General features: G+C 44.5%; 1 protein-coding gene across 4 annotated transcripts; it reads left to right on the top strand.

Moving 5' to 3' along the window:
• Positions 1–14572: 14572 nt before the first annotated feature.
• Positions 14573–180041, top strand: KHDRBS3 (KH RNA binding domain containing, signal transduction associated 3). Of its 4 annotated transcripts, XM_061171426.1 has the most exons (10): positions 14573–14763; positions 67260–67378; positions 87973–88089; positions 94550–94696; positions 103236–103375; positions 115842–116037; positions 143148–143230; positions 169273–169331; positions 172705–172761; positions 179945–180025. In XM_061171426.1, exons 1-9 carry the CDS (start codon positions 14676–14678, stop codon positions 172728–172730), a joined length of 975 nt encoding a protein of 324 aa, XP_061027409.1. In that variant the 5' UTR covers positions 14573–14675; the 3' UTR covers positions 172731–172761; positions 179945–180025. The 4 variants fall into 4 exon arrangements, with proteins under 4 accessions (XP_061027409.1, XP_061027411.1, XP_061027408.1 ...); XM_061171428.1 differs by lacking the exon at positions 115842–116037 and having other exon boundaries at positions 179945–180041; XM_061171425.1 differs by lacking the exons at positions 172705–172761; positions 179945–180025 and adding an exon at positions 171154–171720.
• Positions 180042–288358: the final 108317 nt, after the last annotated feature.

Here is a 288358-nt window from a genome sequence, read left to right on the forward strand (position 1 = left end):
AAAGAATCCCAACATTTTGGCCATCTCCTAACCTTCCTTCTCCGAAATGCATCCTGATTCTTATTCCAGAAAATATGGCCTCCTCCGGAAAAGTACTGTTTTAATTCCGAGATTATTCAGACATTACTTCTGGCTGTGAAGAACAGAGCAATTCACACATGCCAGAATCACGGGAATCATTTTTCTCTACTCGTTCCCCCTCGCCTCTTATCCAACATCATCCAGACTTGCCAATTTAGCAAATCCCCAGACCCTTGCAATGCACAAAAGGAGATGAAGGAGAACAAGAATGAAAAGGGAGGAAGGAAGGAAAGAGGTAAACTAATCGGGAGTGGGATTATCTTGATAGGTGGAGGGAGCCTAAGGACACAGGAGAACACCCTTCCAGAAGGAGGTCTGTCAGGGGGGCAGGGGCTTGGAAAACAGGCTGCGGACGCCTGGGCAACATACTGCTGGACACGCTGCCTATCCTCAGGGCCCCTCTGCCCTGTAAAATGAGGGCAGAGAATAGAATCCCCTCTACCGAGACACCGTGAGGGGTAAAGAGAGCATTCACGAAAAAGGCCCGGGTTAGGGCAAGTGTTCCACTCATGTGGTAGCTACTGTGATTATTCTGGATTTGACTGAGTGGTGAAGTGGGAAGGACCCAGGGTTTGCAGTTAGACCCAGGGTTCGCTTGGCTTTGAAGGCTGGCTGACTGGTTATGTGAATGATCCCAAGGAGGCAGTTTTTAATTTTGGAGGATGCTTAGCACCAGGCAGCAGATGCAATCCAGCGTTTATTAAATTGCCTCCTATGCGTAAGCTCTCAGCTTGGTGACTGACATGAGTTCTTACTTAAAATCTACCACGCTGACTTTACCTTCTTCATTACTATTACCTTCATTCTCTTTATTATTGATGTTGTAATTTTCATTTTGCAGATGAGAAGACTGAGCCTCAGGGAAGCGACAAGGCTCTCCTGAGGACACACGGCTGGAGAGCCACAGAGAAGGCACTTGAACCAGATCTGGGCGTCTAGGAGGCCCATACTGGTTCTGCCTCCGCTGATTCTCAAGGCTGACTCCTTTACGTCCTAACAGTTACCTCTTCAGAGGGGCCTTCCCCGGCCACTCCTCCTACGTAAGTCCCCTGCGTCATTCTTTGTCACTGTGCCAGCTCTTCTCCCTTCAGGGAACTGATCACAATCTGCAATTCTATGTTCCTCTGTTCACGTAATAATAATATGAATCCATCATTTATTGAAGAAATATTATCCTGATACGATTCCAAGCACTTTTCTTATATTATCTCATTATCTCTCACATTAGTCTTATGAAGTCAGCACTAAGCAATTGACATATGCTATTTTACTTCATTCCATAACAGTGCTGTAAAGGTGACATTAATATTTTCATTGTACAGATAATGGAACTGGGATACGGGGAGGTTAAGTAACTTACTCAAGGTCATAGAGCTGATAAGTAGCATGTCTGTCTCCTCCACTAAACTCTATGCTTTATGAGGGCAGAGATCCTGTTCCAAAGCCTGAAGCAGACACGTAGTATACAGTCAGCAAATGCTGAGTCAATAAAGAGATGAATACTAAGGAAAAAGAACACAGATGAGTTATTAAGTGGTGAGGAGATGTTTCCTCTGTGCTCAGAAATAGCTGCTTTGTCTCTGACCACACTGAGTCCAGGCACTGGTTTAGGTGCTATAGTCTGGGGAGTGGTGTGTAAGAGTGTGTGTGTGTGTGTGTGTGTGTGAGAGAGAGAGAGGGTCCATGCATGTGCTCCCTTGTGTGTGTCCACTGTAAGTGCAAGCATGTGCATGTGTGCACGCACGGGTGTATGTGTGTGTGCCTGTGAGCGTGTGTACGCAAGCATGTCTGTGTGTTTCTGTGTGTGTGTGATGGGCTGATGGATCGAGGGGTGGAAGGTCACCACCGTGAAGTTCTGAGAGAGGGACTGGAACTTGACCCTGTACCGCCTCTGCCGCCCCCAACAGAGAAAGGGTAGCCCCAGAAGAGTGTTGAGCTCTGGGTGCAAAGAGGGGGAGAGGGCATGACAGAAACTGGGTTTACAGAGTCAGAGGAATGTTAAACTTTGATGCTACAAGCAAAAGAGAGCCACTGTAGGTTATGGAGCACCCATTCCATTAATTCCTGGTACATTCCCCCAAACCAGAATCTGTTTGGCTGGGGTGAGAAGAGACTGGCAAAGCAGGGTGAATAAAGGATTTGGACCTTCATCAAAACAAAGAGCAAAGGAGACCACTGATGGGTTTTTAGCAAAGAAGAAATGACCAGACTTGCATTTTTATGGATTAGCCTGGGTGCAGGGCAGATAGCAGACAAGACGGAGGCCAGAGGGCAGGAGGCCAATGAGAAGACTGTGGAGAGGGAGGGAGAGAGAGCGGAGGAACCTGGGGATGCTTAGGAGGGGTATCAACAGGAATTGCTGGCAGTCACTGTGGTGGCTGAAGGAGAGGGTGGTGGCCTCCAGGTTTCTGGAAAAATGGAGAGGCCGTTCGACGAGATGGAGAACACTGATAGAACAAGGTTTGGGAGGCTGGGGGAGAAAGAATAAAATTAAAGCTATTTGTAAGAGAAAGGCAAAAATGCAAATGCAACATAAGACCACAATACTCCTGTAATCAGAGATTTGTTTGTTATACGGACTTTGAGGCAAATTTTAGGGGTCGGTTATCAGAGCGAACGTGACATCTGGGAGAAACTATTCAATGACTGACAACAGCTGCTCCCCACACAGCCTCAGATTCTCACCTAATTGTAAAGGCCTGTTTAGGAGCAACTTCTCCAGCACTGAGCATCTGCTTGGACTTGACTTGAAGTAAATTGTCCTCATGTCATTAAAACCACCAGCTTCTTCAGCAGGCATGGCATTATTTCTTTGGAGTATAATGTTCTATTCCTCCCCATATTTCAGGAAATCTAGAAAATAAATCATCAGTGAAAGAAGCAATTAATGTGGATTGTTTTTTGCTTCATCCACTTTATACAGTCTGTTTGATTATGCACTTAAGATAACCGTTACCATTTACTAAGCCCCTACTGTGTGCCAGGCACTTTATGTGCATAATATTAGTTAATCAATCTCAATATTTCTGTAAGGTAGGTATTTACAATCGAGGAAACTGAGGCTTAGAAAAGTTGTCAGTGGTCTTGACTCTTCAGAAATTAAAAGACTCTTTAATGATAAAAAGAAGGAAAAGAGAAGAAAATTTAAGTCACTTGCTAAAGGCTACGACACATCAGGGAGTTGAAAAGCTGGGTTCCAAAGTCTGTGTTCTTCCTACTATGCCTCTGAGGCATCAGCCCTTCTTTCATTCAAAGTAAAACAACAGAGCCAGAGCCTTCTTCAGATTAGCACAGGCAAGAAGCATCATTGTGCATTGCTTAGTTAAAAAAAAGACAAACCCTGCTGTACACTTGGTTTCAAATTTGTTAACACTTAATTAGCTGGTACCATCTGTGAAATTCAGTCTCCCAAACTAGTTCTCTCTCAGACTTTCTCATCATTTATAGACTTAGAGATACAAAAGGTAGAAGGGGGACTTCCCTGGTGGCGCAGTGGTTAAGAATCCACCTGCCAGTGCAGGGGACACGGGTTTGAGCCCTGGTCCCGGAAGATCCCACACGCCACGGAGCAACTAAGCCCATTCGCCACAACTACTGAGCCTGCGCTCTAGAGCCCGCGAGCCACAACTGCTGAGCCCGCACGCCATAACTACTGAAGCCGGCGCACCTAGAGCTGGTGCTTCGCAACAGGAGAAGCCATGGCAATGAGCAGCCTGCGCACGGCAACGAAGAGCAGCCCTCGCTCGCCACAACTAGAGAAAGCCCACACGCAGCAACGAAGACCCAGTGCAGCCAAAAAGTAAATTAATTAATTTTTTAAAAATCAACTGTTAAAAAAGAAAGGTAGAAGGAAAACTCTTCCATTGACTGAGTTACTGTTGTGTAACTGAAGGAATATTAGATACAAGAATTAACATCCCCATTTTACAGATGAGAAAATGGAGGCCCAAAGAAAGATGAAATAACTTGACCAAGTCATACACACAAGCTAGTAAGGGAAGGAGTGAGAATTTCATTTCCTGTCTGCTAAATCTGTTGTTGGTGATCAGGAAGTATTGGCAGAGCTTTGTTTTGTTCACAAGATGAAAAATCAAAGCATTCTCAGGCTATCGAATGCCAAAGAGTGATGTCAGTGACTTGTATCATTGAATGGACCTCTTGATTTTGCTGACTTAAGCATTTTCTATCTTCTCCCCTGAACAAACACAGTTTTGATTTGCTCTTAGCTCCCAAGGGAAAACAGTGTCTCAGACCAGTACTGATCACAAAAGAAATCAATTGGTCAAAATTTGTTTACAGAACGGAGATTATTCTATTTATTCAAGAAGCCTTTATAAAGCACATACTATGTACCTGGCTCTGTTCTAAGCACTTACAAATATTAACTAATTTCACCTTCATAACAATCCGATGAGGTAGGCACTATTGTAATCCCCTTTCTACAAGTGAGGAAACTCAGGCACAGAGATGTCAAGTAACTAATTCAAAGTCACACAGCTAGAGAGGAGCTGGCTCTTTATATTATGGTCTTAACCACTATACTAAACAGCCCTGTACTTGAACTAGGCTCAGATATTTCTTGGGCAGAAGCAGGGAGCAGTGGCTTCTGTATTGATTTTCCTTTTCCTGAAGAACAGGGAGCCACCCCTCATGACACTTGTCATATACTTTGTTCCTGGTCAGATGCTCTGTTGTATCTATCCTAACAGGGTAAAGGAGGAAATTCCCACCCTCCCTTTGGAGGAGTCCAGGGAGGGCGCTGTCCATGCTGTTGGTGCTGATCATGTAGGAAGGCTGCAGAAGGGAGCTCAGTATGTATTAAGCGCACAACTGCATCTCAGTGCTTTACTTATAACAGGGTGTTGATGATAAGAGTCACACGTTGTTCTAATCACTTTTCACGTAATAGCTCATTTAATTCTCACAACAACCTTATACAGTGGGGACAATTTTCCTCCATTGTGTGGATGAGAAATCTGAGATGCTAAAAGGTTAAGTAACTAGTCCAAGGGCACAGAGTTTTAAATGGCAGAGCTGGGATCTGAATCCAATCATTCCATTTCCAGAACCTGCACTCTCAGCCACTGTGCCTTCGGCTTCCACAGAGTAGTAAAGGCATAGGAATCTTGTGTCGTTTCATCTCATGTTCATAACCAGCCAGCGAGACAGCTGCTTTTCCTCCCATGATATGGATTAGAGAGCTTGGTTCAGAGTGGCCTGTTAGCTTGCACTAGATCACTGGCTAGTGAGTGGGAGAGACATGGTGTAAAATTCTGGGTAAGGGGCTCTAGACCTTTCACACCATGATGCCTTTCTGCCTCTGGACTCTCAACAGAAGCCATGTGTTCACATAACCTGAACGTGGATACCAAACACCCCAAGCAGAAAAGAGAATTAACTGGAGTGCAAATCCAGTAAGTCAGCTCCAGATAGTTAAGGTGAAATCTTTTACGGTAGCACATTGTAAAGTAATTGGGTCATTCTCCTTCTGCGCCTCTGGATCCATTCTCCACCCCTTTCAACACAGCTCTCTGCCCTGGGAGGCTGATATCTAGGGAATGCATCAGTTGGGCTTCGCCAGCCTCTGGCTTCAGTTTGGACTCAGTCGATGGGAGGCACCTGCAGGAGATGAGGGGGTAGAAGACTGAGGTCAAGGTGTGTAGTTCCCTGGCTCCTTCCGGGTCACATCACTGCTTGGCAGGGGTTGTGCTCTCTGTCTGCAGCTGTTGCTCCTACTGCAAGTCTTCTCCTACTTCTACAGCTCTTGCAGGTTCTGGGACCTGTCCTTTCTCTTGCCTCCTCAGGCGTAGATTGGCAAGGTTACCCTGACTGCTTAACTCTTCCTTCTTAGTTTCCCTGTGCCCTGCACGTGCCTTGTGAAGAGCCCCTTTACGACGCTCTCTTTAATGACTACCTCTGAGAGCACTGTCTGTTTCTTGCCAGGCTTCTAACCAATATACAAAATGATAGGGTGGACAAAAGGAAGCACAAAACTCACTCTAGCATGATAAGAGAAAACTCAGAATAATAATTTATTGAGCACTTTCTATGTGGTAAGGGCTGAGCTAAGCATTTTGAATGCATTCGCTCATTTCATCCTCACAACTGGACTATTAAGTGGTCCCATTATTGCCCCCATTTTAGGAGGAAAGGGAGGCTTAGATTTTAAGTAACTCTCCAAGAACAAACAAGGTCATCACCTTGGTGACATTGAGGTTGGTAGTGTATCTTTTCCTGCTCAGCGATGAGCAGGGGCGTAGTGAGGAATCCAGGGGATAGGAATTCAGCTTCCTAAGAAAGCCCTCCAAGCTGCAGCTGAGCCCATAGAAGCACCTTTAGTGTCCGTGAGAAGGACCCTCAACAGGAGCTACACTTGCTTTCCATAAAGTGACCCTCCCGGTTGCTTAAGGCACATTTCCTTCCAACACTCTCTTGAGCTGTAGCATCTGCCTCACCTGCACAAAGGAGTTGTTTTCTGCCCATGCCACCCCTCGTTCTGCCCACCCAGGGAAGCGGCCTCCTGCCTTCCCTGCCCTGTCTATCCTGGTTCCCTGGACCTTACCCAGCTGTATTCTAAGATGTGATGCAGTAAGGGCATTTCTGTTTTATTCAGCAAAAAAAAAAAAAAAAATACACAACTCTATTATTTTCTTTCTTTAAGGATTCTTTGTGAGTGCCCCTTGGAGTCTGGTGGCCTGAGTAATAATAATTGCAGGTGCCACCTCGGGTAGAGGCTGTCAAATGCCTACCAAGTATCCATTGTCCCCTATTCCTTACTGAGGAACTCCACTTTTGTTGGAGGTGCCAATGTGCCCAGGTAAAACACTATGTTTACCAGCTCTGCCCTGTGCAGATAAGGGTGTCCGTGTGTGATACAGTTCCGGTTAATGACACTTAAGCAAACGCCATTAGTTGGGGCTTCCAAGAAAACTCCTTAACAGCTGAGCAGACTCGACAGGTGATGGTCATTTTCCCTTTAGCCCCTTTGCTCCCCCCTTTTCCCTGCCTGGAGTGAGGTCAGATGCCCAGGGTGTCATGGGGATAACCCATCCTGCCACCCTAAGGTGGGTGGAGCAGAAAGACTGAAGGAGCCTGGCTCACTGGTGACATTTTGTAGCCATTGCACCAGCCCCGGGCAGCCTATTTTAGGCTTCATGTGGGGTGAGACCAGGACACGTCTCTTTGGTTAAGCAGTTGACAGCTGCGTTTTCTATTCCATGCCCCTGAATCCCTTCCTCTGATCTGCACTGCCTGATACCATAGCTACTAGCCACATGTGGCTAACAAGCACATGAATTAAGGCTAGCATTATGAAGAACCAGTATTAATGTTATTTAATTTTAATTAATTGAATTTGAATTTAAAAATGCAAGCAGTGTTAAATATTTTTCCATTAAACACAACTCTCCATTAAAATGTAGGACCACATTTTACTTTAACTGCTGAAAATTTTGCTTCTGGATTGAGATGTGCTGTAGGTGCAAATACACACCAGTTTTCATAGTATAAAAATTTTTAAAGTAAAATATCTCATTAATATTTTAAAAATTATTGATTACATGTTGAAATAGTATTCTGGATATGTATGGTTAAACCATCTTATTAAAATAAATTCCACCTGTCTCTTTTCACTTTGCTAATGTGGCTGCTAGGAAATTTACAGTTATGCCTGTGGCTCATGTTATATTTCTGCTCTATGGCTATTCCATCCATTCTGTGCCCATCGAGTGCCAGCTCTCTGCTAAGCGCTTTACGTACATTTATCTCAAGGAGATCCTAAAGGAACTCTTTGTGACGAGAGGTATTCCCTTCATTTTACAAGTGGGGAAAGAGAGGCCGGAAGAGGCAGCCTTGCCCAGAGCACCCAGCTGACTAGTGGCAGGCCCAAGCCTCTGTTTGGTTCCTCAGCTGGTGGCTCCAACCGTTACCTGCTCAAGGGTAACTTACCAGGTCGAACTGGGCACGGATCACTGTGGTTTGTACATCTAAGTTGCTGCAGGTTTGCAGACCTGTTACCAGTGAGTGTGGCTAGGAAGACCAGGAGAAAATTGATTACCAGGATAAGATCTGACAGAGGAAGCTGGAACTTCCCCACATACCAGCTGCCATCTGAGGCTGGATCAAGATTGCCTGAGTACACCTGCCACCCTACTCCCCTCCCCTATCAAGAGCAAATAAGAGATTTTGAGGTGTTCCATATCACCCCGGTATAAACCCAGACAGGGTAGCAATGAGGGATGAGATTTGTGGGAAGGCTAGTGCTATGTTGCACAGAACCCAAAGAAAAAAATCCAGAGACACTTAGGAAGTCCGCAGATGGGATACTGACAAAAGTCCACATTTGTTTTGAGAAGAGATGTTTTCTCATGTAATTCAATGTACATGAGTATACAACTTCAACTTTATGTCCGTTTTTCTTCCACAGCCATTTTTTGATAAGATTATCTCTCTATTTTTTAGCTACAGAAAAACACAAACACAAGCTGGCATTTTTATATGAGACCAGGATGTGTTTACTTTTGCAGTGGACTCTAAAAATGTCATCACCCCCTTGGTAGCTGTTTGGACACTAAAGGTACCTTGACACTTCCAAAAATATTTTGTTTTGTGATCATTTTGCCGAACTCAGACATGTGCAGTTTTATTGTAAAGTATTCTGCTAATGTGGACGGAATTGTTTTGCGTGTATCTCTACGCATACTGAGAAGAAAGAGTGGGTTAGGAGATGGACATAGATCTTTTTACTACTGTGGCAGTAATGTTTTACATTTCAACAGCGCCTTTCAAATCATGGCATCTTATAAAGCACCAGAGGTCGTGATAACTTGATGCATTGTTGAAATATAGTTAAGTGCTTTGGCAGTCCAGCATCACATATCACACTTTTGGTCCAGGAAGTAGAGGATAGAGGGCTGCTGTTGCATAGAGGAAAACAATAAAACACATTTCTGTGATGGTTATATCTGGGAACTTTTCAGAGCACTTTTTAGGGTTTTCTCTGCAAATCTTTATTCTCATCGGATCGCAATAAAACAGGAAGAGAACAGCTGCTATTAGCGCACCTTTTACAAGCTCAGAAATAGAGACAGAGAAAGGTTTGGATCTTGAAAAGATTATCAAGTCAGGCTGTGATGGGGTCAACTACAGGGTCCCTGTCCCTTCTTCTCCCTGGCTCCTCTGTCCCCGCCTGACGGTGCCACAGGGCAGCCAACTGACCCTGGGCATGTCAATTCTTATTTTCCATTACTATTTTCTTGAGTGTTTATCTTCGAAATAGAGAAAGGCTGAGCACAGAGAAACGTCCCTCCTTTAAGCCTTCCTTATTGTCTTGCTCTGTCTCCTATGTCTTTTGCTTTCTCTTTTTTCTTTTTGTTCTCTTCATCTTCTTTTTCTCCCTTTTCCCCTCTCCTTTCCCCTTTTTCTTTACCTCCTACCTTTTTCACTCTCTTTCACCTAAGATCATACTTCTCTGTCCCCTTTGCTGGGAACGAATTAAAATCCTATGTGAGGTTCCCTTTTGGTGGAGACCAGGTTCAACCCGGGGGTTGTCAATCTGGTTCAACACAAACTTTTGGGGGCATGTGCTTTCACACTTAGCCACTAGGGGGGGCCTGCGCAATATCTGTGGTTTTATTAGCTCCTGCAAGAAAGTACCAGGATGGCTCCCTTCCTGGAGAAAGAAGAAAGTGGCTGGACTCTAGCCGCTAGAGGAACTGGATTTTCCATCCACCAACTAGCAAGAGAAGGAAACAGACTTGTAGGGTACATGGATACAGAGACAGGATAGGAGTCTTCAAGTACATGAGTGACTGGGCTGAAAGGTTTGATCCCATTCATCCTTAGACATGGCTGGAGGGTGTGTGTGTGTGTGTCCAATTCTCCGCTGAATACTTTTGGGTCACTTAAATGTTCTGAGCAACTGTTTCTTCATCTCTAAAAACGGGTGACTTGTGAGCTAGCAGATCTCTGTGGTTCCTTCTAGTTGTATTACTATATCTTGAATGCAGGAGGTTTTGGAAGGTTGGTTGAATAAAGTAGGAGAGAGCCACCAACAGACTAGCCAGTCCTCAGTGAAGGCATTCCTGATTTATGGATGGACTTTGAACTTTGCAAAGGCTCCCAACTTTGAAGAGTTTCTCTGTGCCCTCCTCCACGTGTGCTAAGCCTTTTCAGTCATTCTCAAGGTTTGAAAATGCATTTCCTGCTGTAACGGACTGGAGCCGGGATCACAGTGAACATTTGTGGTGCCTTTCTCCCCGCCACATGAATGACTGATTTCTAGGTAATTCTGTGCCATGTTTTGGTGCTTGTCTTACACGACAAACTCATTTATCTCTGGTCGCTGGGAAGCGGTGCTGTTGGGGGACTGCATTTCAGGAGAAGTGGACTTGAACGAGTGTTGAGTACTTGCTGTGAACTGACCGCCCGGCTGGGCACTGGGGCTGTGGAGGTGAGCAGGCTGCGAGGACAGTGTGGTGGCAGAGCGGTCCACACGTGCCTGGAAACTGATGTGTTAAGTGTGAACAGGAGCACTTAACTGCTTAAATGCTGGTGGAGCATAGAGGAGTGAGGCTCAAAACGCTTTAAATGCCATCAGTGCATATGACAAGCTTAATGCTTCAGTTGAAACCTCGCAGAATCCTGGGAGGTTGGAATTTCCTCTCCCTCTGCTCAGAGACATCAAGTAGTTGGCTCAAGATCACACAGCTAGTAAGCAGGAGAGCCGGGGGCCAAATCGAGGTCTCTCTGGCCCTCAGGCCAGTCAGATTTGGACACCATCACCCATGGCACTGCCGGGTCTCGTGGTAACTGGGATAGGATTCACCTTTTTTAAACAAAAGGAATAGGAAGCTTGTAGTGTGAGCAGCAATTCAGTACAAACATGACAGTGACCTCACAGACTCTCTTCACGTTTGTTATCCTCTGATGACATGGAGTTTCTTTGGCTGTGTCTGACCCACTGCTGTTAGTGTCACAGAGGCCGGGGAAGTGCTGGCCATCTTTCTCCAGAGGTGGGCGCGGTGGTGGTGAGGGTGACAGGCGGGGATTTGGGCACACACTGCCATGTGGTGGTTGGCTGGAGGGACTTGCCGTGGGAGCAGTGCTTGAGATGGCCCAGTGACACCTGGCGAGGTTGATGTGGGAAGTGTCCCTCTGTCTCTGACGCTGAGGGGTTGTCTCCTGACTTGTGGATGTGAGGAGAAAGGGCAGCTGGAGTTTCCTCCTGCAGCTTCGGGCCTCCGGTCCAGGGCAGACACAAGCCATGCAGATGGAGTAGGCAGCCCAGTGCCTCTGGCTTGAGGCGCCTTTGTGCACGGCTAGTCCTTTGTACCCAGATGGTGCGTGCACCAAGCCTGTGCTCAGCGAGTCCTGGTGTGCACCCAGAGAGATCGCTGTCTGGCCCGGCAGTCATTAGACCTGAGTTGCAGCACTACCTATAATTGCTTGAAGAAAATCCACGACCTTTCCCAAGACCTGCTTTTCTCATCTTCAGAGGGACCAGAGGGTTAGTGCCTGCAGGATGGCCATCTCAGGACGACCAGCAGAGTCTGGTCAGGAAGGCGTGGAGGTGCCCCACCGCCAACAGCTTGGCCAGGTTGGTGGCTGGGGATAATTTCCTGAGCCTCTCACAGAGACATTTGTCTCCTTTCTCCCTGGAGAGTCCCACATGGATACTTGCGGTGCTGGGCACCTGCCCTCTTGGAAGGTTCTGTGAGAAGGAGGGGCCGGAGCAGAAGATTCAGTGCTTTGCTGTCAGCTTCCCAGGGTACAGCCCTCCTCCCCAGCTGCTGGCGAGACATGTCTGCCAACTATTTGGATGCAGGAGGGATGGGGTGTCCCAGACTGCTACCTGGGAGGGCAGGACAGGGAAGGCAGGGAGAGGAGGCTTTGGAGTCCCGTGGGCCTGGGATCCCTCGCTGACAGCGGTGGCACTTAAGCAAGGTATTAAACTGCTCTAAGCCTCGGTTTCCTCATTTGTAAGTGCTGATAAACAGTATCTTCCCTACAGGATGTTGAGAGAACTGAAAGTAGTGGGTACAAAGCCCCTGGCCTCCCACCTGGCACGTAGTAAATGCTTAATAAAAACAGCAACTACTCCAGGGCTGGACTGTCACTGGGGCAGAAGGTTGGAATGGAAAGGAGGGTCTTAGACCAAGTGGTGAGGGGAGCAGCGGAGCATCTGGTCCCCCTTACGGATCCCAGACTCTCTCCGTATCCCTTCTTCCCTCGAAAAGTGGCTGCCGGGAATCACACCCTAGAATGTAAATCCTGTGTTGTAAGGCATGGAAGCCAGAGGTCTGTGCATTCCACTCTAATGTTAAAGGAGAAAACATTTCCCCTCAAATCCTTCCAACTGCCCTCCAGGACTGCCAGCATAAGTTGGGTTTTGGAGAGGTGGGCTCCGAAGCTCAGACAGGTTATTTGACTGAGGGTGCACAGTGGGTCCCGGAAGATCTGGGACTGCAGAGTGTCCACCCAGCTACACTCTGGGCTCCTGGTCCGAAACAGAGATGTGTGGTCCCAGGTCCTTCACTCAGTCTGCTGGGGCGATGCAAGTGCCCCCAGGAGCTACAGCTGGTTCAGAAAACCCAGAGAGCAGCCATACATAGGGGATAAACTCAACAAAGAACAACTAAGCACTTTCTATGTGCTGGAGACTGGGGATTTCATTGAGAGTTGATATGCTTAATCCTCATGATTCTCTTAGGAAATAGGTTCTATTATCATTTCCACTTTACAGATGAGGAAACCAAGAGGTTAAGTAACTTGCCCAAGATAACACAGCTAGTGAGCAGCTAAGCCATGATTCTAAATGCAGGCTGTCTGGTCCCAGAGGCCACACATTTAACTGTCTCATCTGACTGGCTCTTGCAAGTTTAGCCCAAAGAAAGACATGAAGAATATTCTTACTGGGGACTCTGAAATGGCACCTCACCTGGAGCCAGGTCTGTCTAGGGGTGGAGCTTAAGAATGAGGGAAGTCCGGCTGGGACTTAGGGGCAGCTTAGAGCTCCTTGATTTCCACTCCCAGCATCTTTGGGCGTAGAGCTGCCTCTGTTTACATCAGGAGTACAGGCGGTTGCCTGGGGGGCTGGGAGGAAGATTCACTCCCGGAGGAGTGGCATGCCCAAGGCTTATTCCTTCATCAAATATTTCTGGTGCCTCTTCATCTGTCCTAGTGCACTAAGCGCTGGGAACTTTCCCCATAAAACAAAACTCTAGCCCTGTCCCTGAGATGCTCATGGTCTGATGAAAACAGAGTTACAGCTCTCTGTGAGCGAGGCTTGACCAGTGCTGGTGGGACACAGAACAGTAACCAGCTTTGCTGGGGAAGTCCGGGAAGGCTGTCCAGGGACAGTGGCATTGAGGTCAGGACCTGAAGTGGGGATTTGGTGGGGCAAAGGCAGGACAGATGCGGAGTCTTTGGCCTGCTGGGGGGCACTGACTCTACACGGGAAATCTGAAAACGGCCTGATGGAGGATTTATCGGGGATGGGGGTCGGGCATGTATGGACGGAGGACATCAGCACCCACGTGTGTCCAGGGGACGGGCCTGGGGCGCAGCTCCCTCCTCCGCATCCGGGCACAGCAGGTTTCTGCGCGAAGAGAATGACAACCCGGCGGCAAGTCGGGATGACAAGGCCGACCTGAAGGGCACGCGCTTTTATGTAATCGACCTCGGTACCGAGGGTCTCGGGGGTCGGCGCTGAGCGCGGGAGGCGCCGAGGGAGGACGGCGTGCCCACGTTATTTCCTAGCACATAGGAGGGGACAGCAACGCGAGATAAGTTAGGGAAGTCCAGGGAGCTTAAAGAGCAGAGCGGCTCGTCCCTCTGCCTTTCCCCAGAGCCCGCTGCGCCGAGCGCGGGCGCTGCTCGGCGTCCTCTCTCCCCGCCCGGCCCCTGACCCGACCCGGGGGCCGAGCGCGCAGCCCTCCTCCCGGAGTCGCTCGCTGGGTGACCTTGGGCGAGCCGCTTCACCTCTCTGGGCCTCAGTTTCCCGGTCTCTGCCTCTGGCCACGCTGTAGCCGAGCCGTGGGCGAGCGCAGGGCGAGCGGGAGGCGCCGGGACGCCCCTCCCCGGCCCGTCCGCGCAGCCGGGAACGGCCCCCTCTGGCGGCGCGCCGCGGCGGACGGCGGGACTCGGGCTCAGTGCGCAGGCGCGGAGGGCGGGGCCGGGCGCTCGGCGGGGCCGCTCGGAGAGCGCGGGGCGGCGCGCGGCGTGCGGGTGGTGGCCGAGGTCGGCGCTGGCGCCGGCTGGCTGGGCTCGCCCGGGACTGCCTCAGGCTCGCAAAGTGTGCCGCCGGCCCGGCCGGAGGGCCCGCCTGACCGCGCCGGCCCGTGGCGGGAGCGCGGGGGCCGCGTCCGGGAGGCAGCGGCCGCCCCCTGGGGACCGGGGCTGCGCGGCCGCTTCCCGCCTCGCGGCGCCGCCGTCGCCGTCGCCGCTGCCGCCGCCGCCGCCGCCAGGCCGACCGCCCGGCCGCGGCGTCCGGCCCGGGTTCCGCGCCGCTAGGGCGCGGGCGGGGTCGGGGGTTGCGTGGCCGGCGCTGCCCGCCCGCCTCGAGTCCGCGTCCCGGGCCCGGGCGGCAGGCGAGCATGGAGGAGAAGTACCTGCCGGAGCTGATGGCGGAGAAGGACTCCCTGGACCCCTCCTTCACGCACGCCCTGCGGCTGGTGAACCAAGGTAGGGGCGCGCGCCGGCCGGCCGTTAACTGGCGCCCGCGGCCGTTGGGGACCCGGGAGCGGCGGGCCAGGGGGCCGGGGACCGGGAGGGTCGGGACCGGGGGGCAAGGCGGGAGCGTGGGGCTGGCTGCCCGTCGCCCTCGGGGCGACTGGAGGGGACCCAGGTCGCAACCTGGGGGCGTTCGGGGAGGGACCTGGGAGCGTACGGGACACCTGGGGAGCGCCGAGGTGTGTGTGCGCGTTGGGGAGACTCGGGAAGGAAGGAGGCTGAGGCGTTTGGCTAGGACTTGAAGGAAACCTTTGGGGCCTCGAGGGTACCCAAGGGAAACTTCTGGGTGGGGGACGGCGAACATCTGGGGGCTTCGTCGGGGCGGGGTTGAATGATCTCATTGGAGGGGGAGAGTGGGGCGGGGGACTCGGGGAACTAGAGCGTTTGGCTTGTCTGGAGGGAAGGAACTGGAGCAAGCTGGAGGGAAATGGAAGGATTTGAGGGGATCGAATGCAGAAGAGGTGAAGGGAGCAGGTGCTTGGATTGTTGGTGAAGTTTGAGGACCTTTGGAGGAGGTTTGGGGTCAGACCCCAAGCTCTTTGGAGGAGCAGGGCCAGCGGTCCCAGTGGCAGAGACCCGTTTCCTGTCGCATCCCCTCTTTGTCCCGGGTCCAGGCTCTAGCCGCCCTCCCTGGGGGTGGGCAGCTCATGCCAAGCCTTGCCGGCTGGCCCTCGAGGGCCATTAGGGGAGAAGAGGCCCACACCGGAGCCCGCTTCTTGGCTTGCCTGTCGTCTCTTTGGGAGGCTCTGGCTGGGCCGCCCTCCTTGGGGGCTGGCTGGGGATTCGGAACGCCGGCCGCGGAGTCTCTGCTGCCTGTGCCATCTTAGCACTACTCCGGCCAGCTCAGGGTGTGAGCAGGCCACGGGGTGCAGGGGGTACGGGGGCGTATGGAGGCGGGCGGGCCCAGGACAGTGTTCCCAGGCTTGTTCCTCCTCAGGCTTCCCTGAGTAATCTTCTGGGATGGACGGTAAATTAAGCCTGCCTTCCCGGGAGCAGCCCTTTATTCCTCCTGGATCTGGGAATACGTGTCTCAGAGAAAGCTGGGTTTGGGAGCCACTGGTCTGCTGTTTCTCTGGGTGTTGGCAGACACATTATCTGGTCTGATCTGTTGCCTTTTGCCTGAATCACTCACTGTGCCTTGACAGTCTGTGCTTCCTGACTCAGGCGGGTCTGCGGGTCTTAATGCTGGCCCTGGCTCTTTTATTGTTGGAAGTGAAAGATGAGGCAGACATATTCTACTTGTGTATAGATAATCTATATTTTAAAACAGCGACCTCCGGTATTTGCGCGTTGCAACCACTTCTTCCGAGTAGGGTGTGCGTGTTGTTGACTGAGGGTGGTGGTGGAGAGACTCACTGTCTCCAAGAATTTAAGCTTTATATTTAATTTGTTGAACGGAGATTGGTTCACAGAGCTTCCCCATTTAATTTTAATTGTAGGCTTATTTTTATTTCTTTAATAACAAGGGGTTGTGAAGAAGTAACGGGCATGCATTAAAGTAAGAGAATTTTAAGTTTTATTGCCATGCTCTTCCGAACAGCCCAACAGTTAGGTTTGTACTCCTTGCTCTTTGTGATTTACATATATCTTTTGTTGCCTGCTGGGCTGTCATCTCTTTGAAAGATATTTCTTTGTACATTGTGTGAGATCACTGGCGTTAGAAATATTCTGGATTGTAGAACGAGTGCACTTTTCTTAATAAAGAAGCTGAATCAAAGTTACGTTGTACTCAATTAAGGAAGCAGTTTAACAAAAGTGTAGTAAGTTATTTTATTTTAAAAGTCAGAATTATTTTTCTGTGCCAGGTTGCTGCAGTACATTCATTCTAATACATTCAAAATTCTTTTGGTTTCTGTGTTTTTACCTGTGGTAATTGCCTCCAGTGATTTGAAACAGATCTTGGACAGTGTTGCCATTTAGTGTTTTTTTTTAAGACCTTAAACCGGATTACCTTACTTTTCCATCAAAAATGTAGTTCTTACAAGAAGTACGCTTCTCACATTGAACAGTTATGTGGAGGAAGAAAGAGATACTGCTCAGGTGCTCTTATTACTGTTAATTTAGATTATTTCAGACTAAAATGTTTTCCCCTTAAATCACAGGCTGGTATCTGGAATGCAGAACCCTATCATTTAAAATATTAATAATGCTCTGTTACGTAACTTCAGAATTACAGGTGCATTTCTAAAACATAGTGTCTTAAATCTGAATTGGCTATTAGGAAACTTTGATTTTAAATCTGATAATCATCTTGTGAGTGGCTATTGAGAGCATTTTTCTTCTTTTTTACCTGTATTTTTGACTGTTTGCATCTAAAGGAGGTACCTGGTTTTTCAGATGTTATTCTGAATCTTGATACTGGAATCCGACTTCGGTCACTAACTTGTACAGTGCTGATGAGTCAGCAGTGCACACCTCTGTTTTATTATGGAGTGGCGTGTAATAGATAGACGTGATGGTTAACATCTCCAAATGCTAACAGTACCTTTGTTTGCATAGTGTTCTAAAGTTTCTGAGACTCTTTCAGGCACGTGCTGTCTACTTGGGTTCTCACACTTGCTCGCTGGTGAGGCAGCCTTTGATGTCTCCATTTTTCAGGGGAGGGAGCTGAGGATCTCAGCTATGGGAGCTCGTAGGTAACTGAGATAGGTTAATCTGAACTCAGGTGTTTGGTCTCATAAGGTGCTTGTTCTCCCTACTTATGCCTTCCCCAAAAGATGGCTCTGAAACACTTCACACATGCTAATTTACCTGCAGAAATCGATATAACTAATATGCTTATTTCGTGTCAACTTCCTGTTGATTTTGTTAAAAAGTTTGTTTCTGTGCTTGTCTAGTGGTCTTCTTTGAAGAAACAAACATTCACGGTAGATTTATCCTACAGGATTTTAGTGCTCAGGTCAAGAGGCATTTTTGAATTAAAGCTCTCTGGAGACCAATATATGACTTCAGTAATCAACACACTATGATAATGAAACAGTTGATAAATGAGGTGTGGTCATTTTTTTAAAAATTCAGCATTTGTAAACATGTTCAACTTCCTAGCTGAATTACTTTTTTTCCTAATAATCCTTAAGTAAGAACTTGAGCTGGGATCACATCAAGATGTATGCTTCTCTGCTAACATAGGTCGGCTTTTACACTTTCCAGGCTTGTGTTTCTTAGTGGACATTAGTTCCTGAGTTTTATTTCTGTTTTCTCAGGATAACTGATTTTCCTTCCCCCCACCCCTCAAATATCGAATGCTTTTGTTTCTTTGCCAATAGTAATGGGTAATGTTTACTTGATGTTAAACCGAATCAAATAAAATAGACTTTTTTTAATCGCCCCCTCCGCCCCCCCCCCAAACACCACAGCCTATAGAGTGAGTTGACATTGCAGTTTCTTGCCAAGGAGGTTAATTGGAGATGAAAGTAGCATTGCATGTTTTATATTATATTTGCTAGTAGGGGATGTGCTGACTCTTAATAAAAAACATCTTCAGAAATGTCTTACGCATTGTAATTTAATCCAGTTCTCTGGTATTGCTTTGGATGTTTTTCAATCCAAGCCAACTAACCATTAAATAAGATTACATAGCCCTGTATTTTTAATTATCTGATGTAATATATGGATTGGTGGCTGGTTCACTGCCAAGTTATATTTAGTGGTTGGTTACAAGAGGAAGTGGAGCAAAGGATTCCAGATTATGGTGGTCTATTCAGGTCGAGATAAATAAGTGTTTTTCATATTACATAAATTTCTCTAATAATAGGACTCTTAGCATTACTCAGGATATGTGTGAGGGGTAAACATGTATAAAGGAAGGATCATTATTTTGCCTTAAGTGCATCTCTTTGTTCAACAAAACTCAGTGGCTTAAGAGTTTCATTTTGGGGGATCCTTTTTGTAAATTTTTTTGATTGCTTGCGTGTTGTCAGGCGTTTAAAGTAAGAGAGAAGAATGAGAATGAAAATTGCAGAGTTATATTTAGCCGTGGTGCCTTCATGTCATAGCGTGTGATTCTCTGCTTCATCCAGAGAAGGATGTGGTTATTTAAGTTTTTAATAGTTTTTCTTAGGGTTATCAGGTTTTGTTTTTTGTAAGAAAATGGATGCATGACTCACATTTTTAGATAAACCATTTCTGAATTTTTTATAGTGTGTTATGATTCAAAGGGATCCAGTGATTGTCAGTTGCCGTGTTTTGGTATCTGGACGTTAGTAGCAGGTTTAGTTGAGAACCTGCCACGCGGGGCATTTGTGCTGGTCCTGAAGGTAGAGAGGGAAAAACAGTCTCTGCTCTTGAGGAATGTGCTCTCTCTGCATTAGACTGAGAGTGAGCTTTAAGTTTATAGATGCCCTCTCCTTTCCTAAGGAATGTCTTATTAGCCTTCAGCTATTCTTTTGAAATATTTAGTGACAGGCAGTTTAGATTTAACTCTCAGTCTAGGAACATTTTCAAGGTGCTTCTCTGTGCCCGGTAAGGTCTATAATCTCAATACTGGGAACAGCCCAGAAATGTAGAGGCTATTAGCCTAATATTTCACTTGTAGAAACCAAGACTCCAACAATAAAGTTGAGTCACCCAGAGTGACATACTTATAAAATGTCCAAGTGGAGGTTCAAGCTTTGTTCTTCTCCAAGCCCATTGTTCTTTACCATATCACACTGACCCTTGGACGTATAAAGGGTCAAGCTCTGATGGTACAGTTAGTAATGACAGAAGGGGGATTCAAACTCTGGCCTCTTATGAGCAGTTTGTTCTTTTCTCCCTAGCCAGTGCCGGAATTGAAAGATGGGTTATGTAGCATCCGTTGTTATACTTTATCCTTCCAATGTCTGCTGTAGGTATCTCCTCTGACCACTTACCTCCCCCGCAAATGGGTTAGAGTGCCTATTTTCAGGTCCCAAAGCAGCCGCTGCCTAAGTCTCTGATGGGGTGATAGTCATCACACTGTACTGATTGGATCTCTTTGTCTTCCCTGGGAGAGTGTGGGATGCTTGGGAGGCAGAGCTTGGTCTTACATGTCTTTGCGTCTTCAGCACCTCATGTAATTCTTGGTACGTATCCCTGGCAAACTCCAGTCTTCGTTTCAGTGTTGTGTTTTAATTCTCATAATGGTAGAAGAGTTAGAAAGTATATTTGGAGTTTGGCAGTCATTAAAGGCTTGGCTCTTTACCACTTTAGAGCCCCTGAGTTGGCGGTAGGAGGAAGTCACCAACAGCTCTGCAGACAGAAATGAAAGGAAGTTCTAAGTGAAATGCAGTGTTAAACAAGCAGAAGAACATCCCAGGGCTCTGTACACGTGGTGGAACAGTAGGGGTCCTTCTCAGGAGGTAATGAGAAGATGTTATCAGATCTGCTTTGAATCAGATGCTTATTTACTTTTATTCTTTCTTGAGGAACTTATTAGCCAGTGCACTGTAATACAGTTAGCTCTCCTTCCCTAAACTCCTAATGAGATTTCTTATGAAAGGATTAAACCAGAAATTTGGAGGCCCTCATCACTTGCCGAATAAGCCTTCTTACCTGAAGGAGTTAATCTTCAATCTCAGGTGCCAGATAGACACCCAAAGCCCAAGGAGCAATTGGGGTCACAGATGGAATGCCAGCAGCAACTTGGATATCACAAGACCCGTTGCTTATTGTCATCGTTCCCCCTGAGTGGAGATAGAATGGTTTTTATGCTTCATCAAAAAATAGAAGTAGAGTGTTCCTTAGCATTGGAATAATGATTATAATAAAAGCTGCCAAATCGAGGGCCTCTGTGCCATGTGCTTCCTATGCATTGTCTCTCATCCCCACAAGCTCTTGCAAGGTAGGTGGTTTTAACCCTGCCCGCCTCCTTTATTTTTTCCAGTGAGGCATCTGAGGCTCAAAAGGGTAAAGTAACTTGCCCAGTCTAGGTATGCAGCTTTAAGCAGTCAGGCTGAACTTTTAAATCAAGTCTGCAGTGTTTTGATAGGATACTTTAAGAGGCAAAGGGGTGGAACCCAACATTGTTGTTTGTTTTTAAATAAGAGTTTCATTGTAGTAGAAGCCAGTTAGGAATTTCCATTTGTGATGATGAATTTTTAAAAGAGGTTCCTGAAAATGTGTTTTACCAAAAAAGGCAAGCTCCTTTTTTTCCTGTGTTCTCCGGCAGTACTTTTCAGTGTTCAGTAAGCATTCAAGGTAAAGATTTTTAATTATGTATATTTCAGTAGTCAAGGAGAAAATAGAAAACTTTCTGTATTGAAAATTAGTCATCTCTTGATAAAGCTCTGTCTGTCTTGAAGGAATCTCTCAGAGGCACAGGGCTCTTTGTATTGGTATTTTAATACTCTATCACAGACACAATTGGTATGATATCAGGGATTTATAGTCAGTTTATGGTATGTTTAAAAATTCTCCATCTTCTAAAAATAAGCTCATAAAAGAAAAAAAAAGTGCCTAGAACATACAAGAACATATTCCCACAGATAATGGTTTTGGCCTTCTGAAGGGGGGTGGTGTTTGAATATACTTGATTGCAATTGTTAATAATCATAGTTACTGTTAATCAAGAACCTTTTCTGGGTTAGATGCTTTATGTGCATTATTTCATTTAATTTTTCTAACAGTTGTCTTAAAAGAGTAAATCATTTTACCTTATTTTGTAGGTGAGAAAACTGAGGGCAGGAAGGTTAAATAATTTGCCTAAGATTCAGACAGCTAACCAGTGGTAAGCCGGGATTCAGATCTGTATCTGCCCATCTCCAGGGCGCTGTACCACATAGCTTACCTGCGAGCTCCAGGCAGAGGTGGGAGCTTTCGTTGTGGCTGGGTTTTCATGTTGACTCCCCTGGGAAGATCTCTGTCATGCAACTCTTAAAATGCACTGCCCGGCATCGGACTGGTCATCTGTGAGCAGAGCCGATTGCACAGAGGGGCAGACAGTGGTGCGACCACGTGGGGTACGAGCTGTGTGACCACGGGCAGCGCAGAAAGTCTGGTGGATGCGTTTCCATGGGGAGCGGCGTTACTTCACAGGGAAGAGCTTCTAAAAGGGCCGCGGGATTATGGGAGGCGACAACTTTCTAGTCTGTAACCCTGTGCCAGTTACTTAACTTCTCGGAGCCTCAGCTTCTCATTTTTAAAGTTGGAGACCTTATACCTGCTTTGTGGGGTGGTTGTGTTAGGTGTGAGGTAAGTACAGTGTCTGACACGCAATAAGTGCTAGACAGACATTACCTGAGGCAGATGTGTGCGTACTGGCAGCACTTTGCAGAGTAAAGTATATAATAAGAACTTAATACATAAGTCATCCAGTTTCATTCCTCAGGTTAATTTTATGTTTTAGAATGATTTTAGTTTTCCAATCCTGGAGATACTGAAGGGGAAACTCATTCTTTAGGAAGCCTCTTTCATTAATATCATGTACAAAATTAGCAGCAACTCTAAGTGATTTTTATTATGCTATTCAAGACGCAGCACCTGAAGCTTCCATTAACAAATGAGGCTTCCATAAACAGATTTATGACTGCACATCTTAAAACATGTCTGGACACTCAGCAGCCTCTCTCCACAAGCACAAGGTATCTTACTCTGAATTGGTAAGCTTTAAATTTCCATAATTTTTTACATTTCCATAATTTTTCACCAATCAGCCCCTACTGCTATTTTAAGGACTTTAAAAGGTGTTCTGGCATATTATTGATGTTCTTCCTTGGTATGATAAAGAGCGTGAGTGTGTGAGAGCACCCTTTTTGATCTCTGTGTTTGATATGAATCTTACACTTGGGGTCACTGTTGGTTCAAGCTCCCATGGAGAAATTGTAATGGAGAGGAGGAGGGAGAAGGGACAGTTTTCATCCTCGTCATTTTTCCTTATTCTCCCCCGCTCTACTTCAGTTACTTGTGCCACTTGTGCTCTATTCTTCTTCCACTAGATGGCGCTCCACATAGCCAGGCCACCCTCTTCCTCCACACAGGTAGCTTCTCCTGAATCAGTGTTAGTCTTGATCCATCAACAAGCTTGCATTGCTTTTGAAATTCACGTACTGATATTAACCTTTCATATTTCTGACATTTTAAGAGGCATACTGTGTAGCCAGCGCTTGCAAACCATTATGGCCTGTTTCTGTTTTGTGCCTAAGTTGTGCCTGGCACTGCTGCAGGTTCTTTTCCACACGATACCTCCTTTAATCCTGGGGCCTTGGGAAGTCGTTCGGTGGTTCTCATTCTACAGCTAAAGAAATGGAGGTGAGGGAGATGCATAGCTTGTTCAAGGTCATGCAGCTAACTTACGTTATAGGGTTTACTTACATTATAGGGTTTACTGTGCCCTAAAGAAAAAATATTTCAGAAGCATTGAATTGAAATTTTTTTTAAGGAAAGTATTAAGTTAGTCTGATTTATGGCTACCGGCCATTGTAATCTGTTTATTTTGTTGGGGAAAATTATAGTTCTGACAGTTACTTGCATTGGAGTATAAAAGTCAAATTCTTTGATTTGTGTAAGGAAGCAAGCAATAGCAACAAAAGCTTTGTCAGCTGGTGTGGAAATTGCTGCTTCCTCTTGCCTTCCCTTGTCTACTGACTTGAGTGGGCCAAGCGACTTGATCAGTACCAGGTACAAAACCATGGGGAACTTTGGACAAAGCCATGATTCTACTTTTAGTAATTTTAGCAGAGCTGAATACTGGATTGAGTCCATAGGAATTCAAAAATTTATACTGAGGTTTCTTTCATTCCATTTATTTATTTAATATTTGTTGAGTATCTGCACTGCTAAATTGAACTGTTTGTTCTGGGCCAGTTACTTCTCTGAGCCTGTGTTCCCCTCTCTGCACATGTCATTAGGGTAAAATGACAGTGATTATGTATTTGTTTAATTTTACTAAAATTTTTAAAATTAGAATATATTTTTACATCCAATATATGTTATTTTTTCTATCTGAATTTCATACATCAACTCTTGGTCACCTACCAGTGCAGTGGACTATCTGCTGGTAATTTTTTTAGGGCTGGCTTTCTCCTGCCACCTTTTGCCACCCTTGTCCCTTGCTCTCTGGTTGGGTGTGCTCAGCGAACACAAATGGAAGTGAAATGCTTAGAAAAATCCCTCTCACCTTTTGTTTGCTTCCTATGTGCAAGCCACAGCTAACTAAAGACTCAGGCGAGAGTGGTTAAGGAAATAATTTTAAATCAGACAGACTTGAGTTCACATCTGAGCTCTGCCACTTCTCCTTCTCTGTGTTGTGACTTTGGATACATGGACCCCTCTCAGCCTCAGTTTCTGTGATGGAGAAATGGCGATAAAGAATTAATAAATCCCCTTTGAAGTTTTTTGAGGTTTAAATGAGATATGTGTGCAGAGCTGTTTAGTGTCATGCCTGACATTTAGTAAGTGCAGGGCAAGTAGCTGCTGTTCCTGCCATTCTCCTCCTCCTCCTCGTCCTCATTTTTTATCAAGGAATTTGTAATCCAACGGGGGAGATAAACATGTGGGGGAACAATTTTAAGAGTGTGTTAAGCGCTGTGATAAAAGAAGGCCGGTTTTAGGGGCTCAGAGAGCAACCTCTCTCATCTCAGGACCAAGATAGGCTTTCTGGAGGAGGCTTTTTCAGAGAGGACTAGCTGGATGCAGACATCGCTGCGAAGGCCGGGCGAAGGACTTGGGCAGGGATGGATAAACTGTCTGACTCCTCCAGGTTATTCATTTCCGTCTCCCATGTTTCCATAACTTCTTCATATTCCTACGTGCCATGGCATGTTGTAGGTATTGATCTGTCTTCTCCTTTCCTCTCCCCCTCCTGTTTTTTTTTTCCTGGCCTTAAAATTTTTATTTCGAAACAACTTTAAACTTACGGAAGAGTTAAAAGAACAGTGCTAAGAAGCCCTGTATACCCACTTGTCTGGATTCACCAATTGTTTACATTTTCCCACATTGGCTTTGCCATTCTCTCTGTGTCTGTGTATTTTCATGACTCATTTGAGAGTAAGGTGTGTGTGTTATCTCCCCTTTACCCCTAAATACTTGAGTACCTTGGTGTGTATTTCCTGAGACTAAGAGCTGTCTCTTACATAACTGCAGTTGCAGATAACAGTGATGACAGAAGTTAGTCATCGTTTCGGTACTTTTATTATCTAACCTGCAGTCCATGTGCTACTCTTGCTGGCTGTTCCCGTTTTGTCTTTTATAGCAGCGGTCCCCAACCTTTTTGGTACCAGGGACTGGTTTCGTGAAGACAAGTTTTCCATGGACCTGGGGTGCGGGGGATGGTTTTGGGATGATTCACCCACGTTACATTTACTGTGCACTTTACCTCTATTATTATTACGTTGTAATATATAATGAAATAATTTTACAGCTCACCATAATGCAGAATCAGTGGGAGCCCTGAGCTTGTTTTCCTGCAACTAGATGGTCCCATTTGGGGTGATGGGAGACAGTGACACCCGAAGTGTGTTGCTTATGTCCACTCTACTCTGCAAGATGCAGCTTAATTGTCACTTGCCACTCACTGATATGAGCCTGCAAGCACTTGATTTATTATGGTCTCTGTGCAGTCAGACCTCTCTGCTAATGATAATCTGTATTTGCAGCCACTCAGCTCCACCTCAGATCATCAGGCATTAGATAGATTCTCATAAGGAGCGAGCAACCTAGATCCCTCACATGCGCAGTTCACCGTAGGGTCGCTCTCCTATGAGAGTCTAATGCTGCCGCTGATCTGACAGGAGGTGGAGCTCAGGCGATAATGTAAGTGATGGGGAGTGGCTGTAAATACAGATGAAGCTTCACTCGTTCGCCTGCCCGCCCGCCACTCACCTCCTGCTGTGCAGCCTGGTTCCTAAGAGGCCACGGACCGCTACTGGTCCGTGGCCCGGGGGCTGGGGACCCCTGTTTTATAGGACCCAGTTCAAGACCACACATTGCTTTTAGTTGTCAAGGCTTTTCTTTTCTTTTTTTTTTTTAACATCTTTATTGGAGTATAATTGCTTTACAATGGTGTGTTAGTTTCTGCTTTATAACAAAGTGAATCAGTTATACATATACATATGTTCCCATATCTCTTCCCTCTTGCATCTCCCTCCCTCCCACCCTCCCTATCCCACCCCTCTAGGTGGTCACAAAGCACCGAGATGATCTCCCTGCGCTAACAGCTCCTCTGCCTTCCGTTGCCTTTTGTGGCATGCATGTTTGAATATTGCACAGGCCAGGATTTTGTAGAATATCTCTCAGTTTGGGTTGTCTGATGTTTCCTTAAATTTAGATTCATGTTGTGCACTCTTTAGGCAGGAGTTCCACTGAGGTGGTGGTGTGTCTTCCTCAGTACATCATATCAGGAGGCACACAGGGTCGGTGTCACTTTATCCCGTTATTGATGACGTTAAGCTTGATCACTGGTGTAGGTGGTGTCAGTTTTCTCCACTGTAAAGTTACCATTTTCCTTTTGTAATTAATTAGTACTTTTGTGGGGAGATGCTTTGAGACTATGTAAATACTCCTTATTAAACTCTCCCTCACAAATTTTAGTATCCATTAATGTTTCTTACCTGAATTAATTATTACTATGATGGTTGTAAAATTGTAATTTTCTAACTGAGATATTCCATCTACATTTATTGGTTGACCTTCTGCTGAAAGGGAACATTTTCATTTTTTTCTTTCCTTCTTTCTTTTCCTCTCTCCTTCCCTCCATCAGCTGTCGGTGTACATTCACGGATTCTTCTGTAACTCAATTGGTTGTAGTCCTTTACTGTCACTATATAAGTTGATGCTTAATTTGTTCCAGATTTGGCCATTGGGAGCCCTTTACCCTGACTCCTGGGTCCTATTGACAGGCTCATTCCATACATTTTTTGAGTTTTTTTTTTTTTTTTTTAAACTTTCTAACAGCATTTTGTTCCAGGCTCATCTTGTACTTGCTCTGCCCCAGCTCTGGAATTGGCCATTTCTTCCAAGGTTCCCTGGTTTCTTTTAGTGTGGAATGGTGTTTAAAAACCACAATCTGGGCTGCTGGCATGTCATGGCTTCTAGGCCTTTCACCAGACAGAGCCAGAAAACGGATATGTTTCTGTAGGTGTATCACCATTGTCTTCATGTTAAACTCTAAGCCTAGGGCTAGCAAACTTTTTCTGTAAAATGCTCAATAGTAAATATTTTGTGGGCTGTATGTTCTACTCAACCCTGCTGTTGTAGCAGAAAAGCAGCCATACACAATATGTAAGCGAGCGAGTGTGGTAGTGTTCTGACAACACTGTTTATAGAAACAGGCAGTATGCTGGCTCTGGCCCTGGGCTGTAACCTGCTGCCCTTCCCTGCTCTCAGCTAGTAGAGAGTAGGGACCGGGCCTTATCTCCGCTTACCAGTGCTGTCCACATACGGGCACAAAGCTCTTTGATGAACGCATTCATAACTGTTAGCTCTTTGTATCACAGACTATTTATTTCTCTTACAGATCTTTCGGATGTCGATCTCTTGTGACTTGCCAATTTGTTGAGGTCCTTATTTGCAAGATGAGAGTCTTTAAAACATAATATGCACAATATACAAAGCAGTACTGAGAAAAAATAATTTTGTAGAACTCCTGAGGGTTTTTTTCTTGTCATGGTAAAAAAGTTACCTTTTTCTTGATGAAAGCATCTCAAGGCAGAGCCTTCACATGCAGGCTTTAGCACAGGCCCTGCTCTGGTCTGACATCACGTTCACCCCTGTAGTCTCAGCTGGAAGGCAGAACTCCAGCACCAATCAGGTGGGCGAAAAATCTTGAAATTTTACTCCTTTGATTGTCTCAGAACTGATTTATTTCTTTGCAGTTTTCTTTAGGTAATTTATTGCTTGAATTTATTCCAAAAGAGACTTCATTACAACAGTGACAAATGGGTTTTATGAGAGAGTGAGCCCTTTCTCAGGAAGACTGTGTCGTTAGGAAAGACCACCTGACTGTGGTCAAGGTGGTGTGGACACTGAGAAGGAAACCACACGCATCACGGCAGAGAGCAGTGGCGCTGGCATAAAGGTGCAGATTAAATCAGGTTAAGTGTCTCTGATGACTAAGTCTATCAGACTTTTAGTTACGTCAGTTGTAAGCTTGCTGGTGAGCAGTTTGTCTGTTTGTCGCCAAACCATCTCATTGTTTATCAGAAGCAGCACAAAGTTTTGCTCTATCCTTTCTCTAGAATCCAAAAAGAGTGGTTTTAAAGTTCTGTGTCTCAGAGCAGTTCACGGTTCTGCAGGGAGTCCCGGTCTGGTGAGAACGGGGAAGGCGAGCACGTCTCCTTCCCCCTGGGCTTTTGTCTTCCAGGTCCTGAGGTGCCTCATACGATTTTGATTTGCTCCATGAATTTTACTTTTTGTTGTTTTTTTAAGTGTGAAAAGTACTGTTGAGGAAATTGTACCTCAGTGATGGACTCTTGGTCAGAGACAGGGATCTGTCCGCTCTGTGGCTCACGGCCCCTCGCTTAGTGTATTGATGCCATCAGTGCGGAGCACCTGAGGAGCCAGGGCTGCCCGCCCTGTTTACGTGGTCTGCAGTGGCGTGGGGGACAAGGGGGCAGAAACATCGAAGTCATGTAACTGAACACAGTAATTGGTTATTTTCTGTATTGTACTTTCTTCTAGTTTCCTTTTCACCCCCGTTAGGGTTGTGCTCCGTATATGCTACATGGGTGCGTGACTCTTGGTAGTAATGAGCTCTCTGGGCTTAGGTCTCTTCATGTATAAAGTGAGCGCGAGAGGGTCTGTGTCCTGCGCCTGGCAGGTCGCAGGTCCTCACTGTCAGCCCCCTCCGCCCCGGGGCCCTTGGCCGGCAGAGGAACCCAGCACGGGAGGCGGGGACGCAGCGCGGAGCCGACCCCCGGACGGTGCGTGGATTCCTGGCTGCTGGTCTTTGCGGTTCCGGGCCCCACGTTCCTTCCCACAGAGGGTGCGGGACAGAAAGTAGTGCTGTCGGCTTTGGGGGTCCGCGCGGTCTGCCCATCACGCTGCAGGCTCTCAGGCTCTCGGGAATCCACTGCCCAGCTTCCAGGAAGACCCTTACGAGGAGGCCGGCAAGGTGTGTATTTCTCCGGTGTTGTCTCCGCTGGACCCCGGAGGGTGTATTCATCAGGGATCGAGTCTTAGGCTGGGCTCGGTGCTGGGACACAGGGCTGGTAATCCTTCATTCCTGCTTAAAGAGTTTTCAGCCCAGTGGGGAAGCAGCCAAATTAGAAGACATTCATGTTGTGAGGTGGTGAGGGCTGTACAGAGACGATCACGCGGGGCTCTGTGGAAGCCCAGGAGCCCCGTGTCGTCCCCGGGGGGGTTCCTGACGTGGTGGTGGAGGAGGAGGAGACCAGGCTGCAGAGTGTGCCTGCTCGAGCCCCTTCCGCCGCGTGAGACCGAGGCCGCGCCGCGGAGCCCAGGCCTGGCTGCCTGGCGTGTGGTCCCTGTCCCCGTCGTCCTCCTCCGCCTCCCCCTCCGTGTTCATTCCCAGTGCCCAGTACAGCCCCTCCTCTTTCCAGCCGTGGTTGTGTTTATCACACTCCAGATTATAATGATTCGTTGGCAGTTATTTCTCCCGCGAGAATCCCAGTTCCTTACAGACAGGAGATCTGCCTTCTTAGCTTCAGTTCCTTCTCTAGTGCTGAGTGCAGTGCCCGGGAGATGGTTGGCGCCCAGGAGATGTCTGTAGAACGAATGGTCAGCTGGTCTCAGTTTCTTCTTCTGTGCATTAGGGCAATGAATTCATTATCTCAGGACGCTTCGGTGAAGGAAAACTGAAAAAGGCTGTTCTCCTTTTACTTGAGTTTCTGGCTGCTGATTTTGAGGGGAGATCCTCCATTTCTCAGGCAGGTGTGCCAGGCGTGTACATCCTGGCGGTGTGGGACTCAGTCAGACCTGTGGCAAGTCTCCCTGGGCTGCTTAAGAGTTTCTGGATCTGGGCACATGCCTTCACCTCTCTAAACGCCAGTGCTTTAGTTTGTTAAAACAGGCATGAAACTACCTACGACCCAGACTTCCTGTGAGGTTTCAGTGACAAACACTGAGACTGTGTGTAACCAGACTCAAGGCTTCTGAGCTAGCAACATCAGACTGGCTGAATCTGTTCACACTGCCTTCTCTGCGGTTCTCTCTCTCCTGCTTTTCTCATCCATCTGTAAGGTCCTTTGTGATTATATTGGGCTCGCCTGGATAATCCAGGATGATCTCCCCATTTTAAGGTCGGCTGATCAGGAAACTTAGTTTTCTCTGCCACCACTAATTCTCCTTTGCCTGCAACTTAACATTCTCCGGTTCTGGAAGTCAGGATGTGGGCATCTTTGGGGAGCCACTGTTCTGTCAAGCACAGAGGGATTGGGGAGGCAGCAGAAACTGAGGTCCATCAAGTACCGAGTGTATCTTCAGCCTGGTTTCAGGGATTTTCATATATTAGGACATTATCTCAAATTATACAGCAGGGGTTTTAGAGATGTTAAAATAACTTGTTCGTGTCATGTAATTATTAATAATAATGAGGTATTTTGTTGAGTTCTTGCTAAGTGTCATACACTGTGTCAGGAGATTTACAGAGCATATTTTTCTCAATTCTCAGTACAGCCTTCTGAGGTGAATGACATAAATTCTACTTCATAGGCGAGAAAACAGGCTTTCGTGGAACTGTGATTGGCTCAGTGTCACATGGCAAGCTTGTAACTGAATGCTTTGGACTTCGTCAGTCTGACTTCCAAGTCCATACTCTTTCTGTTAAGTTACCATGGGTTAAGATAAAAGGGTCTTATGGAGCTGATTTCTCTTGCATCCCACCTCATATTGAAGTTTTTGTCTGGATAACATTCAGAGTACCTCTTAGGCTATTTGTCAAAGATTATTTGGTGTCACGTATCACAATGACCAGGTAGTTAATTGGCTGACTTGACAACTTCTCTTTCCTTTCCTCTACGCTCCAACTTTTTATCCCTTTGTAGACCATAACAGCCTTTTGTAAGTATTTATTGAGCTCCTCCTCAGTTACCATTCCTCCCATCTATTTTCCGTATTGTTTCATACATTATTTTATTTAATCTTTGCAGCAGCCTTCTACAGATAACTATTAAATCTCCTATTTTATAGATAATAAAACAGCCTGACAAAGATTAAAACCAAGCTCTGTTTTGGCTCAAAAGCCTGTGCTATAAAAAGGTGTATCTTATTTACAGTTTTTTGCTTCAGTCCTACATATTCAACATGATCACTTGAAATAATTTCATAAAATATGAGGAAAATATAGATAGAAAAAACTAAAAATGACTGATGTAGTAGTAATTAAATAGGTAAAGAATGCCCGAAGAGCACAAGTTCATATATCAAAAGTAGGGCTAAAGAGTGCTTGGTTTATATTGACCCTGATGAGCTCAGTGACATGGAATAAACTAGGACTTGATTCAGCAGTGTGTTTCAATTAATGTTTGTGGTAGGCTGAAGAGTGGCCCCCAAATATGTCTATATCCTCATCTTTAGAACTTGTGAATGCTACCTTATATGGCAAAAGGGACTTTATAGATATGATTAAGTTAAAGATCTTGAGATGGAGAAAGTATCCCTGATCATCTGGGTGGGCCCAGTATAATCACACTGGTCCTTATAAGAGGAATGTGGAGGAAGAGTCAGAGTCAGAGTCAGACAGAAGACAGTGTGACAGTGGAAACAGAGATTGGAGTGATGTGGCCACAAGCCAGAGAATGCTAGCAGCCTCTAGAAGATGGGAAGGACAACGAAAAGGATTCTCCCTTGGAGTCTCTAGAAGAAATGCTGCCTTTATACGCCCATTTTAGACTTCTGACTTTCAGGACTATAGGGCAGGGGTCCCCGGCCTGTTAGGAGCTGGGCCGCACAGCAGGAGGTGAGCAGCAGGCCAGGAAGCGAAGCTTCATCTGCCGCCCCCCATCACTCCCCATCGCTCCCCGTCGCTCCCCGCCGCTCCCCATCGCCCCCCGTCGCCCTCCGTCGCCCCCCGTCGCCCCCCGTCACTCCCCGTCGCTCCCCATCGCTCTCATTCCCGCCTGAACCAGCCCCCCCTTCCCCCCCACTGGTCCGTAGGAAAATTGTCTTCCACGAAACTGGTCCCTGGTGCCAAAAAGGTTGGGAACTGCTGCTGTAAGGTAATAATACATTTATGTTGTTTTAGGCCACTAAGCTTGTAGTAATTTGTTACAGTGGCAATAGGAAACTAATGTAGCATCCTTCAATAATTATGAACTGCTTAACAAAGTAATAGTTGGGGACTTCAATACCCTTTTTTAAATAATGGAGGCAACAACTAGGTAGAAAATTGGTAAGGAAATAGAAGACGTGAATAACACTATAAGTTGACTAGACTTAAGGAACATTTATAGAACATGCAGAAACTACATTTTTCTCAGGTGCACATGGAACATTCTCCAGGACAAACTGTATGCTAGTCCGTAAAACAAACCTCAGTACATTTTAAAGGATTTAAATCATGTAAAGGATGTTCTCTGACCACGATGAAATGAGATTGGAAATCAATAACAGAGAGAAACTTGGGGAATTCACAAATATGTGGAAATTAACAGACTCCTAAATAACCAATGAGCCAAATCAGAAATCACAAGGGAAATTAGAAAATACTTTGAGATGAAGGAAAATAAAGACACAACATTTCAAAACTTATGGAATGCAGCTAAAGCAGTACTTGGAGACAAACATATAGATATAAACGCTTATATTAAAAATGAAGATAAATCTCAAATCAGTTACCTAACCTTCGATCTTAAGACACTGGGAAAAGAAGAGCAAATTAAATCTAAAAGAGGCAGAATGAAGGAAGTAATACAGATTAGAATGGAAATTAATGAAAAAGAGAATAGAAAAACAGTAGTGAAAATCAACAAACCGAAAATTGGTTCTTTGGAATGGACTTGAGGACACAGGGAGGGGGAAGGGTAAGCTGGGACAAAGTGAGAGAGTGGCATGGACATATATACACTACCAAATGTAAAATAGCTAGCTAGTGGGAAGCAGCCACACAGCACAGGGAAATCAGCTCAGTGCTTTGTGACCACCTAGAGGGGTGGGATAGGGAGGGTGGGAGGGAGACACAAGAGGGAGGGGATATGGGGATATATGTATACGTATAGCTGATTCACTTTGTTATACAGCAGAAACTAACACAACATTGTAAAGCAATTATACTCCAGCAAAGATGTTTAAAAAAAAAATGGTTCTTTGAAAAGATGAACAGAATTGCCAAGATTGTACCTACATTGACTAAAAGAGAGAAGACCCATGACAAAAATCAGGGATGAAAAAGGTACAAAACTGCTGACTTTACAGAAATGAAAATGTAAGGGAATACTGTGAACAATTGTATACTCATAAATTAGATGACTTAGATGAAATGGGCAGATTCCTAAAAAGATACAAACTACTGAAACCGACTCAAGAAATAGAAAATCTGAATAGAATGGTAAAGAGATTGAATTGGTTAAATAAATAAATAAATAAATAAATAATCAAACTACTCAGCAAGAAAAGCTCAGGTCCAGATGGCTTCACTTGTGAATCCTATCAAACATTTAAAAAACTAATTAGTACTAATTCTTGACAAACTCTTCCAAAAATTAGAAGAGGAAGGAATATTTACCAATTCATTGTATGAGACCAGTATTACCCTGATTCCAAAAATCAGACAAAGACATCGCAAGAAAACTACAGACCAGTATCTCTTACGAATATAGACACAGAAATCCTCAGTGAAATACTAGCAAACCAAATCCAGGCAGCATATAAAAAAGATACACCTTGATCACATAGGATTTATCCCAGGAATGCAAGGTTGGTTTAGCATCTGAAAATCAATTAATTTCATATCTGTGCCAATAGAATAAAGGACAGAAACCACAAAATCATCTCAGCAGTCACAGTAAAAACATTTCATGGATTCTAACACCCTTTCATGATAAAAATGCTCAACAAACCAGGAATAGAAGAGAACTTCCCAAAACCCGATAAAGTGCGATCTGTGAAAAACCCACAGGAGACATCATACTTAATTGTGAAAGACTTTTGCCCTAAATCAGGAATAAGCGAAGATGTCAGCTTTCGCCCCTTCTACTCATCATTGTTCTGGAGGTTTTGGGCAAGAAAATGGAGTAAAACATCCAGATTGGGAAGGAAGAATTACAGTTAACTATTCATAGATGACATGATCTCATATATAGAAAATCATAAGGAATCCACTAAAAATCTATTAAAACTAACAAATGAGTTCCTCTCTCCCTTCCCTTTTGTATTTAAATTTAAAATTGAGTATTTCTTCTGATAATACGTATAGTACATACTTTACTGGACTATAAGTTTCACGAGGCCAGGATTCATATCTGTTTTGTAGACCATTGTGTACCTAGCACCTGCACACATGCCTTGTCCATAGGAAGTGTTCTTTACATACTTGATAAATGAATGCTTATTTTGGAAAAAATAGAAAGTATAAAAAATAAAAAACAGTTGTACTCACCATAAACCAACCATTTGGAGATAGTCATTGTTAATATTTTAGACAGTTGACTTCTCCATAGAAAATATCATAATTTCATTTTTTTAGCTTAATGTTTTGTTATCATCATTTTCTTAGATCATCAGAATGTTGGAAATACTGTTTTTCATGGCTGAGTAGTACTCCATGGTATGTATGTCATCCTGTACTTAGCTGATTCCTCACTAATGAGCATTTCCAACTCTTTGAATTATTGGTAATTCTGATTTGTCTGTTCTGTGTCCTTACATTCTGTACATTGCTGCCCTTACCTAGATCACTGCAAGAGCCTAAATTTATTTCCTTACCACTAGTGTTCTTCTCTCTTTCAAGATTTGCATTTTAAAAAGAAGCAGTACAAAATGCAAATCTTTTTAAACATGCAAATCCAATAAAGTCATTCCTTTGTTTAAAGTTTTCACTTGTATATCATATCCTCAAGGTAACTTGTATCCTCAAGACCTTTCTCAGGATGGTGTTCACTGCCCTACTTACCTATCCAGTCTCATATCTGTCAGTCCCCTCTTTGATCCTGAGGTTACAGTGATGCTGGATTTCTTGTCTGACTCATGAAAGCCAGTTGTTCTTTTCTGTAAGGCCTTTTGTTTGCTCTTCCGTTATGTTTTGTGTAACACAAATGCCCTCCTCCCCCTTATGTGCTTAATCCATTTATGTTCTTAGGGATTCAACTCAGGTGTCACCACCCAGAAGAAACCAATTTGCCACCCACTCTCAATTTTGGATTGGGTACCCGCTTCTGTTCTTCTCTGATCTCTTAGAGCGCTCTGCATAACTCTGTCATAGCCTTTATCACCCTGGATTGTCATCTCCTTATGTTTCCCCTTAATAAGGTAAGCTCCTTGAAGGCAGGGGCTGTATCCACTGTGCCTGGAACACAACAGGGACTCAGTGAATGCTGCAGGGAACCTCTTTGCACATCAGTCTGCACTGGCCATTCAGATAATTTCTTTAGGATAGCCTCCCAGAAGTTTAATAACTAGGTCAGAGTTCATCAACATTGACAGCTCTCATTGTCAAATTGATTTATAGGTGAGATGTACCAGTTAAACTTTCTGCCAGTAGTGTTTGTGAATATACTTAAATGGGACCTTCTAAATCATATTTTGAGGTAAGATATGTTGGATAGTTTGTGTTGTTTCTGCTTAGGCATGGTTATTTAGGGAGATACTAAGTAGAAAGCGTTATTTGGCAGGCTCTCAGCCTGTCACCTTTTATGAGTAATTGGTAACGGGAGCATAATGTACTAAACTGGAAAGCTGGGTATTTGGTTTTCCATTTCCCATTCTGCTGTATGGTTGCCTTTCAGATGTAATTTGTTGTTCCTTGATATTGTAGACAGGCAGAGAGCTTTCTTTGACACTCAGTGTAATGATCAAAACAGTAATAGGCACACTGCCAGGATTAATGCTTTTTCAGAATTTGGAGAAACTCTTGGAGAAGCACTTTTGTCTGATCTCCCTATGGTTTTTCAAAGTTAAAAAAAAGTGTTATGGTATCATTGAGTATTATATTAAGAGGTAGGTTCAGAACTGCTGGTTGGGCTGAAGAACTTACAGTGGCTAAAAGCTGTCCATAGGGCAGAGAGAAAAATAATTAGCAATGATGTATATAGCATTTGGATTTGCATCTGATAAAATCCACAATAGAATTCCAAAGCATTTCACAGTGCTGCTTTGGGAAATAGGAAATGGTTAGGTCTATAAGGGTTAATACTAGAGAAAAGGGGTGGTGGAACTGAGCTCTTGGTTACCAGACCAGTTTGTGGAAGAATATTCTCTATCAGTTATATGTCCATTGTCCTTATACCACCATAATCCCAAATGTAACTGGTGCTGTCTTTTTTCTCCTTCACTATTTCTTTCTCTAAGTTTTTGATTGGGTGTTTGTGTGTTGGGATGGGTGGGAAGTGGCTTTAGGGCCTGGGAAAAGCTTGCTATGTGAGATTCCGATTTCACTGTTTGAATAAGTAGTCTGACACACAGCAGATGGGCTCTGGGCCAGCTATTAGCCACGAGGATGTGGGCAGGTATATTCCCTGCAGCACTTCCCTCCTCTGTGAAAGGGGTAAACACCACCCAGCCAGCCGAGTTGTCACAAGGTGTGTGTGAAGATCAGGGAGGTAAAGGAACTATTTGTGAAGGGTCTAACTAGTGCCTGGCACATAGCAGGTGCCCAGCCAACGTTTAGTTTATTCCTTTCTTTTTCATGAGGCTTTTCCCATCAGAACTTCTAGAAGAGAACTCAGTGCATTAAACAATAGGTGTTGCTTTGTTACTGTTCTTGTGCTTATTCCTGGGGATGACAGCATTTTTCCTTCTCCCGTAGAATTCCTAGACATCAAGTCTCTTTCATCCCTTTCTTTCTCTGTCTCCCTCTCTCTATAAATCAGTCCATTAAAAAAAAAGGTCAAGACTGTTGGGTTTTCCCTATTGAAACATTGTATTTACTAATCAAATCCTCTTTGCACCTGGCTCATGTTTGAAAGTTGCTGATTATATTTTATGGACTCTTTTTTTTTTTTTTTCCACATTAAACATGTGGCACATGGTCAGACCTGTCTGAAAATGTTGTCTTCTCAATCCAGTAATTATTATATTGTAGTTGCATTGTTGCACAGCACCCAGCCCGAAGATGATGGATTGTGGCTAGGAAACACATCCGGCTGCCATTAGTGCGTGTGCTGTGGTTTGCAGCTGCCCACACTGGCTCCTAAGTGCTGTCAGATTGTGGTTAGTGCAACGTTGTCATGGCGGTGGTGAGGGGAAGTGGGGGGCATTTTCTGTACTTGAGAATCTTTGAAGCTAATTAGTCTTTGGAACGAAAAGGTATAAAGTATGTGAATCAGATTCATACTCTGAATTTACATGATTCTGTCCCTCGCCATTATCAGGGCACCGTGCCACGAGGCCGTCGTGTCCAGGTGCCTGGCGCTGCCTGGCCCAGACCCCCGCTGCTCACCCACTGGCTCCTGCGGGGCTGAGCTCACCCTTCACATCCAGACCTCGGAGTGTTGGGGTCCAGTCGGGACCTGCTCATTCTCGTCCCTGTCCAGGGTTGTGGGGACTCTGTTTCTGGGCCAGTACAGGACATTTTAGATATATTACAGAGCACCAATGTGCAATTCCAGTCTGTTTGGATGTGAGATGACTTTGAACGTCCAGTATTTTGGAAGACAGTCTTGGATTGTGATTAAGATTGAGGCCTCTAGAATCAGATGGCTTAGGTTTAAATCTGTCTTGTCACTCCTACTTGCTGGCTGTATGCCTGGGGAAAGTAATTTAACCCTTCAGTACCTCAGTTTCCTCAGTGAGGTGAAATGTGGAATACTGTAAAAATACTACCTTAAAGGACTGTTGTGAAGATAGGCTAACATACGTAAAGCATTCATTACATGGTAGGTGATAACATTCAATTAATGTCAGCTGCTATTATTTTTATTATTATTATTTTTACAATTTGTATTTGTCAAGCGCTGAGCTAACTGCTGGGGAGGTGACGATGAATAAGAAAGAAGGAGCTACAGTCTACTAGAATGTGCGCAGTGTGATAAAAGCTGTGCACAGAAATACCCTCTCCCCGTCCCAGTTATCTTCCTCACTTAGTTCACTTCTCTTCAGAGCCCTCCTTTACCTTCTGGCAACTGATACATTTACGATCTGTCTCTCCCTCCTAGAGTGTAAACTTGTGAACAGCATGTTGCCTACTTGTGGCTGTATCCTCAGCACCTGTAATGGTGACTGACACATAGTAGGTATTCAGTAAAAGATATGGGATGAATGAATGCCAAAAGTGCCCTGGGAGCCCTGATGAGAAAGCAGTGCATTAGCATGGATGGGACAAGGAAAACTACAGAGATGATACTTTTTACGTTGGGCATTGAAGGGCGAGCAAGAGTTTGCCAGCTGTCTACAGGTATTGCAGAGAAGGACATTGCAGCCAGAAGAGTAGAGGTTTAAAGATAGGAAAGTCTCTGGTGTGTTAATGAGAGGAATGACTCATACCTGTTGTCACATCGGATGCGCTGATGGATACTTTGCATGGAGATTATAGGAATTCATTTTCTGTTTGGTTACTTAGTTTTCAGTACTAAACTCTTCTTTTGCTTATTGTAGGAAATTGTTTTTTGGAAGATTTCGTATGGTAGCTTCATCTTTTTGGGTGAAGTTAATTTCTAGAATATTTGCTATTCCTTAGTGATATAATCGAGCACAAATAGGACTAAGTAATGCTGGTAAAGGTAAAGGAGATGATGATGATGATGGCATTTGCAGGTCACTTTACAGTGCTTTTACCAAAGATTTTTACGTGTTACTTCACTAAGCCTCTTGATAGCACGATGAGGTGTGCAAGATTGAGTAGCATCCTTGATCTGTATATTTTTTTCATTTGCCTAGGCCTTTGAAATATATCCTTTTATTATTACCAGAGGCCTTAGCTCCTGAGTGCTACGTGTTGTCTTTGCTTCACCTTTGCAATCCTGGACCCGGGTCCCCGGGGGGTAAAGAGCAACGTGTCCAAGAAGCCTGGTCCATGTGCTCCATTTGGGGTTCCCCCTTAGCTTTCCAAGGGTGGGGATGCTCACGGTCCCGAGGGACTCCAGGGCTCATTGCCAGCATGTGGACCTTGAGTGTGAGAAGCAAGGCAAAAGAAGAGGCCAGTGAAACTGTGGTTGATGAGCCCAAGTCCCTCTCCAGTGCCACTTATAATCCTTAATTTTTCTCTCCAAAGGCATCATCCCTTCCACAGAATGTAAGCTTTACGAGGGCAGGGTCTTTGTTATTCACTCCTGATGCCAAACAGTCAAAACAGTGCTCGGTACATAGAAAATGCTCAGTAAACATTTTGGATGGATGAATAGTAAATGGGCGGTGGCCTCATATTGTCTACCAGAAGTCCGTTTAGTTCCTGGCCCTTGTCTGAGCTCCTGTTCGTGGGTCAAGGGGAGATTGGGGAAGTCTAGACTCCTCCCAGAAATTAGAGGTTTGTTAGTAGTCAGGGCGGATGTTATCTCCATTTTCTGAGTGAAAGACGGAGGCTTAGAGAGGTTAAATAACTTGCCTTGGGTTATATGGTAGGCAGGTGGCAGAAACTACTCAAACACTGGTCCCTCCAAAGCAATTGAATGGCTTTCTCAGCTCCATTAGAAAGGAATAGTAATAGTTTATTATATAATATGTGCATATTTAGATATGTATGTCTTACGTTTTGTCTCCCAGATGTTCCCAGTATATGAGCATATACTCATAATGACAATCATGTTTACCTGTGTAGCAAAACCCATTCTTATACGGTGTATATTCATTTATAAGTTGTCATGCTTAATTGTGACAGAAGTTGATTTGTGGAAATACTGTTATCAGATCTGATCAAACATGAATAATACTGCACAAAAATACTCATTTTCAGAAGCATCTCTGATGAAAGACAGCAGTTTGATTCTTCTCTTTTGTGTTCTCTCTTTTTCTAGAAGAGGGTAATTCGAGCTCATCTGTTTGGACAAAATGATTTTTCTCTTCTCTCTGGTATTTTGACCTTGAACCTTCAGACCTATGTAAAACAAATTTCCTTTCAATATTCTTTATGTTTCTCTTTAATTTTTCTCAACATTTTAAATTATTTAAATATTTTTATATAATGTCTGAGTATATTTATCACTTGACATCACTTGTCAGTGGTGGTTAATATATTTAACATTAACATTTAAGGTCCGACAGGGCAGTGATGTGTCTCTTTCTGCTCACTGTTGATTTCCTAGCACAGAGTGGGCTTCAGATGTTTGTGGAATAAATGACATTTGTGTCACAGATATAGAAACACTTGAGCATTTCCTAGTTACAGAGCACTTACCATAGTCCTGATCCCTCCAGACGCATCAGAAGGGCCCCTGTGTCTGGGGAAGATTGGGGTTCTTACTTGGAAAAGAGAAGCCATGGATCTGTATCTATACGTGGAGGGAAAGTGCCTTATAATCCAAGGCCAGTGACTGTTTTGATGACCCCTCCAGCTCTGAAAAAGGGCACGTCTACCCAGCGTCACTTACTTTTGACATATGTTGTCTACAATTTGGGTTTGTAGCTTTTTACCGTAGAAAATTGACTACTCTTTGTTAAGTGCAGTGTTCTGGTTCAAGAGGTGTTAGCTGGAGGAAAAGGCCTGCCCTTCCTTGCTCCACACCTACATGGATGTCTGATGGTGTAGTGCCCTTCTTGGAGCCCTGTGACCGCAGACAAATGACTTCCCTGCCCTGCTCTGCTTCCTCATCTTTAAAGTGGAGATAGTGATGTCTAGCTTTCTCACCCCATAGAGCTGTAGGTTAAGATAAACTGGAAAAATCTGGAAGGCTTTTTAGTTTGTAAGCTGCAACACAAAGCCAGAGTATTACCGTTACTGCCATCATTGTTATAATTAGGGTTATTAAAACACAGGTGTGGGAGTCAACATCTTTTATATAATTAGGTTTGAAAAGATCAGTAATATGAAAGTGAGTGACTAATACAATGCCTTGTGTAGTCAGGTGTTAAGAGGAAAGCCAAGGAGCAGACCGAGGGTATGTTGTTTAGAGAAGGCAGTGTCACCGGAGCTTGAAATTCTGGACTTCACTGTCTGCCAACGTTAGTACTAGTGAATGATGGAGAATTGTTCTTTATTTTTTTTAATTGGATTTTTTTTTAATTAATTTATTTATTTTTGGCTGTGTTGGGTCTTCGTTTCTGTGTGAGGGCTTCCTCTAGTTGCGGCGAGCGGGGGCCACTCTTCATCGCGGTGTGCGGGCCTCTCACTGTCGCGGCCTCTCTTGTTGCGGAGCACAGGCTCCAGACGCGCAGGCTCAGTAGTTGTGGCTCACGGGCCCAGTTGCTCCGCGGCATGTGGGATCTTCCCAGACCAGGGCTCTAACCCGTGTCCCCTGCATTGGCAGGCAGATTCTCAACCATTGCGCCACCAGGGAAGCCCAAATTGAATTTTTAAAAAAACCACTTCTTTGCTTAACACCTTTAGGTTTAAATACAGATCGTTAAAACAGGCAATGACAATAATAGCATTGAAAACAGATGGAGATTAGTATTTGACTCTATGTATCTGATATTTATTTAGCATATGTTATATGCCACTTGGTACACACACTTACTTTGAATGACATTTTAGAACTAAATAATTATTTTTAAATTAATGTTTTTAAATTTCTCAGTTTTAATTTAGAATATGGTAAATACTGATAGATTATAACATATAAACAAAAAGTTCTCTGGGGTTCTTAAAATTTTGTATGAGTCTTAAGTCAAAAGGGCTCCTGAGACTGAAACGCTGGAAAACTCTTGGGTTTGTGAGATCATGGTTCACATCTGCAATAATGCTTTGTACTTTTGCAGGGAAATGTAGAAAACTTTTTTCCATGAATAAATTGTTTCTTGACCAGTAGCTATTAATTAACACGTTGTTTGATGTTGTTATGGTTGTCTATTTAGTAACTGTTTATTCTGTAAGCTGCTATTCTAATGTAATAAAGTAGACTGTTCTTAAAATTCTTTTGCACATTTGAGAATTTTGATAACAGGAAAAATCACTAATTTTTTAAGGATATGTTTTAGTACCTACTGTATACTTACCCTACCCACAATCACCAATTTATGATTATTTGACAAGCATATAGATTGGTAACCAGATAAATAAGCCTCAAGACTGGAAGTAGCAAATGAGATGCTGATAACCATTTGCCAAAAGTCAGGGATTTCTATGATGCAGTCATACGATGTAATGGATACAGGAGCACTTTGAGTAGTAGATTAGGCTGAACAAATATATGGGATTATTAGCACTACACTTGTGGGTTGTAGTACTTTGCTCCATTTTATGTTTTTTCACCTGAACTTTCTGTATCTTAAAGCAAAATGCATTTTTCATTTACTTTCTGACAGCAATTAAAATACTTGTGTATCTGTTGAACTAATCCAGTTAGAGAAAGCTCTATGTATGGAGAAAGAGTTAAGCATCAAAGAAAACAGGAAGCAAAAAGGGAACATTCAGGTCTGTGTTCCATTTCAAGTTATTTCTTGTATATGGTAGAGCTTGAGATTAATTTGTTTGCATATGTATATCTAATTGTTCTAGCACAACTTGTCGAAATGACTATCCTTTCTCTACTGAATTGTCTTTGAATCTTTTTCAAAAATCAATTAACCATATGTGTGGCTTACCTAGCGTGTATGTAGGACGCTGTTCTTTTGTTCTGTATGTCTTTCCTTGAGCCAACACCACACTGTATTAATTACTGGAGCTTCATACTAAGTTGCTGAAATCAAATGAGTCCTTCAACTTGTTCTTTTTCAGAATTTTCTTCCCTATACTTATAAGGACCTTATATGCAAGGTCCTTTGAACATGCATATACATTTTAAAATCAGCTTTTATCAGTTTCTACAAGAAAGTTTACTGGTCTTTGACAGGAAATTACATTAAATTTAAAAATCAGTATTGGGAGAATTGACATCTTAACAATATTGAGTCTTCTGATCCATGGACATGATTCTGTCTTAATTTATTCAGATCTTTAAAATTTTCTACCAGCAATGTTTTGTAGTTTTTAATGTATAGGTTTTACTCATATTTTGTTCACTTTATCCCTCAGTATTTCATATTTTTTGATGCTATTGAAATGTTATTTTTGAAGTTTCTTTTTTTTTTTATAATGCGTGTGCTCTTAGAAATACAGTTGATTGTTGTGTAGTATTTATATCCAGCAATTTTGCTAAATTCACTTGTTACTTCTGGTGGCTTTGTTGTAGATTCCTTGGGATTTTCTAGATTATTCTTTCTTTAAATAAAGGTACTTTTCCTTTTCCAATCTGAATTATTTTAATTTCTTTTTCTTCTCTTACTGTGCTGGCTTTGTCTATCCATGTCAGTGAGTAGGTGTTCCTGGTTATGGGGGGGAAATGATACAGTCTTTCACCATTAATTGTAATGTTACTTCTAGATTTTTCATAGATGTTCTTTATCAGATTGATAAAGTTTCATTTTATTCTTATTTGCTGAGAGTTTTTATCATAATGAAGGTTTAGTATTTTTAAAATGCCTTTTCTACGTTTATTCAGATGATTGATCACAAGGTTTTTCTTTTGTAGTCTGTTAATGTAGTGAATAACATTGAATTACTTTCAAATGTTAAGCCAGCTTACCTTCTTGGGATGATCCATACTTGGTGATCTTGTCTACTCTTGTTTAGATATTGCTAAATTCAATTTGTTAATATTTTGTTAAGGACTATTTCATCCTTGTTCAGGAGGGATACTGAGATATAGTTTTCTTCTAAAATCTTTGTCTCATTTTTATATTAGGCTAATGAAATGATTTTGGAAGTGTTCACCTCTTCTCTCTATTCTGGAAGAGTTTTTTTTAGAATTGGTGGTATTATTTATGCCTTATGTGTTTGATCGAATTCACCAGTGAAGCCATTTGGGCCTGGGGTTTTCTTTGAGAAAAGTTTGTAAGCTGTGAATTCAGTTTCTTTAATAGATAGAGGCTTATTCGTGTTGTCTTTTTCTTCTTGAGTGATCTTTGGTAGTTTGTGTCTTTTAAGGAAATTGTCCATTTCATCTGAAATATCAAATTTATTAACATAAAACTGTTGGGTAATAATTGTAGGATCTGTGGTGATGTCACTCTTATTCCTGATGTTAGTAGTTATGTCTTCACTCTTTTTCTCGGTCAGTTTGGCTAGGGGCTTATCAATTTTATTGAGCTTTTCAAAGAACTAGCTTTTGGTTTTATTTATTTATTTTTTTCTCTATAGTTTTATGTTTGTAATTTCACTGATACCAGCTCTTTAGGATTAGTACATGGTACCAGTCAGAAAGGCGGTATTGTCTCCTTGCTGAATTTGTGCCGATAAACAGCAGTTATACTCCCTTTTCTTTATGGTGTTGGTTGGTCCTTTGTGATTCCGTATTTTCCCTTATGTTATAACATGACTTTGCCTTTACAAGTCTGTTTGTTTCACCGGGGTTGAATTCCTTAAGGTGAAGGGCTGTTTCATTAAGCTCTGTTTCCCTGGCTGGAGCACAGTCCTGGCACCTGGGCAGTCACTGTAGCAGGATGCATGGGCAACTGAACGTGTGAGTGATGGGGAGAAGGGCCATGTGCGAAAAGCCTATTTTTGCCTCTAGGGAGGTGATTAGAGAATTTGGGGAATGAGTCACTGTGATGTAGAAGTAGTTACTTGTGTTTTAAGTGCAGATGTGTGGTATTTTTAATATTTTAGAATGTACAGTTTAAGCAAGTAAATATTCCTTTTGGAATGTAAATATGTGCTATGCAGAATTGTGTTCCTTCCTAGGGAAATAAAAGTAGACTCTGCAGATAAGCTAAGGGCCAGGTTGGGGACAGAGCTGGCGACCTCCAGCTGAGGGGTGCGTTTAACCACTGATCTCTATTAGCAGGAATTGGAGGAAAACTGCAGGGAAATGGAAAGGTCAAGCTGAAAAAGAAAAAAAACTCATCAAGAAGATAGATCAAGGAATTGAAGGAGACTCTTCAGAAGCATTTTTTTTTTTAAATTATTAGCACCTTTAATTAATTGTTTATTTATTTATTTATTTATTTATGGCTGTGTTGGGTCTTCGTTTCTGTGCGAGGGCTTCCTCCAGTTGCGGCAAGTGGGGGCCACTCTTCATCACAGTGCGTGGGCCTCTCACTGTCGTGGCCTCTCTTGTTGCGGAGCACAGGCTCCAGACACGCAGGCTCAGTAGGTGTGGCTCACGGGCCCAGCTGCTCTGTGGCATGTGGGATCCTCCCAGACCAGGGCTCGAACCCGTGTCCCCTGCATTAGCAGGCAGATTCTCAACCACTGCGCCACCAGGGAAGCCCAGAAGCATTTTTTAAAACAAGTACCAGGGTTTAAAAAAACGTAAATGTCTGCCATGTTGAACTTGGAGGAGGCTAGTTCATATTGCAGCCAGGGACTGCCGGGGTAATATTCCTCAACTTTACATCCGCACACCCTGATAAATATATGTGTTATCTAGGGCCATGTCATGAGCCACCCCAAGCTTAAAGTGGTTTAGAACAGTGTGTTGTGACTCGCACAGTTGTGTGAGTGACGGGATTCGGCTGAACAGCTCTCCCGTGGAGCGTCTCATGTCGTGGCAGGTAGAGTGGCCGGGCTGCAGTCATCTGAAGGCTGGACGTCCAGGTGCTTGCCTCCCGCAGCTGGCAGGCGACGCCAGCTGTTGGTGGCTGGGACCTCAGCTGAGAGCTTAGCCCGAGTTGTCGGCCATCTAGCCTACTTATAGCCTCGCCATGCATGGCTTGGGCTTCTTAGAGCTCCGGACGGGGTTGCCAGAGGGAGTGTGAGCGCTGCAAGAGACTGGGCAGGACCTGCAGTGCTTCCTATGACTAGACTTGGAGGTCCGGGGCTGCCACTTCTGCTGCATTCCGTTGGTTGACTAAGTCACTGAGGTGAGCCCAGATTGAAGAGGAATGAATTAGACCCCCATCTCTCCATGGGGGGAGTAGCAGAGATATCGCCGTCATCTGCGTTATTTGAACTGGGATGAGCACAAACAAGGTTTCAGCATTTTACAGGGCATGCTGCTCTCTAGAGCACAGCAGCATGGTCCAGTTAGGGTTTTCCTACTTCACTCCCATACTTAGCTCTGCGTGCCCTTTGGGGGCTTCCGAAAATCAGTTGTGCTGTCACCAGTGGATATGGCAGAAGTGTTCCCTATGTCCTAATGGTAGATTTATAAGGGTATTTCGGAGAGGACAGTATTTCTCAAGACCTTAGCAGCAACCCTTCTGCATGCCTTTTCCTCGTCTTTATTGCTACGTTTTAATGGCTGTTTTGAAGGCTTTCAAGGTTTGTAAATATTTGCTTTCTGCATGAATTCAACCTTATTACCTTCAGTATAAGCATCTTGTGGTCTGTTACTAATAGGAAGCAGCATATGTGAAAGCTCCTTTCTTAGGCTGGGTGAGGGAATGAAAGGCACGCATCCTGTAAGTTTATTAGGCCAAGTCTATACAGATGAAGTGACCCCGTCGGAAGAAACTGATGATGTTTTAATGGAAATGCATATGAAAGCAACAGTCATTTATTAACATCTGCTGTGTGTCAGATACTGTGCTTAGTAGTTGTTTTTTCCCCCAAATAGTAGGTATTCCTTTATACACTGAACTTATTTTTTTCAATAATCATGAAAAGTAGGTAGTATTTTCTCTATTTTTAAAAGTGAGTAAAGTTGTAACCAAGTGAATAACTAACTTACCTGAGGTCATGAGTGTAGAAATTGGCCATTCATTTTGTGCTATCCTATCCAACTTCTCAAAAATATATTATTATTCTGTTAGTAATCAGGTCATTGTCAGATGATTTACATGTGATGGTAAATCCACTGAATCACCATGGCACGGTGAAACTGTGTACCTTTTCTTTATGCTGCGCTGTGGTTTGTGGTTTGATTCTTAGGCTAATGTGTTCATTTAAGGATATTTCATGTCTCTATGAAGGGAATGAATGGGCTTCAAGATGTTCACAAACTCAAAGATGAAAAAAACCTGGTTGTGTTCTAGCCATATTGTATTGCTCTGCGGCACTGAAGCCGTAGGACATAAAACACACTTTCTTTGGGAGTTTTGGGGGGATGATAAAGAGAGCTTTTGGTCATTAAGAAATGTCTCAGCAGCCATCTCCTAAGTGGTTCATCCGCCCTACTGAGTTGTTCCTCCCCAGCAGACCCTCCTCTCTAGGGCGGCCAGAGTGATCTCCTAACAGCCAGACCTGAGCATATAATTCTTGTGCTGAAAACCTCTCAGCAAGTCTTAACTTGCCTGTCCATCGCTGACCCTGCAGTGGTCTCGATTGAGCTTTTGGGCTTGTCTTTCACAGCCTGTGGACCGCCAGCCAGAACACTCATCGCCTTTGCTGTAATTGTCTCCCTGATGCCTGCCTTCCCTGTTCTGCCTTAAGTTTCGGGATCACCGAATCTCTGTCTTGTTTCTGGAAGAACTCTGCAGCCAGCAGAGCCCCTGGCATGCAACAGGCATTCCATACATAGGTGAATAGAAATGATTTTGAGGGAGTAGGTAAAGATTATACTTGTTTTCTTCCTCTGTTGTTTGTTTTGACTATAAGTACACATGTGTTAATCATTTCTTCATTTAGTCATCTAAACTATATTGAGCATTTACTGTGAGGTGTAGAGGGTATGGAAGAGGTAAGAAAGACATTATTAACCTGTCCCCAGGTGCAGGGTCTGGAGCTGGGAGAAGACACCTTACTGGGAGTGCCGTCACAGCGGGGGCTCCGGCGCACCTGTTTCCCTCTGTGCTGGACGGGCCTGGGTATTTGAAAGAATCCTCATTATCATAAACTTGGGGTAGTTCTGTTTCAGAGTGGTTCTGTTCATTGTGCTTTACTCTTAGAATTGACTTGCTTTTCCTATTTCTCTTACCCTACAACCCACAGGTCAGTTTTGGTGCCTATTCTAGCAGGTGGGCACCTGACTGTGCTGGAAGAAAGAGTTGGAAGATGGCAAAGAGCTTTGTGTTTGGGAAGGGTAGATATTTACAGTGTCTTTTTTTGGGGGGGAGGGGTATCACCTTAGATGTGCGTAAATGAAATATAATAACAATATAAATAGGTAACATAAGTATCTACTGCCTGTCGGGCATTGTTTACATTTGTTTTCTGTTTTACTTGCGTACCACAGTATGCATATTAGACATCATTATCTACATTTTGCCAATTAAAAGACAGAGTGTCAGAGATTAAGTAATTTGACCACAGTCATGCAGCTTTCTGTGTTGGAGATATAATTCAAGTCCACTTAACGCTTATTGTTAAGTCAATTTTTCTACTGATCCGCTTTCTTGCTATTAAAATATCTGAATTCTTGGCTATTTGTATATGTGTTTATCTATACAAAAAGGAAATTGCAGTTCTTATCTCTAACTTTGTCTTTCATTATAATTTCCTGTTTTTGAAGGTACAAAATTTTGGATACAGGATATGGCCAGCAGGTCATATTTTTGTTATGGCGTAGTGTCTATACATCTTAGTTTTTAAAAAGTATTAATTTTTACTCCAGAGACACATCAGAGTGCCTTAAACTCATTTATCTTACTTACTTTCTCTTCCTGAGTTTTTAACCTTGCCTGGAGGGAGGAGATTTACTCTGGATTTTATTTGATCAAAGAGACTTTTTATGTTAGGTGGCAAGGAAAAAATATTTTTTAAATAGTTTCCTTTTATCTTGTTCTCCTCCCATGCTAGAGTTCTTTTTTTTTTTTTTAACATCTTTATTGGAGTATAATTGCTTTACAATGGTGTGTTAGTTTCTGCTGTATAACAAAGTGAATAGCTATACGTATACATATATCCCCATATCTCCTCCCTCTTGCGTCTCCCTCCCACCCTAATCCTATCCCACCCCTCTAGGTGGTCACAAAGCACCGAGCTGATCTCCCTGTGCTATGCAGCTGCTTCCCACCAGGCATCCATTCTACATTTGATTGTGTATATATGTCCATGCCACTCTCTCACCTCGTCCCAGCCCACTCCTCCCCCTCCCCGTGTCCTCAAGTCCACTCTCTATGTCTACGTCTTTATTCCTGTCCTGCTCCTAGGTTCTTCAGAACCTTTTTTTTTTTTTAGATTCCATATATATGTGTTAGCATACGGTATCTGTTTTTCTCTTTCTGACTTACTTCACTCTGTATGACAGACTCTAGGTCCATCCATCTCACTACAAATAACTCAATTTTGTTTCTTTTTATGTCTGAGTAATATTCCATTGTATATATGTGCCACAACTTCTTTATCCATTCATCTGTCGATGGACACTTAGGTTGCTTCCATGTCCTGGCTATTGTAAATAGAGCTCATGCTAGAGTTCTTATCCCCTTTATGCTGCCACAAAGTTAAAATGAAAAAGAATTGTTACACTTAAAGTTTACCTTTGTTAGTTCTATGTTAGAATTAAGACTGTTATTTAATGGCTACAATGACTTTCAGGATTTTTTAATAGAAAATCATATTCTCATACTTAATGATACTATATCTCTTTTATTACTATATCATTGATCCTAAAAAATCACTGCAGCTAAGGAAGGTGAGGCTTAGCCTCAGAAACATGAACAAAGGGATTTCAAGAAGAGATGAAAGTTAAGTTAGAAGTAGAACAATGGCAATCGGGAAGAAATGTAGTTGATTGTGAGGTATTATAAGGCAGGATCTGGTAGTAGTTTGGCTATAGTCTTTTTTTTTTTTTTTTTTTTTTTTAATGGGTTAGTTGAAAAGGAGTAATATTGGAGCCCTTTACAGTGTGGAGGAGACTGTATTTCCCCACTGTGTCACTCAGGGTCCTTTGTTTTCAAAGAATGGAAACTGACCCTGGCTGACCAACAAAAACTTGAATTTGTCAGAGGATTTGAGGAGTTCATAGGGTTGATGGAAGATTAGAGGTAGGTTTTGAAATGGGCAGGGAGAAGGGCCACTCAGAAGAGGAGTTGTCTGTAAAGGAAGCAGAAGTCCACCCCATCGTCTTCTCAGAAGGCAGTTAGTTACCCATTGTAGGCCTGGGCTGGGCTGGCGTGGGAAGAGAGAGAGAGCTCGGAAAGTATTTACTAGAAGAAATGGAGTAAAATTCAGAGAACTTGTCATTTGGTCAGGGTCACTTAATAGTTCATGGCAAAAACCAACAGGGAACTCATATCTTACAGTTAAGACTCTTGTATATTCATTTATTCATTTAATACTTGCCATGTGCAAGACACTATCCCGAGTACTGAAACTTGGCCATGATTAGGACAGATGTAAACAATTATGGTAAATGTTGCAAGGTAGCATGGGGTGAATGCTTTGGAAGGATGAGTAAAATGATTATCCAGGAGTTAGTGGAAGCTTATATTAAGTGTATCACACTTTTATCACATGTGGGTGCAGTACCTATTACTTTCACTTACTAGCTCCATAGACAAGAAAGTACCCTCCTTTGTTTTTCTACCTCCCTCAAAGATTAAGACAGTATATTTAAAAGTACCAAAAATATGTTTGTCTGCTTTTCAGGAGGCTGTCAATAAGTGCAGACATTTAATTTATAAAACAAACAAAAACAAAAACAGCACTGGCTTAATTCGGAGCCCTTTTTTTCTTTTTTTGTAATATTTTCTTTCTTAGAATTTAGGGTCTTTGAACATATTCGGTTGGTGACTTATGAGCATACATAAAGGTGTGATGCCTTGGCATTCAGACTTTTGAAAGTCCAGGTAAAATATCAGTCATGATTCTTGTCATTGTTGGTTCTTGTTTCAGGCAAAGTTTTTTTCTTTTAACATATTATTTCTACGACTTGTAAAAATCATTTCTGGAAGAATCAGGTGTAGCAATTGAGCAAGAAACTTAAAAGGTATCAAAGAATGTTTAGGAGATCTGAATGTGTTTGAAGGCAATAGGCATGAATTCAACAGATTTAAGCTAGAAGTAGATTAGAGGAAAAGAAAAATGAAGTCACACATTTTTACCCATCCTTCAGTAAGATTTATATCTGTTTTACCAGTTAGTTATAGTTTATCATGTTTACCAAACATGTAGCTTATCACTCCTTTTCTTCCTGTCTTGTAGAAAAGTTGTAGTGTAGGGATTTTTTGGTTGTTCTTTCAGAGATGTTATATAACAGAATTTTCTTTAATATCTTATTTTTTAGTCTCAAGAGTAAAATGACCTTGTATTTACAAGAAGGCATTGCGGGTGCTATTGTGTAATAATTTTCACTTTTTTCGGTGTTCAGCCCATGGCCTCAGATTTAATGTATAATGTGTGAGTTTTTTCACTGAAATTCATACCAGCACATCTTGCACTTTTTGCATGAATTATTGGAGTTTGAAAATTTGCTTCACTCTTCTGATGTAGGTAGTTACAAGGGCCTGTAGAGGGTCTCAAGACCCACCTTTTCTTTATCATATTTTTTCACTCCTGTGCAGCTTTTATGTGACATCTTTGTTTGTGAAAGTAGCTTAACCTTAGCGCAAACAGCTGCGGACACTAAAGCACCAGTTCCAACACAGTAGCCGTGGGGCGCTGCCGTACGATGCCGCTTCTCTTCTTCTGAACCGTGAATGTCTTCCTGCTCCGGCCCCGTGTCAGTGCCTCCTGAGGCTCCAGCCCTGCCAGAAAGAGCTGCTCACTGAGCAGAGCACTGGGAGTCTGTGTGCAGTCTCCCCACCTCCTCAGCCGCGTCACCAGGTGCTCCCGCCTTTGCACCGTGTGGGTTGTCGCACTCTGCTGCTCGGTGGCTTTGCAGACGTCACCACGGCCTGTGTGCACGGGGTGGCTCGTGTGCTCCCCTGCGTAGGACTCCCCTGCACGGAGCCAGGCCCGTTCGTTCAGGCCCAGCTGAGGTACCGCCTGTCCGGAAGTTCCCCTTGATCTGCTGACCTGGAAGTGTTTACTGTGTCCTTTAAATTTTGTAATACTTCATTTGTACTTAAAATGTAAACTTCGCATTGTGAGTAGCCACGTGTAGTCTTTCCTAGAGTGTGTTTCTTGAGAATAGGGTCAGTGTCACGGTATTACACAGTAGCGTGCCCAGCGTTTCCTGAGCGCCGGTGGCCTGGCTCCAGTCCCTGCGTGCTCGTCCAGCTGCTGCTCACGGCCGGCAGGTGTTTGCTAGGGAGCGTGGTTGGCACGTTGTCCGCACTCAGGGGCTGGTTGTTGAATGACCAAGAAGTGTCCGAACTTCGTGGCACCGCTTTCTGCTGTCACAGGCCTTTTCACGTCCTTTCTAGTGTTTAGCTGTATTCTAGATCTGTGCTGTGGTGGCTTCTAGCCACTTGGGGCTATTTACATTTAAATTTTAATTCATTCACTCATTAAAATGAAACAAAAGTAAACGTTCAGTCCTCCAGCCACACAGGCTGCACCTCGGGTGCTCGGGAGCCACGCGTGGCAGAGACCGCTGTCGGGCTGCACGGGTGCCATTTCCACCCTCACAGAGGTTCCCCAGGATGGCACTGGTCCAGGTGGCTGTGACTCCCGTCTGAGTGGCCCCTGCGCACATGTGGAATGACTGTGTGCCGTGCTTCTAGCCCGGGAGTCACATGGCAGACCGGCGTCCTGTGTCAGAGTCATCCCAGAAGCACAGTTTTCTGCACACCTTGTGCAATTGCACGGTTCTGTGAGCTGTTGCAGAGAAAGTGTCCTTTACCCAGCACACCGCCCTCACTGCTCTGCGGAGGGAGCAGATGTGCTTTTCCTACGGAGCCCAGAGCCGGCCGAGCCCTGAAGGGCAAAGGGAAGGTCTAACCTGCCAGCCCTCTGTTAACTGCAGTTGGAAAGCTTCCCTGTAAGGACCAATGGCCCTGCAGCTTGCTTTCTTATCCCACTTAGAGGGACCCTCCCTCCCACACAGGACTCACCTCGGGGCCCTTGCTGTGGTCCCACTGGTATTTGCGTAGCTCTTTCCGGTTGTGAATGGTTTTTTCCCGTGGTCTCAATTTCCACCTCAACTATGTGAGGTAATAGGGAGTCCTCATTTGACAGGCAGTGAAACTGAGTTTCAGAGAGGATAAGCAACTCACCCAAGTGAATCCTAAGCAAGGAGTGAGTTAGGACAGAGGAGTTAAGGCCCTCCGACCTCATGTTCAGAGAGCTCCTGATTTGACCGTTGGTGCCCAGACCCTGCCCAGGGGCAGCACGACCACGACTGACCAGATTTCTCACTACAAGAGGATCTGGATGACCGTGACTGTGATTTCTTCTGACGATCTTTGCTTTAATTATATTAATATTTAAATTTTCATTAAATGTGTATTAGCCTTCTCTTCATATATGCCTCTGCTTGAATTAATATACAGAAATCTGGAGTGTGCAGGAGGCGAGAATTTGTTGTGTGTGGCGTCGAGGCAGGGCCCTTGAGGTGTATCATTAATCCCCGCAACTCCAGACGTAGGTCTCAGTATCCCTAATTGATAGTCCAGGGGACTGAGAGCCCACTGACTCGCTTATTTTTCCCAGTGTCATAGTGTAAGTAAGTGCTGGTCTGTGATTTGAACCCATGTTTTTATTACTTCAAGTCTCACTAAATTAAGCTCTTCTTTCCATATTATTATTAATTTATACACTCTTAATGCAGGTGTCAAAAAGCTAGACAGTCGTGCTTGTCTGCAGGCTGTGGGTTAATGGGCTGCTCTGGGAGTGCCGTGAGCAAAAACAGGTGACAGAATAACTCGATTAAGCATTCACTTAGGGCTATTTTTGAACTTTCCTCTAAGCAGCTTAATTTTACATTCATTTTATGCTCATGTTTTGGCTTCATTTGTTCCCAAGCTTGAGATCATGGAATTTAAAGGACTTGGCTGGTTGTAGCATTTGTATGTAATACCTGTAATACAGTTTCTTTGTCAGAGGCATAATTAACAATATGATATGTACATCTCCTGCCTTCTGGTATTCACAATACCAGACTTAATTAGTTTGTAAACTTAATTAGTTCTTGGAATAGCAAATGTTTTGAAGATGATAAACACTTTCCCTCTGAGTAATGTGTTGAATGGTTATATATTCATGGAAATTTACTCTATGCGTCTCAAATTAGGATGCTGATAGGTCTACTTCTCAAGGTAAACATCACCTGCAGTTGCATAGTCCCCGATTACATTGTCTTCCTGTGCTTTTCACAAGGGAAATCAGAGATGTAGCTCAGCTAATTCAGCCTCCAGGATATTCATTACGGTTACACTGAATAGAGACCGTCTATGCTAATGTCATTATGTAGGTGCCGTTTTCCCAAACTCTGATGGTGATCATCATGGTATATGCTGGAGGTGGAGTGGGGAATAACAAGCACACCACTCCCGCAGTAGTTGAGTTACCCCCTGTTCTCAGCTCTCCAAGATGTGGTTGAGACCCAGGAAGCAAGCGAGAAAGCGCTCTCAGCAGGTGAAAGAGATGCTGCCCAGGAAGGCCTTCTTACCATTCATAAATCACTGGTCTGAAATGTTTATTTGGGTTTCCAAGTAATACTGAACTAGAAGCATCAAATTAGAAGGTGCTGATGCCATTAGATTAGTGACTTCCAGCCCCCAGAGTTGGGGATAGGTCACATAAACCTGGGTTTCCCCCCATTTTTACACACGAAGAAAGGAGGGCTCAACGAAGCTAGTGACTTGCCAGAGACTCTCCTGTGGTCAAGCTGGGGCTGTGCCCCCCGACCCCTGTGTCCTCCTCACCACTTCACTGCCTGCCTGGTTTGTGGCTGATGGGGGCCCAGCGTGGCGCCTGGCACATAGTACTGAGATGTCCAGCCTGTGGATTCCAGGGACTTCCCACTGTACTTCCAGGAACTTACCAAGGTGGTGTGTCCGTCAGCGTCTAGTCAGGTAAACAGGAATCACAGCAGGCATTTTAACAAAGGAGATTTAATATAAAGGATTGGTTAGGGAGGTGCTAGATGACTGAAAAAACAAATGAGGAATACTGAAGTAACAGAAATAGTAACACAGGCTCTGCCAGGAGCCAGCACCATCAGGGCTGGAGACACAAAGAGAAGACACATAGGAGGAAGTGTTCTGTGGAGCTGGGACCAAGGCCCATTGAGTCTGGTTACTCAGGAGCGTGTAAAGGGAGCTCAGAGGGCTGGGACTCGGGCCTCTGAGGAGAGGGTCCTGGCTTACTGACGAGGTGCAGAGAATGTGGGGGAAATGTGAAAATCAGTCACTCCAGGATTTGGAAGCCCTGTTCTGTATGCTGCCAGGAACTGGAGCAAAACGGAAGGGATGGTACCCCTGCCCCCCTCCTCCGGCACCCCAGATGCAGAAGCTATAGGGAAGCCCTGGCAGCGGAGAAACGGGGCTTGCAGATTCCCTGCCCAGCCTTCCCGATGGTGTGTATGGAGCTGAGAGATGATAGCTTAGTAACTGGCATAGATGGTTTGCTTATGGAAATGAAAGATAGATAGATGACTCCCATTTTGCTTAATTCGAACCTTGAGTGTTCTTAAAAGTTCATCAAGTCTTACTGGGCCTTTCCATGAAGAATATCATCATTCATTCTCACTCACTCAACAAATATTTTTTGAATGCATGTTACATTAATGATGCAGAACCAGGTACTGGGCATGTGGTGATTAATAACACAGTGTTATGTGTATAAGAGCTAGTCAGTGAGACAGATGACAGGGACGTGTGTAAATCTCAGGGTCGAGAGGAACCTTCAAGTTCAGCTTGCCATCAGGTGTTTGAATCCTCTCTAGAACATTCCTGCCAAGTGGGTCCAGCCTGTGCTGGTCAGGCCTCTATAGATGAACTTAAAATCTCTGCAGGATAGCAAGTTCCCTCTTCAGAAAATGCTGTTTTTAGAATCTTCATCTCTAAAATGAGTGGTAGCTCCTTTCTCTATCTCTGCCTTTTAGTTTTAATTCTATGCCACTGGCCTTCTTAACCGACCAAATCTAATCTCTCTTTTGTATGACATGCAGAAATAATTGTATATAAGTTAATGATTCTCTCTTGAATCATTTATCCTTTAGGATAAGCATGTCAGTTATTTCAGTTGGTTTTTTTAGATAGTACTTTTCAATTTTTTTCCATTATTTCCTCCCTTATAGAGCCTTTTAGACTTCTTTTTTTTCTCTAATCATCCTCCTCCTCTCATCCCCCTTCCCCGATGAAATAGTGATACTTTACATGTACTGTATATCTGATTATGTATGGGGACCATTTGGTGAGCCAGTAACCATTGTTGCTGTGAAAATTGGTAGATTCTTGAAAGTCTAGGGGAACACTTCTCTGGATTCCTGTCCATGTTATTAGTCTCTGTGTTCTCATCTTAGTTTGTTACTCATTCATAGAATAGATCAATAAATTATCCCACCTCTATGTTTAAGAAAAGAGAATAGAGGACAGTCAGACATTAACCTAACATGCTAGTTGTTAGTTTTAGTCAAAGTAATGCTCTGTATTTATCCTTTGATTGTGTCGCATTTACCTGGATAGGCCATGCGGTGCAGTTCTGTGAAGTTAAAAGTTATCTGTATTTTCAGCCTGAAAATAGATGGCCCAGTTGTCAGTAGATTTGACAAGTGGAACCCACTAGAGTGCATGATTGCTTAACCAGATACTTCATGGTTGAAGGACAAAATGAAAACAGAAGAATGCTGTTTACTGGCCTCAGTGTAGTTATTTTTCTGTAAGACCCTAGATGATTTTAATGTACAGCTTGGTCTAGAATGTGAAGATCTATACGTAACTTGACAAATCCCTTTAAGAAAACCCCCAGTGGGAACGTCCACCGTGGAGAGATAGCATCTGACTCATAAGGAGAAGGAAAATATGAAATGTGACTGGAGAATGACCTAGTACGGATAACACATCCTGGCTTTAAATTGATGTGGGAAGGTGTCCTCATTTTCAATACTTGTATGTATCTGTGTAGAGATATATCCTGTCCTCAGAGGCTGTGACTATTAAATAGTGTGTACAGCTGGATTGTTTATCAGTGTTATAACTTTCTATGATGATTAAATCTAAGTGACAAAATATGTTTCTGCTGTAATTGTATTTTGTTTTTAAAAAGTGTTTTATGCTTGTTTGGCAGTTTTTAGGTAGCTTAGAAGAGCATTGAGTTGTGAGGGAAATATAATATTCTAGGCATCTTGTATGTTTTGTACTCATATTAAGCTACATTTTTTTTAGTGATGTTTATTATTCTAGCATATCTCTCATGATTTCGTCAATATGCCTTTTTTTTTTTTTAAAGATTTATTTATTGATTGATTGATTACTATGTTGGGTCTTCATTTCTGTGCTAGGGCTTTCTCTAGTTGCGGCAAGCGGGGGCCACTCTTCATCGCGTTGCGCGGGCCTCTCACTATTGTGGCCTCTCTTGTTGCGGAGCACAGGCTCCAGACGCGCAGGCTCAGTAGTTGTGGCTCACGGGCCTAGTTGCTCCGCGGCATGTGGGATCTTCCCAGACCAGGGCTCGAACCCGTGTCCCCTGCATTAGCAGGCAGATTCTCAACCACTGCGCCACCAGGGAAGCCCCAGTATGCCTTTTAAACAGCATCAGAGTCAGTGTTCTTGGGGATCTGGTTGCAATCCTTGATCATGCTATTTATTTTTAGAATTATTTTTATAAAGGTGAACCTGTAAGTAATCATTATATGAAAAAATATGATTTAATGTCTTAAGGATTATTTTCCCCCAATTATTCTAACTCTTTGCTGCATAAATAGGGACTGGCTATGATTCTGAAACTGACCTAAAAATGTAGAGCCAAAGCATGATCGTATCCTACTTTGAATTTATTTTGAACAGTCTGTCACACCCATAGAGTTTGTATTATTGTATATCTAACCAATAGAAAATATTCATAGGTAATCTTATTAGATATGAAAGTAACAGAGAGCAAAACGCTTGTATTATATGGTTGTTATAGAATATCATTAGTACAGTCATATTTCTCGCTCAGAGTGTGATAATGCCAGCGGGATAAATGAGAAAGACATTGAATCTTCACACAAAGGAAATGGGTTTTATAATGAGTGCAGTCTGAACAGAACTAATCTCTTTCTTGGATCATTACTTCACCTAATCATAAAACCTTTTTTTAATTCAAATCCTTGCAGGGTTCTAATTGGTGACCTCTGGAGCCTGATAATTGTTTAAGATAGCTGGTCTTCTGCAGTATACTTAATGATGTTTGCAATTAAAAGTGAGAAATGTGGTTTAACCCTTAGGCAGGTAAAACTAAACAGTAGATTTTCCTTTTTTTGTCTTTAGTAGTTAATCCCATTCCTCCTCCCAGTAGTTACTGACTTAAGTCATTATTGACTTAAATTAACCTGATGTATTGTTGTCTTCATTTAGTCTGTGGGTTTATCGAATCTTCATTTGACAAATGCATTGGGATACATTAAGAATAATCCTGGGCTTCCCTGGTGGCGCAGTAGTTAAGAATCCGCCTGCCAACGCAGGGGACATGGGTTCGAGCCCTGGCCCGGGAAGATCCCACATGCTGCGGAGCAACTAAGCCCGTGCGCCACAACTACTGAGCCTGCGCTCTAGAGCCCACGAGCCACAACTACTGAAGCCCGCGCGCCTAGAACCCGTGCTCCACAACAAGAGAAGCCACCGCAGTGAGAGGCCCGCGCACCACAACGAAGAGTAGCCCCCGCTCGCCGCAACTAGAGAAAACCCGCGTGCAGCAATGAAGACACAATGCAGCCAAAAATAAATAAATAAAATAAATAAATTTAAAAAAAAAAAAAGAATAATCCTGAATCCTTTGGAATAGCCAAGGGATTGGTCAGTTTGTGTTGGCAAGAACTCCTAGCCTCTTCTTTCTCCGTTGTCTAGGTTCATCTTTCTGCCTTTTTTGGGTGATTTAAGTAGAAGCTGAGACATTTCTTTGCAACCAGTTTCAATAAATACTTATTTCAGAACTTTCCTTACTACCAGATGAAAGTGAGTCAAGAGAGAAATTTGCCAGTGTTAACCATTAGGACTGGTAAAACTGGGGGACCCTGAGCCCTGATCGTTTGTTGTGCGTAGAAGCATCCTGGAAATTAGTTTGCACTGTTGTACTTTTATTATGTTTTTGTCTTCCTCTGTTGTTCCTGTTATGTTTCTCAGTAAACAGCGGGCATTCAATGAATGCAGTTGACTGACTATTCCTATAAAAGTCTGTTCATATATTGGAGGTGGAATTTAATCTATTATGTTACCTGTTGGCTCAGAAGGTTTTGTTTTGTTTTGAAGTGTCGACAAAAATTAATCAGTCAATCTGAAATTTTATTTGAGCCCAATTGAGGGTTATAACCCAGGAACAACCTCTCAGAAAGTTCTGGGAACCGTTCTGCCGGTTCAGGCTCCAGAGGTCACGTATATAAACCAAAGCACAGTTATATACGTTTTTGAGACAGAGGGCTGTATTTTAAATGATGTATGATCGACAGTTTACACAATCTAGACCTAAGCTTACAAAGCAGGTAGTGAGCCATGGGTCAACGTGACCCCTTACAAGATGAAGAAGGAAGGTTATCTTTTAAGGAGTTGTCTTGTTGACTCTAGAATGTTGCTCCTTATGGCTGAGCAGGTATTTCTGCCAGTGGGGAGGTTTGGTTGATGCGTCATGCAGTTACACAATGCACAGTAGAGGAGAGAGAGGAGGCCAAAGGGCAGAGAAAAATTTTTATGTTTGAAGTTTTCTTTTCTTGCCATAAAATATGAATTTTATTTCACAGAAGCCGGTTGTGAGTATTTTGAAGGAGACGCAAACCTTTTGAGAGTCAGACAATCCTTCAGTCAAACTTTAGCTCTGCCACTTATTAGGTATATAGGAGAAAAGGGGATGATAATTCCTGTCCCAACACTCTGAGAAGTTGTGTGGACTTCGTGTATGCAAAGCCTCCATGGTAGTGTCTAGAATATTGTAATTGTTCAACTTGTTAGATTCCTTCTACCAATTTTAAGGAACATCTCACCTCTGATTTACATTCCTTGGTGTTTATGGTTTTAAAATTATAAAAACCCTTTGCAATCAGAAGTTTATTTTGAAAATTGTTAGACTTTAGTACCAAAATCCAGTAACCCCCTCATTTCTGGAGGTCTTTGAGTCTTTCCCCTTGTTTAGATAATAAATTTACATTTCACTGGGGCATTGAATGATCAACATGTCTTATCTTTGTATTTTTCTTTTTTCTGCCGTGATGCCTTTTGTTTGGTGAATGACTGCATATATTTAAGGGGATGAAAAGGGGCCAGTACACTGGAAGCATTTTTTTTCTCTTAAAAATAATTTGATAAAATTTGTTATAATAATTCTGAGTAGTGCTCAGAATTTTTTAGTTACCTGGATTTGAATTTGTAGAATCATATTGCTTTCACAAATTCTTCTTGAAATCTGTTCTACCGTGAGATACATGTAAATCAGTCATCACAATTGAGGCTTTGTATTAAGTAAACAAGAATAACCTGTATTTGCATTATGTGTTATAGTTTTCAAAGCACTTTGATAAACGTCATTTCTTTTGATACTTGTAATAACTTGGTTAGTTTCCCCCAAAACTAAGTAATAATCCAAATAATTTTTTCTCACTCAAAATCAAGATCCCTTTACTACAGTGATACTAAGAAACCAGAGGGGAGCATGGCTTTAGGAATCAGATACACTGGGGTTGGAATCCTAGATCCGGGTCTGCTCTGGGATCTTAGCTAAATCACTGGATTCTGTAAGCAGCTGTTTCCTTTCTGTAAAATGAAGATTACATCTACTCTGCTGCATGGTTACAAGGATTAAATACCTGGACAATAGTTAGTAAATAAATTCCAGCTGCCAGTATTATTGTTATATTTTTGTTAATTAGCCATGATGGGTAGAATTACAGTTGACTGTTGAACAACATGGGTTTGGACTGTGCAGGTCCACTTTTACGCAGATTTTTTAAAAATAGAAAATAATGGTTTTCTCCGCAGGTGCGGAACCGTGGATACAGAGCAACTGTGGATACGGAGGGGCAAGTATAAGTTATATACTGAGTTTGGACTGTGGGGAGGATCAGCGCCCTCGACCCCCTCCTTGTTCGAGGGTCAGCTGTAATTCCTCCCTCCCTCCCTCCTTATCAATCCTTCTTCCTCCCTGGAGGAATTTGACTGTCATTTCCTTGTGTGTATGTTTTAATCTTATGCGTTGTGTATATATTTAAGGATACTTTGCATACAACTATTAGCACTGTCTTCATAAAAAGAGGTTTGCTTCCAAGCATTTTAATATTTAAAGTATTGACTGTTTTTTGCTCCCTGGATGGTATATTTTTGTGTGTTTTATGATAAGCTTCTTCTTATTAGATAGTGATATACATCTCTATTCTGCTGTGCCGTTTATTTCTGTTTATGGAAGATTATTTGCAAGATCATGAGCTGTGTGAATCAGTCTAGTCTGGGCAGATTTTAGTGTACTCAACTCTGGTTTGAATCTAATAGGTGTTCTGTTAGGTTTGGATTGCTTAAATAAAATAATTCCTTTATGAAAACATTTGTCATGTTGGAGGTTAAGGAATATCTTTTCTGACCAGAAGGCACAATAACATTTTAGTAATCTGTCAAACAGAATTTACAATGGCTGTGAACACTATATATATTTTAAGATCATTTTAAATCCTCCAACTAGGCTCTTGTATTATTTTGAAATAGCTCTCTGAATGTTGAGCATGTAGGTATTATCATTCTGCTTATGTGGACTTCTTGTTTCATTATAGATCCAGGCTAACCCCTGTCCTTTAGTAAGTTCACACATAGTTAAGGTCCTTGGGAAAGGGCGGGGGGGGGGGCGGCTTTTGACCATATTACTGTCTGCCCTAGTACTTAATTGTGCAGGCTGATTTGTATTATTTATACTTCTCTGAACCTTTCGTGAATTTTTATTACATAGCTTTTAAACAGCTAATGAAACAGGCTTTAACGTTAGCTGAGTCTTAGTGTGAATCCTGCCTTGGTACTTAGGAACTGTCTAACCTTTGGCAAGCTTCGAACCCATTTGAATCCTCGGGGTCTTATTCTGTAAAATGAAGGTGATAGATCATAAGTTCATTAGAATAAAGAGGGACCTTAAGTCAATCATGCAGCCCTTAACCTGGTGAATCATTGTGAACAAAGTCATAATAATTATTATTTACTTAGTACTGTTGTAATAAGTGATCTCTAAAATGATTTGCGTTACTTTTCAGTATTTTGCTGCGTAATATTATATGTGGTGTAAGCACAAAAGGAAAGTTTTGTATGTATAGGAGGCATCAGACACTGTTTAAAGCTTCCTTAGTTACCAGAGATGTGGGGCTGGATTGCTGCTTTCTGCCTCACCAGGTCCTCTTTCCCCCTCCTCCGCTCTGTGCCCGGGGCTGATGTGGGTGCCTGAGGACTGCATCCGCAGACACTGTCACTCTCTGGCTTCTGCTTGGGTTGCCCCTCCCCCGTGGAGCCACCAGCAGCAGGTCTGCAGGAGGAAGTGAGATCCCAGTGTGTGTTCTCTTTGGCTTCCTCCCGGTTAGGTTAGCACAGGCTGGCTGCTTCCTCTGGGGAAGTTGCAACCCCTGCCAGGCTGCCCTCTCCATACAGTCTCTCTTTTCCTTTCCTTGCCCCTTCCTGCTTCCCAGCTTTGTTAAGACCACGAAAGGAGTTAAGGGTGGGGAGGGGACTGACAGTCTGTTGGAGAAGACGGACATTTAGTAGGAAGTTAACACCTGTGGTGAGTATCATGCTAGAATGCTGCGTTGTTTTGGGTAACTAGTCTGGGAATTCAAAGACAGTCTTTCTAGGAAGTGGAATTTAGGCAGAGGCACCAAAGAGAAGGCTGTTATTCGGGGGAAAGTCCCCAGAAGTGTTCCAGTCTTGGGGAACAAGCGCAGAAGCCTGAACCTCGGTGAGCTGGTGCTTTAGAAGCCGTGAAAAGCTGGGCACTAGGGGTAGAGGGCAAGGGAGGGGAGAGGCGTGCAGGGCACGCCTGTGTGTTTGCTCTAGCCGGGTGTCCTGTGGGCTTGATGCCTCCTCTGAGTACGAAGGGTTTGCCTCTCTGATGGCTTTCTGTCCAAATAGAAATAAACCCTCTAGTTCCATCCCTCATGGGTTGTTCATGGGACAGATTGTCGCATCATCCAGCTGTGATGTCCTCTGCACTCTCTCTCCACATTCCGTGCTTCCCATTTCTGCTCAGGCCCCCCTTTCCTTGAGGATGGCGCTCATCACGTCACTCCTTAGCTGACAGCTTTCAGTATCTCCCTGTTGTTACTGAACCCTTAGTATATCAGTGTTGACATTAAGAACCTGGCCTGCCTTTTCACGCTTTTGTCCTCATTTCTCCTCTGTGTTGGCCGCAGAGAACTACCCCCTCTTCTCACCCTGGTTCTTTCTTCAGGAACCCAGGATGTGGGGTGAGGAAATGGAGTCCATGTCTCAGCTTGTTCACTGACTGGCTCTGCAGTGGCAGGAGCTCGTCATGATTACTTGTGTGATTTATTCTATTTTGTACTGTTAAAGGAGAAAAGGGGGGGGGAAAAAAGTAAAACTCCATGTATCACCTGTACAGTCTAACTGGTCAGATGAGGGAATGTGAACTGGTGTTACCCAGGGCTGCTTTACTTCACTGAAGAACTCATTGGCTCTTTGCCTGGCAAACTCTGTTCCTCATCCTTTAAGAACTTAGCACGCATTTGCTAGCTTTTTGAATAATTTTCCAAGTTCCAAAGCTGTTAGTCCCTTTTCTGCAACACTGTGTACATTATGTTAAATTTGTCTGTTTACATGCCACAGATTCTGTGTATTTTCTTCCCAGCACCCAGTACAGTTTCTCCAATGTATCAGACCTCAGTCATTGTTTTTTGGATAGATACCTGTTCCTCTCTCCCTCACTGTGTGAACCCCATTGCATTGGAAGTATTATTGGATTGTCAAAATAAAATATTGTGCATGTAGTTTCCAGAAACACGCCTGTTGCTTCAAGTGGGATAGGCAGTCCAGGTAAATTCCTCATCACAGTTTCAGTGAAAGAATATTTTAATGAAGAACTTAAATGAATGATCACGAGAGAGTCAAGCTCTGGATTTTCAGCCAAGACGCAAAATATAAACATGGCAATCTCTGTATACATTCTTTTTTTATTCTGTTTCAATATTAAAAAAAAAATTCTGCCAAAGTGTTTAAAGATTTAAAATTTGAAGGGTAAAATATTCACATAATTCAAAATTTTAGAACAATGTAAAAGAGAGATACCGCAAAAGTCTCCTATTCCTGTTTCTTATCCAATGCATTTCCCCCTTGACAATTAATCACTGTTACTCGTTTCTTATATAGAAGAAGTGAGCTATTTTCTGTGCATATACAAGTGAATATGAACATATATTCTTACACTGTTTTACACTGTGTATGTGCGTACGTGTACTAAACAGTTATTTGGTGGAGACCTTTTCCTATCAGAACATAAAGAGTTTCCTGATGTTGTAAAGTAGCTGTATGTGATTTCGTTGTATGGCTGTGCCCTAGCTTAGTAACCAGGTTCTTAATTATAGACATTTAGATGATTTCCAGTGTTTTGCTATTAAAGACAGTGCTTTAAATGGATAACTTTGTATATAATATTTTATAATCTATCCAAGTATATTTGTAGGGTAAATTTGTAGAAATGGAGTTGCTGGGACAAAGGAAAATGTCCATTTAGATGTGCTTGATTCTGTGAGAGAATTTAAGCAGTTTTAATGAAAATTTACTAAATTTTTTTATATTGGAAATTTAACTTATTTAAATTCAAAGATTATTTTGCTGTGTTTTAGAGGATTAGTGGATTTTAGTATATTTGGTAGGCTATAATGTAAGTGGCCATTGCTTAGGGAGGCTCTGTACGGAACCAAGACAAAAACAAAAAGAAATGGAAAAACAAAAGCCAAAAAAGACATAACTGACACTGGATTTCCAGGTTGACAGAAATTTGGTGTCCATGGTTTGAAAACATAGCATTTTAATCCCCTCCATCATCTAAAACCTAATCACACATTTGCTTATTATTTCTGCGCTGGGAGATGGCATTGGTACATTAAACTGTATGTAACAAATGTAATCTACATTAAACTGTATGTAACAAATGTAATCTAGGGATTAGTGAAAGTCAAATCCCCTATGTGTTCCACCTTGAACATCTGGCTGCATTTTCTATGGTTTGCCTTCATATGCTCCAATTTACTAAAAGGTTAAATCCACCTTGGTAGGTGTCCAGTGCCTTCCCTTCCCTAAGGAAGACCGGAGAGGTAGTAGCCTGAGTTTTAGAATATGAAACTCCCAGTTAGGGACAGTTTCAAGATTTCATTAAATCATCTTGTGTACTTCCTGTTATTTTGCATTTTACTTTATTGGACTTCATAAAAACATCAACCTACTTATAATCTTCAATCAAGAAGAAAATGCACAATTGTTGATTGAACACCTAAAAAAACAGAAGTTTTGAGCAGTTTTGAATGTTATCACAGGAGGTCGCAGGGGCCTGAGCTGTGCTAAAAACCAGATCTGTTTGATGCCAGTGACAGGGATGGGGCTCTTTCCATTGCTATGTGGTGTGTTAGGTCCAGTACATGCAAACCTACATGCTTTAACATGACATCAGGCTTTAAACTTCTTTCTTAAATAAATCTTAAACAGTGAAATATTATATTTCAACATATTTCAAAGCTTACTTAATGTAACAACTAGGTATTTTAGCAATATAAGATTTGCAAAGTTGACTGGAGAGGAAATTAGGTTTTTTATATATTTTTTCTTTTAAATTTTACTTTCCTCTTTAAAATCATAGGCATATCTCAAACTTTAATGTAATATATGATAAAATATATAATTTTTCCTAATTTTTTAATCTTACCTTTGTGACTTAACATGTTACTTCAAATGTTAAACGTCACTGATGCAAGGAATAACATTTTGAATGCCGATTAGGGAATTAAATATTAAATTATGCATCTAAGTTCTCAAAATTATAAAAATGCTTTGTTATTTAAAAAGAAAATAGGTAGTTAAATCTATTTTGACAAATGTATACATAACATTAAAAATTCTTTTTTCTAGGAAGTTTCAGTGTACCTAATTTTGTTAAGTCTTCTAACTCACTAAAGGTATTCCCAATTATAGCATAAATGGATAAATAAAAATAAAATGTGGAATTTATTTTCTTCTACTCATTAAAGCTGAAGTCAGTGGAGCAGGTGACATGTGACTTATTGCTTTTTACTGAGGAAAACAAAGCTAATTTAGCTCATATCCACCATTAGTTCTACAATTTTCAAACACATTGTATATGTGCATGCCCGTGTGCTAATTTATTCATGGAAAACTTCTGAAAGAGTGTATAACATTCTGTATTATTACTCTGGAGTATGGGTATAGGAGAAACTTTCTTTTACTTTTATTTTCTATGATACTGTTTTAACTTTTCAGCATATGTATATTTTATTTTTATAGAAAAATGTCAAAATTAAAAGTACCCTTGAAGAATTTTTTCCCGCAACAATAATAAGAATTATCTATGTAAATGTTTACATTTCACATACTTCTGTTTCAGTGTATATTGTTCCCATGCAGATTCTATATAGAATGATCAGTTTTACAGGATCAAAACTTAGGATAATACAAGAAAGCAAACAAAATGATCAGCTCATTTGGAGATTTAGTAATTATCTTTATTTTTAGAAGCTTTGGTCGGAAGCTGCAGAGCTAAGCTAGACATGATAGTAGAATTGTGCATGAAGTGCTTTGTGAGTATCGTGGTGGGAGGGACTGATTTTCCCACTGCTGCTGCTGCCCAGTCGAGGAAAGGGACCGTAACACATAAAAAGTAGTATTTAATGTGGTTGAATCTCGAAGGAGATGTGTGACATTGAAATCATCAGAATAACATCACAAGAAGAGAAAAGAGCATTAACAAAGCCATGAGCTTATAATTGGGCTTGTCACTTGTGAGGAGGGAGGATTTGGTTGGGGAGGTCGACTGACAGAAGGTTGTCCAGGGCTTTTAATGCCATCTTCGAGAACCCATTCTTGATGGGAAACGCCTTGGAGAGCCAGGCGGGGTTTGATAAATAGGGATGTCAGTGCTTGGTAACGGTGAACTGAGAATAGTTTCTGACTTTTCTTTGCCATTTGATCAGCCTTTTCCTAGGATTCCAAAAGGCCCCAAAGAATCTATTTTTATGTTTGTGTTTGTTCCCTTCCATTAGCTTGGGCGATTGAGATTTCACATTGTAGCGCCCTGGTATGTGCGTTTTCCCGCTGTACTGGTGGAGAATCATCGATACAATGGGACATATGTCATTACTTGAAAAAACTGTAGCCATCTGAAGTCCATATTCTGTATTTGGTTTCTTGCCACCATAGAGCTAAGGAGAACCCCCAGCCTCTGGAATTCTAAGTCAGACACTTCACAGTTATCTGTTTTTCTTCCACAGAAATAGAAAAGTTTCACAAAGGAGAAGGCAAGGACGAAGAAAAGTACATTGATGTGGTGATTAATAAGAACATGAAGCTGGGACAGAAAGTGTTGATTCCTGTAAAACAGTTCCCTAAGGTAAGACCGTGAGCCTGCACTGCAGGTGTGTCAGACCTTATCACAAGGGAGCGCATGCTGTTTACATTCTGTTTGGTGTGTTCTTGAGGTGTTCTCCCTTAGCACGACGCCCCAACACACATACTTTTACAATCAGGTGAAACCTTATTTGGTGATTCTGTCCTTTCTGTTTGACTTTGGCGTGAGTTGCGGAGCCCTAAAATTTATTCTTCTGAGTTATATTTTGGACTTTGGACAGCCTGTTCAACTTCTTCCTGCTGTAGTTTCTTCATTTGTAAGATAAGGTTGGATTGATAAGAAATAAGATTATCCATGTTAAATGCTTGGCATAGGGTTCGGCACATAAATGCTTAAAATATTCCCTAATTATTCTAGAAAAAAGTTTTTTATTCACTGCAAGTGTTATTTTATGACATTTGGCACAGTTACAATAGGTGCTTTAAAGTCTAATTCTAAAATCTTGATCATCTCAGATTTGGCCTAAATTGATCTTTTTACTCTGCTTTTCTTTTTTCTTTCTTCTGAGTGTCCATGTACATGATTTATGCATACTGTTGTATATATTAGTAGTTAATTTCTTTTGATTGTAGAACAATAATCCAGTACCTGAAAATACCACAATGTATTTATCCATTTGCCTGGGCAGTTTTCAGTTTGGGGTTATTATAATTAAATTGCTGGGAACCTTTTCGTACATTTTGTGACCATACGTTTTCATTTATTTTTAGTAAATACTTAGGGTTTAAATTGCTGTGTATTTAGTTTTATAATAAATTGCCATAATTTTTTTCCCAAAGTGGTTGTATTTGTGACATTTCTAGAACAGTGCATGCAAAGTTGTGGTTGCTCCATATCTAAATCCATATTTGATGTTGTCAGTCTCTTTAATTGCAGCCATTCTGATAAGGTATTGGTATTTTCTTGTGGTGTTAATTTGCATTTCCCTGTTGATTAGTGATTTTGTGTACTTTTTCATGCACTTATTGACCATTTATATATCTTCCATTTTGAAGTCTCTTTTTAGATCTTTTGCCGCTCCCTGAGTGGGCTGTATGTCTTCTTATCATTGAGTTGTAGGAGCTTTTTTTATATATCCTGGCTACAGATCTCTTGTTGGATATACGTTTTATGAATATTTGACTCAGTCTGTGGCTTGCCTATTATTTTCTTAACAGAGTGTTGTGATAAGCAGAAGTTTTAAATTTTGATGACGTCTAATGTATCACGTTTTTCCTTTATGATTTTACCTTCTGGCAACTAAGAAATCTTTGCCAACCTCAAGGAAATGTTAGAGTCCTTTATAAGTTATAAGGATAGTCTCCTGTGTTTCCCCTAAAAGCTTTATCATTATAGCTTTTAATTTTACGTCTATGATACATCTCAAATTAGTTTTTGTTATGGTGTGAGAAAGACAGTCAAAATTCATTTTTTCTTCATATGGATATCCAGTTTTTTCAGTACCATTTGTTGAAAGATATTTTCCTCCCACGGACTGTGTTGGCATCTTTGTTGGAAATTGGATGACTATGTTAAGTGAGGGTCTATTTCTGTACTTTCTATTTTGCTTCATTGATCTATTTATGGATCATTATGCCAGTACCATACCATCTTCATTACTGTTGCTTTTTATAGTAAGACATGAAGTTAGGTAATGTAGTCCCTTCAACTTTGCCCTTTTTCAGGATTGCTTGCATATAGATCCTTTGCAATTCTATATAAATTTATTGTTTTATTTTCACAAAACATTCTGTTGGGAGTATGATTGCAGTTGCATTGAATCTGTTGATCAGTTTAGGGAGTTCTGACATCTTAACAATATTAAGTCTTCCCTTCCTTGAACATGATATATCTTTCCATTTAGATTTTTAATTTCTATCAGTAGTGTTTTGTACTTTTTAGGGTAAAGGTCTTGTCTTTTGTTGACAAGTAGGAACTTGTTTCATGTTTTTTGAACACTCTTGCAAAATATTTTGAAATCTTATTTTCCAATTTTTTTGCCTCTAGTATAAACTTCTGCCTCTAGTATAAACCTTGTATTCTGCTACCTTGCTAATAAATTCACTTGTTCTAGTAAGTTGTTTTATAGATTCCTTAGAATATGCTATGTACATAATCATATCATCTGCATAAACAGTTTACTTCTTTCTTGCCAATTTTTATGCTTTTTATTATCTTATTATTGTATTGGTTAGGATCTCTAGTATAATGCTTGAATACAAGTGGTGACGTTAGGCAGTTTTCTCTTGTTCTCAGGCAATGTGGGAAACATTCAGTATTTTACCATTAAGCATGGTAACAGCTGTGAGGTTTTTTTGTAGATGACCTGTATCTGGTAGAGGAAGTTTTCTTCTATTTTAGTTTTGCTGAGAGATTTGATCCTGACTGGGTGATGAATTTTGTTGAATACCTTTTCTGCATCTATTGAAATGAACACAGGATGTTTCTCCTTTATACTGTTAATATAGTGAATTTTATTGATTGATTTGGCTAAATTAAACCAGTTTTGCATTCTTGGGTTAAACCCTACTTAATGATGTATTATCCTTTTTATACATTGTTGGATTCAAATGCATCTGTATTCATGAGTGATAGTGGCCTATAATTTATACACACACACACACACACACACACACACATAGAAGTGTTCTTTCCCTCCCCTCCCCCCCCACCCCCCAAAGAATGTATGTCAGTTTGGTGCTGTTGTTTTCTTTGTTATTAGATAGAATTCACTAGTGAAGCTATCTGGGGTCTGGAGTTTGGTGGTGAAAAACTCTTTTCAAATACATATATTTATATATGAATCAAATGTAAGTTCTTCAGTGTCTGTAATTGACAAGGCACTAATCAGATTTTGTTTCATCTTTTGTGAAAATTGTTTTGTGTTTTTCAAAGGATTTGTCCATTTCATCATAATATTTCAGGTATTGCTTCTTTAAATACTTTTTCTGATCCTTTCACTCCCCGCCCTTTGAGACTCTAATTACAGGTACTTTCAACCTGTTGATATTCTCGAAAAGATTCCTGTGACTCTGTTCACTTTTGTTATTAGTTTTTCCCCCTCTTCTTCAGTTTGGATCATTTCTGCTGCTGTATCTTAAACTCATTGACTCTTTCCTATGTTATCTTTATTTTTTTGGTAAGCCTATCAGATAAAATTTTTATATCTGGTATTGTACTTATCTGTTTCAGAATTTATATGTGATTCATATATAAATATATGTATTTGGAAACATGTTTTTTTCTTTGCTGGGATTTTCCATTTATTGCAGGTGTTATATTGTGTAATTGAGCACAGTTAAAATAGGTGCTTTAAAGTCTCTAATTCTAAAATCTTAGTCATCTTAGATTTGATGTGAATTGATACTCTTTTATCTTGATAATGTCATATTTTTCCTATTTTTTATATGTTGAGTAATTTTGGATTGTATACTGGACATTGTGAGTGTTATATTGTGGAAATTGGATTCTGTTATGTTTCTTTGAGGGGTGTTGTTATTTTTGGATTCAGACACAGACTCTGTCGGATAGGAGTGCAGATCTCAGTTTACTTCTCAGTTTGGCTTTTGCGTTTATTTTTGGCATACACGATTGACAGATTTTATACACAAAATTTGGGGCTCCTGAGGTCTAGCTCTCATTTCTAGTATTCGTCCCACACATTTCGGCACTATGGTTGCCTCAAACTCTGCTATGCAGCTAATAAAAGCTCTACAATCAGTGAATTCACCCAGCCATTCCCTTCTTCCAAGTCTTGACTCCCTTGTAGAACCTCCTTGTTTTTGAGCATTCTGCGGAGGCTTTAGATGGTTGCTTTTTGTATTTTGTTCAGCGTTTTGAGAGTTTGTAGTTGTTTACCTAGAGACAGTCATCCTGTTAGGAACTTACTCAGGCATACTTTCAAAACTGAAGATATATAATACATTTTAGTAAACAGAAAACTGTTATGAGCATTTTATAGACATACTAATTACTAAACACAGCATGGATTATGGAGACTTTCATAAATTGATTCACCAGGCTTGATATGCTCGATATGCAGTAGGTAGAAAGATGCACAGACACCATCCCCAACTTTAAAGAGTTCATAGTCTAGTAGATGATTAATCTGAAGTTAATACTCTGTTGTGTATGAGTTAAGTATATGAGATCAAACCTCAAATGTCGTTTTTCAGTGTCAGCTTTGATGAGAGCAGGGGAAGACGAATTATAATTTCTGTGTTGCACGGAGAGCGGAGTCCGTGTCAAGTCCTTAGAACGTCTGAAGTGGGCTGCTGAGAAATCTGCTTTCAGAATGCTGAAAAGGATATTTCTGCTTAGCAAATTGAGCATTTGAGTTTCAAGCCAGCCTTGTGTAAAGGCTAACATAGGACTCGCATCAGTTCTAAGAAAAAGCTTTCATGCTGGTGTCTGTTAACAGGCTGAGATGGAGGAAGCTGGCAGTACTTGCCCCTCTGGAATAGCAATGGGCAGAGGCAGCTTGGTGTGGAATTGAGGCTATTGTACACTTTCAGCTTCTGGGGCAAGAGAGAAGCACTGTTTGTGAAACTCCAACTAATAAAATGATTTCCATTAATTGAGTAATTTCTCTTAATGAACCATTTCAGCACTCTTTCAATGGTAAAACACTGAACATGAGTCTCTAAGTATTCAAACCCAAAATATAGTTGCTCTCTTGAGCATACGCGCGAGCTTGTAAAGTGTGAAACGCAAATAAACACTGTTTCATGATTGTTTTTTTAAAAGACTTTAAGCTATAGAAATTGTCCTCCGAAGTTTCCCTGTGGGTAAACCCTAACCCTTGGTTCTGGGCAGTGACTCGATGTAACAGAGTTAACCTAAGTGCCAAATCAACATTGCAACAAGGCACCCTGTCTGTGAGGACCTTAAATGCCTTGTGGTTTAGATTTTACATTGATTTTTTTTTTTTAATTCACTGTTTCGTTCATCATTGATCCCATCTATCCATTCATGTACTAACATTTATTGAGGGTCTTCTCTGAGCCAGGAATTGTGCCTGGAAAACAAAACTGATTAAGGCATGTTCTTTTGTCACAAGAAGCTCTCCGTTTTGTGGGGAATACAGATGAATAACTTAATTTTGTATAATACAGTGTGAGAAGTTCAATGTTGGGGTGCTCTAGAAAGACAGAGGATCACGCTGACAGTGTCAGAGAAATCTTCCCTAAGGCTCTGAAGGAGCTGGCTGGGTAGGGGTCAGAAGTAAGACAGGGTGAGATGGAGGGGTGGCCATGACAGGGGGATACAGGGTAGAGGGCATTTGAGAAACTACCAGCCATTGTACTTGGCTAAGCAGGTTAATTTCAATAAGATGTGCAGGTTTTTATTGGGGATTTATAAATAAAGTGATAAGGGAGCAGTGAATGGGGGCTGATCCCTTATCACTTTACTTATATAAGGTAGGGTTGGCCAAGGGGGGCTGTGAGGTTAGAACAGGAAGTGACCTTTGAGCTGCTTTGGAGTATGAGGTGGGTTTCTCCAGGTGTTTAATTATTGGAAACTATTTCAGGAAATGGAATGCCACATGTAAAGTCATGCTAGGGTAAAAGAAGGCTTATGCACCGTTTTAAAAAGTCAGTTGTCATATGAAATTGAATTATATCTCTATATATCATTATGCATACATGCTCTACTGCTATGGTAAGATTGTCTTTATTATACTGTTAAATAAAAGAAGGAAAAGCAACATGTAGGACAGATAAAACCCTAGTTGAACATCTATTTTAAGAAAAACTAACTTGAATCTTACTAGCAGTTATTTTCTGGAGGGTAGGATCATGTGCTCTTTTCTACTTTACATGTTTCTGTACTTTAATGTTTTAATAATAACTTGGTGTCACTTTTAGAATTAGGATAAAAAAAAAAAAAGATTCCCATTTTGGGGGAAAAAAAGTGCCCGAGATTGTTAACTTAGGAGATACCTGTGTACTATGATTATGGTTTTTAAGATTTAGTGTACTGAGTTAGATTCTACAGGTTTAAATTAGATTTATTGATTTTCATAATTTGGTAATTGTTGTCTAATCTCTAAGCATTCTAATGCTTACATATTATTTTCAGTAACTTTATATTAGGCAATATGGGTTCTTACATTAAATATTTTCCTATTATGTGCATATTTTAAATTTGATATATTTGCTGTCTCACAGAAGTTCTTTGGTTAAGAGTCTTTGAGAGAGAAGAGCGAAGTATTTATAAAACATGTTTCCTCTGGAGTTTGAATTAAAGCTCGAGAAGCTTTCTTTTTAAAGTTGGCTTGCATTTTTCCCCTGTAGTGAATTGCAGACAATTAAAAACCCACGAATTTACTACTGGGTGGAAGGAAGCCTATTCCATAGAAATCATCATGGCTATCAAAATTTTCCTAGAATGGTAAATATTTGACAGTCATGTTGGTATGTTAAAAGTTGCCTTTTCTGTGACTCCTAATTAATTTTTGGAGGCAAATAATGTTTTTTCAAGAGGATTCATGTGAAAATCCTTTTTATTTTTGGCGTCCAGTTGATAGTTTACCTGTAGAAGTAAAGTGATAATGCACTTGTTTGTTAGTCCTTACGTGCCATTACCGAAATCCACAGTGCTGTCTAGGGGGGATTTTGAAACTTGTTGGTGTCGAGGAAGCCTGATAATAAAAATCATCACTTAAAGGCACATGTATTTATGACAAGTCATGATCAGTGTCCCTGCTAGTATTCATTACATCTTGGACCCTCTGGGGAAGCAGAAAGGCCACTCTGGGGGACAGAGCCTTAGGAAAATGTCTTGGCCCGCAGTCCATTGCTTCACTGAGCACAAGTCCCCTTCCAGGCCAGCCCTCTCCGACCTTGACAACCCGTGTCTTACTGTGGGAGCGGGAGGAAAATGCAGCTGTAAGTAGAGATGAGCCTCTTCGAGGCTACTTTGTTCTTTTCTCAGAGGTCTTCTCTGGGCCCTTGAGATCTTGTGATACGCGCCCCTATGTCATGAGAATTAGAAAGTTAAGTTGGTATTTGTGAACATGATAGCTTTCAAACAACATTGTGAAGGAATTTCAAATCTTATGCTGTGACTTTTACCTTCTTCTCTTTTAAAATGCTTGATTATTGACCCAGAAAGCAGCCCTTGAACTTAAAGCTGTTAAGTGGACTTCAGAAACAGCAATGCGTATATTAAGGGGCTTGTGAAAGAATTTACTCACCTTTTTTTGGGAGGGGGGTTATTGTTATTACTATTACTATTTTATTGAGTCAAATGAGTAATTACAAAATTTGGTTATATATAGGTCCCCCAAAATCTCATTACATTTAAAAGAGTAGAAATGCTACCATTATATGTACTTTGGTCACAGTGCAGTACATTAAGAAATTGAAGTCTGTGATGAATATTGTTCTGTGTAAATCTTTTATTACATCACTGCTTATTTTTGAGAGGTGATGGAGGATCAATCTCTTAAGTGTATTGCTGAGCCAAAAGGTAAAACAACTTTAGTGCTTAGCAATATATTACTGGCTTAGATGTGTTAAATATTATTGGACTGCTTATTTTGGCTCTGGGCCCCATGAAGACCTCCCAGTTGGATCACCTGAAAATTGCACAGCTGTACTGTTGGACACAGGAAATATGAACAAAGCTTAACCCCTCTCTTCTAGGATTCCACCTACCTCACCTCCACCCCCCGCAGTGGAGTAAAATGGCAGAAATTCATTAAATGGCCCAAACTGTGAACTTTTATCAAAACAAGTAATTGACACACAGTTACATGAAACAGAGGGCGCTTAGTATATACATTGATACTGAGACAGTTACAGAGGGGAAAGCAGTCAGGTTTAGAAGTCAGCCCCTCTTTGTTATGCCTACTAGGTCTGCCATTTACTAGCTTTCTGACACCAGATGTGTCACATCTTCCTTTCCCTCCCTCCCTCCCTCCCTTCCTTCCTTCCTTCCTTCCTTCCTTCCTTCCTTCCTTCCTTCCTCTCTCTCTCCTTTTCTTTCTTTCTTTCTTTCTTTCCTTTCTTTCTTTCTTTCTCTTTCTTTCTTCCTCTCTCTCTCTCTCCCCCCTTCCCTCCCTCCCTCCCTCCCTTTCTCTTTTCTCTCTTTTTCTCTTTCCTCTCCTTCTCTCCCCCCTCTCCCTCCCTCCCTCCCCCCTCTCACTCTCCCCCTCCCTCCCTCTCTCTCCCTCTCTCCCTCTCCCCCTCTTCCCCTCTTCCCCTCTCCCCCTCTCCCCCTCCATCTCATCAGGCTGAACACCTACTGGACCACCTCCACTTGGATATCCTGCAGACTTCTTATATTTGATGTGTCCATAAGTGAACTTCATACCTCTTCTTGGCAAACCTGGACCTTTCCCTGTGCTCCTATTTTAGTGAATGACAGACAGCCCCTGTATCTAAGAGCCCATGCCTAAAACTAGCATATCATTTTTGTCTACTAATTTCTCCTTCATTTACCTCTCCCCCTCCATTCTTGAAGTACAATGACATATACATTTTATTACTTCTACTTCTAAAGTAATTCACATCTATTTCTATCTCTGCATTCCACTGCCACTCCTTACTTGAGACCACTATCATCCATCACCCGGTCTTTTGTAATAGCCTCTTATCCAGTTTCAAATCCTCCATCCCATTCTCCACACTTGAAGCCAGACTATTGCAGTCTGGGATTTTCTGGATTAAACTTAAGTATATATGGGCTACATTGCTTGTTTTATTTGTTTTGCTGTCCACCAGTCCCCCACCCCCGCCCAAAGAATATAATCCAGCTTTGAGCATACAGAGATTAAAAAGTACATAAAGTAGATGATTTCAGATGGTGTGTCACTGTGTGTGTGATCTTGCCCATGTCATCTCCTGAAGAAGTTACTTGTGTACTTTACTTGATTGATTTTCAGGGTTGCTGATGTCTAAATAAGTAGGGTTGTTTACCATTTAGAAGTAGATACTGTGTTAAAATTATAGTCAGTGGAGCAATACCAAATAATCTCAACCACTACCAATAATGCTTAGTGATTTGTGGTTGGCAAATTAATAAATTTAAATAATAGTATTTATATAGCTCTAATATGTTGCAATAATTTCTGCCACAAAGAAAATCAATAAAAACTATGTTGACTAATGCCATTTGGTTTGGGGCAAAATAAACTTTAGTTTCACAAGTATGTATTGAGAAATCATTATGCAGGAAGGATGATGAATAAAATATGGATCCTAATTACTCTCCAGGGATTTACAGTCTAACAGGAGAAACAGTAAATTTTACTAAATAATATAGGGTAAAGACTGAACTAACATAAGAGAGGTAGATGGACACTGCAAGATTTTAAAAGAGTGAGGGAGAGTTATTTCTGGAGAAAGAATTACAGGTGGAATTAAATGTAGTCCTTAAGTATAAATTCAGGATGTTAACAAGCAGAGATCAGGGGGAAAGACAGAGTAACTCTTGGGCCAGAATGATTTAATTATGGGGAATGGTAGTTTGTAGCAGTCGTTGGAATGGTGATGACTAGCGTGGAAAGCCTTCAGTGCTATACTTGCGCATTAGATTTTTATATGGCCTAGGGAGCCCTGAAAGATTTGTGACAGATACAAATAAACAAGTAGAATATATAGTAGGAAATATTCTGCATTATAAAAGATCTTACCTTTTTTTTTTTTTTTTGAGTCCTCAACATTTAGGAATGATTGATTTAAACACAAGTTGGAATGACTTTTATTCCCTAGAAATTGAAGTTCCCATGTAAAAGTGATTGTTCTTGTTAGAGGTGATTATCAGAATCGTGGAAATTATTGTCAGTAATCCAAAGCTTGACTCAATTACTAACTATCCTAAGAAACAAGTGTTCTGTTAGTGAAGAGGCTGCTCCATTTCATATGAATGCGATGGTCCCAAGTCTGTTGTTAGGTTTACGACTGTTTGGAGTTTTGCATTTATGACATTGGCTTAATTCAAATGAGATCAGTATTCTGAATACCAACTAAAAGGTGGATTTATTTAATTAATCATTGTGTTAGTGGTTAAATTATTGAAACCTAAAATGACTCGTAAAGCTAGTGAAAGTAGTGATCTGGTCTTTTCCTTTCAAGGGAAGAAGATAGGTAAAACAAACCTCGTTTATTTTCTTTTCATTCTTGTCGTTGGGCAGGAATTAGGTGAATGTGGAGATGATGAACCAAATGTGTTTCCTGACAGTTTAATTCTTTCTCTTAAGTAAGGTCTAGAAAGAGAATATGGGGTGACGTTTTCCAAAGAGGGATGTTATGTCCAACCTTACATTTGGGTGCTAGAAGAACATGCTAGAACTTCTATTGTAATGTATGTATGTAGCGTATGGTTTCTGCATCTCAGGCACTGTTCTAATGGCCTTACATGTGTTAACTTTTCATGTGTTAATCTTTACAGTTTTAGGAGGAAGGAATGATTATTTCCTGTTCACTTATGAAAAACTAAAAAGCAGGGACGTTAAGTAACTTGCTAAACGTTATTACACAGTAACAGGCATTTGAACCCCAGAAATCTGGCTCCAGAGCCCATTCTCCTGTTCAAGAGATTAAGCTTTATTAATATTTATTACACAGGTTAACGCTAGTACTATTACCTGGCACATGTGAGTGCGGGACAGTTGTGTGCACAGTGAGATAGGATGCTGGAGTAGAAGAGGGGATTCTCCGAGGCAGAAGCTCCCACCAAGTTTTTTTTGTTTTTTTTTTTTAAAGATTTATTTATTGATTGATTGATTGATTGCTATGTTGGGTCTTCGTTTCTATGCTAGGGCTTTCTCTAGTTGCGGCAAGCGGGGGCCACTCTTCATCGCGTTGCGCGGGCCTCTCACTATTGTGGCCTCTCTTGTTGCGGAGCACAGGCTCCAGACGCGCAGGCTCAGTAGTTGTGGCTCACGGGCCTAGTTGCTCCGCGGCATGTGGGATCTTCCCAGACCAGGGCTCGAACCCGTGTCCCCTGCATTAGCAGGCAGATTCTCAACCACTGCGCCACCAGGGAAGCCCTCCCACCAAGTTTTAATCACTCTCTTGCTTTCAGTAATTGGGGCAGATAGCTGTGTATGTGCCTCGGTATGGATTCTTGGATTGCATCTACTAGTTTTAGTTAACTTACCTTTTTCAGTGGACAAAGATTGTTGCAAAAGAGACTGCGACTTCAGGGCTACTGTAGATGCAGTCGAAATGAGCAGGAAGACGGCAGAGCCGCTCCGTCCCCGTGCCCAGTGCAGGCTCACCACCAGGACAGGGGAAGAGCAGCTCCCGTCCAGATGGGCGTAAGAAGAACAGTCTTTTCAAATTGGGACTGTTTTTCTACATCCAGTATCGTTAATGATGAATCTCTTGACCTAAGTAAGGATCGAAATATTATTACCCAATGGTAGATCAGGTGTAGAATTTTTAAATAAATAAATGTATACATATATATATATGCACACACACTCACATCCATTTTATGTGCATATAAACTATAGTGCAGGGGCCAGGGATCCTTCTTGGCTGCCTAACTTAAGATCTGGAACATTGGACGTGATAGTCTGTGGGGAACGCTTAGTCGCCATGGACTGCACCGGACCTGCTTCCTCTCACCTCCTTCCTTTCTCACAATTTATTAGCTCTTCATTAAACTTGAGACATATACTGTATCCAAACAAAGTTTTTTTTATTTCTTTATATCCTCTCATTTCTCACATCCTACTTCAGACCTACCTCTATAGAAATGAATTACATTGTTTATCTATTACAGTACCTCCTTATTTTAGTCTTTGTCAGATGCCTTTTTAATCATTTTTAATTAAACATGTAGATTTTATATGACGCTCAATTACAAGATGTTGGACAGTTAGGACCATATACCCAAAATATGCCTCCTTCCATCTGTGCCTGTGTGGTATATTTTAGTGTTCGTTTTAATTAAATCTTGGGTAGTGATTGGTACATTTCGGACGTTAACTTTGGTTGGCACTCATCATTCGCTTCCAGTGCATGAAATGCTGCTTTTGCCTGTTGGGAGCTAGTGCTGCTCTCGTCTGTGGCTGAGGTGCACAGGGGGGTCAGTCAGGGCCTCTGCCCTCAGAGAGTGGCACCTCCATCCCCTCTCAAGGAAGGGAAGACAGGCAGGTGATTGCTAGGCCTAGAAAAGACCGTGATGTTTGAGGCTCTTAAAACTTTTTGATAAATGACTGCTTTGTCGTTTTTTGTCTGTGGCAGTGCGCCCCCCAGTGGCCACTCCCTGCGTTCATGCCCTGTATTGTGCTCTTCCCTTGAGTCTGTCCTGACCCTGCAGCTCCCTTTAACTGACAAGATGTGAACTTCCAGGCTGGAGCTTTAAGGAAGCCTGACAGCTTCTGCTTTTCTGACCTTGGAAGACATATACCTTGCAAAGGTCCTATCACCCCGAGGCCACTGTGGGAGGTGGAAGCTTGGGATACCCAGGTGGAGGAGAATCAAACCAATAAGAACTGAGGTCCCCATCTGACAGCCACCACCAACTTAAGAGACATGGGAATAAGCCGTCTTGGAAGTGGGTCCTTCAGCCGCAGTTGGTCTGGCTGTTGCCACATAGAACTCCCCCCAGGGCTCAGATTGCTGAATTGTGAGCAAATAAATAAAACGGTGGTTGTTCAAGGCCATTACATTTTGGGTTAGTTTGTTACGCAACAGTAGATGCCCAAGATGTCATTAAAGCATAACCTAGTCCCTCATTTTCTACTTACCAAGGCAGGTGCGGCTGTGTGTATGTCGGCCGCAGACTGGGGTTTTAGGGTCAGGTGGGAGGATGATGAGGGGGAGAAGGGACTGTAATGGACCAAAGGAAGCTGCTTTTAGCACATATGAGATTTATCCCAGACTATTCTGTCGATGAAATAGTGAAGTGCATTTAAGAAAAATAACTAATGTAAAAGGAGCGTTAAGTAGTTCATGTTATAGTCAGGAAAGATACTGTACCGCTTTTGAGCATTTTTGCCATAGTGAGCAGGAGGGACTCTACCATTGAGAGGACTTTATGTTTTGAAATTCCTTTCCTTTTGTGCCATAGAGTGTTTTGATTTTATGTTACTGCTGATACAGCCGTGACCTTTTTAAAATAAAGCAACGATAGGCAGAAGACTAGGTTCCTAGACCCAGAATTTATTAACCTGTTCTTTCGCTTTTGTTGATCCAGTACAAGTTTTCTTTTTTTGAGTATTACTATGTGTATTAAGACTGAAGACCGGGGTGAAGATGTGGAGAAGATTTCAGAGTTGAGCAAAACACATTTCCTCTTCCAAGGAGTACAACCTGAAAGGAAATGTCTTAAACCATAGTTTGGTAAGTGGGAGAAGAGAAGGCAGGAGGAGAGGGAGTGAGGGGGCTGAGAGTGTCGAGGAGGTGCCTGGAGGAGCAGCCCCAGGCCTGTCAGACTCTGCTGAGCTCAGGAAAGGGCTGGCTGTGTTGCGTTTGTTCTTTACAAAGAAAAACTGAAACCATCTTAGACTCCAAATTAAGTCCAAGCGCTTAGCCTGGATGGGTGACTCTGCCTCTTACTTCCCCACCCTAGTTGCTCTGCTCCGACAGGCTGGCCGTCTTCTTATTTCAGAGAAGGTCCTTAGTGCCTGAGGGCTTTTGCACTTGCTATTCACAGTGCCGGAAAGTCTCTGTTTCCAGATCCTTGCATAGGACGCAGCCGAGCTGAGCATCACAGGCCAGCCTGGTGTGACGTTGCTCAGCCCTCCAAGATTACCCACGCTCTCTGTAGTTGCCTTCTGCCCGCCTCCATAGACGCTTAGCAGTAATTGACAGACATTGTGTCTACGCTTCTGTTTCTCTTGTTTGTCATCCGGCTCTTCTGTGAGCAGATGGGGCTCAGGAAGGATGCGGCCATTGCTTGTTTCTGTTCTCCACCCAGCGCCTAGAACATATTTGCACTTCACCAGTGTTGTAGCGAGAATAACACTTCCTGAGGGCTGGACACTGATCTCAGTACATGTTTTGTCAATATTTTAAGAAACAAAGCAAAGTGGGTTTTTTTGCCCTTCCTCCTGCAGATTAAGGCTTTTGTTTAGGAGGGGAGATAGGGGATATGGCTCTGAGTAGATTTCAGTAGAGGCTGTTTTCCTCTCCCCCACTAGCCAGGGCAGGTGGTCTCAGGATTCTTCCCTGATCTTCCCTGTGAGCACTTGGGGGTTGGGGGGGGGGTGGTGGTGAGTTCCTGCAGGAAGAACCTTTGAGAAGGTATCAACTCTCTTAATTCTGGGGCTTTTGGTCTTCTCTGCTCTCATGCTCGTCCCCCGTCCAGAGAAGCAGATGCTGGAGTCTTATCTCTCCCCGCAGGTGTCTGTACTCTCTCCAGTTGTGTGGTTAGTGTTTGCCTTGGCACTTCAGCATTAGTTTGTATTCTGTTTCGTTTTCTTCCTGTTTTAAGGGTGAGAGTGACGTTCTTTACAAGCTCTACATCTGAGCTGAAATGGGTAGTTCTTGGAACACGGTAATTTTGAGAAGCTGAAATGAGTCCAGAATGGCTAAAGTCAAAAGCAGGAGAGTGGTGAGGCTGGGGAGGTGAGCAAGAGCTGTGCTGGAGAGGGCCTTGCACAGCAGTTCCAGGGCATGAGGACTTACTCGAAGGGGAGTTGGACAGTCCTGTTTGAAATACAGATATAACAAGGTCACCTTTGGGTTAAGACCTCTCTGCTGATCCTAGGAGTTAGAAGTGGATACAGAGATGGAATTCTGCAGTGGGCGAGGTGAGGGATGGTGATGGCTGGGCTAGTGGTTGTGGTGAGGCTACAGGAAAATAGGCAGGTTTAAGAGAGACTTAGGAGGTAACATTGTTAGGATATAATTCATTGATTCACTGGACATTGACTGAATGCCCTCGCCGCACAGGTGTTGGATCAGTGACTGCAAAAGGCCTCGTCACTGCCCTCATGGAATGAATGTCAGGTTTCTGGCTTGAGTTGCTGCATGGACGGTAGTGCCATTTGCTGAGAAGAATAACGTATTTGCTGCTGCTACGTTGGCAGAGGTTACAGGTTCAGTTTTAGTGTTGAGTTAGAGGTCAATAAAGCATCCCTTTGTTAGACTAATCAACTTTTTGGTGAGCACCCAATTAAGGGAAACGTTTTAATGGAGACTGTGACATGTCCTTGATTGAGGCTTAGTTGTTTATGAAATGACTGCTTAACTGTAATTGTCCCCGTGGAACAGTGTCATGTCACAAATGTAGTTTAGATCAATTAAAGCTAAGTTCTTCCTTGATCTTTACTGGGGAAGAACGTAATTATTGGATCTTATCTGTTATGTGGTAAAACTCAAATATACTGTATGTTGGTTTACCATCTTCATAATCATTTGAAAAGTTTCCTATTTACAGTTGTAACATTTGTAATACGGTAGTATATTTGTCATATAATAATTGGCATCTGGAGAAAAATCATTGGTCTCGGAAATAACACTTTTACCTTCTATTCAAATCTGCACACAAATGAAATCATTAGTAAAAATGAAGGCTAAAATGTATTAGATTCTTACTGTGTGTCTTGCCAATACACTCATCAAATAGAAAACAAATCCTGACTTAAGGAAGGACAGACTTTATATTTGGAAGGATTTCTGGAAGATCAGGGAAAGGGGCTGCTGTTGTGATAGGGAGAACTCTGAGCCTGAGGCCTGTCAGTGTCTCAGAGGTCAGACCACAGAGAGAGAGTGGACGAGGCCGGGAAGGTGCAGGGACGTGGGTGGAGGACGGAGGGCAGGAAGGGACAGGTGTCGGAGAGTGTCTCGCCCAAGGCTGGTCCCTGGGAGCAGAGGGCCTGTCGCAGAGGCCTGTGCCGGCCCAGGTTGCCTGTGTGAGGAAAGGACAGAAGCTTAACTGAAGTTTGATCACGTCAGGTTAAGGGGCATTCTCTGACTGATCAGAACAGCTAATCTTTTATGGCGCAAAGAATGGAGGGTCTGTGCCCGGCCTAGAGAAGCAAGGGGGTCGCCCGCATCTGGGGAAGAGTAGTTCTCTGCAGTGAGCCGTTCCCAGGAGTGCAGAGGGTGCGTGGGCTCCGGGGACATCCAGCAGGTCCCAGCCCTCAGCGCTGTGTGCGCTACCTCTTCATCTTCGTGATGCCCCTTCAGCGTGACGACCCCGGTGCACCACAGCCGCGGTAGGCTCGGTGGGCTGAGGACACTGCTGGGACCACTCCGCGGGCGAGAGGGAGCCCTCGACACGCCTCAGAGGTCGGGAGCAGGGGGGCCGGCCCCTCGGTGGGTCGTAGAACTTGGCAGGTCGGAGGGCTGTGCTGCTCAGCTGCTCATGTGAAGTCGGAAACGTTCTCAGCCCGTAGGTGGCTTAGGCCCCGCCGCAGGTGCAGGCCGTGGTGGGCTTCAGGGGTGCGCGTGGGGGCCCTAGAACCCAGGAGGAATTGGACTTGTGATCTGAGGGAGGCAGCAGCAAGGGCTTTGAGCCGAGGAAGCAGAGTAAACAGGCCTGTGGCTCCTCCTTTCAGCTGGTAGGGCTGCTGAACAGGCACGACTGACGTTTTACACAAGCCCCTTCCTCGCTGTGAGGGGCGGCCCCACCCATGCTGATGCGTGACTGTAGGCCTTTGACCACTAGTGCGGTGGTGGCCCACAGTCACTGTCACCAGGTACTCTGGCTATCTCTAAACGCCTGCCGGGGAGGCCCCAGTCAGGCAACCGAGCCCATCGCTGTTGTGTGGCTCAGCTGTGCAGGTGGTCGGCATCCACACGCCTGGTTCTACCTTGCACCCCGACTCCCAGACAGAGCTCAGCCCCTCGACCCACCTGGGTGGCCTGGGTGCGGCCGTGTCGTTCCAGGCGGTGGCTTCTCGGCAGCCTTGTACACGTACGAGGTGGGCATCGTTCACCCCAACTTATGTATGTTCACGATAGCTAAATTCATCCATTCATTACTTACTGATTTGGCACAGAGAGTGCACAGTCTGCCGGCTGCCCTGCTAGGTGATTTTTGTGCATTTTCGTATTAATTCATGCATCAGGCGCCCGCAGTAGGCGTTGACCCCTGTGTTGTGGATGAGGCGCCTGCGACTCACGAGGGTAACTTGACCAGGGTGATGCGACTAATACGCAGTGTGCGGTGACAAAGAAGAGAGCGGAAGTGCTTCGATGGTCAAAATGCGCGTTTATATACTTTCTGTGAGCAAAAGACTAACAGAAGTTAAATGGAGAAAGAAAACTGCATATAAAATGCTCTTCCTTCTTACATGGAATCTCGTGGTTTTATGTTTTATCAGGTGACTTTGAGTAAATCGTATCATTCTGTGGACTTTAGTTTCCTCGGTATGAAATTAGATGTTTGGACTGGATGTTTTCTAAGGTCTCTTAATTTTTATTAATTGGGAGATATTGAACTATTACAGACGTGATATAAATGTGGTTGTTTGAATACAAATTTATTTTTGTGCTATCCTTGAAACCTGCTAAAATGAATATAAATGAATTAAAAAGGTATTGATCTATGAAGATAAGAATGGGAGTGTGAGACAACAATGGACAAACGATGTTAGTAAAATTTGGTGCTGCACTGTATTTACAATAGCCAGGACATGGAAGCAACCTAAGTGTCCATCGACAGATGAATGGATAAAGAAGATGTGGCACATATAGACAATGGAATATTACTCTGCCATAAAAAGAAACGAAATTGAGTTATTTGTAGTGAGGTGGATGGACCTAGAGACTGTCATACAGAGTGAAGTAAGTCAGAAAGAGAAAAACAGATACTGCATGCTAACACATATATATGGAATCTAAAAAACAAACAAAAAAGGTTCTGAAGAACCTAGGGGCGGGACAGGAATAAAGACGCAGACGTAGAGAATGGACTTGAGGATACAGGGAGGGGAAAGGGTAAGCTGGGATGAAGTGAGAGAGTGGCATGGACGTATATACACTACCAAATGTAAAATAGATAGCTAGTGGGAAGCAGCCGCACAGCACAGGGAGATCAGCTCGGTGCTTTGTGACCACCTAGAGGGGTGGGATGGAGAGGGTGGGAGGGAGACGCAAGAGGGAGGAGATACGGGGATATATGTGTACGTATAGCTGATTCATTTTGTTATACAGCAGAAACTAACACACCATTGTAAAGCAATTATACTGCAATAAAGATGTTTAAAAAAAAAAAGAAAAAAAATTTTGGTGGCTGCAAAATACATGGATAAATGGTAATGACTTTCTCTGGTAAAGACCAGAGAAAGCAGCATCCTGAGCTTGCAGGGCAAGAGAAAGCCAACCAGAAACATGCCTGTTAGTGTGGGAAAACCTCCAGAAGACTCGGGAATTGTGGATACCAGTTAGCTGCGTGTGAATTTATGGGGTGGAACTGACAAGAGGGAACTTGGTGGAAAGTGTGCCTGGAAGTAGTTAGACCCCTGGATCCACTCCCAGCTGAGAAAACCAGGCATCTGCCCTTCTTAACCTAGCAACAGCCGAGAGATTTCCTGAAGAGTGTGAATAAGAGGAACTTGAGGTTCTAAGACCCAGATGGATACAGCTGAGGGCTGCAGTGAGATGCCACACTGAAAATGTGGGAATTATTTCCTTTAAATAGAGGTGTGTGGGCTTCATAATGGGATTCTTCGTATTCTGGAAGCCAGGCTTATATACCTCCTCCTAGGAAGTTGGGGAATTCCTATTCAGGGAAATGCCTAGCACAAGGAAAAAGAAATACAGATCTTGATATTTGAGTAGCTTTGGGTGAAAAAACTGGGCTGCTGTGTTGCAGTGAATTATTATGTCCAGTTGTCAGATTGCATGTATGGAAGCAGAACATCCAGTTAGCCTGTTTGAGCCTCAATTTAAAATTTTTAGAAACAAATAGCAGAGGATTACCAGTCATGTGAGGAAAGGCCATAGTGTAGCAAGAAACAGATTCTCAGAACATGGAGGGTAAGGGGAATCTGTGGGAAGAAGCAGGCTCTGTGAGCTCCACGGCATCGGGGAGGGGACAGCTACCGCCACTGACGCCTCAGGAGGATAATAACTTGTATCACTTCCATGAAATGTCTTAAGTGCCATAAGGAAGGGACAGATATAAGAAAATGCTGTTAGTAGTGAAACATGTGATAGCAGAAATGAGAGAATCAGTAGATATGTAGGAAACGTAATTAAATCTCCCAGAAAGTAAGACAGAGAGAGGTGAAGGAGGGAGGAAAAATCAGAGAGAAACTTAGAGATCCAACTCAGGAGGCCCAATATCCGATAGTAGGATTTCCAGAAAGATAAAGCAGAGAAAACAGGGAACAAGAATGAGGGAGGGTGGGTTGAGACATTGATTTTTTTACCCCTCACCTTGTAGTATTATTTAATATTTTAAACTCTGTGCACCTCACTTCTATATTCTTTAAGTAATTTACTTAAATTTAAAAAAGCAAAAAGATGACATGTGAAGGTTAAAAATAGTTAATTTAGTTTTTGTTGAAGACCAATAAAATTGAAAGTGGACAAGGAAAAAATACCATTTTGGTCTTTTAAAAGTACATATTTCAGGAAAATTACTTTCATTACCATAGTTAGAGACATGAGGAACAGTTTTCTCTTAAAAACAGCAACAGTACGGCAGTGGCATGGCTCATGGAAGGTGGCTGATATCACAGCAGCAGCTACATGAGTTTGTGATCAAGAATCCTGCCAAAGAGAACAGTTTCTCTCGCGGTAAATAGGGCTGACTTTCTATTTGGAAGCAAGAAGAATTCATAATTATTGTAAGGCTTTTAGAAGTTGTGTGAAATTCCTATCAATAATTATTTCTTTCAGTTGTATGTATTTATTCTCTATTATGTGCCAAGCATTGTTCTAAATGATTTGTTTATGTTGACCCATTTAATCCTCAAAATACCCTGCAAGGGGAGGTCCTGTTGCCGTTCATCATTCCCATTTTACAGATGAGGAAACCAAGGTCTAGTGACCCCGAGCCCAGGGTCACTCAGCAGGAAAATGGAAAAACCAGGTTTTACAACCATGGCAGTCTATCCTCAGAGTCCGTAGTACCCTTAATTCATTCACTGCTACTCTGCATGCTGAATAAAGAACCCTCTGCATCTAGGCTAAATAGATAGGTGGATTTTGTCATAAAGCTTTGGTCAGCCACTGAAGGCGTAGCGCTCATCTAGGCCAGTGCACTCAGTGGTTGATTAACCGAGGCTTAAGTACTGACCAGGTAGAGGAACCCAGACACTCCATGGTGACCAGTTTAGTGCACATTACAGGACATTTGGTGTCATTTTTCCTCACCAACAGTCTAATTCCAGCACTGTTCGTGGTTGATATTGAATGTGCGCTGAAATTGTCAGGATGGCAGCTAAGGAATTCTGGGAATTAACTTCATTTATTGATACAATTTGTAAAATACAGCCATCACTGAAGTGATCTGGTAGAAGGAAATACATCGTTTTTTGGTTTGTTTGTTTGTTTTAGCCCTGTTTTATGTGGTTTGTGGGAAACATTATAGGGTGATGAATGTAGCAGGAACTTAAATACTTGTCATTAGTCAATGATGTGTAGCATACTGACTGCAGTGTTTACTAAAATTCAAAAAATAAATTACTTTCCTCAGATATGAATGTTACAAATTTGTTCTTTTGTTTCTTCTAGTTCAACTTTGTGGGAAAACTTTTGGGGCCACGTGGCAATTCTCTGAAGCGCTTACAAGAAGAAACCTTGACAAAAATGTCCATCCTTGGAAAAGGCTCCATGAGAGACAAGGCAAAGGTAATACTTATTATAAACAATGGCTACTTTTTTAGTCAAGTTATATAATGTACTTTCAGATCATCCATGGTATTAGTACATATGATATAAAAGCTAACTAGGACCTCAAATGAAATTATGTGAAAATGCTATATATAGTGATATATTTGTGATAGTATTGAGAAAATTCGGTCACTCTGGCCAGTTTCAGAATATGTAGTATCTTAAACCAAAATCTGTAACTATTATTTTTATTTATAGAGTGAAATTGTAGCACCTGTGCTTTTGATTCTAGAAGCAATACCTTCTAGAAAGTACAGTGGTATTGAAATTATCATGAAGAGAAATAAAAAGTTATCTATAGTCTCACCATCACTATTTGCATTTTAGATTAGTTCTTTCAGGTCTTTTTTTCTACGCCTGTGTTTCATATTGTTGACTTTATAAAGTATATGCTTTTATTTGCTGTTTTTGCCTTTCTTTTGATATCCTATGCATTTTACCAAGTTAAAATTGATTGTAAATGTTTTAATAATTACTTCCTATTCTAACACATAGTTGTTCTATGTGCATGTATTCACATAACTGCCTCCTCTTCTTAATAAGCTAAAATTACTGAGTTATTTTTATTGATCACTTTCTTAAATATACCAATTCTGAAAGAAATTTTCACATTTCATAATGTGCTGTCGCTTTTGTTGTTCCATTATTACTTTGTTGTTCTCTCATTATTAAAAGATTTATATTACAGAGAACAAAATCCACATTGAGTGATCACTTTCCATGAAATGATTGTGTCAGACAAAAAAGTTATTTAGACAAAATCCAGCCTCCTCACAAAAAAATCCATTTAACAGTAGCTTTTATAATTAAAAAAAAAAAAAGCCACCATTTGTTTATTGAACAGCCACTGTGAGTCAGGCACTCTGTGAGACATTTTACATGCATTACTCCATGTTATCCTTGGAAAAATGATGACAGATACATAATATTTTCCTTATTTTGTGTAAGAAAAGTGAGATTCAGAGAAACTAAATACATTATTGGGTTCATCAGGGGAGTTCATTATATTATTTGATTAAAACATGGCTATATGTCAGACTCATATGGGATGCTGTTTAAAAATATAGTCCCGGACTTCCCTGGTGGTCCAGTGGTTAAGATTCTGCGCTTCCACTGCAGGGGGCATGGGTTCGATCCCTGGTCGGGGAACTAAGATCCCGCATGCTGCGCGGTGTGGCCAAAATATATATATGTGTGTGTGTGTGTGTGTGTGTTGTGTGTGTGTGTATGTGTGTGTATATATATATATATATATATATATATATATATATATATATATATATATATATATGGAGAGAGAGTGAGTGAGTGAGTCCCATGCACCAACCTGTTTAGGGTGAAACCTCAAAATGAATCTCCAGTAGGTGTTTAAAGGATTCTAATGCATGGCGAGGTTAGGTTGACTGCTCACTAAACATCACTGTCTCAAATGATGTTACTCTGATTCCCTGACTCATCTATTCTGGCAGTAGGAGCAAGTGGAACTGTATATCGGTCAGTTGGTCAGAAATTATGTGTATCTTGTTGGAAAGTATCCCATCCTTGCTGATATCTTAGTTAAGTTTTCAGGAAGACCATCTGGTAATGAGGTCCATGATACGACCAGTGAAGCCCATAGACTTTGTGCTGCTCTTGTTTGCTATTAAGGGAGTTCCTTGGTGAGAAGCAACATTTTGTGTTATGGCAGCAGTGATCAGGGCCCCCAAAGATCCTTTTACAGGTAGAAGGGAAGCAGGGAAGGCAAGTCGTTGGCCAGATTATATGTCCAAAAATAGCAAGTACCTGGCTGTGCGTTTAATGAAAGGGATCCTAAATAGCATCAGCTCGCTAGCAGGGCTGGGTGGTCCTCCCAGATCGTACTGCCATTTTAAGGGCTGGTGGTGGTTCTCTGCTGCTGGCGTATTAGACAGTCAGCAGTGGCAGTGGCCTGGAGTCCTTTTTGAGGGGAATCCGTGTTGTGGAGTAATGCATAACCGCTCTCCCTGTAGCGGGGGGATGAACTGGGAGATTGGGATTGACTTATACACGCTACTACATATAAAATAGATAACTAACGAGAACCTACTGTATAGCACAGGGAACTCTACTCAGTGCTCTGTGGTGACCTAAATGGGAAGGAAACCTAAAAAAGAGGGGATACATGTATACGTATAACTGATTCACTTTGCTGTACAGCAGAAACTAACACAACATTGTGAAGCAACTGTACTCCAATAAAAATTAAGAAAACAAACAAACAAACAAAAACAAGACCTCTTTCCCTGTCACCATAGGTACTTTGTTCATGAGTCCTTTGAGTAGCATTGAGCTGGCTGGGAAATGAGGTGCTTTGACATCTGCTACAGTGGGTCCCCTTGGCTGCCTGGTCACTGAGTGCATGCTCTGCCTCACGTGGGGCTCCCTGTTCTTACACACTTGGGCCTCTTCCCAGACCACTTACCACCCCTTCACTAATCCTCTCATTTCTGTGTCCTTGACCACATGGGTCAGCAAGTCGATAGGGGGATTCTGCAAGTGGCTGATCATTTACGTTCCATCAGGACACCTAGAAACTGAGGAAGTAGCATAGCCCATTGGGCCCACTGTCAAGGGAGTAGGAGCAGAAGTCCTTTACCTCTTGACCCCTTAAGCCCCACTTTCGTCGGTGGCCTTCAGTGGAGCAGCACTTGCTCAGAGGCAAGTCTGTTAATCCTCAAACTGTGTGAGTATTTCTTCATCTCAGTGCACAGTCATTCTAGTAAAAGGTCCCCGATCCTTATTGGGAAGACTGGGAGGAAGTGTCCAGTGCATACACACCAGGAGACGTTACAGTTACTGTACTCACGCAGCCTTCTCCTCTAGATTGAGCTTAGCTCTTTGGTTCTCTGCATCCCTGGGGCAAGCAGGGATCTGATCTTAGGCCAGGAGGTGATAAAGGGTAGCAGTAGTAAAGCATGAGAATTGTCATCTCCTTTCAAGGAACTACCTTGGCTGTTCGAGACAGGCTTCTGCCAGTGTGGAAGGCTCAGTGGGACTTTAGCGTTCGTATACTCAGAGTTACTTGAATCTTTCCAAATGTTACCAGTCCAGCTCTCAGATTTTCACTGTCCTCCAGACACCGTCCTAAGTCTCCCACAGCGATGACCAGGCAACCTGCTGGTCGTTAGCACACGCCTGAACTCTGCCTGGTCTGTTGACTCCATCAGCCTGTGGCCATAAGCAGTAAAACCTTCCGGGATACTTCTGGCTCTTTGGGCCTTGAACTGATAACGTCAAGTACTGAGTCTGTCATTTCCTTCTTTAAGTTCTTCAATACAGTAGAAGCAGCCCCTTTCACCCCACCCGGCCCACCATGTCTCCTTCTCGCCCGTCATACTGGGCCAGGTGGTCCATCAGTTACACCTTCAAAAGCATTTCACTGACAGTAACCACAGGTGATAATTTAAGTAGACAGGTGTCCCATCTGCTGTATCGTAATCAGATCCTCACTGCCTGAACTCCTGAATACTGATTTCAGTTGATCCTTTTTACTAATTTTTAGTCTACAGAAAATTCTCAGTTAGTGTTTATTTCTAAAGAGATTTCCATTCCTTAGTATTAAAATCTCATCCTTTTAGATTTTCAAAGTGTTCACCATTTAAATTCTAATGTGAACATAATTCATTTTCTTCTTGTGTTTGCTACATTGATGATATTATAGGAGTCATTACTGACATGTGTCAGGTGGTTATGTGGCATAATAATCACTATAATGCTGCGGTCTGTGGAGCCTTCAGTTTGTGCCAAACATGCTAGACGTTTTGCCCACCTCATCTATATTACAGAATAATAGAATAATTAACACTATTGTTATGTAATAATAGTTACCATTACTATATTTATCATTTGAGTGCTTATTACGTGGTAGGCATAATTCTAAAGACTTCTTGTGTCTTCCGAATTACTACAATTCCTTTATTACTGATAACTCCTAATGACTGTTACAACCACTCCTCTGTTACTACAACAACCCTTTGAGCAGTAGGCGCTACACCGTTGTCACCCAGTTTAAAATCACCTCTTCAAGATGGGGATAAAGTCACATGACCAGTTGCTGGATTTGGGGTTTGAAAGCAGAACTTCAAACGCACTCTGTGTTCTTCCCCAAACACTGCATTGCCTCATCATTAACCCAAGAAGTGACCCAGTCACAACTGCTCACTCTGTGGAGCTGCGTGACGGCTGTGGTGATGGTAAGAAGGCCTTCCTGTTCCAGCTTAAGTTTGTAATAGCAATGAAAATGTTTGCCTGTGAATCAACAATTATAATCTCTCATTAAAAGCATTAGTTTGGTGCCATATTAGAAAAAGATAAGAAATGTTCATTTCAGTAGTTCATGCTTTCAAAGATGAACTACTGTGCATAGAATCCAGTTTCTAAAACTTCAGCTGTGAAAGGCAGAGTCAGATCAAATGATTGGAAATGTTCTGATTAGAACAAGAACTAGTCCACCGTTGGCATGAAAGAATAGTCCTTTTCCTTTTTTTTTTTTTTTTTAATTTATTTATTTTTGGCTGCGTTGGGTCTTCGTTGCTGCGCGCGGGCTTTCTCTAGTTGCGGCGAGGGGGGCTACTCTTTGTTGCGGTGCACGGGCTTCTCATTGCGGTGGCTTCTCTTACTGCGGAGCACAGGCTCTAGGCGTGCGGCCTTCAGTAGTTGTGGCGCACGGGCTCAGTAGTTGTGGCTCGCGGGCTCTAGAGTGCCGGCTCTGTAGTTGTGGCGCACAGGCTTAGTTGCTCCGCGGCATGTGGGATCTTCCCGGACCAGGGCTCGAACCTGTGTCCCCTGCCTGCATTGGCAGGCGGATTCTTAACCACTGCGCCACCAGGGAAGTCCCAATAGTCCTTTTCATACTTGACAAATTTTGAAGGAAATGCATAGGATATTACGGTAGCTTATGTTTGCTCTCCCTTCAAATATATTTTTCTTCTTTTCTTTCAGTTTCTGGCCCACTTTCCATAAATGTGAAGGAAACTAGCATTTACTGAGTGCCTGCCACGTACAAGGCAGTGTCCTGGGCACTATATATACTGTCTCCTTGGCCAGGCCTTTACACAAGCTGCCTTTTTAGTCTTCTCAGTGGACCTACATTAATATACATATGTTAACACCAAATTGATTTTGCCAACTAAGTGTTGGATTACATATAATCTGTTCAAACTCACACACACACCTGGTGACCACCATGGCTAAAATTCAGGTATATCTAACTCTAAATCCCCTGCCCTTTTCATGCTCTATATTTTGATCTGTCTTTTCTTTGTAAAAATTCAGATTAGTTAAGTAACAAAAGTTGAAACCTTAAGGGGTGAAGTCAAGGGTGTGTGTGCCTCCTTGTCCTCTTGGCTAATTTTGGAATCAACAGGTGCTGTTGCCAGGAATTCCTGGGTTCTCTCTCTTACGGGGTGGGTTTTTTGGAGAGGCTAGGAAGGTTTCCTGCCTTTTAGAAATCACTCTAGGTGTAGGTTCCTACTAATCTTAATCTGTCTGTCTGATTTTAATGTTGAGAACAAAGACTTTTAAAAGAACCAGATTCTGTAATTGCTACTCTAACAAAGGCTTGTTAGAAAAAGATAACGGAGCAAAGTTAGTGGTCCCTTAATGATCTGGGGTTTTTTTCCCCCCTGAATTTCACTATATCCACCAAAATTTTTTTAAATGTTTCTCATAATCATATAAAATCCTATAACAAAATTTTTCATTTATTTTATTCACTGTTTTATTCTCAGATATAGTGCCTGGCATGTAGAAATGTTTTTTGTATGCATGAGCAAATGAACATAGAAATGAATAAATAATATTTACCTATTCATTCAAAAATATTTGTTGAACATCTACTATCTACCAAGCACTTTTCTAGACAAGGAGCATGCAGCACCAAACAAGACAATCATGGGTTCTGCTCCATGGTGATCACCTTAAGTGAGAAAAGTTAGAAAATGGACAAGCAAAAAGTAAGGCATTTCAGATAGTGGTAAATGCTTTGTGACAGCTCAGGGGCACACAGGGTGGCCAGTGCAGAAGTGAGCTTATTGCTTGGCCAGTCTGAGGAACACAAAGCAGTTCTCTGCGGCGCCTGGAGTGATTGGGCCGGGGAGGCTGGAGGAGCTCGAGGAGCCGGAGCGCAGAGCGCGTGGCCTTGGGGAGATGGCCACAGGGCTCCTGGGCCAGAGGCAGGACTTGAGACCCCTCCCACCGCAGCAGGAAGCCTTTGGGGTTTCCATAAAGGCCTGGGGACAGCAAGATCAGATTTGTGTTTTAAACTTTCTTCCTTAGGTGGTGTTTGCTGTCGGGTGAACCTTTTGTGATAACCACATGCCAGATAAGCTTGGGTAGTTTTTATTTTCTTTTTCTTTTTTTTACAGTGACACCCTTTTAAACATGATTTTTCTTTTTTCAGGAAGAAGAGTTGAGGAAAAGTGGAGAAGCAAAGTACTTCCACCTGAATGATGATCTCCATGTTCTGATTGAAGTGTTTGCCCCGCCAGCAGAAGCCTATGCCCGGATGGGACATGCTCTGGAGGAAATCAAAAAGTTCCTCATTCCTGTTAGTACAGTTTTTCTTGATAGTTAATTTGTACTTTAAAGTCCTCCCTTTGTTTTAATCCTTGACAGTTCTTATCAGTAATTGTTATTTGCATAGCGCTTTGTCTGTTACAGTGTCCCTGTGAATTACTTGGCATCATTCCTTCTTTACCTGTGAGGCCAGGGATTTTTAAAGAGATTAGGTAATACTGCAAGAAAGTTGAAGAGCACAGTCACTGGTGTGCCTTTGGGGTCTCAAGGCCGAAGCCTTGCTGTGACACTGAATCACCTCACAAATTCGTTGCTCTCGAGCGCGAGCTCGTTGGTGCGGTCCACGAGCCGAGCGCTGTGCTTGGTGCTGGTGTGCCGCGTGAGTAAGCGCAGCCCGCCGGAGGCTTGTGTGGTTTAGGGGCGCAGAAGCACGTGGTTTCTGTGCTGCGTGAGGAATGCGTGACGGAGACGGAGCGGTGGGCACAGAGAGGAAGGCACTGTGCGGGTGTTTATGTTTTTGTTAACAGTTGATGGTCCTTTTTAATCCTTTTCAGACACCCTGACATTGCTGAGAATGTGATCATTTAAAGAGAATATGTCCCTATTTCCATTACAAAAGTTAATTTCAGTCTTTTGTATAATTTGCATGTTCTAGATTTAAAAAACAAAAACTTGAACACGTTGGCTCTTCAGACAGTTTATTTTAGAGAAACTGTCACATCTGCCAAACAGCTGTCTGGGATAAGACTGTGTTCAGCGATTCCCAGTGGTGTAGTAGATTGACTTACCTACTGGAGCATGTGTCATGATTATGTTATCTGTGAGGAAGACTGTCATAGGGAAAGGATGTTTTAAATCATGATTGTCTTGGAAAAGCCAGGGCATAAGACTGTATTAAGTATTTTAATTTGTGAGCTTAACAGAGTTTTCATTAGTTCTCTCAAGCCAGTGTGATGATCCTATTATTCATTTAGTTTAAAAACAGAGTTTTCGAGTGCTCTCTATTTGATAGACACATGTGACCTAATAAAAAACATGGCCCCTGCCCTTGTGGAGTTTATATAATGGGAGAGACACGTAAGAATCAGATATTTATATAAATGACTTTAAAATTGTAACTCTGACAAGACCAAGGAGAGGTTTAATGTCCTTGTGGTCATTCAGTGTGGACGAGGGAGTGCCAGCTTAGCCAAGTAGGACAGACTCTGTTCTCCAAAGGTAGCAGCAACAGTCCTCCCACCCCATCACTTCACACTCTTCCACCAAGAAGTAGGCTCCAACTTCTTTCACCTTGAATCTGAGCTGGCCAGAAAACTCTTTGCCTAACCCAAGGTCGCAAAGAATTTCTGCTGTGTTTTCTTCTTAATGTTTTATGGTATTAGCTCTTGCATTGAACTCTGTGATCCACTTGAAGTTACTTTTTGTGTAAGGTGTTAGATTAGGATCTAAATATATCTTTTTCTATGTAGATATCCAGTTGTCCCAGCACCATATGTTAAAAAGACAATTCTGTCCCTATTGAATTGCCTTGGCACTACTGTTGAAGATTAACTGAATATAAATGTATGAATTTATTTCAGGATTCTCAGTTCTGTTCCATTGATTTCTATACCTGTCCTTACGCCAGGACCATACTCTTAATTACTTCAGCCTTATAGCAAATTTTGAAATCCAGGTTGTGTAAGTTCTGCAACTTTGTTCTTCTTTTTCAAAATTGTTTTGGCTATTCTGGCTCCTTTGCATTTTTATGTATATTTTACATTCAGCTTGTCAATTTCTACCAAAAAACCAAAAGCTTGCTAGGGCTTTGATAGTGCGTTGAACTTACAAGTCAATTTGGGGGTAATTTTCCATCCTAACAATATTGCACCTTCTTGTCCATGAACACGAAATGTCTCTCCATTTTTTTAAGAGATATTAAAAATTTTTCCTCAGCAGTGTTTTATAGTTTTCAGGATACCAGGCTTGCATTTCTTTTGTTAAATTTATTTCTAAGTATTATATACTTTTTGATGTTATTGTGAACGGAATTGTTTTTTTTTTTTAATTTCATTTTCAGGTGGTTACTGGTGTATAGAAATGCAGTTGCTCTTGTTTGTACCTTGTGACTTTGCTGAATGTGTTTATTAGTTCCAGTGTGTGTGTGTGTTTCTAATGGAATTATCAGGATTTTCTACATACAGAATCATGTGATCTGTGAATAAAGAAAGCTTTACTTCTTCCTTTCCTATCTGATACCTTTAATTTTTTATTTAATTTTATTTTCTTCCTTATTACACTGACTAGAACTGTCAGTGCATTGTTGAGTAGAAGTGAGGATAGACACCCTTTGCTAGTTTCAGTCTTTTACCATGAAGTGTGATGTTAGCTCTAGGGTTTCTTTTGCTGCCCTTTATCATGTTGAAGAAGTTCTCTTCTATGCCTGGTGGTAAGAGGTTTGGGTTTGTTGGTTTGTTTTAGTCACAGATGGGTGTTGGGCTGTGCTAACTGCTCTTCTGTCCATTGAGCCCTTCACGTGGCTTTTCTCCTTCATTCTGTTAATAACGGCGTATTGCATTTGTGATTTCAGATGTCAAGCCAGCTTTGCAGTCCCAGGTGAAACTCTACTTGGTCGTGATATGTAATCCCTTTTATATGTTGCTGGAAACATATAAAAAACCCTAATAGTTTAAGGATTATTACATCTATAATCATGAGGGATATTGGCTTGTAGTACAGTATTTTTATAGACGTTTATATTAAAGCACACATCTAGCATTTCTGGTGCTCTTTGTTTCTTTATGCGGATAGAGTTGACATATGGTGTTACTTGTTTTCAGCCTGAAGGACTTCCTTTAGTCTTTTTTGTAACATAGGTCTGCTAGCAAAAAAAGATTTTTTCTCGGCATGTCTTTATTTCACCTGTATCCTAAAGTTTAGCTTACAAACGTACCTCTTTTTATTGCGCTTCACTTTATTGTGCTTCAGAGATACTGTGTTTGTTTTGTTTTGTTTTGTTTTAACAAATTGAAGGTTTGTGGCAACCCTGTGTCAGGCAAGTCCGTTGGTGTCATTTTTCCAATAGCATTAGTTCACATCATGTCTCTGTGTGACATTTTGGTAATTCTCACAATATCTCAAATGTTTTTACTAACTTTATATCTGTTATGGTGATCTGTGATCAGTGATCTTTGATGTTACTACTGTGACTCACTGAAGGCTCAAATAATGGTTAGCATTCTTTAGCAGTATTTTTTAATTAAGGTAAGTACTTTTTTGTTTTTGTTTTTTTAGACATAGTGGTATTGTACACTAATAGACTACAGTATAGTGTTAGCCATAACTTTTATATGCACTGGGAAACTAAAATATTCGTATGACTGGCTTTATTTCAATATTTGCCTTATTGTGGTGGTCTGGAACCAAATCTGCAATACCTCCGAAGTATACCTGTATGTAATTCTTGGTCGACGGTTTTTTCTTTTAGGTGGTAGGAGGCCATTCTTCTATTTTCTGGCCTCTACTATTTTTGATGCGAAGAGTCATTAATTATTTTGTTGTTTTGTATGTAATCTGTTGTTTTTCTCTTGCTGTTGCTCAGACTTTCTTTTTATCTTTGATTTTCAACTATTTGACTGTGGTGTACATGTTTTTATCTCAAGGGAATATGTGAATATGTGGGTTTATGTTTTTCTTCAAATGTGGGTAGTTTTCAACCATTGTTTCTTTAAAATTTCTCTGCCTTTCTCTTCCTCCTCCACAACCCCCAACCCCTGGATTCCCATTATATGTATGTTGGTACATTTGATGGTGCCCCACAGATCTCTGAGACTCATTTTTCTTCATCCATTTTTCTCTGTGTTTTTCAGACTGAATACTTTTAATTAACTTCAAGTTCACTGATTCATTCTTCTGCCATCTTAAATCTGCTATTGAGCTCCTCTGATTAACTTTACCTTGTAGTTATTGTGGATTTTTTTAATCTCTTTTTTTCTTTGCTAGTCCAGATTTGGGCCCTCTCCTAGGCAGTTTCTTCCTGCCCTGGGTATAGGTGACATTTTCCTGTTTCTTTGCATGTCTCTTAGGTTTTTGCTGAGAACACCACATTTTAGGTAATGTAGTAAATCGGATTCTGATTCACTTTATTCCCAGAGGGTTATTGTTGCAGGTTTTGTTTTTTTTCTTTAATAATTTAGTTGGACTAAATCTGAAAAGTCTGTCTCCTTCATGGGTTAAAGTTTTGTTAATTTTTTTCCTTCTCACTTTTATTTTGAAGCCTGGCCTGCTAGGATTTTTCTCTGGGTCAGCATTGCTGAGAGATCAGCCAGTGATTGGTCAGAGGGTGTGCTCAAACACCTGTGTCAGTAAGGCTTCCCCCCTCTGCTGATGGAACTGGTGTGCATTGGGGAGTACATCCAAAGGCTACTCAGTGTTCCAGTCTGCCGTGGCTTCTCCTTTCTGCCAGGAATCCTTGTGTCTCCTTTGCACGTATACAGACGCACTGTCAGGCGAGGAGGTGTGGGGCACTTTAGCTTTCTTCGTTCTCTGCTGTACACGTGCATAGCCCTCCATTCAGCCAGAGATGTGCAGAGAGCTTATCAAGGCTCTCCATGGCTGTTAAATTTCTGGCTAATTGGCCAGTCTGTTTGTTGCTCGCCCCACCCAAAACGTGATTATTAGGCTTGCTGATTGACTGGTCTTCTCTATTCATTTGCTATCAGAATTGCTACTGATATTGACCGTGCTGCTGGGCATGGAGTCATTTCACACTTTCTTCAAAATTACGTGAACATCCTTCACTGGTTTTCACGGCTTTCCCCATCCTAGTGGAACTTATGCATCATCTGGGCTGGGGAGGAGGGGTGGGAGCACTCCCAGGCAAGATTGCCACAGACTCCCACTCTTCTTTCCAGAGTCCTGAAGTGGTTGTTTTTAACTGTTTGGTCAGCTTTTATTGTTGCTTGTTATGGAAAGGCTTTGCTGAGCTCCTTGCTTAGTTATCCTGAAAGTCCTGTGCTCTCTCATAACCTTTCTTTTTTTTTTTTTTTTTTTTTTAACTTAGGTTGTTTTGGATCTCTGTCCATATGAGCATATGTAAAGTTTCACTTCATTCTTTTTAATGTCTGCATAATATTTCATTATATGCGTGTTCCAGAATTAATTAGTCTTCAAATAATGAACACTTACTTCTTATAGATTATAATTCAAACAGTGATCCCAGGATTAACCTTGGACATAAATATTAGCATATTTGGGCAAATATGTCTGAAGAGTACATCTCTGGCAGAGAACCCACTGAATTTTTAATAAATTACTTTTAATGATTTTATTTTAAGACTTTTTTCCTATTCTCCAGGCTAACACATTTAGATAGATCCTAAACTTACTGGCTAGAGAAATCCCATTTACACATATTTAATTAGAATTCTAATCAATTTTCTCCTCTTCACAATTGGTGGCAGTGTTGGTGTTAATGTTATAATAGTTTCACTTTTCAGATGGGGAGTTGAAGTGATAATTTACTAATGACTAGTTTAAAATGTAAAACTGTAGAAATAATTTAGTCTATAAGCTACCATACGTGATTTGGTTTCCCTACTGATTTAAAAACATTATTTCGAAGACCAATAAAATTGTAACTACAGTGTGTATGTCAGTGTCTATCTGACATCAGAAGAAACAGTTACCTCACATTTAAAGAAGTTGCCTAAAATCACATAGCTGGTCAGCCCGATTGGGTAAATTCAGGCTTAACCTCAGATGTGATTGACTCCATTTTTTTGTTTTTTGGGCCTTTTTTCCCTCCTAACTACACTATCTGCTGTAATGTACTTTGACAGAGATGATGTTTAAAATAGGCTTTAATTCTAGTTTTTGTGGCACCATTGCAAATCACCTAGCTTTACTTAGAGCAATGCTTTGCTTTTTTTAATTTTTCTTTTTAAATTTTTAATTGTATTTTTGAATAGGGCCTCAGTTATCTTCTTTTCCCATGAATCAATTTTTAACCACATACAATTTTGTGTCCTGCCTCCTAACACTTTTCAACAGGGCCAATATTTAGCATTTAGGTAGCACATTTTATTTAGGATGTGCTTTACAAATAATTTATTAATCACACATTTTTAGTAAAATGGTAAGGAGCATACTCTTAGTAGGCAGAACCCACCACGGATTCAGAGGTTATCTGCCAGGAGCCTGCCAAGGGCCAGCCGTGATGACACACCCTTCTCTGTAATGTGCGGGGCCTTCCTTCCCACTTCTGTATCCATTATCTTTAACTTCTGAATTTCCAGTTCCTATGTCTGATTGCTCTAGAACAGCTCAATTTTTGTGTGCTATAGACCATTGAAGAGTCGACCTGTACAAAATTGATTAAATCATGATGTCACTTTGTTACTCTCCTTAGCTTCCAGAAACCAAACTTCTTGACTTTGTTCATATACCCCCATATCCAATATTTTACCATTTCTAATAAAATTAGACATTATAAATAACTCCATATCTACCTTTCGCCATCCTTCCTGCCGCTTCCCTACTCCAGGCCGTCTTCACCACGGACTGGGGTTACTTAAGTGCTTCCATCTGGTGTTTCTGCCTCCAGTGTGTTGTTTTTTTCCTTTTAATATCTTTATTGAGATATAAATCACACGGCATAAAATTCACTCATATAAAGTATACAGTTCAGTGCTTTTTAGTATATTCGCAGAGTTCTGCAACTGTCCCCCTAATCTAAGTTGGGCCATTTGTATTACCTCCCAAAATGAACCTTGTAACCAACAGCTGTCACTCCCCATTCTTCTCCCGCCTTCGGCAACCACTAATTAGTTTTTGTTCTTTTTACACAGCTTTTATGGAGATGTAATTCAAATACCATACAGTTTACCCATAAGGTATACAGTTCATTGGATTATTGTATATTCACAGTTTTGTAACCGTGACTACAAACTGGTTTAGATTTTTATCATCCCCCAAAAGGAACTCCATACCCATTAGCAGTCCCTCCCCATTCGGCTCCCCTCCCCTCTCACACTCCTCTGTCTTACATAGCCACTAATTTATCTCTCTAGATTTCCCTGGTTTTTTTTGACATTTCATATAAAACACATACAGTATGTGTAGCCTTTTGCCCTGACTTCTTTCACCTAACATACTGTTACCGAGGTTCATTCAAGTTGCTTTTTATTGCTGAATAATATTCCATTTTATGATATACCACATTTTATACGTCCACTCATCAGTTGAGGACTTTGGGGTTGTTTCTACTTTTGGGCTATTATGAATAATGCTGCTGTGAACATTCATGCACACATTTTTGCATGAATATATGTTTTCATTTTCTTGGGTATTACCTAGGAATGGATTTGCCAGGTCATATGGTAACTCTTTGTACAGCATTTTTGAGGAGCTACTACGTGGTTTTCCAAAGTGGCTGGACCATTTTACATTGCCACCAGAAAGTTGTAAGGGTTTCAATATCTCTGCAATCTTACCAACACTTGATATTGCTTATCTCTTTGATTACTGCTATCCTAGTGGGTATGTTCGTGGTATTTCATTGTGGTTTTTGTTTGCATTTCCATAATAACTAATAATGTCGAGGTTCTTTTCTTGGGCTTACTTTATACTTTTCTTAAGGAGAAATGCCTATTCAAATCCTTTATCCTTTAAAAATTAGGTTATGTGTCCTTTTATTATTGAGTTGTAAGAGTTCTTCACGTATTACGAATACAAGTTGCTTATCAGGTAATAGGATTTCAAAATATTTTCTTCTATTTTGTGGGCTGTATTTTCACTTTTTTGATGGTATTTTTGTAGCACAACAGTTTTAAACTTTGACTTGGTCCAATTTGACTGTTTTTTCATTTGTGCTTTTGGTATCTTAGCTAAGAAATCATTATGTAATATAGGATCGTGAAGATTTACTTTCATGTTTTCTTTTAAGCGTTTTACAGTTTTAGCTCTTACATTTAGGTCTCTGATCCATTTTGATATAATTTTTGTGTATGGCAAAAAGTAAAGGGCCCATCTTATTTTTTTGATGTGGATATTCAGTTGTTACAGCACCATTTGTTAGAGACTATTTGAAAATCAATTGACTATAATTGATAACTGGGCTCTCAATTCTATTTCATTGCTCTTTATGTCTATCTTTTAAGGCAGTACCATACATTCTCCATTACTATAGCTTTATAGTAAGTTTTGAAATGAGAACATACCAGTCCTCCAACTTTGTTCTTCTTTCTTTAGATACTTCTGGCTAAACTAGGCTCTCTGTAACTACTAGTTGATTGAGTTGTAAATAGCAGTGCCCATATATCAGTTACATGCCATTTTAATTTTATTATAAATATTTCACTTGGAAAGTATGCACAGCAGAAGGAGATATGGCTGACTGTAGAAAATTCTAGTTTAGGGGAAAGATACTGTTTGTTTTTTTTCTTTTTACAACAATTTATTGATAAATTTTCATTTCAACAAACTCAAGTCTTGTTTTATGAATTTAACTATTTTCCTTACCTTTTTTTTTCCTATTAAAAATTATTTGCTTCTTATCCTAAATTCTTTGTTATCTTCTGTCTTTTGTGTAGGACTATAATGATGAAATCAGGCAAGCACAGCTCCAGGAATTAACATATTTGAATGGTGGTTCAGAAAATGCAGATGTACCAGTTGTTCGAGGGAAACCTACCTTGCGTACAAGAGGTGTACCAACCCCAGCAATAACCAGGTAGGTGTGATTAATTGACTTACCTTTTTGTTGTTAGAATAGGGTACCATGGCAACAGTTTTAATGTTTCCTTTATTGACAGGCAAGCGGCTTTACCAGTGTATTGGTACAAAGCCTGTAGGAATGCATTCAGGCAATATGGTGTCGTATTAAGAGGATTCACTGTGGACTGAGGTATTCCTGGGCTTAAATATAACCTGTACCACTTACTAGCTAATGACTGTAGATAAGTTTATTTAATCACCTTCACGTTATTAATCCCTTAATTCTTTGAACGTGTAAGTCATAGCTTTGATACACAAATGGAGATAGTGGAAGCTTGTGTTTCCCCAGTGAGCGCAGACAGTACCAGGCTAGTTCATTGCCGCATCTCCAGTGTTGAGCAGTGTCAGGTACCAGGTGAGTGTCCCGATGCTTGTCTTTTTATGCCGTGTAAATGCTCTGTGGTGTCTGAAACTCCTAAGCTTGTCCAGGCACACCGAATTTTTATTTCTGTCTCGGAATCATGACTGCTTTTATCATGAAAAATATGTTAATGAATTCGTAAGTCAATTGAAGCAAACTATACATTGAGACGTGACTCTCAAACTTATTTGAAAATTATTTTTAATTTTTGCATTTTTGCCCCCAGAAGAGCTCAGTGGAAATTAGTAACACAGGCTTTATTTCACTGGTGACTATATATATTTTTTCAGGTAGAGTTTTGCATGAAATAATTTAAAATAGGTTTCTTCCATATATCCAAGTTCATTGGGAGGAATAAAAAGTGAGTTCCCCTGCTGAGTGCTGCTGATCGACACACTGTCAGAGCAGTTACAGACAGGTGTTATTGCGATGTAAAATAAACACAGATCTGGGCATGGAACCAGGTGGGTTTTCTCTGTAAAAACAGGCTAATAATAATAGGATTGCTGCTGATGATTTAATGAAATAATTTATGTAGCTGTTCAGTAAATGGTAAATCTCTATCATTTCCATTTCTCCTGTTCAGTCATAGGAAATTACATATTTGCTATATTCGTTTCCAGTGGCTGTTACAATGAATTACCACAAACTTGGTGGCTTTAAGCAATAGAAATTGGTCATAGTTCTGGAGGCTAGATGTCTGAAATCAGCTTTACTAGGCTAAAATCAAGGTATTGACCGCTCTCCCCCTGGAGCCTGTAGGGGGGGAATCCTCTTGTTGACCCTCCCAGCTTCTGGTGCCTGTAGGCGGTCCTTGACTTGAGGCCCTCGCACTCTGCTCTCTCTCCTTCCTAGCGCTGCCTTCTCGAATCTCCAGTTGCCTCCCTCACAGAGGGATACATGTGATGGTATTTAGAGTCCACCTGGATGATGCAGGGTAGTGTTTCCATCTCAGGATTCTTGACCTAATGTCTCATCTGCAAAGGGCCCTTTTCTCTGAATCAGGCAACATTCACAGAATGAATATCCCTCGGATAGAGAATATAGATAATAGAGCACATGCAGTGCCATCAATTTAGGGGATGCCCTGTTCCTCAGACCAGGTCTTCCATTTTTACTGAAGATAATTTCTAATCTAGTTGTCTCGTTTTCAATTAAGTTGAAAACGTTATGTTATGAATAGACAAAGAAGGCAGAAACTTTCTGTTTTGGGGGAGTGTAGTATCTGGAGAGACACCTCCATCTGCCCAGATGTAAAATTATTCCTCTTGATGACAGCCTATATCCTGCTTGCCATTTTAAGCTTTTCCATTGCCTTGGTAGTGGGTATTTTGGGATGGAATTACCGTTCAGGTCACACTTCAGACCCAGTGGTTCGCTTGTGGAGCAATGGCTGGTTCGTACTGGTCCAACACCTTACCCGGGGCACTTCCGCTCACCGCGTGCCAAGGAGCCAGGCACCGCCTTCTTCCCTCCATGTGATTGTGGGCTTGCATGGCACCAGATCGTTCAAATACTCTATTTTCTACAGTGTGAAGTTCATGTTCTTCTAAGAGGCATTCAGTTGCCCTTCTGTATTTTTTCTTAAGACCTCTCTCCCAGTTGGTCTTTGTTCATTACTTTGCCATGTTTCCTGTGTTTAGCGCCTACCTTCCCTGGACACCGCCACTGAGTTAAAGGGTGTGCTCTGCCCTTGCAGACCTTTGTTCACACTGCTCCTGTGTCTGCAACAAGTCTGTGGTTCCGCTCTCTAACCCTCTCACCTGTTTAAATCCTACTTGTCTTTACATCCCGAACTGAAACTTACTTTAACAGGACACTCACATTGTGCCTACTACTGACTGAGTGCTTTCTGAGCACATCACAGATATTAACTAGGTTAAGCCTCATAACAGCTCTGTGAGGCGGGCACTGTTTTGCTAAAGTCACCATTTCACAAATGAGGAAACCAAGGCCAGAGGAGTCCGTTACTTGCCCCAGTCACTCAGCTGGTGATTTTTAGAGCCTGGCTGGAATGCAGGCAGTCTGGTTCCAGAAACCATGCCTCTCCCTCTCTTTGATCCTTCCCTTCTGTTTTTATCCAGAATCTTTTTTTCTTTTTCTTCCACCCATTCTCCCCTTGCAGTTTTTCCATAGAACTTTCATTCTGTCACTTTTCTTATATTTTAATTACAGCACAATTAATACAAACTACGATGAAAAGACTTACATTTTTACTACTTTTTCTCATCAGATCACATATAGTAACTTGCTAAGTTAATGCCCATCTACCAGAATAAAAATAAATTAATATGGAAAAGAATTAGGATAGAAAATTACAAAAATCCTAAGGGTGAGATTAATACACAAAAAGGTACATGTTATTTTGTAGGCTTGGCAAAATTGGTCTTCAGATTATGCTTTGAGCTTTCTAGTGGCCAAAGCGGAGGAAAATATGGTTATAGAATTCACAGCATCTAAATGGCTAAAAACAGTCATAAAACAAAAGACAAATGTACTTATTGCAGCCTAGCACTTTCTAGTCCTGGGACCACTGGACGGTCACAGGTGGATCCTCGCTACACCCAGTCCTCAGGAAGTCATTTTGATTTTAGCTCTAAAATAAGCCTTAAATCTATTTTTCTTTGATCACCTTTTCCACCCTGCACTCCAGCCAGACTGGTCTCCTTTCTGTTCCTTGAACAGGCCAAGCTCGTTCCTTTCCCTGTCCTTTGCCTTCACTCCTTCACTCCTGCTCCTCGGAAGGCCTGTCTGCAGTTGCCTGCCTGCCCCTCGGCATCCTGTTCTCAGCACACACAGGCACCATGTCAGAGAAGCCTCTGCTGGTCGCCTTGTTTGAAGTGGCCGCCCCATAACCCAGAAGCCGGCCCACAGCACCCTTCTTGGTTACATGGTAGCATTTATCAAACTGAATTTACCTTTCTGACTTGTTCACTTTTTCATTGGTTACTCCTCAGTATTCTGTAAAACCTTAAAGGCACTTGTGTCCCTAATGTTTGGCATATAGGAATCACTCAGTAAATACATGTTGAGTGAATACAGTACAATCGCAAATTCTGTAGACTCTTCTGATCAAGTGTTGACCATTTACAACATTTTTTGTTAGTGTCGTTCTTGTCTGTCACGTGACTAGATTACCAGGGGATTAGCTTTTTGGGAATGGTCACATGGACAGCACCACTTTGGAATTTCACAGCAGAACAAGTCATTACTGGAATCTTCATGAATGTTCTCCACTGTTATCACTTCAGGGTAGCTTTCTGCTGAAAGATGTAAATGATCTAAAATTAAATCCTGCAGAAGGGAGTAATAAGTATTTTAATAAAACCTTTTCATTCAGTTTCAAATGAGAGGACTAAACTTACTCCTTTTTTACTTAGGAGATAAGGAAGTTTCTTTACTTCTGTTCTGCCCTGTGCAGCCCTGTGGTACGTCACCTCCCTAACTCCCCGCACGGACCCCAGCAGAGAACACATCAGGGAAGATTAGGACTGATGCCACTCCAGGCAAACTCTCTGTTTAGCTCTGTGATTTTCTCCGTAGGGTCTCCACCCCATATATTGCCTGCTGCCCTGGTGGTCTGGGCTGGACAGTTTTGAGCCCTCAAGGATGCTCCCTTCCTTTCCCCTCTTCAGAACAGCTGGCTAGTTCTGTGTTGCTTCTCCACTGGCCTTGTCTGGCCCATCTGGCCCTTTCCCCAAGTAGCAGGCAGTGTTCTCTCCCTGCATTTGTTACCAGAAAGAGCAGGAAGAAAAAGTGAACAAAGCAGATGAAGCCTGTCTTTCTAAGTAGTAAATATGCGTTCACCAGCATTGGGTGCTGAATGTGGTGGTTTTGTTTCAACTTAGGACATGAGGCTGACCCATTCACGCAGCTTTTATCAGCTCTCATCAAATGGGGAAAATTTTTCAGCTACAGTTTCTTTAAAGAGTTTGCCTTCCCCTTGTCTCTTCTTTTCTTGGACTGCAACCCCATGTTAGATCTTACGATGGCATTTCCCAGACTGTATGCCAGGGTGCTGGGATGCTGCATCACACTCACAGGGCTGCCGTGGAGAGTTTAAAATTTCCTGGGACCACTGCAGTAATCGGCGGCTTTCAGACACTGGATGAACTGTCAGCTTACGTTAATCATTTATGGTTTTAACACTAGGTCGTGCCCCACTGGTTTCAGTGGCATCATATCTTTGTAAAACCGGCACCTCAGCAGCTGCTGTGGTAAATATTAGGTAGCCACAGCTGCTCTGCCTGTTGGGCACCACGTAACTTCCCAAACCAGGGGATCGGATGGGACTCGGTCACTCTCATTTTCTCATCCACACTGATTTTCACATGGTACCTATTCTCTTTTTAAAATGGATTATGAATAATATCATAGATGCTAAAGATTGGGTTTTTTTGGTTTAAAAATGCCTTCTGGGATTTTTTTTTTTTTTTAAATGAAAGCTTATTTATTTATTTATTTATTTGTTTATTTATTTATTTATTTATGGCTGTGTTGGGTCTTCGTTTCTGTGCGAGGGCTTTCTCTAGTTGCGGCGAGCGGGGGCCACTCTTCATCGTGGTGCGCGGGCCTCTCACTATCGCGGCCTCTCTTGTTGCGGAGCACAGGCTCCAGACGCACAGGCTCAGTAATTGTGGCTCACGGGCCTAGTTGCTCCGCGGCATGTGGGATCTTCCCAGACCAGGGCTCGAACCCGTGTCCCCTGCAGTGGCAGGCAGATTCTCAACTACTGCGCCACCAGGGAAACCCCAAGATTGTTTTAATGACAGAAAATGATACATTCTTCTCCACAGTATCTGAGAAATGTTATCGGGAAAACTGAATAATTAATATATGGGCCATAAATATTTCACCAGCATATGATATGATTTATATTATTCTACCAATCTCTATTAAAAAGTCCTTCTTTATCATTAAGGAAAAGCTGGATATAGGAAAATGATAATATATTTCTTTATCTACTAGCCAAAATTATAGGAATTTCCAATTTTAAAAAGCCATTAATTTGGGGTGTTATGTAAACTATATGATTGCCTCCTGGATTTACCTTCTGAGGACCTTGTACCGCCTGACCTGTCAGAAGAGTCACTCTCCTCTCCTTCCTTCCAACTCTGTGTCTACTGTCTGTGCCTTTCTTAAAACCCAGACAGTGGCTGACCACACACGTGCCCCGCGCCCCGGGCAGACACTAGAGGACTCTCCTCGGACACGAGCTTCTCTGCTTCTCTTGCCGTAAGACCTGGACTGCCCCTCAGTCGTCAGCATCCACTCCCTTTGGTCCACGTGCTCTCGGAGTGTGTGTTAGTGCAGCCACGCTGGAGTTGATGAAGGGGAGGCAAAAGGAGAAAAACGTGTGCTTTCTTTTAAAATCACCTTAATAGGCTTTGGGACGGCAATAACTGAGGCAAATAATGTGGCAAACAGCGAGAAAACTTCTGATAAAGAACTTGTAACTTAAGCGCAGCCTGGAGCAGACACGTGAGAAAAGCCGCTGAGCACGGTTCTCCTGCCTACGGTGCGTCAGCGCAGCCTGAAGCCCGGTGTGGGTTCCCCCTCCTCCTGTCGACTCCAGTGCCAGCTGAAGGAAGGCTTGGATACCCATCAGGCCAACTGACTTTTCCTAGAATAATGCCAAGCAAGCGCCGCTGGCAGGCTGCAGCCCTGGAGGGTGGAAGGAGCCCAGTGGGTGTTTCCTGTGCAGTGGGCGTCCCCTCCTCTCCCCTCTCCACCCTGGCTCTTCAGAAGTTTTAATCAGTTTTTTTCCTCTTTGACCATCAGTCAGTTGCTGGTGTTAGGTCATTTAATGTCACACATTTTCCTGAGCTCTTTCTCTGACAAATTGAAGTTGCAGAGATGATGACCAAGTCATTGTCCTGCCATTCTGGGATTTTTAAGGGGAAAGTCAGAGAAACAAGTAGTTATGGCAGAATGGCTGAAATAGAGCACGAGGGATATGAGGAAAAGTGAAGCGGAAGCAGAAACGATAGCACAGATCATTCTGAATGGGGGATGTGGGTACGAACACACTTAGGATGAAGGTAAAGTAATCAGGCAGGGTAGTGCCAGAGGGAAGTCATCCCATGCAGAGGGGCAAAGGCTTGAAAGCAGGAAAAATGGGGCCATCTGCCTGGAGTTAGGGTGTGGCTATGGGAAAATCAGAGTCACCGCCAGCCCCTCCTAGCTGCGTGGTCTCAGGGAACTTCCCTCGCTAAGCCTAGTTTCTTCGTCTGTAAAATGGAGATAGGACGTTGAGCACACATTAATCCATATCCTACTTAATTTTTTAAACGTCTCGTTGAAGCCCAGACTGTGGCATGATTCCTTTTCTGATTACTCAAAATGATCCCTCACTAAAAACTGAATTCCTGTAGCACAGATATTTGATCAGTCCTTGGGCAAATTGCACATCTCTCTTAACTCCTTTATTATCAATTTCACCGTCATCACAGAGGAAGAAGACTTGTGCTGCATAGTTCCAGAAGGCAGAAGTAAGGTTGATACTTAGAAATGATAAAGATTTTCGCTATTTTTGTTTATAAGGAAAAAAGTAAAAACATGCTAACAATCAGAATTGGAAGACAGTGACAGGCTTCAGAGTACGGAGCGAGCTCTCTGTCTCCAAGGGGATACGTCCCTGGATGAAACGATAAGTTTCTTGTACTTTTAAGAGGGTGGACTCTCTCACACTGTCTTATGTTGTCAACAGTTTTACTAGTAACCAGTTTGTAACTTGTTGGAGAAGAAACAGATTGCATTGGATTTCTTACAGACTGTGTACAATGTAGAATAACGTAACACTTACTCAGTCTTTTTTTTTTTTTTTAAATTGCATTGAAGGTTGGATGGTTCGCAGAATAAAGAAAAGAGATAACCGACAGGTTTCATAACAGGTCTATAACCTCTGGATCGAAGCTACCCACAGCAGCACTTGAAATGCAGAGTCTCGGTCCCCAGCATAGATGTACTGATGCAGACTCTGCCCCGAAACCAGGCCCCAGGTGATGTGTGTGCACAGTAAAGTGTGAGAGGAGAAGCACGGCCCTAGCACCGCATTTCAGATGATCTGTAAAGGTGGTCAGAGAGAGAGCTGCCAGAGTCCTCTATTCAGAACTTCCAGTCTCCATCAGCCCCGATGGCTTCTTACGTTTGTTCTGAGGGATTATGACCATAGGCTGCGTTTACCTTTCGCTTCTGTCCAGCTTCTCGTTCCCTTGTCAACCTCTGGCAAGAAAAAAAAAATATCTCAGTGATTAAGCTTTCAGAGAGGTGAAGGAAAGTTGTCACATGTGTTAGGGATTCTATAGGAAAATAAATTACCCCTCAGGTCATTACTGCATCAAGCATGGATCCTCGGATGGATCTCTGGGAAAGCTTATTCTTACTGTGAGACCGGCTAGACCTTGACACTGGATCCGGCAGGCACCCCCTCTGTGATCAGCTGTAGGCCTTTCTCTTCCTGAGGCCCAAGCATCCCCTGTGTTTCCCAAGGTCACCCAGCTGATAATGCTGGAGCTAGCTTGAGCTAATTCCACGAAATTCATTGTTTTATCATACACTTTTGCTTCTCATGAAATATATAGACAAAAGCCAAACAATGTGGTATATATACTCTTACTCTATACCACACTGCATCACTGTTGCTAAATGTATGAAATGTACATAAATGTGCTGCTGCTGAATGGATGAAATGAGCACAAATGCGAGTTATACCTTCTGTCTTCTCTCTCTCCTCACCCTTCAGTTAGCAGCCAAAAGGACAGTATTCAGGACAGAGTCCAAGTAGAAGTCCACATGATAATTACCACTTACTGAGTGCCTGTTTTAGCTTAGGCACTTGATGTAGTTGTAAACCTCACAACTGTTCTGCAAGAGCTAGATGTTATTAACTGGACTTGCAGATGGGAAAACCGAGGCTCAGCAGCCCAGTGATGACAGGACTAGATTTGAGTACTGAGTGTGGGTGTGCTGGAACCCACATCACGTGCTTTTTCATCATAGCCTAAAACCTCCTATTAATATATAAACTGAATAATTAGTTCCTAATTGACTGAATACAAGAAGTTATTGATCATCCAAAGCACTCTTCCCATGGAAAAAACTTTTCTCAATTATTTTCACATCTGAGTTTCAAAACCAGAAACCAAGGTCACCCTGCTGAAAAATGCAAACAGAAAGAACCATTACAGTCACACCCGTTTGCTTATGAAACTTTCTACTCAGATGTGTTATGTTTCTGCTTTTCCCTTATCCCCGTTCTGAGCAGTGTGGCACCCAATCCTATCAATTTGAATCAACTTTTCAAGTAAAAAATAAGTAAGTTCCACTGATTGTCGTTATAAATGTCATCTACCAGACACTTTTTCTGTTCTCATCCCATGTTATCAGCCCTGCTGTTTAGCTTGACCCTGAACTTCATTTGTAGCGTCGAGTGAGCACTAGGCAGTGCAGCTGGACCTTCATGTTGGCCGGTCACTCCGTCGCGCCTTCCTCTCACCAGAGACCACTTACAGCAGTACTAAGACTGTGCTGCTTGACACCATTCCCATGGGATTCCAAACTCGTAAAAACGAATCTTCAAAGTGTCTTTTGTAGACAAGTATCCCGAGCTACATATATCAAATGACTTGTCTAAAATTCTATAACGGATTCTTTAGTATGATTCCATATACCCAGTGGGCACATAACCTAACAATGTCGATGATGATAAGAAAGAATGGTGAGCTTCTTAAATATAAAGTAATGTCCTTCAGTGTGGTAAAGGACATGAATTTATTGAAATACTGAATATTTTGTGATCGATATAGTACCTTGGACGGCAGGGATGGGGTATTAGATAAAGAAGCAGGAGCCTTATTTAGTTTGAATACACACAGATTGACTGAAATATCACAAATGAGTTAGATGTACCATAAGTAGAAACTACTCTTTTCTCTAATCACATTGAAGATTTTTCTAGATGTACACCAGAGATAAAAAGGTAAGACTATAGATATTACAGTGTCTATCAGTACAGTTCAGAGAGATTGAAATTTATCTAAGTTACTGATATTCACTGAGTAGGAAATGGGCTAAATACTGTGTATGTCCTACCATTTTTTTCTTCACCATAACACTAAGAAATGGGTTCTGTATCCCATTTCACAATTGAGGAAACTGTCTTGGAAAGTTCAGACTCTTGATTAGTTTGAATGTTAATTGGAAGGCAGAGGTAAATAAGTACAGTCAGGAAATCGATCTGAATCCAGTGTCCTTGCTCTAGACCACCAATTTTATTGCACCGATTTTTATGACCTAGTATGAAAACAAAAAAAAAAAGATCTAACTTAACAGTGCTCAAAAAAGGGATAACACAAGTTGCCTAAAGGTGAAAGTCATGGATTTTGACAGTTTTGAGAAGTACCAGTCAGGTTTTTTGTAAGATGTCCCTCCTTTGGGATTTGTCTAATATTTTTCTCATGATTAGCCCAGGGTTATAGGTTTGGGGGACAAAAACCACAGAGGTAAAATGCTATTTTTATTACATCATATCATGGGAACATACTATTCACATGACTTACCACTATTAGCTCATTGCTTTTTGTTGCTGAATCATATTCCATTATATGAATGCACCCCAGCTTGCTTATCTATTCACCTATTGAGCAAAGGGCATATTGGTTGTTTTAGTGACTAATTTCAAAATTTCATATTTCAGGTATTCATTGCAGCTATGTAGGAAAGCAGTTGACTTATTAACTTTGTATTCCAAGACCTGTTTCATGTGCTTATTAGTTCTAGTTTATTGTTTGTTCGTATGGTTGCTTTGTTTTGTTTTGATCTGGTTGATTCCTTAGGAATTCTTACATGGAAATGTCACCTGCAGACAAAGTTTTGTTTCTTCCTCCACAATCTTAAAAGTTTTATTTCCTTTTCTTGTCCTATTGAATTAGGTAGAACTTCTAGTACAGTTTTAATTGGAGTGGTAAGGCTGAACATCCTTGCCTTGTTCCCAGTCTTAAGGGGAAAGCATTCAGTCTCTCACCATTCAATATGATATTAGTTGTAGGTTTTTGTAGATGTTCTTTTTTAACTTGAGTAAATTTACCTCCGTTTCTAGTTTGCCGAGTTTTTATCGTGAATGATGTTGCATTTCATTAAATACCTTTTCTGCTTTATGTGATCTTACGATTCTTCTTCGTGAGCCTTCTTGGCGGGGTGGTCACATGGATTTTCACTAATGCTGAAGCAGCCTTTCATACCTGGAACAAATCCCATTTGGTCGTGACGTGTTTAATACATTATTAAATTCACTTTGCTACTACTGTTTTTGAGGATTTTTGCGTCTTTGTTCATGGGAGATACTGATTTATGGTTTGCTTGCTTGTTTGTTTCATTGTATAATGTCTTTAATGTCTTTTGTTTCCCCTTGGACCACATGTCTCTTCCTCGGGATGTCAGAGACCACCTAGCTCAGCCCCCTGTCACCCTTCCTCGGCCTCTCTGTCTCCCAACCCCTTGACCAGTTGTGGCTTCCACAGGTGGACTTAGAAAAAAAATCTTGGGAGGCACCTCCTGTGACAGGTCCCCATAAGGGCTCAAGACCAAGTGGAGGCCGGTCACTTCTGTCTTCCCCGGTGGCCCCGGCCAGTCCCAGCCTCTGACTAGTAATGTAGAAATAATTTTCAGGAGGCACGTCCGGTGACCACCCTCAGAGAATGAGTTAGGAAATGTTTCCTCTGATTTTATTTTATGGAAGAGAGTGGAAAACTGATATCATTTCTTCCTTTAATATTTGATAGAATTCACCAGTGAAACCTCTGGGTCTGATGCTTTCTTTTTTGGAAGATTATTAATTATTGATTAAATTTCTTTAATAAACATAGTTTTATTCAGATTATTTAATTCTCTTTGTATGAGATTTGGTCATTTGTATATTTCAAGGAATTAGTCCAGTTCATCAGAGTTAACAAATTTGTGGGCCTAGAGTTGTTCATCATCTTCCTTTTTTATCTTTTAATGTCCTTGAGGTCGTTAATGATGACCCCTCTTTCATTTATGATTAGTGATGACCCCTCTTTCATTTATGATATTGTTGTTTTTTTCTTGTTTAGCCTGTCTAGAGGTTTATTAATTTAATTGATCCTTTCAAAGAACCAGCTTTTGGTTTTAATTTTCTCTGTTGTTTGTGGAATTTGAGCTTTCAGCTGTGTATTTGCTATCCCAATCAAACAAGAGAAGAAGAGAGAACTGGTCTGTAGGCAGCCACATTATCTGCTTGGTTCTCCTTGTTTGGAGGACATTGTCCATAGGAGGTGGGTCAGGCTATGCCTTTATTTTCTGGTGGAGCCAAATTTCTGTCCTCATTTCTTCATAGGACTTGCACACTTCCTCAAGTTTTAGCTTACGTTGGGCTCTTCTGCTTCCTGCCTTCCTCTCTGACTTGGAAGTCTCATTGTATAATGAGACTTTTGTGTTAGAAATACATGAACATGTTGAATTCTACTTCAGAAAATATATGTGTTTATTTAACCTAAGAATGATGTTTTCAGTCCCTAGGTAGTAGATACACTATTTGGGAAAGTTCATTTTATTCCCTCTCTCGTGGAATCTGATGTATGTTTTCGTCCTGGGTTTGCCAGCTGTGTGTTCTCAGACAGTCTTAAGATCTGTTTAGGCCTCCGTTTCCTTGTCCGTAGACAAGCCAGGTAAGGCCCAAGTCACAGTGTTGGAGTGAGGGTTGGCTGAGACCCTGGCAGGACGTGATGGAGGAGTGCTCGGTAGATGCAGCCTCCCCAGATGTCAGTTTCCTATTCTGTGTCCCAGACAGACACTGACTCCTGGGGTTTCTCTGATGTTACCATATTTATTGTTGCTGGACTAGCTGCCTAAATGACTTAATTTCTTTCCTTTAGGTAGGTACCTGTTTCGCATTTGCTTTTAGTTTTCACTTTGCATATGGTTTCCTTATTTCTTTTTACAGAATTATGGAACACTGATTTTTGTGAGGTATAAATGCATGCGAACAGTGGAATGCTAGAGAATACCATGAGGATTGCTAATTTGACCCTCTTGCTTGCAGGGGAAGGGGAGGAGTCGCGGCCCGGCCAGTGGGAGTCGGGGTACCGCGAGGGACGCCGACTTCCAGGGCAGTCCTTTCCACGCGAGGGCCAGTGAGTCGAGGAAGAGGACTTCTCACTCCCAGAGCAAGAGGCGTCCCCCCAACTGGGTACAGACCTCCACCGCCGCCCCCAACACAAGAGACCTATGGAGATTATGTAAGTGGAGGTGTTCTGATGATCTGCGACCCAGACATAGCGTCGGGTGTTGTGACCAGTATCCCTCACCTTGCTTTAGCTCTTTAGCAAACGTTTATTGAGTGCTAAATAAGTACTTGGTACCAGAGCACAGAAAATGTGAAAGAAATAACCTCTTTGGTCAAATAACTTAAACCTCAGATATGGAAGATGAGTTTGGGTGGTGACGAGGTTCAAGACCAGGTCAAGGGGGCGTGCGGGCAGCCCCCAGGAGTGTAGCGTGGCACTCGTCCACGGTCCTCTCCAGGTTGCCTCTGAGCGATTCAGTCATTTACAAAGCAGTCGCCTACGTATACCAAGCTGTTTTTACCCTTCAGTGTTTCCACTTAAGCTGTGCTGCTGAATAGCGATTCTTAGTGGAAATTCTTTTCAGTGAAGAAAATAAAAGTTCCCAGTTTTTTTAATTAATGCATTATCAGTTTTTCCATTTATCATTCCATAATTCTTTGATATGGTTCATAGACTTATTTAACATAAGAGAAAGAAAATACATCCTTGGAAAATGGGCGGCAGGGGGTGGGGAGGGCGGAATCTTTAACAAGAATACAGAACCCCTGGGATTCTTACTGTAACTTTCTGGTTAACCTAAATGAGGAAGATAAGTACTGGATAGATGTTTCGTATTAGTAATTGAAAGTATTCAAGAAAGAGTATATGAACTGTTGTCAAAGAAGGGGAAGTAGTGACAGGCCTAAAATGCCAGAACCAGTAGGTTTTCATGTCTCCCTTTAATGGAGGTCTCTTGCTAGGAGCTCAGCACCTCTTTGCACAGTTTCTGGAACTTGCAGTAATCCCTGGGCCACAGACAACTTCTTCAGTGTCATCTGCAGCCACCAAAGGAGCTGAGTCTTTGTCCTGGTCATACTGAACTTCTTATAATTCCCTAAATGTGCTGCGTCCTCTTAGGCTTCCAGAACTTTCCTCGTGTAGCAGCCTCGGCCTCGAGTGCTCCTCCCCCTCATCTGACTGCTTCCTGTTTGTCCTTGCAGACTTCGGTCAGCTGTTACTAGGGGAACTCATGGGAGGCAAGAGCTGGCCTGTTGAGCATCACCGCGGTCTCCCACCTGACCGTGGCCGCTGGCGGGGCAGGGACGGAGAGCTGCACCCCTTTGCACTGGCAGAGTGCATGCTGGGAGCTCAGCGAGTTATATTCTGAAAATAAGTGCCATGGGGACAGCTTCACCATTTGGCTGTTCACTTGGGGAAGGCTGTGTCTGTGTCTCGGCTCTGTGTTCTTTACAGTTGGACGTGGTCCTGTTTACTAGTATTCTTACCAAGCTGGCAGTTGTGCCTCAGATTCATCCACAAAGGCTGAGTCTCATGAGAGTAGCAGAGACTGAAGGAAAGGAAATGTTGTGAAATTCCTTTGAGGTGGCCCGGTGTCTGCTTTTTTCCACCTTGGCGTGCCTTGAGTTCCCTCAGGTTTGGGTGCTGTAGATGTGGCTGGATGGTGTCGCCGTAATCGCCAAGGCAGGGGGTGTGGGAAACCTGGATCCTAGGCCCCCCTGTGCTATAAACATGGTACAAGGGCTTCCCTGGTGGCGCAGTGGTTGAGAATCTGCCTGCCAATGCAGGGGACACGGGTTCGAGCCCTGGTCTGGGAAGATCCCACATGCCGCGGAGCGACTAGGCCCGTGCGCCACAACTACTGAGCCTGCGCGTCTGGAGCCTGTGCTCCGCAACAAGAGAGGCCGCGATAGTGAGAGGCCTGCGCACCGCGATGAAGAGTGGCCCCCACTTGCCGCAACTAGAGAAAGCCCTCGCACAGAAACGAAGACCCAACACAGCCATAAATAAATAAATAAATAAATAAATAATTAAAAAAAAAAAAAAAACATGGTACGAGTCAGGCAAGGTACTTAGCTTTTTTTGGCTAAATCCACCAATCCACCTGTCTCAGAAAGAGCCAGTGCCTTCTTTCCATACATTAATTCATCTTTCCACTCAGCAAAGATCGATTGAATTCCTACAGTGTGAACCAGACACACACATCCTCTGTCTCAGTGTGTATACCCTGGTGAGTCTCAAATGAAATTAGATGAATACAAATAAAAATTTCTTGAAAGGTTAAAGTCGAGGGGAGCAAAAGGAAGAGAAATTCAAGGCACTTGGTTTTTCTGTGTTTAGCTCTGAGTTTTATTGATAAGTGATGGGAAAGGCATGAAAACAGTCGATTTGCAAAGTACTCTGTTGAGTTAATAACACCCCTTCCCATCCACTACCACGGCTAATGGGATGGTGGCCGTGCAGAAGAATATGTGTCCTGTCAGGAGCAGACGAGGGCTGGAGGGCTCTGAGCAGAAAGGCAGCCTGCATCGCGTGAACCCACACTCAGGCCTGGCGCTCTCCAGGCACGCATTGTCCCTGAGGCTGCATTTCCAACACAGCTTGTACTCATTCTGCCACACCACAGCGTTGCCTTCAGATAACAGACGGCCACGTTGGCTGTCTTGCTTATAATTTGCCATTGGTCTTAACCGTTTGAGATTCTAAAGATTACTCGCACTGTACACTTAGCTTTGCAGCACGGGAAGGGGAAAAAAAAACCTTTAAAAAATTATTTTGTTTATTTGCTTATTTCTAGGATTTTAGATCATGTGGGTATACTACAAAATATCCGACTTAGCCTGGGTCCTGGAACCCCCCAGAATGGTTATTCATTCACGTGGCAAGTGGGAAAGTTGAAGCTGGTCTTCTTAGAGTATACTAAAATAACTATTCCATTGAACTGGAATAACCATAAATTAGACTCTAAACTCCATGGGAGTAGGGACCCCCGACCCCACCCCTGCACCCACCTTTGTATTCTCAGCACCTAGTATAACGTCTAGCACATAGTCGGTCCTTAGTACATGTTTGCTGAATGGATGAATATTCTCAAGACCGAGTTTTTTTAAAATTGCCACCTGTGGAGAACCCACCCCAAATGCCTCCTGTGTGCTTTGTCGTTTTTAGTCACTTAGCGGTTTATATCTAACTTATTAGCATGTCACTGTGTAGTGCAATCTTCACTTAGTATACGTCTGTTTCTAGATTGTAGACTTGTCAGGAAAGGCACTGTGTCTCGTAATTAGTCTCTAGCCACTAGCATAGTTTCTGGCACATTGTAAGCACTTAGTAAATGTTTACTGGACTAGACAACCCTGCACAGAGACCAGGTAAGTTTTCCTAACGAAGGTTGCCATTGATCTTTTCTAAGTCAATTACTGTAACCGTCCCGTGGGAAGAATATGATAGCTGGCATTTGAAAAAAGATCTTCCCTTCATTATTCTTGTGCTCAGAGGGCAGTTGCAGGTTACAAAGATGTGAGACTGATTCTGTGTAGCTCCTGAAAATAACAGAGTCACGTATGATAAGTCTGATCTCAGTATGAGAATGAACTTTCAAGAAGGACGTAACATTTAATGAGAAACTGCTCTCCATGAGGCACTTTCTTATATGTCATGTCATGTTGTTCTCACAGCCACTCAGAGAGGTATTGTGATCCTATTGTACAGGTGAGAATTTCAGGTGTGGGAAGTTAGTGTCTTTCCCCACGTCACAAGGGTGATACAGAAGGAGCAGATGCCGGATTCACGATGCAAGGCCTGTATTCTATCTTGAACAGCCCGTGCTTGATTGAAACCAGCGCTCTGCGAGCTGAGATGATAAGGTCTCCTCACCTTTGGGGAAAGTGCAGCAGATCCTGTACCCTGCTGTCATCAGGAGTGCAGCAAAGGATGGCAGGAGATTACGTAACCTCTGTGGTCCCTTGCAGTTTAATAATTCTCTGGTTAAAAGCTACCTTAAGTAGGGAAATGAGAACTGAGAACCATTAGGAAGAATGGGATGGGTTAGGATTTAAAAAATAATAATAAACAAAGCATTATTACATTGATTGACAAAAAAAAAAAATGAAATAGCACTTTCACTGTTTAAGAATTTCCGAGCCTCTGTATCTCTAAAAAAGGCTTGTCATTCCTTTGGAACTCAAAAATGTAATTTTTAATCATTTCCTTGAAATACATTTGTGGTAATAAATGTTCTGTTTCTATAGAACTTGTTGGTTATATCTAACCAATTCAGTTGACTTATTTTAACTCTCATTTAACATTTAGTATCTGAGGCCATTATTTCCAGAATAAAAGATGCAAAGAAATCATATCAGTTGCTTATTTAAACAAAAAAGGGGATGAAACCTGTTCTTTCAGATCCTGCCACAACTGGTGCTTTTTTGAGAAAGTATACATTTCAGTCCTTAAAATACTCAGTATTCTTCAGATTATGTATACTAAAATGAAGGTATTTCAATACAGTTTTAGGCCCAAGAAAAAACTCAATGTGTGGTATATGTTAATTTTTTTTAGTAAATAGTTATAATATGCCCATTATAAAAGTGTTGCCTATTAGCCCAAGCAAGAAAGCCTGATAACTTAAAGGTATTTTCTTGTGGAAATGTGCCTATTGAAATTGGACTGATTTTTCTCAAGGTGAGTTGGTGAAGATAACTTGGTCATTTACAATGTCATCTGAGCCCACTGTTCTTCATCGGAGTCACTGTCACAGAATATTCCCTGAGTATGTGTCATTGAGAAGAACATCTGTTGGCAAATAAATCTGTTCCACTGTGAGAAGGTTATTATCACAAAAGTACATGTAACACACAGTAGCCATTTGAATAGTATAGGCTCACCACCTCTCCGTGAACACCAGTCTTCTGAGAATAACTCTAAGAATACAAGGCAATTCAACACGATTAGCTTTTTTCCAAAAAGGAAGAAAACAGATAATGGATGTGTTTTCAACCATTTGAGTACAAACTGGGACCTGCTGCTCCACTTTTCACTTAGTAAAGTTAGAGATAATTACAGTAACTTCTCATCTCTTTTCGAGAATAAGAAGCACCTCTTCCCCAAAATGACATTGATTAATTACTTATGTCCAGATAATTAAATAGCTGACAAATAATTAGTGTAACCCAGAATATATTCAATGAGAGCACTTTAACAATTCAAAATGTCGTTGTAATTACACAAAAGGACATGTTTGATGCTTGCTGGCCGAGCCCAACTTAACATGTGAATTTCTGAAGTGAAGTCATTTTTTACAAATTGCTTTAGGCTCCACATACAAAGAAAACACACAAAGTACAGTCGGCCCTCCATTATCTGCAAGTTCGACATCTTCGGATTCAACCAACCACAAACGGAAAGTATTTTTTAAAAAGTTCCATAAAGTTCCAAAATTGAAGCAAAACTTGAATTTGCCACATGCAGGCAACTATTTGCATAGTATTTACAACTATTTAAATAGTATTTACATTGTATTACTATAAATAATCTGGAGATGATTTAAAGTACAAGGGAGGATGCGTAGGTTATATGCAGATATAACTACATATCCGTTTTATATAGGAACTTGAGCGTCTGTGGATTTTGGTTCCGCGGGGGTCCTGGAACCAATCCCTCGTGGATACCGAGGGACGACTATAGCTGCGTATTCCCCAAACACTCAGTCTGGTCGTTTTATTTACTGTCTCTGAAAAATCTTGTCCATTGCCGCCATTTCACGTGACATTTGTGTGTTAGTGACTACTAGATCTGCCTCTCCTCCGAGCTCTCTCTAGGGCCCCTTCCTGAGTCCCTCCCTACAGGCCCGCAGCTCCGTGCAGGCTGTGGTGTGGCCCGCAGGGGCCTTGTTCCTCCCAGGGCCCTTGTTGAGGGAACAGCACCGCCATGAACCCAGGCGCCCAGGATCTCGTTCGTTCATCGTCATTCCCTGCATTCACACGGTAAACACGGCTCACTTCTTCATGAATAACTGTTTGATCTCCAGTTAATCTACGTCACAGCTGCTTTAGGGAAGACGCTCGTCCTCCTGCGTCTTAGGAAACATTCTTGCCAACCTCCCCGCGTCCAACTCCTGTGCTCTGATGATGGCCTCTCACAGTGCCTGCACTTTCCACAATTCGTAGTTACTTGTTTGTATATCGTTTTCACGTCTGACTTCTCGCTAACTTTAAGTCTTTGTTTACTCTTTGATTCCTACCACCTAACATATAGTAGTCCCTCAGTAAATGCTGGTTGTTTATTTTATTTTATTTTATTTTAATTTTTTAATTTAATTTTATTTATTTTTTTATACAGCACGTTCTTATTAGTCATCCATTTTATACACATCAGTGTCTACATGTCAATCCCAATCTCCCAATTCAGCACACCACCACCACCACCACCACCCCCTGCCGCTTTCCCCCCTTGGTGTCCATACGTTTGTTCTCTGCATCTGTGTCTCAATTTCTGCCCTGCAAACAGGTTCATCTGTACCATTTTTCTAGGTTCCACATATATGCATTAATATATGATACTTGTTTTTCTCTTTCTGGCTTACTTCAGTCTGTATGACAGTCTCTAGATCCATCTGTGTCTCTACAAATGACCCAATTTCGTTCCTTTTTATGGCTGAGTAATATTCCATTGTATATATGTACCACATCTTCTTTATCCATTCGTCTGTCGGTGGGCATTTAGGTTGCTTCCATGACCTGGCTATTGTAAATAGAGCTGCAATAAACATTGGGGTGCATGTGTCTTTTTGAATTATGGTTTTCTCTGGGTATACGCCCAGTAGTGGTATTGCTGGGTCATATGGTAATTCTATTTTTAGTTTTTTAAGGAACCTCCATACTGTTCTACGTAGTGGCCGTATCAATTTACATTCCCACCAACAGTGCAAGAGGGTTCCCTTTTCTCCACACGCTCTCCAGCATTTGTTGTTTGTAGATTTTCTGATGATGCCCATTCTGACTGGTGTGAGGTGATACCTCATTGTAGTTTTGATTTGCATTTCTCTAATGATTGGTGATGTTGAGCAGCTTTTCATGTGCTTCTTGGCCATCTGTATGTCTTCTTTGGAGAAATGTCTGTTTAGGTCTTCTGCCCATTTTTGGATTGGGTTGTTTGTTTTTTTCATATTGAGCTGCATGAGCTGTTTATATATTTTGGAGATTAACCCTTTGTCTGTTGATTCGTTTGCAAACATTTTCTCCCATTCTGAGGGTTGTCTTTTTGTCTTGTTTATGGTTTCCTTTGCTGTGCAAAAGCTTTGAAGTTTCATTAGGTCCCATTTGTTTATTTTTGTTTTTATTTCCATTACTTTAGGAGGTGGATCAAAAAAGATCTTGCTGTGATTTATGTCAAAGAGTGTTCTTCCTATGTTTTCCTCTAAGAGTTTTATAGTGTCCGGTCTTACATTTAGGTCTCTAATCCATTTTGAGTTTATTTTTGTGTATGGTGTTAGGGAGTGTTCTAATTTCATTCTTTTACATGTAGCTGTCCAGTTTTCCCAGCACCACTTATTGAAGAGACTGTCTTTTCTCCATTGTATATCCTTGCCTCCTTTGTCATAGATTAGTTGACCATAGGTGCATGGGTTTATCTCTGGGCTTTCTATCCTGTTCCACTGATCTATATTTCTGTTTTTGTGCCAGTACCATATTATCTTGATTACTGTAGCTTTGTAGTATAGTCCGAAATCAGGGAGTCTGATTGCTCCAGCTCCATTTTTTTCCCTCAAGACTGCTTTGGCTATTCGGGGTCTTTTGTGTCTCCGTACAAATTTTAAGATTTTTTTGTTCTAGTTCCATAAAAAATGCCATTGGTAATTTGATAGGGATTGCATTGAATCTGTAGATTGCTTTGGGTAGTATAGTCATTTTCACAATATTGATTCTTCCAATCCAAGAACATGGTATATCTCTCCATCTGTTTGTATCATCTTTAATTTCTTTCAGCAGTGTCTTATAGTTTTCTGCGTACAGGTCTTTTGTCTCCTTAGGTAGGTTTATTCCTAGGTATTTTATTCTTTTTGTTGCAGTGGTAAATGGGAGTGTTTCCTTAATTTCTCTTTCAGATTTTTCATCATTAGTGTATAGGAATGCAAGAGATTTCTGTGCATTAATTTTGTATCCTGCAACTTTACCAGATTCATTGATTAGCTCTAGTAGTTTTCTGGTGGCATCTTTAGGATTCTCTATGTATAGTATCATGTCATCTGCAAACAGTGACAGTTTAACTTCTTCTTTTCCCATTTGTATTCCTTTTATTTCTTTTTCTTCTCTGATTGCCATGGCTAGGACTTCCAAAACTATGTTGAATAATAGTGGTGAGAGTGGACATCCTTGTCTTCTTCCTGATCTTAGAGGAAATGCTTTCAGTTTCTCACCATTGAGAATGATGTTTGCTGTGGGTTTGTCGTATATGGCCTTTATTATGTTGAGCTAGGTTCCCTCTATGCCCACTTTCTGGAGAGTTTTTACCATAAATGGGTGTTGAATTTTGTCAAAAGCTTTTTCTGCATCTATTGAGATGATCGTATGGTTTTTATTCCTTAATTTGTTAATGTGGTGTACCACACTGATTGATTTGCCTATATTAAAGAATCTGTGCATCCCTGGGATAAATCCCACTTGATCATGGTGTATGATCCTTTTAATGTGTTGTTGGATTCTGTTTGCTAGTATTCTGTTGAGGATTTTTGCATCTATGTTCATCAGTGATCCTGGTCTGTAATTTTCTTTTTTTGTGGTATCTTTGTCTGGTTTTGGCATCAGGGTGATGGTGGCCTCATAGAATGAGTTTGGGAGTATTCCTTCCTCTGCAATTTTTTGGAAGAGTTTGAGAAGGATGGGTGTTAGCTCTTCTCTAAATGTTCGATAGAATTCACCTGTGAAGCCATCTGGTCCTGGACTTTTGTTTGTTGGAAGATTTTTAATCACAGTTTCAATTTCATTACTTGTGATTGGTCTGTTCGTATTTTCTATTTCTTCCTGGTTCAGTCTTGGAAGGTTATACCTTTCTAAGAATTTGTCCATTTCTTCCAGGTTGTCCATTTTATTGGCATAGAGTTGCTCGTGGTAGTCTCTTAGGATGCTTTGTATTTCTGTGGTGTCTGTTGTAACTTCTCCTTTTTCATTTCTAATTTTATTGATTTGAGTCCTCTCCCTCTTCTTCTTCATGAGTCTGGCTAATGGTTTATCAATTTTGTTTATCTTCTCAAAGAACCAGCTTTTAGTTTTATTGATCTTTGCTATTGTTTTCTTTGTTTCTATGTCATTTATTTCTGCTCTGATCTTTATGATTTCTTTCCTTCTGCTAACTTTGGGTTTTGTTTATTCTTCTTTCTCTAGTTCCTTTAGGTGTAAGGTTAGATTGTTTATTTGAGATTTTTCTTGTTTCTTGAGGTAGGCTTGTATAGCTATAAACTTCCCTCTTAGAACTGCTCTTGCTGCATCCCATAGGTTTTGGATTGTCGTGTTTTCATTGTCATATTTCTCTAGGTATTTTTTTATTTCCTCTTTGATTTCTTCAGTGATCTCTTGGTTATTTAATAACGTATTGTTTAGCCTCCATGTGTTTGTTTTTCTTACTTTTTTTCCCTGTAATTCATTTCTAATCTCATAGCCTTGTGGTCAGAAAAGATGCTTGATATGATTTCAGTTTTCTTGAATTTACTGATGCTTGATTTGTGACCCAAGATGTGATCTATCCTGGAGAACGTTCCGTGCGCACTTGAGGAGAAAGTATAATCTGCTGTTTCTGGATGGAATGTCCTATAAATATCAATTAAATCTATCTGGTCTATTGTGTCATTTAAAGCTTCTGTTTCCTTATTTATTTTCATTTTGGATGATCTGTCCATTGGTGTAAGTGAGGTGTTAAAGTCCCCCACTATTATTGTGTTACTGTCGATTTCCTCTTTTATAGCTGTTAGCAGTTGCCTTATGTATTGAGGTGCTCCTGTGTTGGGTGCATATATATTTATAATTGTTATATCTTATTGGATTGATCCCTTGATCATTATGTTGTGTCCTCCCTTGTTTCTTGTAACATTCTTTATTTTAAAGTCTATTTTATCTGATATGAGTATTGCTATTCCAGCTTTCTTTTGATTTCCATTTGCATGGAATATCTTTTTCCATCCCCTCACTTTCAGTGTGAATGTGTCCCTAGGTCTGAAGTGGATCTCTTGTAGACAACATATATATGGGTCTTGTTTTTGTACCCATTCAGCAAGCCTGTGTCTTTTGCTTGGAGCATTTAATCCATTCACGTTTAAGGTAATTATCGGTATGTATGTTCCTATGACCATTTTCTTAATTGTTTTTGGTTTGTTTTTGTAGGTCCTTTTCTTCTTTTGTGTTTCCCACTTAGAGAAGCTCCTTTAGCATTTGTTGTAGAGCTGGTTTGGTGGTGCGGAATTCTCTTAGCTTTTGCTTGTCTGTAAAGCTTTTGATTTCTCCATCGAATCTGAATGAGATCCTTGCCGGGTAGAGTAGTCTTGGTTGTGGGTTCTTCCCTTTCATCACTTTAAGTATATCATGCCACTCCCTTCTGGCTTGTAGAGTTTCTGCTAAGAAATCAGCTGTTAACCTTATGGGAGTTCCCTTGTATGTTATTTGTCGTTTTTCTCTTGCTGCTTTCAATAATTTTTCTTTGTCTTTAATTTTTGCCAGTTTGATTACTGTGTGTCTCAGCGTGTTTCTCCTTGGGTTTATCCTGTATGGGACTCTCTGTACTTCCTGGACTTGGGCGGCCATTTCCTTTCCCATGTTAGGGAAGTTTTTGACTATAATCTCTTCAAATATTTTCTCTGGTCCTTTCTCTCTCTCTTCTCCTTCTGGCACCCCTATAATGCGAATGTTGTTGCATTTAATGTTGTCCCAGAGGTCTCTTAGGCTGTCTTCATTTCTTTTCATTCTTTTTTCTTTATTCTGTTCCGCAGCAGTGAATTCCACCATTCTGTCTTCCAGGTCACTTATCCGTTCTTCTGCCTCAGTTATTCTGCTACTGATTCCTTCTAGTGTAGTTTTCATTTCAGTTATTGTATTGTTCATCTCTGTTTGTTTGCTTTGTAGTTCTTCTAGGTCTTTGTTAAACATTTCTTGCATCTTTTCGCTGTTTGCCTCCATTCTTTTTCCGAGGTCCTGGATCATCTTCACTATCATTATTCTGAATTCTTTTTCTGGAAGGTTGCCTATCTCCACTTCATTTAGTTGTTTTTCTGGGGTTTTATCTTGTTCCTTCATCTGGTATATAGCCCTCTGCCTTTTCATCTTGTCTGTCTTTCTGTGAATGTGGTTTTTTTTCCACAGGCTGCAGGATTGTAGTTCTTCTTGCTTCTGCTGTCTGCCGTCTAACGCTGGTTGTTTAGATGGATGGACAGACATGGATGGATGGATGGATGGACAGACACACAGACAGATGATTGCCTTAGCCTCCTTAGTCCCACCTTTGCTTGTTGTCCTGCCCTAACCCTGGTTCCTTCCCTTAAATGATGTATTACTCATATTACTTCTGGTGTGCTTTCTGGTATCTAAAGTCTGATGATGCTACTGCCCCGCCAGCCCCAGAACATAAGAACTAGTTGAGAAGTTTAGGAGGATAAAGTTGAGATTCTTCTGAGTGATGTGTGAAGGCTTTCTTGACTGCCCTCTTCAGCCTCTTAACCCCCTGCTCTCCCCACGTCATCATTTTATTTCAATCAATACCTGTACTGCAGTTCCTTAAACATACCAGGACTGTGTGGCTATCTGTTTATGTACTATTGCTTCTCTTCTGATGCCTTTTTTTGTTCTGTCCCTACCAATTCATTTTACTATTTATTCTTCAGCTGTGAAGCCTTCCTGGTCCTACTCAGGCACCCCTGGGTGCACGTGGTGCCTGCCTCAGTGTCTGCTTACTTGTCTTTGTTCCCTGTAGGGTGGATTTCTTCAGGGCAGGAACTATGTCATTTTTTTTTTTAAATCTTAGTTTGCCCAGAGCCTATCACAGGGCCTGACATTTTGGAGATACTAAATAAACATATGGAGGATGGCTTTTATTAATGCCAACTAATTCTGTCATTCCGTGTGTCATGTGCCTTGTTAAACATACTTAGTGAAATAAAATTAAAGCCAATTTTAGCAAACATTTAGTGACCTAATAAATAGGAAAGACAGTGCAATTTAATAAAGAGGATATTATTCTGAGATGTAAAATACTTGGTTTCTAATCCTCCTTATTGTCTGTATCACGTATGTTTTTTTTTCTTGTGTAAACTAACCTTTTTAGTTTCTTCATCTGCAAAATGCAGGTGATGGTACTTGACCTATAAATCAGCAGGTTAGACCAGATGCTGTTCTAACCTCTTTTCCAACTTTAAAATTCTATAATTGGTTGTTTTCTGAAATTTACTTGGTTTCCACTCACCCTAAACATGTTCTTTTAATAAGAAATTGTATTTTCATCAAATAGAAATCTTGATATTGAAAGGAAAGTCACAAAATAAACAAAGCAAACATTCTAATGAGAGAAACAAGCTAAAGGTGAGTGGCTCTGAATCTTTTGAATTCTGAAACAAGTTTTGAAAAATAAATTTAAAAGTGAGATCTTTTTTTAAATGCAAACTCACCTTTCAAGATTTATAATCTAGAATTGTCTTAGAAATTTTAATCATATTATTTTTTAACTCATTTAATTATGGTTGCATCAGCCTTCTATTCATGGGAGGTATTTACCATTCACTAATATCCCTTGATATCTTAATATTGTGTAATCATTTAAGATTTTGAGCCTGAGCTGATGGGTTAATCACCTTTAAACATACGTACAGTGGGGCGTTCTAGATGAAGTCGTACGAGTTCATCAGAATATGAAAGCTCTCTAAGGTACTTGAAATGCTCTGATTATCCAGCTGTATGGTGTTTACTGAACAGAATGTGGAATTGTCCTCAAACCACCCCATCTGGTGTGGCAGTGCCTACTTGAGCAAGGCAGGGGATGGCTGGGCACACGAAGGACTTTTACACGTTTTAGAGAAGGATGTGCAGGCTCCTTGAGGCTGCTGGGCCATAGGAAGTAGCAGAGCCAAGTACATCTGACTAGAGCACCAGGCGCTTTTCTCTTCAGATCCTCCCATCAGGGCCTCCCCACGGGGGATGTGGTGTGCAGTGGAGCACGTGGTCCCCCCGTGCTTCCCCGTACGCTGCTGCCCCAGCCCTCACAGTGCTGCCGGGTGGTGTCTTCTCCCAGACAGGAGGAAGGAAGGAAGGTCACTAAGCCACAGACACAGGGGATAACCCAGCCTGCACTGTGCAAGGGTGGACATCCCGTCCAGTGGCCTGCGGGCTGAGAAGTGGGTGAACTGAGATTGGATCCGGGTTCCCTAACCCGGGGTCTGAAGCTTTTATTCACAATATTCTCACTTGTATAGTGTTTATGACCTAGAAGAAGTGAGAAAATAAGTGAGGAAAGAGTATAAGAACCAGAGCTGGAGACACAATCGTAATTGTATAGCAAAGGCATCCCTAGCCATGGACCTTTCTTCCAGATTGATGCCCTTATCTGGTCTGAGTGACTGAAGAGGATCCTGAGCTTTCTAGGTGCTTCTTTGTAAAATCATCAACTTCAGTCTTAAGGTCAGAAGTTGCTGCTTTAATTTATTATATGTTTGGAAGGACAGTATCTGAAGGAGGTGGCTTCATTTGGAAACGATCACAGAAGTGTAGGACAGTTTCTCCTAACTGGTTTAGTCTTGTAATGCTTTTCTGATTCCGTAACCACAGGAAAACAGTGTACTCTTCAACTTTTAGAAGTTGATGGAAGAAAAGGCAGCTGCCATTTGTTGGGTATTTACTTTATAGAACATATTAGTGTGCCGGGCACTTCTCCTGTACCGTCTTATTCACTCCTCACTTCAGCCCTGTGAGGTAAACGTGATCACCAGACCATTTAGAGAGGATGACTAATTTTTCCCAAATCACACTTGTAGTAAGTAATGAAACCCACATGCCCTTATTTTTCTTCACAAGCACTTTTCTCAGCGCTTTACGTGGATCTGTCGTATCCTTAAAACACCACATGAGATAAATATCAATACTTTCTAGAAGTCATACAGCTGATTGGGGCAGAGCTAGAATTTAAAGCCCAGCGTCTGGCTCCAGAGCCCACCTCTTAACCAAAGATCCGGTGCTTCCTGGACAAGTCAGTTTCATCTAATTTAAAACTCTGTTTGTGGACAGAGAAACTGACAAATGAATGGGAAAAATTGTTTAATCACTTCAGACATGAGGGTTCCTATGCGAAACTTAGAGCAAGAGGCCCGTGATTGAGTAGTAGTTGGTTTTACTAGTCCTTCTGCAACTACTGGAGGGTGTGTCCTCATAGGACTTCTGCCATTGGTTAACCTAACCCAAGTGTGAAGGGTCAAAGAGACAATTTAAATGGGAGCAGAAATCTATACCTTGTGTTTGTATACAAAGACATGCCTTTCCTGCCTGTTCTCTAGCATCAGACTCATTAAAGCTGTAGGAAAAGAAACTTGTCTCAAGAAAAACGCTGCTACCACCATCAACAGTGTCCTTGTCTATAAAATGGCTCCGCGGGGACCACCATTTCTCCGTTTGCCCTAGGAATAAACTCTTCTGAAATTTTGTCAACTAGGAACATCAGTGAAAGCCTGTAGGGAAAAACCAAATATATCTTTAAAATGTGCACATAATTCTGTGATGTAGACTTTGCTTAAAGACTCAGGGAAGTCACGTTCCTTGTCATTCTTCTGAGAGCTCACCTGAAGTTTTAACTGTATGACTAGTCTGGGAGTTTCGGTCCAGATGAGAGTTGTACTAACGGCAAATTTTCCCATTGCAGTGACTACTGGCGTAATTTTTTTGACAATTAAGTAATCTCTAAACTGCTTCAATTATCTTGTTTTCCACAGTGAGAAATTTAATTAAAACAGAGTTACAGATTGTGAAAAGGTTATTTATGAAAATGCATTTTAAATGTGGATTGAAAAGCCTAGGGACACCTTTTTATTTTAGATAAAAAGATGAAGGTTCTGTAATTTTTTGTATCCATTTTACCAGAAGCAAGAATAAGAGCAGTGCAATTTACTTGAAATGTCTATCAGGAGCTTCACAAATCTATCTCTTTCCTAAATTGCTTGAAAACTTGACCTCCTTTAGAAATGTAAAACTTTAGGAAATAATTTCAGATTTTAAAGTTGTGAATATGAAGGGATTTTGGTTTTGTTTTTCCTCCTTTAAGCAAAAACAACCCTCCAAAATGTGCTTTATTAAGGGAGTAGAGGACTCTGAAATGGCAATGTCTCTAAGGCATGGAAAGCAGATTCTGTCTCCCTAACTAGGCTTGCCCATCCAAGTAAGGTGAGCGAGCGATTGTAGTTGAGCTAATGTGAGGGGCATGTCACATCCCTTGGGTGAATCAGGGCAGAGGCTGGGAGGGGAACTTGAGAACCACTAGACTAGTCCTCTGTTACAGTGGATTTCCCACAAGAACCTGCCATCTTCGTTTTATTGTTTTCCTTGAGCTTTTCACCAGCATGCGTAGAACTCAGTCCTCGCCTGCAAGTAGACCAGAGTCTACAAAGGAACAGTTATCACCCTCACTTTGCAGCCTTTCACAATCCCCTGGAAACGTCAGGTGGTCATTATTTGGATCCATGTGTGTACATCCTATTTAGGATACTTACCTTAGAGTGATGTGATCACTCTTTAATTTGTCTTACTGTTTCCCATTACATTTTAAGCTGATGATAGGGGCCATGGCTTTTTATCCACAGAGCCCAGAATTGAGTAAGTAATCAATGTTTGATTTCTTGATTCAGAAACAAAGCCCAGTGATTATTCAGGAGAGGAACACCTGCAATTGACTTACATACAGAGTGTTTAGGGAGGACGGAGGAAGGAAGGCTAACTGCTTGATGGAACGTGGGAAGACTTTCCAGAGGAAACTGTGTAAACCAAACAGGAAAAGGGGCTGGCAGCACTCAGACAGGGAGAGCTGGGGGGCGGGGTGGGGGGGGCACTTTCCATGAAGACTCACGTGACATTCTAAGGCATAGGCACATGCAGGTGCAGGCATGTGCAGGGACAGCCAGAGCGCTCTGCTGGTACAGTACTGATGAGGTTTACTAGCGTCTTTTTATTTATACCTTTATTTTTATTCTGTTCAGTTTGTTTATAGGTAGAATAGAGCTGAGGTACATAACAGTACATGGAATCTTGAAAGATACTTTAGGGCTAAAGCAGTTTAAAGTACAGCCACATCATCAGGTTGGGTGATACAAGTGGAAGACCAGCTGGCCATCTCGATATGTCCTCATAGTGTGGCATTATCTTGGGGAGTTCATTAAGGTACAGGGTCTGACCCTCAGTTTTATAGGGTCAGGCAGAATATCAGTGGTTAAAAGCAAAGTCAGGAGCCGAACTCACTAGTTTGAAATCCTTGCTGTGCCTTTAATTGCTGTGTGACCTTAGGCAAGTTGTTTAACTGCTCTGTGCCTCAATTCCTAATCTGTAAATGGATATATTCGTGCTTATCACATGGGGTTGTTAGGAAGATTAGGTAAATTAACATATGGAAAGTATTTAGAATAGTGCCTGGCACATTAAAAGTAATACTTAGTTCTTCAGTTTACCAGTATTGCTCCATCTTTCAGGGCCAACTCTTGCTAACTGTGCCCCAAACATTAATATATGAAAAACAAAATATCCAGTACTATTCACACCCACCAGGAAGATTAAAGTTAAAAAGATAGTTTGAAGTGTTAGCTGGAATGGGGTGCTATAGGAATTCTCATGCACTGTTGTGAGAATGTAAGTCGATACAACTGCTTTGGAAAAATGTTTGGTACCACGTGTTAAAGCCGAAAACATGCCTCCCCAAGAGCCAGTGATTCTGCTCTGGGAACCACTCAACAGAGACTCATACTTGGACGCACCACAAGACGTGCCTAAGAGGCATGTAGGCAAAACTAGAAAGAAGCAAAGTATTCATAACTGGGGTGGATAAAGAAGTGGTAGTACAATCATACAGACCAAGTTTTCAAGCAGCGAGAAGGAACCAGGGGTTCAGCACCGTGGACAGATCTCACGGGCAGGCAGTTGACTGAAAGAAACCTGGCACGAAGGGGTAACCACTCTACTTCCATCTCTGTGAAGCTCGAAAGCAAGTTAACCTCCCTGGTGGTGTTGAGAGTCAGGATGGCGTTCCTTTGTGGGGGAGATAATAACTGAGGATGCGCACAAGGGGAGCTCCTGGGGGCTGTTGATGTTGCCTTTCTTGATCCGGGTGCTGGTTTCATAGCTGTGCTCACTTGGTGAAAATTCACGAAGCTGTGCACTTAGGATTTGTACCTCTCTATGAGTTATTTTATGCTTGAATAAAAAGTTTAAAAACGTGATCAATCTGTGTATTAAAAACATTGTATTAGACAGACCAGATACTCTTGTTTATAACAGAACAGCACGTCTTCTTTCAAGCAGATTTGTTCAAGCCGAACAAACCTTCAGCACATCTGGTCCCTCTGCTGTTAAACCAGATGAGAATCTGAAGGTTTCTGGGTGAGTCTAAAAGCTGAGCAAGGAGAAACCTTAATACTAACATTATGAAGCTCTGGTAGTTGATGTTTTCATTGTGGAGAAGCCTCTGCACCGTGAACCAGGTGTGCATCCGGCTGGGCCAGGAGCCCCTTCCCCTTCGTCCCGCGACTGGAAGCACTTGCTGCCTCTCCCCTGGCCACTCCTCCAGGAGCACATGGAAGGCTGAGTGAGCCCATAGTAGGCGAGGCCCCTGTTCTCAGGGAGACGACATTTCCAGTGGAGGATATAGGCCATAATCAGATATGTTGGGTATTGATAGGAATCAGCTGTCAGACCCTTTTAGCATTTCTGGCTGATTTTCCCTTGGGGCAGCCTTTCTCAACTGGGGTTCCAGAACCCACAGAACATAGAAAATGATGTGCATAATTATTTCCTTAGCTTCCCAGGGGTGGTACAAATGACTGCTGTTCTAGATGCACGGGAGAGAAGTGAACTCACTTTATACACAGTGGACACCTTAGGTCACCGGGCTTCACTCTCTGGTGGAACGCTGGTTGAGAAAGGCTGTGAATGCTTCTACCAATTCCTGAAGAGGTAGCTGAGAAGCTGAATTGAGCCTTAAAAGAAATCCAGAATTTGGGAAGGATAAAACAAAATAGTTGGAGTTTAAGGCTCCCCAAGTTTGGGTTTAGGGGGCTGATTAATCCCCTAGGCTTTGGATCAGAGCCCAGAAAAGCTCTACTCCCAGAGGAAGGCTTATCATCTCAGTCCTGTGTGGGGTGCAGGTTGCTAATTCTTCTGTCCTCCACCAAGAGCAGATACAATCTCTCTAGAGGAATAGAACAGTGTAGGCCTTAAATTATTTCTCTTAATTTTTCATATGTAATTGCAATTAATCAAAAATTATAGGCATACAAGATGAGGAAACAGTAAAAAGCAGACCACGATAGATTCATGTAGCAGACACAAACTTTAAAATAACTATGCTCTTTATAATCATGGAATTAAAAGATAAAGTTGATGATTTAAGCAGGCAACTGGCAAATATAGAAAACAGCCATTTTAGAACTGAAAAATAAAAAAAAATAACGGAATGGTTTTGGTTGCAGATGAGACACAGATAAGGGAAGAAATAGTGTACTGGAGGTTAAACCAATGAAACAGAAAGACAGAAACCTGGACGACACAGAAGGTCGCATGAGGCACAAAAGCCTCCAGCGGCACCTCATTCCCTTCAAGCCCCAAAGGCGTGATGTAGCGCCTGCACTTCTCCCCCGGCTCACCCGCTGTGACCTCCCCGCTCAGGCCTCTGTGTCTGCTGTTCCTTCTGCCTGAGACACCAGCATAGCTAGCTTCTCCGTTTGCTCCCATTTGTACGCGGTCCTTTCTGTGAGGACTCTGGCACCTGTCCGAGATCTCCAGCTCCTCCACACCCTCACTGTGCTGTACACTGTGTATGTGAGGGTTGATGTTTGTCTGCTTCCCCACTGGAATGTAAGCCCCATGAGGACAAAGGTGTTTGTTTTGTTTTGTTTGTTCAACACGATATCCCCAAGGGCTTGGAACAGTAGGCATTCAACAAATGCCTGCTTCCTGGGGAAAATGGCAAAACCGATACAAAAATCCTTAGCATGAGTTACGTATTGTGGGCTTAATAAAATTTAGTTATCCCCCTTTTTCTCATCTTTGTGGAATTTCTGGTTTAATCTTACTTTCTTTAATTTTCTATTTACAAGTTTTCCCTTCCCTTTGTGGGATTTCTGGGTTAACCTCTTTGTTATTTTATTTTCTGTATTGTATTATATTGTATTTCTTGTCAAATCTAAATAAATCTGGTTCTATCTCAGATGCAAACTGAGAGAAGAGAAGACTTTCTATGAATAATTGATGTAGATGTGTTTTTAAAAGCTGTGTTCAGATGTGGATAGAATTACAACTACTGTTGGTCAGCCATTCCTTTATCTAAAAACCACAGTAGTCGTTAATACTAGTATTTGCAGAATGAAAATGTAGACATCACAGTTTAGACAACATTTTAAGAATTTATCACATTCAACAAAAGAAAAATACCTGGATAGCTGTGATGTTTCTCTGGCCGAATAGCTTGAGAGTGTTAAAGGGAACAGGTCTTCAATAAAATGGAACTAGCTTTATTGGGCAAGAAGTGTGCCAAACAGCTTTCATAGATACTTTTTTTGGTTAATCCTCCCACAACCATTGGAAACAGCCAGGATGTGGATTATGATTATAAAATTGAGGTGGAAGGAGGGTAGGTGATTTCCCCGAGGCCACATAGCCAGTTAAGAGGCAGAGCTGGAATTTGAACGTGGGCACCAGACTCCAAAGACTGAGATGAAGAAGTTGTACGAGTCTAGAAGCCGCATAATATACTCCTCACAGCCATAGATCAACACGTGGGGATGCAATTTGATTGTTGAATTAATGATGTCTTATTTAAGTGATTATGGGAGACAGATTCTTATTTAGCATTGTTATTAATGTTGTGATTTTGTCCTTAATTATAAAATAACTTGGTTATGTGATATGTTCACGGTCATTGCTGATACTCAACGAGGATATTACTATTATTCAGAACCCCAGCAAGAATGAATTTCTCAAAAGACTATTTTTAGCTAATGTGTATGTTTTATAAACTCAAAAGAATCATGGTAAGAATAGACTTAAATAATCTTTTAACACTGTATTTTATGTGAAAACTTTTTACATTTTGAAATGACCAGGTTTCACCCTGGTGAGGTGGTGTGTGGTCAGCATAACTGTCCTTTTAAAAGGACTCAAAACCTAAACATTATTTTCAAATCACTTTTGTAAATTCTCTGTTTAAAATGGTTTTTCCCAGCTTAAATTTTATGCTTGATTTTACTTGTGACAGAAATAGAATTAAATAGGTCACGCCGTTTCCTTTATCCTAGAAAATCTTTTCTCTTCAGAGCAAGATTTCTTTGGTTTTGGGCCATATGTCGGTGGAGTTTTCAGGTCGCGAATGGCACATGAAGGATCTCTCCCTGTGTTAGGGCGTGTCTCGCCATAATGTGACCCCCTGACACCTGTCAAGTGTCCAGGTCACCCCGTCAGTTCCATTTAGACATCTTCCTTATCGAAGACAAAAACTCAGAAGTGGATCTTGATGAATAAGTCTCTTTAATGATTCAAGAATGTTTATTAATATACATTTATTTCTTGTCCATCTTTGTTCACTCTTTTTAATAATGTTCTGACTTTCAGGAATAGAATACAGAGGGTTTTTTTTTTTTAATATTTATTTATTTGGATGTGCCAGGTCTTAGTTGAGACACGCATGTGGGCTCTAGTTCCTGGACCAGGGATCGAACCCAGGTTCCCTGCATTGGGAGCGTGGGTCTTACCCACTGCACCACCAGGGAAGTCCCGAATACAGAGTTTTAACGGGAAATTTTTTTCCTGAGGGCAGGGACTGTAAGATTGATAGGTAATGTTTGAAAAAAGAATTCAGGTGAGGTCTCCTTATCAAAATTTACACTATTTGAGTAAATGTTGCATCTTACTCTAGCACATCTCCTCAGTTCGCATTCATCTTAGAGAAGCTATTGCTATGTTTCCTGCCACTTGGTCTTTAATTAGTTCCTTTCTTTATTCATTACTGTGTTCCCGACATTGAGAATACAGAAGAACAAGGTCTGTTCCTTCCTTTTAAGGACCTTGTAGACCAGGGGGAGAGAAAGGAGGCAGAGAAATAATTGTGGGCACTGTGTTCGTGCAAGTTACCAGTTATCAGGGAAGCACAGAGAAGGGAGTGATAATTCAGCCTGGAGTCTCCCAGCGAAAGACCTAAAGAGGGAACAGCATGTGCGGAGAAATTACAGCATGAAACGGACAGGCTTCCTCAGGGCCCTTAACACGCTGATGAAGCTTATCAGTGCACTCTCTCTCTCGTAGGAACCAGGCGAGAGGAGTGGAGATTTGTAAGCAAGGAAGCAACAAGCTTAGGTTTGCATTTTAGCAGATGATTCTGGAGAAAGGATTAGATAAGGAAGTACTAGGCAGCTTCTGAGTGATTCTAATGCAGTCACGTTGGGAATGTAGAGGAAAGATATGGGAGAGAAATAGGAGATAAAGAAAGATTGACTGGCAGGTGGCATGGTGGTGAGATGGGAAAGTGGAGGCATGGATTCTGTCTAGGACAGGAGTCCTTCAGAGGTTCGTGCAGACTGATGGTTTCCCAGCACTTGGTTAGAGAGGCGTGCCTGCAGTACTGCCTCACTCACAGGTACAGGACCCTGTTTTTAAAGTGCAAAGAAGGGGGATCTTTGCAGTGCATTTTAACAACATAAAGGAGCTCTGTTAAGCTTCTTGCAGAGGAAATTCAGTTAAGTTGCTTAGAATAAAGGAGTTTATCCTGCCCAGTGTCCTCACTCTGGGTCGTCTGAGGAATGGCTCCAGAGATGTGTAGACAGGCTGAGGCAAACTCGGGGCAGCTGAGAGGACTCGGTGCAGGAGGGATTTGGCGTGCTTTCCTCAGGAGCGTTCAGTCCAGCAGTCTAACGAGCATTTACTGAGCGGTCCTCGTTATGTTCCAGCCCTGCCGTTACTCTGTGCAAAAGAATCAGTACCACACAGTCCGTGTTCATAACAAACAGTAGGTGAGGCCAGAGCCAGTCAGTCGTTTCTGTACAGTAACAGCGGCATGTGTTGGTCCATTGTTGGCATAACAGGTGTGGTGGACTCTGCGTTTGTGGGAGAAACAGAGCAGGAGGTTCATTGGAGCTTCATCGTGAAAAATTGACTAGGCAGAGAAGGCAGGTGCAGAGACTCGCAGGGAACAGCGTGTGAACTGGAAGGGACTTGCACGTGAAGCACTGGACTCACTGCAGAACAGGGGGCCGACACAGAGACTTTGTGACATGTCGTGAAGGAGAGTGTTCTCTAGGAGAAAATGGAAATACGAGAAGCTACGCAAAGATGTCAAGTGTAAAAAGAAATCGTTCAGCACATCTGAGCTCTGCCGACAGTGGAGTCCTGAGTCCCCATCCCAGGTCCTGGCGCTTTTTAAGAGTGGATTCTAAGCTTCTCTGTGATGGAACTATTGATAGCTCAGCAGCATCCCCGCTACACTAGATGGATGATTCCACTCGATTATATGTTAACTTGTGACTAAGAATGCATTCACTCTTCTTTAAAATTTCTAACTAGCCTCAGAAGAATCTGAAGAGGAATTTCATAATGTCAAATTATTTAAAGAAAAGCAGCCAGTTGTTGGGAACACTGGAAGATAAGAGCATTAGGAGAAGAGAGACAGAGAGAGAGGGCTGCTGTACCTCAGGTCCCCCAGCCCTCAGACAAAAGCCCTCAGGCAGCCCGTCACCCTCATCCTTCCTCCTCGTTGTAACCGTTTGTTGACCCTTTGCTGGCTGACCTCCCCAACTGTTCTTAGCCAATGACCTCATCTCCTCCTTGCAATAAAATGCAGGTAATCAACAAGAATCCCCTCCACTCCCTCCCAGAAACATACACACTCATCTGCAGTCACACTCCTCCTTTTTCTTCTTTTGTCTGTCACAATCTGCTTTATGCTGTCCTATATTTTTCACATCCTGTCCATTGAACAAACAATAGTTGTGATGGAAGAGGCTGCACCCCCAAGGCCAAATCCAACTGTGAAATCATCGTCATGAAAGAAATATTGTGAAAATTGCATTTTTAATCTTTTAAAATCTTCACTGTAAAATATGAAAGTCAATAATTCAGTGACCTAAACAATTTGAAAATTCAAATAAACTAGCATTGTAATATCTGACAGAATAATTGAACAAGCAATGAATGACATAAGTGTAGGTTTTAAATAGTCTACTACTTTACATTTCAGTTACTTAAGAAAATTCCAGTTATTTACTGGAGTTTAAAGAATCTTGATTCTTTTAAATAAGCATAGAAAGAGAATTCTGCATGGGTGAAGCCATATTCTTTTTAAGCTACTAACAAATTACTGAAGCAGCCGTGGGCTCTGCATTTTGCCAGACCACATGCTCAAGGCAATGACCGAGTTGCAAGTCCCGCCCTCCAGACTGACCTTCCCGGCTCCATGCCCACACAGTTTCCAGAGAGAGTCCTGAAGTGCGGAATCTAAATCCACACTCGGTAACTTGGCCACGCGTGGTCTGCTATATGGGTGTCTCCGGCTCATTGCTCTCCCCTTTCGTTTGCATTCCACAGTGTGCTCACCTGAACCCTGGGTGAGAAGGGTTCTTGTGTCTGTACCTCCATTGTTTTGCACCTGCTGTTCATTCCACCGAATTTTTAATAAATTTTCCCAGCTCCTTTTGCTTTTCTCTGCTTTCAACACTTCTGGGAAATTTTCTTCCCCTTTCCCTTTCCCAGTGCCACCCTGGGTGCTTACCTTCGCCACAGCATATGACACGTTGCCTGATAGTTCTCTTCAGTCGCCTGTCATCTCCATCCCGCCAGCGTACTCACTAGACAGGACACCCCTTTCCCGCCATGGTGTCTAGCAGGAGTGCCAGCCACAGGGTAGGGGCTAAGTAAAGGATTTTTTTTGGTTTTTGGTTTTTTGGGTTTTTTTTTTAATGCGGTAAGATTACTTTCTTTTTGTTGAGATGCTAGCTGCTTTTAATTTGTTAATTCACCAGAATTGTAATATCTGCAGTTTGCTACTTATAACTAAAATCATCTCAAATATTTTTGTTTGTTTGAATCTTACCTGAGAGCTTTCTCCTTCTTGCGTTGGTCATTGGAAGATCACAGCTATATTAGCAACCTGCCTTCAGCTACTGCAAGGGACACCATGGTTTACCAATATGTTCTAAGGATATTCTTGACTTTTATTCTTCCTCTGCCCCTATTTAATGAGTATTCCTTTTAGATTCTATCCATGTTCAAAGTTCTGAACACATAGCTCTTCAGCAAATATTCAGTTCCTCCTTTATGAGAAAACATTTTTAAAAATTTAAGGTGATCACATACAAATTGTATAAGCCTTACCCCTGCAAAGATAGTATCATCCCTTCAGCTTAATAGTTGTCTTACAAAATGGAGCACATTACAATATACCTTGCTATTCAGATACTTTTGCTTTTCTAAATCAAATAAATTGAGGTATACTATTTAGTAGATGCTTCTTAAAAGAGAGTAACTAAGGTCATCACTTTAAAATGAGGCGTTTGGCTCCTACCGTTGTATGTAGTGGCTCCTGATGTTCATCACCTGTGAGTCTTATCATTTTAGAAATCCAGGAGAGAGGTCTGCAAGGGTAATGCTTTACTATGATAGTTAATAATATAAGCTATTCTTTATAAAGTTCTTAATACATATCTGGCATTTTGCTGGAATACATACATATGTATATGTAATTTCTCATCCTTTCAGGATACTTATTAAGGATTCACATTTTACAGGTAAAGAAACAGATTCTGAGGAAGTGGATGAACTTGACTGAGATCAGTGACAGTAAAACACAGAAGCCCATCTGACTCCACATCTTTTCTCTTACCCCTTGACCACATTTCTCCACTTCAAAAGCTCTGGTGGTGATCATTAAATTGATTACCATTGATAATACTGATGTTCCAAAATACTTAGATTATTTCCTGGCTCTTTTAAATATTAAGTAAATACCAGTAAGTCCAAAGTCACTATGTAATTGATTATCCCCAGAAACTTAGAAATCAGTTGTAGGGTAGGCTTCACACTTTCATAGATATAAATGTCATTAAGCAACATATCTAATTTGATCTTACAGAATGATCATTTCTCTGGACCTTTTTCAGTTTCAAAATACCTTTAAAATAACCATAGTGTACTTGTTATCACATCTGCAAAATGTCCTCATAGAACTAGGAGAATGGCTTTAGCTCTTTTTGGGTTGTCTTTTTATTGTTGAGTTATGAGAGTTCTTCATATATTCTGGACACTAGACCATTATCAGATATGTGATTTGCAAATATTTTCTCCCATACTGTAGATTGTCTTTTCACTTTCTTGCTAATGTCCTTTGACACAGAAGTTTTTAATTTTGCTGGAGTCCGTTTTATTTATATATTTTTTTTGGTTGTTTGTGCTTTTGTTAGCATATCTAAGAAACTAATAACTAAGGTCACAAAGAGTTACACCTGTGTTTCTGCTGTTCAACCTGGCTAGTGAATTTTTCATTTGAGTTGTTATACTTTGCACCTCAAGAATTTCTTTGGATTCTTTTCTGTATTTCTTATATCTATATTAATATTCTCTATTTTGGTGAGGCATTGTTCTAATACCCTTCTTTAGCTTTTTAGATACAGGCTATCATTTAGTTCCTTGAATATATTTCAAGTAACTGATTTAAAGTCTTTGTCTAGTGGGATGAATTGGGAGATTGGGATCGACCTATATACACTAATATGTATAAAATAGATAACTAATAAGAACCTGCCGTATTAGCACAGGGAACTCCACTTCACTGTACAGTAGAAACTAACACAACATTGTAAAACAACTATACCCCAATAAAAAATAAAAATAAATAAAGTCTTTGTCCAGTAAGTTCGGTGTCTCAGCTTCATCGGGGATAGTTTCTATTGACTACTTTTTTTTTTCTCGTGTATAGACTATACTTTTGTTTTTTCTCTGCATGTTGCATAGTGGTTTTTGTTTGTTTAAAACTGGACATTTAATATAGTGTGTCCGTGTGAAAATCAAATTCTCCTTCCTCCCTAGGATTTTTTTTTTTCTTGGTTTAGTTACTTTTCCAAACTAATATTGTAAAGTCGATATTTATCATGCGTTGCCACAGAAGTGTCTTTTATCTCTTACCTTAGCGGTCAGCTAATGATTGGACAGAGATTTTGTCAAATGCTTGGAAATTAAGTCTGTAGTCTTTACCAAGAGGCTGTGGGTACCTGTTGGAGCTTGTCTTCAACACTGAGCCAATCAGTTTACAACTAACTCTGGCTTAGCCTTGACTTTCCTTCTTATACTGAACCTCAAGGTCAGCCAGAGGAGAGAGCTCAGGGCCTTATCAGGTCTGTCCTGGGCAAGTACATGACACTGTAGTCTTTGAGATTCCAGAAATACGTCAGAACTTTGCAGAGCTCCTATGGACATCTCATTCCCCCACTTTTCCTTGTAAGCTTTTTGGTTAGCCTGTTATTTGCGCCAGTTCTTCTCCACCACTTCAAGCAGCTAAACTCATAAACAATTGCCTCTAATTATTTTCTTCAAATACCCTGAGGGAAAAGGCTTTGTGCACCCAGTCAGGTCAAATAAAGGCAATCCTCTGGGAATGGGGTTTTGAAAGCCTCCACCCTGCCCTGCCCCCTCCAGTGACCTCCAGCCTGCTGGTTTCCTCCTTGCTGGATTGCGGCTCCTGCAGAGCTGGGGGTGAGGGGTGGGAATAGGGCCAAGCTCACCCTTCATTCCAAGGTGCAGCCAATTTTTTAAAAATAAATGCTCCCTAGATCTCTGCAAGCCTTTGGTTAATTTCCAGGGATCTAAAAATGTTGATTCTAACAATTTTTGCCAGTTTCTCTTTGCTTTTTCAGGAGAATTTTTGGAGGTTCTTACTCTATCATTTTCACTGATGTCACTTTTATATTTTTCCTTACATTATAATTAGATATATAGTTAAATGGTAGCTGAATTAATTCACTAAAAGCAGAATGCGTCTTCCTTTCCAGAAATTTCTCTGAACTTTTTTGTACTTCTCCTGTTATATTTTAGGACTATGATGATGGATATGGCACTGCTTATGATGAACAGAGTTATGATTCCTATGATAACAGCTATAGCGCCCCAGCCCAAAGGTAAGAGTCAATCTTTATGACCAGACCCCATAGCAGACACTTGTGCCCTTCCACATTTGCTGTACTCTGGGAGCAGGATGATGATTGGCCAGTGACGGTGATTTGACTCGGCCTGCTTTGTTTTTGTTTGTTTTCATTGGAGAAGCACTGTCTGTCCTACCGAATAGCATGTATTGCTCTCAACTTTACTGCAGCACTAAAGCAATGAGCCTTGGAAAATAAAATTTGAAATTTTATTTGCTCTAAAAATTTAACTTAAGCATTCAGTATATTCTAAGGAAGAACAGTGTCTACCAAGTCTGTGGCTCTTCAAGTCAGTGCCTGGGGATGGAAGTGACAAAAGTTTTTTTCAGTGTTCATAGATCATTTCTGTTTCTTAGCAGCAGTGCTCCTGTTTTCTAACAACTTCAAATTCCTATTTGTGAAAAATGAGTGAGTTCTAATTCATTTTCTAAAGAAGTTGACTTAGAAATGAGTGTTATTAGAGGGAAACACAGCTTCATAGTTACGTCTTCTGATAGTAGACCTTGATGTCCATTGATATATGAAATCCATGTTCTGTTCAGAATGTTTTCCTAAATGCCTAGGAACCTCTTGCTTTATGTTTAAAATTCTAAGTGGTAGACAAAGACAGACATACGCAAAGCAAAATACTGGCTTTATGAAGCATAAATAAATATGGACTACATGGTTATCTCGATGAAGCATAAATTCACTTTTGAACTCATACGGGGCCAGGCAAGCTTTGAACAGACAGGCACCCTGGTACTGAGGTTGACAGGGATATAATTTTTTCTCTTTTTGTTCATGCCAGATTTTTTACTTATATAATTTATAACAATTAAGTAGCCTTTAAACTTTGACTCCCAACTGGTCTTCTTTACGGGAAGCCTTGTGCATGGTGTTTGCATCCTTGCGGGTTTTGGCACGCCCGGGGGTGACTGGCACACAGTGGGCGCTAGACAGGACTTTACGTGTCTCACCTTGTATAGGTGTCCCGGCAATGTCACGAAGTATGTGGGGCTGTTCCCGTTATACAGATGAAGGGAAGGAGCACAGAGCATAAGATTAAGTAATTAGCCGGAAATCACACATGGAGTGCAATCCTTTAAAGACTCACACGTCTCATTTAATCTGAACGGCAACAGCAGGAGTTAATGTGCCTGTTTTACAGATGATGAAACTGAGGCTCAGAGAAGTAAATAACTAACCCAGAATGTGAACCAGACTTTGAAAGCTTGTAGTCTTCCCACTTTAAGCTGTGATAACATATTAATATGATTGATCACAAGCATTCGTTCCTTTGGTCATTTATTCATTCAGCCAACATTTATTAAATGTCCACTACGTGTATTAAACGTAGGCACTGTGCTCGATGTTGGATTACAAAGATTATTGAGACAGAGACCCTCTCCTTGGGAAGTTCACAGGCTAGAATGAAATACAAATATTTAAAAGCAATGTAATATGGTAATCACATGAGAGTCTGAGGAAAAGCACAGTATTTCCATAAGAAGGCAGTGCTCAAGTCTGGTTGGGAACACTGGGGACGTTTCACTGAGAAAGTGAAGGGGAAGTAGGGGTCACCAGGGTACAAACAGGCAAGGACATTTCCCAAAGCCAGAGCAAGGCACAGAGCCTGACACAAGAAGTGCTGCCTGAGCTGGAGGGCGTGGCGCACGGGACAGATGAGGCAGGAGAGGGAGTGACCGCATCCTCCGCAGTCTCAGGGTGCAGGCTCCGGACCGTGGGCAGCAGCGGGGAGCCAGCGACGAGGTACAGGCAAGGGAGTGGTGTGTTCACACCTGGATTCGGAGAAATGAATTAGAAGGCAGTAGAGAGGCCAGATTGGCAGATGGCGAGCCTGGAGGCAGAGACCCATTAGGAGGCTGGCACGTTCCGAATTATAAGCCCTTTAAATGTCAGGAAGACTCACGTAAAAGAAACACCTTTCATGACAGCCAGCCCACCTGCCCGGAAGTGATCTTTTCAGTGCTACCTGAAGGAGTTACAGAGAATTGTGTGAGAATTCCACACGTTGGCAAGTGCAGAAGTCGCTGTTGGTCGGTTATTCTTAATATTCATTTAATCCTCATAACCTGTGAAATAAGCATCAGTCCTTTTAAAGAAGAAAAACTGGTTTACAAAAATTAGGTAACTTGCCTAAGATCATGCAACTTACAAGCGAAGGGGCCCGACTGAGCACCTCGGTCTGTCTGTCTGTCTGTCTTCCTCTTCACCGTCTACTGTAAATCACAATGAAGCAGCTATATTATGGAGCAGCGTGAAGAAATGGTTCCAGGTGCTGTATTAGTTTGCTAGAGTTACCGTAACAAAATACCACAGACTGTATTTAAAGCAACAGAAATTTGTTTTCTCAAGGTTACAGAGGCTGGAGGTCCAAGATCAAGGCGTTGGCAGATCTGGTTTCTTCTGAGGCCCCTCTCCTTGACTTGCAGCTGGCCGCCTTCTCACTGTGTCCTCTGTGCGCGTGCATCCCTGCTTTCTCTTTGTGTCCAAATTTCCTTCCTTGTAATGACAGCAGTCAGATTGGACTAGGGCCCACAAAAGGCCCCATTTTAACTTAATCACCTCTTTAAAGATGATTGATTGTCTCCAAATACACATTATAAGGTACTGGGGGTCAGGGCTTCAACATATGATTTGGGGGGAAACACAGTCCAGCCCATAACATGCAATATTATAACATTGGTTTAAGTACAACACCATGCATCTCATAATTAGAAATCTAGTATAAACCAGTTAGGAGAGCAGATTTTGAAATCATCCCCAGGATTGAGTAGTGGGTGTTGACCAGGAAATACCATCACTATCATCTTCAGTAGTGAATGTTGGCTGTGTGCTTGGTGTACTATACCATGGGCTTCACATAGATTCTCTTTCCCCTCTCAGCATGCCCTGAACTATTGCAAAATTCAAGTCTAAACATGTCATTCCCTTGCATACAGGTTCAGAGAGGTTAAATCGCTTATCCAAACTCACGAGGCTGAGCAGTGGTAGATCCACATTGGCCCCAAGCATCCTCGTGTGTACTTCCATTGCCTTTCAACTCTCCTTTTGTCATGGTTTTGATTTCAGTTACTGAAACTGGTTCCAATTAATATTTTCCGTATACAGTATTCAAAAATCTGATATTTTGTGATGCGTTTAAATCCCTTAGGAATCATGCTTTCATCTGAACTGGAACTGTTGCCTTATCAGACTGTGGAATGCCTTAATCAAACCTAAGAATTTCATTTATCCTGCATATTAATGTTGCGGGCTAAGACGAATGAAATTAAGAACTTAGTTTTTCCAATTTTACACAAGATCCTTTCAGCCAAGAACATTCACGGCCACTACTTTCAAGGAGCAAACAACCTAGTATCCACTAACAGATAATACCATGTAACACTTGATATTCTGGGGTCTAAAATTTCTTGGTTTTTACACTCCAGGTTCTATAAAATTTATTTCAAACTTCAATAATTCTCTCAATTCAGAATTTGAAAGTACAGTCTGTGCTGTAGTTATATAGTTCAGCATTACTGCAGAATTCTTTACTTGGTCTCCTTTTAGATTACAAGCTGTTCTGAAAATGTTCTTTGACACGTCAAGACGTAGTGGAAAGATCACAGAGCAGAAGTTATTAGGACCGCGCTGCCCACCCTGGCAGCCTCCAGCACACGTGCCTGTTGAACGCTTGAAAGGTGTCTAGTCCAAAGGGGGATGTGTTGGGGGTGTCAGGCACATACCCGATTCCAAAGGCGGTGTGGAGTAAATAAAGGATGCAAAATAAAGACACGATCAACATCAACATCACTTGTTTCTTTTTACTTTTTGTTTAAACGTGACTACTAGAAAACTCTAAGTTACAGATTTCTCTTGGACAGCGCAGAGTTAAAAGACGGCGGTGTCTCTGGCACCAGCGCAGAGGAGCTGTGTCTCAGGGTCAGGGCACCGCACGTTACTACTACTATAGCACACATGTTACCCATAAATAGTTTCAGTTACAAGCTCAAAAACCATTTCTTTCTGATGCAGATGTGTTATCAGAAACGTCTGCAGACCCAGGCCACGGTGTAAGAGTCTGACGGAGCTGGGTTTAGGTCCCACTTCAACGCTTTCTGGTTATGTGACTGTGGGCAAGTTATTTCACCTCTCTAAGCCTCCATTTGTAAAATGTGTAACTTGGTTTTTTCTTTGGAGGATCGACCTGAAGGTTGAACGAGACAGGAAAGCCCACAGCCCTAGTGAACCGCGTGGAGGTAGGCAGGCTGCCCAGCGTCTTCTCTGTGAGGGACTAAATGAGACCTTCCCCGGCGTAGTTCCGCATTCCACCAGGTGGTTAGCGTAGCACTGAGGGAGCCCCAGTGCCCGCCCTCGCCCACAGCTCTGAATTTCTTCTGCATCCCATTTTGCACCGGGATGACCGCGAGAAGCTGGTGCTGGTAAATCTGCAAGGACCAGGGAGAATGAGAAGGGAGAGAGGGCACCCTGTGGATGCTCCGTATGGATGTCAGCCATACACTGGCGTGAGCGGGTGAGCAGCCATAGCCTTTCCAAGGGTGGGCACTTGGAAACAGGATAGACCGAGATGGGGGCCACGGCTGCCACCAGAGTCGTCACCTGTGTATGAAAGGCCTCTCTCAGCTATGACTTCTACACTTCACGCAGCGTAATCATTTTACAACACTGTTTTGTTGTAGAAAAAAGTTTCTCTCCAGAGGTTTTACAAATTAGGAATTTTTTCTCCTAATTTTCAAATACCCCAAAGGAAAATTAGAGTACAAGTGAGAGTCCCTACATAGAAAATAGAAAATTCAGCATAGTTCAGCTACGTTTCCCCATCGATGTTTGTGATGGCCTCCATAGCGTAAAACAAAATGTAAAACAAAGCATTGTTTATCTAACTTCACACATTTAATGAGTAACAAGCTGTCATCTATTACTGTGAAGAGAAATGTGAACTATTCTTTACAATACTGGAGTTATTCTAATATACATTGGCTCAGAAATAGTTATTGATTAATTCCTATGGACACACCGCTCTGGAGTAGCTGTGGTGAATTAAAAAAGAGCAGGTGATGAATGGCCTCAGCCCTCAGGGACCTGCACCTGCCCTGACATGACTAGAGCCTTCACAGAAATCATAGTCTGACTCCTGGAAACCCTTTGTAAATGTATCTATTTCATTCTAAACTAAGTGGAATTAGTTCTCATTTGATATCTTATTTATAATCCTAATAACAGTTGCAATTGTATAGCATGATGACTATACTTAATAATACAGTATTGAGTTCTGGAAATTTGCTAAGAGTAAATTTCAGGTGCTCTCATCACACGAGAAAATGGTAACTGTGAGAAAGTCTGTTAATTATCTTGACTGTAATAATCATTTCACTATGTTTTTGTACCTTATGTACAACTTTTATTCAAATTTCACAATATTTTAATCTGTGTTTCCGAATAATTGTAAATTCTCCAAGGAGATATTTGATTCCCCTGATGATCGATCATAAAGAAGGTAGAACAAAAAGGGTTTCCAAAAAGTACTAATAACCCCCTGAGCATAAGTGGATGACTCTGTAATAAAAAGTTTATTTTCTGGCGGGTTTAATGTTGACCTGCTCATTTCCCATAGCACTTGGTGGCTTGACGGTACTTTCGAGTACCTATTTCCTTTCATCCTCCAGAATCTCTGTGATTTTCCTGAAAACACTTAGAAATACTGGAAAAGGGAATTAGAAATAATAGCTGCTAGTTTTGGAGAGCCTGTTAAGTCTAGCACTCAGCCATCTGCGTCCTTTCTATACATTATCTCCAGTTTTCACAGTGGTCCTACGTGCTAAGCTTTTCCATGTACAGAAGTTGAAGATATGATGTTTAGCAACTTTCCCAAGAGTACGCTGCTGAAGAGTACTGAAGCTTAGGTTTTTGTCTGACTCTAAAAACCATTATCCACCTAAGAAAAAATTTTAAATATAAAATGATTGACTTGTTTTTGTGACAAAACAACACCTCAGCCCCTTTATCCAAATAGGCAGAGTAATGGAAGCTGTCAGAAGCTACGAATACTCTTGGTGTGTTTTCAGATGCCAATTCCAAGGAAGGCAATGAGACAAAAATTAGTGTTGCTATATGCCCAGCTGTCTAGTTTGCTGTTGCTTCTATTGGCAGCTTTAGCATTGTATGTGCAGTAATGTCTTCTCAAAAGCTGACTTGTAGAGGTCTGAATATAGTTTGGAATTTTCACTTTGCAAATGATGACCTGTTGTTTAGTTTAGGATGTAACATTTAAACATCAGTAAAACTGTCTTTTGGAAGATATTGCTGTGTTGTATCAGGGTTGGCTGTTCTGGATTTTTAAAAGCAGTAATGGTTTGGCCTGGATTAACCATGCCTTGCAAAATTTTTGTGAAATATACTTTTACCTAGCCTGAGTTTTTGGCTACTTGCAGCACAAGTACTGAAGAAGTCTCTTAGCACAAACTAAGCCGTATAGCTATTGACAGACAGATACTTCTAACACAGTATTATATAGACATTGACCAAATAACAGAGACACCAACCCAGATTATACTGTAAAACTGTAAATATCTAAATTCTCAGTCAAGGGCCATATGGTAAGAAAAAACAAGGAGAGATGGCTATAGTGAAAATGAAGCTACAACCTAAAAGGGAAAAGGGAGGGAAAAGCCCAAGGGCCAAAGTTTTAACATGTATAAGTATTGCTGTTAATAATAATTACTATGCATTGACCACATCTACTGCAGCATTGGTTGTATCAAGATAAGTGTGTGTTTGTGCACATGTCTCTGTGTGTATGTTTGAGCACGCGTGCACACGAGCATGTATTATCCCCTCTGGTCTTAATTTTAACTTTAAAAGGTGGATATTCTCATCCCCATTTTTTTCTTGAGAAAACTGAGACACAGAGAGAGGTTTAGTAAGTGGTCTGAGTTACACACTTAGTGACCTTACTCATCTCAGTCCATTTTCTTTCTACTGTTGTCGTGCTTCTCAAAGAGTCGTACACCTATCACTGATGTTTCACAACATGATTTCAGGTGGTACATGGCAGACTTTTTTTTACAGTTTTAACAGTTAGATTTTAAAGTTACTGGAAAAGTGTAATTACCATATCAAGCACATGATTTTATGAATAGTATTGCTATAAATAAATCACAGTAAGTTTAAGTTAAAATAAAATCAATATAGAGAGTAATATGAAGTCACTAACAGGATGAGTGGTGGACATGGATGGGAAAAGTCCCGAAAGTGGTCCATGAAGGGCTGAAGTTGGGCAAACACTGCCTTCAGCACTTTTTTTTTTTCAAGATTCATTAACAAATTTTGAAGGAATGAGATATCTATTGAGTGCTTATCAAGTGTTAGTTACTATATTAAATGCTCTCATGCCTATCATTTTATTTGATTCCCAAAAACATCTGTAAGATTATCAGTTTTTAGTTTTACAAATAAGGAAACTAATGCTCAGAGAGTTTGAGCTTGACCAAAGTCACATTGCTAATAAGTAGCAGTCAGGCCTCATATCCAGTTCTCTTTAAGATCAAGTTCTTTTGCTTAACCTGAAAGCAACTAAGATGGGGGTGGGGGGGAAGTCCCTACAAATACAGAGAATACCAGAACGCCTGAAGTGGCCACGTGGAATCTTCAGACATGATCTCCACAAGTGGATGAAACAGCAGCGGGGCAAAGGCGTGCTAATGGCAGTAAATCAATTGCCACTGTCAGTTCACTCTTTCATGTTCTTGAGAATACATGAGATTGATCACTGAGGAGTGTGGAATAATGGGAGTATGTGAAAACAGCGTCCACCGGGGAGATGTACTACATCGTTTGGGTGTAGCACTGCCATCTGCTTAATAGCATCAAGAAGACAACAGTGGTGCTTATGATCACCCACTCATGGCGGTGACAGATGCTGCGGGAGTAGAGTGAGCATTCCCGGAAACGAGGCTCCTCACCAAATTGTAGATTGTGTGACAGGCTTTCTAAAAAGTGGGTTTGTTGGTTATCACACCACCAGTTTAAAATCTTCACTATAGAATTTTAAGTTCTGTTAGATAAGGATCTACTTGGTGAATCTCCCGTGTTTTCTTTCCCCATGTTTCATACATTCTTGAAACGCATTTTTATTAGTTTTAGAATAATTTTCCTGACGAATTCTGCCCTCTTTTTAGTGAAAGAAAATGATAGAACTTTTGTATAATTCTTGACTCTTACAGTTAGTCACATGATTTAGTTAAAAAGACTTGTGGGCTGTGAAACCACACAAACCTGGATTTGAATCCCAGCTGCGTCGCTTCCTTACCTGTATTATTTTGGCCAGGTTACTTCTTCGAGTCTTCAAGTGACGGCAAGAATATTTGACTTGTGATATTGTGATTAAATGAGATAGCAGATGTAATGTACATAGTAGAAGTTCAGTAAACTTGCAAAGATAACGTAGTGGGTGCCGCACGCTGTTCTAAGCATTTTACAGCCTTATAAGTAGGTTACTATTATTATCATTCCCATTTTATAGATGAGGAAATTGAGGCACAAAGATTATGGAATTTCCCTAAGGTTACTGGAGAGTAAATGCTGGGGGCTGGCATTGAACGCGGGCAGTCTAAGCCCTCTGCTGTACTGCCTCTCTGTGTAACCTGTTCTTATCAGTTTAGTTATCCCATCTAGCAACTTGTACAGTCTTTTCCTGAGAAAGACTCCAGTCAATAAAATCTCAACAACGAAACAACCTGCATAAAATTATACGTGCCATTTTGATTCCCCATTTGTGAAGTAAAAACTTATCGAAGGCTTCATTTAATTTAGATTGTTTGGAGTTCTAAGATGTTTGGAAGCACAGACTTGAGGTCAAAGCTTGAAGTTACTTGTGAAGAATGATTTATAGTAGAGAACGTCAGTGTGCTTGAATTTCTCAGAATCTAATCAAACCTCATTTACTGGACTCACAACTCTAGAAGCAGAAATAATTCGCACGTGATGTGGATGGTGTTTTTCCCTTTTATTTGACATCATGAAGGGATGTGCTCTTTTGGAAAGTAATTTACAAGTGTCCATCAAGACCCTTGAAAGTGTTTGTAACCTTTGACCCAATATTTGCACAATAAGTGCCTGAACTTAGTATATAACGAGTGTTTGACAGGTAAATATATTTAAGACCTCTTTAAAAAGAATAAGCAGTTTCTGGCAAAGTTCAGGGAAAGTAATATGGCACTTTAGATATGGGGGGAAAAAAACAACCTATGCATATCAGCTTGGCCAAAGTAATGTAGATAAAACAGCACCTCACTTAAAGCTGAATCCAGACTCGGTTAAAGGAGAGTGAAGGGCGGGAAGGCCTGGGTTCGCATCACAGCTCTGCCACTTGCTAACAGTGCAGCTGCGGTCAAGTTACTCTGCCTGTGCTTCAGGTTGCTCATCTGTAAAGTGGGGATGATGATAATAGTAACCACCTCTTAGGTTGTTGTCATGTTAAATGAGTTAACAGTCAATAGGTGGAAAGCACCTGGCACTTTGTATATGCTATCATTAGCTATCATTAAAATTCTATAATATTTTATCTAAAAGCCTTGGGGCTATAAGTGTCTTAGATGTAGAATTTTTGAATTTTGGAAAGATAGTGTGTTACATTCCACGTGTTATACAACTCCGGGCGGGGGGGGGGGTGTCTATTTGTGGTTCTCCAGGACAGTGATTGCCCCTTGGATTATTTGACATTTATGGTCAAGGAAAATGTGATTACAGAGGGATGGAAAGCGTATATGGCAAATTGAAAAACAAAGGGATTTCTGAAGGGGAGGGTGGTTGGTGCTCAGCCTTTGCAGTTTGTAATCCTACCAAGTATAACAGATGGTGAGTGCTAGCAGTTCACTTTTAAATAGTGCAGATCTAAGGATTAATAACAGGACTCTCCCTTCTATTAGAAGCCATTACAGTAGCAGGGCCTGTGTTGATCCGGCCCTGATCTTTCTCTAACCTCATGTCAAGTCACCCACTCATACAATCTAACCTTATATTGAATTGTTCAGTCATGACTCATTTATAATTTGCTCAGTTACACACAAAGTAGATCTCAAGGCATAAATATGAGAGTAAGTTTAATCTCGTTAGATTCTTCCTGGCTCCTTCAATCATTTTCTTCGTTTACACCTTTTAAAGACATTGCAGTTATTAGGCACATGTCTATAAAAATTACACGCAGTGTTTTTTAGACTTTTCCACAATGGTGCAAACAGGATAATTTGCTTTTCTTTACATTTTAGTGCTTGCCAGATTGCTTGCAGCAGAGCAAAGGTTCCTTGACTTGGTAGTTACCTCATCCCACAAGCTTCCTTGATGTTCTCTCTGCCCCTCACATCCCCTCCCATGTTTACTAAGTACTCAGCCAGTCTTCTTTGTTTCCACAATACTGTATGCTTGCCTCTGTTGGCCACTAGTACCTGCTGGACTTGAGAATCTCTCTCCTTTTTATACAGAGAGGCCCTCAGTGGCAGAAACCCTCTTGTATTTATCCTTTTATCCCCAGTACCTAGTATAGTGCCAATCAGAGAAGTGACCTGTCTGTGTTTTTCACTTAAATTGATAACATTCAAGAATCCTGCATCTGTTCTAAAAAGAAGTCTGATACCATTGAATGTCTAATGTGAAAATGCAGGTAGCCCTCCTTCAACTTGGGCTGTATGGAAGAGTCACTTATACAGCGTTAAAAAAAAAAAAAAAAAAGTAGGTGCCCAAGCCAATCTCCTATTTATTGTTTTTAATCTGAGTCTTTGGATAGCACAGCTATCTGAAAATTTTTAAACTCTACAGTTAATTTTTATGAGCAACCAAGGTTGAGAACTACTCTTCTTGACTAGTAAGTACTATGTAAATGAGATATTATATATAAAGCACTTTTCAGAGTGCCTAGCAGATAATTGCTAAGTAAATATTTGTTTCCCCAATAAATCATTGGCATGTCTTCCATTCATTCATTCAGCAAACTATTGAGTACCTACTGTGTGCCAGCAACCATCCTAGGTGCTTGATAAGTACCAGTGAACAAAAAGGGATAAAGAATGTGCCCCTGTAGAGCTTAAGCTCTAGTGGTGGTCATGTTTAAATGTGGCAGTCGTTGTCAGCCTTCTGAGAAGATGATTTAAGACTTGAAGGAGGTAAAAGAGTTTGCCTAAGGGTATATCTGTGGGAGCAGTGGTCTGTGCAAAAGCCCTCAGATGGGAGTGTGTCTCGTGTATTCTGAAATGCTTGAAGTTATAATTTTCCTCCATTTGAATTTGTAATTTCAACTTCTCCTAACAGAAAACTTGAGATTTCCCTTTGGAGTAAGGTATTTTTGAACAATTTGGAAGAAAATGTTTTAGCATTTCAGGAATGTGTTGTAATAACTTTTTCCCATCTAAAATTAATCCCAGTATGATTAAAGGAGCTTGCAAACTTAAAACTGTGAAGTTACAGGAGAAGACTGTGGCCTGTACATGCTGATATCTTGGCCTGTAGCAACTTTGGTAGGCAGAATAATGGCTCTCAAAAATATCCATAGCCTAATCTTCCAAACCTGTGGATATGTTCTCTTACATGGCAGAAGGGACTTTCAGGTATGATTAAGTTAAGAACCTTCAGGTTCTTTTTTGAGCGGGCCCATTGTAATCACAAGGGTCTTTAAAAATGAAGGTGGGAGGAAGGCAGAAGTGTCAGAGGAAGAGGTGGCTATGGAAGAAAGGTACAGAAAGATGCAGTGTTGCTGACTTTGAAGATGAAGGATGAGGGCCATAAGCCGAAGAATGTGGGCCGCCTTCAGAAGCCAAGATGGGTAAGAAAACAGATTCTCCCTTAGAGCCTCCAGAAGGGAATGTGGGCCCACCAATACCTTGATTTAACCCAGGAAGACCTGTGTGCAACTTCTGTCCTATAGAACAATAGCATTATAAAGTGTGTGCTGCTTAAGTTGCTACGTTTGTGGTCATCTGTGACAGCAGAAATAGAAAATTAATAGGCAACCAACAGCCAGACAGAAGAAGAGAGATGTCCTTTACAGATGTAAATCTTATTTATCTAACTCGCTCTCTCTCTCTCTCTCTCTTCTTTCATAAATATCCAGCATTCAATTATGAATAAAAATTATGCAATAAGAAAATATAACCCAGAGTCAAGAGAAAAAATAGTTAGTCAAGAGAAACAGCGCAGCTATTAGAATTGTCAGACAGGGTCTTAAAATTGGTACGTTCAGTATGCTAAAGGATATTGTGCGAAAGGTGGACAGCATGAGTGAACAAATAAGAATCTAGCCAAGAGAACTCTTAAAAAAGAGCCAAGTGGAAATGTTAGAATTGAAAAATTACAATGTCAGAGATGAATAATTATTTCAGTGGGCTTATTAACAGATTGTACACCATAGAGGAAATAGTAAGAGAACTCGAAGACAAATTAATAAAAAGTATCCAAACATGCAAAGAGAAAAAAAAAGATGAAGAGTAAAAGGAGCATTGCATGTGAGATCTGCAAGATGAGGTAAAACAGTTTAACATGTTATAGGAATTGCAGAATGAGAAGAGAGAAAGTGTAGGATAGAAGAAGTACTTGAAGAAATAATGACGAACATTTCTAAAATTAACGTAAAACACCACTACACAGATCCACGAAGTGCAGAGAACCCTAAGCAGGATAAATATGAATAAAAACACACCAAGGTATAACATATACCAGTTGCTATAAAACAAAGAGAAAAGATTGAGAGCAACCAAAGGAAAAAGAAATATAAATGTAATCAAAATATATGATCTTTTACATCAGGTATTTTCACTTAGCATTATGTTTTTGAGGTTCATCCACATTATAGCTTTTATCAGTATTTCATTCCTTTTTATTACCGAATGGTTTTCCATTTATGGGTCTACCACGTTCTGTTTATACATTAACTAAGTGATGGATACTGGCTTTTTTTCACTGCTTGGCTATTGTGAATAGTGCTGCTTTGAACATTTATGTGCAGATTTTCACGTGGACTTGTGTTTTAGCTTCCCTTAGATAGATATTTAGGAGTGGAATGGCTCAGTCAAATATTAATTGTATGTTTAACTTTTTAAGAAACTGCCAAAACTGTTTTTCGAAGTAGTTCTACCATTTTAAATTCCCACCAGTGGTGCATGAGGTTTCTTAAGGATAATTTTAACTTTTTTTTTTTTTTTTTTTTTTATGGCTGTGTTGGGTCTTCGTTTCTGTGCGAGGGCTTTCTCCAGTTGCGGCAAGTGGGGGCCACTCTTCATTGCGGTGCACGGGCCTCTCACTATTGCGGCCTCTCTTGTTGCGGAGCACAGGCTCCAGACGCGCAGGCTCAGTAATTGTGGCTCACGGGCCTAGTTGCTCCACGGCACGTGGGATCTTCCCAGACCAGGGCTCGAACCCGTGTGCCCTGCATTGGCAGGCAGATTCTCAACCACTGTGCCACCAGGGAAGCCCAAGGATAATTTTAACCAAAATGTTCAAGACCTCTATACTGACAACTATTAATAAAACGTTGCAGGCTTCCCTGGTGGCGCAGTGGTTAAGAATCTGCCTGCCAATGCAGGGGACACGGGTTCGAGCCCCAGTCCGGGAAGATCCCACATGCTGCGGAGCAACTAAGCCCGTGCGCCACAACTACTGAGCCTGCACTCTACAGCCCGCAAGCCACAACTACTGAGCCTGCACTCTACAGCCTGCAAGCCACAACTACTGAAACCCACATGCCTAGAGCCCGTGCTCCACAACAAGAGAAGCCACCGCAATGAGAAGCCCGCGCACCGCAACGAAGAGTAGCCCCAGCTTGCCACAGCTAGAGAAAGCCCGCGCGCAGCAACGAAGACCCAACACAGCCAAAAATAAATAAATAAATAAATAAAGTTGCTTATAGAAAGTAGTGAAGACCAAACTAAATGGAGAATACCCCATGTTTTTTAATTGGAAGACTCAATATTCATAAAGATATCAATGCTCTCTGAAATTATCTGTAAATTCAGTACAATTCTAATCAAGACCCATGCAGGCTTCTCTCTCTCTCGCTTTTTTTTTTTTTTTTTTTGGTGCAAAATGACAAGATGGTTCTAAAATATGTGGAACTTCAGAGGACCTGGAATAGCCAAAACAACCTTGATAATGAAGAACAAATTTGGAATACTATACTGACTTCCAGATTTATAAAACCACAGTAATCAACACACTGCAGTACTATGAAAGGATAGATCACAGGTCAATGAATATCCACAAATGGACTCACGCTTAATTGCTTTCAAGGGCTTCAGAGCAATTCAGTGGGTGAAGAATTGTCTCTTCAATAAGTAATGCTGTAACAATTAGATATATGTGTAGGTGAGGTTAGCTTTGATTGCCCCCCGCCAAACACACGCACCACCCTCACACGATTTAGATGGTTCATGACTTCAGGTTAAAAGTTAAATTTATAAAGCTCCAAGAAGAACATATTGAAAAAGACACAAATCATAGAAGAAAAAAATTTACAAACTTCATTAAAAGTTAAAACATCTCAAAAAAAAAAAAAAGTTAAAACATCGCGTAATCAGAGGACATCATGAAAAAATGCATAGATAAGCCACAGCCAGGGAAAACGTATTTGCAACACACACACACACACACACACACACACACACACATATCTGACAAATGATTTTTATGTAAACTATATAAAGAAATTGTACAGCTCAATAAGAAACACATAAAAGTATATATATGCAAATGGCCAAGAAGAATATGCAGAAGTGCTCAAAATTACTGGTCACCAAAGAAGCGCAAATGCAAGTTGAACCTCATCAGGACACGCTGCCCTCCCACTAGAATGGCTGAAACAAAATTGTCGACGACAGCACCAAACGTTGGCATAGTTATAGGGCAACTAGAACTCTCATACATGTATGAAATGCCACAACTGTGGAAAATTTGGCAGTTTCTCTAAAAAAGTTAAACATTTATCTACCCTGTAAACCAGTAATTCCACTCCTAATAATTTTATCCTGGAGAAATGAGACTATGAATCCAGGAAAAGCTTTATGTAACAGTGTTCAGCGTAGCTTTATTTGTAACCGCCAAAAGCTGGAAACAGCCCAGATGCCCTTCCACAGAGGAATAAGCTGTGACGTATTCATATAAGGGAATGCTACTCAGCAATAAAAATGAACAAAGTCGTGGTAGCTGCAATAACATAGATGAAACCATAAGAAAACTCTTAAAACATACTTCCTACAAGGCTTTCAGTGTGAGTGAGTTATCGTTTCGTAGTTATCCACGTAACTGTCGCTAATAGTACATGAACGTTTTAGTAGGCAAAACAGGAGGAGGAGAAGGGAACAAACAACGTGGAACGGTCCTATGAAGGGAACTGACTTGGTGTGTGCTGGTACTAGCTAGTCCCTCACGCAGGCTGTAGCCTTAGTCTGGGTTGCCTAAGGAGGGTGAGCCTGATACCAGGCTCAGGAGTTTCCTAAGCCAGTTTGTCCTTACAGACCAGTGTGCTCTCCGTACCCTCCACCACCACCATGGGGCCCCACCCAACGCCCCCTTAACTCCTGGAGCACCAGTAGCCTGCTTGCAGCCTGCCCCGTCTCCACTTGCAAGCCGTTTCCTATCATTTCTTCATACTGTAGCCAGAATGATTTTTTCCCCCAAATGTGTTATGATTATGTGCTGTCATAATACCAAGCAACTTCCCTTCATAACTGCAATTTTATATTGAAGTAATTCTCTGATCAATGTCTGTCTTCTTTAAATTTCTTTACTGTCATAACCCTCGGTTCCTAGCCCAGTGCTTGAAACATAGAAAAAGCTTAATAAATATTTGTTGAATAAATATGGGGAGGTAGAATTTTACTTCACATCAGTAATTTTAAAACAAAGTAGGTATTCCTATCTGAATTTCCTAGTGTTGAATTTGAATTTAAATACAGTTGCTATAGGTAGTATAGTTTAAATTGTTTTAACTCTACTTATTTGAAGAGTGAGACTGAATAATTTGATATGCAAATTGATGCAAGTTAGTGTGCTACCAGGGTCTCCAGAAACACTGAAACAAGGGTGCTGACCGTCCCCTACAAAGTCAAATGGGTTCCTTCCACACTCATATATGTATTTCACATACATAAATAGTGTAGATCACAGTCAAATATCCTTAAAGAGTAATAGACAATGGCTTTGAAATCTAACTATTCGAAATCTAACTAACCGATCGATCAGAAGTCTCCCAGAAAGGATACCTCAATATAGCAGATGGAGGAGTTGACTGCAAAAACAAATTCAAGATGCCACGCATGCATCTTATTAACAGATGATCCCATGAAATACTGTAAACTGCTTATAAAGTGTTGATGGGCTGTTTTCGAATGCTATTCAAAGAGCCAAAGAATCCAGTATTGAAAGCTGACATGCCTTGGCACTCACTGTAGTTGGACTTGGGTACTGACAGAGAGAAGTACTAATAAATAGGCCAGTGAACCCAACGTCCATTTTGTTCTCTGTCCAAAAATCTTTTTATCTTTTTTAAACTTGTAGGTACGTATTTCATTGTTTAGAGATTAATTCTCAGCAGCCTTCCCAGCCTCCTTCTGAATGGTGACTCATCCCTGACCCCCTTCCCACTCTCAAGACTTGCCCTGCAGTCTGTGGTGACAGTCATGTTCTGTCATGTTCCAATTTGCAGTTTTGATACTTAATGCAAAGAATTCTCAATAAAATTTCTTGGGATGTCTAGTGATGATATATGTTACTGGTAAATTTTTAGATTATCTTTTGCCAGAAAAGTGTTATAAAAAATAAGTCTGTTCCTTTCTGGTTTTTTCATAAGAAATTTTAGTTCTAAATGTTGGTGTTTCAGAGAAACTAAATCATTGTTGAAAGTAACAGCTATAGTAAAAATACTGAAGCTTGAGTCAAAGACAAGTCTAACCTTGAATCGCAGCTCGGTCATTTAGTATGTGACCTGGAGCCAGCCACCAGTGAACCCAGTGGATCCTTGTGTTTAATTAATAAAGTGAATGGACGAAATAGCACTTACTTTCCTGAAAGTTAAAATTATGAAATTGCAGAGAACTGTGCAAATAGAAGGAAATTTTTAGTTATTGTTGGTATTTTTGTTAGCCTTGTATCACTAAAGGTACATTCCTCACTCTAGCAAATAAGCAGAAATAGATTGTATAACATCCAAATAAGACTCTGGGAAAAATATTACTCATTTAGAAAGAACCTCTACTTCAATAATATTGGTAACAGCTGTCCGTGAATAAGAGCTTAGTATATGTGTGTAACACATTATCTTATTTAAACCTCACAACACTCTTATGAAAGATTTATTTTTAAACCTGTTTTACAGATGAGAAAATTGAGTTAACGTTGCCCAAGCTTACACACACAGTACATGCTGGAGCCTAGATTCTGACGATATGTGTTTGCTTGACTCCAGAGCCTGATTCTTAACTATTAATTCTATATTGTCTTCCAAAATGATTATAATAAGACGAGAAACCTGCTGAAAAGTGAAAATGAGTATATAGAGTAAATTTAGCATTGCATACACATCACATCACAGCCTCGGTACGTGTTGCTGTGAAACACACACCCTGAGTATCACTGAAGCCTCTTTGCATGCCTGCCTCAGGTGTGCGGGAAGAAGAAAAAGGCACAGAGTGAACTGAAGAGACTCTTGTAGACAAAACTCTTTTCCTTTTACTCTTTCATTTTTCTTGGAATATAATCAAAATTCATAGTTTTTTAAAATTGTATAGAACCATCTGCAATCTTTTAAGCAACTTTTGATAGAAAGAAATAGCACAACAGAGTGCTACAGCTAGAGAAGAGTAGCTTACAGAGTGCTGTTAAAATAAGCGTAACTGGATATCGCTGCAGCAAAAAAATGCAGATACTCAACATCCCTTATTTCAGAATTCTTGTACCACCTTTTAGGACTGGGATAAACTCTGAATTAACCATAAATTCAAACGAATTAGAGGTTTAGTCTCTCGTGCAAGAATGTTAGCAGGTACAGACTAATGGGAGAACTCTTTATAGTTACTAAGGACCCAGGCCTCTCCCTTTGTTTTCACTATCCTCAGCCTTGCCTTGTGTCCTTAGGCTCACCTCGGTCTCAGGGTGGCTGTCATGGCTCCAGCCACCAAGCTGGGGTTCAGGCAGGAAGAAAGAGGAAGAGGAAAGCCATACCTCCTGGGCGGGTCAGCCTTCTGTTAGGAAGTTTCCTGGAAGCTTCACTTCCTGAAGCTCACTCCTATCTCGTTGGTGGCCTCATCTGCAGAAATGGATGAGAAACGGAGTTTTTTGGATTGATATGTTATCACTAGCACTTCACCCTCAGTCTTACAAGGAGTCTTTTGGTAAGAAAGAAAGGGAAAGTGCACACTAAATAGGCAACAACTGCACATTGATCCTTCCCTTTTAACATGTGTGTTAGCGTTCTTCTTTTAGATTTGTTTTCCATTTTCTGAAATATAATGTACATACAGCAAAGAGCATAAATTCACACTTATCTGAAGCATGTACATAGCTGAGTGAATGTTTCCAGAGTGTACACCCACGTAACCAAGAGAGCGAGTCCAGCACCCAGACAGTTCTCTGGCTTTTTCTTTTGACTGTGGGATATCTCACTTCATCATCTCTTTTTGTCTCCCTGAATTGCATGGCTTTTCGAAAAAGCACCCGAACATATTTCTTACTGTTCGGCGAGTGTAGTGATTGGTAGTTAAGTTAGACAGTGGTGAAAGTCACCTGGGAGTGGGAGAAACTGGCCTTGCATCCTGACTCCCCGGCACTGTGGCCAGTCACTGCTTTCCCGTCACCGAGGCAAACCGAGTGGTGTTGTTCTGCTTGGGATGCTTTTCTCTTCCTTATTGTCTGGCTCTTCTCTTAGGTGGCAATTTAGACCCCAAAACTGGTTCAGGCACCCCACCCCCGAGTTCCTTCAGAACTCTGGGCTTCTCGGGATCACAGTACTCCACTGGCCTATTTACGGTTGTCTGACTTGCACACTAGACCAAACGTGTTTTATCACAAAGACCGGATCCTGTTCACTGCTGCAGCCCCAGTGCCCAGCACATGGTAGGTGTTCCAGAAATATCTGTTGAACAGATGTTGAAACAAGGTGATATCTGAACTTCATAAATTCCTACCAAGAGCATCCTTCTCAAAAGAGTGTAAGAAGTGAGAGTTTCTCTCTTAAATGGTGGTAAAATGTTGTTTTTAACCTAAATTTATAAAATAGAGATGATACCAGATTGCGAGTTTGTTTTAAACATGAGAGAATTTGTGTGGAGTACCTAGCCCAATACAAGGCTCCTACTAGGCATTTGATAACATCTAATAGATACTATTTGATAGTATCTATTATTAGTGTTATGTTAGCTCTTGTTTGCATGTCTCTGCCCACCACCCGATCCTAGTAGTTGACGTAGGTCCTTTAAGTTAGGTTTGCCAGTCGCTGCCGCGGCACGTGCTTCGAACTGCTCTGTGTGATCAGTCTTCCTGAGTGGTCTCTCACAGGAGGTGGTACTTTCGAGCTCTGAGGAGAACAGAAGAAGAGAAAAAGGATTCTGAGTGTCTCATGAGAGATTAAGGTTAAACATGGAACTTTCTGGTAGGCCTGTCCACGTGTGTTACTGTGACAGGTTATTCAGACTCTATTTCTGAAGTCTTTGAAAGCGCGAGGGAATCATTCTCTCAGATGGTTGAGACAGTTTGGCCTGAAGCCCGGAGGATGGATCACATGACTTCTCAAGGCCGATTTCTCCCCTTTGATCAGGCAAGTACCAGTAAGTTCCTGCACTTTATAGTGAGGTCAGATTGAGAAGTTTTTCACAGTAGAGGTGGAAGATCCACCGTAAATGGCAAACCGCGTGTCTCTGATTCTCTGGCAGACCTACATTAACATTTAAAATCTCTTTATTTGACAAAGTAATTGTTACATCTGAAATGAGGCTTTGCAAACTTAATTACAACACCAGGGTTAAGAATAATCGCCGCCATTTATTCTGTGCGGAGGAAGTGGCCGGCCAGTGAGAGGCGCTGTGTGAGTGAGCCCACTGAGTCATTGCTCACTCACTGTCGCCCCGTCACGGAGGCGCCGCTGCGGTCCTCACCTCCTGGGCAGCACACACTTCATTCACTCATTCCTGTCACGATTTTTATTGAGCACCTTTTACGTTTCAGACACTTGTAGAAGCTGCAACTCAAAAAGACAGCTGCCTGTCCAAGATCACACTACTTCCAAATGGAAGAACAGATTCAAAACTAAGTGAACCTTTAATCCGGGATCCGAGCTCTCTGTCCCTTTGCACGTATTCCCTAAGGGATCGCATCCTGCCTCATGGTTTGGAGTACCTTTTATATGGTGATGACTGCAGATTCATGTTTCCAGTTCAGACCTCTCCCCTGATCTCTCAATTTCTCTTCCCAGCTGCCTCCCAGTGGACTCCTCTGGGAGGTCTGGGAGGCCCGTCAAACCTGGCCTCTCCCAGGCCAAACTCCTGATGGCTTCCCGCCCGGAGCGCTTTCTGCCTCAGTCTTCCCCATCTCAGGAAATGGCAACATCGTTTCTCCCTGGAGCCATGGAAACGTCCAGTAACTTCCCATCTCACTCAGGATAAAGAAACCAAAAGCCTTACAAGAAACCAAAGCCTTTCAGTGGCCTGCGTGACCCTGCATGACTCACCCCTGCCTCCCCCTCATCCCCTCTGCTCCAGCTGCGCTGCCTTCCTGGTCCCGGATGGACCAAGAATGTGCCTCCGTAGGACCCTGGCACTTGGTAGTCCCCAGCCCAGGATGCAGTCCCTCAGGTGGCGTCTGCTATGTGTGATCAGCTATATCACATCTACTGACCAGTCACATGACAGGCCTGAGAATTGACCACTGAGTTTAGCAACTTGGAGTTCATTGGTTACCTTGGCAAGGGATGCAAATTTTAAGAACAGTAGTGGGGATGATTGCAGTGTATTGAAAAGGATGGTCAGCGTAATCCTTTTGAGGGAGGGAGTGAGACTAGAGAGAGGAAATTGTAGTCAGAGTGGAACATACGAAATTGGAGCGAGGTGGGGGAAGATTGAAGTTATCAATATGACAAGATCTAGGATGTGACCTGGGAGTTGGTGGCTAAAGGAGACTAGAGACAGGATCAGTGGACAAGAGAGGTCCAGGGACTCGAGAGACCAGCTTGTTTGAAGGATTGTCTGCCTGCGTATGGAAAGCACCAGGACTTAGGACAGCGATACCATCGGGAGGTTCAGGGCTGGGTGTTTGTACAGAGGCGTGGAGCATCCTGGTCTAGAAGTGGCAGTGGTGTGTCTGTGGGGGGGCGGTGGTAGCGAAGAGAATACTCACCCTTCCTGTGCTCCCAGTGGTACGTGGGCTGTGGGACATAAAGAAGAGGGCAGGGCTGCCAGATAAGAGCTGTCATTAGAGGAGAAGCAGGTTTCCATTGAGGAAGAAGGTAAGAGGATGTCCAAAGAGGAGGCTGAGAATATATAAGGTGTTTTGCCCACGATGAGCCGTGAAGGAATTCCAGAGGGCACGGTCGGGATGGAGATGAGGACAGATGGGGGTGGGCAGAACTTTACGAGTACTGGAGATAAAGAGTAACTAGTGGTCTAGAGTTCCCTGAGCTGCACAAATACAAGCAAAGGGCCTAATGAGATTAGTTCCAGTGACTTTAAACTAGAAATTCGTGGAGAGGCTTGAAGAGGTTGAAGGGATGTGGGACAGATTCGTGTCAGGAGTTCCTTCTTAATCCCGTTCATGGAGACAGGGTGATCTGGGAACTTGGAGTTTTTGTCCTCCTTGAACGCCTGTCGATGGCCTGGGGAGATGTGGACTTGGTCCCAGTGCTGCCGTTTGCTCCTTGACCCCCCCCCCTTTTTCCGTCCAGTGCCGGACCTATTTCTTGACTCTGGTTGATGGGATCGAGGACCTCCAGGAAAGCCAGGAATCATGCTGAACGTTTGGACTTCCTTCAACCCCTGATATGGGGTAGAACGCAGAGGACAGACAGGAGGCCTGGGGAGACGTGGCCCTGGTGCCAGTGAGGGGAGCCCATTCTTGATCTATTGAGGGAGGGGGCTTCCCTTGACCCCTTGTGATGGAGTTGAGGCATGGTCAGCCTAACGTGTTTTCTTGCATATTATTAATATTGTAAGTGTTGTACACATAAATGAAGAAATTTTTAGAATTTTTCCCCTTTGCCATATGTTGGGTTTTTAGTTTATCCTTGGGAAATAGGACACGTCTTTGGTTAATAGACATTTGAGGTGCATGAAATGAAATGCTGCAAAAGCAATTCAGATGGAACTGACAGGTACGAGAATGGGGCTCAGCTGCTCCCAGCTTCTTGGTTTGATGACAGTCTTGAAATAAATAATCAGAAACTGGGTGAAATGATAGCAAATGTCAGTTTAAAGTTTTCACTTGTCAAAACTAAGATTGTCTTATCACCAAACCATTGCAGGACCAAATTATGCTACCTTTTATTCTCCTGTTCATTGGGAAACATTCTTCACCCCTGATTTTTTTATGCTGAGCCATGTTAGAGCCCTTCACAGATGGATTTCCAGTCGACACTGATGTTCATTACTGCTCACTTCATTTAATAAAGAGGACTTAGTTTGGTCAGAAAGCAACTGTTTGATTCCTGTTTATAGGTCTCAGTACCTGTCACTGACAGTTCCAAGTTAAACAGTGGGGACCTGTCTCAGTAAAGAGAATTCTTTTCAGTTTTATGAGGAGGTCACTCTCATTGTTTCTGTGCAACGAAGATAAAATTTTAAAGAGCATCGCAGCTTTATTTGTCTAAGGAGCCATGATGATGTAACTTCTGACCTTTGGAAAGAAGACTGAGGTTCACTTAATTTAGTGCTGAGTTTTTCAGAAGCCATAGCCAATTTATTTTCAACAAAATGAGAATTTATGTTGACTGCTTGTGTCCAGATGCTGTACATGAGCCATGGAGAACGTTAGGGCTGCCCAGAGTCTGGGCAGTCCAGCGCAGTGGGATTCGGCAGGGGGAGGGGCATTCGGACTCAGCAGGAGGGCGGGCAGCTGCCCCAAGTCTGCCCAGCCCTGGGAGGCCCAGGTTTTAGACTCAGATGTCTTGACCCGTATTTGGCAATGACATTTTATCAAAAGTTTTGCTTCTAAATTTCTATCCGCAAGATGAGAAAAACTTTCTACTTTATTAGCGGTTCTCATATTTAAAGCTATTAAATCTTAAGAGGTAGGGATGCCACATTTTTTTGCTGTTGCTTGTTTTTGCTGGATTTTTTTCCTTCTTGAATATGAAAGTCTCTCTGTTCCTTTTTCAGCTAGTCCCTCTTTTCTTCTCGCCATAAATGAGTATAATACCTGGATGGAAAATTAGGACTATAGAAAGGGAGAGGAGGAATTTGAAACCAGAGAGAGAACTAGGCAGTTAAAATTTGCCATGATCGTATGGCATTGGGTTTTGCGTGGACCCTGACTTCTGTCTCCGAGCGTGAAGAGGGATCACGTAAGCCCCCAGGGGAGCGAATGGGACATTCTGGAAGAGTGGCAGAGCAGGTGGGAGTCAAGCAGGAACCACCAGATTAAGGGGGCTGGGCACGGGGAGGGCCGTCCGCCTCGAGCGTGGGTGGGTGCTCAGCACAGGGCAGAGGCGCGTCCTGAGCCTTGAGCACGGCTGCTGCCCCGATGAGCCGTGTGACTCTGGGAGGGGGGCACCCTCACTGAGCCTCGTCTGTAGAAGCACAGAGACGCCACGTAGACCCGTGAGGTCGTGCCTGTGGAGAAGCTGTCAGGACGGCAGGGGTCCGGCTCAGGACAGTCCACTCCTCTCAGGCTCCCTTCCTTTTCCCGGGGTTCTCTAGCAGTGAGGGCCAGCTCTCAGCTGTCCTCGGGAAAATTGCAGATCGCCGCCTGGTCTAATAGGTCAGCCGTGGGAGGGGCTGCTCTGTTCCTGGGCTCCAGTTAAAGCAGCCAGTGGAGCCCCCAGCACACTCCAGGCCAGAAAGCTCACACCGGCACCGGCGTGGTGCAGTGTACTGATTAGCTTGCGAGGGCGTGATGAAACCAGGATAACAAGGATCTGGCCTGTGTTTGCACATGGAGGAAGCGTTCTATACTGAGGAACATCCCAGCGCAGGCCTTGTATCAGTGCTTATTCACCCTGCTTAACACGACTCCTTACAGACCCTCAGCTTGCAGCCTGCTTCCGCCTCTGTGCCCGGCACGCCACGCCCACCGCTCACCCGTCTTCAGCTTCGCTCGGGCTCTCAGAACATGCTCAGGCATCGCCGTCTTGTCGTGACACAGCAGAGGGCGGAGGTGCCCCTTTCTCTGTACCCAGGCACTCAGTTCCTGGAGAGCGAGGGCCCGTGGGGGCCAGGAGAAGGGTGAGACACGGCGGAAGGGCCGTGATGGCGACACGCCCAACCCTGGGAGGTGGGCAGTGCTTTCTGAGGATGCTGCAGTTGGGATAACGAGTGGGTGGGAGGCGCTTGGAAGGAGAGGGAAGAGGAACATTTCTGGCAGAAGGAGGAGCCATCCCCACAGGCTTGAGGCAAAAGGGCACGTAGCTCCCCGTCTCGGACCCTTTCTCTCATAAGACTGGCCTCCTGGGCTGTAGTCAGTGGAGTTGATGATTAGCCTCTGGTGATATTTACCCGAGAAACCAAAGGTGGGAGGAGAGGACCAGGTGTGGGTTTCGCCGGTTGTATCCCCTGTATGTTCCCTGTGAGATTTTAGGCTGGCATCCCAGCTGTTGTGATCTGCAGTATCCTTGTCTGTAAGATGGGCACGGAAGCCCTGCTTTCTTACCTCAGGAGCTGAGGTGACGACTGCTTGTGGGGTCTCGGAGCTGGCGCAAGGCAACACCCACAGCATGGATTTTATTATTCACTCCGTGGCTTCCTAGGGTGTTAAACAGCTGAGCTGGATCATTTTCCATTTTGATTAGAATTTCTTACTTGATTGCATCAAGTTAGAATAATGAGAGTGTTTATTTCCAGGACAATCCAAGATAAGAAATTCAGGATGATTGTTTCCCTACAAAATTAAGAAGAGTGGGAAAGGGGAAAGCAGGAGAGAGTGCGTGAAAGCCCTCCTCAGATACTCAGAATAGCATTAGAAACTGGATTATACCCGCCGTGGTCGAGTCATCCAGATTTTCCACAAATTCGTTCCTGTAAAAGGTTATGCCTGATTCACATACTTCGTGTGTGTGTAGCCTGTTTTGCGTCATCTACAGAATGGCCGTGGTGACAGACCCCTCCCTCCCGGGGTCTCAGGGATGCTGTGCCTTGGAATACAGCTGTGCCTGTGCTTTGGAAAGATTCCTGGCCTCTGTCCTCACAGACTTGGCCAGGGCTGGTGACTGGACCGCAGGGGCCTTTCCCACCCCGGTCACACACAGTCCTGCTGGGCAGCCACTCCCGATGGGCACAGGATGGTGCTGGGGAAGTAAAGCGTTTCAGCCCGTAATGTTGTTACTTGATTGTGAAGTGAACTGCCCACGGGTCACACAGCATCGAGTTGTCTGGTCCGTAGGTTTGTGCCTTCCGTGAACTTTGCATCGGTTGGAAAGAAGCCGTGGCTGTCCTTCCTCCTGTCCCCTGTCCCTCACACGAGCCCAGCCCAGGTTCCGGGTGCACAGGCTGTGATTGTCCGCCGCACACGCGTCTCCTCAGGCCATGCGTCCTTCCAGGACAGGGGCTCTGCATCCCTCGGGCGCCATCGCACACTCCCTGTGGATCGGCCAATGGCTGCGGTTATGGTGGCAGACACATTTGCTGTAAATGGAAGTCGGGGGCCACAGAGGGGCCTGTGATAATTCTAAGGCCTCTGTCTTCTCTGTGGGAATTCCTTTCAGTGTTTATCCCTGCCCTTTATTAGTTATCTTTAAGTTTTAGAATTCTTCCTCCAGTATGATTTAATCTCACAGGCAAGTCAGTTTGTCCTAACTATGTTTTCGTCTTTCTCTGCTTGTTTTGTTTTGTTCGATACAGTGGTGCTGATTACTATGATTATGGACACGGACTCAGTGAAGAGACTTACGATTCCTACGGTGAGTAAATGGCCAGAGTGGAACCATAAATAGAAAGGTCATAGAAACAGCTTAAAGATCTTAACTCAGGGGAAATTCATACAGACCGAAATTGAGACAGCAGCTCCCTCTCGGTTCATCTGTGCTTATCTAGCTATTTTCAGAAGCTCCTTAAGGTTTAAATTTAATATTTAAAGAGGACTAAAGACTTGCAGAAGATTACAGGAATTCAGATTCTAAACTTAGATTTTCTGTTTGGGATGATTGCCATGTGCTGATTTTCTCACTATTGAATCGTTTGCCAAACTGCAGACCCTTGGTAGAATGGGTCTCTTTGAAGTGTCTTTGCTTCTTGACAGTAAAGAAAATGAAGCAGTTGAGACTACAGCCCAGCAGTGATTCCACCACCCCCATCTTTATATTTTAATTTATTTGCAATCTCAGATCCTCTAAAAACATTACGGTGGGACTCAGTCCGTAAAGGTTACGGAAGCACTGAGCCAGGAAGGAGATGCACGGCTCTCTCAGGCTTACAGGGAGACATCGAAACCCCACTTATTTCAGTGGGAGCTGGCTGAGATGCTGGGGAACCCATGTCCAGAGTCTCAATATGCAGAAGGACGACAGGTTTAATTAAAAGAATTGGCGGCAGCAACTTAATGATACTAAGAAGCTCCTTTGCCACGGGGCAGAGATCAGAGAATGAGAAGCTTCAGTCGGTTGCAAAGCTCTGATGAATGCCTCGTGCCCAGTGCAAGTGAATCAGGATTCTCATTAAATGGATGTTATGACATTTCTCTGAACATAACTGAAAAACCATTTTCCAGTGTTCCTTTTGAAGTGCATTTTGTTGTATCACCTGCCCCAAGCCTTGATGACCGCACCTTGGTTTTTTTGTTGTTGTTATTCGTAACACAGGCTTAAGAGAAATACCTTGGCTTGCTGAATGCTGTCTACTTAAATTGATGCAAGTTAGCTTGAGGGAATGACGTTGATTGCATGTTTGTATCAAAGAAGAGGTCATTTTCAGCGTTTTTTCCTTCACAGCTTTTTTAAATTGGTCTCGTGGAGGCATGGCTTTTAAATCCGCTGTGGTGTGTTGCAGCACCGGATGTTAACTGGTTGTTGTCAAAGACCCGTAGATCACTCACTGACGGCCCAGAGATGGGGGTGATTGAATGTCCCTCTGTTGCAAATAACATCATTCGGTATGGATTTAGTATTAGGATGAAAGCAATTTGACATTATGTCATTGAGATTATTTCATATCCAGGAAGTATTTTTGAGGCATAACTCTCCACCCAATACAACTTTCATTTACTCTTTCTTTGAAGGACCTGTGAAGAATGAGGCCGCGTTTCCCCCTCCCAAGCTGCCCGTTTCCATTTTGCGCTCCAGTTTTCTCTCCTTTTGCCTTCACAAATTTTTATCTGTGTTTTCTTTGTTTTTGAAGAAGAAATCCAAGTGACCCTTTTCCCATTCTCTTTCCCATCCATAGATGTCTTCACGTTTAGCAAGAGGCAGTTCAATTTGCTGCTTGAGTTTGTGAGCATTTGTTAAGTGAGTGGCCGAAAGGAAGTTCCTGCAAAGTTGGTTGCCATTTAAGATACAAAAATTATTTGTCTTCCCAGGCTGGTAGGTTTTGCTAGTGAGAGGACCATTTTCCATTGTGTTCGTAATTTTTTTTTTAAAGCAAATTCCCTTGGGTTTTTTTGGGACCTCTGGGGATACATACCTTCAGTATGGCATCTACCACTGGTTCAGGGCTAAGTTAGATTCTGAAAAATGAAGCCAGTGGGATCCCTGGCAGTGGTCTAACTGTGATTCATCTGACTGACTTTAGGGCAAGAGGAGTGGACTAACTCAAGACACAAGGCACCCTCGGCGAGGACAGCAAAGGGCGTCTACAGAGACCAGCCATACGGCAGATACTGACTGTACTGTCTGATGTTGTGACATAGCCAGGCTCCGCCAGTCCTGTATACTGTTCAAAGTAATTGTTTTCTATGAACAATCCCTTTTTAAATAGATCAGAATGCTTAACATCTGAATGGATGGAATTTAAAATTACTTTGTTGAAACATCAACCTGGGCAGAAAAAAAAAAAAAAGACATGTAAAATTTTGTTATTTCCAGTCTGTATATGAAAAAATAGGTCATCAAAAGGAAAAAAAATAACTTTGATTAACTAGTGTTAAACAAAAAAGATAGGTTTACTAAATATGTTAATCCATCCTTTTAACATAAGCCTCACCTTTCATTTTAAAGGTTTCCATAGAAATTTAGTTATTTTATCTTTCAGCCATATGCTAGTTGTTTTTTTTTTCTCTTGCCAACATGCGTAAAAAGGGAAGCCAATTACAAGTGCAAATAATGTGGTATTCTTTTGTAACTCAAGTCTTGAAATGTTCTGTAGTGTTAAGCAAAGTCTCCTCTTGCTTGATACTAAATAAACTTTTGAAAGAAATTTTGTGTGTGTGAGCTAACAATTTCATGTCTCTCTTATTTAAAAAGGCCTTCATAAATAGTCGTAAACAGGGAAAGGATTCATTTAACAACGCCTGTCAAAAAAGGGTCACACTAAACATTGTACAACTTATTTAAAACATGGTATAAAATTAAATGTACCATTATATACTCACCGTAGATTTAAATGCTGTTTAAAGAGTCCAAATGGTATCAAGCTGCTTGAGTGGCACGTTAAAAACTACGCAAAACCAAATCTTGTTTAAAAACTGGTTTTAAAATAACTACTGATTTTCTGAAAAAGATGTGATCAGTTTTCATCTTGTTGAGCGTTTTTTCACTAGTGCAACTTTGGATTTTTTATGAGAATTTTGGTACCTTAATGAACACCTCGCTCCATGCTGGAAGCAATAAGCACAAAGCTTTTAAAGACATTCTGACTTGACTAATTGAGGTCGCACTCGCCAAGGCTGAGGATGTGTAACCCTTAAACGGTCTTCATTTTCAAAGGTAAATAAATCAAATAAGATTTTAATCTCACTTAATTTATCTTAATATAACTAATAAAACCAGGGAGGTTACAACTTAGCAAGTTTCATTATCCATTTTAGAAAGGTTTTAAGATCACCTAAATTCTCATTTTAAAAAGTTTAATTTGTTTTAGTAATCTAAAAAGCCTTAGTTTAGTCAGTTTAATTGGGGCCAATTATTCCCTATTAAACAAATGTAAAACCTCATAACTAGTTGTTTGTAATACATTCTTTGGTTAGTAATTGAGGGCACTTCTTAAAACTGACAAATATTTAATAAAGTTTTTCTTTAATCATTTGGCTAAGTTTTTTTAAATTGTAGATTATGTAAAATGTTTAATTTTTATTTTCTGAGGGGTTTCCTTCTCTTTGAGTAAAAAGGTCTTTTCTTTTGTTAGGAAATGTTGGCCATCTTGGAAAGTGAAAGGAAGGTTGTGTCCGTCCAGCAGACACAGGTGAGTGCCTTTGTTCCAGTCATTTGATGTGCTTCTCTGAAGTTGCGTGGAACATTGCCCACACTGTTCCCACCACCAGCACTAGTGACTGTGGCTTACTAACTTCCTGAATGTAAGCAAGTCAGACCCAGGGAGCTCTGCATAAGCTGCAGAGGTGGGAGGCTCGGCCATCATCACACTGTGTAAGTAACTCCATTACTTTCCTCCGTAAAAACGTACGTAACAGGCTAGTCGGTAGCATGATAAATTTTTCAAAAGTATCAAGTGAAAAAGCAGTTTACTGCTAGCGATACTATCGTCCCAATTTTATTTTTTAAAAATAGACTGTATATATTCTCTCTATATATATTCATAGGCAAAATATTACATGGATATGCTGGAAATTTTTGACAGTAATCATCTTAAGCTTGTGAAAGTATGATTTTTGTGTGTCCTTTTCTACTTTGAGTTTTGCAAAACAAATTATTGCTTTTAATAAGATAAATATGATAAGGTGTATTTTATAAAATTGTTTCATAAAATTTTAAAAATAGGGATCTGTGAAGGAAAGCTGTCCTTAATTAGGTCTCACTTTTTAGATATTCTTGTTTTTTCCTACACCATCAGAAACACTGCTTAGGCCCCGACGTTCCAGAGAATCTTACTTAAGAGTGTGTGTATCGGAGCCCTGCCCCTCACTGGGTGACGCTGGCCAAGACCCCCTTTGAGGACCTCACTCATCTCTCGCAGTTGTTCTGAGCATTAAGTGAGGCAGTGTTGTGAGAGTGTTTTGTAACCTGGAAGGTGATAACAATAATGCAGAGTTTAATTGTTGAAGTTGAACATGCATGTTTCGTATGAAGGGGAAATATGTGAGCTTTTTGTTTTTCCTTAATCACCAAAATTAACCTAAAATAAATAAATTACTCTTAGGAAGAAAATAGTTCTCTTCACTCTCATAAATCAAAATAAGTGTTCTGTTTTTTTTTTTTGTTTCTTTTTTGTTTGTTTGTTTTTGTTTTTTTTTTGGTGCTTCTCTTCTTGTACAGAAAGGGAATGTGATATAAAACATATTTTTTCAATTTGCGATGTTATATTGAAATTTTTTCACTATTTTCTTTAATAAGTAATTTTTTTTTTTTTTTTTAGGAATTGGCATATTGAATAGTAAGTGTAGGTTTCTTTAATCAGAAATTATGGACAGGTCTCTGGAGGGTTAATCCCCAGATAGTCTTCAGAGCTAATTCATAGGACTTGTTCAATTTTATGTTTATTTTCATTTTATTAAAGAATCCACAGCTCCATTGGACTGCAAAAAGGGGTTGTGAGCCAGAAAGGTCAGGAACCACCAGGAATGCTCTTGGACAGGAGTTCTTCTGCTTGGCTTTCTAGGGCTTCCCTTACTCGGCAAAACTCTACTGAGCCTCATTTCTCCCTGTTTCAATAGGAGGACTCGCAGACGAGCAGCCTTCTCCTGTCCCTGAGCGCACACTGCATCCTTCCCAGAGCTTTCCCCTGGCCTTTGTCTACCCCCTTGGGATTCGTTTATCTTCTCATTTGACAGCGTTTACTGAGCGCGAGTTCTTCCCCAGACACAGAGGAGGCACCAGGAACACAAAGATCTATAGGACGTGGACCTTACGCTCAAGTAGTTCAGCATGGATGGAGTTGGTAGATGACACACCAGCACTTGCTGCCCCTGGGCCTTTGCCCCTAGAAACCATGCTCATCCTTCAGGACTCGGCCCCGCGCCCTCCCTTCCGTGTCTTCAGCAGTGAAACCACGATCCCTCCGTGCTCTCTGAAATAGCGTGCTTAGTTTATACTTCTTCATGGTAGTATTGATACCATATGACTTAGATTGGTTATAAGTTGCCATTATGACCAAGCCTGTGCTTAATCACTTTCTATAAATGATTTCATTGAATCCTCACAATGATGAGGAGGTGAGTGTCATCTCCATTTTACAGAGGAAGATGCTTAGGCTTCAAGAGGTGAGATCGCTGTGTCGGATCCCAGGCCCTATGACTGGTAGAGCCAGTTTTGGACCATCCACTCTGATCCAGAGTCTTTGTCCTAACCGTGCTGTTGCACTGTCCGCTCTCTGGGCTAGCACTCGCTCTCCCATGAGATTAAAGGCTCCTTGAGGGCAGGGGCTAATTTTTATGTCGCCTTGTATTCCTAGAAGTAAGCCTCACAACACTGAGTGTTGGCAGACGTTGTGATTGATAACCAGCCCCTCTGTTTCTGTCCCAGCCTGCCCCAGATTCCTCCCTGGAGAGATTCTTTGGCTGTAGTTAGGTTCTGAATCTTGCTTTGTTCAAGATATTGCAAGTTGCATAAGTATCAGCGTTCATGCAGACACGTTGGCTGAGCATCTGCTATGCTGCAGGCAGTGGAGATGCAGTGGTGACAACAGTCTGCTGGGGAAGTGGGCCAGGCAGGCGCCAGCGACTGGGCGGCGACAGATGTAGCGTGGGAGAGGCATGGACGCCAGGCGGGGTGGCGGAGGTGGGACGGGTACCAGCAGGGCTGTAGGACCAGTAGAAGGCAACCACGTAGGGAAGGTCTTCTTGGAAGCAGTCGTACCCAGCTCTGTCATTTACCAGCTTTGTTACTTAACCTTACTGAACTTCAGTCTGAACTGCAGTTTCCCCATCCATACAATGGACACAATAGTGAAATCTACCTCAGTATAGCTGTGAGGATTAGAAGCATGCCTGGCACAAACGTAGGTACGTGCTCTTGCTTGTTGCTTTATGCAGACATTTGGATTATAAGAAAACATAGTTATCTAGGAAATTTCAATTATTTAGGTAATTAGAGAAAGCTGTAGATGATGCTGTCTGTGTGGGCAAGGGGCACATAATGAAGGATCTTGCAAGTCCTGCTAAGAAGCTTAAATACGGTGAGCCCACGTTGAAATGTAATAAATATCCTCTTCACCCTTGAGCTGGCCCTGCTGCATCCCCCTAGGCAGAGATGGTGCCTTTTTCAGCCTGTGTTCCAGCAGGAACTTTGTACAAACCCCTGTTTGCACTGGTTATTGATCTGATAGCCAGATGGTGAGAACCTTAAAAAACGGGGGCCTAACCTTTCCATCCTTTTGTTCCATCTCTTAGCACAGGATTTGGCAGCCGAAAGCGTTGAGCAAGACAGTGAGTATGAAAGAATGACATTGTCGGTGTGATCAGTATGATTCGTAATAGGCAGTGTTAGGAATGGTTAGGAATAGTTCACAGAGACCCAAGAAAAGGAAGGAAAAAAACCACTCATGTAAATAGTAATAGTCTAACTCAAAATTAGACAGTGACTCTAGTCACTGTGTACAGAGAGACAGGTCCCAGAATTTAAAACAGATGATTTGAAGAAAAAAATTAAAATGTAGTCAAAAATCTAATTAACCAAGTTAAGCCACTTTACAGGTTATATGTGATAAGTATACATAATAAAGTTAGTTATTTTATGTGCAAATCATATCTACTATTTATAGTGATGTACTATTTATATTGATTTATATTGTAGGAATAGAAAAGAAAAAATCCATCATTATGTTTAAAATAACAAAATCTACTTTATGCTTGATTCTGTTTCCATCTTTGAGGAAGGTTGTGGAACATTTTAAAATCTGAATTCCATCCTCCCCTTATCTAATGGAAAATCCTTTCCAATTGAAGTTGATTCTGAATGGGATTCTTATTCCAGGAATCTGGTTATCTTTCAGGGATCAGCACCGACTGCTGTACCTGTTTTTCTTGTCTTAGCGTGAGTCCCTCCGTGGCTCCCAGCGCACCATCCTGGCCCGGCCCGCCCCTCCAGCTGCTCCCCCAACCCGCCGTACCGCTCTCAGCCTTGCTCTGCTCCAGCCTTGCTCTCGAATACCCTTCGCAGTGCTTTGATATCTGTGCCATTCTCTGCCTGAAATCACATTTCCTTACTCTTCTCCCCAGCTCTCGATATAGCTGGTCAGTACTGGTCTGTCCAACTTTGGAGTGAGACTTGAAGCATCACCTCGCTCAGGAAGTCTTCCTTGGCCCAGTGTCTCCACATCTCCCTGGGTGCAGAATCCCTACTGGAGGGCCCTCATCTGCAAAATGGGGTCCTATGATTGACTGTTAACTCTGCTCTCCATCCCTCCCCCCCACCCCGAATGTGAACATCTTCAGTGCAGGTACCATGGCTTAGCACAGCCGTCATGTATGTGATGAGTGAAATGAACAAGGTGACCTGGTGTCTCCTGGTACGGGACGGTGGATTAGGACTTCACCGGCCTCATCGGGTCAAGTTAGAGTCATTCTTCCACTGGAAGAGAATTTACCAGGTTGTTAAACGTTGCCGTTCGCATATGCACGTATGTAAGAGCTCACCCGAGCACCATGGCAAGATCCAGGCCTTTCCTTACCTCCCCACGTCTGCTCCCCGCCACACTTCCTAGCGCCCAACAGGCTCTCAGAACAAGGAGGTGGGACAGATGAGCAGACGCCGCCGTGACGGGCGCGGGGCCGGAGGTGCCCTCCTGAAGCCGGATCTCTGCTCACCTGTTGACGTGTTTGTCTTTCTCTCTAGTGGCGTCACTTCAGGTTCTTTAAAGACGGAACCACGTCTCATTTGACTTTCCGTCCAGATCCCAGCGAGGTGCCTGGCGCAAAGCGGGGACTGACAGTGCTCACTGAGGGGCGAATGACTGAATGGATTAATGAGCAAACGATGCTGTAATTCTTAAAATACTGACACTGAGCCCTTCTCACTGTTAGTTTGGTTTATCAGTGGAAATGAGATAATTGACTTCTGTAACCATTGGCTTTTTCAGTGGAAAAGGAGAAGTTGGAAAACAAAAACATGCCCTTCGTTTAGTAGGTGATAACATGTGCTCGGTACAAAATCCAAAACTTCGGAAAAAGGGAACAATGAAAAGTTGGTCTTAATTCCCACCCCTGCCCTCAAACATCCAGAGGCAGCTGTTGGTCTTGGTGTTTTTTGTTTTGTTTTGTTTTGTTTTTCCAGAGATAGAAAAACATGTGCTTTGCTTCTGCACAGACTAATGATTACTGTTTTTAACATACAGAACAGTACACTGTTTTATACCTACCTGCCTTGTTTCACTTTAGAGTATATCTTTGAGTTCGTTTTCTATCATTTTAAATTATAAAGGTATGTTTTTCTTTTTATTGGCTGAATAATATTTATATGAACGCACCATAATTTAAACAACTGTTGACATGTAGTTTTGCTTCCAGTGTTTTGCATTCATTAAAGACAGCGCTAGAAAGCACAGCCCTTCATCTCTGTTCTTGTGCACGTTCGCATACATCTGTAGAATAAGTTTCTAAGGTAGATTTACTGAGTCATTACATTTTCTTAGAGTTCTTACTATATTGCTCCCCGTAGAGGTAATGGTGTATCTTAATATGCTTTTCTGACGGAAGCTTGAACCCTCAGTGCTATACTCTCCATCACCGTGTACAACTGTTAGCACCTGCGGCCACACGGAAAACTCACCCGCGCAGAGTGGGTTCACAGTGGTGTTTCCTTCCCACGGAGGTGGGCACGTGGTGGGCTGGATCCCTGTGTGAGTGAGTGAGTGAGGACAGCTCTGGGCGCTCGGCTGTGTCCTACAGGGATGGTGAAAGACCACCCTTCCTCGGGCTCCCGCTGGTCTCCTCTCACTTCCGGAACCTCCTTTCATGAGCCGATGGATTCTAAGGCCGACCCGCAGCGGCAGGCCCTGTGCTCAGCACTGTGGACGCACCCGGGGAAGGGGAGGCCTCCGCTCTTAAGGGGCCCACGGTCTCTCTCAGGAAGCCGGCCCCCAGCTGGCCCTTCCGTCTGCCGTATCTTTGCCCACCTTCTCCTCTTCTCTGGGTATCCAGAGCCTGCCGGTTCCTCAAGATCTTCTCTCTCTCCTTCTGCCCAAAGAACCCTTGTCTCTCTTCACTCTGAGAGTACTGGCCAGTAGCACCCAAGTGGCGAACCCCTAATTCTGATCTGCTGATGGACGTGTGGGTTGTCCTGCAGCCCCGGGGAGTCCTCGAGGGTCAGGAGCAAGTCTGTCATGTGTAATTTAAGAGCACGCAGTCATCAAGCCGTTCAAGAAATAGGCACTGATGAATTAAACAGTACCCTAATGAATAGATGCACTGTATTAGCTGTTTCCTTTTTTTAAGTATTAGCCTTTAAAATAACTGTCTGTGTCTGGTTCGTCCTGGCACACCGGTGCCGCGTGCGGGGGCCGAGGCGCACTGTCCCTGGCCCCGCGAGTGGTCATGACAGGCGAGGTGAAGGCAGTGGGTGCAGAGGCACAGGTCACGAGCTCTGGCCGAGGAAGGGCGAGGAGGGAAAGGCTTCACAGAGGAGGAGAAACCTGAAGCGGGGTTTACAGTTAAGTCGAAATCTTGAAGCAGACACGGGAGGAGGAGATGTCAGAGTTGCCAGGCTGGTGCAGGTCGGGGGAGGAAGGGAGGGGCCTCGTGTGTCTGGGGACGAGTAAGCAGTTGCTGGGAACTAAGGGGCAGGTGCCGGTGGGCGGGGGGCGGGGGGGAGGCGGGAGGGGTGGGCAGGGCTGGGTCACGTCACAGGGAGCCTCGAGGACGGTCCCCCCCCGCCGTCCCCCTCCCCTCCCCCCTCCCCCTGCACATCTGTGACCAGAGCAGTGAGGAGCAAGCGTGGCGAAGGCGCGTCTTCTCTTGTGATTAGATTCTGTTTTGTGTTTTGTTTCCTTCTGGTTGCCGCTTGGGTTTTGAAACAACAGTTTTGTTGTAATTAGCACGTCAAAATATATTGTTTGGTGTTAGTTAGTAAATAAAATTTTGTTTAAATATACCTGAAAGCTGAGTCTCTTCTCAGGTGGCAGGAAGGCAAGGGCAGTGCCAGTGTGCATCCATAGGAAGTCACTGCACGTTTTAGTACGGGAAGTTCCACGTGAAAAGAGGCATGGCCGTTCTGAAAGCCTCCTTCCCATACACGTCGTGGCGGGGAGGAGTGTCATCATCGCCGTGCTGTTTAATCATTCATCTGCCTTCCTGAACACAAATATTTTATGTCCTGAATCTCTACAATTCTGTTTTGCATTGTTTTCCATAAGTATTCTCATTTCTGTCAAATTTCAGTTTGCCTGCTTCCTCTGCCTAAATCCTGCCATTCCCACCAGAGTGTAAATAATTTGTTACTTGAAGTATACAAATACATATCATTTTCCTCTCTTTCAGGAACTTTCCTTCCAATTATGGACTGCTTAAGAATAATCAACTCACCAACGTGCCTAGTCAGTAAATGAATTCACTTGAGAACTTGAAAATCATCTCTCTTTTTTTTTTTTTTGTACAACTTTGTCTTTCATGAAATGTTTTATAAAATGGTATGCTTTTTAATTTGGAAAGTCTGTTTGAAAAAGGGAAAGAAAATCAATTTCTTTGTCTCCTCATAACAGAAAACAAATGATTTGTGTATTGCTTAACAAAGGCTGCCCATTTCAATCTCTTCTACTTTAATATAAACCTAGAAAAACAAAGGCTTGTTATTTCAGCCCAGCTCTAAATTCTGCACACTTGAGAACCATATATGGCTGCAACTCACAGCTCACAAGAAGTCAAGCCTCAGCGCAAATTCCAGCTTTGAAAATGATTTATCCAACTCAGTTATGGACCAATAAAGATGAACATGTTATGCCAAAAGTACGCCGCCACATAGAAGGTTAATTATAAAGGCTTCTGCGGGAAGCGGTGGCACTGTCAGAATAGAAACCCGATTTTCATGCCTCTGTAATTTGTTGTGGAACATAAAGGTCATCATCCCCATGGACAGTATGATTCAGTTCCTTCTCTTTTCATCACTTACTGGTGCTTTGTGATTTTAATTCAGTACGCCCCGGGAGGATGCGTTTTATGCCTTCCGCTAGAAGCTCACACAACACGCTTCCTAGTCTTGGAATTTCGGAAACAGTCTTGTGCATTGTTAAATTGTCACTTTCTTACCTCAAAGACACATTCCCTCAAGGCGTTCACTTTTTACAGGGTACCGTGTTGGGAGCATTGTGTTAAAAGCACAGAACAACTTCTGATAGGTTTGCTTTTCCTTATCCTCTCGTGATGCACCCTAAAGACGTGATCTTCTACTCCTGCAGTTGGCACTTTTGCGTTTGTCAGATACGTGTTTCTCCATCTCAGAAGTGCAAGGAATAAAGGCCCGCGTCCCAGAGGGCCGCGGCAGTGCTGCAGTGAGTGGGTGTGGGTGCCCACCAGAGCACGGTCAGCAGCGCCCCTGTGTGGAATTAATCCTAAACAAGCAGGAACTTTAGGACGGGAGCCAGACTGTCATGAGTGGGGAAGAATTTGAGCTCCCTTTCTGCCTGCAGCCTTTTCCCCTCCTGAGTCGGGGACACAGTCATAAAGCTGCAAGTGAAATCCCAGGGATTCGAACTGTCCATCTCACCTCCTGTCTGTCCCCCTTCTCCCAGCCTCACTCTTGCTGCCTTAGTCTTGGCCTCATACTGTGCTGCCTGTATCACTTAAATTCACTGAGCACACATTTACTGAGAGCCTCCTACATGCTGGGCACCGCCCTGCGTGTGAGAGTGCAGGACAGAGCAGAGGGGCCCCTGCCTCGGGGAGCTTACATCCCGGGGGGGGGGGAGCCAGACCATCACCCGCAAACCGGAGGACGCCAGGCAGTGACAGAGCCGGGGGCGACAGAGCACAGTCACGGGAAGAGGGGTTAGACTTGACTTTGGGCCATAGGGGAATAATAAGGTGATGTTTCAGCCGGGACCTAGAAAAGTAAAGAAATGAGCTACGTCAAGGCGCTAACAGGTGCCAGGATCCTGAGGTGGGAACACGAGGGCTGGAGGAGCCCCAAGGATGCAGGAAGGAAGTCAGGGTGGGGGCGGGGCCCGGGTGTGGAGGGCCGTCTCTGAGCTTTACTTCAGCGGGAGCTATCGGGCACACTGAGCCGAAGAGGAACTCTATCCATCCGATGTATATCTCAACAAAATCACTTTGGCAACCACGTGGAGAAGAGGCGGTAGTGGGGCAAGGTAGGGGGACCTGTTAGAAACCCCTGTGGTGAAGGTCAGAGGGAATGCTGGCATGGCCCGGGGTGGCAGCCCTGCAAGTCCTGCGGACTGGCCAGACTTGAGACGCACTTAGAAAGTAGAGCCGATAACACTTAGTCTACAGGTTGGATGTGAGGTACAGAAAAGAAGGGGTCGGATGATGCAAAGATTTTGATCTAGAGCCATTGGGAAAATAGAAACTTCTTTCTGAGATGGGAAGATTGTAGAAGGGACTGTTTAAGATACAGATCTGAAGTTTGAGGGGAGATCTCAGCTGGAGATGGGAATTTGAGAGCCGTTAGAATATAGATGTCTTGTAAAGGTATAGCCTGAGTGTGGACATCAGAGAACAGGCCCAGGGAACATACAACACATACAAGTCAGTGAGATGGCGAAGAACCAGAGCCCAGGAAGGAGCTGCCGGGAGGTAAGAAGTTCTGAACCGAGAGTCCTGCCCTCGACGGCATGTGTAGCGGGTTTCCCGGAGGAGGGCTGGGACCCTCTGCTGCAGGGGGCAGGTGACATGAGGCAGACTGGACACAGTAGCCGCGTAGAGGCCATGCTTTGCTTCAGAGTGAGGCCTGGGTAGATTCAGGAGAGAGTGGAGCAGGCAGACCTCAGAGGTACTGGGGGTTCGCTTCCAGACCACGCAGTGAAGGCAACACTGCAGTAGTAAAGTGAGTCACAAAGGTTTTGGTTTCCCAGTGTGTATAAAAGTTAGACTACGGTGCAGTGGAAACATGTTAAGTGGGCAACAGCATCATATCTAAAAAAACAAGATACATACTTTAATTTAAAAAGACTTTATTGCTGAAAAATGCTAACCATCACCTGACAACGCAGGGCTACCACAAACCTTCAATCTGTAAGAAGTGCAGTACCTGGGAAGTGTAGGAAAGCGAGGTCCGCCTGTGTAGTCAACTCTTCCAAGGAGTTTGCTTTTAAGTATCGCCGGAGAGGGCTGTGGCCTCGAGATGAGAGATTTGAGAGCGTGGGAGATAGTGAGGGTGCTGGGGAGACACCCCGACAGGAGCACAGGAGCGGGCCTGGCTGACAGCAGCGCACATGGCGGGGATGGGGCCAGGCGGGGAGGTGGGGACAGCTTGGCGGCTGGGGGCATGCACGGGCACCGGGGCGCCTGCTGCCGGGGCTGTGTGACGTCGCCCTTCAGAGGCGCAGCCAGCACCCTTGGGGCACCTGCGGCTTCTCCGATTATCGCCCAGGCGCTCCGCGGTTTGGCCCCTACCGACCCCTCCAGCCTGAAATTCCCCCTGCGACGACCATCCTCAGGTGGCTCTAATTCTGTACGCCAGGCGGGGGCAGGGCCTGGCTCCCCACTCGGCCGCCCTGACACTGTGCACCGTGTGTCCCCGTGCGTCCCCCTCACGGGGGGCTGCTCGAGGCCCTTCACCCGGACCGTCGGTACCCGTTCAGTGCGTTTCACCTCAGCACACGCGTCCTGTCGGCCTGGCCACCTCTCTGCTTGCTCCGTGCTCGCTGCCGTTTCAGGACATGGCTCGGAAAGGAAATGATAACATACACACAGCTCAGAGCCCCGAGGCCTCACCGCGTGGCCCCCGGGGAGGGAGATCTGGGACCTGTTTGCATCACAGGGATGTGGAAGCGCTGAGATTCTGCCAACTCGTGTGCCTCCTTTAAGACTTAGTGCCAGAAACTCTTCCCCAGAGACCCCTGCCTGGTTGTCACACTGCGTTAGAGTCACTGGCCTCCTCGTGGGTCCTGCGCTGGCTTCACGGCCCTGCAGGCCCCACTTCATCCCAGGTGACAGTGTCCCCAGCTCAGCCCCGGGCCAGACCCCTAACGGGCTGGGGAGGAGGTGTGAGAGGGTGCGGTTAGCCCTGAACAACTAGACAAAAGTCTTTCGATTTGAAATTCCACTTTACTTTTCTCCAGCTAAGCTGGTTTTGGTCCGTCTCAGCGGGCGTTCCTCCTTGACGCGTCTGTCAGCAGCAGCTTTCAAGCATGGCAGGCTGAGATAGCCATTCTAGTGTTTGATTTTTAAAGGATCTGAGCGACTTCCCATGGTTTTAAAAATAACAGCTGATGGCTTTTTCAATGTGTATTTAACTGTCTTCAACCCTTAGAGCTAGCTTTTTAAAGGGATGCCTTGGTGGAGTTGTGAAAATCACGACCACGACGCCGAAGGAGCTCTGCTTTCAGCTAGTCTGACGGCCCTGCCTTCGGTGCGACTTAAATCTTCTGCAAAGTGGCCCAGGCCTGGTGCTTTTGCATTGCATGATGGGAAGCTCCAACAAATGGATGCTTCTGTGCAGAAGCTAAGAGCTTCTCGTCCGTGTTCCGGCTCCATGGTGATATCCAGAGTCCCTCCCCGGGCCGCCTGGCTCTGGCCTCTCTCCCGGTGCCCACATCCGCGCCCACCTACCTGCCTTTAGACAGCACCTTCCCGGGCAGCCTGTCCCAGGTGGCTCGCTGTCCTTGCTCTGCCCTCACCCCAAACGCTCTTCCTCCAAATTGTCCCTCATTTTGGCTCATGGAGGTGACCCAGCACAGGGCATCCTCTGGAGGCACAGCGCACTCCCTGCAGCCCATACCTGGGTGCACTTGTTATCAACTGCCGCATAACCGACCACCCCAGGACTTAGCAGCTTAAAAGAACAAACATTTACAATGTCACACATTCCCTGAGGGTTGAGAATCAGGGATCAGGGACTGTTCTGGCTCAGAGTCTGTCACGAGGGTGCGAACCGTCAGCAGGGGCTGCGGTCCCTCGAGGCTGGAGAATCCACTCACCGACTCACTCATGGGGCTGCTGGCGGGAGGCTCTGGCCCTTGTCCCACGGGCCCCTCCACAGGCCGCCCAAGGGTCCTCACGACACGGAGGCCAGCCTCCCGCAGAGCAAGCGGTCCAAGAGAGAGAGTCCCCAAGCGAGGGGGCCACAGGCTCGGCCCTGATTTCAGAAGTCACATCACGTCGCTTCCTCCACAGGCGTGTGGTCCATCTCCCCCTCCCCGCACACCCCCCCCCCCCCGCGGGATAGTGTGGCCGGGGGACTGCTCCGGGCTCCCCCCAGCCCCGGGGGAGTTACTTGACACCTCTGTGTCCTCCCCCACAAAATGGGGAGAGTCGTGCCCCCCTCCCGGGGATCGTCAGGAGGAGGCCTGGCACGTGGTAAGCTCTTGGCAGGTGTCAGCTGTGCACTAGGACGGAAAGAACCCTGAGGCGCGCGCATGCGCAGAGGCACTTCCCAGGGGGACCGTGGACGCCACTCTCCGCCCCCCTCCCCAGGTGAAGAGCCTCAGCCTTCATTGCCATGACAGTGACCTCCTAAGGGCAGGACAAGGACTCGCCCCTCCCCACAACACTCACCACGACAGCAGGCGCCTGTGAAGTGCCCGCCAGGTGCAAGGGCCCCTTCCGCCCACCAGCGAGTGGTCCCCCAGCTGCCGGGCACGCACTCGGCGCGCTGGGTGCAGCGTCTGCAGTCCTCAGGTGTGGGTCACAGCCTTCCCTTGACCCTCGCGGCCCCCGAGGGGGCTTCGGCCCAGCTACCCCGCTGGTTCCAGAGCCATCACTTCCGGAGGCCCTGGCCGCCTCCGCCCCAGGACCCCGTTCCCCTGGCCGCCGGCTGGGCCCTGCCTCGACCGGTCTAACCAGCAGAGAGCAAGAGGCTGCCCACCGAGTGACTCCTCACGCACTTCTCCCAGTAGCAGACCACCGTGGTTCCAGACAGAGGCGCCCGGCCCCGTGGGTGTCGTGTTAACCCCCGATGTCCTATCACCCTTAACCCCTGGCTGCTTCTCCAGAGCCAGGCCCAGGCTTCCCCGTTCCTCTCCTTCCCCATCAGCTGAGCCACGTGGAAGCTCTCTGAGCCTCTGTTCTTCCATCGCTAAGACGGAGATTCTCTGTCGCCGCCACCTCGGGGTGCGGTGGAGGGACTCTCAGAAGCCAGCAGTTGGGGTGATAGGGTGGGGCCGGGGGCGGGCTGAGCACGTGCGGGGTGCGGGGAGGACGCGCCCACCCTCACGTGGGCGGGAAGATCACACAGGGTTTCTGAAAACCAGAGCCCCTTTAGCTCTCTGGTCTAGCCTTACGTGGTATTTCTGCTCAGCAAAATGCAGGACGATCTCCCCAAACAAAATGCTATGCTGTGCTCATTCCCTCGCCCAAGGCCGGGCCCCTGGGGAAGCCGCCGGCGGCTGTCGGCTGTCGAGGGGACATCAATGTCAACACCCAAAGCGAATCATAACGCAACGGTGCAGGCAGAGGGGATTGGTTCTGCTTCCCTTTGTGGGCAGGAAATTCATGATTTCCAAAGATGATGATGCAGGGGGCAAGATCCAAAATCTTCCAAAGAGGGACGCGAAGGGCAAGTCCACCGGGGAGCTGAGTCCAGAGCCACCTCGGGCCCCCGTGGTCGCCGCGGTGCTGTCTGCAGAGCAGCTGTAGGGGAAACTCCAAGCCCAAGAAGATCCCAGGAGCGTGGGCCCTGTGTAGGCCTCTCCGCCTGGATTCTCTGGATTGAAAGGGATTCCGAGTTCATAATGGGAAACCACAGACTATTTTCATAATGACCACACATGCCCTATCAATCGTTCCTAAGGCTGTAAAGGCTTGATCCAGGCGAGCTGTTCCTTCCCTTGCTTAACATCTCCATCTTAAACCAAATGGTGCAACTGTATCACAGAATATTCACCTCCCTAGATACTTTTTCCTACACATCTATTATACCGAATAATTTAAGTCAAGCTGTAGATACCTTAGAAAAACTTTTGCATTAAATATCAAGCAGTGTGCCTATTTTCTCTGCTTCTGACTTGCCAACAACAAGTGTTGTTAGATTATTTTCCCACTGTTTTAGATTATTTTCATCTGCTACCAAATAACGCTACACGATTATCTACATTTCGGATTGCCGGATAAGCAGGGGACCTGCAACCTCAGCCCGCGCTCTGAGTGCCCTGGGTCTGCTGGGGCGTGGAGCCATGGAACCGAGGCACAGGCCCCAGGGTTTGCCCCAGTCCCCACGGTTCTCTATCGCCTCCCACCCAGCCCGCTGCAGGCATTTGCTGGTAACTATTTGGCCTCATTTGCCACTTGCATTTGAAGTCCATGGCCCAAGCAATAAGGTTTTGTTCCATTCTTTCTACTGCGTGGTATGAAGGAGTCAAGTTAGCTGGAAAAGTCACAACCCAGTCCTCCCTCTGTGTCACAATAGGATGGTGACTTGCACCCTTCAGCAAAACATACTCCTTACACCTCCTGGCTCACTGTGCGCTCAGCAGGGGCAGGACTCAAGAAAGGAGCAAGCAGTGCCTTGTCCAGGTTCCCGGTGGGTCAAGGCGAGAGGATCCCCCGAGCAGACAGCACCCAGCGCGGGAGACTGTCAGGGACATCCCCCACCCGCCCTCGGCTGCAGCAGCCCCTGCAGGTGAGAAGGGAGGGGCCCTGCCACACTGGCCAGAGATGCCAGGAGAAATGCCCCCTCCTGAGCAGGAGCCTAATGCAGAAAGCTGACCCTGCCCCCACACCGAGCAGGGCCAGCGCAGCACCGGCCTCCGCTCGTCCAGACGCTCCCACACCCGGGGGGGCGGGGCTTCTCTCAACCGCGCAAGTTCTCCTCCTACTTTGCTTTGAGGCTGCGGCGCCCAGAGCCTCCATGGAGACAGGAGCTCCGGGGTCTCGGGCCCCTCTTCGCCCTTGCTCATGCGCAAGGCTCCCGTCTCCTTTCCTTCTCAGAAGGCACCAGAGGCCATCCCCCATCTGGAGAGCTGGTCTGTTGATCCGCGGCCGCAAGGCTCTCCCAGGCACAGGGCAAGCACCCTCGGTACCCTGCGGGGTGGATCCCAAGCAAAGAGGGGCATCAGGGTCCCCTACCCCGCCTCCCAGGCAGGCCCCCCAGGAGGGGGCGGGCAGATAGGGGCCCCGCCCTTCCCAGGGTCTCTTCATGATACCAGGGCGCACGGCGCTCGTCCCAGAGAGGATGGTCCTTGTGGACGTGAGGTGGTGCCCCTGGCGTGATGGACAAATCCCCTGAGACGGACCTGCCACTCCTCCCAGCTCTGCCACCCGCTGGCCTCCTGATCTGGGGACAGTCCCCTGCCGCTCAGAGCCTCGGGTCCCTCAGTGGACGAATGGACGAGAACACTAGCCTCGGGGGGATTGTCGAAAGAATCAAAGGGAAACCAGGTCCTGCCCGGGCTGGGCTCTGGGGCCGAGCCAGGACCCAGGTGGAGGTGGCGCGGCCCGTGGGCGGCCCGGTGGCCCGTGACCTGCAGCTGCCAGCGGTGCTGGGCCAGGAGGGGCTGGAGGAGCAAAAGGGGAGAAGAGGAGGGAACAGAGCTGCCCCAGCTCGCAGCTCTCGCAGGCCGGAGCTGGCTCTTGTCTGCTCCGTAATGACTTTCTATTTTTAGACGGCAGCGTGCTCCTCAGATCGTGACCTGCTTTGTAAATAGACGCTTCACAGAAGAGATGGGCCGCGCTGGGGCCGGGGGGAGGGGCTGATGGGAGGGGGCACCGGGGCCCAGCCTCCCTCCGCCTCCAAGATAGAAACTCTACCTTGAGTGAAAAGCTGCAAGAAAATCAGTGAGTGGGGAGAGGACCAAGCGGTCTCCTGGGCCTCACCCCCTCTTCTGGGGCCACTTTGAGGGCACTGGCTGCGTAAAAGTTGTTTGCTCGGTTTTATTAGCATTGTAGTAAACGCAGCCAAAAAGGTAGAGAAGAGGGGTCCGCTGGTCACGGCCCGCGCAGCCTGACAAAAAGAGGGTCAGACCAAGATCCAGGAGGAAGGAAGGGACTTCATCTCGGGGCCACTTCCCGGGGCCGGGGGCGGCGCTGGGCGCCTGGGACAGTGGCATGTTCGGTCACCCATAACCCCACAGTGTCCCCTCTCCACTCCTGGGGGATCTGCCCTCCCCTCCCCCCCCAGATGCTGACTGGCCCGAGATCCGGTCAGGCCGGGGCACCTCTGGGACAGCAGGTCCCCTCCCGCTCCTGGCGGGCCACACAGCCCCGCTCCTGGCATCTGGCTCTCGCTGATGACAAGTGAGGGGCAGCGGCAGGGCCACCTGTGGGCCGAGGCGCTCAAGGATGGACCTGCCTTCTCTGCCCAAGCTCCCCCCTCTCGGCATCGGTGGGCTGAGGCCCAGGAGGGCAAACGCACACCCGGGAGGGGCCGAGCCACCCCGGACCCCAACGTGGACAAAAGCAAACTTCTCCGGGGCGAGCACGAGAGGGCAGGCCTTCCGTGTTTGGGTGGGTTTCTCTGAATCCGTCCTCGTTCGTGCAGGCTGAGAGACCTGTACTTTTCTCCACCACGCTCTGCTGTGACGGGTTCTAGGAGAGTCCTGGGGAGCGGGCTCCGTTCTCCGAGCTTCGGCTCTCTCTGGCAGGAGATGGAGGTAGTGCTGCAAACCCGTCCAAATCCAACAGTACCGTATGCTGTGTGCGGCTGGGCTTCTCGGGACCATTCTGCGTCCAGCCCGGGTCATGGGATGGACGTGGAGGGCACAGGGGAGGTGGGGCGCCGGCTCCACCCCCTCTCTGTGTGGACCCGTGGCTCCAGTGCCCCTCCTCCTGCACCCTGTTCTCTGTCTGGCTCCCCTTCCTCACATTTCAGCAGCTGGTCACGTCACCTCTCCAGGCTCAGGGCCCCCATGGCAAATCCCACAGAAACAGACGCTGTCGGCGCCCCAACTGCCGTTTCCTCGGCCGCTGGGGGTCACCGAGGCCTGTGTGATGAGTCCCTTACCCGTGGATGGCCTCCTGCCTCGAGCACGGAGGCTTCCTCACCTCAGGAGGGGCCCACGCGCTGACGCCCCCCGGGGAGAAATCCTCAGCCGGGGAGGGACGCACTGGGTGGGTGTCACCGTGTTCCTTGCATCTAGGTGTGAAACTGCAAGGCGTGTTTTACCCAGTTGCTCAGAGGGACCTGGGTGGGACTGAGCCCCAGATGCCCCCAGCAGTGACTGCTCACTGACGCACCTCCCCTGACCTTTCCCCCCTTGCCCTCTCTCTCTCTGCCCCACCTCCCCATATAAACTATTTGACTATAAACCCAAGTCATCTTAGGGTTGCCTTTCGGGGGAGCCTCAACTGTAGTAGACAGAATGCCCCCAATGTGTCCATGCTCTGATCCCCAGAACATGTGAATACGTTACCGTCAATGACAGAACAAACTCTGTCGATGCGATTAATTTAAGGACCTTGCGATGGGGAGATGATGCTGGATTCTCCAGGTGGACGCACTGTACTCATAAGTGTTCTTATAGGAGGCAAGCAAGAGGGTCAAAGTCAGAGAGAGAGGGGACGAGAGGGCGGATCCAGAGGTTGGAGTGATGTGCTTTGAGGGTGGAGGACGGGGCTGTGGGCCGAGGAACGCGCAGCCTCTAGAAGCTGGAAAAGGCAAGAAGATTGTCCCCTGGAGGAAGCTACCGAGAACGCTCCCAGACCTTGGTTTTAGCCCAGTGAGACCCAAATTGAACTTCTAACTACAGAAGTTTCAGATAAATTTATGTCGTCAATAAGTTTGTGGTCATTTGTTAGATGGTCTATTAGTTTCCTATTGCCGCCCTAAGACAACTTGGGTGGCCTTGAGTGGGATCAAAAATGCTCAGGTTTTGGAGAGAGGCCGATCGACCTTGACCTTCCTGGCTCCGCTAATGAGCAGGGGGGCGTCAGTGATTTAGGCCACCTCCCCACTTCTGATTTTCTGGGATTTCTAAGGTTCCTTAGGAGAAAACTCAGAAGGTGAGTGGTAGGAAGAAGCAGAGCAATTTATTTCTCATTTCCCTTAAATATGAACAACACTTTACACCCTGTGAGGCGCAGACACACCATCTTGTTGTCTCTCAGGAGAAATGCATTGCTCCTACTCCTCGTGTAATTGGATTCATAGAAGTTGGTGGACTTTTATCATTTCCATTTACTGATATCTGTGCTTTGTCTCATTCCCCATAGCAGGATTTGGGGATGGTTTGCTGCAATGCAGGCATGCCGTACAGAAGGATAAATGGAACAGAGGAGGAAATGTGGGGAAAAGCAGGTGGGGCTGAGGAAATGAGATACAGCCAGAGGAAGGTGAGATTGGTGAGGATCGTGCATTCTGTAAGGCCTAAAGGGGGTCCCAGAGCATCCCAGCAGCCAAAGCAAAAAGGGACTGAGGCTAATTGCAAGGCTCAAGTGTCCACAACATGCACCCTTCAGGGAGGACACACGGGAGCACCCCATCAGCCTGGGGGCAGGGGCAGTGGGGAGTGTCAGGGGCAGAAGGCAGGATGGTGGGACCAGGAAGACTTCCTGGAAGAGGTGATGCCTGAGCTTCATCTTGTAGGTTGAGTGAGGAGTGTTGGTCAGATGAAGGGCTATCCAGGCAAAAAGCAGCGTGAGCAGAGCACGATGGGGAGCAGATCTGCGTAGCTGGAGGAGGGGGATATGAAGCCAGGAGGTCGGGAAGGGCCCGTTGAGAAGCCCAGGATCGCTTGCTGCCTTGCCAAGGAGCTAGAACTTGACCCTGTGGGCAGTGGAGGGCCGCTTGTGTGTGTGGGGTGGTTAGTTTTGGGAAGCAGCATCCTGAGATCCACATCTTAGGAGCCAGCTGCCTTGCGGAAGGAGTGTGAAGGGACCCACTGGAGGCAGCGCGGGCCTCTAACAACAGTCCCTGTGAGAGAAAACACATTCGTATGAATCCAAAGCTTGCTCTTTCCCGCCCCCCAGGCTGTGTGGTAAACCTTCTAAAGGGTGCACAGGAAGTAGAGCAGATCAAGGACCCGCCTATGCCTGGTGGGGGAGGGGGTGGGGGCGGGGGCGGCAAGGTTTGCTCCAATCCCCATTCCTCAGCCCTCCTGGCTCAGCCTCGTCCCCGGAGCCCCAGGCAGAAGCAGCGGATGAAGCCCAGGGCATGTTCCCAGCAATGTGGAGGGACACTCTGCCCTGCAATGGCCAGTCCAGAAAGCCTGGGAGACACCAGCCCCAGATCCTGCCACCAGCTGGTGCCTGGGAAGCTCTGTCCATAGGACTGTGGTCGAGCATCCCTCCCAGCCCCCGCCCTGCCCTGGTCTCCTTGGTCTCCACAGGGTGGCTGGCGGCTCTTCTCTAAGAGAGGCCTACCTGCTCCTGTGCTCCCGCACTGGTTCCCTCCCCATCCCCCTAGCACAGGGCAGCAAGGAGCAACCTCCAGCCCAACCCCTGCTGCCCCTTCAGCTCCTCCCCACGCATCGGCGGCTGCCAGTACGGGGAAGGTGGATCATCAGGCCCTAAAGATGAGACGGGCACACGGAGGCGGGACGGGTGGGCCAGCTGGCCTTCCCTGAGTGCGGTGGGCTGGAGCCAGGATCTGACCCTCCTAGGGCTTCCGGGGAAGTCCTCCTTCCACACTCCCACCTGGCGGCCTCTGTTACTGCTCCAGCCGCCCTGGCACCCCAAACAAGGACGCCCTTCAGGATGAAGAGTGCAGGCTCTGCAACTGGACTGCCCAGGTGCAAACCCCAGCTTCACCTCGGGCCCCTCCACGTCACCGTGGGTGGATTATGTCACCCCTGAGAACCTCTGTCTCCTCATCTGTAAAGCAGGAGGAATATAGCACCCAATTCAGAGTTGGTGTGAGGATCAAACGTGAGCTGCTATGATTATTATTAATATTTGTCTGCTGATGAACGAGACTCTCTCATAGAGCTGTGGGAGGTTAAGTGGGAGCTCCGTGGGAACCCCATAAAGGCTAAAGGCAGTCACAGTCTTTGAGGGGCTGCAAGGCGCCCAGCACTTTGCATAGATGGGGGTGGGACAGGCTCTCTGGATTCCCTCACTTCCTCCAGTTTTTGAGATTTGTATCAAGACCCTTTTGTTCGCGAGTGTCAGAAAAATCCAGAACAAGCTGGCTTTCAGTTAAAGATGAATTATTGATTCAAGTAAGCAGAAAAGTCTGGAAGATAGAGTGAGCTTATCTCTTGGATCTGGTCCTGGACTGGCTGCCGCTCAGTTCTCCGGAGACTCAAGAGACCTTCCAGGTGAGATCCAGGCCATCCTTACACAGCAAAAACTCTGCCATCCACTCTGATTGGACAGACTTGGATCACGTGTTGCCAGCCCCCAGCCAATCACTGTAGCCGGAAAATGTAGACTCTGATCGGCTCAGCCCCTGGGTCCGGCTCATCTGAGGGTGACAAAGTTGGGGGTACAGATGCCATGAAAGGGGAGCTGCTGGGGGCACCCACAGAGCCAACAGGGTTTGAATCGGCCCAGAGGACCACGGGCAGGAAGAAAGGAGATCGTGACAGTTGGAAATCACGAAGAAGCCACTTTCACATTTTTCTTCACATCACATCCTTTCCCGAAATTGGAGTGTGCCCATCTCAGTGTCTGGAAATATGGTGCCTCTAGGCTAGGGTGGTCAGATTTGGCAAATAGAAATACAGAATGCCTAGCTTAATTTCAGTTTCAGGTAACAAATAAGTCTTCATGTACAAGTATGTCCTTTGCAATATTTGGACATATTTTACCCCCCAAAATTTATCTGAAATGTAAATTTAACTGGATCGTCTATATTTCATCTGGCAACACTACAATCTAGGCTCTCCATTTGTTTTGAAGCATCCTCAGACCCTTCGGAGAGAGATTAGGCTGTTCTGTCTGGATCCAGGCAGAGCTCACACCCACGGGCATCATCCTTGGATGGAGATTTTCCAGTTCAGTATGATGAGGAACCTGCCAGCAGTCCAGTGCCAGAACGAGGCAGTTTCCCAGGAGGAAGAGAGGCCTGTTTCATGTTGAAACAGTTATCACCCTCCTTAAATTCCCTCGAGAAGGGATTTGCTCCCCTGGATTTCTCAGCTGGGGGTTCATCTGTGAGAAGACTGGGCACGCTGGGATCTTCTCTCTTTTCTTTCATCTCTAGGCAGGACCAGAGGGAGGCAGTGATCTGGGGGAATACACCATCACTGTAAAACCAAACCTTCCCGTGGGAGAGAAGGGGACTGTCTCGAGTTCCAGATTTGGAGCATCAGGTTGGCAAAAGTGTTGAAATATCCTTTTAGTCACGTGGTCCTTTAACCAAGCTATTGATGAAGAGCCAATTCAGTTGCATATAAAAGAACACCCCAAATAACTGTGATTTAAACTGCATAGAAGTTTGTTTCTCTCTCAAAGGTGTCCACAAATAAGTCTGATAACGTAGGGCTGGTATGATGACTCTATGGGGCCCTCAGCTTCCTAGCCTTCCTCCCTTCTACCCTCAGTACAGGCTTTCTTCTTAAGAGTCACCTCACAGGCCAAGATGGCTGCTGGAGTTCTAGCCATTGCCTCCACATTCCATGCTGGCAGCAGGAGGCTGAAGGAAGGACAAAAAGGATATCCATCCCAGCTAAGTCGGCTCCTCTAGCATGACCTTCTTGGAAATCTGGCACAGCATTTTGGTTTCCGTCTTCTTTGGACACTCCTGGCTGCAAGAGAGGCTGGACAATGTAGTCTTTTTTAACAGAGCACATAGCCTGCATGAGATAATGATATGGAGGAAGAAGGAGAGAAAGAATATTGCACAACCAACAACAGCCTCGCCTACAAGTAATAGAAGGTGCCATTTTGATCTCCACTCAACTGACTTCTGAGTTCTCCACTGGCTCTGATCTTGGACAGGTGAGATGGGGGTTTTACATCAGCCCCCTGACCACCCAGGAGTTCAGGCAGGCGCTGGATGCTTCTTCTGGCCAGGGAAAGGATTCCTGCATTTCATGGCTAGTTGCACACAGCCAGGAATTTTTTCCCCAAACAAAATCTTACCTGTATGAACAACTCATGAAATTGGAGCTGAGCTGGTTAAGGCTATGCCCTGGAGCTCACCCAGGATGCCCTCGGCTGAGTCCTGGCAAACCCAGGCTATAGGAACAGACAACCTCCGAGGCCCCTTCCTATATGAGGCCCAATGACCCTAAGGCTTGATGATCACAGGGTCTCTTCCTTCTCTGGAGTTTCCTCAGATAGAGGCCTCCCAGCTTTCTAGAAGATTCTACCATGGGGTACCCTGTGGAGAGTTATAAGTAGCAGCAACCTGAACAAAGAATTGAGACAAATTAGCCTTTTCTCCTCACATAGTGAGGATCCTGAAGCTCATTGGCCTGGAAATGGGATAATAGTTAGAGCACTAACCACAAGCCTAGCTGAGTGTATACCCTCAGCCCCCCTCTGCACGTGAGGGAACTGAGGCCCAGAGAGGTTAAGGAACTTGTCCAAGTTTACACAGCCGCTAAGTGCCTGAGCTGGGATTCCCACCCCGGGCGGCTGGGTTCTAGCATCCCCACGTGTGACCACCGTTCTAGAATACACACTGCAGGGTGCGGCAGCTCCACTGTGCTAACAGGGACCCCAGCTCCCTCTGTTTTCCTGTTCTGCAATCTTTTGTGGGTGGCCTCCAATCTCAAGATGGCTTCTCGGGCACAAGAAGGGCGTGGCAGCTCCAGCCATTGTGCCTGTTGTCCAGGCAGGAAGAAGGAAGAAGTGGGGATGGGGAGGGCGAAGGACGTGTGTCAGGGGAGACAGCCCCCTTTAAAAAGCATTACTGGAGTCCCCCTACTTGTAACTGCAAATGAAAGTCCATTGGCCAGAGCATGCAGCCCCTAGGACACTCTGTCACTAACATCTTAGTTTGGGTCTCCCCAGAAGAGAGCTTCAGACACAGGCTTGGCTGCAGATGGGTTGTGTGTGAGGGAGCAGAAAGGCTGTGTCACTGCCCTGCGGGCTGCTAGGGCCCAGTCCCTCTGGGATCCCCAGGAGGACACATCCCAGAATTGTCCCTCTGGAGGCCGTTTGGTGGCACTTATGCTCCGACTCCGCCCCCCTGGTTGAAGGTTGCCCTGCGCTGGCTCTCTTGCTGTGAGCAGGCAGAGCGAGTGGAGTGGTCCACACCTTCCTCCCAAAGGCGCCGAGTCCTTACACCTTCTCCAGCTGTGTTTGCACAGTCCCTGCTGTCACCGAGTGTGGGAACATCCAGGGGAGCCCCAATGAGTCCCCTGAATTCCAGGCATCTCTATCCCTTCCCCGTCACCAAGTGCCAACCCCAGCTTCTCGTGCTCAGAGTTGACTGTCGCCATCCGTATAGTAACCCCGTTCTTTGTCTGCTGGCCCAGCTGCATGGGGACCAAAGTGGCCGGGCAGCGGTTGCAGTTCTAGATTCAGGGGAAACTTTACTGTGTTCCCTGGTGGGGACACCTCCCTCTGGGAACCAGGCCACTGAGTCCAGCACACGCTGGAGCTGCAGGGACAGAAAGCCAGTTTCCGAGGAGGTCACTGGGAGGACAGCAGAAGGAACCAGCCCTCCTTCCGACCTTGGTTCCAGCGGCTGGGCTCAGAGTCCTGTGTTTGCCCGTGGTTCAGAGCCTGCGGCGTCTGAGGACAGAGCGGGGACCTGCAGTTGTCGAGCCGGCACACGAACTGAGCGGCTGCCCCCGGGTGCCGTGGCGCACGGTGGGCCCGGGGACCCTGTGGTCATGCGCTGTTATTGGACCTCCTTTGCCCTTGAGTCTTCCACCTGGTTCTGCGTGGACCACAGACAGGCTGTCCCCACGGAGCCATCCCCGAACTGCAGACTAAAGAGCAAGAAAAAGGGTGATCTTTTAAGCCAGAGGCCAGCAAACCTTTTCGGCAAAGGGCCAGGCAGGGAATACTCTGGATTTTCCGGGCCATAGGATTTCTGTCCCAGCTGCTCGACTTGGCCCTCGTAGAGTGAAAGCAGCCGTAGCCACCAGGCGTGGCTGTGCACCCAGGAAACGCTGTGGGCAAGAACAGGTGTAGGGCTGGATTTGGCCCACGGGCTGTAATTTGCCGACCCCTGGGCTCAGCCACGAAGTTTGGGGCAACTTGTTTTGCAGCAGTAGAGAGAGAACACCCACGCTTTTCCTTGTCCCTGCACCTCGTCCCCATCAATTGTGATGTCAGGGACGTGGGCTCATTGCCGTCTGATGGGTGAGAGGCGATGCTAGAATCCCATCCTGCAACCCCTCCCTGGGCCACTTGTGGTCCTGTCTGTCTCAGTTTGCGACTCCCCAGAGCAGATCCCAAGGCGGACTTGGGTGCTGGTATACTGGAGGTGATCCTGGGAGAGAAGGGTGGGCAGAGGGGAGGTGAGATGAGGACGGAAAAGGGCCAGGATGCTGGGGGGAGGCTGCCGTGTGACTGGGGCACCACAGTCAGGACAGGGGGCTCCAGGGATGTGAACGCCGTCACTCCTGCACACAGCCTGAGTCGGACAAACTGGGAGATGTGGCCAGAAGACGCCCACCGCAGCCGCAGCTGGGACCTTACCTGGGCCGAGGGATAGGCACAGGGCACAGAAAGTCATAGCCTTGGCTCTCGAACTTTAGCTGCATCAGGATCACCCTGAGGGCTTGTTAAAACAGATTGCTGGGCCCCCTCCTGGGTTTTGGATTCAGTTGGCCTAGGGGGCGGCTGGAGGATTTGCATCTCTCCAGAATTGGATTCCCAGGTGATGCTGATGCTGTACCAGGGTCAATATTTAGAGAACCGCTGGATGGGGAATGTGGATGCTGGGCTGACAGCTGTCAGTCTCTATCACACTATCAAGTGGGCTATCCTTTGTGTGTGTGTGTGTGTGTGTGTGTGAGAGAGAGAGAGAGAGAGAGAGAAAGAGAGAGAGAGGGAGAGAGAGAGAGAGAGACTGATTCCTGATATGGCCTGGGGAAAAAAGCTCTGAATTGAGAGTCAAGAGTTCTGGCTCGGGCTTCCCTGGTGGCGCAGTGGTTGAGAATCTGCCTGCCAATGCAGGGGACACGGGTTCGAGCCCTGGTCTGGGAAGATCCCACATGCCGCAGAGCAAATGGACCCGTGAGCCACAACTACTGAGCCTGCGTGTCTGGAGCCTGTGCTCCGCAACAAGAGAGGCCGCGACAGTGAGAGGCCCGCGCACCGTGATGAAGAGTGGCCCCCGCTCGCCGCAACTAGAGAAAGCCCTCGCACAGAAACGAAGACCCAACAAAGCCATAAATTAATTAATTAATTAATTAAAAAAAAAAATAGTTCTGGCTCTGTTACCAGCTAGCAGTGTCATAATAGTCACGTCCCCGGGCCTCAGTTTCCTCGCCTGTAAAATAAGCCTGGACTGCAGGATTGTCCAGGGCTCCTCCAACTCTAATTTGATGATTATTTGCAAAAAGGAAAGGGCTCAAAACCTGGCTCAACAATTCACCGCAACTCAAATGCATGCACCTTCCCAACCTTCGAGTCAGAGTTGGCTCCTGGAAGTTTTGAAAAGAGCTGAGGACATCAAAAGAGGAAAGAAATGTGAGGATTTGCCCAAGAGGGAAAATTCCCGACAAGTTTTCCTACAGATGAGCTGCCGCTCCCCCGAGACAGCAGAGGGAATCCCAGCAGCCTGTTCTCAGGAGGAAATGAGGTCAGAGGCTTTTGGGTCACATGCAGTCCTGGGGCGCATCCCCAGAGGTTGGCCCCAGCATCCCCCAAGCAGAAGTGGGCAAGGCCAGGCTTGGGCACCCCTCTGCAGTGGCTCAGCTGGATGTTTTGCATGAACCTGGGCGTGGGTCCCACACACACCTGCCTGTGAATCCTGCCTCGCAGACCCCGGACAGGTCACCTGGGTCTCTGCCCATGAGCACAATGGGAATGCAATGGACCCTCCGCTGGATTTACTCCATTAGCCTTTGGGGCACACCTAAGGGTTCCCATGGTTGTTGGGTGGATTTAGTAAAATAACACGGTGGGACTATTGCCATAATAATGATTGTTTTGTTGGCAGTAATATCATCTATGGTAGCTATGGTTCTCTTATTATTGTCGGTTTTCAACCCTAAATCTCCCATGAGATGCCCTCAAGCTGTTCTGTCAGGTTCATCTCCACTGTGGGGCGGGAGTGACCTCGCTGTGTACCCTCGGGCAGTCACGTCGCACGAGGTGGCTGAGAACAAACGGGAAGGCTCACACTAGGGCATTTAGTGCCTCCCCTGATTCCTGAGCAGAGACGATGGGCAGCAGCAAGGTGGCGTTTCTCCCCGCAGGTCTCCTCGCCTCCGTGGCGCTACATTTGGTTTTCTTTCTCAGGTGAAACTTGTTCAGCCCTGACTGCAAGCCAGGCACTGAGCTGGGAGCTCTCCTGGACTTATCTCAGTTAATCCTGAGGATTCTAGGAGTTAAGTACAATCCTTATCATCCTCTTTTCACGTGTGAGGAAGCTGAGGACCCAGAGTTGGCAAGAGGGGGAGCCCAGATCTGCACGCAGGTCCCGGACCCCTGATGCCCCGTGATCCTGCCCTCCCCGGCTTGTGACGCAGCGACGGGTGGGAGCAGGGGACAGGCCGGGGCCACCAGCCCTGCCCTGCCCGGGTGCTGCTCACCTAGGCCCGGCCCCGTGCTCGATGCAGGCCGGGTAGACACGGCCCCGCTCTCCCCACGGCTGCTGCTCCCGCCCCAGGTTATGAAGATGCACGGGCTCGGCTGGGCTGGGCCTGGGTCCCAATTCATCGCCATCTGCACACCTTTCGGAGAGCCCCACGCCTTTAAGAAGGGAGGATTGGGTGTCATGCAGCATTCTTCTGTTTAGAAAGAACAGGTCAGGCTGTGGAATCGATCCAGGAGTCCGGAGTCCAGCTCTTTTCAGAAGCTTGCAGGGCAGGGTCTCCGAGGGCAGGACGAGCAGACCGTAATGATGAAGGGTGACCCTGGCCTGTGTGCTGAGCTGGGGGCAGTTTCCAGGGTGCAGACGCTCTCGCGGGTTCAGTGACTCACTGGCTGTGAACTCCCCATGGGGCGTCTGGCACTCGGGAGGCATCCGCGGAGAGGAAGGGGCAGAATCCAGACTCCAAGTGACTGAGGGGGGCAGGGGGGGTGGTTCTGGATTCTCCCAGACTGGTCACCGGTGGGCGAGGGTCAGGCCAGAGGTGGCCCCGCATGGTCCCCTGGTGAGAGAGAGGCCTCGGGTCCCAGGACACGGCAGCAGGTGTGTCCCACCAGCGGGTCTCTCTGCTCTGCCGACCCGCCTTCAACCTGTGCCCAGGTGTGCCACCTGCCCCTCTGCCCGCAGCCCTGACCTGCTCGATTGGCCAAATCCACCTGCCCTCCAGGGACAGGGAGCCTGTACTGACTCTGAAACTCTCTGCTCATCTTTCCCGGCAGCAGTTCTGGAGGCAGGTTCTGTTATTAGCCCATTGTACAGATGAGGCAGTTGAAGCACGGGGAAAGAGTCCGTGCCAAAGGTTACCCAGCTGCTAGGTGGTTCAGATAGGCTTCAAGCCAGGCATCCAGTTCTAACCGCTGGCTCCCACCTGCCCAGCCACCCTGGGGTTTAGCGAGGGGGCCGCCTGCTCACAGAGGCTCTCTTGCACCTGCGTATGGAGTGGAGCCCTGGTCACTCCATTATAATGACACGGGCCCTTCTGCTTCTCCCATTTCTTCGAGCCCCTCTGGAGACGTAACCGTCTCCCTGTTTCCTTAGCACCGAACAAGGCCTCGGTTGATGTTTATTGCTGCCACGAGTGAGTTGCTGGGGTCTGACCCCCAGGCGGGAGTGGGCTGGTTCCCAGGGCCGCAGATGTCTACTCCGTAGAGCTCTCCGCACCCTGCGGGCACTGCGGGGCAGCCCCCAGCTGGTCCGAGGCAGAACACGATGTCCTCCTCGGCCCCAGGGTCCCGGTTTCAGTGGATCCCGGGGGCTCCCTCAAGCATCCTCAGCAGCTGTGATCTCGCCAGACCGTGGTTAAGTCCTGGGGAATTCACCGTCCCTGGTGCCTGCCTGAGTCTGGGGCCTGGCTGACATTCAGTGGGTGTCTGGACTTTCAGAGTTCCCTGGGCCCGGAAGGGACCTCGAAGTCACTTGGCTAAGACGGATTTTGAGCTCTTGAAGGCCCAGACTCACGCTGAACCATTTCAATCAAGCCCCAGCTCGTGGTCCACCCAAAATGGGAGAGTCTGCCTTACATCATGCAGGCTGGAGGCCCTGCCCTGGGTGTGTGGCTCCAGGGCATCAGGCACAGCAAGAGAGACCTGTGTCCATGACCTTCTTTAGCTACCAGAACAACCATGCATGGTAGATACCATCATCCTCAATTAGTAGATGAAGACAGTCAGGCTCAGAGAGGTTAAGTGACCTACTGGGGTGTCACACAGCCGGGAAATGGCAGACCTGGGATGCAAACCACTTCGGTCGGCCTTCAAGCTGGCTGCTCTTCTCCACACAAACCCTCACGTGGAATTCTCATTTCCATCCATCAATAGAATCTTGGAATGGGGGCTTCCTTTGAGGTCCTCTGAGAACGATCTACAAGAGAAGCAGGGCAGTGGGTGAGGGTTGGAAATGTGTCTGAAGCACCTGGCAGAAGGCGCGTATTCCACCAATGAAAACCTTGTTAACAGAATTGTGTGTGCGCCATGTTAGTCCTGTGACCTTGGGGATGTCCCATCACCTCTCTGGATGCTCAACTTCCTCATCGGTAACATGCACAGGGCTCTACCACACACACTTCCCTTCTAGTCCCAACAGTCCATGGTTACGTCTGTCCAGCAGTGCTTGATCAGCCCTCTAACCACAAGAGGCCAGCAGGGCAGAGTGGAATTCTGATCGAGTCATTGCAAAGAAATAAAATTCATCAAGTCATGGAACCTCCTTACAGAGCAAACAATTCTTCAGGTAAACAGTCTTCATTCATTGTTACAAGTTGAGCCCACAGACAAAATTTTCAAAGCCCCCAGACAGCTTAACACCTTTGAGAATGGAGGTGGACAAACAGTGGCCTGCCAGCAAATCCAGTTGACAGCCTGGGTTTGTAAATGAAATGCAATGGGCACACAGCCATGCCTGTTTACCTGCTTTCTATGGCTGCTTTAGTGCCACAAGTTGGGCACTAAAGTCTTTTCCTTTCCATTTCTTCATTTAAAAATGGGGTAATAATAATGATGACCTCACAGGGTAATTTTGCCAGCAAGTTTTTAAATGGTTCAGTAGCTTGAAATTGGCCATGGTGGGAATATTTACACCACGTAAATTGGAAAATGCTATAAATGTAGTGCATTTTTAAAAGTTGGAATGATAGCACACCACTGCATAGGTGCCAGTATATATGAAGTCTCAAGCAATACCTGTGCAATGAATGGATGGATGGATGAGTGAATGGATGGATGGATGGATGGATGGATGAGTGAATGGATGATGGATGGATGGATGAGTGAATGGATGATGGATGGATGAGTGATGGATGAAGAACATTGTGACAACAGAGCTATGGGAAGAGGCAAGCCAGTGGAGGGATGAGACTGCCTGGTAGCTCTAATAATAATAAAAATGGAGGTCATTTATTAAACCTTTCAAGTAGTACTTTACATGAGCACTACACATGAGTTAGCAAGTCTCTAAAGTAGTTAATATCTTCATAGTTTACGGATGAAGGCACAGGGGGATTAAGAATAATTCCCATTTATTGCACACTTGCAAGAGGCAAGTTTCAACCCGCGGCAGCGCAAGTCCAGTTGTGGTCGCCTTAGAAGACTCCTGGCTACCGACTCCTGCCTGTAATGGTCCAGGTTGATATGTCCAACCTTCCTGCCCTGAGATCACCATTATTGTGCGTGTGTGTGTGTGTGTGTGTGTGTATCATCTCCTTGCTTTACAGTTTTTATAACTTATTTTTATATCCTCAAACAATACATTTTCATTTTACTGTTTATAAAAATTTACATAAATGTAATAATACTGGATATATTCTTCTGTAACTTGCTTCTTTCACTCAAATTTTCATTTGAGATTCATCTGTATTGATGTGTTCAGCTATTATACTATCACTTTCTCTTCTGGATATTCAATTGTATGAATAAATCATAATGTGTTTATTAAAAAAAATAAAGGTAGCCTTGGCTTCTATACTTTCAGGCAGAGCTATCTTGGGGACCTGGGGAGAGCGACTCTGGGAATCGGTGGCTGGTCAAGAATTCAGGAGACGACAGTTCCTTTGCTAAGTTTTGCTTGAAGGCATCAATCTCATCGGAGGCATGCGGGACATTTTATTTGCCCAGGTAGAAATAAAGTGGTCACTAAAAAAAAGGATAGAAAAGCCAGCTTGAATCTCTGAAGGCCTAGAAAAACCAGTGGCAGAAGCATGACCTGCATTTCCTTTTCTCCTATTTGTACTACAAAGTCTCCCCTTAGACACAGTCCTGCCCTGGAGGAACTTAATGTCTAGGTCAGAGCAACAATTCATGTGATGAGCGATGCCCCAAATGAACTCAACGTCTTCTATTCGGAACTGTGTCTTGGAGGGTGTTAGAATTCTGTGCACTTACAAAGAGCTCACAGAGAGGATGCACAATACCCAACCAGAAGATGAAAGGCCATCCCTGAAGAATTCCACAGTGAATTAGTTGGGATCATCACCCTGCCCCCACCCTTTTGCATACTGTTCTCCCCTATTCCATTCTGTTCTGTTTGTTGCACAAATTTTGATTGTCCCTCCAAAAATGCCCTGATTCCCCACCCAGGCTAAGGGCTGTGGCTGAAAAGCTGTCCTCCGAGACCTTCAGTCACTCATCTCTGCTGGAAGTTTACTTTGGAGCTGTTGGGGCTGCCATGGAGTCCCGCTTGTTTATGTCAGCAATGGTTTCAATACATCATCATTAGACTGACTGACTGAAGGGTGGGGCGTCAGGGGGAGGGAGAAACCCATCAAATGCTGGTTGTCAGTAAATGTCAGGAAAGAGGTACATCAGCAGCAATAGCCAGGGCACATTTAGGAACTTCTTTTCTTTTGCTTAGCTTTGGTTTGAATTTCCAAACTCACTTTGCAATTTCAATCCCAGTGTTTGTTGCAACATGCAGGATGTAAGGACCTAAGAGGAGAGAAAGTCAATGTTCAATCAGCTTTTTAATGTATGTATGTGGGGTTTTTTTTGTTTGCTTGTTTGTTTTTAATTACAAGTGCACAAATGGAGGGAGTGAAAAAAAAACAAACAGGGTAGGATTTCTGGTTTGAGCACTGGGCAAATGCTGGGAAAAATAGAATTCCCAGTATTGGTTTATTGCTTCCTCTGCCTCTTGCAGACTGAACTGGTCTAACACTTCCCTAGAAAACCCCTCACCTTTGCCTGGCCTCTGCACGCCCATTGCCCTGATCCCTGTCCTATGGCAGAGAAGAGTGAACATAAGTGGGTTCTAAGCCTTTGCTTTGCTCACCAGCCAGTGGCGGAGCTCAGTATACTGAATACATCATTTTCTTGGCTACCTTTCTATTTTTAGTATTTTCCACTTTCTAACTATCAAAAACAATAACTCAATGAACATTTTTCCTTGGATTCTTAAGTCACTGATGTAAGTTTTTCTCTGGAAGCCCATCTTCCTTGTGATACATCCCACGCAGGACTGAAGACCAGAAAGTGCTCAGGAAATCCACGTGGGATAAATGAATGAATGAAAAAGTGAATGCTATTGCAGGATTGTTGTTTTGTACAAAATTTGCTTAGATTTGCTTATATATTTATCCACTTATTTGCTCACTATCTCTTCTGAGGGACTTTCCGCTTTCAGAGGATTTTTTTTTTTTTTTTGGCCTGAAACTCTTCCTTCAGAATTTCCTTCAGTGAAAGGCCATTGGTCATAAATGCTCTTGGTTTGTACTTGTCTGGAAAATGTCTTGATTGCATGCTCCGTTTTAAAATATTTTCGCTGAATATAGTTTTAGGTTGACGAACGTTTTCTCTCAGGACATTTGTGATATTATCTTATTGTCCTCTGCATTTCACTATTGCTATCCAGAAGTCAGCTCTCAATCTGTGATGGTTCCGTGAGAGGTAATCTGTCTTCCGTCTCTGGAAGCTTTTAGAATCTTTATTTTCAGTGTTCTTCACTTTCAGCCTGGGTATTTTCTTGTGGTAGGTTGAGCTTCCTGAATCCTGGCCTGTCTTTCATCATTTCTAGAAAATTCTTAGATTTTCTCTTCAAAATTTCTTCTTCCCCATTTTCACTGTTCTGGAAATTTGATCATAAGATTGTAAGCATTTTCACATGAGTCTTCTTGTTTTTTTAATCTTGCTTTTATATTTTTCTGCTTGGTCTCTTTATGCTACATCTTGAGGCAATTTCTTCAGAATTATCTTCCTGTTCATGAATTCTCCCATCGTCTGTAACCAATCTGCAATTTGACCTGCTGAGTTTTAAATTTCAATTATTAGTTTTTCAATTTAGAGAAGCACTACTTTTTAGATCTGCTTGTCAATTCTACCATCTCATATTCCTGTGGATAGTTTCTTTTATTCCTTTAAACAGTAAATGTATAAATGATACTGTACCTAATTATTTGTGGGTCTGGTTCCACATTCACAGTGTTTTGTTTCCTTAAGTGTTTTGAGATCTTTTTTTTTTTTTTAATTGTGAATTCATGTTCCTTGGATATTTATCTGTAGAAATTCTTCCAGTACTGGAATGAAGTTGCATTCTTCTAGAAATGATTCATATTTGCTTTACTTTAAAATGAATTGTAAGCTTGTGATTGGTTATGGACTAAACTGTGTCCCTCTCAAATTCATATGTTGAGGCCCTAACCCCCAGTGCAACTATATTTGGAGATAAGGTCTTTAGGGAGATAAGGTTAAATGAGGTCGTAAGTGTGGAGCCCGAATCCAATAGGACTGGTGCCCTTATAAGAACAGGAAGAGACACCAGAGCTCTCTCTCTCTCTCTCTCTCCACGTGTACATGGAGGAAAGGCCATGTGAGGCAGAGAGAAGACACCTCTCACCAGAAACCAACCCTCCAGGAACCTTGATATTGGGCTTCTTGCCTCCAGAACTATGAGAAAACAATTTCCACTGTTTATACCCCTGCTCTGTGGTATTTTGTTATGGCCGCCCTTGCAGACAAAGGGTCTTTGAACTACAGGTAGAGTAATAGTTTGGTCTGCAAATATGTGTGAGAGCTGGTTGGTGGTTATGGATCCTCAGGGGAGGTTTTTCTCTACCCCGTGCTGAGGCAGGTAGCAGTGGGCAGAGTTTCCTGCTATCTCTCTGCAGTGTGTGCTTTTTCTTTTTCCCCGTTTCACACATATGGAACACATTCTAGCGCTTTGGGATTCCAGCTTCATTTAGAATCTCCTGTCAGACTTTCCACCACTGGCCGGCCCTACATTTTTTTTCTCCTGGGGAGGATGCATGTCTGTCTGTGGGGAGGATGAATGCGGAAGACAGGTGCATGAGTGCCCCCAGGGAACCCCACTTCCTGGCATCCCCTGCCCCCCTGACATTGACTCTGAGTTTAGCCGCATGACTTGATTTGGCCAATGGTCACATTAGCCCCTGTGATGCCAGCAAAGGCTTTAAATCTGCCTCCGTGTTGGGGCTTGTTCTCTTGGAAGGCTCCTTCCCAGAATCCAGTTGCCATGCTCTAAGAAGTCCGGGCTATCGGCTGGTGGACGCAAGGATTCACCCAGAGGCCACAGGAGTTGAGACAGCACACAGAGAGTCGGGCCACGTGGAGGAGAGCCAGGGCTCCCCAGCTAAGCTCTCAGCTGAAGGCAGTGGCATGAGCTGCTCCATCAACCCAGAAGCAGAACCCCTTTCTCCCCAACCTCTGTGTTCCAAGTGCCAACCCAGGCCCGGGCCCGGAGGAGGAGGCCTGCAGTGCATGTGTGTTTGGTTGCTGAGGAAGAATGAGGAGAAATAGTAAACTGATGCTTTCAGCCACTGAGCTCTGGGGAGGGCGCTCTGCTGGACAGGTGACCTAGTCGATGAGAACTGACCTCCGTCTCCTGTCGCCTCTGAGCTTAGGGCACACATGTCGGAGAATTAAAGGAGAGGCTGGTGGGGGAACTCCTCTCTTGGCTATTGCCTTCACATCCGCAGGATTTAGGGATGCGTAACAGCTTTGTCTCTCACTCACTGGGGACTTAAGTCGGCAGTGTTCCCCCTCTGCCTCCTTTTCTTCATTCAGACAAAAAGGCTTGGACCAGTGGTTCTCCGAGTTCCTCGGATCCCTTGCAAACCCAGCCTTCGGTGTTTCCCATCTTACTAGGACCTCAGGGAGCTAAGAACAGAAATCAAAAGTGCCACCCCTGGCCTTGTGAGTTTGGTCCCAGCTGGGACTGGAACACGCCTCGGGCAGGCACTGGCCAGAGACTCATGGGGGGCAGCAGGGAGCCCTGTGCCATCTTGGGAGGTTCTGCTGCCTTTTCCCCATCCAGGCCAGTGGATGGGTAGGGCCTCCACACAGAGGGCACCAGGGCAGGGGTTTTGCAGCTGAGACCAAAGTGTGAGGGCAGTTGACCCTTGAACAGCCGGGAAGTTTGCCCCAACTTCAAGTTGCCCCAGCTACTCAGGTAGGGCCTGAGGGGAGAGCAGGAAGGGAAGGATGGCTTGTGGCTGAAGATGAGGGAATGCAGGGAGGACAGGTCAGAGTGGCAGCATGGCCCACGGCATGGACAGCCTTCGAAGCCATGGGAAGAGTCAGGCACCTTCCTCGACGGTGATGAGAAAGCAACGAAGAGGGTCATGGTTTGTCTTCTGCTTTAGGAGATCACTGGCGACTGCTGTGTAGACACAGGCTTTTGGGAGGCAAGAGTGGGCGCTGGGATCGAGGGCCCGGACGACCACAGACAAGAGGCCTCACCTGGGCCTCAGGAGCCACCAGAATCGGGTCAAGCTCCCTCCCACTTCTGCGTCGTCCACCGGGGCGGGGATGGGGGCTCAGCAAGAGTTGCCCATAGGAATTTGAAGTGGGAATTCGGGTGTTCATGGATGTGGGAGGGGCTGGGGAAGGGAGGTCTGGAAGGGGTGTCAGAGGGCCACCCTCGGGGGCGATAAGCTGGGGCTGGTGGGAGATGCAGGAGGCCGAGCCCGTCCAGCGGCTGAACTCGGATCAGGGAAGGGAGGGGGCGTGGGTCCCGGGAAACAGCCCCGCTGTGACGGCCGCTGACCCTGAGGCTCCCTGCCAAGTGCCGGGGGTGGGGTCTCAGGCCCTGAAGGCCAGCAGAGCCAGCGGCCAGGAGGTGAGGCGACACGAGGCCTGCAGAAGAGCGGGGACAGCCGGGGCCACCGGACAGCACAGGCACAGGCCTGTCGTCCCTAGGGAGCACGGCCTCTGCCTCCTGCCCGTCTGTCCAGCGGTAATCGGGGGCCATGCCGGGCAGCAAAGACCCTGCTTCAGACAGGGGCACGGTGCCCAGCCCTGCTCTGCCAGCCCCGCTTCCCCCAGTTGCTGGATTAATTTTCATTTGCTGCAAGTTAGCTTCCTTCACATGGGGGGATTCTGTTCACTTTCAGCTTCTGAGCTTCATACCCCGTGGCCTCCATCATCAGAGGCAGGTGAAGTGTCCACTGTAGCTGGAAGTTCCTGGGTAACAGCTCTGATGGGCCTGGGTCCAGTCGGCTTCCCAGCCCTAGAAGAGGGAGGGGGGCTGAGGATAGCCCTGGAGCTGCAGCTGCGGTGGGGAGGGGTGGTTTCCCGGGGAACCGGGCTGGGGCTGGGGCTTGGGTATAGAATCCCACCAATCCCACTGTTCCGCCACTGAGCTTGGGGGACTCAGGCTGGGGGGTCGTGAGCGCTAGGGAGTAGAGGCGAGGTCTCTCAGAGAGACAGACAGACAGAAGCAGAGACACAAAAAGAGACAGAGAGAGCCAAAAGTCTAACCTGGAGAAGCCATACCTGTTAGTAGTCCAAAGAGCAAGCCCAAGGTCAGGCACAGGAGGCAGAGACAGCAAGTTGGAGCGAGCATGGGCACCAGGGGAGGGTCCCTGACTAGTGCTGGGCTGGAGGAGCCCCTCGTGTTGTGTTGCAGGCGTGGTTCTGTGTGGTCTGACTCAGACTTTCTTGGTTGCAGCAAGCCTGGAGGGAAGGGATCAGTGACCTGTCCCTGAGAAGCCTGGGAAGTCTTCCTGGAGGAAGCAAGATTTCTTTTGTGAGTTGAGTCGGCTTTTCTTTCCTCTCTGGACTCATTGGCCCTTGTTTTTGTTCCTCATCGCCGCTGCTTATGAGGTAAAGAGATAGAGGTGCAAAATGCAGCCACAGCAGCAGGTGCCAGCCCTCACCGAGCTCTCACTGTGATAATCAACTTACGCAGGATTTAACACTTCCACGACCTTATGATATTTGTATTGTTAAACCCATTTTATAGAAGAGAAAACTGGGGCTCAGATAGAATAAGAACTTGTCCAGGGCTCCACATCCAGTGATTGCTGTGACAACTCAAAAGCCTGACCCCAAGCTTGGACTTGTATCTCCTCACCGGTCTGCTGCTGACTGGGAGTGGGGACACGATAAATACATCTCCATAACTATATAGATCACTTTCTTGGAAGTAGGCCTTGCTTCTCCCTCCTGGGACTAGCAAACTCTGCAATTATTGCTACAGGTAGTGCTGTCATTTCTTAACTCTTGTCAAGAAGATCAATTGGTTAGTCTCCATAGTTCCAGCTCTCTGCGAACTTCAATCATTTGGCAATTATCACGTCTTTCAGCCCAGTAATTATTTTCCTTGCTGCTCTCTTTAATTTCTCCTGTTCCCCTGATGAACTTGTAAGAGAAGGGGATGAGGTGACCCACAGTAAAATGAAATTCTGCATCTCAGGGGCTCTGGGGAGATGTGTGGAACCACAGCCGAGCTCTCCATGCATCCTGCTGAGAAGGAAGGGCAGGCCAAGGGGTTCCAAGGGCCCCCGGGGATGGGGGGGGGCAGACCCAGATCTGAATCTCTCCCTGACTTTGATGGCCTTGACACCTTTGAAAACGTCAGGCCTGTTATTTTGTCAGTATCCCTCACTTCAGGCTGATGTTCCCTCAAGGCTGGGTCAGGCCCCTTTGACGGGAATGTCACAGAAGTGATGCCGTACTTGTGGTTTCAACTTGTCCCATCATTTTGAACGTCTGGGTAGGATGGGATGTCCAGAGCTTCTTTACTTCCCATTTCGAGCAAATTTTGCGAGGAGATTACATTCAAAATATGTAAATAGCCGTTGCTCAAGAAGGCCTGATTCCTTTAAGACAAGGGTATCTAGAAGCCAAGGGCTGGGTGAGAGGTGTGCTTGGTGTTAATGGAATATGGCTGCCTGGTGGCATCAGACATTTACATGGATGTTTATTTCTAATTCTATCTGTATGTAGTGAAAACCATGAGTTGGGAATTCCCTGGCGGTCCAGTGGTTAGGACTCAGCGCTTTCACTGCTGAGGGCCTGGGTTCAGTCCCTGGTCGGGGAACTAAGAACTAAGATCCCACAAGACATCCAATTCCAATCCAACCCCAGAGAGTTTATTCTAGCTTTCACTCTTCCTGTATTTGTAAGTCCAGTGGTGAGAAACCTGACTTCCCTCCGTCCTCCTTAACATATTCATTTATTTATCAACCCTCCTGTATGTGAAATCTCCTCTATTCATTCCCACCACCTCCCCCAGGCTCTGACTTCTCCTGTCAAGCTGCCCCACCATGAGGCTGTCCTCTTCCCCCAGTTTGGGTTCCACCCCACACTGGCCGTCCCCATGCCAGGGTGCCCTCCTCACCCTTTTCGGGCTCTGACACCTCACACAAGGCTCCCCTCTCACACGTGCAGGTCGTCCTGGGCACACTGCTTTTCAGTGATCTCTTTATGTATTTGTCTTCCTCACTGGGCTCAGCAACTCTTCAAAGCTTGGATGTATCTAATGCATCCTTATATACTGTTACTTGTTCCAATGCCAGGTACACAGAAGGCACTCAACAAATGCTTGTTGGGTGCATGAAGGAAGCACAACATGGGTCAAGGCTCAGAGGCGTGAAGGAGGGAAGAAGTGAGTGGGTCGGTACTGAGGGAGCAGAGCCAGGAACAGGCAGCAGGGGAAGGAGGCCAGTGTCAGATCACAGAGAGCTCAGGACGCTGTGGAAAGAAGCCATTCCCAGGCCTCGGGACAGCAGAGTTCACAGGCATCTTTTGGTCTGAAAGGGACAGGTCAGCTCTGTGCTCTGGAAGCAGCCCTCTGGCTGTCCCCCTGCCCCCCTGCCCCCGAGGATGCACTGGATGGGACAGAGCGGAAAACCCAAGGGCCTCCAAGTGGCCCAGTAGCGATGCCATTGCTACCTTCCACCCAGACTTTTAGTCCCAAGGTTCCTTCTGCAAATGGAAATGCAGGCCCTCTCAGATGTGGTATTTTTGATGTTCTCATGTATAAATGCATTAAAAGGAGAGCTTCTTTTCATACTTCATCTACTTTCTTGTACAGTCTCAGCTTCATTTCCAATTCCCTACTTGAGTGTCCTCATTTCCTCCTTGATGGATTGTTTGATTCCATCCTGACCGACTTGCTGCTGAAGGAAAGCTCTTCAGGGCCGGGTTTTCTTTTTTTTTCTCTTTCCATCTTAGAAGCAGCTGGGGAATCTTGGTAGGGTTCAGTGAAGGTGGGATCCAGAGCCTGGGATCTGTTTTCAGACCCTACATAGCATCCTGCCCCGGACTGGTTTGGGGCTGACTGTGGACACTTTAAAAGAAAACTCAGGGGCCTTCCTTGGTGGCGCAGTGGTTGGGAATCCGCCTGCCAATGCAGGGGACACGGGTTCGAGCCCTGGTCCGGGAAGATCCCACATGCCGTGGAGCAACTAAGCCCATGCGCCACAACTACTGAGCCTGCGCTCTAGAGCCCGTGCTCCACAACGAGAGGTCATCGCAGTGAGAAGCCCACACACCGCAACAAAGAGTAGCCCCCACTCACCACAACTAGAGAAAGCCCACGCACAGCAACGAAGACCCAATGCAGCCAAAACTAAATAAAATAAATACATTTTTTTTAAAAAAGAAAAGCATTAAAAAAATATATATATCTTAAAAAGAAAACTCAGGGATAGGACAAAGGGTTACTGGGTGCTACGTTCTATGGCCATTGTCTCTGCTCTGATAAATCCATTTGCTTTCTTCTGGAGAGAAACGGTTGTTACTGACTTGGCTCTTCTCCATTTTTGCCTTGACGTCTAGGTTGCTCAGGCTGCCATTCTTCCATTTATAGACACATCTTCCTTTTACAGACCAGAGACAGCTTAAGGATGCTGTCAAGAACCCAGGTCCTTTCCTTCTTTCTACTCTGTCTCCTTAGTGCATTTTGAAGTCCTCCATGTCACAGGATTTCTGACCTCCTCACACAGCCAAATAAAAAATCAAGATTAGAAAAGACAGGGCTGAGGCGTTCTATTTGTGCATCTGTATCTTATCAGAGAGAAATGTTCCTCAGAAGCCTCAACAGGTTTGCCCTCCACTCTCACTGGCTGGCATCGATCACATGACCACTCTTAGTGGCCAGGGAGCCTGAGAACTTGAGGACCTGCCTTTGGAACCTCTCTCATTGAGAGGCAGGTTTTGCTGGTCAAGAAGGAGGGAGAGAAAGGTAGCTATTGGATGCAAGTAGCTTCCTGTGCCCAGCACTCGCTGGCCAACCCCCGTTCCACCCATCATGGGAAAGGCTCTCCAAGGAAGTACGCTTGATGGGGCCATTGGCTGGGGATGGGTGAATGCTCCTCCCTGCCTTGGTGCACTCTCTTCCCTCTCGCTAGAGTACGAGCCACATAATTGCCTCCCCAGGGTTGAGATCATTGCATGCAGTAGGTGCTCAATAAATGTTGATGAATTGAACAAAACCAGGGCTGAAAACGACAGCTATCTGGGAAAAACCCTGTTAGCATCAAACATTGCCAGGAAAATGCCTCTTGAAATGGACTTTGTTCTGGGGAGAAATTTGCCATAAGGTCCAGTTCAGATAACCAGACCAAGGGAGTAGCTGGGGATTTGGAGGGGCTTCCCTGGAACCTGTGGAAATAGGGGATTGGTGGGGTGCAGGTGCAGCTGGGGAGAGTGGAGGGGCTTCCCACTTTAGAGCATGAGGAAGTGTGTCAACCTTGGGGATCTGGGTCTAATTTCTGTGATGTGATGGGAAACATACATGCTTGGGTTCACATTTGGCTCGTTACCCACCTGTGCGAGCCTGGAAGAGACCCTTACCCTCCCTGATCATAGTGCTTGTCGACAGAAGCACGGGGATAATAGCAGCCTGCCTCTCCTGGCTATTTCAGAATCTACAGGAGAGAGCTCTAGAATAATTACCATGTACTGGGATCTTTCAATAAATGTTAGTGACAATAATAACAAGGAATATTAATACTAGCTATTATTGTTCTTAAAAGCCAATTTGCATTTACTATGTGTTCAATGAATTATTCTGGCTGGTTTAATTTCCTTTTGATACTCAAAAACACAGGAAATGTCCCGACTGCAGACAAGAAGGCTCACTCAATGAACTCTGCGTTGAAGAGTCAATAAGGGCAGGGAAAAGGCATTTTTTTTGCCTCACGTTTTTATGATCTCATCATCTGCTCTGGTTTTTAGATGGGAAAATGTGATTGTCAATTAAGAATCTGAAAAAGAGTTCCCTTTGTTAAACACACACACACACAGACACACACACACACACACACACACACACACACCATAAGCACCGTATTTCATGCTGTATCAGAGCTGCTGCCGGCTAGCTGAAATTTACTGCCTTGGGTTGCAGCAGAGAAAATTTGCAGCTGGATTAATGCCCCTTTCTCTGGTAGTAAATCCATTTCATACATGTGGCCATATTTTTGCCCAAGTGACAGGCAGCAATGGCTGCTATTTTTTTTTTTAATTAATTAATTAATTTATTTATATTTTTGGCTGTGTTGGGTCTTCGTTTCTGTGCGAGGGCTTTCTCTAGTTGCGGCAAGTGGGGGCCACTCTTCATCGCGGTGCGCGGGCCTCTCACTATCGCGGCCTCTCTTGTTGCGGAGCACAGGCTCCAGACGCGCAGGCTCAGTAGTTGTGGCTCACGGGCCTAGTTGCTCCGCGGCATGTGGGATCCTCCCAGACCAGGGCTCGAACCCGTGTCCCCTGCATTGGCAGGCAGATTCTCAACCACTGCGCCACCAGGGAAGCCCAATGGCTGCTATTTTGTAGTCACCGTAGGAAAAGCGGGGATAACTTCCGAGGCATTTGGAGCCTCCTCTGTGAATAGTGTAGAACTGCAACATTTTCCTGGGGAGAGGCACTTTAGAAAGCTTGGCCCGGTCACTCCAAAGATGGGAAAACTGACGATGGGGCCTCTTCAAGCACACTTCATCTCTCTGGCCAATCCCTTACCGTGGCCTCTGAGGACACATAGGACCATCCAGAGAGCCTCCCGGGGCCACTCTCCTCTTTGCTTCCACACTCTGGGAGCTCTGGACTTCTTAGAGGCACCTTCTAGGTTAGACCCCTGTTGTGTGCTCTCATCACCCAGAACGTCTCAGGCAAGGCCCTCACATGGACGTAATTAATCGTTGCATAATCAGTCACTTAATGTTTAATGCCTGCCCTCCCCATTAGTGTCTTCCTTATGGAGACACTAACCTCCCTGAGGACGAGCGCCCCCCCAATCCCTTGCCCTGAGCATCGGTGTATCTTTGTGGAAGGAGTGAATGAATGATAGCTGAATGAATGAATGAAAGGGCCAGACGTGGGGACACACAACAATAGTGTCTGGGGGATGGTAAGTAGCTCGCTGTATTTGGAGTGGAAGGTTCTAGGGGCGCATGGAGGGAGGGGAGCTGCAGGAGAGGCAGCTGGGAGGGCTAAGAACACTGTGTCTTTCAGGGTCCTGTGAAGGTGCCCTTGACGCCGGGGTGACGTGGCACGGTTGGGATGTGGGTTACAACAGGGCTTCTCACACCTTATTGTACGTGAGAATCCCCGGGGGATAGTGTGACAGTTCAGACGGTGTCCTGTAGGTCCACAGTGGGGCCTGAGGTTCTGTGTTTGTAACAAGCACCCAGGACCACAGCTCTAGAATCATCCCTCCTGGCAGCTGGTGGAGGATGGCCTGGAGAGCAAGGAAGAGGGACGCAGGGACACCAGTTAGGAGGTGATGGAGATGGTCCAGGAGCAAAGAGATGAGGGTCAGATGGAGGCAGAGCTGTGGGGATGGAAGGAGGGGCTGAGCACTGAGGCTTGGAGGGCAGGCCAGCAGGACTCAGTGACCATCAGGAGGAAAAGGGAGTTGCTCAGTGTATCAGTGTCTGAATTGTATACTCAGAAGCTGAGTATCAGTGTCCGAGTTGCTGGTTGTATCAGTGTCCGAGTTGCCGGTTCTTGCATTTTTAAAAATTTATTTTATATTGGAGTAGAGCCGATTAACAACGCCATGATAGTTTCACGGCATTATTTCATTCTTTTTTATGGCTGAGTAATATTCCACTGTATATATACAACACATCTTCTTCACCATTCTTAAAAATTAGTGTTTAGTGGCACTGACATCACTTTTCAGTGCTTGTGATTAGTTTATTTTAAAATGGAAAGAACTAAAAAAAAATTAATAAAATGGAAAGAACTCCATTTTGTTGAAAATAGTGGAGTATAAATCCATGCAGCTGCTCTCCACACCCCGGCCCCCTGGGGGCTCACACAAGATCCAAGACCCCAGCTATGGGATTGGAACCCTGACCCTGAACCCAGCTCCCTTGTTTGGGACCCAGGCCTCCCAGACCTCTCTCCTCTTGGCCTCTATGCTGTCTCTTGGTCCCCATCCCCTACGCCCTGTTTTAAGGAGATGGGCCAGCCAGGGGGGCCAGACAGTGAGTCCTGTCTCCTCCGTCAGCCTGTAGCTCAGACCCTCCTAGAGTCCTCTCTGGCCCAGGGCGGCCCAGATGCTCAGCCCCCCTGACCCTCAGCATGATGCTGACAGTTATCTGGGCAGAAGCCGCCTGTGGCAGAGTCTACTGGTCCCCTACCCATGTCTATTCTGCTCTTCCTCCCTGCCAACAAAATAATAAAACTCTCATTTTGTTAGAGGGAGCCCTGACCTGCTGAGAGGTTACCTTGCTCACTGCCCCCTGCAGATGGGTTTGCCCATGGGACTGAGTTCAACCAATGGACAGGCTTCTAGAAGTGCTCCTTGCATTCCCCATTTCCCTTCCTGCTACCTGGAATGAGGATGTAGTGGCCGGAACCCCGCAGCCATGTTGTATGGAGCAAATAAGCGATTCGTGACCCCCCTACCAGCCGCAGTGCTGTCCCCTTATTTTCTGACATCACTAGCTGCTCATGTGGGTCTCTTACATTCAGTCTTGGCAACTTGGTGTTTTTCTGGGGCTTTTTTTCCATGGAGAACCTCATTGCTCTCTCCACAGGATCCTTGGCTGGTTCTGAACCTGCACGAGAAACTTTGGGCCTCTCAATTCCCTGCTCTCCCTTTGCTCTGGGAACACCCAGCCCCAGTTCTCCCCGTGGCCCACAGATGGCTGCCTCCTGTCTCCACTGGCAGAAGGAGCAGGCCCAGGTGTGCCAGGCATGGTGCTAAAGTTCTCACCTATTTTGGGCCAATCATTAAACTGCTCCTAGGGATAAGAAATAGTTGCATTTCTTTACTGGTGGGAAAGTGGCCTCCAGGAGATTATATAACTTCCCCAGCGTCCTTCATTTGTTCACTCAGTAATTATTTGTGGAGCTTCTACTATGCACCAAACAGGTTTTAAAAAAAAATTTTTTTTGTTTATGGCTGCTTTGGGTCTTCGTTGCTGCGTGCGGGCTTTCTCTAGTTGCGGCGAGCAGGGGCTACTCTTTGTTGCGGTGCGCGGGCTTCTCACTGTGGTGGCCTCTCTTGTTGCAGAGCAGGGGCTCTAGGTGCACGGGCTTCAGTAGTTGCAGCATGTGGCTCAGTAGTTGTGGTGCACGGGCTTAGTTGCTCCGGCGTGTGGGATCTTCCTGGACCAGGGCTCGAACCCGCATCCCCTGCATTGGCAGGTGGATTCTTTTTTTTTTTTTTTTTTAAAGAGCGTTACATTTTTTAAAAAATTAATTAATTAATTAATTTATTTTGGCTGTGTTGGGTCTTCGTTTCTGTGCGAGGGCTTTCTCCAGTTGCGGCAAGCGGGGGCCACTCTTCATCGCGGTGCGCGGGCCTTTCATTGTCGCGGCCTCTCTTGTTGCGGAGCACAGGCTCCAGACGCGCAGGCTCAGCAATTGTGGTTCACGGGCCTAGTTGCTCCACGGCATGTGGGATCTTCCCAGACCAGGGCTCGAACCCGTGTCCCCCGCATTGGCAGGCAGACTCTCAACCACTGCGCCACCAGGGAAGTCCCCTGTTTTAATTGTGGATGGCACCCACAACATGCCACTTTCTGAGATAGAGGAGACGCAGAGACACAGGCTTGGTCATGCCATGTCTGAGTCGAGTTAGGACACCCAAGGGGGATGCTAAGTGTGCCTCTGGACACGGGGGTCACCCGGCAAAGCCATGACGGCATCATGAGTGGAGCCCAGCTCTTCTCTGCCCGGTGAGGCCTTTGGAATCAGGTGGGACCACAGGGGAGACAAGAGAGAGAAGGAAAGAAAGAAACCTCCTCAGGCAGGTCTGGCTCAATTTGAAAATAAATAACCAGTTTCCTAAGGGGAAAAAGGCAAAAACTTTTCAACCACCTAAAATAAAAGATCTCAATCTAATTCTATATCCTCCTGACAGCTGCGGTGATGGCCTCGTCAGAGAGTCAGTGACCACACTGTCCGACCTGAAGAGTTTTCTGTTATTATTTCAGAAAATGAAGGTGCCTCGGGCACCGTGAGTTTGGCGTGTGGAGCTGGGGCTGTTTCTATCGACCTCTCTGTGCCTTAATGGCCCGGCATTGATTGCAGCTATCGACCTCTTGGTTTCAAATAACTGACACGGTTTCCAGTGGATCCAGATAATTAAGACTTCTCAAAGGGCGACAACAATTTGCAATGCAGTGTGGGCAGCCCACGCTGGTGGACATGAAAGCAAAAGCTGGTCCTGGTGTTCGTCTGATCCTTGCTAATGGAGCCTTAGAAAAATCATTTTGCCCTCCTGGCCGATCTTCCCCAAGCTATCAAGTGACCGAGGGGAGTGATTTTTATTTACTGGAAAACGCCTGGGGCTGGCGCACAGCACTGGGGAGTGTGGTCTGTTTCTCAGATTCATCCCTCGGTCACTCACAGGGGTCAGGCTGTGGAACTCCCAGGGGGTCCATTGTAAGAGGTCTTTCCGCTTCGAGTCCCTCTCTCCTCTAAGGCAGCCTTCTCTCTGTAACCAGCTTGATCTTCCTGGGGCCTTTATTCCTCTGCTTTCACACCTCCGTTGTGTTCAGAATGAACTGAAGTCCAGGCTCCCGTGGAGATTGGCCCCAGTTCTTTGCACCCGCGCATTCTACATCCACACTCCCTGCCCAGAACCGTGTGGATGCAGTGAGTGTATATCCTTACACCTTGACTTTGGGCTTGCCTGTGTGAATTTCTTTAGCCAATGGGATGCTAGTGAGTGCATCTCAGATGGAGGCTTGAAACGTGCTTGTGCGGTTGGACTTGCCTCTTGAGGTTGTGATCTGCGGAGAAGAGCGTGCCCTGGGTGGCTGCAGGTCCGGGAGGAGGAGAGACATGTGGCGGAGCTGAGCACAGGGTACATCGGCTAAACAAACAGCACTGTAGGCCACGCTGCAGGACTGAGCAGTGTGAGAAGGTGACTGTTGCTGTAAGCCACAGAGTTTAGGGAGTGCTTGTTACACAGCACTGTTAGGGCAATAGCTGATAGGTAATGACCCCATTGCGTTATGATTATTTATGAGTTTGTTTCCCTCCTAAGACAGATATTGAAGGCAAGGACCACACTCTTCCTCATCCCGAATACAGCCCAGGGTCTGCTATACAACGGAGCTCAGAATTTGTTTGTAGAACTGAAATAACCATGTGAGAAGCAAACCAGGAAAGGAGAAGTACCTTGGGGAGGGGTGCATTGTTTATACAACAGGTGTAACAATGACAACAGTATTTATTGAGCACTAGCTGTGTGCCTTGTAGTGTTCTATTTTCTCATTTAACCATCATTACCCTTGTTTGCTTTTCAGGCGAGGAAGCTGAGGCTCGGTGAAGTTACGGGGTTTGCCCGTGGTGAGTGACCACTAAGGCGAAGGAAGGCCCGTGCCTTCTGGCTCCTAGCTGAGCATCCCTCCTTTCGTGTGTACAGTAAGGACTGGCCTGCCCCACCTGCTGGGACAGAATCTTCCCAGTAAATGCTGTAGCTCACCAACTAGAACAGGGTGGAACCAGGATTCGAGCTGGTTTCTTTGTTTTCCAAACCCTGCCGAGTTGGGGGGTGGGAAAAAGCCTCCAGGCACAGAGTGAGGGGGAGAGGTCCCTGAGGACAGGACGTGCAGAGTGCAGTGCGCTGTGGGGCTGTGCTGGATGGAGCAGCGGACGTGGAGGGGGGCAGGGCGCTGACTGGGAGACGCTCCCTTGGGCCTGGGTTGGGGAGATCTTGGTGAGCAGCTGGGTTTTATTCTGTCTCCTCTTGGTAAAGTCTCTGCCCCTGAATGTGCAGGAGTTAAACACAACCCTCATTGTCAGCTTGCTGTTCTTGGACCTGCTCTGTCCTGAGGGGCCTGGCTCCCAGGCTGGCCTGACTTCCTGGTCTTTGATCACAGCCCCGGGAACCAGCTGAGATCCATCTTTGTTTATGAATCTGCCTCCCACAATCTGTCTGGTTCGTCCGTGGGTGCCCAGAGCCCAGCGCACGCCCATCACAATAGCGGACAGTCACCGAGCGCATGCAGGGTATCTACCAGCACCCTCCCTGCACCCCGCTTAACTCACTTAAGCCTCAAGGAGCTATCAATCCCACTTTACAGAGAAGGAAACTGAGTCGTGGAGGTAACTGTCAAGGTCATGCACTTGGTAGGTGTTGGGGCCAGGATTTAGCCCCAGGCAGTGTGACCACAGGGCCCAAGCTCTTAACCACCAAGCCATGCTTGTCAGATGAATACAGGCTCCCTCTCCCCTCTCCCCTCTCCTGTCCTCGCCTTCCCTTCCTCCTTCCCTCCCCTCCCTTCCCCTTGGGTACTCAGCTCCCTACAGGAGGCCTTTTTGTGAACCAGCAAAGGTGCCCTTCTGTCGGGCAGGTGCACCTCTCACCACATGGTGCATGGCTTGGGCAGTGGGGACTGGGGCCTGGGTTTCAGTTCTCTTCAAACTTTCCTTCAGGGCACAACACTGCCCCATCTCCCTCTGCTGTTATCGACTGCTGACCCTCTGGTTTGGTGTCTCATGCGTGGCTATCTTCCAACCTCCCCCCCAGATGGTTGTTGCTGACATCTGTTGTTGCCCCCATCCATGGTGGCGTGGTGGGCAGGGAGGACCCACAACTTTCTCCCCAGTCCCAGAATCCAGGCTGCAGTACAAGGGTGGCCCTAGCTGGGGACAGCAGGGAATGGGGCAAGGAAGGCTTTATGTTGAGATTCTACACCATTTAGTTTGGAAAAAAGATCACACTTTCTTTTAAGTTTCAGATGTCATCTTGGAGTCAGACAATTAAACTGAACTCCTGACCAGCCCTTCTGCTAAACCTTTTTGAGAATTAACAAATGTTGCCTGTTGCTCAAGCCTTCTCACTGCCCTTTGCTGAGAGTGTCCCAAACTGTGATAACAAAAACGGCATCCCTAGAGCCTAGAGCTGTGCAGTGCACAACCTGTGCAACTGTATATGGCAGCTCTGACCCTGACGAGTTGGAATGTTTTTGAGCCTTGTTATCTTCACCCATAAAGTGGGGTTTTATAGTCCCGAGAGAAATTGGTTAAGTATTAACTGATATATTATTATTGCTGTTATGACTTCAATTCTCATAAAAATGATTAAGATACTGATGAAGACACTGGTATTTATAGAGGATTTATGCTTTTCCAATGGGGTTCCTTCCAAATTTTCTAACTGCCTTGGTACAGTCACAAAGCAATCATTATTATCTGCATTTGACAGGTCAGAAAATCGACCCATGCATTATTTCATGACTTAGGATAAGGCCATCAGGAAAACCAAAAGTACCACATCAACTCCCAGAGTTCTCACTCAGCTTCTCATCATTCCACATCTGGCTTCCTGAAGCCGTGGGGATGGTGGTGATGGGGACAGTGGTGGTAGTGATGTGTGTTCTTGTTCAAAATGTGCTTTTGTTGGAAAGCCTTATTAAATTGCCTTCTGTCATTGTTCCAGATTTATTGCTTTAATTTATTTTGGCTTTTTATACACAGGAGCTGCATTTTCCTTTGTTCTAACGTCAGTTTCAGCCTGCCTGTAGGGTATAAAAATATTTATATTTTTATTTCACCCTCTATAGTTTTCTTCTCTGGTGACAGACATTAAGAAAATGATTTACTTTGGACTTGTGGGTCAGCAGAATGTGAAGCTATCTGTATCTGTAGTACTCACATGTTTACAGATAAAAAACACATGGACATGAGACTAGACTACTGAAGACCCCTGGAATCCTGACGGACGAGGCACGATTTTCAGGAGAATCTCTCTTCTTACCTAGACGACCGTCATCTCACTCTAGATCACCCAGCATGACAGAATTCTGCCTCCACCCCCCGTGCGACACCCACTCCCCAGGTGGGTCTCTGGGCCGCTGCAGAGCCCTCTGGTCACGGGGGGTCAGGTCTGGACTCTGCCTTTCCTCCCGGCTCCGCGGGGGCTGCCCATGAATTGACTACACCATCTCGGAAAGAGCGGATATGGTACTCAGCACAACATGCCATTAGTAACTTTTATAAAACACACAAGTACTAATTTTGTGTGGGGAAGCCCCTGGGGGAAGGAGAAAGGTAAGAAAATAAGGAGGGAAGGGAAGGTGGCAGGGAGGGAGGAAGACAGACCAGAGCCTGAGGATCTGAGCTTTGAGAGACAAAAATCACGAATTCCTGCTCTTCCCCCTTCCTTGTAATGTTCTCTGCAGGAATGTGGACTCGTGCCCCCCTCCCTCACCAGCCCATCTCCTGTCCCTTCCCCCAGCCATCCTTGCATTGCATCCTGTGATCCTCCTGGGCCTGTCCCGCTGGCCCCTTCCTCAGGCACGTCGTGTCTGCCCCCAGCTGGACGGGTCTCCCTGTCTCCCGCTTTTGCCTTTAGAGCACCTACAGCGACACGGCTGGGGCCCATGTCACATCCTCCTTGCCCTCTCCCACCTCCCTCCGCCAGCCTGGGCGTCAGTTCACAGAACTCAGGTGGGTCTTGGCGCACAGCGCTGAGTCCAGGGCTGGGGTCTCGGTCTCTCTCCTCCAGGGCTCCCCCGAGAGCAGCCACATTGGAGAAGTAGGGTCGAGTTCATAGCGGGGGGCACCCTGGAGCCGTGGATGGTGCTCCGGTCTCCCTCCCACCACGTCTCTCCGGCTGACCTTCCAGGAGGGTTTCTGCCTACTTCTCAGGGGTCCCAGGAGCACTGGCCCCTGCTCGTCTGCACTGACCTCCCAGAGGCATCCGTGTGTGTGTCCTCTCCTCCTTTCTTTCCCTGCCCACCCTCCCTCCTTCTGCTTCCTGGGATCACATTCCAAATAAAGTCTGTGCACCCAAGGCCTAGTCTCAGCTCTACTTTTGGGGAAATCAAAAGACAACACTATTCTCATGGTATGATTTTACATGTAGGGGCTGCCTTGTCAAAGGCATGTTTGTTTCATGAGTCCATGAGCTCCTTGGGGGCTCCATGGATCTGCTTTGCCCATCACCGTATCCTGAACATAGTCCTGACACATAGTAGGTGCTCAATAAATCCATATAACATGAATGAATGATCACTGTACTGTGAGGTCATGATGCCTCAAGGCGATGCCATTATCCCACTTCCTGAGAAAAGCAGTTGCAGGTGGTGACAGCATCAGACGCCTGTTTTTGTGTCAGTGTGACCTGGCTCTTCTGGATGGTATGGGTTGGATCTGACTCTAAAGGGAACTAGTGTCCTAGGAGGTGACCTCGCCTGAGAGCCCTGCACCCCATCCTGGACACAGGCCCACAGCCCTGGTCCCCCCATGCGTCCCCTATGCAGCCTCCTCTCCTACAGTTCCTGGTTGTTTCCAGACTCTCCACTTTGGTGATTAATTTCCTCCCAGTGGGCTGGGTTCATTTCTGCAGGAGGAAGCTTGGTCTAAACTTTCTGGCTACTCCCTACCAGCGACTGGGCCACGAGCAGACCCACAGCTTGGAAAAAGGCAGTCTGTGTCTCACGGCCACCCCTGCGCCTCAGTGAGAGAGGAGGGCTATGCTTGGACATAGGCAGCCCTCCCCGAGAGCATCCCACCGTCTTCACATCTGACATCTACCACCTTGGCCGAGTTCAGACTGAATCACCTCCAAGGAACAGCCTCCTTGACTCCAAGAGTTCGTGACCTGCACTAGGTGGTCCCAACTCCTGCCAATGCTCTGCCCCTTGGGCTCAGCCTCGCACATCAGGGAGCCAGAAAGGAGGGCTGGTGTGGTGTGTTTTGTTTTTTTTAATTTAATTTTTTTTTGGATGCATTGCATCTTCATTGCTGCACGCAGGCTTTCTCTAATTGTGGCGAGCAGGGGCTACTCTTCGTTGCGGTGCATGGACTTCTCATTGCAGTGGCTTCTCTTGTTGCAGAGCACGGGCTCTAGGCATGCGAGCTTCAGTAGTTGTGGCTCACGGGCTCTAGAGCGCAGGCTCAGTAGTTGTGGCGCACAGGCTTAGTTACTCCGCGGCATATGGGATCTTCCTGGACCAGGGATCGAACCCGCGCGCCCTGCATTGGCAGGCGGATTCTTAACCACTGCGCCACCAAGGAAGTCTGGATCTGTTTCTTTTACTTTAACCTTTGCTTCTCATTGCTTTTGTTCACTAAAAGGATACTGTGTATACATAATGCCTCAGGGAACCCTGCCCCTCTGCCTGAATGTTAAACCAAAGTGCCTTTGTTCAGGGAAACATCCGGACCCTGTTCACCTGTGGATGGCTACAGGGAAGAAGAAATTAACACGTCCCCTCCCCGAGGCTGGCTATTCCAGGGGATATTTGCAAAACTTATGGCCTTTCTACTTTACTTCCTCATCTCCTCCCCCTCTCGGTGCTATAAAAGAAACTGGCAACCAAACCCTGACACGACGGTTATTTTGAGATTTTAGTCTGCCGGCTTCTCGGTCTGCCGGCGTCTTCCCTGCCTCAACACCTCGTCTCCGACTCACTGGCCTGTCGTGGGGCGAGCACAGCGAGCTTGGACCCGGTAACAAACAGGCGGAACAAACAACAAACCGAAATGCAGAGCAAAACCAACCACAGCCTCCACCTGCAGGCACTAGCACATCCTGCCTGATCCTGGAGACAGCAAAACGCACACACCTGGGTGGCTCTCGTCCCCCTCCGGGGCTGGACCGCCCTTCCTCGAGGAAGCTGAGTGCCGTCCCCTCACCCGGGCTGTGCGAGCAGCGGCAGGCCGCCCAACCTGGACGGGGGCGTCTGCTCTTTAAAGCAGGGGTTGCAACCCCTTTTCTGTAAAGGGCCAGGTAGTAACTGTTTCAAACTTTGTGAGCCGGGCCAGAAGATCTCCTCGTATCTACTCAGCTCAGCCACTGGAGCCAGAAAGCAATGACAAGCCATCAGTGAGTGCGTGTGGCTCTCTCCCAATCAAACTTCATTCGCAAGCGAGCAGACCGGGTCCACTGGCCGCACCCTGCCGCCCCCTGTTCTAGGCATCTCAGGGCTCCCACCCCGGCCCCTCTGATGGGTGGGCAGGTGTGACCTGCCGCCCCAGGACGCGCTCACGCACAGCTGGCGGGAGGGCTGGACTCTGAACTGAGCTGGGGCCGTGGCTGCCCGTCTGAAGGGTCGCCTGAACTCGTCTACGCTCCTTTCCTTCGGCACCAGAGCACGAGCCCTGTGAGGGCAGGACCCTGTCCCACGGGCCGTGGATTCCCGTCCTGGCCCTCCACTCTCGACTGTGTGCGTTTAGCCAAGGGCCTCAGCCTCTCTGAGCTGGGCTCCTCTGCCAGCAGAAAGCACGGAGAAGAGGTGCCGAAACCAGCGCAGGGCACGGAGGGAGGGGAGGCAGTGGCTGAGCTAACGTCGAGGGGCTCATGTGAACACGGAGGGAAGAGGCTCCAGGCAGAGGGACCAGCGTGGGCACAGGCTGGGTGGCATCAGCTTTGCTGGAGACTGTCTTTATGGAACGTTTAAGAAAAAAGAAAAAACAATAAGAGAACCTCTTGCGTTGATACTGGCCCATCAGCGCCTGCCCACTTCAAGGGACTCGTGAGGCCCCTACAAGGTAAAGCATGTGCAGCTGGGACCCAGGGGAAGGTAAGCAGAAGCTGGGAGTCAGCATCTGGTTGTTTGCTGAGTCCACGAGCTCTTAGCCCTTCAGGTGTTTGACTTGCTGGAGCTAATTTGCCAGGGGAAGGGGGCGGGGATGGAGATTTTTGCCCTGAGGCCTGGGCTCTCTTCCCAGCTGTGGACCAGGGCCGAGTCCTGCGGGGAGGGACGGGCCATGGAGACAGGATGGAAGGCCCGCAGCCCGCATGCAGGGGCAGGGGAGGCTGTGCAGCTGGCTTCTGCTCCTACACCAGCAGGAGGGCCCGGCCTGGCCTTGCACGTCTTTGCTAGTGGAGAACATGACCCAGAGTGTTGGCTCCTGCAGCCCCATGTAACACGGAGACATGGGGCCAATGAGCCAGGGAAGTTTACTGCTAAAGGATCCAACTGCCTCATCATCCCCCCTGACCGTGAGGCCCGGGGAAGCCAGTCAGAAACTAGCTACAAATCTAGGAGCTACGCGGCTCTGGCCCTTTGGTGGGTGTATTAGTTTCCTAGGGCAGATGTAACAAGTTACCACAAAGTTGGGTGTCTTAAAACAAGAGAGATTCATTCTCTCGCAGCTCTGGAGGCCAGCGGTCTGAGATCAGGGTGCCGACAGGCTTGGCTCCTTCTGGATGCTGAGGCTCATGCCAGGCCTCTCTCTGGCTTCCGGTTGCCGCTGGCAAGCCTTGGCCTTCTTGGCTTGTAGATACATCGCTCCAATCACTGCCACTAACTTCACGTGGATTCTCCCTGTGTCTCTCTCTGCCTCAAATCTCCCCGTGCTTTGTCTTATAAGGATCAGTCATTGGATTTCTGGCCCACCTTAAATCCAGGATGATCTCATCTCAAAAAAACTTCTGCAAAGACTCTATTTTCAAATAAGGTGAATGCACAGGTAGGAAGTTGGGACTTGGACCTATTTCTTTTGGGGACACAATTCAACCCGCTGCTGTGGGTGTGTGTCATCATGAAGACACCCTCCATCTCCCGTCTTTCCCTCCTCCTCCCCTTGAATCCCTCCAGGTGTCCTCTGGATGTCCCCCTCTCTCTAGCAACACCCCAGGCCTGACTCTAATTCTCCCTTCAGTACTTTTTTTGGGGTCTTCCTGCATGGGTCTCTGCTGGGAAAGACATCCCATTAGTCTGGTAGCCACAGCACAGTGTCCTGGGGCTGGGCTGGGCTTTTATTGAGGCTTAGGGGATGAGAGACCATCTGTGAGGCCAGCTGATGAGACTCTCGGGGAGGCTGATGAGATCAGAATCCGTTACCTCCCTTGTAATTTTCTTGTTCCGAGGAAAGACTTTTCTCTGGGAGTGAGTTTTCCCAGAAAAGATTTTTTTAAACAGCCTAAAAGCTCTTCTCAAAAACCACACCTAAAAACAGAAGGCTTCCCTCTAGCCATCTTGACTCCTGGCAAAGAAAAAAAACTAAAAAGGCAAAGGAAAGTAGCGTAAACCAAGAAGGAAACACTTGAGAGTGGATTCTAACTGCTGGATTCGAGGGGCCAGGGCTTGTCTGGTGGGGGGCATGCAGACTTCTCCCCCTTGTTTTTGTCTGGACTGGTTTTTCTCTATTTCTTTAAAGAGGGGGAGAGTATTATTAACCCTGTGCCACTGGCTTTGGGCAAGTTGCGGTAGTCACTCGGGCCCCAGTCTCCTCTTCCAGAAAATGGAAGTAATGACACCCGCTCTGCAGGATGGTCTAGAGAGTAAATAAGATTGCAAGAGTGTCCAGCACAGTGCCTGGCACATAAGTGCTCAGTTGTATTTATTGCAACCTTTTAACTTCATGAGCGCTTGATGAAATGGGTGTAATTCTCTTTTCCCCAGATTTGAACATGTCTCACAAATGTTACGTCACTGGTCCAAACTCGCCCAGCCGGGCGGGAGAGAGCCCAGTTCCTGATCGCCTCACCCCTGCCCTCTCCTCATCCCCTTCTTCCTCTACCCTCCTTTTTCTCAGCCCTTCCCTATCTCTGTAAAATCAGAGCTCATGCTCGGGATTGGAGCAGAGACGGACAGAAGTCACGTTGTGGAGAAAGCGCCGGATTTGCAGTCAGGAGCCTAGAGTCCAAGTCCAGACTCTGCGTGGAGTGAAACCTAGGCAGTGCTTCCCTGTCTGGCCCTCTTTTCCTCCCCTGTGACCAGCTGTGATAGGACCACCCGCCCTGGCCACCTCTTGGGCTGCAGTGAGATCATGCAGGGGGTTTGTGCCCTGCTCTGTGCAGGATGCTGTAGGTGAGGCACAGAGCCTTACAGTCTGCCTGCCTCATTTCAAGCCCAGGTGTCATCAACATACCTTGCCCATCACTAGGAGGCTGCAGATGGCCCCCACCTGCAGGCAGTTTTCCAAATCCTCATTCCTGACTCAGCACTCTGCTCTCTAGAAAGGAGCTATTGCCGATTTTTCTTGTCTGCTTTCTTCTCCCCCAACACCAGTTATCAATAATATATCTTTATTATTTATCATTTACTGCTCCTAAAGGGAGAGAGAACCACCCCCCCCAGAAAAAGATGCAGTCCTTCATGCTGCTGGACCTTTGCACATGCTGTTCCCTCTGCCTGGAGCACCCTTCCCCCATACTTCACTTAGGTCCTACCCGCCCTCCAACCTGTAGCTCATGTGGCTTTCCTCTGCACCCCTGGGCTGGCTGTGGCCTCCCTGCTTCTTCCAAGCTCTGTGCTGGGGGCTTTCATTTCCTGCCCGCATCAGTCTCAACTCCACCCATCTTTGTCCCTGCAGTGGACAAGCTCCATCAGAGGGACCCACTACTTTTGTGTTCTCAGTCCCCACCGCCACGGGGCAGCGGAGTGAAGGAAGGTGGCGTTGCCCACCCGTCTCTGCTCCAGGCAGCCCGGAGGACCAAGCCACGGGGGCTCAGAAATGCAAATCAAGTTACGTCTGCTTCAAACTAAGCCCATATTCTGGTCTAGTGGGGACAGAGCTGCTTCTTTAATCAATAAATATTAATAAGAAAAATAAACCAATCTTTTAGGCTTCTTCCCCTCAACTGCCACCCCGGAATCATACATTATGTACTGCCCGAGTCCGTTTTGACACCTGTGATAAAGTGGGCTTCCGATTTGGAGAGCATTTCTCCTGAAAGGCTGCAGCACTGCGCGTTTCCCATACAGTCACCCCCCACCTTTTCCTGTCTAGGAGGAAGACTTGACTAGAGGTTTTCCTACTCTGGGGCCTCCTGTCACTTTTTCTGCCAAAACACTGACTTAAAAAAAATTCGACCCTCACCACAAAAACCTAGAAAAATTCTATCCAGCAAGGACATGCTCCCCGCAGGGGGCAAGTCGGGCTGTGATCGACCCCCTCCAGTGACCCTTGTGCGTGGTCTTCACGCTCCGGGGACCAGCCCCCTCGTCTGCCCACCGATCCCCGCCAACAAAACCCAGCCCCTCGCTGAGGGCCCAGGTTAGGCTCTGGCTTCTTCCATGCCTCTCCGAGCGTTATTCCCTGTTCCCTCCCTTCGCTCCCGGAGACGGAGTCAGGACTAACGAGACGAATCTTTTCTCATGTTCCCTGCCTTCCAACCAGCTGGTTCCCATTCTTGCTTCTCCCACTGTTACCCACCCAGGGTAGCTTTACGCTCCGAGCGCAGCAAGCCAAAACAGAGAGCCTTTCCCGAGACAGACGGACAGAGAGACAAAAAGACGGGAGAACAGATGTGAAACCCACGTCCCACAGACCAGGGGCTGAGGTATTTATGGGTTGAGGACTAACGCAGCAGGGAGGTCCCAGCGTGGGGAGCGTGGGGAGCGTGGGGGGCGTGGGGGGCGTGGGGGGCGTGGGGGCGTGGGGGGCGTGCGGGGAGGGGATTGCAATAAGGTGCGGCAATCGTCGTTCTGCGCAGGCGTAACTAAGCCACGGGCCTCTGCACGTTCAAAAATGGAGGCGCTTGGCACGAGCGGAGGGTGGAGTTTTCTGCCCTCTGACGTCAAAAGGTCACTCAGCGGGCACTCGCGCATGCCCAGTGGGAGGGTGCGTGGCCCCATGCAATCTTAACCAGCTCAGCTCCAACAAGACGCAGCTGACTCCAAGTTCCCGCAAAACCACTCGGGTAAGCATCTTCTGGTTTACGCTACGTGCGGCCTGGAGGACGTGCAAGTCTTTTGCAGACGACTTTGATTAGGGAAGGCAGGGGAAATGGGTTTCATGTCCACGCGTCACCACCGCCCCCAGTAGGTGTCAGGTGCCTTTCCTCTCTATCCCCAGTGCTGCCCACCCGCCTCGCACTTCCATCCTGGCTCACCTGGGCTTGCTTTCTTCTTCACTCAGCTATTACCTGCATGAGCAAAGTGCACAAACCCCGGCTCTACCTCCAATGAATTTTTACATATGTCTACACCTGTGGAACCTCCAGCTCGAGACAGATTTCCAGAACCCCTGCAGCTCCCTTGGGCCCTCTTGTTGGTAACCAAAGGCTCAATTATCTTTATCACTTACATCAAGGTTACTTTCACCTGTTCTTGAACTTCTAAATAGAATCAGAATGCACTTTTTTGTGTCCAGCTTTTCTTTTTTTCTTCTCACCATTATGTCCATGAGATAAAAACAACTTATTGTATTTAGAAGTAGATTTTTTTTCATTATGACGAAGGGTTCCACTGTCTTTGTTCTTTTGGGTTGCTTTAACAAAATACGGTAGACCCGGGGGACTTGTAAACAAGAGAAATGTATTTCTCACAGTTCTGGGGACTTGAAGTCTAAGATCAAGGTGCCAGCAGATTCAGTGTCTTGTGAAGGGAAGCTTCCTAGTTCATAGCCATGTTTTTGTCTTTTTGCTGTAACCTCACATGGTGGAGGGAGCAAGGGGTCTCTTTTATAAAGAGTACTAATACCATTCATGAGGACTTCACCCTCATTTCCTAATCACCCCTTCAAAGACCCCCGCCTCCTGATACCATCACATTGGGGTTTAGATTTCAACATACGAATTTCAGAGTGATACAAACAGTCTGTAGCATCTGCTAAGGAAGAAAATCTGTCTATATTTATATCTCTATATCACAAATGATTTATCCCTTCTACTCTTAATGGGCATTTAGTAATTTCCATCTTTTTGTTATTATGAATAATGCTATGAACATTCTTGTGCCTGTCTTGGTGGAAAGAAGTTTTCATTTCTCTTAGGGACGAAGCCCAGAGTCAAGTTTCCAGGTCATAGAATATCTATGTTTAGCTTTAGTTGATTTTGCCAAATAGTTGGCTAAAGTGGTTGAACCAGTTTACACTACCACCAGCAATGTAGGAGAGTAGAAATTATTCCATATCTTCTACACTTTGTTTTTGCCTTTAGACTCGTGTGTGTGTATGTTTGGTCCGTTTAAAGAAATTGAGTTATAAGTCTCTGCATTGTAGGAATTATTTATATATTCTGGATATGAGTCTTTTTTCATATATATGTGTGACAAGTATCTTTTCCCGCTCTGTGGCTTGTTTTATCACTCTCTTAACAGTGTCTTTTGATGAACAAAAGTTCTTCATTTTAATGAAGTCCAATTTGTCAATCTTTTTTTTTTATGGCTAGTGCTTTTTTTGTGGCATGTTTAAGAAATCTTTGCCTACCCAAAGGTCGTGAAGGTGTTCTCTTATGTTTTCTTCTAGAAGCTTCATTGCTTTACCTTTCACGTTTAGGTTTATGAACCATGTCAAATTAATTTTTATGTAAGGTGTGAGGTTCACCTTGACTTTCGAAATAGCGTCTTGCTTGGTACCCACCCCAGCTTCCTATTATGAATTATCCTACTTTTTTTTTTGAATGTTTTTTTATTTTATTTTATTTATTTTTGGCTGTGTTGGGTCTTCGTTTCTGTGCGAGGGCTTTCTCTAGTTGCGGCGAGCGGGGGCCACTCTTCATCGCGGTGCGCGGGCCTCTCACTATCGCGGCCTCTCTTGTTGCGGAGCACAGGCTCCAGACGCGCAGGCTCAGTAGTTGTGGCTCACGGGCCTAGTTGCTCCGCGGCATGTGGGATCCTCCCAGACCAGGGCTCGAACCTGTGTCCCCTGTATTGGCAGGCAGATTCTCAACCACTGCGCCACCAGGGAAGCCCCTGAATTATCCTACTTTTTGCTACAGTCACGGTTGTCTATTCCAAAGCCAGGTCTGATCACATGACTTTTCTGCTTAAAGCTGTTTTGTGTTTCTTTGACTGTAAAGTCTAAAGTCCTTAGCATGGCATGCAGTGCCTTTCAGGATCAGACAGATACTTATCTTTCTAGCTTAATCGTCTGTTAAGTATAATTAATGGATACTATACTCCAGCCACAAAAAATCTAAATATCTGCTTTATGGGTTGAATTGTGTCCCTCCCACCCGAAAAAATTAAAAAAAGAAATATTGAAGTTCTGACCCTCAGTACCTCAGAACGTGACCTACTCCAGGGCAGAGGATAAGTAGTTTCCCACGGCAATCTTTCTCCTACCAGCCACATCCAAGATGGCTCCTGGTTCGGATCTCTAACACCGGGTAACAAACTATCCCAAAAGTTAGTGACTTAAGATGATAATTTATTACAATCTCTCTAGGTTCTGTGGGTTCACAGGTCTTCACTGGGTGGTTCTTGCTTGGTCTTCCATATGGCTGAAGTCAGATGGCGGCTGTGGGTGGAGTCATTTGAAGACTCAGCTGGGCTAGACAACCAAGGCGATGTCTTCACCATTGTCTGGTGCCTTGGTTGGATGTATAGAATTCCTGGGAGCTGGCTGGTCTCTCTCTTCATGTAGCTGCTCTTGGCTAGCTTGGGCTTTCTCACATCATGGCAGTATTAAGGTTATCATACTGCTTACATGGAATCCAGTCTCCCTGAGAATGAATGTACCAAGAGATCAAGGAGGAAGTTGCAAGTTTTCTTCTGACCCAGCCTGAAAAGTCACTTCCTAAACATTCTATTTGTTAAAGCAAAAGGACCAGACTAGATTCAAGTGGCAAGCATTATGCAAGAGTGTCAATACTGGGAGACCTGGCTAACTAGGGCCTGTGGGGAGACTAGTTATGATAGTTCCTTTGTGTATCCTCCTTAGCTGTGGACAAAATATCTTTTGTCCCTGGAAGGCTCTAATATGAGTCAGGAAAGGGCATTTATTAGAGTAGTAATTTATTTTGCAGTCGATTTCCTATTACATAAAGCATGCCCAGCCCTGATACCTTATCTAGATTAAAAAAGGACGTAAATGAGCCTAAAGGATGGCCTAAAACTCCTCCTTCAAATCATGTAAGCTCAACAATATAGACATGTCTCACAAACTGCTATATAACACACTGCACTGAGTAACTAATGACCTGTGAGGCTCTATCAAGAATGATATCCAGTGTACACTTTGAAATACAGAAAATAGAATAGCTCCCAGTTAGTACCTGCGAATTTCAGGTTAAGAAGCACCAGAATAGATTACCTCATTTTAATCTCGGATAACTAGCATTTTCATTATACCCAATGGAGCTCATCAAAACAACCATGTAACGGAACTAAGATGTATTATACACATTTTATACAAGAATAGATGGAGTTTCAGAGAAGGAGACGGATCTCCCCAAGGAGTAGCTCTTCCGTGGCTGAGCTGAGGTTCACATCCAGATAGTGTGATTCAAAATCCACTGTTCTTTTGACTATATAGTAGGTTTGACTATAGTAGATTTCTTTTGACAGCAGGTTGGTGTCATACATAATATTGCTTCCCCTCCCATGTCTGCACAGACATCACTAATCAGTCATGGATGTCTATCCTGCTGAATTGAGACATTGGCTCATAATCCTTCTCAACCCAGCCCTCTACCAAACACTTGAGGCTCAAGAGAACATTTTCTGGCCATCCTGGTACTCTGTGTGTTGTCTTTCTGGGGGCTGAGCAAGGCCCGGAAGGTATCTTGGGTTATATTTTGGTGGTCCTTTCCACATTGGAAAGATTGTCTCTTCTTTGATTAGTTTATTTTTAAACATAAGAAATATTCTCTGTTTACTCACTTCTAAGATGCACATCTCCCCCACCTCCCACTCATTTGAACATTTTTGGCTTGTGGTGTATTTTACAGTCAGCGTGGTGCTGTTTCCTTTCCCCCTGAACCACGTCTGTTAAGCTGATAGTACATTGTTCAGTTGGCAGCATCTTAGCGCTGAGGAACATGTATCCATACGCACTTGGTGCGAGGCTGGGTACTGGGCGGTTAGCCCCCGTCAGTGAGCGTGGTCCAGACTCAGTGCTTGAGGACAGAGTTTCTCAACCTTGGTATGATTGACGTTTGAGGCTGGATAATTCTTTTTTTTTTTTTTTTTTTTAGTGGGGGGATGTGAGAGGCTGTCCTGTGCATTGTAGGATGTTTAGCAGAATACCTGGTTCACCCATATTAGCTGCCAGGAGCGTCCTCATCCCAGTTGTGACAACCAGAATGTCCCCAGACATAGCCAAATGTCCCCTGCTGTGGAAAAACACCCCTAGTTGAGAACCAGTGCTCTAGAAGGTAGCTCCCTGGGTCGTCACAATCTTTGGTCTTCTTTCTCATGTCACTCATCCATAAACTGGAGATTTACCCAAATTGAATCCAGGCAATTTTTTTTCTCCATGTGCCCTGGGAATTGAATAATGACCACTATTTTTAGGTCACTTACTAATGTGCTAGACACATACTATGCTGTCTGCATACCCTTAGCTCGCTGAGACCTGATAAAGAAGGCCGGGGTGTATGAAGAGGGGTTAATAGTGTGGGCTCTGGCACCTTCTGTCTGGGGTTAACTCTTGGCTTGTCACTGCTGGCTGTGCATTCTCATGCATAGGGTCATGATCCTCTCTTCTGCCTTGCTTTCTCCATCCATAAAATGGGAGTGCTAATAGTTGATGTTATAAGAATTAAACAGTTAAAACATTAGAAATGTTTAGAACAATGCTGGGCCTATAAGAAGTACTCATAAAACTTGGTTTTAATTCTTAAACTCTGTAATGTAGGTGTTGCTGTCTCTATTTTTCAAACGAGGAAATTGAATCAGGGAGGTTAAGTGGTCCACGTTCACACAGCTAGGTGAGTGGCAGAGCTGAGATTCAGTCACTGTTAGACCTGCTTTCAGCGCTGATGGAAAAACTCAGGGAGCACACACGTGGCTGTCCTCCTGCGTGTCCGCTGTGCCACACTTTCTGGCCGCAGCATTTGCAGGCGGCTGGAGTCTGAGGCTCGCACGCACTACCTTATCCAGTCAGGGTCACCGGGGGTCACGGGTTAGAACATTCGGGGCGGCCCTGTGAAACAAGATAATGGGAAAACACCATGCACTGTGAACAGGGTAAATGAGAAGCACACAGGGAGACAGGTGGAAGATAAGAGATGAGAACCAATATAGGAGAAATACACTGGCACCCAGCTGGGGCTTAGCTGGCGACCAAGGTCAGTGTTCCTTATTCTCTGTGCGCTTTGAGTCTGCCCTGTTGAGCGTTTGGCCAGTCGTGGCCTGTCCACTGGCTGTGGCTGTGTCCCCTTCCTCAGGGTGTGCTGTGTGTGGCTCCCAGGGTCATCCGTCTCACCTCCACGAAGATGACCTACCCTGGGCTTGGAGCCACTTACTGCTGTGGGCAGTGCCTTCCTGTCTTCTGTGTCACCAGGGTAAGTGCCCTGTGGTGCTTGTTTCATAGAGGGAACAGTGATGGCGTCTGATTCTCGTGGGAATCCTCTGACTTAACGTCTCACTTCATAGTGAGGAAACTGAGGCAAATGAGAATAAGGTGCTTGAACCCCAGTGCATATGGTCAGTGAGGGGTGGGATTAGATCATGGCACAGACTCTGTCACTCTCCCCACCGCTGTTCATGCAGATGATAGATAATACATAACCATAATGCGTGACATATTCATTCATTCATTCATCTAATGAAATTATGGGCCCTCAGTGTGTGCCAACCACCTGCTGAACTTCCTGACCCCATCTTACCTGAACCACTCACTCCGTTAGCACGTGAGCCTGTTGGGGATCCGTGGAGAAACTAGACCTGGTCCTGTCCTCATGGAGCTCCCAGCTTAGTGCTTGAGCCACACTGATAAGTAACCATTATTTCATCTGACAGTTGTTAAAATATACACAAGGCAGTGGGGGCAGTGGCTTGTCGATTGTTGTTAGATGTGCATCTTCTTTCTGCAAGTGGACGGTGAGTCCCTTGCAGGCTGGGAACACATCTCCTGCACTTTTCTGGTGCCCTACTAGGGGCAGCTTAGGCTTAGAATATCATAACTTGGTCAGGTTCAACTGGTGTCTATGCTAGGACCTCTTATTGAGCATCTGCTATGGGACAGACACTCTGCTAGATACTTCACATGAGGTATCTCACAAAATCCTCACAGCCACCTAGAAAGAGTCTTGGTCCCATTGTACATATGAAGAAATTTAGGCTCAAAAATTTTGAACTGATTGGTTTAAAATGTTACAGAGACTTCATGTTTCCTACTCAATACCCATTCTTCTTTCTTTAATGACAGAAATCATATATATCTATATATCTATATATATCTGGATGTGGCAATGTGTCAAATTATAAAAGTGTATTTTACATTCTCTCTTGCTGATGAGAATGGCCAGTGAGATGTGGCAGGAAGTTGTTGCTTGAGGCTTTTGGGGGGAGCTCTTTAAAAGGAGATAATTTGGCTCAGAGCAGCATCCTTTTCCCTGTTCTTCCTCCTTGCTTGGGACAAGGATGTGATAGCTGGAGCACTTACAGACTTCTTGCACCATGAGGGGAACTTGAGAATGGAAATCACAAGTGAAGAGCGATGGGGAAAATGATAGAATAAGTCTGAGCCCTTGATTACTAGGGAGCCACCAGCCCAGCCTGGGATTGCCTACCCCAGGCTTATTTTAATGAGAGGAAAATAATTACTCTTTCATTTACTACATCATTTAGGTTTTCTGTTCTGCACAGCCAAGATGATTTCCTAAGGTCCCACCGCTAGTAAGTGGTAGAACTGGGATGTGAAGTGAGGTCTTTCTTAGGTGAAAGCTCATTTTATTAATCACAATGCCGTTCGTTCCCTTGGAAAACATTACATGCCTGCCACTGTGCCAGCTACTAAAGACACCAAAATAAATAAGACCACATGGTATTTGAATGATAACATATGCTAGAGGCACATGATAGAGAGGATGGCTAACTATCTGGATCACAAAAGGAAATTGCAGACTGAGCAATATTAGCAAGGATTTTAAATGTTTGAGTTCATCAGCAAAGCGGAGTAAAAAGGCATCTAAGACAGAGGGGATAGCACATTCAAAACAGCTAGATGACTCGGGGTTATGTTCAGAGTGGAGAGAAGGCAGAACTTGATAAACATTATAGCTGCGTGTCTTTTAAATGGGCAGCTTTGTTAGCGTGTCAGCCTTCGCTGTGTAACAAACCACCCCATAATATAATGATTTCAGACAACACATATTTCATTTGCTTTTACTCCCATAGGTCAGCAATTGTGGCTGGGCTCAGCCGGGTGGTTCTTCTGGTCTTGTCAGACTCTTCAGGGTCCTGAATGATGGGACAAAGATCTTGGCATTGTTCCAGGAATGTAGTGTTTTTCTGGTGGTCCTTGTATTAGAAAGCATAGTTTATCATTGTGTTTTCTTGTTAACCAGCTCTGAGAAGTCAGTTTGTCTTTTTCTTGTTTTTCCATTGACCAACACCTAGCATCTGTCAGAACCCGTGTAGGTCAATGATTGCAAATTATTTGGGAAGGAGAGAGATTCTGAACAGTGGAGCAATGGGAGAGGCATTTTGTAAGGTATTAATGTTTAATAATGGCTCAACATTTTTACCCCAAATTTACATCTTCACTAATGCTCTCCTCAGGTCTTGTTTTTTTTTTTTGGCTGCATTGGGTCTTTGTTGCTGCACGCGGGCTTTCTCTAGTTGTGGCGAGCGGGGGCTACTCTTCATTGCGGTGCACAGGCCTCTCATTGCGGTGGCTTCTCTTATTTTGGAGCACGGGCTCTAGGTGTGTGGGCTTCAGTATTTGTGGCACGTGGGCTCAGTAGTTGTGGCTTGCGGGCCCTAGAGCGCAGGCTCAGTAGTTGTGGTGCACGGGCTTAGTTGCTCCGCGGCATGTGGGATCGTCCGGGACGAGGGCTCGAATCCGTGTCGCCTGCATTGGCAGGCGGATTGTTAACCACTGTGCCACCAGGAAAGCCTTCAGGTCTTGTTTTTATATACAAGATACTATTACTGCTCTTAACATTTTGTGAGGCCTGCAGATTGCACAACTACAGGGGCTCTCTTTAAGAAAAATACCACAGGATTGTGAACAGAAAATTAGACATAAAATAAATATTTATTTAGAGCTGGAAAAGAAATGTTATACAGATTGAAAATCTATAAAATTCAATGTAATCTCACAAAATCTAACCTAAATTAAAAAAAATATTAATAACTTCCAGGCACACATCTATAACAAGTTTTCCCTAAGATTTTGGGTGCATACTCTTTTATTGTCTCTTCACAGGATGACAACTGCATGATAATTTTTAATGAGAGAACAGAAAGCTTATTCAGTCTTTCTTCTAGCATGGTAGACTAAAATAGTTTTTATTCATAATTTAGAAAATTTCTCTTCAGTATCCCAATCCACTGCTGGTCCTGTCATGTAAGTTTTTAGGATTGTTACCAACTTTAGGAAAAACTCTATTTAACTTCTTCCCTAGATGGGCTATAACATATAAGGGCATTTGAAGTTTTCTTGTATAACAGCTAAATACTGAAACATCTTTGAATGACTGAGGTTCAGTGATTTCCTCTTGTAATGGTATATTTTGAGTTTTGTATGACCTTATTGATGTCAGCATTTTGTTTCAGATCAGCCAGGCATTTGAATATCTCCCCAGTATATTCAGATGATCCACTCCTTTAGGTTGATCAAAATATTAAACAATTTAAGAGCCTATGCATTATGTCTATGAGAGTCATTCTTCTAATGAATGACCACATTTAGTTTTTGTTATAATTCACTCCTAAATGTCAGATTAACTTCTATTGCTTTTCTTCCTTCATTTTTTCATTTTGTTTCCATTAATTTTTAATTGAATTTTCTCTCCTCTCCTTAACAAATAAAGATGATAAATTGGATGTTCATAAACATCCAGTTCAGGAGCCTGTATTTCTTATTTGTTTTATTGAAACATTCCAGAATGCCTTTTCAAATTGCAGTGGAAATGGTGTATTGAAGCCTTATCAACTTTTTGAATACATTCTTTTTTTTTTTTTACATTTTCTTTGTGCTCAGATTTCTCTTCTGAGTCTTCAAAAGTGTATGTCAGAGTCCTTTTAATGTCTTTATGTCCATGTGCAAGACTTGAATAGCTTTATAATGGCCAGGCCATTTTATCACCCTTAAAATCTTTAAAGAAAAATCCAAGTTGGCATGTGTGGATAAAATAACACATCTACAATTCAAATCTGAAAAGAAAACATTTAGTGTAGCAGAATACCAAAGCCATCAACAACCTCAGCACCAGGGAGGCAGCTTTCTCTTCAGTAGGTTTAAGGCAATGACATGCTCACTGCACACATTGTGCCATTTTTAAATGTTTTAAAAGCTCATGTGGAGTCCTTTGTTCTCCATAGTAGCCGTGCTTTCATGCGACTGACCATGAATAGCATTCAAGGGCGGGCTACAGTAGTCCCAAACTTGTTTCCCTTGGTTGAATGAAGTCATCGATAGTTGTCAGTTCGCAAAAAAGTTAAAATTTTCTCGTAGGATTTTTGTTAAAAGACTAGCACACAGTACTAGCCACAGCTCAGTGTTGGTTACATCCCAAGTAGGACCTACAATAATGGAGTAGTATAATATTTAGGGGGTGGTTTATTTAATATAGCTCTTTTTCCCCCCACCTGGATGTTATTAATTAATTTTGATTGTCTCAATAGTTACACTGACTTATTACATTATGTAAATTTCATGTGTACAGCATTATATTTCTACTCCTATAAACCCTAGAATGTGTTCACCACCAAAAATTTAGTTTCCATCTCTCACCATACAGTTGACCCCCCTACCCATATGGTCCTCCCCCAGCCCCTCCCCCTCTGGTAACCACTACTCTGTTCTCTGTATCTATGTGTTTGTTTATGCTTGGTTTGGTTTGTTCACTTATTTTTTTCCCACTCAAATGTGGAATATAAAAAATGAATAAACAAACCAAAAAGCAAAATGTTTAATACCCCTCTTAATGGAACATGATTTATAACCAAAACAGCACCAAGCCATACAGGACACACCTATAGGACATCCTGTAGGATAGCCAAGATGTCAGAAGTTTGGTAGTTAATTTTTTAAGTACTTGTTTCAGAAACATTTTTATGTCCATTTTTGTTCTGTAGGATTCTTTGTATTTCTTTGTAATATGATGCTTCATATTACTGTGATCATGATATTAGAAAAAAGTTATTTTTAGTTAAACCTATATGAATAAAACCGCTCACTGTAACAGTCTGTCACGAAATATCACAGAAGTTACTGAAGTTGATGAATTCAGCAAAGGGGAGCTACTGTTGACCTTCACGCCAGTTTTGTCACTTGCACAACTTGTGTCTTTGCTTTTATTTTCATCTCCCTCCTGACTTTGTTTTCTCTTTGGGAGTGTCCTGATTTTCCAGTTTTTGTTATCTTTTGAATTGTCATTTTAATTTTATCCTTTTGGTTACCAGGATTCTTTTCTGCATCTTTCTCATTTTGTCCATCAGAATTTTAATTCCTGTTGTGATATAACAATAGAGTTTTTGACATAAAGATTCTGCCAGTCTTGGCTTGTTTAATTGTTTTTTTTTTTTTATTTCTACTAAGATATTTCCCATCAAATTTTCATTTTGCTTTGATCAGTACTTCTTAAAATGTATACAATTATTCTGAAATTAAAGCATAAACAAGAGCAATTCAAATGCTTTTAAAAACTGCCTTTTAACTTTGTATTGAGCTACTTAATAGTGACAATCCAATTTTTCTTCCTCCTCATCCATTGACGTACTGATGAATGTGTAGGAGATTGTCACTTGTTTCTTCAGGCTGTTTTTCTGTGTCGCTGACAATGTTGCGTTCTCTTTAATCTGGAGCCAGCAGACTTCCTCAGGACAAGATGTGTTGGCTGTGCTAGAAGCAATCCAACATGTTAGGATACATGAAACACAGAGCTTCTCACACAGACACACTTGCTGTGACTGTTCTTCTGTTTATTGTTCTGATACTGGTTTCCACTCTACAAACACAGGGATTCTGATAAATTCTATTTTGTTTCAAAGAAAAACGCATACGGTACATTCATAATCGTAACTTCTGAGATTTTGAGCATATTTGAGCATATTGCTGACAGGAGAGGACCTCTGTACTGATGAGACAAGGAGAAGCAAACTTATAATTGTTCACAGTTGATGACTGGAGATATTTTCAGCCCTTGGAAAATTCTGGCTTCTGGCTGTGTACATTTTAAACCTTGTTTCTCTCCCACTAGCTACACAGACCCAGTGCCAGGGAATACAGCACAGATTCCTGTCCGGGTCAAACCCTGAATCTTCAAGTCACCGTGCAGGGTAATTTGGCACAGAGGGAGGTGGAGACTTCTAGAAGTTCTTCCTCTACCAGGATGGCTAGCAATAACTCAACTATAAATGGCAGTGACAGCAAATCACATAAATAATATCAACAAGTCCCCACTAAATATATCCCCAACTCAACCTCCCTTTAGCCAGACCTCCAAAGCACTCGGGGTAATTTATCACAGCAAAATGATATAAGGCCCAATCAATCAAAGAAAAGGGTACACGGGGAAAATTCAGAGGAAACCAGGAACAAGCTTCCTAGCATCCTTTCCTAATGGAGTCACACGGGATGTGCTTAAATCCTCCAGCAATGAATTGTGACATACATGATAATAGAAAATCCTAAATAAAATTTTAACAAACAATTCAGCAGCACGTTAAAAAAAAGAAGCACAGCATGACAATATGGCATTTATTCTAGTAACCAAGTGTGGTGTGTTATAAGGCAATACGTTTAATTCATCATATTGGTATATCTAAGGAAAACAACTTATGATAATCTTCATAGTTGCTGAGTAGGCATTAGGTAACACTGAAAATCCATTTTTAACTTTAAAAAACTTAATAAAAGAGGAATTCATGATATTTTCCTAACTTGGTAAATGGTATTTCTTTTGTCCCAAAGGCATTTTCAGGATGAATGTGAAACATTCCCACTAAATTCAGGAAAAAGACAAGGATGCCATCACTCCCATAATTTCTCATCATACCAGACGTGTTAGTAAGATAAAGAAATTATATGTACAAACTTGGAAGGAGGAGGTGAAACAGTCAATAGTTAAATATATGATTATGTACCTGAAAAATTCAAGGCAATTAACAAAAATGAATAAAAATAGTAAAAGTAATTTAATAAAATAGCGTGATTCAAAATTAATATCTAGAAATCAATAATTGCATATACACACACACACATGCACTGCTATGTATCATAAGCTATTTATTACATTGTGATACATGAAGGAAGGAAATTATCAGTGGACGATGAATTGCCTCGTTTAGTCCATTCCATGTTTCCGAGCGCATCCCTTCTGCCGCTTTCTCAGAAACCGTGTCAGCAGGGAACCAAAGGTTCTGTATCTGCAGGAGGCCAGATTCCCCGCAGATGAAACTCCACGCCTGCATCCTTCCAGGCTGCAGGTCTGTGCCTGCGCAGCAGTAGAAATTCAGGAGCCGAGAAGAAAGCTTCCCACTTGGAAGTGGAGACATAGAGGAAAGGGCTGCAAAAGGCCAGCTCAAGGAGGGTTTTGAACGTCATGGTGAAGACCCTGGGCTGAAGGCAATAAAGCCATCGAGTGAGCTGGGGGCAAATGTGGAGGCAGAGAGACAGTTCAGAGGCTCCTGTAGAAACGGTCCAGCTGAGAGCTGATGAGGGGCTCATCTCTTGTAGCCATGATAGAGATAGAGGACCGATGGATAAAAAATATTTAAGAAGTGAAGTTGGCCAGGTTTGGGTAGTTGGTTTGGCCCGTGTCGGAGGGCAGAATCTAATTGGTGCTATGTCTTTAGAATTCATCCTTCTAATATGGTTTTTAGAATTTTAATTATTATTATTATTTTAGTAAATTGACAGAAATCAGAAGCCAGTGTTTGTATCTTGATAATTATAAAAATGCTTCACAGATCCCCTCTCTGTAACTGTGCCCCCTGTTTCTGTAGCTTTTACTATTACTTATAATTCACAAGAAATGTCAGATACCATCCTATTTCTTCTTCCCGGGGGTGTTTCAAGTTTCAAGCCATTGATGGAATAGAAAACTGGGAGACAAAAATAAAGAGTGAATTCCTAGGTAAAAATTGAAGTGACAAGTGTGGGATGAAATGTTTAGAATTGGAGTAATTGCCACAAAGAGCCCTGGAGTTTGTTCAGCTCAGTTTTATTAGTTTTTTCTTGCGTGATCTGTTGGGGTGCTTTAAAGATATTGTGTGTTTTTTCGTGAGCATGGGGCTACATGTTATTTTGAGAAATGAGAAAAAGAGAAAGAAATGGTAGGTTCATCCTCATGCTTTTTTGCACAAAAACATAAGAATGCACTTTACATTTTTCAATGATATTGTATGAGCAATTGCCTACCCATTGACTTGTGAACTTATTTTTGCCCAATGAGCCATTCAATATGGGCACTGCAATTTAGAAGAACATAGACTGAAGTTATCCTTTAAAAGGTCTTGCTACACTGGAACATTAAAAATATATATATATTCATTTGGGAAGCAAAACTTTCACAAAATTAGAAAATCATAACTTTTCAAAGTCCTTAATACCCCAATCCTCAACTTTTTTCGACCTGAGTTTCACAGACAATCAACCCAGGCTGGCAGTGCAGTTTATCACCACTGAACTTTGCCACCTGGCTTAATTTCCCTTTCAGCTTGACTTGGTAATAATATCCGCCTAATGGAATCCCATCTCCAACATTTCCAGTCATCCCTGCGTTGCACAACGGATGAAGCTAATCATGTTTTAAAGAGACTAAATAGTACAGTGACATAAAAAGGTTCATTATGTCTTGGTTAGGAGTATTAAACATCTGTGACCTGGGGGAGGAGAAAGGCAGAGATTAAGTTTGATGTTTGAGTGAAAACTAGGTGATAAAAACAATTAGGGCATTAATGGGGGAAGATTTTGGGCATTTTAGTACCACTGACCTTTCCAAGCCCACTGCTTCTCTTTGCATCGTCTCATCAATTGCTACGTCTCCTGAGAGGGGAAAAGGCTAATTTAGGGGATTGGATGGAAATCCACTCAATTTCTTCAGTGGAGGAGGGCTGCCGCTGCATCCCATTACCCAGGGGTTTGTGTCTCTGCAGACTCGTTTCCTGATCAGCGAGCCTCTGAACCATCAGGACCCACACCTGTACTGCTTGATACCGTGAAGACAGTAGCGTCTGGATGACCAGTCTGATTTTTAACCCCCACTAGTGCATGCGTTTGCAGACCAAGCTTGGGGGGTGGAGGAAAGAACAGATGTTGAAAGTCAGACAGAGCTGCTGGCAGTCCTTCACCACCACTGGCTGTCTGTATGAACTTCTGCAAGCGGCTTAACCTCTTTGAGCCCCATTTCCTCATCTGTAAGAGGGAGGTGATGACATCAACGTCTGTGAGATCAAACGAGACACATAAACAAAGCACCTGGAGTAGTACTCGGGACAGTCTCCATCTCTTTCCCCCTCGCTTTCTAGATTCCTGTGAAGACCTCTTTCTCTATGAGGATATTCATTCACTTATTCATTTTCCCCGCTGTGTTTACATAGTACTGACTATGGGCCAGGTACTGGGCTACATGAGATTCAAAGATCATTAAAATGCATGTTTTCTTCAGTAGGTTCTAGTTAAGTTGATCAGAGAATGGCGGGAATAGGATCAAGTTCATACATTTGAGCTGAAGATGAATCACTTAATTTTGTTTTGTGTTCTTGCTTCAAATGTCTGTTAAGAGTAACAGCCATTTAATGAGCACCCGTTACAGCCTAAACACTGTACTGAGTGTTTTAAATGTAATGCTTGTTTTCATTTTTAAAATATTATTTTTGATTATATGACAAGATTCATCATGATTATAGAAGGATAAAAGTGAAATTTGGGATATATTTGAAGACAAAAGGCTTAAAATTTTTCTTGCAAGAACCACTGCCAAAACATATCCATTGTTAACATTTGGGTGCGTAACTTTCCAGAACTTTCTGAGACTTTATCTCTCTATACATAACTTTGTATTAATTTTTGTATGTGTATATATGTTAGAAAATGCAAAATTTTGAAAACAAAAATGAAATCACATATCTCGAATTTACAGCATGCTTTTTCTGTCAGTAGTATATTATGAATCTCCTTTTGTGTTCTGTAATTCTTAACTGGTTATATGTTTGTTTCCAATTTTTATACCACAAGCAATTCAGAAACAGATGGTTTTGCACATACATCCTTTTGTGCTGAGCCAATGATTCCCTTATGATCCATTCCTAGAACTAGAATTCCTGGGCTAACTTTTAAAATAAAGTGTTTTTATGGCTGTAGCCAAATTTGTCTCCAGAAATGTGCTTTTTACACACCCACCAACAATCCATAAGAGTGCTGATTTCTTTTCAGTTTCACCCTCATTTTTATCGTTCTTTTCCATTCCTTCAGATGTAATAGCTGAAGGTATTTTCTTTTTTTTTTTTAAATTAATTAATTAATTTGTTTTTGGCTGTGTTGGGTCTTTGTTTCTGTGCGAGGGCTTTCTCTAGTTGTGGCAAGCGGGGGCCACTCTTCCTCGCGGTGTGCGGGCCTCTCACTATCGTGGCCTCTCTCGTTGCGGAGCACAGGCTCCAGACGCGCAGGCTCAGTAGTTGTGGCTCACGGGCCTAGTTGCTCCGCGGCATGTGGGATCTTCCCAGACCAGGGCTCGAACCCGTGTCCCTTGCATTAGCAGGCAGATTCTCAACCACTGTGCCACCAGGGAAGCCCCCTGAAGGTATTTTCTTATTTTAGTTTTTATCTCTTCACTTACTGGCTAGGTTAATCATTTATTGGCCATTTATGTTAACCTTGCCGATTCTTTTTTTAAACCATTAAAAAAAAAATTGAAGTAGAGTTAATTTACAATGTGTTAGTTTCAGGTGTACAGCAAAGTGATTCAGTTATATATACATTCTTTTTCAGATTCTTTTCCATTATAGGTTATTACAAGATATTGAATATATTCCCTGTGCTATACAGTAGGTCCTTGTTGCTTATCTATTTTATATACAGTACTGTGTATATGTTAATCCCAGACTCCTAATTTATCTCTCCCCCTCCCACTGCTATCACCTTTGGTAACCGTAAGTTTGTTTTCTATGTCTGTGAGTCTATTTCTGTTTTGTAAGTAAGTTCATTTGTATCATTGTTTTAGATTCCATGTATGAGTGATATCATATATTTGTCTTTCTCTGTCTGACTTACTTCACTCAGCAGGACAATCTCTAGGTCCATCCCTGTTGCTGCAAATGGCATTATTTCATTCTTTTTTATGGCTGAGTAATATCCCATTGTATATATACACCACATCTTCTTTATCCGTTGATGTACATCTGCTGATGTACATTTAGGTTGTATGTGTCTTGGCTATTGTAAATAGTACTGCTGTGAACATCGGGGTGCATGTATCTTTTCGAATTAGAGTTTTCTCTGGATATATGTCCAGGAGTGGGATATATGCTGGATCATGTGGCAAGAAATCTGAAGGCGGCGGTTGTTGCCAGGTCAGTGTCTCTGCAATTCTTTTGATCTTACCCTCAGGGCTGTAAAATAGCTGTTGCAACTCTAGTCATCACAGCCGCATTCCAGGCAGAAAGAAGGGGAGAGATGTGTACATCTTTTTTTACTAAGAAAGCCAAACAATTCTCAGGACCAGCCCCAGAAGACGTATGCTTCAGCCTCAGAGACCAGAACATGGCCATACTTCTCTAGGAGAGAGGCTGGGAAACGAGAGACCACGGATATCCTGATGGCTGGGGTCAGTCACGATCTATTCCTTGGGTTGGGTGTTTTGCTGCTCCAAGCCAAACTGTCTTCTCTATCAAGCAAGGAGGGGGCTAGAATTTGGATGACCAACTAGCACAGCTTGTTTCCTGCTGGCGCCCCTCTGGACAGCTTTAGGGTTAAGATGCTTGCTTTCCATTGTCTAAAATTTAGTGTGCCCCTCTCATTGGCTGTCCTCTCTTCTCTCACCTCTCTTGTCTTTATAGGTTTTGATTTAATGAATTCCCTTACTGTCATTCTTTCAGGGTTTCGGGAAGTGGCTGCTTTTAACTGCAAAGCCAGAACGCATTCTACTCCTGCTCTGGGCCATCAAAGCACTACTTTTGCCCTCCATTTTCAACAGTATATTTTTTCAGAGACGACTTTACACATTCCCCGGGGGCAGGAAGGCTCCCTGCTCCCCCTTCCTTCCCTTCCAGAGCCTGACCGAGGGCCTGGCTCACCGCAGGTGCAGAGAACATCGTTGCTGACAGGAGCCACTCTCGGGAAAGGAAACCTTCCTTACATCTTATTCAGGTCCTCCAGGTGACAGCTTTGCCAGTGTCTTCTCATTGCTGGCCTCTACAGAACCGTAAAATGGCAAATCCTGTCTTTTCAAGAGGAAGCAAGGAAAGTGATAGAAGCTGCTGCGGGCAGAGTTTCAGAGTCCAGAGCCAGGCCGAGGTATATTTTTAGTTCCAGGCTTCTGAGGCGGCAGATTGGAGTTGCGGCTGCAGGGAAGGAGGGGGCGGGGTGCGGCCCCCGCCTGCCGGGAGCTCCGCGGAGCTGAAAAGCCCTCAAAGCACCTGGCTCTCCGCGCGGCAGGGAGGGAGCCGAGCATCAGAACCTCAGACTCACCTGCTCGGGGGCTGAGGGGTCCAGAGTGGGCGTGGCTCCCTGCGCAGTTCCGCCATGGACTGTGTGCCCGGCAGCAAAGGGAGAGAGAGCGCGGACGGTCGTTCAGGGCTCCGAAGGGGACTGCCTCACCTGGGTTCATCCGTTTGGGGCCTCGGAATCTTGACTTAAAACTCAGTAGCATCCACCCAACCCAGCCCCCGTGTAGGAGTAAGTAATAGTGACGTTTAATAAGCCGTACACATGAACAGTTTGTAAGCTCTCTGTTACACGTACACACCCATGAAACCATCACCACGATTGGCATAGTGAATGCACCCATCACCTCCAGAGGGTCTTCCCGTTCCCTTGTAATCCTTCCTCACCACCCCGCCATCCACCAGCAGCCACAGGTCTGCTTTACATCGCTGCACACGGAACATAGTCTGATAACTGGTTTACAGAGCTGATGGAAAGACCCAGCAAGCGTGTCCATGCTTCCTCATGGACAGTTCCTCTTGACTCTTTTCTTTCCTGGGTATATGGGACATTTTTCTTTGCAGGTGAAATCACTTTTGTTGAAAGCTGTACATTTTCAACAATATAATGTGGCTACTCTGGAAATGAGTCCCCTCTTGCTAGGGTTGACTGTTGTTACTCTTTGTTGCTGTTATTGATGCTACTTGTTTATTTCGTGACTTTTCTGGACTAATCTTCTAACAGCTGTGTTTCCTGTCCTGTGCTGCCACTGAGGTCTGTGCCCACTTAGCTCCATGGTCAGTTGATTGGACAGAGACTTCCTCAAATCCTTGAACCAATAAATCTCTCCTGCTTTGCCAAGGAGCTGTGTTTGTGTGAGTGTGTTTGGACACCTTTTTGCTACTCTAGCAGTTTGTAACTCTGCCTCAATCATTACTTCCTGTTTGCACAGAGTCTCAAGGGAGCCAGAAGTGGTCCTTCCTGGGAACGTGCACACCCGTGCACGTGTGTGTGGCCCGTGAGATCCCAGGGATGCGTTGCAGCTTTTCAGAGTCCCCTGTGAACATCGCATTCCTCAGATCTTTCACAGGTTTTGGCTTGCCTCTTTTTTGCCCCAGATAGTATCACCACCTCAAGCTGTTGCATCACAGTATGAAACAATTGCCACTCATTTTTTAAGTGTACTTTTTTTCAGAGCAGTCTTAGGTGCACACAGTAAAATTGAGCAAAAAGCACAGAGAGTCCCTGTATATCCCCAGTCCCCACGAACACACAGCCTTCCTCATCATCAGCATCCCACCCGAGTGGTACACTGTCCCAATCCACAAGTCTACACCGATGCCACATCATCACCCGAGGTCCGTAGTTTCCACTGGGGCTCACTCTGGGTGGTGGACATTCTGTGGATTTTCACGAATATATAACGACATGCATCTACTGCTGTAGTTGCATACAGAATAGTTTCAGTGCCCTAAAAATCCTCAGGGCTCTGTCTATTCCTCCTTCCCTCCTCCTTGACCCCTGGCAACCATCGATCTTTTTTATTGTTTCTATATTTTGCTGATTCCAGAATGTCATGTAGTTGGAATCATAACAGTTCGTAGCCTTTTCAGATTGGCTTCTTTCACTTAGTAATTGCATTTAAGGTTCCTCCATGTTTTTCCATGGCTTGATAGCTCATTTCTTTTTAGCGCTGAATGGTATTCCATTGTCTGGATGGACCACAATTTATGTATCTGTTGACCTGCTGAAGGACATCTTAGTTGCTTCTAGGTTTTGGCAGTTATGAATTAAGCTGCTGTAAACGTATGTGTGCAGGTTTTTGTGTGACCATAAGTTTTCAACTCCTTTCAACATCCCTTCCTTCCCAGCTCCATAGGGACCTTGAAAACCGGCTGCCTTGCAATCTTGATTGCTGGGCAAACAAGCAGCCTCGCAGACACTGAAGGGTCTGGGGCTCTTCAGAAGTCCCATCCCCATCACACTGCACTATTTCTCTTGTCTGGCAACTCCCTGGAAAAGCCCCATTATTTGACCTGATTCAGAGCTCACACAATGAGAAAAGTTCTATCCCCAGGGTGTTTGTCAAAAACAATCAGTGGGCAAGAGGATGAGAAAACAAGCCACAGACTAGGGGAAAATATTTGCCAAAGACATATCTGATAAAGGACTGTTATCCAAAATATACAAAGAATACTTAAAACTCAACAGTAAAAAAAAATGAATAACCTGATTAAAAAATGGGCAAAAGATTTGAGCAGACACCTCATCAAAGAAGATTTACAGATGGAAAATAAGCATATGAAAGGATGCTCAACATCGTATGTCATTAGGGAACTGCAAATTAAAGCAACAGTGAGATGCCATTGCACACCCATTAGAATGGGCAAAATCTAGAGCACTGACAACATCAAATGCTGGTGAGGATGTAGAGCAACAGGAACCCTAGGAAGGAGGAGCACAATTGCTGGATGGTATGGTAAGAGTAGGTTTAGTTTTTTAAGAAACTGCTAAACTGTCTTCCAAGGTGGCACTAGTATTGTGCTTTCCTAGCAGCAGTGAATGAGAGTTCCTGTTGCTCTACAACCTCACCAACATTTGATGTTGTCAGTGCTCTGGATTTTGCCCATTCTAATGGGTGTGCAATGGCATCTCACTGTTGCTTTAATTTGAAGTTCCCTAATGACATACGATGTTGAACATCTTTTCATATGCTTATTTTCCATCTGTATATCTTCTTTGATGAGGTGTCTGCTCAAATCTTTTGCCCATTTTTTAATCGGGTTATTCATTTTTTTTACTGTTGAGTAAAAAACAGGGAGTTGCCAGACAAGAGAAATAGTGCTGTGTGATGGGGATGGGACTTTTGAAGAGCCCCAGACCCTTCAGTGTCTGCGAGGCTGCTTGTTTGCCCAGCAATCAAGATTGCAAGGTAGCCGGTTTTCAAGGTCCCTATGGAGCTGGGAAGGAAGGGATGGAAATAGGGCAAGTTAAAACATCACAACACTCCCGATTCTTACCAAGATTCAGCTATTTCTTCTTGAATAAATGCTCCTTGGATTATCGCAAGATATTTGTTAATTTCCAGAATTTTGAAAAATGTGATTAGACCTTTCTTTTTTTTTTTTTTTCTTTTGCCAGTGCTCTTGTTGTCTTTGTGGAGGAGTAGATCTTCAGAGCTTCTTTCTCTGCTCTTCTGGAAGTCTGTCCTCATTGGTTCTTTTCTGCATAACGGACTGAGTATTTTCCAAATCATGTGTGATGTTAAAAGTTGTTTCATACAGCAAGGATTCTATGCTCAAAAAAAATTGAGAAATAATACATAAGCAGATTAAAAAACATCTCCTGTGTTATGTGCTCTTCTCCACCTTTGATTCCAACACGGCCTTGGTACCCAGTTCCATACCCGCTGGGGTCCTACCTTCTGCCCCTGCAGTAGCATCTCATGCTACTCCTCTGTGGTTTTGTCTCATGGTTTCCCCTAAGCTGCAGCAGATTTCTTGGCCTGTGTGAAGGTGTCCAGGGGTGTAAGACAGTTAATGCTTTGGGGGTCAGCCCTCAACCAATAGAGGATCAGAAGTGGTGGTTAAATGCAAGCTTCCTGAAGTTGGAGAGAAAACTCTGAGGGCATTTCCCTCTATTCCATGTAGGGACCCTCCAGAGACCAACCCCCAGGTAACCATAGTGGTGACCACCTCCATAATGTAGCATTCATTCCCTTTTCCTCCTTCCCCGTCTCGCCGTTCCTTCTATCCTGATTCCTGTGATCACCTTTCTAACTCTTTGTGCAAATCTATGTCTCAGACTTTGCCTGTAGGGAAATCGAAATGAAGAGATACGGTTTCAGGAAAAGCTAAATAGTTCCTCTTTATTACAGTTCTCAGAGAGTTTTATCTACTATTTCAGATTATCATTATCTAAGAGAAGGTTATGGTATGCTTTTAGCCATTGAACCTTTTAAAATTTATCAGCTGAGGGCATGTGCCCCACGGAATATGAACATGCTTTCGGAAGTGTTAGTTTAATGTATACCAATACCTACCCGAGCTTAGGATATCCTTTTAGGTGCCAGTTAACGTGAGGTTAAGAATCATCCAGCATTAAAGGCATATAGTCTTCCCAGGATAGGAGCAAAGTCCTCTGGGGGTTGGGCAAAAATATCATCACATCAAGATGCCTCAATATTTCATACGCTTTATAATATCCAAGCTCACACAACAAGCCAAGGCATCGCGATTCGCGAGGCTCAGTCTGATGTAGAGATGATAGATCTCTCCATGAGATAGAGTTAATACTTTATATTTTATTTGATTTCTCATTTTATTTGATTTCTCATTTGATGAAAAATTTATGATGTCTATTCTACAACAAAACAATGTGATTGTGATTTAGCTGATTTTATCTGTTGTGCTATATTAAAATGTGCCATGTTTTCTCACTTAGAATATTCAATTTTGGGGATGTTAGAATTATGTCGTAATGCTGGCTTGTATGCATGTGTCTATTAGGGAGGTGGTGACAACTTCTTGTCAACATCTCATGGTTTGGGGTACCCCTCCCCACTTCAAGTGACTTTGGGGATACCTCCCACTTCCAAGTTATTAGAAGAGTCTAGTGATTTTCAGCCAGTTGGGGACCTTCCTGGAATTTTCCATTACTGGCAGTAGATGAGAAGTTGTCTTTTTCTTTTGAATCAAGGGTGGTAAAACACATAGGTGTGGGGCTGGTGATGGCTGTTTCGACTGCTATGTGGAGGAAGCTTGACTACAGGAAGAAAATTCAGTTAACAAAGGGAACCAGAGATGGACGTGAGTGGACAGAAAGATGGAGAGCTACTGTCATTGCTGAGCCCTCATCCAGAGCTGTGCCTGAAGGCAGCTTTGCTGCCTTCAGGACTTGCCAGTTGCATGAGTCTATAAATTCTCTTTATTGCAACTTGCTGAACTAGTTGGCATTAGAATTCTGTCACTCGTTACCAAAATTCTTGACTTGGTGCATGGTAAATATCTGTGCTTGGTTCTGACTTCCTGCCCACCCCCCTCTCCTATCCCCTTGCCCTTTCCTAGTGGAGAATGTGTTTGCTATGGACTCAGGCAGACCTGGGTTTATAATCTGGTTTTATCAAATGTTATTGTCACTGATAGTTTCTGAGAGAAGTATGACAATGTCAGAGCAAAAGGTATGTTTTGGGCCAATCACATCTAGGGTTAAAATCCTGGATATGTCACTTTTAATCTTTGTGCTACTGGGCAAATTTCATAAATTCTTTGAACTTTGTTTTTGCAATGTAATGTGTAAATTAATACCTCTTAACTTTTGTAGTTACTTTGATGATCAGAAATGATTTGCTTTGCAAGCTTGATAAATAATTGTTACATATTTTGAATACCTCATTAGTTTTTCTTATTCCATAAAAGCAGTTCTCTAATAAAAACAAACAAAGAAACAAATGAAACAAAAACAGAAACAGTCAACCTCAGAATCTTCTTTCCCAGGTATGAATGGAGGTCTAGTAAACTAAGGTTCCAGGACAAACCTGGATACATGCCTCTGATACATGATACTGTTTCTATTTTTGCTCTCCCAACAAAAGGACTAAATAGGGAATGTTTGTTCATTGACCTGTAAATTTATGATCTTAACAAATAAATATTTGCTTTGTGGGACAGTGGTATTTTTCCTCCTAAAATAACAGAAGGGAGAGAAAAAAATTTCTGTGCCCCTTTCATCCCCACATTCTGTTGCTAATCCTCCACAGTATTGAAATCAGATATAATTACTCATTAAGAAAGGGACACGAGATTGCTTATACATGAACTGTGTGCCAGGTAGTTTATATTCCTTTTTTTCTTTTAACTCATCTCTGAACAACCCTGCGATGCCAGAAGCCACCTTGCTGCAGGAGCCCGCTGAGGAATTACTAGGTCTCTGCTGGGTCTCTTCAGCGCCCTCTGTTGGCAAAGTTCACAATGGAAAAAAATGTTTAAAGGGCCCAGATCCATTTTTTTGCAGAACTGACATTGAAGGATTAACTTTCAGTCGAGAGGCAATAAATTGATAATGGACACACTTATAAACCATCACAGGAGGCACTCAGTAAGGGAGAATAATTAATACCAAGAAAAAGACACCCTAGGAGACTTTCCTTTTAAAAGAAGAAAATGTCGTAGTAAATGGTGATATTTTAATTTAGAAACATAAAATTCAAAATTTTGAAAGTGAGTGCATTTTACTTATAATGAATCAGTTAGGTTATAATTAAAACTATGATAACCGCCCTGTGCCTTAGTTCTCACATCTGGGGAAAAAAAAAAGTATACAATAATGGAACTTATTAGGGTCATTGTGAGAAACTTAATGGCATATTACACATAATGGATTTAGAATAGTGCATGGCATATATTAAACAATCAGTAAACATTAGCTACTATTTTTAATTTTTAGAGTGCACAGAATGGTTAAATATTTATTTTGCTTTTCAAAATTGTATTATAATAAATACATTCAATAATTTCTCTTAATAGATACCTGTCAGTCACCTACAAATGTGTATTTAGATCAGTGGTGAAAATGGGAAAAATCTCTAGTAGAGCCAATGTTCTAGCATGGACTGTATAAGCACTAATAACCCCATGAGGTGTGTCTTGTCCTTCTTCTCTCTCTCCTCTCTACCTTTTGAATAAAGAGAAGGATGAAGGTCTAGAACAGAATTTGGCAAACCACAGCCAGTAGGCCATAACTGGCTCACCGCTTATTTTTGTAAATGTCCTTTTGTTGGAGTACAGCCAAACCCATTCATTTATGCATTGTCTATGGCTGTTTTTGTGCTACAATGGCAGAGTTAAGTAGTTGTGACAGAGACCAGGTGACCTGCAAGCTGAAAAGATTTACTGTCTAGTTTTTACAGGAAAAGATTGCCAACCTCTGGTCAAGAAGATGGCAGATCTACATGGATGGAAGGAGTCTGATTGGAGGAGAACTTCCCTCCCATTCCATCCCATCCCACCCCACCCCAATCCACCCACATCAGACCACATCTTGAGTGAGAAACATACTTGCATTCATGTTAACCCTCTGAGAATTTTGAGGTTGTTTGTTACAATAGTTAGCTTACCTTTATGAATTTAAAGTGTTCAATTTTCTAAGGGATTCATCAGTTTTACCAACGGCTACTTTTAGTCCTACAATACTCATATAAATCTCTTGTGAACTGCCTGTTCAGGTTGCATATTTTATCTTTTTTTTTTTTTTTAAATTGAAGTGTAGTTGATTTACAGTATTGTGTTAGTTTGGGGTATACAGCAAAGTGATTCAGTTATACATATATATATTCTTTTTCAGATTCTTTCCCATTATAGGTTATTATAAGATATTGACTATAGTTTCCTGTGCTATACAGCAAATCCTTGTTGCTTATCTACAGATTTTATCTTTTTACTTGACAACTGTCTCTCAGATTGTCACTTGTCAATGGGTATCCTATGCCTTGAGTAGTTCTCCAGTATCACTTTTGTTAAGTTCATGGAATTCTATATCTTTGTAAGAATTACAATTTAATTTTGCAGACCGTTTCCACAGTGTTTGTGCAACATCTGAAACGTTTGCCAGGCATGACATAATCAACAAGAACACAGAGCTGATGGTAGGAGTAGACTCGAGTGTTGTAACAAGAACTGCTTTCTTTTCAACAGTTGATCATGATTATTTTTGTGTTAAGATTGTTGTGCTTCTCTATTCAACCGTGGAGAGTAGCTATCAGTACTCAGAGGAGGCTCTTTATTGTATGAGTATAAAGGTCACCGGGAGGGTTGAGAGGAGGGAGCATCTGATCTCTGCTGGGAGAGCTAAGGAACGATGAACAGAGGACGAGGCATTTGAGTTGGGTGTTAAAGGGTGAATGTGAGTGTCCCGGGGAGGATGGGGTTAGGGTGCAGGGTGGATGTATGTTAGCAGATGTTACCAACATGCGTCTGGGCGAGTGCATTTAAGATACAGAGTTGTTTGTGGAAGCATTAAGTGCATACATAGGGCATGGCCACGGGTCGGGTCAGTGAGGAAAGAGCAGCGAGGTTGGGAAGGTCTTGAGTGATCTTCAGTGAGTTTTGTTGACTTTTTTTTTTTTTTTTTAACAGTAGGCTACTGGTTTTAAACTGCAAACCTGCCATTTCAGAGTCCATACCTCTGCTGTACCCTCTGTTTTACTCCCTCAAAACAGTCATTCATAGGCTGACTGAGGAATTTCTAAGACTTGGTGGAGCCCATTTTGAAAACCATTGCAGCAGAGGACAGGATGCCATTGAGGGCTTTGGAACAGAGGAGCGACCTGAGGAGGTCTGTGTGTCAGCAGGACCGCACGGGTGTCACGTGAGGCTGGACTGCAGGAAGGAGCCGAGGAGCATTTAGGGGAATTGCGTACATGTTACTGCAACTGCGTTCAGAACCGAGAACGGTACGGGTCCCTTGTAAATACATGGAAATACACGTGGGTTGAAAAAAATCCATAACCATTTTAGCAGTAGGTGGAACCCCTGTTATGTATCTCATTTGAAGAGCAAGAGCCCTCCATCACTGTTTGTTAATTATCAAGGTCATCAAGATGAAAGCTCAAGGTGAGTCTTGGTGTCCTCCTTTAGAGGCGAGAGAGCATTTTGTTGAAAGGAGGGATGCCTGCCCCCACTTGGCGCCATCTAGGTGGGAGAATAAAACTCTGAGCTGACTCTTGACTATAAAGAGTAGACTGTGAGCACAAGCAGTGGCCTTGCCAGTTCAGCCAAATTCTAGGAGCTAACGCTGAGCTCAAGGCTGAACGAACCTGGAGCTCGATATCCTCCGTGACTGCGCAAAAGCCGTTAACATGGTGACTTCCTCATAGGTAAGACATACCAATTGCAAACTCATACATCCTGAGACTCCAGTCAGGATAAAGTATAAAAGAAATAAAATGGAAACACTAACAACTGACATACCCATTTGAGACTAGCTAGAGTATCATCATTATTATTATTATTAGGTGCCATTTATTTAGCTCTCACTGTGGACCTGGTGTTTTGCTTATGCTGCCTGTAATTCTTACAGGTGCCCTGCTTGGCTTAATTGGTTCAGTCTCCAGACATCCTCCAAGTTTTGGTTCACATGCCACTTCCTCCATGAAGCCTACCCTGACCACACCTCCCCTCTTCCCCAGCAGTAGCTACTCTCTAGTTCCTGCTTCTAAAGGCTTTCTTGAGCATCTCTCATCATGTTTTTCACTTTGCTTAAGATTTCTGTTAATGTTATTCTGCTACTACTTCTCCTTCTAGACTCTTCGTTGATGGCAGAATCTGCGTTTAACTCCTCCTTTCTTCATTTGTCCGTGTGTTCTTTAAGAAACACCTATTATCCATCTACTTTTTCAAGGAAATTGATAGCTACAGGAAGTACAAAGTCAATAAGGCCTGGTGTCTTTGTGGAGTTAGTTCCCATTATTATGGAAGAAGCAGACTTTTAAACATAATTTCAGTGTACGCAGACTGATCTCAGATGTTTAGGCTGGGCTTCGAAGGACGAGATGGTAAAATACAGGCAAAGGTTTGGAGATGTTATGGTCAATGCCATGTTTGCATTTGGACTGCAAATTGCACTTTGGATGGTTGGAGTAGAGGGCAGATGTGGGGAGTGATGGGCCATGAGTCTAGAAAGGTAGTTTGAAAGTCATATTTTGTGACTCTGCTGGTGCAGCACAATATAGGTCCTCAAACGTCTGTTGACTATCTCGCTTTCACTCACAACATGGCACCTCATATAAAGCCCTTTGATACCTCCTGTGTGATATTTCAACTCAAAACTTTGTGGAGTGTGGGGAGAGAATAAGAAAATAAGGTTTTGAAGACCTGGGTTTGGGATTTGATTTCCTAGCCCTCTTTTGGCCTCTTCTGCTTTCATTCCAACCCAGAAACCCTCCTTGAAGTCAGCAGAAAGTTTGGGATCTTGGCACGATGTAAGTTCAGGCCCTTAGACATTCTATTTTTAATAGACAGGCATGGTTGAGTTTTTGTAAATGAAAAAAAAATCAATAAGGCTTTGATATGAAGACTTTGCTTTACTTTTTTTTTTTTTTGGTCAGGAGTGAAAAAGTCACTCTGTACCAAAGAAAAATGATGGCCATAGATGAAATATGTTTTCCCTGATGGTTTTTGATCAACCCAATGCATACCAAGTGCTTTCAAGGACTCAGGATCCTGCTGGAGCTGGGGCAGGCCTGTGGAAACTGGAATTGTGCATCTCTTGGCATTTTTGTGGACTCTGATTATTTTAACGTGTCTGTTGGAAGTCAGAGTTTTCACAGTTTATTAAATTTAGAAATAGAGCTCACCAGATAAATGGAGACTCTCATCTGGAGGGCAGGAACTCTCTTCCCAGTTCTGGTCCTTGCCAATTATTACACACTTTTGGTGTCCAGCCCTGATGGGTGATTCATCATGTCACTTCTTGATAATCTTTGATAAGTCTCCATTGTTCATAGGACAAAACTTAGATACCTTCATGGTACAATACAATTTGGCAGCAACAAAATCTCTGGGCTAGTAATGGGAAGATCCAGGATCAAGGTGCAGTGAGGCTACTGACTGGTCATGCTGCTCTGGAAGGATCTCCATGCCTCCCTGGGATTCAGAACCTCTATAAAGCAGTTTTGTTGGGGAAAATAATCTCTAAATTCTATCTTAATTCTTTGTTTTTGTTTGAACATTCTGTATCTTTGTCTGAAATTTTCAAACTTATCTCCTACCAATATGTGCTGGAGGTCTACTATATGCCAGAAAATGACAATACATTATTCTTTTGGCTCTTCATGTAATTACAACAAATATTTATATGTCAGAGGAAAGGAAGCAGAGATCCAAGGTCACACAGCTGGGACAGGGCAGAACTGTGACGGAGTAAGGGTTCTGGTGATCTTGGTGCCCTCTTTCGCTCTGCCCAATGACCAATATTATGAGTCTTACTAAGCTGAGACCACTTAAGCAAAAGGGGGCCAGAAGACCTCAATGCCATCAAGAGGTGAAAATTGACTCTAGTCTTTATTAAAGAAGTCCAGGAAATGTGTTGTTTTATTTTTCCTAGAGACGTAAATATAAACCTGTAAGGACGGTTTGGTTTAGTGGAAATCGTCTTGTATCGGCCACAGGACAGAGATTCTGTCTGAGTTGCATGTGGTCAGTACATGTTGAACTGTACTGACTGTACTGAGTGAATGGCCTATTTTTATTTATTTCTATTTCTTTATTTATTTATTTACTGGCCGTGCCGGGCGGTTCGTGGGGTCTCAGTTCCCTGACCAGGGATTGAATCTGGGCCATGGCAGTGAAAGCCCGGAATCCTAATCACTAGGGCCACCAGCGAACTCCCTGAATGGACTACTTTTAAACTAGAGTTCAGGAGCCTGGGGATAATTTTTATTTCCATCACTAATTTATTATAGTATTTATTATCACCTTGGTTAAGTGGAATAAAGTTCTAAGATGGCAGTTTTCTCTTTAGTAAAATGAGATGGTTGGACACCAGATGATTCTAATTCTCAGGTTCTATGAAATAATGGGGAATACTGTGTTAGTAAAACTTACAAATATTGGATCTGAAAGACTCAGAAATCATACTTGATTATTTAGAATAACTCCTTTGAATAGGCTGGGGGCCAAAGGAAACTACCAATTAACTCCAAAGCAAAGATTACCCAGCTTCCACCTATAAGGGAGGAGGGCTTAAATTCTCCCCATTCAGAAGGTTTTTGTTCCATCAATTCAGGGCTGGTCTTATGTTTTCTTTTCTTTTTTTTTCATTAATTTTTATTGGAGTATAGTTGCTTTACAATGTTGCGTTAGTTTCTTGCTGTACAGCAAGGTGAGGGCTGCTCTTAGGTTTTCAGACTTTCTTTCCATTGGCTTCTTCCCCTCACCATCTTAATATGTTAAGTCTCTGCATCTTTAAAGTAGATTATTTATTTGTGCCCGTGCTTCCTCTGGTTATCTCTCTTCCCCTCATCTGTCTCTAACAGCCATTCTTTTCTCTCCCTCACCTGTCACTCACTATACAACCTGGGATGTGCAGACTCTGGCCCTCACCACTCCACTGACATTGCATTTCCCAAGGTCTCCAATATTGTCTTTCTTGGTAATTCCAACGGACCCTTTCTGGACTTCCTCCTGGTAATCGGCAGTGTTATGATGAAAATTTTTCTAACGCAATAGTTTGAAAGACACGAAATTTAAGGTCATTTTTATCTCTGGACTTGGGTGGGTGGTGAAGGCAAGGGACTGGGATGAGAAGAGCCTTAGATTAAGGCTTAGATACTAATGTTCTTATTCATGGTTAGGCGATGGATATATAGATGCTCTTTACCTAACAGGTATGATTTTATCAAAACCCTAAGAAATAAGAGAAGGCGTGGACCATTGGTGATAGTGTTTCTTGAGCCAAGAGTTACAACTTTTGTGTGCTTTAGGTTCATAAAGTAAATGACACAAATATAAAATTTTGATTTACATTTTCCTGTAAGCTACGTGACAGTGTGTTTTATTTCTCTCTGATTCATATCAGGATAGTGCTAGGATTTAGAAGGGGATGTAAGGAATCAAAATGATATGTAGGATATTTCAGAAGGAAAACACATTTTCCCCTCCCTCCCTGCCTCCCTTTCTCTCTCTCTCTTCTATCTATCCACCCATCCGTCAAGCCAACAAGTGCCATTCTGCCTTTTACTCTAAGGTAACTGATGGATTTAAAAGTTGTTTGTAAACTGCCTGAGGGCAGGGGCCACACCTGTATCTTTGCACTCTCCAGAGTCTTGCCTTTGTTGTAGCTACAAAAGTGTTTGTTATACACCAAGTATGGAACTTTAACCATTTTCTCTCTAAACAGGATATTAGGGATATCATTCATCCCACATATTTCACAGATGAGAAAACTGAGGTCTAGAATATGTAATGAATTTACCCACGCTCACATAAGGAATTAAGGGCAGCTTTTGGAAGCAGCACTCATTTCGGTAGCCCAGAAGTTTTCCAACGTGGCTGCACTTCATACTCACATAAGGAGCTTTTAAAACATATTTGTGCCTGGGCCTTGCTGCCAGGTAGTATGATTTAATTGGTCTGAACTGGGATTTGGGGATGTGTCTTTAATGAGCTTCCCAGGTGACCCAACTGTGTGCAACTAGTGACTCTCAAGCCCATGTTTTCCCTGTTAGGCCTCCTATGGGTTGGATTATCCACAGATGGAACTAATATTCAAGGTAGGGTTGTTTCAGGCTCCGATGTGAGTCCCCAGTGTAGAGTCTCCCCAGCTTTCCATGACAGGGCAGGAACCAGAAGAAGTTAAGAGTTCCTGAAGGTGCAGGGGGAAGAGAGTGGATTTGACGCATCGAAGAAGAGAAGCTGGAATCTCTCTTGTACATCTCTTGTACATCATGGCGTTTTGAAGAATGTAACTTACTCCTGACCTGTACGCTGTGCTCTGGTTAATTTAAAAAGAAATTCTTCATCAATCTTCTATGCTTAAGTGAACTTCCTGTGATGAGAAACTCTAAAGATTTTTGTGCTTAGAGAATAAACCAAGTCAGGTTTCTCCCTCCCTTCCCTTCCTCCCTTCCTTCCCTCCGTCCTTCCAATTTATCATCAACCAGCCATTAATTGGGTGCCTACTGTATATTAGGATGTTGCTCAAATAAAAAAGTGGTTAATGAAGAGAGCAGTGGATACAGAGACCTGAAAAAAAAAAAGCATAGTTCTTATCTTCAGAAGCTGTTCAACTTGAGTAAATTGGGAATACTTACGAGGGCATGTCTTGCCAGAGAACACAGAGGTGGTCAAGCAGCTTGGGTATGATTTCAAAGCAGATCTCTATTTATGTATTCACATAATCATATATTTTTGTAAAATGCACACAATTAAGATTTTTCTGTATTTTTCTTAAAGTAGTTTCCCAAATCGTATAAGCTTTTGGTTTGGCAAAGCATCAACTGTGCCTGTTCCCAGGCTCCCTGTTCCCACCATTCTTTTCCTTTATCACTTCCATATTTCCTGCCCACACTCTGCTAGAGGTGCTTTGACACAGGTGATACAAATGCCTGGGCCAGCACACAGGGCAGGTGGAACTAGAGAAGACAGGCTGGGACGTGTCCCTTAGTGTGTTCTCATCTTGGTGGTCACCACACACCTTGCTATTTTAAGTGCTCTGAGAACTAAAGACACCTGGACAGTTTCCTTAAAGCCTGAGTTCCTGAACTTATTTCATCCACATTGAAAAAAACAGTTTTTTTCCTTTTGGCATAAAACCTGGAGCTAATGTTTTGTTTTGTTTCAAGACTTTTTTTGATGTGGACCATTTTTAAAGTCTTTATTGAATTTGTTACAATATTGCTTCTTTTTTCTTTTTCATGTTTTGGTGTTTTGGCCGAGAGGCACGTAGGATCTTAGTTCCCTGACCAGGGATCAAACCCACACCCCCTGCATTGAAGGGCGAAGTCCCAACCACTCGACCGCCAGGGAAGTCCCCTGGAGCTAGTGTTTTGTAGACCAGCGGTCCCCAGCCTTTTTCTGGCACCAGGGACCGGTTTCGTGGAAGACAATTTTTCCATGGACAGGGCAGGGGGGGACGGTGATGGTTCAGGGGGTGATGCGAGTGATGGGCAGCGATGGGGGGCGGCAGATGGAGCTTCGCTCGCTGGCCCGCCGCTCACCTCCTGCTGTGCGGCCCGGTTCCCAGCAGGCCGCGGACCGGGGGGCTGGAGACCGCTGTTGTAGGGTACACTCCGAGGAACCCTGGGCTAGGAATGCATCTGGTCTGGCTCGGCAGCCCACCCTGCTGTTGGGGAAAACAGCAGCGTTTTCACTCTATTCATTATGCAGTGATTGTCGTGGAGCCCAGTTATGGGTCGAACCCTAAACTAGATGCTGAGGATTCAACGGCGAGCAGAAGCAGCCCTGGTTCCTGCTTTCCAAGAGCTCACAGAAAAGGTAGACGTGTCACATAGATGCATGGTTATCAATTACGATAGACGGCATAACGTAAAAGCTTAGAGCACCAGGGAGACCCTCCTAAAGAGGGGGTAGGATTTGCTCTTGAAAGTCTAGGAAAACATCCTTGAAAGAGTGACAAAATATTTGCGATCTGGAGAGTAAATAGGAGATGAGTAGATGAGACTGGGGAGCAGCGAGAGTGGGAGTGGTGTACACAGCATACCCGTGGTGGAGAAAGCGCGCCACAGCCGAGGAGACGAAGAAGAAGGTGAGAGCCATTCTCATTCCACTCTTTGCTTAGTTCTAGAGTCTTCTGGATATTTTCTTTTTCCAGCACCATAAGGATTATATGTTGACTCTGAGTCACCTCTATGGACTGCTGGATTATATCCTCATGTTAATGACCTGAAGGCATTTCAGAACTTTAGAGAGATCTTGTTTCCATGCCAACGGCGTTGGATTCCCAAGGCAGGTACCATAGGCTCCTTTGAAAGGCCTAGGTGCCTGTTCTGTTCTGTATACCTTATCCAAGGGAGAGCCTTCTCTTAGCTTATTACCTACATTTCACTGGAAGAGTATAAAATGTTGCTTTTCTTATTTTCATTTTTTAAAATATGAGATGACATTTAAAAAAGAAGATGGTAGTGAGAACTCTCATATAGGAGGAGTCTCGTATAGGACAGAATGTAGCTGGCACCACTCTTGGCCCGTAGAAGATACTCGTTAAATATCTGTGGAATGAGATGCCTCTAGGGCATTTGAGTTTGAGGTGTCAGTGACCCATTCTGTTTTCACCCCCAATGGATGCTGATGCTTTGGTTACTATGTGTGCCTCAAGTTGATTTGACATTTCCCTACGTCATTCTTCTACAAATTGTCCCCTTCCTCAGCTCCTAACTCTGCGCCTGAAGGCAAGAGAAACTGTCCCATGCCCAGGTTAATGGTACTGACCAAGACCTCAGATCACCAAGACCTTGCCCATCGGGAAGGGAGATCTCTGGAGAGAAGCTCTGAAGCAAGACTCTTGTCCAAATCAGGGCAGGGGCCTGCCGTCATTGGGCTCCCCCAGAAGCTGATCCTGAGATCAGAATTTTAGTGCTGGTGACTTACTTAAAAGATGATTCCCGGAAACACTAGCAAAAGAGGGGCGAAGTAATATAGGGAAAGAAGGAAGCCAGCAAAGTGTATGTTGCCATGAAAATTACCGCTGTGGCTGCAGGAACTCAGTCCTTCTGAAGAGCTCTGGGAGCCAGGGTGGAATACACACTTCTGAGTTATCCACCTGGGCTGTGAGGGGCTGGGGTTTTAGCCACCCCCTCTGCTTCTGTCTTTGCTGAGAGCCACTTTCAGGGTTGTCCAGCTTGCCTGTGTGCAGGCAGAGTCACGGGTGTCCAGCAAGAGCCCTCCCTGTGTAGCGGTGCATAGCGGGGTCCCTAAATAGTGTCTGCCTCAGAGCTGCTTCCACACAAGCCTGGACTTGCCAGTGGTCCCAGGGAAACATAAGGGCATCCTTAGAAGGGGCAGATGTGAGTGGCCAACTGACTGCATGTTGGGCAGAAGTCTGATTTGGGAAGAGGGAGGCACTTCCCCTAACGAGGCCATGACTTTTGAATACAAGACACATCTCCACATTTAATACACACGGTGCCAGGTTCAATGGCAGGGTGTCAGTTCTTTCTTATTTTCCCGGGTGATGCTACCTCATTGTTTTTTTTGTGCTAATAACTATCAAGAAGCTATCAGAATTCTTCTTGTTCTATTGTTGCAATCATGGCAATGTTCTTTGTCTTACTTTTGCCACCCAACAAGACCTCTGTGGACCAGAGATGGGAAAACTGGTGAAGAAAGGCATACGGGGACAGGAGAGGCATTTTACAGTTTAATCAGGGAGGGGAATGCACATTTCTTTCCCCCAGATGGAAAGCGTTTAAATAAACTGGACGTAACACAGCCATGGTTGCTAGAGATAGAGAATTAGGTCTTGCATATGCTGCTTTTTAGGAACAGAATTGATTTGTTCTCTTGGGGCTTGCTACAAATAGAATTGGGAAACTCTGGCTATTATCATACTGACCTTACTCTGAACAGGTACACTGGGGTTTTCTTTTTTTTTTTTTAATTAATTTATTTTATTTATTTATTTTTGGCTGCGTTGGGTCTTCATTGCTGCGCGCGGGCTTTTCTCTACTTGCGGTGAGGGGGGGCTACTCTTCATTTTGGTGCGCAGGCTTCTCATTGCGGTGGCTTCTCGTTGCAGAGCACGGGCTCTAGGCATGCAGGCTTCAGTAGTTGTGGCTCGCGGGCTCTAGAGCGCAGGTTCAGTAGTTGTGGCTCACGGGCTTAGTTGCTCCGAGGCATGTGGGATCTTCCCGGACCAGGGCTCGAACCCATGTCCCCTGCATTGGCAGGCGGATTCTTAACCACTGCGCCACCAGGTAAGTCCCATACACTGGGGTTTTCGTCTAAGACACTTGCCGGCTGGTTGCTTGAGATCACTTAGAACACTGGATTAGAAAAAAGAGAAGCAGGGTAGAACTTTGAGCAAGTCAACATTATTTTTCATTTTTTCTTATTAATCCTGTCTAATGTGACTTTTCTGCCAACTTTTCACGGCCACCACTAAAATAAGGTTATTTCTGGACCTGAGAAAACAGGGAGCAGAGGTCAGATCAATCCATTTTCAATTTACCTAACGCTGTTAAGGTGCTTCTCTACACCAAGGTCTGGGTAGGAAGCTGGTACAGAGGAGTAGACATCACCGATTCTGCCTCTGGAAATTTACAGGCCAGTGGGGAAAATGATAAGTGATGGGAAACACTTACCAGAAAGCTGGTAGCGATTGTAGGAGAGCTTTCCACAGTGTGTGATGGACAGTGGGAGGAGTAGGAGGCCTTGAATGAGTCTAGGTGGGAATTGCGGAAGCTGTGACCCAGAGCGAGGGTGGTAAGAAGGGGCAATCTGGAGCTTCAGTAGGATTGGCTCATGGTTGCGTGGCCTGGATGACCATGATTTCTGCACGAGTTGGGGGCTTGGTTGGCCGGAAATGATGAGTTCTCTTACATGTTATGTTTGGAGTGCTCCTGGGACGTCCTTGCCGAGAGACAAGTTGGGAGCTTGGAGGACAGATCTGGGCTGGAGACATGGATTTAAGTGTCGGCACCATAGGTTTCCATCTGTGGCAGCTGGGTGGAAAGCGATTCTTTTAATTAAAATAGGTCTCTGTTTCCCTGTCTGTAAAATGGGAATAACACTGCCTGCCATCAGAGTGTTGTGGGAAGTAAACGAAACAGCCTATGAAAACCGTGGCACCAAAGAGAATGTTAGTACCTTCCCCACCTTCACCTTAGAAAAAAAATATTCATAATCAGATCCTGTGATGTTCTCGCTCTGCTCTTCTCCTTCTTATCCCGGGTCCCAACTTAACCGACTTAACTGACACCATGAAGAGATGAGACCCTACGTTAAGTCACAGGAGAGAAGCTCAGGGTCCTTCTACTCCGCCATCTTGCACCACACGCCTGTAGCTTAGCTTTCTCCACTGCTGCGTTTGCCCTTTCAAATTCCTCTCCTAAGGAGTGGTTTCTGGAGAGCAAGGCACTTCTCGGCACAGTTCTTTGGGCTGTCGAGCCTCCAACTGGTGTCACTTTTAGAGTGCTTTGCAAGCATAATGGTGCCCGAGCCAGGATGGTGCCAAAATGTGTGCACGCACGCGTGCATGAGTCTTCCGAGAACTACATTAATCAATTCTAATCAGTCAAACACTTACTGAGCACCTACTGTGTGCTGGGTATGTACAGTATTGGAATAGATGCAGGATATTAAGGAGGTACTGAGGGAGTACCTTTGACCCAAACTGGGGAGGTTTCTTAGAGGAATTGATATTTGAGTTTTGTTTTAAAGGGTGATTCATAGTTATCTAGGCAAAGAGGGAACACAAAGACATTCTGGACAGAAGGAAGGACACAGACCAAGTCTCAGAGGTGATACAAAGTGTAGGGCATTCTAGAAATTCCAAGAAGTTCAATGTGACTGGAATGCAGGGGGGAGCAGCCATGGGGCTGGTGTGGAGGGGACGAGGCAGAGACCTTGGGAAGGTGGGTGATGCTCGTGTCACAGACAGCTCTCTGTGCCGTGCTCAGGAGTTTGGCATTCACCTGCAAAGGAGCTGAGCTTCTGAAATGGATTCCTTGCCTTACGCTCACAAATGGCACCCCCGGTGACACACTAAACCTTCGATGAAACCTTACAGTCCCTGTCTGTACTATACTTTGGCCAGGTGTTCCAGCCCTCACTTGCAGTCTGCCTCCTCTGCGCCCCTCCCTCCCCCATCTTTTGGTAGCTGCTGCTTTTATTTATTTAGGCTGCTCCGGGTCTTAGTCGCGGCATGCGGGATATTCGTCGCGAAATGTGGGATCTTCAGTTGCGCCGTGCGTGCGGGATCTAGTTCCCTGACCAGGGATCGAACCCAGGCCCCCTGCGTTGGGAGCGTGACGTCTTATCCACCGCGCCGCCAGGGAAGTCCCTTTTGGTAGCTTCTTAATTCCCATCTTTCTAGATTGAGTGCTGCTTTCCAGATTTCCAAACAGATGACATAACCTAACCCTTTTCCAGAGGCAAAGAGCCCTTCTGGATCACTGATATTTTGTGTTGCTGGTTAGAGCACGTTTTAGAGCACCTTTTCATCTCCTTATGTATCCATGATATTCCAAATAAATATTTATATTTTAACAAAACCAGAACTCCCCCCCCCACCCATTTTTGATGGACTCAACCATTCTAATGTAAAGAAGAAATCTGACAGGGACCTACCACTTGAAATAAAGAAACGCAGTACAAAACAACACAGACGCAAGTACTTAGCGTTGAATTTGAAATCACGCAGGGCCCCTTCCCCCCAGTTTCCAGAGACGTTAAAACCATTTGTGGAAAGGGGCAGAGCCAGGACCGGAAAGCATGTCTCCTGTTGCCTGGATGTGGACTCCTTCCGCAGCCCTACGAGCTGGGACTATTGAATCTGCGGGAAAAGAATCCCCAGCTGCTATTAGGAGCGTCCTTGCACACTTAAATGCATGGTCCCATGGAGACTTCCTGCACCCTGGGTCATTCTACCCTGAATAATGTCTAATTATATATTTCCATGGTTACTTTCAGAGATAATAATGAAACCCGCAGCCCCCTAAAACATCACAAGGACTTTAGGAAGCGTGTCGAAGAGAGAACAAAACAAAACCACACAATTAACCATATTCAAGTAAATAATCAGAGGCGAAATTGGCTACGGAGGCATATTATCTCTCACTAATTATCATTTTAAATGATGAGAAACTCAAAATGGATGGTCCTTTCCCCACCCCTGGGCTGCACAGAGCACTTTGCTTCCCAGCTCCAGGAACCAAGGGCCTAATTATTTGCACTTAATAATTCAGCCCCGTCCATTCGTTGCTGTCAGTGGGGGCCACGCTCCTCACAAAAAGTGCATCGTTAAAAATAAAACCCTCGCTTTCCCTCCCTCCCCTTCCCACTCCCTAGCATGAAGAATGACTGTGATTAAGACCAGCCCAGTTAACAACCAGAGCTCCGAGTCTGTCCATCCCCAAGCTCGGCAAGAGTACCCACTCTTTGCCTTGAGATCTGGAGTGGATATCCCTCCTGAGGAGCCAGATCAGACAATGCACTGCAAATCGCTGCAGGCTCGGTGGAACTTGGTAAAGTGCCGCATACCCTGTCATGTATTTGCAAAGGGGGTTCATCAAGTACTGGGGCCCCAGGTACTAAGTACTTATTCAAGTATGAGGTAGCTTTCTCACAAGATTTTGAGTTGCTGTTATTTACATGGAAATGAGAAATGGTTTGTTTCACTTGGTTGCTGATTCCGGGTCTCTCTTATAAATAGAGTAGGGGGTTAGCCCCTGTCATGGGGTTAGCATCCTGCAAGGTGGTGGCGTCACAGAGATGCATCCAAAATAAAGTCTCTGTTCAAGGAGCTCACGTTCAATCAGAGGGAGATGGATTCAAAAGCTGTCGGGGTGCAGTGAGATCACTGCCTTGAGAACTAGGGAGCTTCTGCCGTGGGCCAGATAAGGGTAACATTCGTGAACACAGCAGAATAAGTACGCTTTCCTAGGTCCATCTCTGCAAATGAGGTCTGGCTTTAACAGGGAAAAGATGGAATTGTTATCATTGAATACTTACGGGGGGATGAGACCATGAGGCAGCATGCAAAGGATTCTTGGGGCATTTCACATTCTGTCCCAAATCTCAGCCACGTTTTCCATGTCCGTCTGTGGTCCCACTCTGCTTTGGCTGTCCCAAGCATTCCGCGTTTTCCTAACTCAGTGCACCTTCGTGCCTCTGTCCTTGTTTCTTCCACTGACATCCCCCTCTTCCTAGTCTGTGTCTGTGGAATTCTCAACCATCTTCCAAGGCCTGTGTGAAGCAGCATGCTGTCATGGAAGAAATAGAGACTTTCGAGAGAAACCCTGTCTTCAGCATTGGCTCCACCAGTGACCAGCCGTGGCCACGTTGTGTATTCCCCCCGAGTTCAGCTTTCTCACGGACGAAGACAGGAGTCATGAGCCCTGGTTCAAAGAGCTGTTGCAAGGATTAAATGTAGGGGACTCACAAGATGAGACACACGGTGGATACTCCATAGTTGCTACTTCCCCCGCTGCCTTTGTGGAATCAAATTGCATAAATTAGATTAAGGAAACATACCGGGAGCTCCATTTCTACCAACAAGAAGATATAAACCATCTCCTATGTCCTAAGCCCCAAGCCAGCAGCTGAGGGAAGGCAGGATGTGAGACCTGGGAATCCATTAAGGTGCTGACTGTCCAAGTATGGAGATAAGACCCATCACACACATGAAACACACCAGCCCAGAATTGTGTTACAGTGTTCACCTGAGCAGCCTGGGGGCAGCGGTATTCACCTTTGAATGTCCAGGGACTAGCATATGGTGCCTTTTGCTGGATGAAAGCGTGAGTGACCGAATTGAGTGAGTAAATGGATACACAATATTGTGGCAGCCTCCATAGCACCTAGTCCAAAATATGTGCTTAATAAGTGATTACATATGTGAATTAGTGAAGGCATGGTTCACATTACATGTAATAGGCACTTTATGATTTAAAGAGGTATGCAGGACATTTGGGACCAGATAGAATTGGGTTTTGTCTTACATGTGACTACCCCTTACTATCTGTGTGACCTTCAGCAAGTCAAATATTGGTAACAACCCCAAGACTTGGAATAGCAGAGATCACAAAATGGACAGCTCTCTCTCTCTCTAGCTATATAGATATAGATCTATAGATCTATCTATCTATCTATCTATCTATCTATCTATCTATCTATCTATCTATCTATCTATCTATCTCTGAATGGGTTTCTGATGTGCCACAGTCTACTCTACTCCCTATTGTCATGCTCTCCACCTGCAGCTTAGATGCTTAAGTAAATTCACACATGGCCTTCATGGAGGAGGCCATGCGTGAGTTGGGTTTCAGAGGATGAGTAGGAGTTGACCAGAAGGTAATGGGGGAGAGGGAACCATGGTTCAGAGATCAAGGTTCACTCAGGAAATAGGGAGATGTGTGATGATAAAATGAAGAAGGTCAAGCTGGGGTTGGGAGGGTGGGTTGAAGATTCAAGGACAGTCTGTGATGCGGGCAGAGATTTAAGTGAAGCTGGAGCATGAATGGTCTCACAAGACGCTGTAGGAGGCCTTGATTCAGATCAGGGAAAATAAAATTATTTAATGATGCCCTGTTGTATTCCAGGCAATGTCCTTGTCACCAGACAATGATGGATGAGGAAGATGCAGTCCCCACAGTCCCACTGGGAACAGGCAGACAGGAACAGAAGATTTCAGTGTAACGCAGTGGATGCTGCCAGGCAGGTAAGTACGGGGGCCTGGAAAGTACAGGAAAATTCTCACCACCGTACTGTGATGTAGCTACAGTTACAATCACCACTTTACAGATGGAGAAACCAGGCTTTGCTGGACTCCCAAGCTTGTTCCATTGCACAAAAGATGGCCAGTGACAGTGGCTGTGTTCCAAGCTGGGCTTTAAGTGTGGAATCTAGCTTATTGGCTTCAAGGCCACAGAGCTGCAAACTCACCCCTCCAGTCGCCCTAGCCATTAGTGGAGGGGGCGGAGAGTTGTCCCAAGCTGGTCTCTGCGTGTCCTGTAGTACCCAGGCCTTGGTGCCTTTTTACCTTCCATCTTCCTTTGCCCTCCTGACATACCGCCAGGCAGTTGCCTAGCAACCTCTCCAGCCAGACTGAGCATCCTGGCATAAATTGCTGTTCTGCACCGGGAGAGATTTCTCCCTCTTCTCTCTCCTGTGTTTTAAGCAAAGAGACATCCTAAAATAGGGCATTTTTTTCTATTCCTTTTTTTTTTTTTTGACAGACAACTTCTGTGTAAATGTTGAAATCTGTGTTGTCTGTCAGGAGCAGTCAATCTGAAAACTTTGCTGAAGAGAATGTATATTTAGTAACGGGTGACAAAGAGAGGAAGACATTGAGATGTCAGTTATTCTGGCGAGTTAATGCAAAAGCTGGGTATTTAAATCAAGTGATTTAGGGAAATGAAAAGGACAAAGAGAGATGGGCCCAGTGCCGATCCCTGCATTTTAAACAGCGCCGGATCTGTTTTGTTGAACCCCATCTGTTGCTAAGGATGTCTTCGGTGTCAGTCTACCCCTGTGAGTGACTCCAGACCATTTGCTCTTTCTCTGGTGTCTTTAAAATGTGGCAAAACAGACCTATGAGAGTCAGCATTTCCACATTTCCTGTGTAGTGAGTTGAGCAGTGGCTCCCACCCCCCCAAAAGATCCGTCCAAGTCCTCACCTCCCAGTAACTGTGACCGTGATCTTATTTGAAAAAAGGGTCTTTGCAGATGTATCAATAATAAAGGCAGGAATCTCGAGATAAGATCTTCCTGGATTTAGGGTAGCCCCTAAGTCCAATGACATGAGACCTAATAAGAGAAAGGTAGAGGGAGATTCGGGACACAGAGACAGGAGAGAGAAGACAGGAGGAGAGTAGAGGCAGAGGTTGGAGAGATGTGTCCACAGGGCACGAAATGCCAAAGATTTCCAGGAGCCGCTGGAAACCAGGAGAGCAGTATGGCACAGATTCTCCCTATGATGGTTGATTTTATGTGTCATGTCGACTAGGCTATGGGGTTCCCAGATATCTGGTTAAACATTATTTCTGGGTGTGTCTGTGGGAGTGTTTCTGGAAGAGTTGACTCAGTAAAGCAGACGGCCCTCCCCACTGTGGGTGGGCACCAGCCAATCCACGGAGGGTCTGAATAGAACAAAAAGCAGAGGAATGGAAGATATACCCCTTCTGCCTGACTGTACGAGCCAGGACAGTGGTTTTCTCCTGCCCTTGGACTGAGACTTATCTCCCCTGGTTCTCAGGCCTTTGGACTAAGGCTGACCTACACCACTGGCTTTCTTGGGTCTCCAGCTTGCAGATGGGAGACTGTGGAACTTCTCAGCCTCCGTAATCATGTGAGCCAGTTCTTCATAATAAATCTATTTATATTGTACGTATAAAAATATTACAGTTGACCCTTGAATGACATAGGGGTTAAGGGTGTCAACCCCTGTGCAGCAGAGAAATCTGTGTATCACTTTACAGTCGCATTGGTACCCGAGGTTCTGCATCAGGGGATTCAACCAACCGTGGATAGAGTACTGTAGGACATATTTATAGGGAAAAAAATCTGCGTATAAGTGGACCCGTGCTGTTCAAACTCCTGTTGATCAATGGTCAGCTATATAGAGAGACATATCCTCCATAGATATATCATGTATCATTTTATATGTATATTTTAATCTTTTTTTTCTACTATTCTATCCTATTCTATTCTATTCTATTCTATTCTATTCATCCAGTCGGTTCTGTTTCTCTGGAGAACCCTAATACACCCCCTCAGAGCCTTCAGAAAGAACCGACCCTGAGGACAACTTGATTTCACACTTCTGACCTCCAGAATTGTGCAAGAATAAGTCTCTGTTGTTCTAAGTCAGCTAGTGTGTGGTAACTTGTTACAGCAGCCGTAGGAAGCTAATACAAGCGCATCCCCCCTCATGCTCCTGGGTCCCGTCTCCTCGGACGGCATCATCGGCCGGCCAGTTGTTCAAGCCCGAGCCATGTCCTGACTCCTTCGCTCCCATTGGACCCAAGGTACCCAGCCAGCTATGCGTTCTCCCAAATCCACCCCCTCGTAGCTCTTCACTCTTTCCCCTCCACCTACTGCACGTTGCCTCTGTCCAGTTTGAGGTCTCAGTAATGACCACCTGGTTCACTGCAGCAGCTTGACCACACCCCGCCTGCTCTCTCCACACCCGGCCAGTCTGCCCCCCATCCTTCTGCCCCGAGAGGCAAAGCTGAGCAGATCTCCTTAAAACTCTGCATCACTTCCTCCTCACAGCTGTGAACCGTTTGAACGCTTTAGCATACCTGTCTTTCTTCATCATCCTCTTCTTAATTTTATTTTTCTACTCATTTTTAAGGTTAATAAAGAACATTTAATTAAACTACTACAATGCACCGGTCCTTGTGCTTAGCCCTGGGCATAGACGAGGGAACAAAACCGAGCGCGTGCCTGAGTTGGGGCAAAAGACGCAGAGAGTGATTTCATTCCAATAGAGAGAAGTGAAGGATGAGAAGTGATCCGTGTTACGAGAGTGACCGATGCGGGTGGGATTACTCGATTGCTAACCTAGTTTAGGGACAGAAAAAGCTTCCCCTGAGGAAGCTGGGGGAAGAGCTAACAGAGGAGGCGGGGAGGAGGGATGGACCAGGAGCCATGTGACCTGGGATGGGATGCAGCGTGGTGTGTGGGGAGCCTGGGGGGAGGTGAGTGAGCCGTGGGGACAGAGACCTCGCGAGGCACGCGGGAGGGGCAGGAAGGGGTTGGCCACGCGGACTCCTGGGGGTTGCGATAAGGGACCTGGATTTTATTCTAAATGAAAAGAGAAGCTATTGAAGGGTTTTGTGTGGGGAGTGAACTGGTCAGATGTGTCTTTAAAGTAGCACGTAGGCTGCTCTGTGGAAGCGGACGAGCGTTGGCCTGGGGACAGCCAGTTAGGAGGCCCCTGAAGTCGTGGGAGGTGATGGCAGCTCCACCCAGGGTGGGACCAGAAGTGGAACTGACCGGACCTGGACGGGTGGTGCAGGGAGAGGCTACGGGAAGGGAGGTGTCAGGGGGACTCCCCGGCTTCTGACTGAGAAACGGGGAGGTTGGCCCCATTCACTGAGACGGAGGAGACGGGAGGCGGGGCGGCGGGGGAGAGGAATCCGCCGCGTTCAGTGCAAACTCCCTCGTCTCCCAGGCCTCTCCTCCGGCTTTTTCTCCTTTTCTCCAGCTCTTGCTCCAGAAGCCCCCAGGCTCACCTGTCTGTAGGCCTCCCCTCTGCCGTCCCTTTGGTGCAGAGCCCTTGGTGTGTTCTTCCTTCCCTAACGGGGCCTCAGAGAAGCCTTGCCTGACTGCCCCGCTCCTCTGCCCAGGACAGCAGGAGTGCCCCCTGCACCCGCCGGCATCCTCTCCCTCCCGGACCCCTCCCTCCACTCCTCAGGCAGGTGCTGTGTTCTCACTGTAAAGGCGCTTCTCCGGGCTGCGTGCACCCCATGCACCAGCGCGGGGAGCTAGGCAGGAGGAGAGAGGCCCCCCTCCTCACAGTGGCACATCTGTGCCCAGCTCATGGCCAGCCTGGACCCCAGGTGCACGCTTCTGAGCAGGAATGACACCGTTCTACCTAGCGACACGCAGCTGCTGAGCGCGCCCAGTGAAATAACGGACGTGCAAATGTTTTATAAACTCAAGGCACTAATGATTTGTGAGGTGTCGCATGAAACAACGTAGAATCCTAGCAGCCTTGACTCTATTATTGCTGGAATGTTGAATTCAGTTATGGAAGTTTGAAAGAGACCTTTTATTATCTAAATGCGTTACTTAAGTATATCCTCTAAATCATGAAAACTGGAAACAGCGATATGGTGAGACTCTAGCAGACATATATTTTCAGGGCAAAGGTTCCCAAATACTGGTCTGTGGGACAAGACTAGTATGTAATGAAGTTTTCACCTGTTCACAGAGTATCTGCCAGTGTAATATTGCCAACTTACCTATTTGGGGAAAAACAATCCTTTTTTAAAAATTGATTTTAGGTTTTATTTTTAATGATCTGTACTGCAAAATCAGTTTTAAGTTGCCTTACTTTGATCACTCAGTTATTATTATTTTTTAGAAATCTGAAATATACAGTAGTTGTATCCATTGTTTTAGGGTACTCTTCATTTTGGAGATTTTTTTTTTTTACCTGTTGAATTTTTGGTAAGTGCCGAAGAAACCCTGAGGGGAATAAATGGAGCTGGAAGCATTGGTCTGTTTGCTCAGGCTCTTTGCGGGGCTGGGAGTAGAGAAAGAAACTATGATTTTTTTGGGTTCTGGCTGGAACGGACCTTATAAGTTATCTAATTCCACATCCTCTCTAAGAGATGCTTTCACGTGCTCAATTATGTCCCTAAAAAGTGCGGTCCGCTTCCAGTGGCCAAATACTCATTAACTCCTGGGAGGACCACGCCACCTTTGAACCGTTACGGCTCTTAGAATGGTCTTCCTTAAACTGAGCCCAAATCCATCTCTACCTCATTCCACATAATGGATCCAAATTACCCATGTGGAATCCCAGAGAACATTTCGAATTTCTTCTTCATGGGTGTTATTCAAGTATCAGAAGTTGGTTATCCTGCTTCTTTTCTAAGGTAATCAGCTTGGATTCCCAGGAAACACACTTGAATGAGTCAAGTTGATTACCTTCTCCACTTTGGTGGTTCTTTCTGTCATTGCCTGTTTCCTACCACAGGGTCTTGGTGGCCCTTCGATGTACCGATTCCCTGTGATGGTGATGCGTTAGCTCCCTGGGCCACAAATCCTTGGTGACACACCCATTTGGACTGTCACCTGTCTGTTCTTCCTGTCTGGCATATCTTCCCTGATTTCTGCCTTTCTGTCTGCCCACGGCTACCTGCAGCCTCTGATGCATTATCTCTTTACCTGGTTGAGGCATGGCCCTTGGATGCTGACTTAGTTCAGGTCCCCCAGGCTCTCTGAGGTGAAGATTTGTGAAGGAAGTGCTTTGGGGAGGACCTGCATAAAAGCAGGGTAACAGGATAGGAGAGGGAAGAAGCCAAACAACAGTACAGCTTCCGTGCATCCCTGACCTGGGCTGGATCCCGAGGGGAGCTCTGGAGTGTAAACTACACTGCATAGAGTGTGTCCGTCCTTGAGGCAGGGGATCCTCCACGCTCCCGTACCAGTCAGTCATTGGACGGCTCCAGGGTCGTAAGCTTTGGCTCACAGTTTGCCCAAAGGAAGTAGCTCCAGGACCACAAAGATAGTCTTTTCAATAAGGTTTCGGGGTGAGTCGTTTGGAAAGAAGCCCGTAGAAGCTGGGGGCTGGGGCAGGAGGGGCCGGGCAGAGTGTTGCCAGCCTCGGCTACAGCTCCTCCGTGGAATGTGCCTCAGTTTCCTAATCTGCAGTCTTGCCTCCTGTCTCACTGCTGAACAAAGGAGTCCAGTCTGAGTCTGGCCCCTGGTCCCCTCTCATCCAGCTGATCAGGGTGCTCTGAGCATGCGCCAGTTTGCTGACGGCTTTCCCTAAACACATGCTTCCTGGGGCTGAAGAGGGCTCGGGATGCCCTTTGATCAGGTTGAGTGCAGGGCAGAATAATCCCACTTCCTCTCCATCCGTTAATGCAACTAAAATGGAATTGTGGGTTGTTGTTGTTTTTTTTTTTTAATTTGGGAAAAGATGTTTTGATTGTCTCCTATTCACACCACTGGGGAGGGATGGATTTCCTGCCCTAAATAGTACATGATGGTCAAACACAGGACAGCGGACGGATGAGATTGACAGCCATTTATGAGTCATGTACTCAGAGCCCAGCGGAGGAGCACACCTCGAGCCACGCAGGGCCACCAGAGGTTGTCCTTGGGGACAAGGTGAACTCGCAGGGGCAGTGGGAGGCAGGCTTTGTAGTGACAGGAGGGTGGGGTGGCCCCTGGCTCCCGAGGGAGGATGTGGCCGGCTTGTTGGAATGATTCCGTGGGCCGGCAGGGAGGGGAAAGCTGCTGTGTTGGGGACTGTGTGGGGCACAGCTGGTCCGGCTAGTAAGGGGAGCTCGCTGGGTAGGGAGCCTTCCTGCCGGTGGGAGCCTGTCTGGGGAGAGCAGGGGCGCTCGTGGTTAGGTCTCTGGGGCTCCGTGGGGCTCAAAGATGTCAAGGCAGCTGCACATGGAATTGTAGACTTTTCCAATTTTGAGCTTCCCGTTGACCGAAACATCGGAATATTTGACCACATATGCTGTGGCTACACCGTATCCCCATCCAGCCCCCGTGGCTGGCCACGTGCCCAGGGGCCCATCTTTGCACTTGCTCAGCCATTGCAGGCCTCTGGGAAGCATGGATAAATTCATGTCTTGAGGCATGTGGACTCCAAGGAAAGGGGCAGGCAGAGAGGATAGAGAAGAAGGACACGGCTGGAGCCAGATGACTTTCTCGCTGGAACGGACAGCATCACCCACCGCCTCTGTCCTCTCATGCTGTCACGGTCACTCACGGCTGGCCTCTTCTAGGGATCCAGGAAGAGAACAAGAGATCCCATACACACCAAGGCACAGGAGCCAGCTGCTCAGTCATTTGGGTACAGAAGTCCATTTATATCAATAAAACAGCCCTGTAAGCACAATGCAAATTTCATTATTGGTACACCGAGCTGGCGGCAACGCTTGGGTGAATCCTTAAGGAGAACACTATTATTATGCCTGATTTGTGATTTCACAGCCGTGGAGGAGAGGGGCAGGGAGTCAGATTGGTTTTCTCAACATTAGCCTGATGATAAAAAAAAAGGTCTCACAAAAGCCATCATCATCTTGTGTATTTTTTTAACTGCAAAATATAATATGTAAAGAAAGCCTCAGTCTGCAGGAGACAAGAAACCGAAGTGAAATAAATTATGTTCCGTGCCAGGAGCACTCATCTCCAGGCATGGTTAATGAGCTCGCCCTGCAGATGTGTTAGGGATGCCGAGTTGCTGACAGAGAGGGAAGATGTGGATTCCCGGTGGTTGACTTCATATTTTTCCCTTGCTACCATTCTCCAAGGTTTGCTTGGTTCTTTTTTTTTTTCCTTTAATTTTATTGAGGTATATATTAGAAGATATTTAAAGTGTACGTCACGATGATTTGATATCGTCTTACATTGTGAAAGGATTCCCTCCATCTAGTTAATTTTCACATCCATCACCTCACATACTGATTTACTTAAATTTTTTTTTTTTTTTTTTTTTTTAATGAGAACATTTAAGTTCTCCTTTCCTAGCGAATCTCAGTTACACGATACAGTGTTACCGACCCTGGTCCCCATGTTTTATGTTAGATCCTGAGATCTTATTCATCTTAGAGCTGAAAGATGGACCCTTTTACCAACCTCTCCCTATTTCCCCCACTCCTCAGTTCCTGGCAACCAGCCACTTTTCTACTCTCTGTTTCTGTGAGTTTGATTTTTTTTTTAATTGTTTTTGTTTGTTTGTTTTTTGTTTTTTGCTGTGCTGCGAAGTATGTGGGATCTTAGTTCCCTGGCCAGGATTGCACCTGTGCCCCCTGCAGTGGAAGCGCAGAGCTTGTTTTTAATTTGAAGCATTCCCTTGAAATCTCTTTAGGACAACGTTGTGTGATGAGAGATTAACCGGATTTGTAGAAACCAAAGAAGCTGGTTTGTCTTGTTAAGAGAAGTGATCTGGCCTAAGGGTGAGAAACAATCTGACCTTGAGGATGATGAGCTTTACTTTGGGGTCCAGTCAAAGCACAGGGAGTCTTGTGCAGTGGAGAGAGTAGCATTTTTGTTAGACTGTCTGGATTGGGTCCTGGCTCCCTTTCTTCTAAGCTGTTAGGCAAGTTGATTAACTTCTTTGATCCTCAGTTTTCCTTGTTTACACAACTCGGATAATGAGAGGAGCTCTGTAGCCCTGGGGGTGAGCTTGGGGATGAACAATCAATCAGAAAAATGTGTGTGAACATGCAAATGGCAAAGCCCTATATAAAGTGAGCTTATTATCAACATCCCTGGGCCTCAGTTTCCTCATTTGTCAAATGAGATAGTGGACCAGTTTCTGAGCTTGCTTTCAGTTCTGAGATTGCCAGCCTAATGAGGGGACAAGGCTGCTTATTTTATAGTGTGTGTGCAATGGCCCCTACAACTTGCAATGCATTAAATTGAGAAGAGTAAAGAACCAAGATGAAGAAGGTAGTGTCTGCCCTCAAAGTGATTCACAACATGCAGAGGACGATGGGCATATAAATAAATTCACCCCAGTGGGACATGGAGGCCGTGGGTGGGAGGTGGGGAGCCACGTGTGTAGATGCAGAGACAAGACTGGACCACGTCGTCTCCAGGTTCCATATTGAAATCAGTCCTAAAGCTTTTGACCTCATCTCCGATTGGCACACGAGGGGTTTGGTCCAGTTTTTAAATTCCCTCTGGGCGGCATTGTGAGATACAGGAGTTACACAGCAGGAGACAAAGATGTGGACTTTTAGATCCCCGTTCTAGCAGTGGCCTCCTAGGGGCCATGCTTGCTCAGCCTCCCAGCTGTGAGGGCAGGTTAAATGTCTTATTCTGAGTCAAAGAATCAGGAAGTATTTTAGAGTTGGGCAGATGGATTCTTAGGAAGCGTCTAGTCCACAGCGGGAAGTAGAAGCCCTGGGGAAGGGAGCTCTGTCATTATTATGAATCTGTCTTCTGCAAACCTTTCCTTCCTCTGTGTTGTCTAATGCAGGTTCCTAATCTTGACTGCGCCCTAGAATCATGGGGAGAATTAAAAAATCTCCAGGCTGCGCCCTTGACCAATTGAGTCAGAATCTTTGGGGATGGGACCAGAGTATCAGTATTCTTAAAACTCCCAGGTGATTCCAACACGCAGCCAGGGTTCAGAACCCCTAGCCTAAGTTTTCCCATCAGCTCCAGCTTTGCTCCATGTTGCTTCAGTCCATCCTGAAGACTCCACCCTCCAATTCCTGAGCCAGTGTGACTAAGGCAGGCTCACCCCAGGGCGTGGCGTCCAGAGTGGGTATCATGGCCCTAGTCCAGTACCTGGGGCCATCTGAGCCCACCTCTTTGACTTCACCTCCCGTGACTGTCTCCCTACTCGCTGTGCTTCAGTCCAGCTGGTCTTCCTTCGGTTCATCCAACACACCAAACCCATTTCCATCTCAGGACCCTGGCGGCTTCTCTCCCCTTTGTCTGGAAGTTTCTTGCCTTTGACAGTTGTATGGAGGGTCCTTTCCACGATTCAGATCACCTTCCTGACCCTTTCTCCACTAGCCCCTCGGCCCATGTACCCTCAGTGAGTCACCTGATTTATTTTTCCCATAGCACTGATTATTCACTGAAATTATTTGCTTACTTGGTGATGGTCCATCTCATTCCACAAGGACATGCTCCGTGAGAGCAAGGGCTTGTTCTTTGGGTCACGCATGAGCTCTCAGATGAGGTCATTGCCTCTCATGGGTCTTCATAAATATTTACGATTGGTTGATTTCTTCTGCCAGATACCCAGGCTGTCCACCTGGCAGTATCACTGACCTCCCTCCCTCTTTATCCAGTCCTGTGTTTCCCATTGTCCTTTTCCCCCCATAGTGTTATGCACACAGTAGGTGGACATTTGCTGGCTTGGGGGGAATCTACAAAATTTTCAAGCACCAGTGATGACGCCTGAAAGTGTTAAGTATATAGAATCTTCCACTCACAGAAGCGACATAAACTTTAAAAACATTGTCTTTTCCTCCTGCTGCATTATCACCAAGTTTGGGGGAAAAAAATATTCTGGAACAAAATGTTTCCGTTGTGAGCTGTTTGTATGCTTTGCTACATTTCCTTCCTTGAGGGGATTTATTAACTTAAAATGGAAACCCTCCCCCTGTGAGAAGTATTTAATCATGTTTTCAAAACATGTGGACTGCAACGTGTAGGTCAGTCATCACCAGGCTTCATCCCTTGTCTCCATTTCGTTGGCCCTGGGGCCTTTCCCGCAGGCAGGTGGAGGAGGTGCTCTCCAGAGCCCTCGGCCTGAGTTTAAAGCTTGAGTCATCTTGTCACAAAATAGAAGGGATTTTAAGTAAAAGGAACTGGAAAGAAACTTTCAAGCCCTAACCCTGAACACGGCCACAGGGAACAAAGGCCTGGTCCACTTCAGCCCTGGTCCAGAGCGCAGATGATACAACTATATGCAGAATCAATGCCAGCCCCTTCCTTGGACACGCTCCACTCTGCAGGAGCAGTCCCAACTTTAAAATTTTACTTTCCATCTTTTAGTTACTTGTGTAACACCCTCTCATGGCTGTTCACTCACAGGGGAATTCGTGAGCAGGTGGGCCTGATATTAGGATGGTTTCTCGCTTTGGTGTAAGAAACGAGACTCACAGGGTTTAGGTGATCTGCCTGAAGTCACGTGGTGACGGGCCCATAAGCTGTGGCTCAGACCACATCCTTGTGCGTTTGAGTGCATATTGGGTCCACGGGTGCCTGTGTGCTGGCAGAGGAAGCCAGCGAGGAATAAAGACTGGGATTCACAGCTCCCGGCTCTCAGACTCACCAGCTGGATGGCCCTGAGCGGGTCTCTTCCCCTTTCTCAGCAGCAGGTCTTTGGTCTGTAAAGTGATGGGGGTCTGAACTGTGGGCACCCGAGATTCTTTCCTCTCCTCTCCTCTCGTGTCTCTCTGACACTTTTGTGTACCATTCCCCATAAAACCATGGCGGGGTCTCATGGTTAGGGTGGCTTTTAGGGGTGAAGAGAAATTTAATATCATTATGGATGCCTACGTTCCGACCAGTTATTGGTAAGATTTTCCCAGAGTAAAGGACTGCTCTTTGCTGGGACTTATGCATTAAAAAAAATACAAATCACAGAGAAAGTGGGATCACAAGCCTTTGGTACAGCTCCCGGCCTGTCTCCACTGGCTGATACCCTCTCAGAGCTTCAGTCTCCTCGTCTGTGAGTTGTGTGTGGTGTTGATACCTGCCTCCCAGGGTTGCCAAAAGACTGAATGCAATCAGGAACATGAAGGTCTTGGACAGCACTTGGACATCATGAGGTGGAGAGAGGCAGGGAGTGACCAGTACCAGGAACGGGTATCCCTGTTCCATCTCATTCAGGGGCTCCCTTCCTTGGTGGGGAGCCCACTGGACGTGATCCCTTTGCTTCTTTCCTTCCTCCGTCCCAGGCACAGTAGTGGCCTCTCTGGCTGGAGGACCGACTAGGTCACACTGGGCATGCTCAGCTCAGCTTGGACCTTACTTTCCTTTAGAGGGCAGCGTGCATGCAGAGACACAAGGCTGAGGGCCCGTCCAGGGCTCTGTCCCAGTGCGTGGCACGAGGGCTGCCTGGGCCTCCACTGGCTGGCCGCCTCCTGCAGGTCATCGCACAGGCCCCTTAGGCCCGTACTCCCAGGTGATATGCTGACCTCCATCTGCCTTGCTATTCATCCGATTTCTCAGTTTGTTGAGAACCTGGGTAGGAAAGAGGAGCGCGATTTCGTATCACACGTCCCCCTCCCAACCACCACGCGCCCTACCGCCATCAGAGACCTCCAACCCCGATTCCCACTAGCCTGGGCCTGGGCTTGTTCGTCAACATCTGACTTTGAGGAGAGCCTTTCATCTCCTTCCCGGGCATCTTCAAGGAGAGCAGATGACACGACCTCATCCATCACTCCTTCTGGTGTTTCATAACCCTCGCCGACACGCTCTCCTTCTCGGGTTAACCTACATTCCACCCACTGCCACTTATTAAGCCCACTCCCTCCAGGCTCACGGCACCAGCCTTATTCGAGGAAAGATGAATAACTCGCTCACAGTCACCCTCTCCTTTGTTAAGAAGTCACCTTTCTGCCTGGTGTTGTTTGTTATTTAGAGAGATGTCCAGACATGCGGCTTTTGTTGCATTGTCTTTTCCAAGCACAACTGAATCTCAGATTCATAGGCTGCCAGAATTAGAAAAGTGTACCAGGACCCCCAATCCAGATGGTCTTGGCCTCCCTCTAACGAACCAAGATGCCACCGGTCAGCTTTGTCTGTTCCTTTGCGTGGCGTAGCCAGGAGCACATACAGCTGCCCCATATACTAGAGACACACGTGATTTAGATACTCCACAGCCCCTGTCCTTGGTAATTCCCAGCTCTTCCCAGATCCCACCCAAACACCAACCACATCACCGAATATTCCAGGTCTGGAAGTTCCTGGGGAATGAGGGTCTTCGTGTATGTTCTAGAGATATTCCACAGCCCCTTGGTAATTCTCTGGTGACCTGCTCTGAAAGCTGGCCCTGCATGCAATTCAAGGACAGTTTCAGCTCTTGATTTTGTTGGTTCCTCCTCTGACCAGAATCCTTTGCTTTGGAATTGGATTATCCTTCCCTCCCTCATTAGAGTTCCTTCTATCGGTCAGGATAGGCTGGGTCGTGCTGCAGTAACAACAGCTCCACAGTCTCATTGGTCAGCAGGGAGGGTTCTGCTCTCTGTGGGCATTTAGGGGCCAGGCTGATGGAACAGCCACCATCTCAAATATTGCCAGTTGCTGTCAGAGGGAAAAAGAGACTGGGGTGAATTCTGTGAGTCATTGAACCTTATGACTAGTGGTGACACATGTCACTTCTCACTTCTCATGGGCCAAAGCAAGTCACACGGGTGTATCTAACTTCATCAGGGGTGGGAATAGCAATCCCACTACAGGTCCGCAAGCAAAGAGCCAGGAATACTTGGTAGACACACTAGCGATTCTTACCACACCAGCTTTCTTTCTCTTTCCAGAGGGGGAAGAATTCTATAAACCATCTGTTAAAGAAAAGAAGCTATCTAATCCTGTCTTCCAATTTACTTAATTTAAAAGGAGCAAAAAAAATAAAAAAGTAAAAGGAGCATACTTTGACCTAAATCGGGAAAGTGATTTTCTCAAGATCATACACTGAGCCAATGGCACGTTATTATTACTAGAAACCAGGTCTGCTGATGTGATTTTGGTTTTTCCTTTTGGACCATAACATCATGTAGACATGTTATTTTGTTGATTTATCCATATACCCGTTTGGGTTTCTGAATCAGTAAGGTTGTTACTAATTTTAGCTTGACTGGCTGGTGGGTAGTGATACTATGGTTGACTATCAGCAAGGGAACTATTTAATTTAATAACTCCCTCAGGCTTGTAAAATAAAAAAATATGATGGTTTTCTTCATGGGAACATGCATCTGTGTTTAAATAGCAGTGCTGCCTGCATCCTCTGTCAAAAAGCCCAGCCTCAGAGCTCAGCCCATGTAAACTGAGCACCCACTAATAGTCCAGCGTAATGGAAGGACTTAAATTGGAAATGCAGGTGGACAATTAAATTGGATAGTAATAGCAGTGGCATTAAAGGTCTTCTCAATGCCATGTGCTGTGCTGTTTATATTTTCATTAACTGACTTAATCCCAGTGCTTATTTGGCAGGTAGGGATTGGTAGCCACAACTTACAGATGAAAACATTGATGGTCACAAAGATTAAATAACTAGCTGAGATAGTAAAACTCGTGATTACAGAGAATAACCTTTATCATTCTCACCATACCCATTTATTGGGTAGAAAATCCCAGGTTGAAATTGTTGTGGTCATTTACTCATTTGTTATCTCTGACCAGGCTTCCCCAGTGGGGGCATGTACACCCTAGGAGTGCAGGGACCAGGTATGTCTTGATACCACTGTATCCATAGCCCCTAGCACTGAGCCTGCCCTGTTACTGGTATTCTGTAAACAAGAAGTTTTAATGACCATAGGTCTGGACACCCTGGATCCCAGGCAGAGATGTGAGTTTAAGCTTCTCCCTGGTTTAGTCACTTTGTTTTACAGGGTTTGACCCTCCCCCATCTTCTTATCTCCATAAGCCCCATCCATTTCTTTGGAGTATCTTGGGCTTCTGCACACTAAATATCTTAATTTTAATATTTTTATATCTCTCCCCCTTGTTCTTGCCCTTATGCCCTCTCTTGTTCTCTCTCCCTTTCCATCCCCTCTTTCTCCTTGTGTTTGCTCTTTCTCTGTTTTAATAATCGTGATAAAGAAGTACCGATTCCAGAACTCTCATCTGAGGAGTGGCTTGTTGCTGGGTCATTTAATTCTGCAATGAGAATGCTCACCTCAGGTGCATCCGGAACCAGTCTTCGGTGTGGCGTCATGTAATTCGATGTGGTGTCATGTAATTTGATGTGGCGTCATGTAATTCGATGTGACGTCATGTAATTCGATGTGGCGTCATGTAATTCGATGTGGCGTCATGTAATTCGATGTGGCGTCACGCAATCTCACTTAGTGTCTCTGCTCGTTAGTGTACTGAAATTTCCTTTAATTATTTCATTCATCCAATTTTAATTTTGTAATTTAACTGTGGAATATAATAATTGGGTTTAGCATATCCAGTCTTGACTGAAAATGGATACAGCCTAGAGTATACTTTTGGTCTGGGTTGTCCAGCGACTTGTCAATTTAGCATCAGTGCCATCAATTTGTGAGTTTGTCACGTGTGTACTGAGTATCTGCTGTGTGCCAGGCGTTGTGCTGCTTGCAGTGATGTAATAAGCAGGACACAAGGCCATCCAGCAAAAAGCTCACAAGTTATTGGGGGCAGGGGAGGCACATGAACAGAAAATCATTGTGTTTATGTAGCAAAGCTAAAGGTATAGACATGCCTGAGGCAATGGGTGCTCAGAGGAGGATCCATAATTAAGTCTTACTGGCTGTAGTAGATAAACTCTGAGATGGCCCCCCTTATCCCCACCTTCTGGGGCTTATGTCCTGATGGAATTACCTTCCCCCAAAGGACCTATGATTTCCATCTATCTGGTAGAAAACAGCAAAGGTGACTGATGGCACTTGATTAGGTTAAACAAGAGTATAATGCCCATCTTGCTACCTTTCTGGCCTTTGCTGGCTTTGATGAAGGAAGTGGCCATGTGAACTGCCCTATGGATAGACCTACACAGTCAGGAATTTCTGCCAGCAACCACATGAATGGCTGGGATGAGAACTCAGCCCCGACAGATACTTCAATTGCAGCCTCATAGAAAACAGCTAAGCTGTGGCTGGGCTCCTGACCCACAGGAGCTGTAAGGCAATACAGTGTGTACTGGTTTAACCCCCTGAGTTTGTGGTAATACCATTATGTAGCAATAGATAACTGACACAGTGTTTGAGGAAAACTTCCTGCAGGAAGTGACGCCTGAACTGTGCCTTGAAGGATGAGTAGGAGTCAGCCAGGTGCCTCAGATCTTCCCTGACTGACGATGGGGTCAGGTCCTCATCAGTTACGAATGCCTAGCTCTCCACCTTCAACAGCTTCCTTAGCCATCCGCAGGCCCGTCACACGGGCAAGATGACATGTGAAGAAAGAGTCAGCCAGTCTGCATGCAGTGGACGGTGATGCAGAATCCAGCCTCCTGCCTTGATGGTTCACCGAGATTCTTTCCCCTGTTCCCTTTAAAAATCGTCACGGCTGCGCAGAATCTTCCGAGTTGGTCTCAGGGCCTAAGTGCTCCTTCTCCCCAGATTGCAGGCTTTTCTGATTAAAGCAACTTTCCTCTCCTAAAAAACAAAAAAAAAAAGTAAAAATGCATCTACTACCCCTGACCCACGCAACATCACAGCTTAGCCCAGCCCACCTTAAACGTGCTTGGAACACATACGTTAGCCTACAGTAGGGCATAATCATCTGACACAAAGTCTATTTTATAATATAATGTTGACGACTGCATGCAATTGAACACTGTACTGAAAGTGAAAAACAGGACGGCTGTCTGGGTACAGAATGGTTGCCAGTGTGCTGGTCTTTTACCCGTGCGATCGCAGGGCTGCCTGGGAGCTGTGGCTCACTGCCACTGCTCAGCATCACGAGAGAGGATCTTACTGCATAATTAGCCTGCGAAAAGCTCAAAATGCAAAATTTGAAGTCTGATTTCTACTGAATGCAAATTGTTGTCACACCACTGTAAAGTCGAAAAATCCTCCGTCGAACCGTCGTATGTTGGGGACCATCCGCATAGGGAGGAGTGAGTGGGGGTGCCCTGGGGAGAAGGACATTGAAAAGAGCGGCGACACAGCACGGATGAAGGTTTGGGGCAAGAAAAAGCCAGGGTGGTAAGGGGGCCCGTTAGGTAGAACGATAAAAAATTGCTGCTAGTTGATGTGTTTCGATTTGCAAAAATGCCACTTTCATTAGGACTGACCTATTATAAGCAGCCCAGTGCTGCCAGAGCTTAAACCTTGAAGGCGTTCCTGTTAACACTCACTTGACTCACGTAATGTGGTTTTTTTGACTTAAAAAAAATTAAGATGGTCTGTCTTCATGGAGTCTCTCCATTTCCTTGAATTAATGTGAAACGTCAGAATTTCTCTAGGTGTGTTCGAGCTTCACAGACTAGCATCTCACATCCTCATGGCAAAGGAGAGCCTCAAGGATCCCAGGGTGCTCTTCCGTCCCAGACCCACTGCAAGCTGGGAATACATCCTCTGCACTTGGCAAAGGAGAAAATAAATCAGAGCCAAGGGAGGTTAGTAGCCAGGGCTTGAGGTGGGGATGAACGACCCCAGTTCCTTCCTGGAAGCTTACCTCTGTCTACCCCTGCACGCTTTCTCTTTTCGAGCCTGAGTCACTTTTCCTCCTGTACAAGGCCAGCCACTCACCAGTGGGCTTGACCCCAGCCCGTTCTGCCTGTTCTCAGCATCACTCATCCGTCACTCCTCCCCTTGTCCTTGACCTTTTGCTTCCTCCTGACCTTTTTCTTTTTAGATGGCAAAGATGGCTAAGCATTTCCAATTCTAAAAACATGTTCTCTCTTGCCCCTGCGTTTTCCAGGCTTTGCTTTGAGTTTCTCTCTCCCTCTTGACCTTCTCAATGGTGGTTCTCGAATGAGTGGTGAATTCTCTCTGCTTCTGTGTCCTCATCTCCCATCTCTTCTTTGGTGCATTGAGGTCTGATCGGCTGACTTCGATCCCGCTTACCTCTGCACTTCGCTGACGCCCAGGGCAAGCCTTCTGTGCTGCAAGTGACCTGGTTAACCATGCCCACTTCTTCCTGCAACTTCTTTTGCTCTTGGCTTCCACGTCAGCACCCTCGCCCTTGTTCTCCCCCTTTCCTCTGATTGACTCTTCTCTCTCTCTCTCCCCTGTCTGTCCTCCTTTCCCCATTCTGCCTCTTAATTAAATGTCGATGTTCCTCTGAGTCTGTCCTTCCTGCCATACGTCCTGGCTGAGCACTCTCGTCTTCTCTCCTGGGTTGAGCCTTCGTCATGAGCACATGGCCATCAGAGCTGTGTTTCTAGCCCTGATCTCTGTGCGCCAGCCACGCCAGCCTCATCACCTCCCCACGTACACGAAGCTCTGCTTGTACAGAACTGGCTTCCCACAAACGCCAGGGTGCTGGGGTTCCCTCTGCCTTCGACTCATGCCAAGGCCTAGGCTGTCTCCCCACACTTGCTCACCACTACTCATCCTTCAAGGCTCTGGTCAGACGTCGGCTCCTCCTGGAAGCCTCCTGAGCCTCTGGCAGGGACCAGATAACGTCCCTCCTCCCCACCCATATTCCCACTCTGGTGGCATTGCTTCCTTGTGGTTGCTGCTTCCCATTTGTCTGTAGGCTTCCGGAAGGCGCCGGCTTTCTTGTCTTTAACCTTGTACACTCAGAGTCTATCACTGTGCCATTCATTCATTCATTCATTCAACAAGAAACAGTACGCACCTGCCTTCGCTGGGTACCCTCCTGGGCCCCGGGGGTCCGTGGTGAGCAGTGAGGTGGGGACACACGCGAAGGTCACAGCATCCTGGGACTCGTGTCTGGTAAAGCGTAGCTGGGACTTTGGTTCTAATGCAGACAGCGTGGTCGGGGAAGGTTTCCCAAAGCTGAGACCTGATGAGGGATCAGGGTTAGCTCGTCAGTGCCCTTAGGGTAGGGGGCTGAGGAGGAGGGATGTTCCAGGTAGAAGGAACACCTGCGCAGGGGTGCAGAGGTGAAAGCGAGTATGACTTGCTGGAAGAAGAGAAAGCGGCCCCGAGACTTGACCTGATGTTTGAGGTGGGGTCTGCAGAGAAAGGAGGCAGGAGAGGACCACGGCCAGAGGGCAGCACGGGGAGTGGATGGAGGGGCCGGGGACACCCAGGGAGCCCGTGGGGAGGCTCTGCGGCAGCTCGGGTGAGAGGTGATGGCACAGAGTGCTTCTGAACTCAGACTGTGTTGATACGTGTTTGTCAAGGGTGTTAGCAGGTGCCAAGTGTCAAAGACAAGGTCAGGATATAGGACAAGCCGGTGCTTCTCCTGGCAGACTGGTGTGACTAAGACACATAGGCATCGGATTCTTTTTTTTGTTTGTTTTTAATTTATTTATTTTTATTGATTTATTTTTGGCTGTCTTCGGTCGTCGTTGCTGTGCACGGGCTTTCTCTGGTTGCGGCAAGCGGGGGCTACTCTTCGTTGCAGTGCGCGGGCTTCTCATTGTGGTGGCTTCTCTTGTGGAGCACGGGCTCTAGGTGCACGAACTTCAGGAGTTGTGGCATGTGCGCTCAGTAGT

Source organism: Eubalaena glacialis, chromosome 17, assembly GCF_028564815.1.
Source record: "Eubalaena glacialis isolate mEubGla1 chromosome 17, mEubGla1.1.hap2.+ XY, whole genome shotgun sequence".
NCBI classification, from domain to species: domain Eukaryota; kingdom Metazoa; phylum Chordata; class Mammalia; order Artiodactyla; family Balaenidae; genus Eubalaena; species Eubalaena glacialis.

Excerpts from the sequence above, each read along its gene's own strand:
- KHDRBS3 (XM_061171425.1), top strand. The coding sequence starts at position 14,676 with ATGGAGGAGAAGTACCTGCCGGAGCTGATGGCGGAGAAGGACTCCCTG. Across the intron at positions 14,764-67,259 it reads CCTGCGGCTGGTGAACCAAG|AAATAGAAAAGTTTCACAAA; the intron begins GTAGGGGCGCGC and ends TTTCTTCCACAG. Across the intron at positions 94,697-103,235 it reads TCAAAAAGTTCCTCATTCCT|GACTATAATGATGAAATCAG; the intron begins GTTAGTACAGTT and ends TCTTTTGTGTAG.